Consider the following 288358-nt stretch of genomic DNA (forward strand, 5'->3'; position numbering starts at 1 on the left):
AGGGAGGCAGCGAGACGGAAAGAGAGAGTGAGATGGAGGGAGGGACCGAGACGGAGGGAGGGAGCGAGACAGAGCGGGAGTGAGCGCGCGAGAGAGAGTGTGAGAGAGAGCGCGCGAGAGAGAGAGCACGTGAGAGAGAGAGCGCGAGAGAGAGCGCGCGCGAGATTGAAAGACCTGGAGAGAAAGGGGCCAGGAGAGACAGAAAGGGGGCGAGACAGATAGGGAATGAGAGAGAGAGGGAAGAGAGAGAGAGATTGAGGGGGTGAGACAGAGACACTGGGTGAGAGATGCGGGCAAGAGAGAGAGAAGGTCAAAGAGTGGAATGACACAGAGAGCGTCGAAAAACGGAGAAAGAGAGAGTGCATCGAGAAAGAGAGGGTGGAGAGAGAGAAAGGTTCGAGAAAGCGAGGGGGTGCGATAAAGAGCATGAGAGAGAGTGGGCGTGAGCGAGAGAGAGGGAGAAAGAGAGAGAGAGACGAAGGGCGACAGAGAGAGAGGGAGCAAGAGAGAGGCAGGTGCTGAGAGAGAGACGGGGTGAGACAGAGACGTTTTTCAAGAGAGAGGGAGGTGAGACAGCGAGAAAAGTGTGTGAGGGCGATGGGAGCAAGAGATTGGTGTGAGAGAAAGGAGGCAAGAGAGAGAATGAGGCGAGAGACAGTTTGTGAGGACAAGAGAGAGCGTGAGAGCAAGACAGAGAAGTAGGAGCAAGGAGTGGGGGAGAAATAGTGTGCGGGAGATGGACGGGAATGAGAGGAGGAGCGCGGGGGCAAGATAGAGACAGAAGTGGCAAGAGAAAGAAAGAGAGAGCGAGAGAGCAAGAGAGAGAGACGAATCGAGAGAGAAAGCAGGTGCCAGATAGAGAGAGGGAGCGAGAGAGGGGTGTTGAGAGAGAAAGAGGTGGGCGAGAGAGTTGAAAGAAGAGAATGCGGGAGAGAGAGAAAGAGACAGAAGGAGAGGTGAGGAGAGAGAGAAAGAGAAGGAATGGAGGTGAGCGAGAGAGTGGAGAAGGAAGAGAGAGGGAGGGACGAGTGAAAGCGTGAGAAAGAGAGAGGGAGGAGAGATAGAGGGGGCAAGAGAGATAGAGGGCGATGAGAGAGAATAGAGAGAAAGAGACGGAGCGAGAGAGGGGAGGCCGGGAGAGAAGTGGGACAAGACAGGGGGTGTGGGCGAGAGAGAGAGGGAGAGAGAGAGAGAGACAGAGAGAGGGGGGCGAGAGACAGAGAGAGGGGGCCGAGAGAGAGAGGGGCGAGGGGGGGACAGAGAGGGTGAGAGAGACAGAGAGGGGCAAGAGAGAGACGGAAGAGGACGAGGGGGGGAGGAGAGAGAGGGCGAGCGAGAGAGGGCAAGAGAGAGAAGCGTGAGAGAGAGAGAGGGTTGGGCGACTGAGAGAGAGGGGACAGAGAGTGAGGGCGGCGAGAGAGAGAGGATCGAGAGAGCGTGGGGCGAGAGAGAGATAGAGAGAGAGGGAACGAGAGAAGTGAGAAAGAGAGGGGGGTGACAGAGAGAGGGGACGAGAGAGAAGGGACGAGAGAGATGGGGGCGAGAGAGTGGGAGGGTGAGAGAGAGAGGGGGCGAGAGAGTGAGTTGGCGAGAGAGAGAGGGGGCGAGAGAAAGAGAGGGGCGAGAGAAAGAGAGTAATGGCCGAGAGAGAGAGGGGTCGAGAGAGGGGGGGGCGAGAGAGAAAGGGGTGGTGAAATAGAGGGGGATAGAGAGGGGCGTGAGAGACTCGGGGAGAGAGAGAGTGGGGAGAGAGAGATGGGGCGAGAGAGAGAGAGAGGTCGAGAGATAGGGAGCGAGCGAGTGAGGGGGCGAGAGAGAGGGGGAGAGAGAACGGGAGAGAGAGTGAGAGGGGGCGCGATAGAGAGTGGGGAAGAGAGGGGTGAGTGAGAGAGTGGGGGTTGGGAGAGAGGCGGAGAGTGAGAGAGGGAGGTGACAGAGAGGGGGAGAGAGATAAGGGGGATGATCGGCAGAGGGGAGAGAGAGGTCGAGAGAGGGGGTGAAAGAGAGAGGACAGATAGAGGGGGAGAGAGAGACAGGGCAAGAGAGTGGGGTTGAGGGAGAGGGGGATGATTGTGGGGGTGAGAGAGAGAGGGGTGAGAGGTGTGAGAGAGAGAGGGTGAGAGAGAGGGGGAGAGTGAGAGACGGGGAGAGAGAGTGGAGAGAGAGAATATGGTTGAGATAGGAGGGGTAAGAGTGGGGGTTTGAGAGAGAGGGGAGAGAGAGTGAGGGGGGAGAGCGAGAGGGGCGAGAGAGGGGGAGAGGGGGGTGAGAGAGACAGAGAGGGGGCGAGAGGGAGGGGGAGAGAGAGATAGGGATCGAGAGAGAGAGGGCGAGAAAGAGAGGGGGGACGCGATAGAGAGGGCGAGAGAGAGGGGGCGAGAGAGAGAAGCGAGAGAGCGAGGGTAGGCGACTGAGAGAGAGGGTGAGAGAGAGAGGGGAGAGAGAGAATGGGGTTGAGATAGGGGGGTAAGAGTGGGGCTTTGAGAGAGAGGGGAGAGAGAGTGAAGGGGAGAGAGAGGGGGGCGAGAGAGGGGGAGAGGGGGGTGAGAGAGACAGAGAGGGGGCGAGAGGGAGGGGGAGAGAGAGATAGGGATCGAGAGAGAGAGGGCGAGAAAGAGAGGGGTGACGCGATAGAGAGGGCGAGAGAGAGGGGGCGAGAGAGAGAAGCGAGAGAGCGAGGGTAGGCGACTGAGAGAGAGGGTGAGAGAGAGAGGGGAGAGAGAGAATGGGGTTGAGATAGGGGGGTAAGAGTGGGGCTTTGAGAGAGAGGGGAGAGAGAGTGAAGGGGAGAGAGAGGGGGGCGAGAGAGGGGGAGAGGGGGGTGATAGAGACAGAGAGGGGGCGAGAGGGAGGGGGGAGAGAGAGAAAGGGATCGAGAGAGTGGGCGAGAGAGAGAGAAAGAGGGACGAGACAGAGAGGGAGCGAGAGAGGGGGCGAGAGAGAGAAGCAAGAGAGAAAGTGGTAGGCGACTGAGAGAGAGGGGACGAGAGACAGAGGCGAGATAGAGGGAGAAGAGAGAGACGGAGAGAGAGACGGGACGAGAGAGAGAGGATGGGGGCGAGAGAGAGGGGGCGAGAGAGAGGGGGCGAGAGAGCGGAGCGAGAGAAAGAGATAGATAGAGAGGGGGGAGAGAGAGAAGCAAGAGAGAGAGGGGGTAGGCGACTGAGAGAGAGGGGACGAGAGAGAGAGGCGAGATAGAGGGGGGAGAGACAGAGGGAGAGAGAGAGAGACGGGACGAGAAAGAGAGGATGATGGGGGCGAGAGAGAGGGGACGAGAGAGCGGGGGGGCGAAAGAAAGAGATAGACAGAGAGGGGGTGAGAGAGAGGGGACGAAAAAGAAGCTGCGACAGAGATAGGGGAGAGAGAGAGAGGATGAGAGGAGGGGCGAGAGTGAGAGTGAGAGAGAGAGGGGAGAGAGCGGGGATGAGAGAGAAGGGGGACGAGAGAGAGGGGTGAGAGAGAGAGAGGGGGCGAGAGTGGGGATGTGAGAGAGGGGGGAGACAGGGGGAGAGAGAGTGGGCGAGAGGGAGGGGGGTGAGAGAGAGAGACATGGTTGACAGAGAGGGCAAGAGAGAGAGGGGACGAGATAGAGAGGGTGAGAAGCGAGAGGGAGGGGTGGGCGACTGAGAGAGAGGGGACGAGAGAGAGAGGGCGAGAGAGAGCGAGGGGGGCGAGAGAGAGAGGTGAGAGAGGGGAACCGGCGTGAGAGAGGGGGGACGAGAGAGAGGGGGCGAGAGATATAGGAGCGAGAGAGGGAGGGGCGAGAGAGAGGGGGAAAGAGAGGGGGTGGAGAGAGAGAGGGGCGAGATAGGGGGGGAGAGAGAGAGGGAGAGTGAGAGAGGGGACGAGAGAGAGGGGACGGGGGCGAGAGAGAGGGGGCGAGAGAGGGAGGCGAGAGAAAGAGATAGATAAAGAGGGGGCGAGAGAGAGGGGACGAAAGAGAGGCAGCGACAGGGATAGGGGGTGAGAGAGACAGGATGAGAGGAGGGGAGAGAGTGAGAGTGAGGCGAGAGTGAGTGAGAGACGCGAGAGAGCGATGGGGTGAGAGAGAGAGGGAGCAAGAGAGGGAGTGAGAGTGAGGGGGCAAGAAAGGGAGCGAGAGAGAGAGGGGGCGAGAGAGGGGACGAGAGAGAGAGGGCGAGAGAGAGAGAGGGTGAGAGAGAGAGGGGGGTGAGAGAGAGGGGGCGAGAGACAGGGGGCGAGGTAGAGTGGGGGCGAGAGTGGGGATGTGAGAGAGGGGGAGAGAGAGTGGGGGCGAGAGAGAGAGGGCAAGAGAGAGAGAGAGGAGATGAGATAGAGAGGATGAGGAGAGAGAGGGAGGGGTGGGCGACTGAGAGAGAGGGGACGAGAGAGAGGGGCGAGAGAGAGAGAGGCGAGAGAGCGGGGTTGTGAGAGAGAGAGGGGGCGAGAGAGAGGGGGGGCGAAAGAGAGAGGGGAGAGAGAGTGAGAGGGGGCGAAATAGTGGACACGAGAGAAAGAGAGGGGGCGAGAGAGAGTAATGGGCGAGAGAGAGAGGTGTTGAGAGAGAGCGGGGCGATAGAGAGGGGTGGTGAGATAGTGGGGAAGACAGCGGGTGAGAGAGAGAGTGGGGAGAGAGAGAGAAGTGAGAGAGGGGGACCGGGGTGAGAGAGGGGGAACGAGAGAGAGAGGGCGAGAGAAATAGGAGCGAGAGAGGGAGGGGGCGAGAGAGAGGGGGTGAGAGAGCGGGAGGGGGAGAGGGGGTGGCGAGAGCCGGGGGCAAGAGAGTGAGGGGGCAAGAAAGAGGGGGAAGTGAGGGGGCGAGAGAGAGAGTGGGCGAGAGAGAGCGGGGCGAAAGATGGAGGAGGGGTGAGAGAGACAGCGGTAGAGTGAGAGAGGGAGGTCAGAGAGAGGGAGAGAGAGAAAAATGGAGATGAGAGACCGATGGGAGAGAGACATGGGTCGAGAGAGGGAGGGTGAGACAGAGTGGGCGAGAGAGAGAAGGGAGGAAGAGAGGGGGCGAGAGAAGGGCGAGAGAGTGGGGTTGATAGAGAGGGGGGTGAGAGTGGGCGGTGAGAGAGAGAGGGGAGAGAAAGTGGGTGAGATAGAGCAGGGTGAGAGAGAGGGGGAGAGACAGAGGGGGCGAGAGAGAGATGGATGGTGAGAGAGAAGGGGAAAGTGAGGGGTGAGAGAGAGGGGGGAGAGAGAGAGAGGGTGGTGAGAGAGAGGGGGGAGAGAGAGGAGAAGGAGAGAGGGGGGTTTGAGAAAGAGAGGAGACGAGACAGAGAGGGGACAAGTGAGAGAGCGGGCGAGAGAGAGACGGGGTGAGAGCGAGAAGGGGATGAGAGAGAGTGGGGGTGAGAGAGAGTGGGTGAGAAAGAGAGTGGGAGAGAAAGGATCGAGAGAGAGGTGGCGGGAGAGAAATGGGCGAGAGAGGGAGGGGGCGAGAGAGAGTAGGGGCGAAAGAGGGGGGAAAGAGAGAGAGAACTGGCGAGAGAGAGGGGTGAGAGACAGAAGGGGCGAGAGATAGATAGAAGGGGCAAGAGAGAGAGGGCGGTGAGAGGGGGGAGAGAGGGGGTAAGACAGAGAGGGGGAGAGAGAGGGGGAGAGAGAGGGGGTGAGAGAGCGAGGAGTGACAGAGAGAGGGGACGAGACAGAGAGGGTGAGAGAGAGGAGGTGCGGTGGAGATGGGGCGAGAGACAGGATGGTGAGAGAGAAAGAGAGGGCAAGAGAGAGGGGGTGAGAGCGAAGGCGAGTCATTGGCTGGCGAGAAATGGTTGGGGATGGGAGGAGTTCTCCGGTGTGTCAGTGTGGGACGAGGTTGTTGGGGGAGGAAGGAGATGGTGGGTTTGAACTGTGTTGCGGGAACCGGGGGGAGGTTTGGACCGGGTTAATGGTTGGGGTGAGGTGTTGGACTTGGTTTGGGGCAGCTCTGAGGGTCAGGTTGGGGGCGGTATTGGACGATGGTGAGAGTCAGGCTGGATGCTGTGTGTGGATGGTGGTGAGGATCAGGCTGGGGGCGATTGTGTGGATGGCGGTGAGGGTCAGGCTGGGGGCGGTGTGTGGACAGTAGTGAAGGTCAGGTTGGAGGCAGTGCTTGGGCAGCAGTGAGGGTCAGGCTGGGGCCGGTGTGGGCGGCAGTCAGAGTCAGGCTTTTTGCGGTGTGTTGTCGGTGTTGAGGGTAAGGCTGGGGGACGTATGTGGGCAGCATTGAAAGTCAAGCTGTGGGCAATGTTGGACAGCGATGAAGCTCATGCTGGGGGCTGTATGTGGGTTGCATTGAGGTTCAGGCGGGGGGCGGTGTTTCGGCGACATTTAGGGTCAGGCTGGGGTCTGTGTGTGAGCGGCAGTGAGTCAGGCTGTGAGCAATGTTGGACAGTTGCGAGGGTCAGGCTGGGGGTGGTGATGGCAGCGATGAGGGTCAGGCTGGGGGCGGTTTGTGGGCGGCGTTGAGGGTCAGGCTGGGGGCAGTGTGTGGGCAGATGTGAGAGTCGGGCTGTGGGCAATGTTGGACGGCAGTGAGAGTCAGACAGGCGGCAGTGTTGGACGGCAGTGAGGGTCAGGCTGCGGGTGTTATTGGACGACGGTGAGGGTTAGGCTGGGGGCGGTGTTGGAGGGGGTTGAGGGATAGGCTGGCGGTGGTGTTGGACGGCGGTGAGGCTCAGGCTGGGGGCAGTATTGGATAACAGTGAGGGTCAGGCTGGGGGCAGTGTTGGACAGCGGTGAGTGTCAGGCTGGGAACAGTGCATTGACGGAAGTGAGGGTCAGGCTGGGGGCGGCGGTGAGTGGCAGGCTTGGGGTGGTGTTGTAAGGCGGTGAGGGACAGGCTGTGGACGGTGTTGAACGGCGATAAGCGTCAAGCTGGGGGCGGTGTGTGGGCGAAGGTGAGGGTTATGCTCGGGTCGGTGTTGAACTGCGGTGAGGGTCAGGCTGGCGGCGATTTTGAATGGGGTGAGAGTCAGGCTGGGGGCGGTGTTTCACGGGGGTGAGGGTCAGGCTGGGTGTGGTGTTGAATGGTGGTGAGGGTTATGCTGGGCACAGTGTGTGGACGGGGGTGAGGGTCAGGCTGTGGGTGGTGGGTGGGTGGCAGTGAGCGTCAACCTGGGGATGGTGTTGAATGGGGACGGTCAGGCTGGGGGCGTTGCGTAGTGAGGGTTATGCTGAGCGTGGTGTGTGGACGGAGTGAGGGTCAGGCTGGGGGCAGTGTGTGGACGGCGGTGAGATTCAGGCTGGGGTCGGTGCGTGGACGGTGGTAAGGGTCAGGCTGGAGGCGGTGTTGAACGGAGGTGAGTTTGGGGTCAGAGTGTTGACAGTGGTGAGGATCAGGCTGGAGGCGTTATGTAGATGGCGGTGAGGGTCAGACTGTGGTCAGTGTGTGGGCAGCAGTGAAATTCAGGCTGCAGGTGGTATATGGACGGCAGTAAGGGTCAGGCTGGGGGCGGTTTGTGGACAGTGGTGAGGGTCAGGTTGGGGACGGTGTGGGTACAGCTGTGAGGGTCAGGCTGGAGCTGGTGTGGGACGGCAGTGAGGGACAGGCTGGGGGCAGTCTGTGGACAGCAGTGAGGGTCATTATGGAGGGCGGTTTGTGGACGGCAGTGAGGATCAGGCTGGGGCACTGTGTGGATGGCAGTGCGGGTCAGGCTGGGGGCGATGTGTGGGCAGCGTTGAGGGTAAGGCTGGGGCTGTGTATGGGTGGCTGTCAGAGTCAGGCTGCGGGCGGTGTGTGGGCGGCATTGAGGGTAAGGCTGGGGGCTGTGTGTGGGCGGCAGTGAGAGTCATGCCGTGGGCAATGTTGGATGGTGGTGAGGGTCAGGCAGGGGGCGGTGTTGGTGGTGATGAGAGTCAGGCTGGGGGCGTTAGGTGGGCGGCGTTGAGGGTCAGGCTGGAGTCAGTGTGTGGGCAGCATTGAGGGTCAGGCTGGTGGCTGTGTGTGTGGGCAGTGAGAGTCAGGCTGCGGGCAATGGTTGTGAGGGTCAGGCAGTCGGCGGTGTTGGACGGCGGTGAGGGTCAGGCTGGGGGTGTTATTGGATGATGGTGAGGGTTAGGCTGGGGGCAGTGCGTTGATGGCAGTGAGGGTCAGGCGGGGAGTGGCGGTGAGGGTCACGCTTGGGGCGGTTTTGAAAGTTGGTGAGGGACAGTCTGTGGGTGGTGTTGAATGTCGGTGAGCGTCAAGCTGGGGGTGGTATGTGGGTGGCAGTGAGGGTTATGCTGGGGGCGGTGTTGAACAGCGGTGTGATCATGATGGGGTTGGTGTTGAATGGCGGTGAGGGTCAGGCTGGCGGTGATGTTGAACAGGGTGAGAGTCAGGCTGGGGGTGGAGTTAAATAGGGGTGAGGGTCAGGCTGGGGGCGGTGTTTAACGGCGGTGAGGGTTATGCTGGGCACAGTGTGTGGACTGGGATGTGGGTCAGGCTGGTGGTAATGTGTGAGTGGCAGTAAGGGTCAGCCTGGGGACGGCGTTGAATGGCGGTGAGGGTCAATCTGGGAGCAGTGTGTGGATGGTGGTGAGAGTCAGGCTGTTGGCGGTGTATGGATGGCAGTGCGGGTCAGGCTGTGGGCAGTGTGTGGACGGCGTTGAGAGTCAGGCTGATGGCAGTGTGTGGACGGCATTGAGCGTCAGGCTGGGAGTGATGTGTGGACGGTGTTGAGGGTCAGGCTGGGGGTATTGAGTGGATGTCGGTGAGAGTCAGGTTGGGGCGTTGTGTGGACGGTGGTGAGAATCAGGCTGGGGGCAGTGTGTCGATGGTGGTAAGGGTCATACTGGGGGCTGTGTGTGGATGACATTGAGGGTCAGGCTGGGGGTGGTGTGTGGATGGTGGTGAGAGTCAGGCTGGGGGTATTGAGTGGATGTGGGTGAGAGTCAGGTTGGGGCGTTGTGTGGACGGTGGTGAGAATCAGGCTGGGGGCAGCGTGTCGATGGCGGTAAGGGTCATACTGGGGGCTGTGTGTGGATGACATTGAGGGTCAGGCTGGGGGTGGTGTGTGGATGGTCGTGAGAGTCAGGCTAGTGGATGTGTGTGGATGGCAGTGAAGGTCACGCTGGGGGTGTTGAGTGGATGGCAGTGAGGGTCAGGCTGAGGTCGGTGTGTGGATGGCGGTGAGGATCTGGCTGGCGGCAGTGTGTGGACGTCAGTGAGCGTCAGGCTGAGGATGGTGTTGGATGGCCGTGAGGGTCAGGCTGGGGGCGATGTGTGGACGGTGGTGATGGTCTGGCTGGGGACGGTGTGTAGGTGGTGGTGAGAGTCAGGCTGGGGGTGGTGTGTGGACTGTGGTGATGGTCTGGCTGGGGGCGGTGATTTTTGGGGGTGGTGATGGTCTGGCTGGGGGTGGTGTGTGATGTCAGTGGGTGTCAGGCTGGGTGTGGTGATGAACGGCGGTGAGGGTCGGACTTTTGACGGTGTGTGGACGGCGATGAGAGTCAGGCTAGTGGCGGTGTTACTCGGCAGTGGGGGTTAGGCTGGGGGCGGTGAGGAGTCATGCCTGAAGCGATGTTGAACAGAGGAGAGGGTCAGGCTGTAGGTGGTGTTGAATGGTGGTGAGGTTCACGCTGGGGCGGTGAATGTAAGCATGGGGGCAAACTGTGTACGGCAGTGAGTGTCAGGCTTTGGGCACTGTTTGGACAGCGGTTAGGGTCAGGCTGGGTGCGTGTGTAGACGATCGTGCGGATCTGGCTGGGGCAGTGTTGGACGCCCGTGAGGATCAGGCTGGCAGTGGTGTGTGGACGGTGGTGAGGGTCAGGCTGAGGGTGGTGTTGAACGTCAGTGAGGGTCAGGCTGGGGGCCGTGTGTGAATGGTGGTAAGGGTCAGGCTGAGGGCGGTGTGTGAATGGCTGTGAGGGTCAGGCTGGGGGTGGTGTGTGGACGGCGGTGAGGGTCAGGATGGGGGCGGTGAGTTGATGGCAGTGAGCGACAGGCTAGGGGAGGTGTGTGGATGGTTGTGACTGTCAGGCTGGGGGCAGTGAGTGGACGGCGGTGAGAGTTAGGCTGGGGCAGCGTGTGGATGGCGGTGAGGGTCAGGCTGGAGGTGGTGTGTGGATGGTGGTAAGGGTCAGGCTGGGGGTGGTGTGTGAACGGCGGTGAGGGTCAGGCTGGGGGAGGTGTGATGACGGTGTTGAGGGTCAGACTGGGGGCAGTGTGTGAACGGCGGTGTGGGTCAGGCTGGGGGCAGTGAGGGTCAGGCTGCAGGCAGTGTATGGGCAGCGGTGAGGGTCAGGATGGGGGCAGTGTGTGGACGGGGGTAGGGGTCAGGCTGGGGATGGTGTGTCGATGGCAGTGAGGATCAGGCGGGGGCACTCATTGGACGGCAGTGAAGGTTAGGCTTGGAGTGGTGCATGGACAGGATGAGGGTAAAGCTGAGGGCAGTGTTGGACGGTGGTGAGTTTCAGGTTGAGGGCGGTGTGTGGGCAGCGATGAAGGTCAGGCTGGGGGCGTTGTGTTGTCGGCGGTGAGTGTCAGGTTGGGGGTGGTGTGTGGACGGCGGTGAGGGTCAGGCTGGGGGCGGTGTTTTGGATTGCAGTAAGGGTCAGACTGGGGGTGGTGTGTGGACGATGGTTAGGGTCAGGCTGGGGCTGTGTGTGGACGGCGGTGAGGGTCAGGCTGTGGGCAGTGTGTAGTCAGCGGTGAAGGTCAGGCTGGTGGCGGTGTTTCTGCGACAGTGAGGGTTAGGCTGAGGTGGTATGTGGGCGGTGGTGATGGTCAGGCTGGGGGTGGTGTGTGGACGGCGGTGAGGGTCAGGCTGTGGGCAGTGTGTAGTCAGCGGTGAAGGTCAGGCTGGGGGTGGTGTGTGGGCGGCAGTAAGAGTCAGGCTGGGGACGGTGTGTGGATAGTGGTGAGGGTCAGGCTGGTGGCGGTGTGTCGACGGGCGATTGTGCTGTGTGCTGCTGCAGTCTCCTGAATGGGGAGCAGACTTTAATTACTCCAAGCCCCAGAGGAATGGCATTTAGTCGATTCACCGAATAATTGATGATCCGAATGAAATAGTGCCCATCCATTTCGTTCGGATAATCGTGGATCCTCTGTAGGTGTGTACATGAATAGGAAGGGTTGAGAAGGATATGGGCTGAAAAACGTGTTGCTGGAAAAACGCAGCTGGTCAGTCAGCATCCAAGGAGCAGGAGAATCGACGTTTTGGGCATAAGCCCTTCTTCAGGAACGACCTCATTCTTGAAGAAGGGCTTATGCCCGAAACGTCGATTCTCCTGCTCCTTGGATGTTGCATGACCTGCTACGCTTTTCCAGCAACACTTCTTCAGCTCTGATCTCCAGCATCTGAATTCCTCACTTTCTCCTTTGGAGGGATATGGGCCAGGTGCTGGTAGGTGAGACTAGAATATGTTGGGATACCGGGTCAGCATGAACAGGTTGGACCGAAGGGTCTGTTTCCATGTTGTACATCTCTATGACTCTCTGACCTTCCAGCCAATTTTGTATCCAAATTGTTAGATCTCCTTGTATTCTATGGTGTCGAACTTGCTAACCAGTCTGTTATGTGGAACCGTGCTGAACATCTTTCTGAAGTCCAAGTTAGTGATTTCCATGCACAAAGCCATGCTGACTATCCTTCATCATTTCTTGCCTTTCCAATTACATGTAAATCCGGTTCCTTGTAATTCCTTCCAACCACTTGACTGCTACTGACTTCAGGCTCACCAGTCAATTGTTCCCTGGCTTTTCCTTACCACCTTTCTCAAATAATGGCACCCGTCTTCCACCACCTCACCTGTGGCTATCGATGATACAAATATCTCAGCGAGGGGCCCAGCAATCACTTCTCTGGCTTCCCACAAAGTCCTGGGATATACCTGATATGCTTCCAGGAATTTATCCATTTTATGTATTTTAAGACTTCCCGTACCCCCTCCTCTGTAATATGAACACTTGTCACGTTATCACTATTTATTTCTCCAATCTCTCTAGCTTCCATATCCTCTTTTAGTAAAAATTGATGTGAAATACTTGCAGAATCTCTCCCACCTCCTGCTGTACAAGAGACATCTTGGTGTTCTTTGAGGGTCGCTATTCTCCAACTGGTTACTCTTTTGCCCTTAGTTTATTTGTAGTATATCTGGATTCCAATTGAAACTATTTCCCAAAGCTATCTCGTGCCCTTTTTGCCCTCCTGGTTTCCCGTGAGTTTACTCCTACTGCCCCTATACTCCTCCAGGGATTCACTCAAGCCCAGCTGTCTGCACCTGCCAAATCCCTCCTTCATTTTCTTGACCTCAATTTCTCTCGTCATGCTGCACTCCCTACACCTGCCAGCCATGACCTTAACAGGAACATACAGTCTGTGTACTCTTATTGTCACAGGTCTATGGAGGCAATGGCAGATGAGGACAGAGAAACAATCAATCATTCTCAGCAAAGAGGTAGATTTCGCAAAGACAATAGCCTAACGATAGATGAGTCGCCTGGCTCTGATAGAATGTATCATAGGGGACTAAAAGAGATGACGGGAGGAAATAGCAAACGACCTCGAACTAATTCAATAAAACTTGCTGGACTCTGGGATGGTTCCGACAGATTGGAAATCTACAAACGTAATTTTAAAAACGGACCCGTTAGCTTAACTTCTGTAGTGGGGAAAATGCTTGAATCTGTAAGGAAGTAATAGTGAGATATTTGGGTAAAAACTGTCCCATTGAGCAGATGCAGCATGGATTCATGAAAAGCAGGTCATGTTTGACATATTTACTGGAATTATTTGACGACACGATGAGTGTGTTGGAAAAGGGGGAACCGGTGGATGTGGTGTATCTGGATTTCCAGAAGGCATTGGACAAGTTGCCACACAAACGGCTGCTGTATAAGGTAAAAATGCACCGCATTATGGGTAATGTATAACATGGATAGAGGATTGGTTAATGAACTAAAAGTAAAGAAGGGGATAATTGGGTGTTTGGATTAGTGTTGGCACTACAACTGTTTACAATTTACACAAATGAGTTGGAGTTGAGGACAAAGTGTCAGAGTTCATATTTGACGCTAAATCACTGGTCGAGCTCTGTGTGTAGAGACCACTGACAGTCTGCACAGGGATACAGATCGGTTAATTGGCTGGGTAAGGATCTGGCAGATGGAGTACAATTTGGGAAATGTGAGGTCATTCATTTTGGTCAGACTAACAGCAAACTGATGATGAAATGGTGAAAACTTGCAGCATGCTGCTGGACAGAGGGAGCAGGGTGTCCTTGTGTATGAATCACTGGTTTAATGCCTCTCAAGTAGCACTAACAAATCTTCCCTTCCAGTGCAGGTACGATCCATCGTTCTTATGGAGATCAAGGCTACCCAACAAGAGATCAAAAATGACCCAAATTTGTGAATCCTTCTCCCATACACCAGATCTTTCGCCACGCATTTATGTGATTTATCCTGCTGTTCCCACACTCACTAGCATGTGGAACCGAGAGTAATCCAGATATTACTATCCTCGCGGATATACTTTTTACTCTCCAGCCTAATTTCCCGTATTCTCTCATCAGGACCTCATCCTTTTCTATTCCTATGTCATTGGTACCAATGTACAACGGCGTCCCCACAGAGGGTTATTCTCCCCTTTCAGAATATTCTGCACTCTCTAAGACATCTTTGACCCTGGCACCAGGGAGGTATCACACCATTCTGATGTCTCACTGTCAGCTGCAGAAACTGTAGTATTTGCCCCTGACTAGAGAATCCCCATCACCATCGATTGCGTGGAACTCGATATACCTCACATTGCGTTGGAGCCAGTCTCAGCACCAGTAAGTTGGCTGCAACTGCTACATTCCCCTGAATGTCTGTGACCCCCTACATTTTCCAAAGCAATATACTTGTTTCAGAGTAGGATAGACAGCGGAGACTCCTGCACTAACTGCCTCCCTTTCCTGTCTTTCTTCAGTCAGAGATACCTGACTGTATCTGCAGTTTTTCTGCCTGGAACTGCCACCAATCACACTTCCTAGCTCCTGTGAATTCCTCACTGCCTTTAACTGTCGATCCAACAGGTCTATGCAATCGATAGGATTTGCAACGACACTTAGTGCAGACATCATCCCCACGATCATTGAAATTCTCCCTAATCTCCCACATGCGACAGGAAGGGCACATCACTCAAAGAATGGCTATCTCTGCAACTTAACATTTTACAGACCCCAAAAAAGTACAGTCTTACTGCTCTACAAAATACTGCCCTAGAATAACTTAATACCAATATTTTATATTTTCAAATATTAATAAAAAGACCGTAAGACATATTAACATGAAGCCCTCACTTTACTCACTATTGTAGATTTATGAAAATGAAACAAAGATTTATCTTTTAAGAGTCTGAAACTCACTGAGCTGATCCACAGCTGTGAGTCATTTGTGAGTGTGGTGTCTCCGAGGGCAGCTCTAAAATGTCACTTTTTGTTTCTCTTTAATGCCCGTTCGATTTCCAGGGAGGTTTATAACTTCACATGCAGTCACCTGGGAGAGTTCACTGCTCCGTGTTATTCACTGGGATTTGCCACCTGCCTCAAAAACCTCCCTGGTTTGAGAAGATTGGTAGCTGAGGTTGAGGTGCTGGATTGAGGTTTGCTTGCTGAGCTGGAAGGTTCATGTTCCGACGTGTCGTCACCATACTAGTTAACACCTTGAGTAAGCCTCCGGACAACTAGTTTGGTAATCCCCCTCCAGCCTCAGAAATTAAATATCCGCGGTATAAGATTTTTTATTTATTTCATTTGTTGAACATTTATTTTGAGGTTTTTTAAAAAAAAATCAAAAAATCATGATTTGTTTCCCCCAAACAGATTTCTGCAAGCTCTCCTTTTGAAGAAGTCACTCTCGAATGACTCACAGCTAGGGAACAGCTCAGTGGGTTTCAGTCTCTTAAAAGATAAATCTTAGTCTGGTTTATTTTCAAGAAGTCTTTATGTCTCAGTTCATTTCCTCAAATTATAAGCATAGAAGGAGATCTTTCATGTTTTAACATCACTATAAGTGGAGTGAACACCGATGAGGTATTGTCACTGGAGTAGTAATCTGGAGAGCCAGGTAATGTTTTGGGGACCTGGACTTAAATCCCACCATGGCAAAGGTGGCTATTGAATTCAATAAAATCTGGAATGAAAACTCTAATGATGGCCATGAAACCATTGTCGATTATTAGGAAAAACCATCTGGTCCACTAATGCCCATTAGGCAAGGAAATTGCCATCCTTACCTGATCCAGCCTACACATGACTGCCCTCTGAATAATTAGGGATGGGCAATGAATGCTGGCCTGGTCAGTGATACCCACATCCTCTGGATGAATACACACAACAAAAGCTGAGATCGGGGAGAACAGCTTTTTTTTAAAAGTTGTGCTGACAGAGGTTTTCAAATAAACAAAAAGGTCACCTTGTTCGATAGCACTATGGACACTGCAATCATCAGAGAGAACTTGAGGAACAATGCACAGGGATTTCAGGTAAATGGCAGAATAAGAAGGTTGTAATAGTAGGGAATTAAATTTTCCGAACATTGACTGGGACTACTATAGCGTGAAAGATTTAGTTGGTGACGGATTTGTTAAATGAGTTCAAGAACATTTTCTTTATCCATATATAAATGTTCCTATGAGAAGGAGCAAAACCTGACTTTTTCTCAGTTAATAAGACAGGGCAATTAACTGAAATGATAGCGGGGGAACACTTTGGGTGGGATGGAATTGTCAGCTCCTTCTGGAAATATTTGTATAATCAGTAATGATAGATGAGGTATCCAATGACTGGAAAGTGGCTAATGTTGTACCTTTGTCTGTGAAGGAGAAGCCTGGGAATGACAGGCCTGTGAATCTGAAGAAGGGCTTATGTCCGAAACGTCGATTCTCATGCTCCTATGATGTTGCGTGACCTGCTGCGCTTTTCTAGCCAACACATGTGTAAGCTGTGAGTCTGACTTCAGTGATGGATAAGTTGCTGCAGGTGATTCTGAAGGATAGTGTCAAAGGAGCAGTGCTGAGGGAGAGCTGCACTGTCAGAGGGGCAGTACTGAGGGATTGCAGCACCATCAGAGGCTCAGGGCCAAGGGGCTGTTGCACTGTCAGAGCGTCAGTTCGAAGGAAGTACTGAACGATCAGAGGATGCGCCGCACTGTCTGAAAGTCAATATGAAGGTGTGCCACACTGTGGGAGGGTCAGTATACGTGCAATGCCACACTATCAGACGATCAATACTGAGAGTGTGCTGCAGTGTCATAGAAGCAGTAATGAGGGAGTGCTGCAATGTCAGATGGCCAGTATTGAGGGAGTGCTGCATTGTCAGAGCGTCAGTACGGAGGGAGTGCTGCACTGCCAGAGGGTCAATACCGAGGGAATGCTGCACTGTCAGAGGGTCAGTGCTGAGGGAGTGCTGCACTGTCAGAGGGTCAATACTGAGGGAGTGCTGCACTGTCAGAGGCTCAGTACTAAGGGAGTGCTGCACTGTGAGAGGGTGTGTACTGAGGGAGAGCTGCACTGTCGGAGCATCAGTACTACTGGAGTACTGTGCAGTGAGAGGGTCAGTAGTGAGGAAATAGTAAGGGATCAGCATGCTGTCAGAGTGCCGCACTGTGAGAGGGTTAGTACTGTGGGAGTTCCGCGCTGTGTGTCTGACAGTCAGTACTGAGGGAACACCGCGCTGTGAGGGGGTTAGTACTGAGGGAGCACCGCGCTGTGGGTCAGAGTTCAGTATTGAGGGCCTGCTGCATTGCCAGTGGGTGAGTCCTGAGGAGTACTACACTGAGGGAGCAGTGCACTGTCAGATGTTCAGTCTAGAAGGAATGCTACACTGTCAAAGGATCTGTACTGAGATAGCACTGCACCATCAGAGGGTCAGGACTGAGAGAACAGTACCCTATAGAGGGTCAATACTGAGGCATTGCTGCACTATCAGAGGTACAGAATCGAGACAGTGCCACACTGTCAGAGGATTAGCACCGAGAGAGTTCTGCTCTGTCAGAGGGTCAGTACTGAGGGAATGTTGCAGTATCAGAGGGTCAGTACTAAAGGAGTGCTGCTGTATCAGAGTGTCAGCACTAAGGGAGTGCTGCGTTGTCGAAGGGGCAGGCCCGAGGGAATGCAGCCCTGTCAGACGGGCAGGGAAGTGCCACACTTTCGGAGGGTCAGTACTGAGGGAGTGCTGCCCTGTTGGGTTGGTCAGCGCTGAGGGAAAGCTGTACTGTTGGAGTACCAGTACTGGAAGAGGTTTAGGCCTCAGGGAATTCCAGACTGTCAGAGGGTCAGTACTGCGGGAGCGCTGCACTGTCAGAAGTTCAGTCCTCAGGGAATGCAAAAGTGTCAGAGGGTCAGTACTGAAGGAGTTCTGCGTTATCGTAGGGTCAGTCCCGAGGGAATGCTGTCCTGTCAAAGGGTTAGTAATAAGGAAGTGCCACACCGTCAGAGGATCAGTACTGAGGGAGCGCTGCCCTGTTGGGTTGGTTAGTGCTGAGGGAAAGCTGCAATGTCGGAGCATCAGTACTGTCAGAGGTCAGCACTGAGGGAGTGTCGCACTGTCAGAGGTTCAGTCCTCAGGGAATGCAAAACTATCAGAGGGTCAGTACTCAGAGAGTGCAACACTGTGAGAGGGTCAGTACTGAGGAAGTGCTGCACTGTAGAAATATCAATACAAAGAGAGTGCTGCAAAGTCAAAGTGCCAGTACTGAGGAAATGCTGTGCCGTCAGAGGCTCACTTCTGAGAGAGTGCTGGACTGTCAAAGGATCAGTACTGAGGGAGTGCTGCACTGTAGAAATGTCAGTAGAGAAAGAGTTCTGCAGAGTCAGAGGATCAGTACAGAGGGAATGCTGTGGCGTTGGAGGCTCACTCCCGAGGGAGTGCTGCAGTGTGAAAGGATCAGTGCTGAGGGAGTGCTGCACGGTCGGAGGGTCAGTACAGAGTGATCACTGCACTGCCAGGGTCACAGGACCAAGGGAGTGCTACACTGCCACATTGTCAGCATGGAGGGAGTGCTGCACCGGCAGAGGGTCAGTACTGAGGATGTACTTCAATGTCAGAGGGTCAGTACTGAGGGACTGCTGCACTGTCAGAACGTCAGTACTGAGGGAGTGCTGCACATTCAGAGGTTCACTGCTGAGGGATTGCCGCACTGTCGGAGGGCCAGTACTGAGGGAGTGGTGCACTGCCAGAGGGTCAGAACTGAGGGAGTGCAGCACTGTCAGTGGATCAGTATGGAGGGAGTGCAGCATTGTCTGAGGGTCAGGACGGAGGAAGCACTGCAAATCAGAGGGTAGGTACTGACGGAGTGCCGCAATGTTAATGGGTCAGTCAAGACGGAGTGGCGCACTGTCGGAGGGTCAGATTCAGTGAGGGATGCACTGTCAGAGAGTCAGGACGGAGGAAACACTGCAATGTCAGAGGCTCATTACTGAGGGAGTATCGCACTGTCAGAGGATCAGTTCTGCGGGGTGTTGGACTGTCAGAGGGTCAGTCCCGAGTGAATGCTGCCCTGTCAGAGAGTCAGCACTATGGGAGCGCTGCACTGTCAGAGGGTCAGTACTGAGGGAACACTGCACTGTCAGAGGGTCAATACTGAGGGATTGCTGCATTGTAGAAATATCAACACAAAGAGAATGCTGCAGACTCAGAGTGTCAATACTGAGGGAATGCTGTAGCGTCAGAGGGTCACTTCTGAAGGAATGCTGGACTGTCAAGTGATCAGTGCTGAGGGAGTGCTGCACTGTAGAAATGTCAGTACAGAGAGAGTGATGCAGAGTCCGAGGGTCAGTACTGAGGGAATGCAGCACTGTCAGGGGTGCAGAACCAAGGGAGTGCTGCACTGTCAGAGTGTCAGAACTGAGGGAGTGCTGCACTGTCAGTGGATCAGTATGGAGGGAGTGCAGCATTGTCAGAGAGTTAGGACGAAGGAAGCACTGACATTTCAGAGGGTCAGTTTGAGGGAGTGCTGCACTGTCAGAGAGTCAGCACTGCGGGAGTGCCGTACTGTCGGAGGATCAGAACTGTGGAAACACTGCACTGTCAGAGGGTCATTACTGAGGGAGTGCAACACTGTCAGGGGGTCACGACTGAGGGAGAGCTGTGCTGTCAGGGGGTCAGTAATGATGGATTGCCGCAATGTCAGAGGGTCAATATGGAGGCAGTGCTGCATTGTCAGAAGTTCAGTACTGATGCAGTGCCACACTGTCAGATGGTCGGTACTGAGGGAGTGCTGCACTATAGAAATGTCTGTACAGAAAGATTCTGCAGAGTCAGAGTGTCAGTACTGAGGGAATGTTGTGTCATTAGAGGCTCACTTCTGAGGGAGTGCTGCAGTATGAAAGGATCAGTGTTGAGGGAATGCTGCACTGTCGAAGGGTCAGTACAGAGTGATGGCTGCACTTTGAGAGGCGCAGGACCAAGGGAGTGCTGCACTGCCACAATGTCAGCATGGAGGGAGTGTTGCACCATCAGAGTGTCAGTATTGAGGGAGTGCTGCACTGTCAGATGATCAGTACTAAGGGTGTACTGCAATGTTAGAGGGTCATTACGAGGGCACTGCTGCACTGTCGGCGGATCAGGACTGAGAGAGTGATGCACTGCCAGAGTATCAGTGCTGAGGGAGTACTGCACTGTCAGAGGGTCAGTACAGAGGAAGTGCTGCACTGTCAGAGGGTCAGTACTGAGGGAGTGTTGTACTGCCAGAGGGTCTGTACTGAGGGAGTGCTGCACTGTCAGATGGTCAGTACTGAGGGAATGCCGCACTGTCAGAGGGTCAGTGCTGAGGGAGTGCTACACTGTCAGAGGGTCACTACGGATGGAGTGCTGCGCTGTCAGGGAGTCAGTAATGAGGGATTGCTGCAATGTCAGAGGGTCAATATGGGGGCAGTGCTGCACTGTCAGAAGGTCAGTACTGAGGGAGTGCTGCACTGTCAGCGCATCAGTCTGGGATATACCTGCATTGTTAGAGAGTCCGTACTGAGTGAATGCCACACTATCAGATGGGCTGAATGGTCTAATTTCTGCTCCCATGTCTTGTGATCTAAGACGAATATCTGAAATTGTTCAGTACATTTCTGCCTCTGCGTCCTTCATACCCTGCTCAGTAATGATTCTCACGTCCAGATTCCAGAGACTGTACAAACAGACCGTCTTCATTTGGATATTGAACCTGAAGAGGTTCCACCCTCTTTTCTCAGGGATCGACTTTTCGTTGCACGTGACTGACCGGCCAGCTCAAAGGGATATTTTCATGCTGCAGTACTGAGCTTTATTCCTCAGCTTCTGTGTGCTCATCCCAAATGAATCCCACTGTCCCACACTCAGCACATTCGTGAGTTCATTATTTATGTGCTTCCCAATGCTAATCCACATCCAGAATGACATCCCACACTCCTCCGAATCGTATCACAGGCTAATTGCCTGGCAAAGAGAAGTGCTAAGGGAGAAAATAAAAATCTGAATGGTCTTTATAGTGACATTAAGGGTGAATTGATAATGAGAGAAACAGTAGGATGTGGAACACAGTGAGAATTTGTGCATGGACTCAGAGACGATGGGAATAGATGCATTTTGTCAATGCTCATTGGGACAGCGTTGATATGAAATCGTGAAGATGCTCTGTGATACAATTAAATGAATTAGCATATATAGAGAGAGAGAGATGGTTCTGTGTGGTCTGGCCTTCTTAAAACCCAATAAATCTCCAAAGACGGTGGAAATGCATCTCAGTTTACCGAATGAGGTGAAGGAGGAAGTAACAGGTACACTTGCAAACATTTTCAAATCCCCTCTGGCCGCAGGAGAGCTGTCGTCGGACTGACCATGTGGTTCTGTTATTCAAGAAGGAGCATGGGATATACCAGGCAGCGACAGGTCACTCAGGCTAATACCGTGGGTGGGGCGTCTGTTGGAAGCAATTTGGGGAGATAGAATTAATCAGCGTTTACAGAGACGAGTTCATGAAGAACAGTCAGAATGGTTATGTTAAGAGGAGGTCAGGTCTGACCAATGGGATTGCACTTTTTAAGGAGATGGCCAAGTGTGTAAATAAGGGCAATGCTTTCCTGTCGTCTGCTTGGAGGTCAGTAAGGCTTTTTTCAGGACCCATAGTGGAAACTAATAGTGCGCATGAAATCTCAAGATCCAAGGAATTTGGAACAGAATGCTGAGTGGCAGGAAGCGGACAGTGACGGCCCAATTAGAAATCTCTGTCCATTCATGTCTCACTGTTGGGGTCTTGCTGATGTGGTTGTTAGAAAAGATTTAGATTTGAATGGTGGATGGTTAATCATTGGGGTCATGAATGATATGAAGTTTGGTGGGGTGATAAATACTGAGGAGGATAGCGTAGGTTACAGAAGGATGGAGATGGCCTTGCCAGATGGACCGAACAGTGGCAATGGGTGAGGTGCCTGAAGACTGGAGGGTAATTAATGATGTGCCATTATTGAAGTAAGACTGCAAGGAACAGCCATTGAACTATGGAGTGGTGAGCCTGATGGCAGTGGTGGGTAAGCTGTTGGAGGTTGTTCTAAGAGACAATTTACATGCATTTGGAAAAGCAAGAATTGATTAGGGATGGTCAGCTTGGCTTTGTTTGTGGAAATAATGTGTCTAACTTGATGGAGCTTTTGATGGGATGACCAAGAAGACAGATGAGAAAGTTTCACATGGGACACGGATTTGTAAAAGGTTAGATGAGATGGCATCTAGAAGAGAGACAGCACAGTGCCTCAGCGGTTTGATTCTAACTCCGGGTGACTGTCTGTATGGAGTTTACACATTCTCTCTGAATCTGTGCGGGTTTCCTCCGGGTGCTCCAGTTTCCTCCCATAGTCCAAAGATGCCATGGGAAATGCAGCATTACAGGGATAGAGTAGAGGATGTGAGTCTGGGTGCGATGCTGTTCAGACAGTCAGTGTGTAGCCAATGGACGGAATGGCTTGTTTCTACACTGTAGGAATTCTAAAATTAATCCAGAAAGACAAGTCATGTTCTGGGGACCTGGGCTCCAATCTTGGACGGGGGTGGATGTGTGTCCTTACAGTCTGAAGGGGTTTGAACGCAGTCTGAGATGGGAAGCTGGGCTGCATCCTGAAGTGTTGAGTATGTGAATGTTTTGTGGAGCTACTGTCTGAGGGGTTTTGCGGGTTAAACACAACAAAGTGGTACTTTCTGAGATAATGAGGGTGTATTTTCTGAGGTATTGAGGGAGCACTTTCTGAGGTACTGAGGGAGAACTATATGGCGGTACAGAGTGCTGAGGGTCGAAAAGAACAGATGCAATTCCCCGAGGCGCCCTGGTGTTGTAATTTGAAAAGGAAGCTACTCTCCATTTCAGATCATTTTAAACAATTAGTGAAAAATAACATCAGCATGTGTCTGAAACATGGTTTGGAGGAAAACTTTCATCAATCTATTGTCACTTGTTGCTTGGAGACGCTTTAGAAAAGCAGGCACCCAAACAGACTAATGCTGTCGATGCAAGAGGTGGTGCAAAGGAAGATCCAACAAGTCATCTGTAGCTGCTGTCTGTCCCCCTGGAGCAGTCACCATGCGAGATCAGGGTTCAGACCTCGGAGAAATCATTTCTCCAGCAATTCCTCAACCATGCCTTTACAGCCCTTTGTGTGTGTGTATGTGTGTGTGTGTGCGAGAGAGAAACAGAGAGAGTGAAACTGTTCCTGTCTGTGTCTGTGAGAGAGTGGATGCATGTATATCTCTGTGTAGCTGTATGTATGTGCGTGAGAGAGAAAGTGCGTGTTTATGTGAGAGTGTGTGTCTGTGTGTGTGTGTGAGAGTGTGTCTGTGTGTGAAATTGTCCGTGTGAGTGAGTGTGTCTGTGTATATGTGTGTGTGACAGAGTGTCTGTGTGAGAGAGTGTGTCTGTGTGTCTGTGTGAGAGAGAGTGTGTCTGTGTGTGAGAGAGAGTGTGTCTGTGTCTATGTGTGTGAGTTTGTCTGTGTGTGTGAGTGAGTGTGTCTGTGTGTATGTGTGTGTGAGAGAATGTCTGTGTGAGAGAGAGTGTCTGTGTGTGAGAGAGAGTGTGTCTGTGTGTGAGAGTGTGTGTGTGTGTGTGGGAGAGTGTGTATGTGTGAGAGGGAGAGTGTATGTCCGTGTGTCTGTGTGTGTATGCGTGTGTGACATAGAGTGCCACTGTGTGTTTATGTGTTTGTGTGAGAGAGTGTGTCTTTGTGTGTTTGAGGGCGGGCAACTGTGTGTTTATGTGTGTGTGTGAGAGTGTGTCTGTGTATGTTTGAAGGATCGTGTGTCTGCGTGTATGTGTGTATGAGAGAGTGTGCCTGTGTGTGTATGTGTGTGACAAAGAGTGTCTGTGAGTGTGTGAGAGAAAGACAGTGTGTGTGAGAGAGAGAGTATCTGTGTGTGCGAGAGAGTGAGAGTGTGTATGTATGAGAGTGTGTGTGTGTATGTGTGTGTGAGAGTGTCTGTGTGTGTGAGTGTGTGTGTGTCTGTGTGTGCATGAGAGAGTGTGTGTCTGTGTGTGCCTGAGAGTGTCTGTGTGTGAGAGGAGTGTGGCTGTGTGTATGTCTGAGAGTATGTCTGTGTGCATGTGAGAGAGAGATTGTCTGTGTGTGAGAGAGAGAGAGTGTGTGAGAGAGTGTGTCTGTGTGTGAGAGAGAGTGTGTCTGTGTTTATGTGAGAGAGAGTGTGTCTGTGTGTGAGAGAGAGATTGTCTGTGTCTGTGTGTGTATGAGAGACTGTGTGTGAGTGTGTCTGTTTTGTGTGTGAGAGTGTGTGTATGTGTGAAAGAGAGAGTGTGTGTTTCTGTATGTGTGTGTGAGAGAGAGAGTGCATCCGTGTGTGTATTTGACGGAACGTGTGTCTTTCTGTGTATGTGTGTGAGAGAGTGTGTGCCTGTGTGTGTATGTCTGAGATAGAGAGTTGTGCCTGTGTGTATGTGTGTGAGAGTGGGTCTGTGCGTGTTTGAGGGAGCGTGTGTCTCTGTGTGTGAGAGAGCCTGTGTGTGTGTGTGTGGGGGGGGGGATCCTTTGTGTATGTGTGTGTGAGAGTCTGTGTGTGTATGTGTGTGAGAGAGTGTGTGTGTGTAAACTCGCCAATCTTATCAGGTGCCCATGAATATAAAATCCAGCTGCTGTTTCAGGTGAATTGGTACTTGTGTCCTGAACTGGGGGAAAGAGAGTGCCGTGCATTCCAGTGGAGATTCATCCAGTAAATCTTCCCCACACACTAACATCCCTCTGGCAATGCAGTGACTAGTCCTGCACACAGTGCCCCAGGTACAAGCCAAAGTAATGTCACCGTAGTCTTACCAGAGCATGGAACAGCTCCTCATTACAGAGCGATGTCTGGTGGTGCTTTAATCAGAGGGTCACCATGGCCCAGCTGAGTGAAGAGGTTGGGAAGGAGAGACCTTCATAGTAACTCTAGCTGGTGTGGGAAGCTAACTGCCCAGACAACTGAGCGAACTGAACAAACTCTTGGGACATGCCCTGGATAACCCATTCATAGCTAACCTGCACCTCAATAGGAGCCAGGAGCAAGGCCATTCGGCCCCCTCCCCAACCCAGAAGGGAGAGCACAGGAAGCTGAGGAAGTAAACAAGCCCCTCCGACGTGGCCTTCTGAAATGGAGCTGGAGGGACAGAGCAGACCTGGCCTGCTGTTTGCTTCCCCGAGACTGGCCTGCTCCACCTTACAGTCAGAGACTGAGGGGAATCTCGAGGAGATTTCACTTCTCACTGAGAGGCTGCAACTCCAATCCAAATCAGGCTGGTTCCCTCCGAGACTCACGGAAGAGGGCAGCACTCTACAGATCAGGCCCTTGTGGAGTCATAACATACAGTGTGTGGGCCAAGAGCTAGGAGATAACGTTAGAACATAAGAGCATCTGAAATAGGAATAGCAGGAGACCATCCAGCCCTTTGAGCGTGCTCTGCTATTCAATAGGATCATGGAGGATTTAGCATTTGATTAGGGAGCTGAAACCAGGACAGTACAAAGACAGAGAGAATCAAATTATTCTACCATGAGGAATCATCAGACAGGAGCTGGAACCAGAGAGAGTGAACACACACACACACACAAACACACACACACACACACCACGCACACACATACACGTACGCGCGCACACACACAGAAACACATGCGCACACACGCACATTAATTCAGGCTGTCTGGGGTAACTTTACCAAAAGGGGGCGAGCTCTACACTGAGGAGAGACAAAGGTGCAAAATGCTAGAGAAGGCGCAGCTGCGCAGTCTGATCCCCCCGGTCTCACTGCTTCCCACTCCCACGGCAGCTCTCATGTCTATTTCTGTGTTCCCAGCTGTCTCTCCTACATATTTCCTTCAATTCCTATCTCTCAACATCCTTCATATCTCTGCCCTGTTGACATTCCCCTGTAGATTCTCTTCCTACAATACTGTGCCCCTTTGTCACCCCACCAGGTTTTTCAGGAATGCTTAATCATTCAAACTTTCACAAAACCAACACCTTGTTCGTCTTTCTCTGCATCTTTCTTTCGGCTCTGTGGGATCTCCTCTCCTTTTTCCCCTTGTATCTGACTGACATTGTATTTATCTTCCTGGGGTTTTACTATCTCTCTCTCTCTCTCCATCTCTCTGCCTCTCTCCTGCTCTCTTTCAGTTCTTCTCACTTTCTCTCCCTCCCTCTGTCTGCCTGTCTTTCTCGTGTTCTCTCCCTCCCTTTCACTGCCTGTCTGTTCATCTCTCATTCTCTTTTGTAGTTTCTCTTCCTTTTTCTCTCAGAGCTCCTCTGCTCTGTCCCAGTGACTGCGGAAGGGACATTGGGAAGAGTTTGTCTCTGTGCCGCTGGATGCTGTACAGTTAATGCGGGGGGATCAACCTTTTCCTGGTCTCTCCCGGGTTTTACCCCGACGGTGGGGAGGGGGTGATTGTAAGGGACATAAAATAACTTTTCTCATTGAGTCTGAAATCAAGAGAAATCAAAAAGAGAGAGACATGAAGTGAGTGGGGATGGAGAAAGTGAGGAAAGAGAGAGAGATGGGCAGTGAGAGACAGGGAGACGGAGAGAGTGAAAGAAGGACAAAGTGAGAGGGACAGGGAGCAAGAGAAGGACACATTTGGACGGAGAAGGGCAGTGTGTGTGGCTGGGGATAGTTGTAGAATGGGATCTTGCTGTGCATTTCAGCAGTCAGTCAAAAGGTGAGTTAGTCTCTGCACTATGTCCTCCAGCCCAGGGGCTGTGAGTCTACATGGGAAGGGGAGGTTGGGAGAAAAGGAGAGAGTGGGACAGCCATAGACAGGGGGAGGGTTTGATGGGGTTTTGGGGTTGGTGGAGAAAGGAGGGACTGTTGTCAGCGAGAGAGATGGAGGGAGGGATAGCATGAGACGCAACATCTGAGACAGGGCGCAATAGAGGTCTCCACAGGAAGGATAGTCAATGAGGTCATTCAGGGGCCAATCCTCAACAGGACCATGTTCATTTAATGGGAGGGGGGAAGAATGGGCAGAAAGGACTCCAGCTGTGATACAAACCTTCTGTAATTCTGGGACTGAGATATATTGCAGTCCATTAAAATAAGTCACAGGCGAGTAAGTTAGCCCAGACTCATTTATCAGTGTGAGAAGGTGAAGACTGCAGATGCTGGAGTGTCAGAGTTACAAAGTGTGGAGCTGGGAAAGCACAGCAGATCAGCCAGCAGAGTCGATGGTTCAGGCCTGACCTGCTGGGCTTTTCCAGCTCCACACTTTACCACTCAACTCCCTCTGCCCCAGGGAGTGGGGCTCACAGCAATGTTGGGGGCAGCAAAATATTTGAGGGGGGGGGGCACAGTTGGTGAGGCAATTATTTGGGAGGGAAGATATTTTGGGAAGGGGATAAATTTGGGAGATAGTGAAAATGAGGGGCATAGTATTTTTGAGGGGGGTACAACACTGGGTGAGATCTTTCAGGTCTGAAATAACGAAAAACAGAAAGGCAGGGTGAGAAAAAGAGAGAGTGATCAAGAGAGTGGGGATGAAGAAGGGGGATAGGAAAAAGATGGGCAAAGAGAGACAGGGAGACGGCAAGTGTGAGAGAAAGACAGTGTGAGAGAGAAAGGCAGAAGGACAGAGAGAGAGAGAGAGAGGACAGAGAGAGAGAGAAGGGGAAGTCAGACTGTGACAAACAGGAGGTAAAACATGGACAGACTAAAGGGGTGACACTCGTTATTCCAGTTGGTTCCAACTCTCTCTGTCGATGGTTTTTCACATTCCCTCTCTCCCATGCTCCTGGGTTTTGCTTCAGCCTCTCTCTCTCTCTCTCTCTCTCTGGTTCTGCCTCTGGGTCTGCGAAACCCGTTTTCTCTCTTCCTCTCTCTCTCTCTGTCTGGATGGTCAGATGGTCTCTGTCTCTTACCATGTTGGTCTCCTCAGAAGGCCTAAAGGGATTCAAGAGATCTGTCTGCAGATGAACCCTGTTTTTGGTCATTTCTGGATGGTTTTCCGGAAATTTCTATTATTCTGGCCAATTAGGAGAATCAGTTAATAGTTTGAAGCATTGCGAATCATTTGGATGGCTTGTTGTTGTTAATTTCTTTATGTAGCAGGACCAGGTGACTTCCTGTATGGGCCCACCTTTGTTGATGGATAGTCTGTCCAGAACAACTGTTGCCTTTTACATTATGCTGTGTTTGCACTGTGCCTGGTGTGTGGGTTTTGTGATTTGGGAGATTTACTTGGCCAATAAATCTTGGCTGTCTATCTGTGTTTTAGCCAGGAGGTTGTAACATTTCCCCCAACTCATCCACTTGAATGGGAAAGAAGCTTATGCAATAAATTACAAACCTAATTTTAAAAGCTGGTTATGCTTGTTGTCAGAGTAGTCAGCTGTCTGTGCAAAAGCCATTGTGTACATTGGTCAAACCGATGGTTTTATGGCTGATAAGTGATATCATAAAATCTTCACAGAACAGAATCAGGCCCTTCGGCCCATTGAGTCCATAATAACCCTCTGAAGAGAATCCAACTCAGATCCATTCCCCAGATGATATCCCTGAAACCCTGCATTTCCTATGGCTATTCTAGAGAGCCCGAATGTCCCTTGATACAATGGGAAATGTAACATGGCCAATCTGTCATAATGGCAACTCCTGACCTTCACTGCCATCCACTCGTTACCCTCAGTCTGACCCCCACCTCCGTCAACACCGCCACCAGCCTGACACTCACCACCATTCACGCACTGCCCCAAGCCTGCCCCCCACTGCCCCCATACAACGCCACGCAGCCTCATCCTCACGCCGTCAAACACAGTCCCCAGTGTGACCCTGACCGCTGTCGACATACTGCTGCCAGCCTGACCCTCACAGCCATCCACGTACCACCCCAAGCCTGACCTTCACCGCCGTCCACACACTGCTCCCAGCCTGAACCTCACCGCTGTCACACACCACCCACAGCCTGCTCCTAACTGCCGTCCAACACCATCCCCAGCCTGATCCACTGTGCTGCCACACACCACCCCCAGCCTGACCCACACTGCCGTCCACTCACTGCAACCAGTCTAACACTCACCGCCGTCGAGCACGGCCCCCTGCCTGACACTCACTGCTGTCTAAACATGACCAACAGCCTGACCCTCAGCGCCGTCAACTCACCACCCAAAACCTCACCCTCACTGCTATCCACACACCGCCTCCAGCCAGACTCTCTCTGCCTCCCACACACTGAGCTCAACCTGACACTTACCGCCGTCCACAGACCGCCCCAAGTCTCACCGTCACCACCATCCATAAACATCCCCAACCTGACCGTCACCGCTGCCCACACACCGACCCAAGCCTGACCCTCACAGCCATCCACATACCGCCCACAACCTGACGCTCACTGCCCTCCACACACTGCCACCAGCCTGACCAACACCGCCGTCCACACACCACCTCCAGCCTGACCCTCACCGCTTTCCACACACCGCCACCATCCTAACCCTCACTGCTGTCCATGCACCGCCCCAAGCCTGAAAGTTATCGCCGTCCAACCTGCTCTCAGACTGACCCACAACGCCGCTCAACACCGCCCCCAGCCTGACATCCACTGCCGTCCACACTACACACCCAGACTGACACTCACTGCCGTCCACACACTGAAGCCCAGCCTGATCCTCACCGCTGTTCATCACCGACCCCAGCCTGACCTCCACCACTGCCCAAACACCCCCCCGAGCCTGACCTTACCCGCCGTTCAACACCGTCCCCAGACTGAACCCCACCACTGTCTACACACCGCCCCAGCCTGTCCCTCAGCGCTGTCGAAGATCGCCCCCAGCCTGACCCTCACCAACATCCACTCACTGCCCCTAGCCTGACCCTCACCACCGTCCACACACCGCCCTCAGTCTGACTTCCATTGCCATCCACTCACCACCCCGAGCCTGATCCTCACCACCGTCCACACATCAGCCCCAGCCTGACCCTCACCGCCGTCCACAAACAGCTCCCAGTCTCTCCCTCACTACCGTCCACACACCGTCCCCAGCCTGATCCTCTATGCCATCTACATACCGCCCCACGCCTGACCCTTACCGCCACGCACAGACAGCTCCCAGCCTGACCCTCACCACCATCCAACACAACTCCTTCATGATCCTCACCGCCGCACACACACTGCCTCCAGCCTGACCCCCATTGCCATCCACAAACTGCCCCCAGCCTCTCCCTCACTGCCGTCCACACACCACCTCCAGCCTCACCCTCACGCCGTCCACACATCGCCCCTAGCCTGAACTTCACCGCGGTCTACACACACACCCCAGCCTGACCATCACTGCTGTGCACACACCGTGCCCAGCCTGACCCTCACCACCATCCACACACCGCCCTCAACGTGCCCTTAACCGTCATCCACTCACCACCCCGAGCCTGACCCCACCGCTGTCCATCACTGTCCCCCGTCTGACCCTCACCACCGTCCACTCACCGCCCCCAGCCTGATCCTCACCGCTGTCCATACACTGCACCTAGCCTGACCCTCACCGCCATCCACACACTGCACCCAGCCTGACCCTCACCGCCATCCACACACCGCCCCCAGCCTGATCCTCACTGCCCCCAGACTGAACCCCACCACTGTCCATACAAAAGTCTCACCGCCAAACACCGCCCACAATGTGACCTTCACCGCCATGCACTCATCACCCCGAGCCTGACCCTCACCGTCATCCACAAACAGCTCCCAGTCTCTCCCTCACTGCCGTCCACATACCGCCCCCAGCCTGACCCTCACCACCGTCCAACACCGCCCCTAGCTGGACCGTCTATTCCATTCACACACCGCCCCACGCCTGACCCTCACTGTCGCCCACCCACCGCCCCCAGTCTGACCCTAACCTCCATCAAAATCGTCCCCAACCTGACCCTCACCTCCGTCCAAAATCGTCCCCAGCCGGACCCTTCCCACCATCCATACATCGCTCCAAATCTGAACCTCACCACTGTCCACACAATGCCCCCTGTCTGACCCTCATGGTAGCCCATCCTCACACTCATCGATGTCGAACAAGGCTCCCAGCCTGACCCTTATCACTGTCCACACACCACCCCAGCCTGACGTTCACTGCAATACACACACCGCCCCCAGCCTGACCCTCACTGCCGTCCATACACCATCCCCAACTTGACCCTCATTGCCGTCCACACACTGACACAAGCCTGACCCTCACTGCCGACCACACGCTGTCTGCCGCCTGACCTTCACTGCGGTCCACACACCATCCCCCACCTGACACTCTCAGACGTCGACACATCGCAGTCGCCTGACCCTCACTACCGTCTACATACCGCCCCCAGCCTGACCCCCACCGCTGTCCACACCGCACCCCCAACTTAACCCTCACTGCTGTCCCCACACCGCCACCAGACTGACCCTCACTGCCTTCCACACACAGCCCCAGCCTGACACTCATGCTATCCAACACCGTCCCCAGCCTCACCCTCATCATCATCCACACACCGCCGACAGCCTGACCCTTACTGCTGGCCACACACCGCACACAGCCTGACCCTCACTGCCATCCACCCACCGCCCCCAGCCTGACCTTCGCTGCTGTGTTCACACCGCCCCCAGTCTGACCCTCACCGCCGTCCACACACTGCTCCCAGCCTGACCCTCACTGCTGTCCAGACTCCATGCCCAGAATGACCCTCACCGCCATCCATACACCACCCCCACCCTGACCCTCAGCGCCGTGAAACATGACATTAACATATCTAATTAATAGTTACTAGAGTCAGCTTGAGACAGGAGACTATTGTAACAGATCGAATAGTTAATATCTATCATGACAGGTTAGTCTGGAAAGGGAGATCATTGTATCAGAGTTAGCAATAAATGTCTAACCGTGACATTAGAATAGCATTAAGTCGAATGTACAACTAAAGAGATAATGGGAACTATCATCATTGGTTAATTGTGTAGCTAGAGTGAGGTATTTTGATTAATAGAGTTGGACATACTGATAAGCTAATAGAAACATGATAAAAATATATAAAATTCCCTGAGGTTCGGGGACATTAGAGAATCTGCTTTCTCAATGTCACTGCTTTTTGTTTGCAAATAAAAGACTTAGTTCTTGATGAACTCTCTGTGTCTCCTGGTGATTCTTTATATTTTCTCCACAACTTGATAAAACTAAATTTCTAATTATTATTCATTCATGAATTGTCAGGAATTTGTTTTTATTTTCTATTCACCTGTTCATATTGAATGTAAGATTGTTATGCTTTGAAAGTATCAGCGTGTGTTCATTTGAACATAAATTAATCTTTCGCTCACTTGTCTCATTTTGTGCATGATGGCTTTAATGCATTTTGCTAAACAATTCTACGAAACTTAAAGATTTTGTTGACTTTAAATAGTATCTTAAGCACTCACTTATCAATCTCTTCCAAAGTCATAGAATCATAGAGTCATATAATCCCTACAGTGTTGAAACAGGCCCTTTAGACCAACAAGTCCACACCGACCCTCAGAAGAGTAATCCACCCAGACACATTCCCTTGCTCTATTACTCGACATTTCCCCTGACTAATGCTGGCTCAGTGGTGCTGGAAGAGCACAGCAATTCAGGCAGCACCCGAGGACAGGCAAATGCACCTAACCTACACATCCATGAACATTAGGAGCAATTTAGCATGGCCAACTCACCTAATCTGCATACTTGTATACGATCACAATGTTATTGAAATCAATGCTCACACAAACACTACATATAAAGCCAGACAATGTCCTTCATGACCATTTAATTACTGTACTCCAGAATAATCTGAGTAATTGTCTTATTGTTCCTGAGATCAATCCCCACAGTAAGCACTCATTATCATTCCCTCCAATAAATACAATTCGTGTCCTCTGAAATCTCTGTTCAGTAATTATCCCTGATACTTGTTGCTCAAAGCAGTATCTATTCTTCATACAAGTGGTCAATGATTCTAACAGCCATCGATCTTGTTCTTATTATTACTGTGCAATAATCACAATAAACATCTGGTTATCATTCTTGCCAATATATACAAGAGCTATCCTCTTACATTTCATTTCAGTAATTACACATGATACTTGTTGCTTAAAGTAGTATTTATTATTTATTACGATTGCCCAATGACACCAACAGCAAGACATGTTGATAGTCCTGATTTGTTCATGTTTTCAAGTGTTTAGTCCGGGTATTTAAAAAAAAAAAGAGTAATTTGACTTAGTTTAAAGTTAGGTGCAAACATTTTCAGATCGTTTCCATTCTAAGTAATTATTTGCTTATTCAGATCATACTTGAATTTTGCTTCTGTAATTTGAATTTATTGTGCTTTCCATTCATGGAAGTACTTGTTAATTGATCCTCATTTTCATCTTAAATCTAATGCAAATTTGAAATACTGATTACAGTGAAAGTCATATGAATTATAAATGAGTGGTATCTAAAAGAAAGCCATGGAAGGCTAGATAGAATTCTTGATCAGCCTGTATATGTGAGTGACAAAAAATGCTTCCAAAGACAAAGTTAAAAATCACACAACAAATTATAGTCAAACGGGTTTATTTGGAAGCACTAGCTTTCGGAGTGCTGCTCCTTCAACCTGATGAAGGAGCAACGCTCTGAAAGCTAGTGCTTCCAAACAAACCTGTTGGTTAATAACCTGTTGGTGCTTGATTTTTCTAACATTGTATAGCCAAGTCCAAAACTGGGCTATTCAAAGCCAGTGTCTGAGCATTATACACCTTGCTTACAAATGTCAACAATGAAGGGTTTTCGCACCGACACATTGGATGCTTTGAATCCAGCTATTGGCCACATATGGATGGTTGTCACAAAATTATTAATCATTTTCCAAATCATGGAAAATATCTCAAAGCTCTTGAAATCAAATAATCACTGCGCATAAAACTACACTCTGGTCCTCAAGGCCACCTAATTACTGTTCAGTGAAAACCCTTTTGGCAGTTTTCTAAATCAATCCAAAAACCTCTCTAAGTCTGTGTTTTAACAATTCAACATTCCTGTAACTAGATTATTATTCTCAGTTTATCTATCTTAATAAATATCTCATCAACGTCAATGTAAATTGCTGAAAAACATCAAATTATCTTATTTGTTAAAACACAAACTTAAGTTGTCAATTCATTACTTTCACAATAGGTGAATTATATTTTAACTCTTCACTAACGTGAAGTGACCCTTGGACAGAAATTGAACGTTGTAAATTCACCTACAGGCAGAGAAATCGGGAAAAATACAAAATTAATCAAACTCAAACAGCAGCGAGAACCAATCAGCTCCAGGATGAACCAGATTTTCTTACACCTTGACTTCCAGCCAATGCCTGAGGATTATAGCATTATACACCTTGCTTACAAATGTCAACAATGAAGGGTTTTAGCACCGACACATTGGATGCTTTGAATCCAGCTATTGGCCACATATGGACGGTTGTCACAAAATTATTAATCATTTTCCAAATCATGGAAAATATCTCAAAGCTCTTGAAATCAAAATAATCACTGCACATAAAACTACACGATGGTCCTCAAGGCCACCTAATTACTGTTCAGTGAAAACCCTTTTGGCAGTATTGTACTGTTCTCAGGATGAATAACCACAGCAAATATCACACTTTCACACCATCCCAAAGATCTGCAAGAGATACCTTCTTATAATTTACGCACTTCATCTTTCCCACACCAGTAATCACACGTCATTATTTACGACTAAGGATGCTGATACTAACATGTATTGAGATGAAGGAATTCCTAAATATAGGCGATTTTTCTGATTGGTTCACCCCCAGTCATCATGATAAAAATGTAATTGTGGCTCAGTACATTGTGAACACATCTCCATTAAAGTTTTTCATGTGTTTACTCAGAGACAATGTTTAAAAACTTCCTCTATAAATGCTGGTGACTGTATTTTGCTATGATACCATGCTCCTTTTCGACTTATTTTCTTTGTAATGCTGACACAAATGTCTAAATATCGATGGCAATAAAAGTTGCATGGATTACATATTGCACTTATAGAGAAGAAAAGCTGAGACAGCAAGTGCCGAATTCAGGGCTATCTGAGAATGTTGAATGAGAAAACAGTTCTGATCAATAATCACTGCATATCGAATGCATTTTCCAAACCATTATGCTGGCGTTCTAATGCTCAGTTCATCGATACTTATTATGATGTAATCAATACCAGAGCAAATTCATTTGGAAACATTGAATCACTTAATGTGTCAGCGTTCTAAAGTAGATTACCAATTCATTGTTATTCCCACAATTACACAGTAATTCCGTTTAGGATTTGCAACAAATGACGTTAGATTCGCATTTCAATTTTAACGATTATTTCTTAGTGCCAATTTTACAAAGAAAAATTGATCTTCTATTACAGGTCAACATAACCCCGAACAAAGCAATGATTCCTCATCCAACACTCACAGGAAATATCTGTTACCTTCTCATTTGAATGTTCACAGAAATCATTGGTTTAATATTCAGCCTTACAAATGAAGGTACGTCTAATTGTTTTAGCCTCTAATAATTAATATTCAGTTCTACATATTACAACATTAGATTTCTAATCATTTTAAGTGTGCAGTGACCTGTGCTAAGAGTAATTGTTCCTTATATCTAACATTTAACCATTGATCAAATGCAGTATATTCGGTTTTAAGTGTAGAATGAAGTCGCAGTTATGGAGGCATATTGTATGGTACAGTTTCCTAACGGTAGCGAATGCTGATTTTTGTTATTTTAATACTGAAATCCTGGCTGATTTGCTGTTGTGGGAATACCCTACCCCAGCTCGAACAGAAGGGTCCATGTTGGCTCTTGTCCGACAAACAAAATGACGCAACCTGCCTTAGAATTAAAACACAAGATGGTGGAAGGGAGATAAACAAGACGAACAGACTGTTCCAGTCTTAATTTTAAAAAGAACATTTTGTACAATCCTACTCCAAGTCCATAAGTATGCCATTCCAGAGAGTTATATTCCAGACAGCGATAAGTAGATGCCAGATACAGAAAAAAGGATCAACCCTGACCTTCATTGATCAAAGAATAATTGTCCCAGTGAATGAATAAATACCAGCTGCAGGATACAGCCCAGTTAACCTCCTAAGCAGCTATCAGCGCAAAAGATAGCATTCATTTGTGAGATATAGTTACTATGTTAAAGTTGCTCAGAACATTTTTTAAAAAGCGTCTAATTACAGATTCTTGGGAATCGTAGATAAGGCAGAGTGAGAGGCCAGAAGGAGTGCAGGAATTAACATTGTAATCTGAAGAAATAAGATTCATAGAGAGATCCCAATCCCAAACCTGGTAATTATAACACTGGTTAAACACCATGAGACAATAGAAAGCTAGGGCTATCCATAACGATATCCATCTGAAATTAGGTGTTCGACAGGACTGCGTGTCTTTATAAGGAGGGAAGGACTGTAACCAAATGGACATCGTAATACAGAAAGTGTGTAAAAATACTGTTTTTTTACTGCACACGTTACAGTGTGTCATGGACCTCCCTTCCGAGATTGGCCTGGGGGAATGATCCCTGCATTAACTGGTTGCTGCATAAGTAAGCATCTTCCACATGCCTGAATTCACCCTGCCTCCTGAGTCCCCATTCCCTGTCAGAGGAAAACACTCCTACAGCTATGATGACATTTCAATTCAATACCAATATTACTATGTGTGAAATGATTACTTTCAGAGCGACATCATTTTCATGTAAAATTGTTTTACTTTTTTGTGTGCAAGAAAACAATTTAGGCACATCCATTTGCTCTTTAGTTCACCTAACAGTAAAATATTGTCAATACTACACTGGGGGGGGGGGGGGGGGGGGGAGGGAGAACGATTCTTCAGCTCAAATGTCACATTAAATGGCAGTTTCCTTTTTTCAAATCATGTGACCTCCATTTTAATTAAATGATAAGGAAAAAAAACCTGCTTTGGAAATGTTGAGATAGTTTATTTTTCTTCCAACATTAGTTGTCAGATAACAATAATCACACATTTATCAGTCATTTGGTACAACATGACTTCCTGTACCAAATGTCATTAACTCGACCATTTGTTCACAATCATACTCACTTTCTTCCTAATTATTTTCTTCCTAATTCTGACATAAATGTTTAAACATTTATCATGGAAAATGTTGCATTAATAAAATAGACAGGACTCGACAAAAAAAAAACAAAGTTGAACGGTGTTCAATTGTTGCTGAGTGTTTTTTTTTTAATTATTAAAGCAACATTTTAGATTTCAATTTTCGGTTTATTAATATTAATGAATATGCATTCGACATCAGAGCAAAGTGCATTAAAATATGAAGTCAATTTATCTATCAGGATTCGAGAAACAATTATCAATTACCATAATTACACAGCACTTTAACTTAGACTTTGTAACAAGCACAATGTGTTTTTAATAGCTTCCATATTTCTTAGTGTGAATGCTACAAGATAACAATCTGTTTCGTCAGGCCAATACACGCACATAAAGACCCACGTAATTTCCCTTGCAATATCTTTTGTAAATATCTGACATTTGCTCATTGAAAGATTACAGTCATCTCAGCTACTGAACTGCAGAGAACACTAATTACTTTACACTACAATATTTCTCTTCATTTCTGTACATTACTCAGAGGAATAGGAAGGTGAGGTACCTCATTATTCTTAAATTCACTAATATAAGTTTTAAAAGCGATTTGTTGCTAATACCTAATATCTAATAATTGCTCAATTTAGTAAGGGGTGTAACTGTGGAATTATGGTTCTGTATTATAATTAATTCAAGGACATTGCGATGTATAATCTCTCAATCGTCGTGAATATTGCTTTTCATTTTAAACTTGGAAACACTTTTGAATTGTTTTGATTGTAATTCACTTCTATGTTAACATTTATAATGTTTCCAATGACAATACCAGTTAAATATTTTTCATGTTCAAAATTATTTAAAATCACATGAATCTTTTTGAAGTACACAAAAAAAGATTGACATCACACTTGTTTCATTAAACAATCAAAGGAAATGGTGACTTCTTAGAAATCATACATTTTCAGAAAAAATGAAGGTGCCTACATTGACTGTCCAGTTCAGCATTTTGTTCCAATTTAAGTATAGAACAAAAACATTTTAATTTGCATTTCATAACTTAAGAAACTATTTTGATTATATAAAATGATTGTATTCATTTTTTATTTATGGATGTGCAGTAATCTCACAATTCTGTCAAGTTGTAACACATTATCATAAAAATCATGTTTAATCAAGACATTTGTTAACTCCTATCATTATTGCAAATTACTGCTAAGTTTTCAGTACATTACACACAAGATCCAACCATTTAATTACAATCCAGTTATCAAAATAAACATCTGATTAGTTTTCACTTGCGTAACCACAGTGGTATGTGATTGTAGCCCTGCCCAGCCTGGTTGGCAACATTATGAAGGAACCCTGTTCAGATCTGGTAGTGTCTCTGCTACCAGACCACGAGGCACAGTTTCAATTCCCACATTGCACAGAGTTGTGACAATGCAGCTCCGAATTTTGATTCAAAAATATCTAAGATTCGTTTGGATTGCTTTTTCATCTCAATGTTAGATATGCTTCCATCTGTTGCTCATTCCAATGATCACAGTATTTGCTATTTATTTTCTTCAGATCACTAATAACATAATTCCACTCAAACAATGTTCCTTGGAAAATAGTTTTCCTCTACTTTTTGTCATTTACATAAATGATTTGGATGTGAGCACACAGGAGGTACAGTTAGTAAGTTTGCAGATGACACCAAAACTGGAGGTGTAGTGGACAGCGAAGAGGGTTACCTCAGATTACAACAGGATCTGGACCAGATGGGCTAATAGGCTGACAAGTGGCAGATGGAGTTTATTTCAGGTAAATGCGAGGTGCTGCATTTTGTGAAAGCAAATGTTAGCAGGACTTATATACTTAATGGTAATTTACTAGGGAGTGTTGCTGAACAAAGAGACCTTGAAGTGCAGGTTCATAGTTCCTTGAAAGTAGAGTCGCAATTCGATAGGATAGAGAAGAAGGCGTTTGGTATGCTGTCCTTTATTGGTCAGATTATTGAGTACAGGAGTTGGCAGGTCGGAGACTGAGAGATGACCTTATAGAGGTTTACAAAATTATGAGGGGCATGGAGAGGGTAAATCGACAAAGTCTTTTCCCTGGGTTCGGGGAGTCCAGAACTAGAGGGCATAGGTTTAGGGTGAGAGGGGAAAGATATAAAAGAGACCTAAGGGGCAACTTTTCACGCAGAGGGTACGTGTATTGAAAGAGCTGCCAGAGGATGTGGTGGAGGCTGGTACAATTGCAACATTTAAGAGTTATTTGGATAGGTATATGAATAGGATGGGGTTTGGAGGGATATGGGCCGGCTGCTGGCAGGTGGGACTAGATTGGGTTGGGATATCTGGTCGGCATGGACGGGTTGGACCGAAGGGTCTGTTTCCATGCTGTACATCTCTAGGACTCTACTGCAATTATAAAGATGAAATATACAAAGTAATGATATTCATTGATTTTGTTTTGTTCTGAAGAGCTGAGTTCAAACAACACATATAACTTAATGCCCCAGTGCTATAAATATGAGACACAAAAATCAAGTTCTTCTTCATGAAAATAAACAATTGCCATTTGCTTTTATTTATCAATTTTTAGTTATTGGTCTGTTTATGAATTGTGAGAAATTTGATTTTTAATTTTTCCACACCTATTTATATTGAAGGTAAGATTGAAATGCTGTGAAAATATCCATTTGAAAATTGAGTTTGCAAATTTCGCACCTGTCTCATTTATTGCATGATGTGTGTTTTGCTCAGCAATTCTAGTAAATATTTATAATTGCCTAATATTAAATAAGATCTTTCACACCCAATTATCAATCTGTTCCTAATTCATGTAACTATCTCCATTTTATTGAAATCAATGTTCACACAAAATAGTGCACATAAAGTGACACAAAGATATTCATCATTAGCTGATTGCTGTTCAGTGGAATAACCTGAGTAAGTATCTTATTGTTCTTGAGACTAATGACAACAGTCAGCATTTGATTACTATTCCATGCAGTAAGTGCAATTGATATCTTATATTTCAGTTCTGTCGTTAATGACAATTTACGTTGTCTAAACAAATAAATTTACTTTATCATGGATATTGACTGTAGTACAATAACATTAGAAACAATGTTTTGTCATCCTAACAATCTTTAAGCTCCTTTTTTGCTGGGTGTGTGCAAGAGACAATTCAAATTGTAACCATATTGTTGGGAGTTCAACAAGCTCTACATTTAGAAATTGTGAAATTCCTACATTTATGCAAAAGTTTAGTCTTAACTGTACAGTATATTTCACATGCAAAGACAGCTTTTTCAAATCATGCGTGCTACAAAATGGTTATTGCTTTCATTTCATTGTAAGAAAAGAGCTGCTTTGTCAACGTTGAATTATTTTGTCATTTCCATTACAGCATTATTCATCACTGTACAATACTAATAAAATTATTAAAATCACCTTATATTCCACATGTCATTGGTTATATTGTTTGTTCAGTTTCATGCTCACTTTCATGATCTACGAATTCTCTTCCTAATTCTGACACTATCCTTTAAACATTGATCATAATATTAATCATATAAATCAACGTCACATCTCTACAAGGAATCCAATGGATGGAAATTCACTATTCTTGTATCACGTATATTTTTGAATTAAAAACGAACTTTGTTCACTAATCGTTGCATGGCTTATTTTGTCTTCAATCCATACGGCTAGCTACAATGTTGTATTCCTGAGTTTATTGATCTTAATAAACAACCAATCAACATAACAGCAAAGTGCTTTTGAAATGTTGAAGCATTTTAATTGTTCGTGTCCAACATTAGTTATCAAGTCCTTGTCATTACTATAATGGCACAATTATTTGAGAAAGTCTTTTGAACAAGTATAGTGAGATTCTCATTTAAATTTAATCCATTGTTTCTTAGTACTAATACTACAGTGTGAAAATGCATTTATTTTGCAGGTCAACTATCCCATAACAAAACCAATGACTTCCCATCCAACATCATTGCAAATATCTGATGTTTGCTCATTTGAATGATAACGGTCATCTCAGCCTTAAGATTCAGGGAAATGTAAATACTTTTCATTGAATTAATTTCACTTCATTTCCAGACATTGCTCAACCACATAGCAAATCAAGATTTTTCGTTATTGCTTAATGCATTGATAGACTTTGACCATTCAATTATTGCTGATATCTAATAACATTTAATAATTATTCAATATATAATTTGCACAATTATACATTGTGCAAATGTGGAATTACGGCACAGCACACGAACTAATGCAAAGATATTGCAGTGTACAATCTCTCAATCATTGTAAATATCAACTTTTATTTTATCTGCAAAAACATAGTTGAATTAATTTAGTTATATTTGATTTCAATTATATTCTGTTTGTAATCACAATAAGACTTAAGGATTTTTCATGCAAAAAAACAAATGAAAAAGAATTAACATCTCTTTATTGCTTCATTCAACAATGACAATAAATTGTGAATTTTTGGAAGTTGAACATTTTTGGAAAGTAGGGATGTTGTCTTCAGCTGAATGTTCGCATTGAATGACTAATTCACAGTATCAGCCGTTTATTCTCTTCAGCTTCCCAAGAAATGAAATTAACTCGTTCTACTGGTTCTAAGTTCCTGGAAAATATTTGCGAATGTTGCGGTCTTAAAGATGAAAAGGCTAAGTGATCGTAAGTCATCAGTTTTTTTTGCTCAAAATAGCTTGAGTCAAACATTTGGAACACACACACATTGGTATTCTGCAATGTTACAAAGGTGAAAAACAAGTCGCTTTCTTCGTCTGTAAAGTAAAGATATGGCACTTCCAATTATTCATTAGTCAGTTAATTATTTATATTTGTTATTAAAAATTACAATTCATCTAAATATTGTTATGACCTTTGGTCAAGTTACATATCTAATTATTATTCATTCGTGAATTGTCGGGAATTTTTTTTTTGTTTTGTTTTGTATTCACTTAATCGTATTGAATATAAGATTGACATGTTTAGACAATATTGGAGTGTGTTCATTTGAAATTTATCTTTGAATATCTCTCACTGATTTTACTTCTTGCATGTGGTGGCACACTGGTTAGCAATACTACCTCACAGCGCCAGGGACCTCGGTTTGATTCCATCCTCGGCTGACTGTCTGTGTGGATTTTGCACGATCTCCCCAAGTCTATATGACTTTGCTGTGGTTACCTCCCACAATCCAAAGATGTTCACGTTAAGTGAGCTGGCCATGCTACGTTGCACATTGTGTTCACTGATGTGTGTATTAGTCAACAGGCAATGTAGTGGAATATGGTCTGGAAATGTGTTTGGGTGGGTTACTATTTGGAAGGTCATTTTTTTTTCGACCAAATGGCCTGTTACCACACTGTGCTAATAGGGATTCTACAATAATTTAATTGCATTTCTTTAAGCAATTCTAACATTTTTTAAAAGAAAGATGACTTCAGTTAATATGTTTAACACTTTATTATCAATATGTTCCTAAATCTTCTAAAATATCGCAATTTATTTTTAAATCAATGCTCACAAAAAACACGAAACATGAGGTCACACAAAGGTCTTCATGACCAGCTAATTACTGTTCAGTGGAATAATCAAAGTAACTATCTGATTGTTTCTGAGATCAATCCTCACTGCCACAGTAAGGATCTGGTTATTATTCCCTCCAATAAATACAATAGTTTTCCTCTGGTATTTCAGATCAGTAATTACACACGATACTGGTTAGTCAAAGCAGTGGTTATTCTTTATTATGAATGGCCAACGATTCTAATGGAAGAGATTTTCATATGTCCTGATGTGTCGCATGATCACAAACAATTTTCAGTCCAAATATTGCAAAAAAAATGCAAATTTGGTTTTGTTCAACTGCCGAGGCTAACATTTTCAGTTCATGTCCATTACAAATATTTGGAGAAAATGAGGAAAGCAGATGCTGGAGAACTGAGTCACGAATGTGGTGCTGGAATAGCACAGTATGTCAGGCAGTATCTGAGGAGCAGGCGAAACCACGTTTCAGGCATAAGCCTTCATCAGGAATCTCCGGCTCCATGGATGCTGCCTGGTCTGCTGTGCTTCTCCACCACCACACTTTCGACATCAAAAAATAATGTCTGCTTATTTGGAGCAAATACTCTCTGTTTCCTCGAATTTAAATATACTGTGCTTTCTATTCACTCAAGTTTTCATTTTAATAGCTCCTCTTTTTCTTCTTAATCTGATACAAATCTCAAAAATCTGGGCACAATAAAAGCAATATGAATTATAAATTAGTATCTAGACAAGAGAGGAGAGTGAGGACTGCAGATGCTGGAGATCAGAGCAGAAAATATGTTGCTGGAAAAGCGCAGCAGGTTAGGCAGCATCCAAGGAACAGGAGAATCGATGTTTCGGGCATAAGCCCTTCTTCAGGAATGAGGAAATTGTGTCCATCAGGCTAAGATAAAAGATAGGGAGGAGGGACTTGGGGGAGGAGCATTGGAAATGCGATAGGTGGAAGGAGGTCATGGTGAGGGTGATAGGCCGGAGAAGTCAGGAAGAAGATTGCAGGATAGGAAGGCGGTGCTGAGTTCGAGGGATCTGAATGATACAAGGTGGGGGGAGGGGAAATGAGGAAACTGGAGAAAACTGAGTTCATCCTTTGTGGATGGAGGGTTTCTAGGGAAGATGAGGTGATCTTCCTCCAACCGTCGTGTTGCTATGGTCTGGCGATGGAGGAGTCCAAGGCCCACACCTCCCCCCTTACTTCCCTCCAAGGCCCCAAGGGATACTTCCATATCCGCCACAAATTCACCTGCACGTCCACGCACATCGACGCCCGAAACGTCGATTCTCCTGTTCCTTGGATGCTGCCTGACCTGCTGCGCTTTTCCAGCAACACATTTTCAGATCTAGACAAGAGAACCAATGAACAGGTACATAGACCGCTTTAACAGCAAATATTTTTGAATGAAAAAGTAATGCCTTCCATAAAATCTCTGCACGTCTGTATCCTTTTTCAATTCAATAATCCTGCAAATAGCTTATAATTGTCAGTTCATCTCTCGTAATGAGCATCGAATCAATCTCATTGAAAAATTTGGAAATAAAAAATTGTTAAAATGCAAAGATTCATTCGCAATCCGTTGCGACAACATTAAGTGAACCATATTTTATCTGTCCACTAAGGTCAAGTGACCTGTCGCCCATAATTGAACATTCTAAATATTACTACAGCTGGAGAAATCGGAGCTGAAAAGGTCAAACTAAAGCGAACAGTAGACAAAATAACCAGCTCCACAAAACTGTGGAAAGCCCGGTCAAAGAGGTCACAAACGTTCGGGAGATCCAGGTACAACAAGTCCGAGAGTTGTGCTTTGGAGAGGTTGAAGCAGACTTCTTGGCACCTTGACTTTCAGCCGACGCCTGAGCGTTATACACGTCAGTTGAAAATGACGACAAGGGAAGGGTGTTTGCACGAAACCCATTGAATGCTCAGAATCCAGAATTCTGATAAACTGTTGTGAAACATTTCCCAGATCGTGGAAATCAGCTCAACATTATTGAAATCAAAGTATTTGTAATGGTCGTCAAGACCACCTAATTACTGTTTGGCGACAAAAACTTTGTACATGCCTTGTTGTTCTCAGGATGAATAATCACAGCAAACATCACACTCTTACCAGATCCAAAGATATGTAAGAGACACCTTATTATAATTTACACATTACATCTTTCCCAGACCAATGATGACACCTTATTACTTATGACTGAGAATACTGCGCATAACGTATTGAGATGGAGCATGTCCTGAATGTTGGATTTTTTTTCTGATAGGTTTCCAGTCCAAAAATTATGATAAAAATGTAATTGTGGCTCATTACATTATCAAGAGATCCCCATTAAACGTATTTATCTGTTTATTCAGGGACAATATTGAAACAAATACCTTGATAAAAGCTGTTGACTGTATATTTCTGTGAAAATAAATCTTCCTTATTGACTTATTTTCTTTATAATTCTGACTCAAATATCTAAATATTGATGATATGAAAAATTGCATGATTTAAATACAATGTAGAATTTGTTCTTATTATATATTATATTTCTCCAGAAGAAAAGCTAAGAAACCAAGTATAGAAATCATGAAGATCTGAGAATTTTGAATGACAAACCATTTCTGATCAACGTTCACTGAATGTCGAATGTCTTTCCATACCATCATGCCAGAATTTGTATTCTCAGCTGACAGATTAAGAAATATCTAATCAACATCAGAGCAAAACCGTTTGGAAATATTGAATCATTTACTTTGCCAAAGTTCTAACATTAATTATCAATTCATTGTTATTCCAAAAATCACACAGTAATTCAGTTTAGGTTTTGTAACGAACATCGTCAAATTCATATTTTAATTTAATCCATTATTTCTTAGCGTCAATATTAAAAAGGAATCATAGTTTTCTTATTCCAAGTCAACACAAACACAAACTGACTAATGATTCCCCATCCAACACTCACAGATAATATCTGTTCCTTTCTAATTTGAATGTTCACAGAAATTATTGGATTAATATTCGGCCTTACATTTTAAGAGACATCTGATTATTTTACACTCCAATAAATGCTGTTCATTTTTACATATGACGGGCAGCTATATGAGATTTCTAATCAGCTGTCGCAACAACAGAAGAGTTTGTTTGTCAGAAATAGTTATTATTTTAAAGTTACTCAGATTACTAAACAAAGGTTATAATTACAGATTCTTGAGAATCATAGGGGCAATTTGTAACATAATTAGATACATGTAACCAATGCCTATCAAAAAAAAATATAGAAAAGCATTTAGACTTAGTTGTGCAGTTAGCTAGTTTTAGGAATTAACTTCAAGGCATGATGTTGACTGCCTATTAATTATAAAGTCCTGACAGTAAGAGTAGCTGCATAATTTTACACAATGTAACAAACTTTATAACACAAGTCATATTACTAATCTTATAGCAAGTAAGGTAAAATTAACTATTTTGTATTACTTTGTACATATATAATTAGGACAGTGAACAATATGAGGAGTAATTGACTTTGATAAAATAAAATATAACACATAGCAAAATTCAAAGTATCCCAACTGAGAAGGCATCTTGAGAGGCCCGAGGGAGTGCAGGTATAACTTTGGAATCTGAATTAATAAGATACGTGGAAAGATCCCAAAGCCTGGAGAATATAGTACCTGTTAAACAACATGAGATGAAAAGAATTTGGGAATGTCCATTAGAATGTCCATCTGCGATTATGTGTTTGAATTGGGTGTCTGGATGAGGAGGAGAGGGCTGTAACCACATTGCATGTGGCCATTGTGATGCAGAAAGTCCATAAAAATGCTGATTTTTATTGTACATGTTACAGTGTGTCATGGATCTCCCTTCTGAGATTGGCCTCGGGGGACGATCTCTTCATTAATTGATTGCTGCATGCGTAAACATCTTCCACATGCCGGAGCTCAGCCTGCCTCCTGAGTCCTCATACCCTGTCAGGTGGAAACAATTCTACAGCTATGATGACATTTCAATTTAATACAAACATTTATTGTGTGTGAAATGATTACAATCAGAGCGATATAATTTTCATGATAAAATTGCTTTACATTTGCTTTTTTTGGTGTACAAGAAAACAATTTGATCGTATCCATTTGTTCTTTAGTTCAACCAACAATGCGTTTAAAATTATTGTGAAGACTACAATGGAGGAAACGGGAACTAGTTTTCAGCTCAAATGTCACATGATGTGATTGTTTCTCTTTTTTCAAACCATGTCCCCTCCAAAATAATTTTTTATTTTCATTTCCATATAAGAAATATATTGCTTGAAAATGTTGACAATTTTCCTTTTCCTTCCATGTTCGTTGTCAGTGAATAATAATCACACAATTATGAGAATTCCTTTCCGTACCAAATATCATTGACTCTATACTTTGTTCATAGTAATAGTCACTTTCATGGCCTAAGTCTTTTCCTCCGAATTGTGAAATAAATATCGAAACATTTATTGTGATAAAAATTACATTAACAAAATTGACATGACTCTTCAAGAAAACTATTGGAAGCATGTAAATCTTGCATTGCCTGCATTTTTGAACGAAATCATTTTTTTCAATTGTTGCTGAATGATTTTTTTCACATCATACAGCTAAGTTTTATGCTTTAATTTTCAGTTTCTTAATCTTAATGAATATCCAATCAACATCAGAGCAAAGTGCTTTCAAAATATTAAGTCAATTTATCTGTCAGGATTATAAAAGCATTTATCAATTACAATAATTACACAGCAAATTTCCTTAGACTTTGTAAAAATGCAGTGTTTATTTTTAAATTTCATTCATTATTTCTTATTGTCAATGCTACTATATTAATACCTATTTGTTCAGGCCCACCCAAATACAAAACAACCAATCATGTCCCTTGCATAATTCTTTGCAAATATCTGATTTTTGCCCATTTGAAAGATAACAATTATCTCAGCCTTTGAAATTCAGAGAGCTCCAATTATGTTTCCCTGCAATATTACTCTTCATTTCTATATATTATTCAGTCTTATACCAAGATGAGGTATCTCATTGTTCTCAAATTCACGAATATGATTTTTAAAATCCCTTTGTTTGCTAACGTATATTAGATAAAATAATTTTGTAATCCAGTAAGGGATATAAATGTGGAATTATGCTTCCGTACAATAAATATTGCAAGGACATTGCAAAGTACAATCTCTCAATCATTTTGAACATTGTATTTATTTTAAACTTGGAAACATTTGTGAATTGATTTGATTATAATTTACTTCGATGCTGACACTTACTGTATATCCAATCACAATATCAGTAGATTATTTGGAGTATCATCGTTCATTTAATAATCACAGTATCTGCTATATACTTTCTTCTGGTCAATAATAGCAAGATGTATCTAATTCCACTCAATCAATATTCCTCGGAAAATATTTGAGAATGTTGCAGTCATAAAGCTGAAATATGCAAAGTCATGAAAGTCATTAATTTTCTCTTGTTCTGTAGATCTTAGTTAAAACAACACATAGAATTTTACATTCCAGTGCTATAAGTATGAGAAAAGATCAATTACTTCTTCAGTAAAATAAACAAATGCCACTTGCTATTATTTATCAATTTTTAATTATTGGTCAGTTTATGAAATGTGTGCGATTTGTTTTTAGCTTTCCAGTCATCAATTTATATTGAATCTGATATTGAAATGGTGTGGAAAATATCAGGGTGTATTAATTTGAAAGTTCAATTTGTATATCTCTCACTTATCCCATTAATTGCATGATGGTTTAAGAACGATTCACTCAGCAATCCTTGAAAAAATCAAAAACTGTCTGATTTTAAATCAGATCATTCCCACCAAATTATCAATCTGTTCCTAATTCATGCAAATATCTCAATTTTATCGAAGCCAATGTTCACATTAAACATTACACATAAAGCAACACAAAGACTTCCATCACCATCTGATTATTGTTCAGTAGAATAACCTGAGTAAGGACCTTATTGCTCCTGAAACCAATGACAACAGTAAGCTTTTGTTTGCTATTCCATGCAACAAGTGCAATTGATATCTTCTATTTCAGTTCAGTAGTTAAAGATGATTTATGTTGCTAAAACAATGCTTCTACTTTATCACGGATATTGACTGTAATACAATCATGCAAACAACAAATGTTTTGTCATTCTAATAATCTTTAAGTTTACTTATTTTGCATTTGTGTGCAATAGATATTTCAAATTACAACCATTTTTGTTATTTAATTCAGCAGACCTAAATTTTGAATTTGGGGAAGTCTCCATTTTTGCAAACTGGAAGTAGTCTTCAGTTTATAACTCACATTAAATGACTTTTATTTTCAAATCATGCGCACTGCAAAATGATTATTGGTTTCATTTCATTGTAAGGAAAAAAAACTGCTTTGAACATGTTGATTTTTTTTTGTCTTTTCTATTCCAACGATATTCATCATTGTACAATAATGTCACAATTATTATAATTCCTTTATGTACCAAATGTCATTGACTGCATCATTTGTTCACTTTCATGCTCACTTTCATTAACTATTAATTTTCTTCCAAATTCTGACACAAATGTCTGAACTCTGATGATAAATTAAAATAACATGCCTCTATGAGAAAACCATTTGATAGAAATTCATATTTCTTGTGTTACCTGTATTCTTTTGTAAAGAAAGAAAACTTTGTTCTATAATTACTCACTTTTTCTTCAATTCATAAAGCTAGTTACTATATTTTATTCCACAATTTACCAATTTTAATAAAAATGCAATCAACATCACGGCAAAGTGTTTTTGAAATATTGAATCATTTTAATTGCTCATATAACAACATTAATTATGAAGTCATTGTCATGATAATAATTGCGAAATTATTGAAGAAAGTCTTTTGAACAAGTAAAATGAGATTCACATTTTCATTTAAACAATTGTTTCTGAGGACCAACACTGCAATATGAAACTGTTTTTTTTTCAGGTCAAGTATCTCACAACGGCTCCAAGGACTGCCCATCCAACATTCATTGTAAATGTCTAATGTTTGCTTATCTGAATGATCACCACAATCACAGACTTTAAATTCACAGACCTGCAATTACTTTTCACTGCAATAATTCCTGTTTGTTTGCACATATTCCTCAGTCACATAGCAAAACGAGATTTCTCATTATTTCTAAATTCATTGATCAAATTTTCTAATTCAGTTGTTGCTCATCCCTAATAATTATTCAATCCAGTACGTGCTGTGAATGTGGAATTATGGCTCTTTACACGAATAACTAATATATTGTACAATCTGTCAAACATTGTTAATATTAATTCTTATTTTACCCGCGGAAACATAGCTGAATTCATTTAAATATATTTCACTTCGATGCGAACATTTATTGTACTTCTAATCACAATAAGATTAAAGTATTTTTCATGCAACAAAATCATGCAAAATTGCTGCGTTTTGTTAAGTCAGACGAAAATGATTTAACATTTCTGTATTGTCTCATTAAAGAATGACAATGCATTTTGAATTTTTCGAAGTTGAGCACTTTTGCAAAGAAGGGATGTTGTCTTCAGTTGAATAATCGCATTGAAGGACGTCCACTGTTCTTCATCCACAGAAGAATCCATACACTAAATAAACAGTTCTTCCTAGCCATCTCCGGATTAATCGCATTGAATGACTAATTCACAGAATCTGCTGTTTATTCTCTTCGAGTTCCCAAGAAACCAAATTGACTAATTCTGCTGGTTCTAAATTCCTGGAAAGTAATTGAGAATGTTTGAGTCTGAAAGATGAAGAAGTCTATATGATTGTATTTTTTTTAATGGAAAGAGCTTAATTCAAACAGTTAAGACACATAAATCGCTATTCTGTAGTGTTACAAAGATGAAAAGCAAGTCAATTTCTTCATCAGTAAAATAAACAAATGTTGCTTCCCGTTATTCATTAGTTAGCTCATTCCCAAATTTGTAATTAAACAATGCAATTCACCTGAATATTGTTGTGTCCTTTGATCATATTAATTTTCTAATTATTGTTCATTCATGATTTATCAGGGATTTCTATTTTCATTTTCCATTCTCCTATTCATATTGAATGTAAGATTGATACGCTTTGGCAACATCAGAGAGTGTTCATTTGAAATTTGACTTTGCACGTCTCTCACTAATTTCACTTCTTGATTGGCGGCTGGACATTGAGAACAGAGGATCAGTGGTTAGTACTCGTGTCTTACAGTGTTATGCACTTAGGTTTGATTCCATGCTCGGCCACATGTTTGTGTGGAGTTTGCATGTTCTGGTTTTCTCCCACAATCCAAAGCTGTGCAGGATAGGTACATTGGCCATGTTAAGCTGCACGTTCTGTTCAGGGATGTGTAGGTTCTGTGCACTAGTCAGGGGTAAATGTCCAGTAATCTGAGAGCAGAATGGTGCTGAGTGGATTATTCTTTGGAAGGTCAGTGTAGACTTGTTGGGCCAAGTAGCTTTTTTCCACACAGTAGGGATTCCATAAACTTAGAATTGTGTTTCGCTAAACAAAACTGACATCTTTTTAAATGTTGCCTTTAAAACTTATCTTTAACAGTCAATTGTCAATCTTGTAAAATATTTCAATGTTACTGAAATCAATGTTCAAACAAAACACTGCACATAAAGCCACACAAAGATCTTCATGACCATCTAATTACTGTTCAGTGGAATAATCACAGTAAAATTTTATTGTTTCTGAGATCAATCATCACTATCACATTAAGGATCTGGTTATCATTCCGTCCAATAAATGCAATCGTTGTCCTCTGGTATTTCAGTTCAGCGGTTATACACCATACCGGTTGTTCAAAGCATGGTTATTCTTTATTACGAATGGCCAAGGGTTCTAAAGGCAAGAGATGTTGTTACATCTGATTTGTTGCATGTTCGCAAACCGGTTTTCTCTATAAATATTGGAATAAAATGTGTTAATTTGGTCTTGTTCAACTGCTCATGCTAACCTTTTCAGTTCACGTTCATTAAACATATTTGGAGAAAGTGAGGAAAGCTGAAGCTGAAGATCAGAGCCAAGAGTGTGGCATTGGAAAAGGGCAGGCACGTCCAAAGAGCAGGAGTATCAACCTTTCGGGCATTAGGCCGTCATCAGAAAAGAAATCGTGATGAAGGGCTTATGTCCAAAACGTTGCTTCTGTTTCACCTCGAATGCTGCCTGACCTGCTGTGCTTTTCCAGTCCCACACTCTTGACATTAGAAATATTTGACTGAATATTCAGAGATTATACTAAAGGTTGCCTCTGTCAATTTAATTTACTTTGCTTTCTATTCACTAAATTTTTCATGTTAATTGTTTCTCCTTTTCTTCTTAAATCTGATACAAATCTCAAAATACAGAACACATTAAATTCACATGAACTATAAATTTGATTTCTCGACAAGAAAACCAATGGAAGGTGATATAGAATTCTTGAACAGCCTACATATTTAAATGGTAAAGTAATGCCTTCCATAAAATGTTTGTCCATCTGTATCTTTCTTTCAATTCAATAATCCTGCAAATAGTGTATAATTGCCAGTTGATCTCTCTGAATGACTACCTAATCAATGTCAATATAATCATCTGAAACATTAACAACAGATTGATAACTGGGTGTTAAAGATCTTATTTGAAATGAACAAATGTTTGGAATTTATTCGAATTCTACCAGGAAACATTCTTGAATCATAATACAAGAAGTGAGATATGTGAGAGATGTGCAAACCTTATTTTTAAATTAACTAACTCCAATATTTTCAAAGCATTTCAATCTTACGGTCAAAATGAACAGCTGAATGGAAAAACAAAAACAATTTTCTGACAATTCATAAACTGAACAACAATTACAAATTCACTTTAATCAAAGGACAGAGTAATATTTAGATGAATCATAACATTTAGTTACAAAGTAGGTAATCAGCTGACTGACAAGTAATAAGTGGTCGCATTTGTTAGTTTACTGAAGAAGATATCAACTGTATTTCAAATTTATAGCACGAGATATTAATGTTTAATGTGTTTTAATTGTTCGGCCGTGCCCCTTTGCAACAAAAAAAGATCAATCTCATGACTTAAACATCGTAATCTTTAATTCTGCAACATTTTCAAATATTCTCCAGGAATTTATAAGCAACAGAATTAGATACAGGTATCCCCACTATCCGAAAGTAGAGCGTTATTATGAAACTTTTCATAAGCTGAAAAGGTTCAATCGAAGAAGCATTAATTTATATGGGAAACATCTCCCTTTTTTTCGTAAAAGTGAAAATCCTCTTCAGGTTTCTTTCAGTTAGAGAAAACAGGGACAGATGCAAGTCTTTTGTAAAAGCAAAGTGACTAAAGCGAGTTTTGCAACACACACTTCTTGGCAACCTGACACAAATAAGTATCAGATGTTATGATTACTGATATAATAGATTAAAGCAGATCTAATTTTGGATTGAAAAGCAATTCAATCTGTGCTAAGGTACTCTTTAATCAACACTCAGAGCAGCTCTTGATATATTTCTGTTGAAGGTGAGATTTGAATCCTTCCCTCGGGTCTAGTAATAGAGACACTGCCACAGCTCCACAAGCTCGTTTCATAACGTTCCCACTCAGGACGAACACAATTGTAATATTATGCTTAATGTGGTTACACAAATGAAAACTAATCAGCTGTTTATTGGAGTCATTTGAATTGGAATTAATTAGGTAGTTTCTATGTGTAATGGACTGGAAATTAAACAAAATGTTACAATAACAATAGAATAAATGAATGATAGTCTTAATTAAAGATGAATCTCATGACAATTCCTTGAAAGACAAATTGACAAAACTGCGTGATCATTGTACTTTGATTTTAAAAATGCATCAGTCATTCAATGTGAATATTCAGCTGAAGACAATTTCATTTCCTTTCAACAACGTACAACTTTCACAAATTCAAAATGAACAGTCATTGAAAAAGGAAGGAACAAGCAGATGGTAATTCTATTTTCTGTGCATAAACGTGCGATGAATTTTAAGTAAGTTTTAGATATGTAAAAAGGAAACTCTTACTGTGGTTCGAAATACAATAAATGATAGCATGAAGTGAAATATAATCAAAACAATTCAACTGTGTTTTCTCAGTTAAAATACCATTCAATATTCAAAGTAATCAAGTGATTTTACACTGCAATATCTTTACATTATTTCAGTGCTGAGACATAATTCGACATTTATACCCCTTATAGTGAAGCAAACTTGTGCCAGGAGACAGAAGGGGTAGGGGAGCTCATTAATGAGTACTTTGCTTCAGTGTTCACGAGTGAGTGGGACCTTGTTCATTGTGAGGACAGCATGAAACAGGCTGATATTGTTGAACAGAATGATGTTAAGACGGAGAATGTGCTGAAAATATTGAAAAATCATGGGGATAGATAAGAACCCTGGGCCAGAAATCATATAACGTAAGTTGTTATGGGAAGGGAGGCAAGAGATTACTGTGTTTTGGCAATGATCTTTGCATCCTCACTGTCCACTGGAGTCATACCAGATGATTGGAGGAAGGCAAACGTTATTCCCTTATTTAAGAAAGTCAATTGAGATAATCCTGGGAATCATTGATGAGTCAGTCTTACATCAGTTGTTGGCAAATTATTGGAGAGGGTTCTGAGAGACAGGATTTATGATTATTTGGAAAAGCATTGATTGATAAGAGGTGGTCAGCATGGCTTTGGGAGCGGCAGGTTATGCCTCACAAAACTTATTGAATTATTTGAGGATGTGACAAACACATTGGTGAGGACAGAGTAGTGGATGTGGTGATTGTGGATTTTAGCAAGGTGCTTGATTAGGTACCCCATGGTAGGCTCATTTAGAAAGTAATGAGGCATGGGATACAGGGAAACCTGCCTGGTTCGAGAATAAATTCGTTGGCCCACAGAAGACAGGGTGAGATTACATGGATAGTTTTCAGCTTGGAGCACGGAGACCAACGGTGTTCTGAAGGAATTAGTTCTGGGACCTCTGCTTTTTGTGATTTTTATAAATGACTTGGCAGATGAAGTGGAAGGGTGGGTTAGGAAATTTCCCAATGCCACGAGGGTTTGTGGGAGTTGTCGATGGTGTGGAGGGCTTTTGTAGGTTGCTAGAGGACATTGGCAGAGCTGGGTTGAGAAGTGGCAAATTGAATTCAACCTGGGAAAGTGTGAAGTTATTCATTGTAGAATTTCAAATTTGAATGCATATTTTCAGATTAAATGCATGATTCTTGACAATGTGGAGGAACAGAGGGATCGTGGGGTGCACGTCCATACATCCCTCGGAGCTGACATACAAGGTGATAGGGTTATTAAGACGGTGTATGGCGTGTTGGCTTTCATTAGCAGGGAGATTGAGTTTAAGAGCCACGAGGTTATGCTGCAGCTTTGTGGATCCTTGGTGAGACTATTGTGTTCGTTTCTGATCACCTCATTATACATAGGATGCAGAAGCTATAGAGAAGGTGCAGATGAGATTTACCAAGATGCTGCCTGGACTGGAAGGCATGTCTTATGAAGAAAGGTTGAGGGAGCTGGGGCTTTGGTCATTGTAGTAAAAGAGGATGTGAGTTTACTTGATAGATTTGTATAAGATGATGAGAGGCATCGATAGAGTGGATAATCAAAGACTTTTCCTCACAAAGTGGCAAAATTTTAAGGTGAATGGGGGAAGTTGTGGGGAGATTTCAGAGATAGTTTCTTCATGGATAGTGGTGGGTGCGTGGAATGCACTGCCAGTGGTGGTAGTAGATTCAGATCCATCAGGGACATCTAAGCGTCTCTTGGATAGGCACATGGATGATAGTAAATGAAGGGCATGTTGGTTAGTTTGATCTTCGAGTAGGATAAAATGTCGGAACAACATCGTGGCCAAAGGGCCTGTACTGTGCTGTACTGTTCTATATTCTGTGGACTGAAATGAACAGTTATTATATATTAGAAACATATAAATTTTCAAAATTCTATTCGCATACTTAAGAATATTGATAAATTTCATATTGCTATTTGACTGTGCTGCCTACAAAAATGAACAGGAATTGTTGCAGGGAAAAGTAATTAGGTTTTTCTAAATTTATAAAGGCTGGGATTACACAGATCATTCAAATGAGCAAAAGTCATATTTTTAACAGTGCGTGTTGCATCAGAAATAATTGATTCTTTTGTAGGTGTGTTGATTGGAAATAAAATGGATTTTTATATGCTGTATAGGTACTAGGGAAGATTGGATTAAATTCAAATATTAACTTCACTTTAGTTGTTAGCAAGACGAAACTAAAGCATAGTATAATTATTGTCATGCAAATGCCTTCATAATGACTGTTAGAATCCTGAAAAAAAGGATATATTGTACCATTTTTCAAACAGTCAATAAATTAAATTGTGAACCTCAGTATACTTTTTACCAAAAACAATTATTATGCAATTATTGTAATGGTAATATCTTGATAACTAATGCTAAAACCTAAATAGATAAATTGGTTCAATACTTTGTCAGCATGTTGCTCTGAAATTGATTGGATATTTATTAAGATTGGTAAACTGAGGGACAAAATATAATAGCTCGCTTGACAGTACTGAAGGAAGAAATGAGACAGTGTTTATTGAACAGGATTGTTTTTAAAGTTTGTGCGAAGATTTGTAGCTCGGGTGCTCGTTGTTGTGGTTCTGTTCGCCGAGCTGGAAGTTTTTGTTGCAAACGTTTCGTCCCCTGGCTAGGCGACATCATCAGTGTTTTGTTTTTGTTTAAAAATGCTGTTGATAAAAGAATAATATATTTTCCTCCTCTTGTAGAGACATGATTTTTTTAAATTTTGTCATGATTAAATGTTGAGACACTTGTGTCAGAATCTGCAAAGGGGAGAGTGAGAGAGAAAGAAATTTTAAAAAAGCAGAAAGGAAAGGAACTGGCGAGCAGAGGAGCTCCAACAGTAGTGTCTCACCCTGCCAACATCTTATTGGGTGAGCTGGAATGCAGACTAGTCAAGCAACAACCTGACACAGTCATACGCACAGATTCATAGCCTACAATGTCCTAGACACCACTGTCACAATCCCCATATGTCCTGTCCCACCGGCAGTACATGTATGTAACTGAAATGCTAGAACATGCAGGGTTATGGACTAAGGTGTGCAGAATGTAATCAATGTGATTTATTTGACATTCCAGAATATTAAACTCCAATCCAATTTAAAAGTTATTTGCGTCATCAGACTTGAACTACACACATCAGAAAAATAATCATCAGAAAGTTACAGCACAGATCGAGGCCACTTGGCCCATCCTGTATGCGTTGGCTGTAATAGAATTCCCTAGGCTTTAAAACTTTTTGTACTCACCATTGAAAGCAACAATTTCAGACTGTGAACTCTGCCCTCTATGCTTTTATAATCTGTTTTTTAAATGTATTTCTTGTTTCCTTGTTTGTTTCCTAGCCCTAACTCTATTCTCCGTGGCCTTGAGGAACTACCATTTCTGCTGTTTAATCTCTATGCCTTCCCCCGTGTGACAGACTGTCTTTTTGACCTTGTCTCACCCCCACCTTGCTCACAACCTGTTACATTTCTGATGGTTCCCAGACCTCTGTAACTTTCACTGCGTCCCCTGAGACAATTGTACAAGTTTTGAATTCTCTTCCTCCTGAGATAATCAGAAATCATTCCGGTTGCAGGTTCCCCCAGATTTTATTTTGAAAAGCAGAGCATTTGTGTCAAAGTCAAGTATTTGTGAGCCTTCATCCACAATTCCGAGCATTTGGATGTAATTTGTTTTCCTCCCACAGATGTGTAACGTTACTGGATTGGCCATGCTAACATGGCCGCAGAGTGCAATTTAGGTGGTTTGGGCTAGCCATGGTTAATGTGTGGTTATGGCGGTCGAGTGGGTGAGCAGGTCATTGCAGACTCGATGGTCCGAATACATTCTTTGTGCACCCACTGGATTCTGTGATTCTAACTAGTTGTGATTGTTGTCACATTTTCCTCATGCCAGGTTCATTCAACTCAGATACATATGATCCTGTGGTTGCTCACTCACTTCTTCCCTTCAGTTTTACATCAATTTCACACTGTACGTGAGGGTGGGAATGGATTTGTAAATTTCAATGCTCCAACCGAAACCCCTCACAAGTCAGGAACTGTTTCTGCTACTTTCATCACTCACAAGGAACAGGAAAATAAAGGTTCAGTCACAAATCTTACAGGAACATAGCGGTTATAATCACCAGGAAAGGCTGAACAGCTCAAAATGTTTTTCTCAAGAAAAGAGGCTCAGAGACAGCCTGCTACAAGTAGAAAGTTTTTTGTGTCTGTGTTTTCAGAGATTTGTGGTTGAAATAATTGGGTTGGAAGCATGTTTCATTGCACGAGATCATCAAAGGTGCTATCTAAATGTGCATCTTTCTTTTTGTCTATCTGTCTCCCCCCACAAACTCAGGTGCCTCACCACTTACTGTGTCACGGAGAAACTCTGCCGTTACAATGAGAACTGTCTTTGCTGTCACCTTTCCTCGTACTTCCGCCTAATCCCCATTTCCCTTCATTAAATCCCAGCTGCCTTTAGTCCACCCACATGGACATGTTGAAGAGCATGACAGGAGAGTGGATTGAAACCGAGAGTTCAATAGCCAGAATGAAAGAGGAAGAAGGAAATAAACTATGATTGTGGATCCCAGGGGAGACAGACTCCAGGATTAGTCTTTGTGGGCATTCCTGCAATAATACAAGACAGCATTCCACAATGAGAGTTAAACCCGGGTGGCAGGAGAGGGAGCCACTGAACATGAGCAGGTTTAGTTCAAACACAGGAGGTTTGTTCAGTCAGTAACAGTGTGTTCGACATGGAGGTGAAGTGAGCAGTGAGGAGAAATGTTGCCACAAGCTGCCGATGGATAATTTTCATTGGGACAGGAGGAGGCCATTCAGCCCCTCAACGCTGCTCTGTCATTCATGATGATCATAGCTGATGTGTGACCTAACGCACAACTTTCAAATCCCTCTAATATCATCAATAAACTCCTCTGCAACAGACAAAATGAGTATTGGAAAAGCAAACATCTGGAAATGCTAGGAAATCAGAAATAAAAACAGAAATTGCTGGAAAAATTCAGTAGGTCTGGCAGCATCTGTGGAGAGTGAACCGTTCGTGTCCAGCGATCAGTCAGGTGACCAGCTGCAGCTGACCATTCTGCCGTTTCTGTAATACTGGAACGGGTTCTGGAGGGGAATGAGATTGTCAATAACAACTGAGAAAACAGGAGGACGTGCTCAATTAGATTTAGGAAATCAGTGTGGGAGAAGGGATTCAGTGATTCATCCTGCCCCCGAGGCCCCAGTGAGCCCATGGTGGAGAGACCATTCAGATGCTCAGTGTGGGAGAAGGGATTTAGTGATTCATCCTGCGCCCGATACCCCAGCGTGGTCACACTGGGTAGGAGCTGTTCACCTCTCTGTGTGACAAGGGATTTGCTGCGTCTCCAACACGATTGAGAGACCAGTGAGTGCTCACAGGGAAGTGGTCATCCCCTTGCTCCGTGTGGACTGCAGGACTCTGATTCTAATGTTACTGTCCATCAGAGTCAGGAGGGGACCTTGTACATGATGACACTGTTGGAGTATTGATGTTGTGGTTGTGTAGAGCTGAAAATGTGTTGCTGGTAAAGCACAGCAGGTCAGTCAGCATCCAAGGAACAGGAGAGTCGACGTTTCGGGCATAAACCCTTCATCAGGAATGTGGTTGTGGTTGTTAACCACATTAACTGGGCTGGAGTTGACTGAACTTACATTGTCACTTTCTGAACCTCAGGGTGTCTCTCTAGGCAGTAAATCTCCACAAACAGCAATGTGACAACGAGCAGGGATCATCTGTTTTGATTTAAATTATGATTGTAGCACTGCTGCTTCACAGCATCAGGTACAAGGTTGGAGTCCAGCCTTGGCCAATGGCGTGTGTGGAGTTCCCACATTCTCCCCGTGATAGTGTGGGTCCCCTCCACGTGCTCTGGTTTCCTCCCACAGCCCAGAGATGTGCAGGGGGATCAGTCGTGCTAAATTGTTCACAGTATCCAGGAATGTGCAGAATACTTGGATTAGATATGGGAAATGCAGGGTTACAGTGATAGAACATCACGCCCAGAGCACTCTTCGGATGGTCGGTGCGGTTTGATGGGCCAATGCTCTCCTTCCACACTGTAGGGATTTTATTCTATGATTGAGGATAAAGCCTACACAGCAGGGTGTCCTTGGAGAAGGAGCATGTGGTGTGCATCAATTCTCTCGATGCCTTTAGATAGAAGTGGACACCGTAGGGGATATAGTGCTTTATCTCCACCGCTGCCCCATCCCCACAACTCTACTTTGATTTAGTCCCTTCTCACTCGGTCACTTCTAATGGTTTGCTTGGCCCGTAATGGTCTTTGTTTGGAAATATTCAATTGGTTACACAAATGGTTTACTGCTGGTGATTATATGTCTAGATTAGAGTGGTGCTGGAAAAGCGCAGCCGGTCAGGCAGGATCCGAGGAGCCGTAAAATCAACATTTTGGCAAAAGCCCTTTTCTAATCTTGGCTCTGGTTTCCAGCATCTGCAGTCCTCACTTTTGCACTGCTGGTGATTATATGTTAACCAAAAGCAAAATGACATAATGATGATTCTGATGGTGGGAAAGTTGCTGTGATAACGTTTCTGGGTTGGAGAAATGGAGATAAAGAACGCTTCACAGCTCACAAAACGAGAACTGAAAAGTTGTTAAATCAAACCAAAGGTTCAGACAGGGAGGGAATATTTCCCTGGAGTTTTAGTAGCTGGAAAGTGATGGTGCCCGGGAATAGACAGGATTTTGTTTTACAGAGGTTGAAAGCTTTAAAGCTTGATTCAGACAGTTTACATTATTTTCTTTAATTTTATTTGCTTTGCAAAAATTTTTTACAACGTTTTAAAACCAAAATTTACAAACCCTGTGTTAAAGATAAATGTTAAATAAAATCCATCAAACCATCCCACACTGAAAACTGACGTGGAGGTGCAATCTCCTGGAGAATCCCTGCCCACTTCTTCCTACCCGGGCTCCATGACTATATACATACCTGGGAAATAGCAGCAGGAGGAGACCATTCGGTCTTTTAATCCTGCTCCACCAATCAATGGGAAACAGCTGACCATCCAGCTCAATCTCCTGTTCCATCTGTGTTCCAATCCCCTTACCATGACTTTACCTTGAAGAACTATATCTAAGTCCTCCTTTGGTTTCACTGCCTTTTGTTCCTGTGACGTTGCGGTATTACTGTGTGGGTGTAGACATGGGATAATGTGATGGTGCTGCCTCCTGGAGGATGCACTCAGCCTCCCTCATCATCCTGCAGTAACATCAATTGGGTTTCAGCAACTAGAGATAGAAACAATTTCCAGGATATGGGCATCACTGGCTCAGCCAGTATTTATTCCCCATCTCTAGTTACCCTTGAAAAGATGGTAGTGAGCTGCGGTCTTGAACCATTCACAGTCCATTTGGCGCAGATAGACCGACAATGCTGGGAGGGAGAGTGTTGCAGGATTTTGGCCGAGTGATTCTCTATCTTTGGTTCTTCAAATTCTGGTTAACTTTATCATGATCTGCACATGATTTTGAGATTTCAGTCTGCAAATCTTCACCATCTAGCACCCTGTATAAAGGAATATGTACAGATTAGAAATTCAGAACAGACAATTCTAGTTTCTCTGAAATATCTTTTTCCCCTTTCTTCCCTCAACGCTGTAACACTCCAGCCCACTTACTCTCTCCCACCATTCAGACTCTGCTACCCCCAAATGTACACCCTCCACATTCTCATAGCATTACTGATAAAAAGATCCATGCCACCAATTCCCGTCCCTGGTTAGACTCTGCACCCTTTCTGGGTTCACTTCCTTTCCCTTCAGTTGCTGCAAGTCAATAATGCAACAGCAGAATGAAACAAAAGGAAACAGAAAGGGAGGTGGCAGATCCTGGACAGAAGAGGAACCTTCAGTATGGGAGAATGGGTCAGATCCTTCTTTGTTTCCCACAGTTGATTCCCACCATTACAATGAATTGGGGATAGAGTGTGGTCCTACATGGGTGTAGTGACACTTTGACCCCCCAACTGATCAATACTATGAGCATATACATTCCTCCTCCAGCCAATCACAGTGTGAAATATTTTCCGCAAAGTATACTTACCCAAAGCACATTCTCCAAAACCCACCCATTTTCTGTACATGTACAGTGCCAGGTTTCCCCACACACGTGTGGTCCCTGCCTCAGGACTTGTGGGAGTTGTAGTCCCCATGAAGCCACTGGAGCCCTGTCTCTGGGAAGTGATTGAAAAGTGTAGGCTAGAGGGTTGTGTGTAAGATCCACATTCAGACACACAGAACATATGGACTGTCATTGGGTTTTACTGAGAAATCTGCTTCCACAACCTGATTTTTTTAATGTAAGGAATATAGATTAAGCCAACTGGGGCGTGGGGTGGTTAATAGGAGGAGTAGACTTTAAGCAGAGGTGGCTCAATGGTTAGCATTGCTGACTCACAGCGTCAGGGACCTGGATTTGATTCCAGCCTTAGGCGACTGTGTGGAGTTTACACATTCTCCCCGTGTCTGTGCAGGTTTCCTCTGGGTGCTCCAGTTTCATCCCACAGTCCAAAGATGTGCAGGTTAAGTGGATTGATTATGCGAAATTCGCAGTGTCCATGCCTGTGCAGTTAAGCCATTAACCATGGGAAATACAGGGAATGGGTGAGTCTGAATGGGATGCTCATTATCGGGTTGGTGTGGACTCCATGGACGAATACCCTGTTTATGCACTGTAGGGATTCTATTCCATTCTCATGAAGAAGAATGTACTTATCTCAATGTGCTGTGAATCTGTGGAATTCCCTATTCAAAATGCAGTGGATGCCTGGGCAATGAGCAAATTTAATGCAGAGATACAGATGTTTCATTTGCAATGAGTTGAAGGGTGAGGGAGAGCAGGCGGGAAAATCCAGCTGAGACGGAGGTGAGCTCAATCATCATGGTATTAAATGGTGGAGCTGGTTCGAAGGGCTGCATTGCCTCTCCTGTGCCCAGTGCTTATCTTCTTACGGTAATAACTGGAAAGCTGAATCCAAAACTCACCACCTTCACCAAAGGAGATTTTCGGAAAATGCAGGATAGTCTGGTTGGTTCGCGTTCCAAATTTAGTGCGGAAATATGTAGGAGATAATGATTTTGCAATTTTAAACTGAGGGAAGTTAAAAATCACACAACAACAGGTTATAGTCCAACAGGTTTAACTGGATCATGATGAAGGAGCAACGCTCCGAAACCTAGTGTGCTTCCAATTAAACCTGAAGTACTGGTGTTGAGAATTTTAACTTTGTACACCCCAGTTCAACATCGGCATCTCCAAATCATGTAAACTGAGGGGCAACAGTGATTTATGGTTTTAGACTGGGTAGCACATTCACACCGTCCAGAATAATCTGTTGTGAATATCTATCTTGTACTTTATTACAAACCAAGGTCTCTGACAATGTTAATCAAAACACACAGGTAACATAGTCTCACCTTGTTATCTGATAAAAGACTTGTGATAAGACTAGTTGAATTTAGAATACAGTTGGAAAGCAGGAAGATTAAATCCAACCCCAAGATCCTGTGCTTAAACAAAGGAGATACAATAGGATGAGGCAGGAGTTGGCTAATGTAAACTGGAAGCAAAGACTTTACGGTGGGACAGTTGACAGACAGTGGGGGGACACCAAAGCAATTTTTCGAAGTGCTCAGCAAAAGTATATATCAGTGAAAAGGAAGGACTGTAGGAAAAGGAGCAATCTGCCATGGGTGGTGAAGGAAATAAGGGAGTCTATCAAATTGAAATTGAAAGCATACAAATTGGCAAAGATCAAGGAGAAACTAGGAGATTAGAAATACTTTAAAGATCAACAGAAATATAGATGGGATTGGGGGAGAAAGGCGATTAGTAGCTATCCCCAGGGCCAGAATAGCAGTTTGCACTACTAGAGGGGAACCTATTGTATGGGGAACATATGGCCTCTGTAAGTGTTGAAGCACTTAACTGTTACCATAGAGATAATCCTGATCAAGTTACAAATCACAGCACACTCCAAAAGCCTGTACTTCCAAATAAACCTGTTGGACTATAACCTGGTGATGTGTGGTTTTTAACTTTGCCCACCCCGCTCCAACACCGGCTCTTCCACATCAGAATCCTGACAGACAGCCCCACTGAAACTGAAGACCCTGTCAGATACCTGAGCCACAGGGATGTGGGGGAGGGCTATGTGGTTCGACCACAAAGTGCTGAGCTGAACTCGACTTTTTAACTGCCGTTGCCATGGAGATAATATTGAGAGACAGCATCCATTCAAAACCACAAACCACAAAGGTATAAGAATGGGAGCAGCACATCGGACAGGCGGGGAGTTACCTGATGCTGCCTGGAGGTGTTCTGTATGTACACTATCCAGGTAACTGCCATACCTCATCAATAAAGACTCAAAGAAGACCTCTCAGAGTTCTGTGCCCAGTTATTCCTATCCAGCAGGGTTCAGGAATATGAGTACACAGCAGTCAATCTTCACAGTGGAGGATACGAAGAACATGCCAGTAATTGATAAGGAGACTGAGGAAGGTGAGGACCAAGAAACAACCATTATCACGAGAGAGTTAGAGCTGGGCAAGCTAATGGAGCTAAAGGTAGACAAGTCTCTTTGCCCTGATGGATTACATCCCAGGGTGCTACCAGAGATAGCGGGAGAAATAGTAAATATACTTGGCGTCAGAGTCCTACAGCAGAGACAGGCCCTTTGGCCCAAACTGGCCCATACTGACCAGAATGTCCATCCATGCTAACCCCATTTCCCTGCACTTGGCCCATCTGCTTCTGACCCTTTGCTATCCACGTATTTGTCCAAATGTCTTTTACATGTTGTTAATGTACCCACCTCAACCACTTCCACTGGCAGCTCAATCCATATACATACCACCCTCTGTATAAAACAGGTGCCCCTCAGGTTCCCTTTCATAATTTCTCCTCTAACCTTAAACTGATGCCCGCCACTCCTTGATTCACTGGGAAAAAGACTGAGTGCATTCACCTTACCCAAGCCTGTCATGGTCTTATACACTTCCAGAAAACATCCTCCCCTCTGTTTCCTCTGCTCTAAACAAAAAACAAATCCTCGCTTGTCCAACCTCTCCCTATAACTCAGACCCCTGAGCCCTGGCATCATCCTTGTAAATTTCTTCTGCACCTTTTTACAGTTTAATAACTGAAACCTACACTGCATTCATCACATTTCCCGTGTTTCCCCACGGCGCTGGAACTGACGTGACAACGCCAATGGATTACAAACCATGATCGAGAATTAACTCATTTACAACAATCCCATTTTCATAGCATTTTCCATACTGCAGGTATCCTTGTCTCTTTCTGGTTGCATGATTAATTTAAAACTTGTCCTCATACAAAACAAATCTGTAGCTTAATTGTTCCTGGGAAATGTGCCATGTTTTTTCAGACTTTTAAAAGCAAATGAACTCTCTCTCCACAGTCACCACACTAACATGGATTTGGCTGCGTCTCAGTACTTTGTCCAGACACACTGACATTTGAAATATTCGCCCACAGACAGAATACACACCTTTCCTTCCACATGAAAAGGCCAATGATATTCAGATCGGCACGGATCAAGTAACCATCAAAACTGAATTTCAATTTGAATTTCTCATCCACAAATCCGCCCTTTCAGAACCCTACGTCACCACCGTTAACACAGGATGCAAATTCATAAGACAGTGAGAGTATTAAATTGTAGTTTCATTGTTTCCCCAAAAGCTTTAAATCTCAGTCTCACAATAGCTCTCTTCTGTGAACTGAAATCCAAATCAATCTCCTCACTCCTTCCCTCCACACCCAGTTCTAACACTCTCTCCTCTCTTTGAATTCAGTTTCCTCGCTCCTGTCTGCAGACTAAGAACCAAAAAAAGTGGCGGCACGATGGCACAGTAGTTAGCACTGCTGCCTCACAGCACTAGGGTCCCAGATTCGATTCCAGCCTCGGGCTCATTCTCTCCATGTCTGCGTGGGTTTCCTCCGGGTGCTCCGGTTTCCTCCCACAGTCCAAAGACTGACAGTGCAGGTCAGGTGAATTGGCCATGCTAAATTGCCCATAGTGTTAGTGCTTTGGTCAGAGGGAAATGAGTCTGGGTGGGTTGCTCTTCGGAGGGTTGGTGTGGACTGGTTGGGCCGAAGGGCCTGTTTCCACACTGTAGGAAATCTAATCAAATCAATGAGTCTGACTCGGAGCCTCCGGGGTGTTGATGAATCCTCTCCCCACCTCCCAAGCTTTCCTTCCTGGTCAGACCCACATTGAATTTTTTCCCCAATCTGGAACCTCTTATTTATTTCCCCCACTCCGACCTCTGATGAGAACCATTCTGTACACACTGCCCAAATCATATCAGGTGGAACTAAAATGAAACAGATTAGAACTCTAATTACAGGCCCACCCCTGTCCCTCTCCATAACATTCCTGAATCTTCACAAGAGTTCTAATAAGTTTCTGCAAAATGCTTCCCCATTGATATTTTGACCACTCGCCAGGATACCAGGGGAGGGGCCATTCCCCTGGGTCCTGCTTTCAGAGGGAGGAAGCTGACAATGACAGATTAATCTCACACACCCAGAACCTCCCTGGCACTGACCATACTGCACATACGCCAACAATTGGCCAGCACTGCGCCCGTGCACTAGTCTCCCCTCCTACAGCACATGCTCCAGATCACACAGAAGCCTGGGTGATTGACAGAAGCTGCTGCCCCATAGCGTGGAAGGGGCGGGGCTGGAAGACTGGGACAATGGGATTGTAAACAATGAATGAATGTGGAGGACCCTGGGGGATGGACAGGTCAATGAGGGACAGGAGCAGTGCAGCAGCAGGAGGGGATCCTGGACAAACTGAACAATGGGAGAGTCTGACAGGAGAGGAACTACAGGAAGGTCCTGTTTGGAGACTCAGGCAAGGACAGCTGGGAGACAGCATGGCCTGGCGGCTTGGGCACGTTTACTAATCAGCCTCTTCAAAGATGGTGTTACTCAACTCTGAACCGGATCATCCTGGTCCAGAGGTAAGGACACTACCACTATTTCTTGGTGGGGTAGTGGAAAGAAGGGATGATGTTCTCAATCTCACTCGCGTAGAAACCCCATGAGCTTCTCCCACTTACTGTCTACGGTGGAGATGGAGTAGACAGATCAGGTGGGAGGGGGTTAGGGATATAGGGACTGCCTTTCAAAAGGAACTCACCTGTGTTGGTGATATCAACAAGACTCAATACACAGTCACTAACACAAAGCTGGTGTACGTGAACTTTATCCAGAATATTAACATCTATAACTGGGCGACGCAGGGATACTGAGTTAAGTCCTGGATATTATTTACGGTTTTGTGTGTGAGACATCACATCTCATGAACTTGAGACAGTTTTTTTGAAGAAGTAACAAAAAGGATTGGTGAGGGCAGAGCAGTGGTCATGATCTGCATGGCCTTCAGTCAGGCGTTTGACAAGGTTCCCCATGGGAGACTGGTTAGCAAGGTTAGATCTCATGGAATACAGGGAGAACTAGCCATTTGGATACAGAACTGGCTCAAAGGTCGAAGACAGAAGGTAGTGGTTGAGGGGTGCTTTTCAGGCTGGAGGCCTGTGACCAAGTGGAGTGTCACAAGGATTGGCGCTGGATCGACTACTTTTCGTCATTTATATCATTGACTTGGATGTGAACATAAGAGGTATTGTTCGTAAGTTTGCAGATGACACCAAAATTGGAGTTGGAGCGGACAGTGAAAAAGATTACGTCAGTGTACCAGGAATCTGGATCACATGAGCAAATGGGCCGAGGAGTTCAATTTAGAAAAATGTGAGATGCTGCATTTTGGAAAAGCAAACCTTAGCAGGACGTATACAGTTAATAGTAAGTTCGTGGGGAGTACTGCTAAACAAAGAGAACTTGGAGTGCAGGTTCATAGTTCCTTGAAAGTAAAGTCGCAGGTCGATAGGATAGTGAAGGCGGCAGTTGGTCTGCTTGCCTTTATTGGTCAGAATGTTTAGTATAGGAATTGGGAGGTCATATTGCAGCTGTACGGGATATTGATTAGGCAACCTTTGGAATATTCCATGCAATTCTGGTCTCCTTCCGATCAGAAGGATGTCCTCAAACTTGAAAGAGGTCAGAAAAGAATTACAAGGATGTTGCCAGGGTTGGATAGGCTGTTTTTTCCTGGAAAGTGGGAGGTTGAGTGGTGACCTTATAGAGATTTATAAAATCAGGCCGGGCATGGATATGTTAAACAGACAAGGTCTTTTCCCTGTGGTGGGGGAGTACAGACCTAGGGAATAGAGAGACGAGGGTAGGCAGGGATGGGGTGGCAGAGGGTGGGGAGACAGAGAGGCTGGCTGGATAGAGAGGGATGGCACAGAGAGGGGTGGGGACAGAGAAGGGGGAAGATTGAGATGGGGAACAGACAGTGGGGATAGAGGAAGCGACGGGGACTGGCGTGGGGGTGCAGACAGACACATGTGGGATAGACAGAGAGGGGGAGACAGGGGGGAACAAACAGACAGGGGAGACAGACAGAGGGGGAAGATGGAGAGATTTTTTCCAGATCAAAATTCAACCCTGTTGCTGTTTTCTCTCCATCCCCTTCAATCCCTCTGAAGGGCTCAGAACAACTGCATAGTTCCCGCAAAGTAGAGTTTCAGGGAGATCATTTGGGATAGTGACCATTATTGGCCAGGACACTGATTAATAAATGGACTGGGTTCAATTCCACTGTCTGTGTGGTGTTTGCACATTCTCCCAGTGTGTGTCTACGTGGGCTTCCTCTGGGTGCTCTGGTTTCCTCCCTCAATCCAAAGACTTGCAGGTAAGGTGGATTCGCTGTGGAAAATGAGAGGTTACATGGGTAGGGTGGGATGCTATTCCGTTGATTTGTATGGTCTCATGGGCCGAATGGCCTGTTTTCACACTGTAGGGATTCTATCACTGAGTATAGGAGTTAGGAGGTCACGTTGTGGCTGTATAGGGCATTGGTGAGAACAATTTTAGAATACTACATTCAATTCTAGTCTACCTGATTTCAGAAAGATGTTACCACAATAGGACTCAACCTCAATGACAAGTTCCTTGGAAGTGTGCACGAACAAACAGACCATGCAGTGTGGGTTGATAGTTCCTTGAAAGTGGGGTTGAAGGTAGACAGGTCAGTGAAGGTGGTGTGCGGTATGCTAGCTATTATTGAGCAGTGCATTGAGGATAGGAGTTGGGAGATCACGTTTTGGTTGTACAGTTTATTGGTTCGGCCACTTTTGGAATTTCCATACTGCTTTCAATTCAAGTCTCCCTGCTATAGGATGGATGTTGGGAAACTTCAAAGAGTTCAGAAAAGATTTCCAAGGGTGTTGCCAGTATTGGAACATTTGAACCATAGGGAGAGGCTGAATGGGCTGAGGCTATTTTCTCTGGAGCACTGGACGCTTGAGGTGGCATTGTAGAACTTTACAAAATTATGAGGAGCAACGATAGGGTGACTAGTCATGGTTTCTTTTTTTCCCCAGGGTAGGGGAGTCTAAGAGTAGAGATCATAGGTTTAACATGAGAGGGGAAAGACTTCAAGGAGATTTGGAGGCTTTGGAGAGGGTGAAAACAGGTTAACCAGGATGTTGTCTGGAATGGAGAGGTTGGAAAAACTTGGATTTTTGTCAGTAGCTGTGGGGTAACCTGAGAGGCACAGAGTGAATAATGTGAATCTTTTTTCCAAGGTGGAAGTGACAAATTCTAGAGCCACACATTTAAGAAGAGAGGGGGCAGTTGATAGGAAATGAAAACCAAAACAACCGCAGATGCTGTAAACCAGAAAGAGAAACAGAAGTTTCTGAAAAAGCTCAGCAGGTCCAGCAGCATCTGTGAAGAGAAATTAGAATTAACGTTTCTGAGGAAGGGTGACCGGTCCCGAAACATTAACTGATTTTTCTTCACAGATGCTGCATGACCTGCTGGGCATTTCCAACAATATCTGTGCAAGTTTAAAGGGAGATATGTCAGGCAAGTTTCTTAAGCAGAAGGTGTTAAGTGACTACAATGTACTCTCCTGGAAGATGGTAAAAGCAGAAACAATCACAACGTTTTTGAGGCATTTGGGCAGACACATAAGCAGGTATGGGTTGGCAGGGATATGGATCATGTACAGGCAGATGGAATGGCATCATAATCCGCACAGACATGGTGGGCCGATTATTCTGGTGCTGTAACTGTTAGGTTTTCCAAAGGGAAGAATGTCTTTTGAAGAAGTAACAAAGGATTGATGAGGGCAGAGCGGTGGACATGATCTACGTGGACTTCAGTAAGGTGTTCCACAAGGCTCCTCATGGGAGACTGGTTAGCAAGATTAGATCTCATGGAATACAGAGGAAACCAGCCATTTGGATACAGAACTGACTCAAAGGTAGAAGACAGAGTGGTGGAGGGCTGCTTTGCAGACTTGAGGCCTGTGACCAGTGGAGTGTCACAACGATCGCTGCTTGATCATTTATATAAATGACTGGGATGCGAACATAGGAGAAATGGTTAGTAAGTTTGCAGATCACACTAACATTGGAGGTGTAGTGGACAGTGAAAAAGATTACTTCAGAGTACAATGGGAACTTGATCAGATGGGTGAATGGGCTGAGGAGTGGCAGATGGAGTTTAATTTAGAAAAATGTGAGGTGCTGCAGTTGGGACTTATACACTTAATGATAAGGTCCTCGGGAGCATTGCTGAACAAAGACACCTCAGAGTGCAGATTCATAGCTTCTTGAAAGTGGAGTCGCAGGTAGATAGAATAGTGAAGGGACCATTTGGTATGATTTCCCTTGTTGGTCACAGCATTGAGTACAAGTGTTAGGAGATCATATTGCGGCTGCACGGGACATTGCTTAGGCCACTGTTGGAATAATCCATACAATTCTGGTTTCCTTCCCATCAAAACAATATTGTGAAACTTGAAAGGGGTCAGAAAACAATTTCAAGGATATTGCCAGGACTGGAGGGTTTGAGCTACCGGGAGAAGTTGAATAGGCTGTGTTCCCTGGAGCGTCAGAGGCTGATGGGTGACCTTGTAGAGGTTTATAAAATCATGAGGGGCATGGATAGGGGAATATACAAGTTCAGATGGTTGGCATAGTCTCATGGGCCGAATGGCCTGCTTCCACACTGTAGGGATTTGGTCACTGAGTATAGGAGTTAGTTACAGTTGTGGCTGTACTGGGCATTGGTGAGGCCAGTTTTAGAATACTACATTCAATTCTATTCTCCCTGATGTCGGAAAAATGTTACCACAATTAAGACTCAACCTCATAATGACAAGTTCCTGGGAAGTGTGCACGAACAAATACACTGTGCAGTGTGGGTTGATAGTTCCTTGAAAGTGGGGTTGAAGGAAGACAGGTCGGTGAAGGTTGTGTTTGGTACGCTAGCTGTTATTGGGCAGTGCATTGAGTATAGGAGTTGGAAGATCATGGTTCGGTTGTACAGAATATTAGCTCGGCCACTTTTGGAATCCCCAGACTGCTTTCAATTCTGGTCTCCTGCTACAGGAAAGATGTTGGGAAACCCGAACTAGTTCAGCAAAGATTTACAAGGGTGTTGCCAGTATTGGAACATTTGAACCATAGGGAGGGGCTGAGTCTATTTTCCCTGGAGCAGGAGATGCTGTGGGATGGCATTATACAACTTTATAAAGATGTGAAGAGCAACAACAAGGTGACTAGTCAGTTTCTTTATTCCCAGGATAGGGGAGACCAAAAGCAGAGGGCATAGGTTTAACGTGAGAGGGGAAAGACTTCAAGGGGACCCTAGGAACAACTTGGTTGCTACATGTATAAATGACCTGGTTGGCATGGACGATTAGGACAGAGGGTCTGTTTCCATTCTGTGCATCTCTATGACTCTGTTTTTCAAAACTTGAGCAGGGTTTCAGAAAATATCTGCAAGGCTATTGTTAGGACTGTGGAGTTAAAGGGAAAGGCTGAATAAGCTGGGGCTTTTTCCCGAGAGCGTCAGAGACTGAGGGGTTACCTTACAGAGAAGCACAGACAGGGTGAATAGCCAAAGTCTTTGCTTCCACCCAGTGTCGGGGAGTTCAAAACTACAGGGCATTGGGTTTTAGGTGAGAGGGGAAAGGTTTCAAATGGACCTGAGGGTTCACTCAGAGGTTGGTGAGCGTATGGAATGAGATGCTATAGGAATGACGAACGCAGGTCAAATTAAATTTAAAAGGCGTCTGGAGGGGTACATGAATAGAAAGTGTTCAGAGTGATATAGGCCAACTCTCCCAAATGGAGCTGGATCAGTGTAGGTTATCTGGTCGACATGGAGAGTTGGACTGAAGGGTCTATTTCCGTGCTGGATGACTCTCTGACTCTAAGTGCCTCAGAAAAATGGTGGAAATCCACAATAAAAACAAAAAGCGCTGGAGATCCTCAGCAGGTCTGGCAGCACCAGAAATGGTGACAGATGCAGGAAAAATTGCAGCCTTGAAGAAGTGTTTAGATGATCACACCAAGCATTACAATATCGATTACACGCTGAGTGCCAGAACGCGGGACGAGAATAAATAGGTGCTTGATGACCAGCATGAATACGATGGGGCTGGAAAGCTGACGTTCTGGGTCAGGACTATTCATCAGGACTGACAAAGGGTCCTGATCCAAAACATCAACATTCCAGCTCCTCTGATACTGCCTGACCTGTTGCACTTCCCCAGGTCCACATTGTATAGACTCTGACTTCCAGCAATGCCCCCATCTTATCCATACTGGTCATTGTGTTCAGGCCAGGCAGCATCAGTAGTGCTTGGTGTGACCATCTAAACACTTTTTCAAGTGCACTATCTACCAGCGCCTCTACTTTCGAGGAATTATGAATCTGCACTGCAAGGCCTCTTTGTTCAGCAACACTCCCCAGGACCTGGCCATTATGTGTATCAGTCCTGCTAAGCTTTGCTTTTCGAAAATGCAGCACCTTACATTTATCTAAATTAAACTCCATCTGCCACACCTCAGCCCATTTGCCCATCTGATCAAGATCCCATTGTAATCCGAGGTAACATTCTCCATTGTCCGCTACACCTTCAATTTTGGTTTCATCTGCCAACTTACTAACTATACCTCCTATGCTCACATCCAAATCATTTATAGAAATGACAAAAAGCAGAGGTCACAGCACCAATTCTTGTGGCACTCCACTGATCACAGGCCTCCTGTCTAAAAAAACAATCTTCCACCACCACCCTCTGTCTTCTAACTTTGAGCCAGTTCTGTATCCAAATGGCTAGTTCTCCCTGTATTTTGAGAGATATAACCTTGCTAATCAGTCTCCCATGGGGAACCTTGTCGAACACCTTACTGAAGTCCACACAGATCACATTTACCGCTCTGCCCTCATCAATCCTCTTTGTTACTTATTCAAAAACAGCTCAATCAAGTACGTGACACATGATTTCCCACGCACAAAGCCATGTCGACTATCCCTAATCATACAAAATAGACAAGTACAGCACAGATCAGGCCCTTACGTCCACGATTTTTACCGAAATTTAATCCTAATGTAAAACTTAACCTACGCACACCTCAACTCACTGCTATCCATGTGCATGTCCTGCAGTTGCATAAATGTCCCCAATGACTTCGCTTCCACCACCACCGAAGGTATAAAGGACGTGTCCGAGGTAGGTTTTTTTACACAGAGTTTTACACAGAGTTGTGATTCCATGCATTCACAACTCTGTGTAAAAAAACCTACCTCGGACACGTCCTTTATACCTTCCTCCTAATATCTTCACCGTATGACTTCTCATACAAGTCAATCCTGCCCTGGGGAAAAGTCTCTGGCTATTGACTATATCTATTCCTATCATTATTTTGTACATCTCTATCAGGTCTCGTCTGTTCCTCTTTCTCTCCAGAGAGAAATGTCCGAGCTTATTCAAACTTTCTTCATACAGGAAGTCCTCCAGTCCAGTAAGTATGCTAGTAAACCTTGTTTGCACCCTCTCAAAAACCTCTGTACATTTCCTATAGTATTGAGACCAGGACTGGACACAAAATTCCAAGTGTGGTCTCACTGGGACTTGGAGAGCCCTTAAACTCTATTCCCATGTTAATGAAAGCCAAAAAACCATTTGCTTTGTTAACAACCCTATCCACTTGGTTGGCAACTTTGAGGGATTTATGTACTTGCACACCCAGATCCCTCTGTTCCTCCACACTGCCAAGAACCCTGTCTTTAATCCTATATTCAGCATTCAAGTTCGCATTTATTCAGGTTTACCCCCCTCTGCCATTTCTCAGCCCAGCTCTGCAGCCTGGAGTAGCCCTTTATATGATCGACAACACTTCCAATCTTTGTGTCATCGGCAAATTTACTAACCCAGCCATAACCCTTCTCATCCAAGTCATTTATAAAAACTACAGAGGCCCAAGAACAGAGCTCTGCGGGACCACACTCCAAACTGTCCTCCAGGCTTTCATCTACAACCACTGTCTGCCTTCTGTCAGCCAGCCAATTCTGAATCCAGATAGACAAATCTCCCTGTATCCCATACTTCCTGACTTTATGGATGAGCCTACCATGGGGAACCCTAACAAATCTTTGAGGAGAAAGTGAGGTCTGCAGATGCTGGAGATCAGAGTTGAAAATGTGTTTCTGGAGAAGCAAAGCAGGTCAGGCAGCATCCAGTGAACAGGAGAATCGACGTTTCGGGCATAAGCCCTTCTTCAGGAACCCTAACAAATGCCTTGATGAAATTCATTTATACCACACCCACTGCTCTACAGTCGTCGTCCTATCTTGACACCTCCTCAAAGAACTCAGTAATCACACTATGCTTTGACAAATTATCATTAATCCTTTCCCTCAGAATTATTTCCACAACTTTGCAGACAACAGATGTAAGACTGACTGGTCTGTAATTGCCACCTAGTTCCCTTCTTGAAAAGAGGAACATTTGCCTCCTTCTAATTCTCCGGTATGACTCCTGTAGAGAGTGAAGAGGCAAATATCCTTGCCAGCGGCTGAGCAACCTCTTTTCTCTCTTCCTGGAGCAACCTAGGATAAATCTGGTCTGGCCATGGGGACTTATCAATCTTAATGTTTTCCAAAATTTCCAGCACATCAACTTCATTAATCTTGATCTTTCCTTGCTTTAAAAATTCATGTAAATCCTATCCCTCAGGGTTCATTCCAACAACTTGTCTAGCATCGACGTCAGGGTCAGGCATCTGTAGTTCCCGGGCTTGTCCAAACCGCCTTCCTTAAACAGTAGCACCATATTAACCAACCCCCAGTCTTCTGGCACCTCAGCTGTGACTATCAATAAAACAAAAATCTCAGCAAGCGGCCCAGCAATCACTTCCCTAGCTTCTTACAGAATTTTAGGGTACACCTAACAGATCCTGGGGATTTATCCACCTTTATGCGTTTCAAGACATCCAGTTCCACCTTCTGTGTAATATGGACATTTTTCAAGATGTCACCATCTATTTCCCGACATTCTATAACTCCCATGTCCTTCTCCACAGTTAACACTGATGCCAAATACTCGTTTAGTCTCTCGCCTCCAACACCCCCAACCGCATCGCCTGCAACTCCACACATAGGCCGCCTTGCTGATCTTTGAGGAGCCCTGTTCTCTTTCTAGTAACCCTTTTGTTCTTAATGTATTTATAAAAACCCTTTGGATTATCCTTAACCCTAATGGCCAAAACTGTGTCCTGTCCCCTTTTTGCCCTCTTGATTTCCCTCTTCAGTATTCTCCTACTGCTTTTATACTCGAAGGATGTTTTGGATTGGAATAAGTGCAAAATATTACATTTTGATAAAAAAAGGCAGGATTTACACTCATTAAAGTCAGGCCATGAGAAGTGATATAGAACAAAGAGACCTCGGTATTCAGATTTTTGAAGTATGTGTCACATGGAGACAGGGTGGTTAAAAAGGTGTTTAGCACATTTATCTTCATTGCTCAGACCTCAGAGAATAGGAGTTGGGGCGTTATGTTGAGGTTGTACAGAATGTTGGGGAGGCCTCTTCTGGAATACTGTGCCCAGTTCTGGTTGTGCTATCAAGGGAAGGATATTATTAAACAGGAGCGGGTTCAGAAGAGTTTTACCAGGAGGTTGATGGGAATGGATGGTTTGAATTTTAAGCAGTCTGGATAGGCTGGGTCTTCTTTCACTGGAGCGTAAGAGGCTGAGGGGTGACCTTATTAGAGATTTATAAAGTCCTGAAGACTATCAGTAATGTGAACAGCAGGTGCCCTTTCCAGGAGCGGTCGCTATTCAAGAGTGGGTACATATTTTAAAGTGAGAGACGGAAGGCTTTAAAACGAAGTTTGGGATTTTATTTTTTGTTTTTCATAGAGAGTGGTTCACGTGTGGAATAAACGTGCAGAGGAAGTTCTAGCTGTGAATGCAATTACAATTTCAGGATGGCACAGTGGCTCAATGGCGAGCAGGGCTACCTCACAGCACCATGGACACAGGTTCAATTCCTGCATTGGATGGCTGTCCGTGTGGAGTTTGGATATTCCTCCCCATGTCAACGTGTGTTCCTCCAGGTGCTCCCGTTTCTTCCCACAAACCACAGATATACAGGGTAGGTGAACTGGCCGTGCTAAATTGCCCATAGTGTTCAGGGATGATTAGGTTTAGTGAAATAGTCAGGGGTAAATGTAGAGTAAAAGGGTAGGAGCATGGGATTCTCATGAGGAAAAAACATTTGGACCCATATATCAATAGGGAATGCTAGGATGGATTTGGACCAAGTGGAGGCCTCTTCTGGAGGCCTCCACTTGGTCAGTTCAAACTGATTAGTTCAGTTCAAAATTATGTTCAACATGGACTGGTTGGACCACAGGGTCTGTGTCAATGCTGTATAACTTTTGACTCTAACGCTCGCTACCTCTGAAAATTCCTCTATGCTCGGAACTATCCCTGTCAATGCCACCTCATCCAGCCTTACAACTCTTCCATATCTCAATAACTCCTCTCCAGCCTCAAAACTCAAAAACCTCTATTACAAATATCTATCTCTGTAATATCCTCCATCCTCACAATCCTTTCCATCTTTCATGTCCTCCAGCTTCATTATCCTCTCTATCTCTATTCCCCTCCCCTCTCTCAAAACTTTGCTATATGTGCCTTTCTTTATTTCCTGCCTTCAGGACGCCCAAAATTTATTTCTCACTTGATGATGGCCCTTTCTGACTCCTGAGCTGAGCTTCTGAATTTCCTCTTAAAACTCTCCGTCTCATTTTCCTCCCAAAAACATCGACCAACCAAGTGTCATCTATTCTAGTATCACCTTTTCTGACCTGATGTCCAATAGAGCCTGTCATATTCCTATAATAAACGTCTCAGAGGTCTACAGAACAGAAAAAGACTCTGGTGTTCCATCTGTGAGAAAGAAAACTACCACCGAACTATCCTGATCTATTTTCCAGTACTTGTGGAAAAGTGCCATCTATCACGACATCGCAAGTGCACACTAAATACATCTTAAATGCTACCGGGATTTATGTGTCTCCCACCATTACAGACAGTGAGGTTTATTGCAACTGTTGCTCTATGACGACATCACCCACAGGAACACAGAGCTGCTGGGTCTGTGCACACCAGAGGTCGCACATACAATGGGACGGATGTCAGGTTCTCTGAGAGGGGGCACAGGAGATTTACTAGGATGGTACAAGGAATGGGGGATTTTAGTTGCAGGGACATGGGTGATAATGGTACATATCAAGAATATCCATCTACAATAGATGGACTCTCCTTTCCAACCTCTCCCCTTGCGTGGGCTGGGTAACCTTCAGGTAAAACCCACCACCAGTCATTTCTCCCCAATGAGAGAGCAGCCCTACGGTCTGGTAGGACAACGCTGACTTTAACTTTTACACAGTGATGCCACTGTGCCTCGGGGGTGGAGAGAGGGAATGCTGAAGGTGGTGGATGGAACACCACTCAGGCACAGTGCTTTGTCCTGGAGGATGTTGACTTTCTTTAATATTGTTGGGGGCTGCACCGATGCAGGCAAGTGGACACTGTTCCAAAACAATCCTGATGTGTACCTTATAGAGAGCAATCAGAATCAGGGGTTTGGAGAAACAGATTGTTCACCTTGTAACAGAGGAAATTGTGGCTGCACTGTGACAGAGGGGTTTACAGAAGTTATACATTATAATAAGCAACCTTTCACTCATTAGCTCATCACAAACTGTTGACAAGACATATATGGCAGACTTGGGGGAGATCTATTGACAGGATGGTTTGATTCAAAGGAGAACTTTTATGCATCAAATAGGAATGAGCTGGAACAAAATACTCACAACTAAATGCAAATATCCAGGTCCCGATGAATTGAGTAATTCTGTCAGAGTTTGGTGTTACAAATACTGAGGTTACCATCTGAATGTCCACCTGTAATATAAGTTTATAATGTCCGCCACTTTCACATCAGGTTAGAAACTCACACCATCCCCTCCTCTTGTCCCAGGATGACTGTACACATTACCCCTTGTGGAGACCAGCAGTCAATTCAGGGGGAAATCTATCTGGGTTTCTATGAGTTTCCACCTTGGGACTTCATGTGACTAAACAGGGCAGATCTTTGACACATGGGACAGAATTTTGACACATGGGACAGTGTTAGTGAGATGTGGAGAGCAGGATTTGCTTCTTCTTCTTTCCTTCCGTGCTGCCGCTGTGCCTCATCAATAAGACATGGGGTGTGAAAGGCTCATGCAGCTTGATGGGCAAGTTATCTCCATTCTGACCAATGGGCAGCAAGCTCATCCCAGTCATCCCATAGAGTATCCCGTAAAAGACAGCAACTCTGCATGCTTCCCACTCCCCAGTGTTCCAGGAAAGGTTTAGAAGAATGATGGGGGAGATCTCCTCGAAAAGGCAGAACAGTAGAGTTCCAAAAGGAATATAAACAGTTTACACAGAGGGATTCGTTGGAGAAGTGGACAACAAGGTGAGATACAGGAGGGGCCAAGGATTGATCCTTGAGGGACACCAAATACAAGGAATTCAGAAAGGAAAGGGAGACTGGAGATGGAGCAGGATTTCCCAACAATCTTGAAGTCAAATATTAGTTAGTCGCAGAATGGCTGAGCTGGACATAACCAGAAAAGACAGAGAGAACAAGGAAAAATATCTGTGAATTGGTGAGGGGGAGTGATGATGATGATGATGATGAGGAGGAGGAGGGGGAGGAGGAGCCTGACTCCAAAATTGCCATTTCTACATTAGTGAGATCACCCAACCCCACCCTATTCTCAGCTAATTTACTGAAATACTTGTCTATCCCTGTGTTATCTCCAGACTTCATTATCCAAACACAATCCTGGCCAGCCTCCCATATTCAAATTACATGTAATCTCAAGAATATCTAAAACTCTACTGCCCAAGTGCTCACTTGTTCGAAAACTTGTTGATCCATCAAAAGGCTCCCATTGAAAAGCAACTTAAAATTCTCACTCTTGATGTAATTCCTGGCGATGAACATCCGTGTCTCCCTGCACCACACAACCTGTGAGATCTGGACAACTCATTTGCATTCAGACATCCCAACGATGCATTTACTCAGTGTTTCTCCGGACTGGCTGTTTCTACTGTTGCCAGGGCAACAACGTCTGGAATTCCTATCCTAACACTTTCATTTCTGTTTTCCTCCTTTAAGGTATTCCCAAAAGCCTGCTTATTTGGCAAATCTTTTGATCACCTGACCTAATATCCCAATCTGTTGCCTAATGACAAAAATTAATCAATAGTATTTCTGTGAAATTTTAAAATGATAAAAATACAAACGGTTGTTGATTTGCACACACATTGTCAACGTTTCACTGTCGCTGAGTGAATAATCTGTAACATCTCTTACCCAACCACATTGTGGGAGCACCTTCACCATACAAACTGCAGCTGTACAAGGAAGTCAAATATCACCTTCTCCACAGGCAACAGGGCTTTGGCATTGATCGCTGGTATCTGTGGTGGGAGAAACACAGTTGATATTTCAGGGAGTGCAAAATGCATTACAGGGAATGAAAATGTTGCAGAATTTGATGGTCAGAAATGGAAGGAAAATGCACTCTTTTGTTGTAAAAAGGAATTATTCACTGGCAAAGTGATTGTGGAAAATTCAGTCCTTTTAGAGAGCAGCACATTGTCAGGGGTTGGGCAGCAGAGGAAAATTAACTTACAAAAGGTCTGTGAAAGTAACAGTAAAACACTGAACAACCCAACCACCCTATATCCCAAGACTTTAACTCCCCTTCCCGCTACACCAAGGACATACAGGTCTTGGGCCGCCTCCACCGCCAAATCCCTGGCATCTGATGCCTGGAGGAAGAACGCCTCATCTTCTGTGTTCGGATCCTCCAACCACATGGGATCAATGTGGATTTCACCAGTTTCCTCATTTCCACTCTCTCCACCTTATCCCAGATCCAGCCTTTCAACTCGGCACTGCCCTCTTGACCTGTCCTACATGTCCATCTTCCTTCCCACCGATCGGGTGCTGACTGACCGGCTGTGCTTTTCCAGCATCACACTCTTTGACATTGAAAACATCCTGACTCTGACACTCTGTGTAAATCCTGCCTTATCACTCCCTGTCAGGGAAGGCTGCGCATGCGCCCACAAGCAGCTTGCCCCTCACAAAGTTGGCGGCCACACACATGTCCCGCGGATCCTGCCCCCAATGAACATGGCGACACTAACTCACGTAATTCACCATTTGAAGCATTTACCCGTTTGCCACAAACACGGGCCTGGGATTTCAAATTTGTGTTTTCCGATGTACACTAAGTTCTGTTATATGTCTCAGCCCATTACATTAAAATTTGCTTCCCTTCCTGGTCAATAGATCTTTCATTAACCGTGCCCTACACCTTCACACATTTCCAATCCCTTGGTCACATTAGCACTGTGCTGCCAGTGAAGCTTATCACGTGGTTGAGTATAGTCACACCCCTCATTCACTCAGATTGGTTGGAGAGCCAACTGGTACTGCCTGGTCTTCCAGACCCATCCCCATCATCTTATTGGTCCTGCACTGAGATCAATCACCAGAGGCCCATTGTGGGCTGGAGCATGCTCAGTGTTTCCTGCTTTTGCTGCTGTTTATCAGGTATAAGAGAGAGGGTTAATTCCTGTTTCTTCTAATGTCAGACATTAACAACAACTTCCTGCATTGTATGGAGCCTTTCACACTGACAATTCTCCTAAAGTGCCTTTATGAATGCTGGAAACGTTGGCTAAAGAGAACAACTTTAAGATACATCTTTGAGGATTACAGAGGCGGTAAGGAATGATATTTAAGAGGATATGTTTTAGATTAGATTACTTAGACAAACCGGCTAAAGAGCAACCCGCCCAGACCCATTCTCCTACATCTAACACTACGGCAATTTGGTATGGCCAATTCACCTAACCCGCACATTTTTGAACTGTGGGAGGAAACCGGAGCACCCGGAGGAAACCCACGCAGACATTGGGAGAATGTGCAAACTCCTCACAGCCAGTTGCCTGATGCGGGAATAGAACCCGGGATTCTGGAGCTCTGAGGCAGCAGTGCTAACCATTGTGCCACCGTGCCTCCATTCTGCAGCTGTGTCCTCTGCAGTTCTGCCACACCCAGTTGTGAACGGTGATGGACAATTAAACAACTCATTGGAGGAAGCATCACAGATAGCCCCATCCTTACTGATGAAGGGGCCTCACACACCCATGCACCAAATAAGACAACAGCATTTGCAGCAATCTGCGCCGGAAGTGCAAAGTGGGATGATCCATCTCAGCCTTCTCCAGTGGTTTCCAACATCACAGATGTGAGTTTTAAGCCAGTTTGATTCAGTTTGAATAACATCAAGAAATGGTTAATTAGTGCAAAGGCTACGGGCCCTACCAATATTCTGGCAATAATACTGATGGCTTGTGCTCCAGAACTTGCCACCCAACAAACCAAGTACCACTCCAGCACTGGCATCTACCGATAATGTGGAACATTGCCCAGGCATGTTCAACACAAAAACACAGGGCAATCCAACCCAGCCAATTTCCATCTATCAGTCCACGCTGATCAGCAGTAAAGTGATGAAAGATATCATCAACAGAGCTATCGAGCAGCAGCTGCTCAGCAACTGCCAGCTGAGCGACACTCATTTTAGGCTCCACCAGGATCACTCAGCTTCCGATTGTGTTACCGCCCTGATTCACAACCTGACAACCAGCTGAATCCCAGAGGTGAGTTGAGAGTGACAGCCCAGTCCCACTCCAAAACCACTATTTCTAGCTGTGTCCACCCTTGTCTAAGCTCATATACTCTAATCAAACTTGTGTTTTCTCCAGACTTCATGATCTAAACACACTGCTGGCCAGCTTCCCACATTCAACCTCCCTGTAATCTCAAGAAAATCTAAATCTCTGCGACCGAAGTACTCCCTCGTACCAAAACCTGTTGATCCATCAAAAAGCTCCTACTCATAATCAACAACATAGAGCCACAGAGATGTACAACATGGAAACAGACCCTTCAATCCAACCCGTCCATGCCGACCAGATATCCCAACCCAATCTAGTCTCACCTGCCAGCATCAGTCCCACATCCCTCAATTTAAAATTCTCACCCTGGATTCAAATTCCTGGTTGTGATCATCCCGCGCTCGCTGCAACACACACCCTTTGAGATCTCGATAACCCATTCTGTTCGAGACTCCCAATGACCTGTTAATTCATTACTTCACCTGTGTGGCTGCTTTTACAGTTGCCAAAGCAACAAGGTCTGAAAATCTCAGGCAAAACCTCTCAGGTCTGCTTTCCTCCTTTAAGACATTCCTCAAAATCTGCTTATTTGGCAATGCTTTTGGTCACCTGACCTAATATCATCCTTCTCTGGCCTGATGTTTGAAGTTCCCACTGATATGTTTCTGAAATTATAAGCAGGATAATAAAACTACAAACTGTTCTTGATTTGGACATTATCTTCAAATCATCACTGTCGTTGAGTGAATACTCTGTAATGTCTCTTACCCAACCACATTGTGGGAGCACCTTCGCCACACAAACTGCAGCTGAACAAGAAAGTCAAACATCACCCTCTCCACAGGCAACAGGGATTTGGCATTAATCACAGGTATCTGTGGAAGGAGAAACACAGTTGATGTTTCAGGGAGTGCAAAACGAATTACAGGAAATGAAAATGGTGTAGAATTTGAAAGTCTAAAATAGAAGGAAAATACACTTGCTCATTGGAAAAAATAATTCTTGGCTGTCAAAGATTTTCCAGAAAAAAATTAAAAAGCAGCACATGGTCAGGGGCTGAACGGCAGAGAAAAAAATAGCTTACAAAAATGTCTGTAAAAGTAATCGTAAAATACTAAACAGACCAAATATACACGCATTGTTCAAGATTGAGGAAGCTAGATATTGACAAAGTGGTCATGAGGGCGCCCAGAGATGAAGCAGAGCAGTATAAGCTGTTATGTTCCCACAGTCATAGAGATGTATAGCACCGACACAGACCCTACAGTCTAACTCATCCAAGCCAACCAGGTATCCAAACCTAATCTATTCCCATTTGCCAGCACTTGGCCCAATTCCCTGCAAAAGATTCCTAATCATATCATGTGTCTATTTAGATGCCTTTAACAAATTTTAATTGTACTCGCCTCCACCACTTCCTCTGGCAGCTCATTCCACCCACTGGATGAAAGAGTTGCCCTTTTGGCCACTTTGAAATTTTTCCCCGAACACCCTAAAGCAATGCCCTCTACTTCTGGACACTCCTACTTCAGGGAAAACACCTTGTTCATTTACTCTACTCATGGCCCTCATGATTGCATAAATATCCATAACATCACTGCTCAGCCACTGGTACTCCAGGGAAAACAGTCTCAGCCTTTTATGCCTCACCCTACAGCTCAAATCCTCCAGCCCTAACAACATCCTTCTAAGTCTTTTTTGAAACCTTTCAAACTTCACAGCACCCTTCCGATAGGAGGCAGGCCACAATTGCACACAATATCCCAAAAGTGGCCTAACGAATGTCCTGTACAGCGAAATGACCTCCCACATCCCATGCTCAATGCTCTAACCAATGAAGGAAAACTTGCCAAACACCTTCTTCATCATCTTATGTACCTGCAACTTGACTTGCAAGGACTATGAACCTGCAGTCCAAGGTCTCTTTGATCGGCAATCATCTCCAGGGCCTTGCCATTCAGTGTATAAGTCCTACCCTGATTTGCTTTTCCAAAATGCAGCACCTCACATTTATCTAAATTAAACCCCATCTGATCAATATCTCATTGTAATCTGAGGTAACCTACTTCCCTATCCACAATATCTCCAATTTTGTATGATATGCACACTCATTTACGATACCAAATCATTTAAATGAATGACGACACAAATCCAGAAATAAACATCTATTTTTCTGAGTTTCAATGTGCTCTGAGTAAATCCTGCCCAATGTCTCAGTAACAGGGAAAGGCTGCACATGCGCTTGCTGCATCTTGCCCTCTACAAAGATGGCGGCCACGCACGTGTCCAGTGAGTCGTTGCCCCGAATAAAGGTGGCGGCGTGCACGCAGGCTTGCAGCCGCGCTGAGGCAATTCCCCGTTTACTGCAAACACGAACCTGGGACGTTCAAATTTGCGTTTTCCGACGTGCACATTTTGTTTGTAAAACCTCTCCGCTCTTAGCAACACGGTTTTTCTCCCGTTTTCCTCTGTTTATTTCTTTCCTTACCGTATCCTTTCGCTCCATAACTTCCTGAGCATTCATTACAGTGACTCTGCGCCGCACCCGAAGGTGATCACGCGGTCTTGTTCCGCCCTACATTCACTTTGAATGGTTGGACCAACCTCCCGCCAGGTCCTCCAGCTCCGCCCACCGTCCTTTAATTGGTCCGGTGACATCAGTCACCCGGGGTCCCTTTGTTGGCTCGAGCATACGCAGTGCGTCCTGCGTTTGCTGATATGTTGGGTAATGTGAGAGTTTACTGAGGGGAAGGATTCCCTTTGTGTGAGCTCTGCAGTAGATTTCCTTTATTCATGGAGGGAATTGTCTTCCTACTCATGACTGCATAGTTGTGATTGTTGAATCAATGCCATCTGAATCGATACATAAACACCGCATTTTTACTCCTTCACAACATCTGAGATCTTTACACATTATATCACGCTCTTCTTTGGAGACAAAAAAACATGAAATGAAGCCTCAAGGAATCGGTGCAGGAGTAGGGCATTCATCGCCTTCAGCTTGTTCCCCCATTCTATCAGATCATGGCTGGGCCAACCCAGACCTCAACACCTCTTTTATGCTTGATTCGCATAGCCCTCAACTGCTCAATATTTCAAAAATCTATCTGCCCTCTTTTAAAATAATTTGAGATAGAATCATAGATTCCCTACTGCGTGGAAACAGGCCCTTCAGCCCAACAAGCCACACTGACGCTCCAAAGAGTAACTCAACCATTCCCCTCCCACATTTAACTTTCACAATTGTTTGGGCTAGAAAATTATAGCCATTCACAGAGAAAAAATTCTTTACATTTTTTTTAAAATAAAGGTTCCTTTATGTAATGTCCCCTGGTTTGAGATTTCACTGGTTCGAGAAGATCTCGTCAACATCTACCCTGTCAAGCGCCTCAATCTTGTTTTTACATAAGATCACCCCTTATTTATCAAGATTCTATTGAATAATGTCCTAACCTACTTATCTATTCTTGGTAGGTCAACCATTTCATCCTCGAAGCAGCTAAGTGAATCCTTTTTTAAATGGTCACAAATGTTGGTTTATCCTTTATTAAATATGGGAGCTAACATCGTATACAGTACTCCAAGTGAGGTCTCAGCAACAACCAGTGTGGTTAACCAATTCTCAGTCCATGCTAATACATTACCCCGATACCGTGAGCTCCTATATTGTGCAATTAACTTTTACGTAGCATCTTATCATTTGCATTTTTAAAATCCAAATACAGAACATCATTGGTTGCCCTTTATCAGCCCTACTTGTTATCTCCTCAATGAATTGTCGCAAATTTGTCAAATATAGTTTCTCTTTCACAAAACTCAGTCTACCATGTTTAATGATAAGCTTTTCTAAATGTCCTTCATTTTCTTACTTTAATATTCGACTCTGTAGATTCTTTCAGTAGATTTGCTAAGTATGATTCCCCTCTCTTAAATCCATGCAGACTCTGTCCAATCCTGTCATTGTTCAGTAAGAAACTTGACTGTACTCCAATGTAGTTAGTAAATGTATCTGTATATATTTTCAAAAATCGATCACTTGTAAATGCTGGACCCATGCAATATCAATGAATTAGTGACTCTGAATTTGGGTTATAATTTTTTTTTGTTAATTCCTTTTCATACTGTGTTATGCAGACAGCACTAAGTGAGCACTCTTAATTGTGAGTAACTTTGAAAACAATATATTTTAAAAATGACATCCCAAAATGCTACCTCATTATTGTGCAAGGAGGATTTCGTATTCAGTAGTTTGCAGATAATTTTGAACAGATGTTTGCTGCAATTTGGCCACATTGAAGATTACACCAAAGTTGCAACTCTGCTCTCAAATGTTTACCTTGACACTGCCCAAGGCGATACTGTTGGGACTTCACTTTGCCATTCTTGTTCACCAACTTTATATCCAGGTTTAATGCTATAATTATTCTCGAGCTTGTAATTTTTGACAACTTCTCTTTTAGGTACATATGTAATTACCATACTGAAATGTTGCACTGAATGGTACCAAATCTGAGATTAGTCTCTAATCTGATAGTAACATGCTCTGACCCTTTTACGTATGTATTGGCATAAGTCTATGCCAGTTATTTTTCGGAAGCCTATGATTCCTGATGAAGGGCTTATGCCCAAAACATCGACTCTCCTGCTTCTCAGATGCTGCCTTTACTTGCTGTGCTTTTCCAGTATGACACTTTTCGACACTGAAATCCAGTTTCTGCGTCGTCACTTTCTCCTTTGAGTAGATTAAACCAAGAATATTTTTTATTGATCAAAGTGCAATAGGAACCAAATCATGAAATTCAGATATCGCACATTTACCCTAATTCTGTGAAGGCTAAGACATTACCAAATTATTGTCAGTAATTGAAACCATACTGACAAAGTCGTGCAGTATCAGTGATTCAGTAACCTTGTATTATGCAGATCGCTGAAATAGTCATTTTTGCACCCACCTTACCCATCTACTCCTGTTGATTTGTTGTTCTTTTCAAACTTCATGTAATGCCATTCAACTATTGTTAGGTTACATAAAGCTGTGCCATGGGGCAGTACCAATTGGGTCATTACACACCCTTCCAAATTCTACTTTCCTTCTGCTTTGCCTGTATGTTGTAATTCGCGAGTACAAGATCATTGACCAGAAAGATTAATACTGCCTGACCTTTAGAGTGTTTCCAGATATCGCATAGCTGCAGTATTTTGTTTTGCACTCAGCTATTTGTTGTTCTCACTTGTTTCTTTGTGAAAGATTACAAAATTAACTTGGATGAATGAACTTACGATTTCTTTAACCAATGTTGGGAGAAAAAACGTCAGTGTTTTAAGTGCTAATAAAGTAAAATAAACTGATACTCAGTAGAAAGGGGTTAAGATGGATATGGAACAAATGCTGGCAAATGGGACTAGATTAATTTAGGATAACTGGTCTACATTGGCAAGTTGGACTGAAGGGTCTGATTGTGTGTTGTACAATTGTGACTTCATTCTCTCAATTATTCAAGAAGTTGAATACTTCGAGGAGGAAAAGGATTTATGCATAAAATGCACCTGAAATGGTGATTGAGGTATATCAAACTCACATTGTTTCATTACTTTTTCCTCTGGATTCTTCAATGACCAAACTTGTTTTGTTATCTGAATAACTATCTATCATGTGATTTATTTCGTACAAAATATTTCGTTAACATCTAGTGAACTATTAAGAAGTGTTCATCTTTAAAATTTAAGCAGTTTGATTATTCAACAAGAAAAGGTTAGCGATTTACTCCCATTGAATCATTGCTCTATAAAAGGTGACAAGCTTTTTATCTTTTCTGAGCACTGAATATATGGAAGTCAATTCTGAAGGAAAAAATCCTAGTCAGTAATGTTCCCACATTTGTGGACTAATTGCTTCTGGTCACTCTTCAGGCTATAGGGGCTAAGAAAGAAATGAGTTGGCCAAAGTTGGAAACATCATTCGAATGGACTGTGCTCATTGGGGAAACTTGCAGGAGCTGTAGAAGAAACACGTGATTCAGAGAGTATGTAATAAACCTGAACATTGTTATTTTTTTCATAGAGCTTGGGACCTGTCTGGAGCATCACCGAAGTTAGTACTGTTTGTTAAATTTCCAAACTTGCCAAATTATTGTTGCTAAATGCAGGTGAAACTATCAAAATACATTTCACACTCCCCAGCTAGGAATCTGGTTCCTGTTTGTCGGTCCATACATTTCTATGGATAAGAGATATTTTAAAGGTGAGCTATTTGAATTCATCATTGAAGTATTTAAGTCATCTTGCATTCTTAATTTTCGAATTACTCAATGTGATTTTTTTGTCCCCCCTGAATTTTCCAAGCACTGGGCAGTTCTGGAATATTCCAAATATTTACAATAGATGCATTTACACTATTGAGGCAACCTGGCAGATTTGAATGACATTCATGTCGTCAAAAACAATACATAAATAATTTTTTGAATTGCTTACTGTACACCAACAACGTAACCCAAGTACTATTCAAACCACAGATAGTCTCTCAAGGATTCCAAAATCTAAACAGTGCATCCCAGATATGCTCACTATCACCATCTGGGAGCAATCTCCCAAAATGCTCCCAGAATTTAGAAAGCACACACACTGCCCTCCAAAGCTAAATCTGCTGTCACAGGCTTCACTCTTATTGCATACAATGATATTTATTGTCCAGTTCTTTAACGTGACAATGATTTTACAAACAATTTATATAATACTTTAAATCCTGAAGAAATGTGATGTCAGCCCTTTGTAGAAGTGAATGGAAAGTGTGATGTTTGCTTGACCTTTGGCTCTATGTATCAGACCGAACTGAACCTTTAGCAAGATGTGGGATGTTTCCCACACACTTTGTTTAAAAAAGCAAAGATTATGCTCTGAGGTTAAATGTTGAATCAGGTTTAATAAAAATCCTTCCAAAAATTGAGAGTTTGATTTCAACTCCTTTAAAGAGACATGTTCTCGGCATTCAATTTTGTGACATGTGATCATTCTTTGATAAAGGTGGCTGTGTGCAACACTGCAGGATGTTGTACTGAAGTGCCTCATTGGGTGGATGAGCTTTATTACTGGTGTAACTTGGCTAATTTTGAGATGGAATGTCACTGTGAGTTAAATCTTGTTTTTAAACCGAGGCGTGCTTGTGTAACTCAAGTGTGGAAACTATGCTCGTGTTTGCATTGAACCTTTCATATTTGAAGATCAATATTTTTCCGATGTGTTTTGTAAATAAAGCTCAATATAGAAAGCACAGTGCTGGAGAACCGCAGGTCCAGCAGCATCTCTGAGGGGAATAAAACATTGTAATTCAAAGTCTCATGACCTTTTTTTCCGTTCAGACGAAGAGTCAGTAAACTTGAAATGTAACATGTTTTTCTCTTCACCGATGCCCTCAGAACTGCTGATATTCTCCAGCACTTTGTTTCTGGGGTTCAGATCTCCAGCACCTGCAGTTTATTGTTTTATGATCGATCCTATGATTTGATTTGGGGAGCGAGACGCAGCAACGGTGATCAACTGGGATAAAACTCCCCAACCATGGAAAACAAACACACAGTTCTTTATACTTTGCAAAACACGACTGTAAATAAGAAATGAAATTAAGCTAAGTGCAAGATGGCATATCACGGGCCTTGTCTCAAACCTGCTACTCATCTTTGAGGAATGACCTGTCAGAATTCTGTTTGCTCGCTTCCTTTGAGATCACAGTCCACAAATGTCCCAGTTCCAGTTCCTGGGCCGGGCCCGGTGACCACATTGCGGTGGGGTGGGGAGCTTTGTGTCAGCCTGAAGTTTTTGTTAAGAGCAACATTGCAGGTTGAAGTTGACGGTTTTGACTAATATTGCGTCATCAAACTTGGAGGAAATCCTTCCGAATGTATTGATTAACTGCACTGAGCCTGTTTACATGCAGCCCTGTTAGTAGTGCTGTAATATTCTAAGTTAAGAATCACACAGCACCAGATTATAGTCCAACAGGTTTAATTGGAAGCACACTAGCTTTCGGAGCGCCGTTCCTTCATCAGGTGATTGTGGAGGGCATAATTCTTAGGCACGGAATTTATAGCAATAATTTACAGTGTGATGTAACTGAAATTATCTATTAAAAATACCTTGATTGTCTGCTGAGTCTTTCACCTGTTCAAATACCATGATAGTTTCACTTCTTTCATGTGTAAATCACAAAATCCTTTTTAAAAACTTGCATTCCTGACAGTGGCACACCCATTCACTCACTGTATTAATCACTGCACAGTCTCAACAAAGGAATGAAACTGGATGAACCACATTACATCTACCAATGCACCAGAAAATACAACAACACAATCAGCCCTCTTGACCCTGCAACTTCTGCCTCACTGTGGGCCAACAACAGCAGCAGAACTGCTGTTTATGGAGTTCAACCTGGATAAATGCGAGGTGATGCATTTTGAAAGGTTGAATTTAAAAGCTGAGTACAGGATTAAGGATAGGATTCTTGGCAGCGTGGAGGAACAAAGGGATCTTGGTGTGCAGGTACATAGATCCCTTAAAATGGCCACCCAAGTGGCCAGGGTTGTTAAAAAAGCTTATGGTGTTTTGGCTTTTATTAACAGGGGATTGAGTTTAAGAGACGTGAGACCTTGTTGCAGCTCTATAAAACTTTGATTAGACCTCACTTAGAATACTGCGTCCACTTCTGGTCACCCTATTATAAGAAAGATGTGGATGCTTTGGAGAGGGTTCAGAGGAAGTTTACCAGGATGCTGCCTGGACTGGAGGGCTTACCTTATGAGGTGAGGTTGACTGAGCTCGGACTTTTTTCATTAGAGAAAAGGAGGAGAAGAGGGGACCTAATTGAGGTATACAAGATAATGAGAGGCATAGATAGAGTCGACAGCCAAAGCCTATTTCCCAGGGCAGTAATGACTAATGTGAGGGGTCATAGTTTTAAGCTAGTTGGAAGAAAGTATAGAGGGGATGTCAGAGGTGGGTTTTTTACGCAGAGAGTTGTGAGAGCATGGAATGCGTTGCCAGCAGCAGTTGTGGTGCCAGGGTCATTGGTGACATTTAAGAGACTCTTGGACATGCATATGGTCACAGAAATTTAAGGGTGCATACATGAGGATCAGTGGTCGGCACAACATCGTGGACTGAATGGCCTGTTCTGTGCTGTGCTGTTCTATGTTCTATGTTCTAACTGTACTCCAGCCCAATCTGAAATCTCATGGCTTGGTATATCCCCCATTCAACCATTAACATCAAGCCAGGGTATCAACCCTAGTTCAATGGAGAGGTCCACAGCGCATGCCAGGAGCAATACCAGGCATACCATAAATGTGGTGCCAACCTGGTGAAGCTACCCAACCCGCATGCCAAACAGCGCAAGCAACACCAAATAGAACTGTATGATCCAACAACCAATGGATCGGATCTGAGCTCTGTAGTTATGCCACACCTAGTCAGGAATGGTGATGGGAAATTAAACAACTCACTGCAGGGAGCATCACAGATATCCCCAACCTAACTGATGGAGGGGTCTCACAACCCATGCAATAGGCAAGACAACAGCATTTGCAGCAATCTTCTGCTAGCAGTGCCAACTGGATGAGCCTTCTCCATTGGTCCCTCACATCACAGATGTGAATCGAATTGGTTTAAAACTTATTTCAAATCAGATCAAGAAATGGAGAAGTAGTGTAAAGACTGTCGGCCCTGCCAACATTGTGGCAATAATACTGATGGCTGTGCTCCAGAAATTGCTGCCCACCAGACAAGTACTGCTCCAGCACTGGCAACTACTGCCATTGTGGAACATTTCCCAGGGATGTTCAACACAAAAACGCAGGACAGAGCCAATCCAGCCAATTTCTCTCCATCAGTCGACACTCGCTCAGCAGTGAAGTGATGGAAGGTGTCATCAACACTACTGTCACGCAGGTGCTCAGCAATAACTTTCTGTGACACCAAGTTTGGGTTCTGCCAGGGCCACTCAGCTCCTGATCTTGTTACAGAATCAATTCACAAGCTGACAAACAGCTGAATTCCAGAGGTGAGGAGAGGGTGATAGCCCAGTCCCACTCCGTGACCACTATTTCGACTTCAGTGATATCACCTGACCTCACCACAGTCTCAGCTCATTTACTGAAACTCTCCTTCATTCATTTTGTTAACTCTAGATTTCATTATCTAAACCAACTCCTGGCCAGCATCCCACAATCACCCTCCCTATAATCTCCAGAATATTGAAAACTCTACCGCCCAAGTGCTCACTTTTACCAGAACTTGCTGATCCATCAAAAGGCTCCCATTTATAAGCAACAATAATTTACTTTCACATCCTTGACTTAATTCCTGGCTGTAATCATTCCTATCTTCCTGCAACACACATCCTGTGAACGTAGGAGTAAAATACTAAACATGGCAAAAATACACATGTCAGACTGAGGAAGCTAGATAATGAACAAGTGGACATCAAGGAGCCCAGAGGTGAATCAGAGCAGTGTTCACTTTTATGATCCCTCAGTCAGAGATGTCTAGCACAAAAACAGACTCTTCAGTCAAACCCATCTATGCAAACCAGATATTCTAACCTAAACTATTCCCATTTGCCAGCACTTGACCGACATCCCTCTGAACCCTTCCTATTGAAATGCCTTTTAAATGTTACAATTTTGGTTGCCCTTTAGGCTCCTTTTGAATTTTCCCCTCTCACCCTAAACCTATATCCTCTAGTTCTGGGCTCCACCACCCCAGAGTAAACACCTTGTCTATTTACGCTATCCATGCCCCTCACGATTTTATAAACCTCTTCAACATCACACCTCAGCCTATGACACTCCAGGGAAAATGGCCCCATCCTATTATGCTTCTCCCTGCAACTCAAATCCTCAACCCTGGCAACATCCTTAAAAAATCAATTCTCAAACCTTTCATGTTTCAGTGCCTCTTTCTGATAAGAGGGAGACCAGAATTGCACACAATATTCCAAAAGTGGCCCAACCAATGTCCTGTACAGCTCCTTTATTCAATGCTCTGACCAACGAAGGGAAGAATCCCAAACAATTTCTTCACTATCCTCTCTACCTGTGACTCTACATTCAAGGAACTATGAACATGCACTCCAAGGTCTCTTTGTTCAGCAAGAATCTCCAAGACCTTACAATTCAGTGTGAGTCCTGCTCTGATTTGCTTTTCTCACATTTATCTAAATTAAACCCTATCTGCCACTCCGCAGTGAAGGGCAATTCTCACTTTCAACCTACTGGCAGCTTCGTTTCCCCCTAACACAACTTAGAAGCCGTGGCCCTGATGCCAACTCCCTTTTGTGTCGAGCTGGTACAAATGGAATCCCCACGGTATTGTTGGGCATGATGGTGGGTTCACATCACATCGTCTCCATCACATCCCAGGCAAGGGGCACCGAGGCTCCCTCCTTTACCTCCGCCTGTAAACAGCTCAGATGCTGAAACTAACCTGTGAGATTTACTGCTATACCCACTTGTCCTGTCATCTTCAATAATCTGTTCTGATATACACTCTGGGCCTTCTGTTCCTGCACCTCCTTTATAACGGTACAACCTGTTTTATATTGTCTTTCAATGTCCTTCCTACCAAAGAGCATCACCTCACACTGCGCTGCATTGATCCTCATCTGCCATACACCTGAACACTACACCAACATATAACTTCCCTGTTGGAGTTCCACACCGTCCTCAACAAACTTCACAATTCTTTCAGGTTTGGTATCTGCAAATATTGAAATTGTCATACAGTCACACTCCACCCAAAAATACTGACACACACCAGGCAGAGCGAGTAAAATATTGACACACTCTCCATGTCTGTATTACTGTCAATGTATAGTGAGTGCCTCTATGTGTCTGTATTCGTGTGTGTATCTGTGTGGGGCAGGTCTGGAAGTCTCTGTGATGTTTAAAGTGATGTAATATCTCACGATATGGGTTCTGAGTAAGGATCACTCGATTCAAAACGTCAACTTTCATTTTTGTCCAAAGCTGCTTCCAGAGCTGCGGAGATTTCAGTTGTTGTCAATCTCTGTTGTACCCCCATCCCGATCCCCCATCCCACTGTAATCGTGATGCTGAAGTGTGTACACGATCAGAGATTCAGTCTGGGAGGGAGAGAGGGAGGGCAGCAGCTCACAGCACAATCCAACCTGAATTTTGATTGCGCCAAGCCCAGACACACACGCATACACACGCGGGTGAACATACACACACGCACATGCACATGCACACACTAGGTTGGTTTGGAGATGATTGTCATTGTACTTAGGCCCTCAGAGTGGAACATGTTCATGTGCAGAAATGTCTGCGCTCCTTCTGCAATGTGGAAATGGTTTGTCACTGGGTAGTATTTACAACACACAGTGTAAACATTAAAGTATATTTCCAGTGCAATTATATCCAAGCAATTCCGAGTGAGCCACTTTCCAAGGCAATGAGATTAATTTTAATGCACTTCCAGTAACTTGGAATTTTTAATGTTTTACTCTTACATGTGAGAAAGGATGGAAAAGACCTAAACCAGACCAACAGAGTGTGGGATTGTATCACTTTAAAGAAAAGTGGGAAAGGAAAAGGAAGGGAGAGTGGTTTTGACCCAGTTTCAGTGATTCACACCAAAAACAAGAAGAGTTCCCATTGACCAGAGATGCAGAGACAGAGATCCACACAGTAAGGCAGAAACACGTGTAACTAGCACAGAGCGATAGACATGCACACAGAGGTTAACAGAGACATATATAGAAACACAGGAATAGACCAACACGAACAGAAATATGCAGACATATACTTGGACATGCAAACACACATAGAGTCATCGAGTTATACAGGGTATTTACAAACAGGCCTATCGGCCCATAAAGTCCCTGCTGACCATAATCCCAAACTAAACCAGTCCCACCTGCCTGTGCTTGACCCAGATTTGTCCAAATGTTTTCTTATTCTTGAACTTAATGCTTAATTCTTGTACTTAACCAAATGCGTTTTAAATGCTATAACCTTACCCACAATCTATCACTTCCTCAGGAAGTTCATTCCCTTCAAGAACCACATGCTATGTAAAAAATGAATCTCCTCACAGGTAATGATCAGTTGGACCCAATAAATTTGTAGGAAGCTAAGGAAGTGATTGTTGGGTCCCTTGCTGAAATGTTGTTTTCATCAATAGACACAGGTGAGATGCTGGAAGTCATGAGTTTGACTAAAGTTTTGTTATTAAAGAAAATGGAAAGAAAAATCCAAGAACTATAGATTGGGGAGCCTGACATCAGCGGTGGGCACGGTGTTGGAGGGAATCATGAGTTACCTGATTTACATGCATTTGGAAAGGCAAGGACTGCTTAGTGATAGGCACAAGTGAGGATTGCAGATGCAGGAGATCAGAGTCGAGATGAGAGTGGTACTGGAAAAGCACAGCAGGTCAGACAGCAGCTGACGAACAGGAAAATCGGCGATATGGACAAAGGCTCTTTATCTGGATAGTGAAATAGAGTTGTGTGGATAATCATGTCTCACTAATTTGATTTTGTTTTTGTTGAGAAGTAACGGACAGGATTGATGATAGCAGAACACTGGATGTGACTGATATGGACTTCAGTTAGGCATTCGATATAGCTTCACATGGAGACTGGTTAGCAAGATTAGATCACATGGAATACAGGGAGAATTACCCAGTTGGATATAGAACTGTCTCAAAGGTAGAGGACAGAGGGTGGTGTTCGAGGTTTGCTTTGCAGACTGGAGGCCTGTGACCAGTGGAGGATCACAAGGATCATTGCTGGGTCCGCGCCTTTTCGTCATTTATATAAATGATTTCGATATGAACATAGGAGAGTTAGTAAGTTTGCAGATGACATCAAAATTGGAGGTATAGTGGCCAGCAAAGAAGGTTACTTCAGATTACGACGGGATCTTAATCAGATGGGCCAATGGACCGAGGAGTGGCAGACAGAGTTTAATTTAGATAAATATGAGATGCTGCATATTGGAAAGGCAATCAGAGCAAGACTTGTACACTTACTGGTAAAATACTGGGGAGTGTTGCTGAACAGAATGACCTCAGAACAAGTTTATAGTTCCTTGAAAGTGGATTTGCAGGTAGATAGGACACTGAAGAATGTACTTGATATGTTATTGGTCAAGTGCATTGTGTATATGCGTTAGGAGACTGGATTGCGACTGTACAGGACATTGGTTCGGCCACTTTTGGAATACTGAATGCAATTCTGATCTCCCTGCTCTGTAGGAAGGATGTTGTCAAACTTGAAAAGGTTCAAGAAGGGCTTACACTGAGGTTGCCATGGTTGGAGTGTTTGAGTTACAGGGAGAGACTGAATACGCTGAGCCTGTTTTCGCTGGATAATCAGAGGATGAGGGTTGATGTTCGATGTTAGTAAAATCATGGGTGCAACAGATAGCGTGAATAGCCAAGTTCTTTTCCCTAGGGTAGTGGAGTCAAAAACTAAATGGCAAAGATTTAAGGTGGGATAGGAAGGACAAACACGGGGTCTAATCGGCAACATCTTCATGTAGAGGATGGTCCATGTGTAATGAGCTGCCACAGGAAGGTATTGAGGGTGGCACAATTACAACATTTAACAGACATCTGGATGGACAGATGAATGGGAAAGGTTTAGATGGAAATTGACCAAATGCGAGAAAATGGGAGGAGAATAATTTTTGCTATCTGCTTAGCATGGACACGTTGGACCAAAGGGTCTGTTTCCATGCTATACAGCTCTGTGACGCTATGTCCTTTAAGAAACTTCTTCCACTTATCTTAAAACAATTCCTCACTCGAGGAAAAACCTCTGCAAGGCTACCTCTCAGCCTCCTACACTCCAGTAGAAAATGTACGAGTCTGTTGAGCCTGTCCTTATATTTCAAACACTTCATTCCCAGCAACATCCTGATAAACCTCTTCTGAACTCTCCCGAACTTGATAATAGTCTCGATATAACAGGGCGACCAGAACTGCACACAGTCCTCCAGGACACGCCTTACGAATATCCTGTGCAACCTCAACATACCGTCCCAACTCCTGTATTCAAAGGACTGTCCACTGCTATTTGTCATTTATGTAAATGATTTGGATGTGAACATAGGAGATATAGCTTTTAAATTTGCAGATTGACATGAAAATTAGAGGTGCAGTGAACAGATAAGAACGCTACCACAGAGTCAAATGGAATCTTGTTCAGATGGGCCAATGGACTGAGGAGTGGCAGTCGAAGATATATTTAGATAAATGCGAGGTGCTACATTTTGGAAAAGGAAATCAGAGCAGGACTTATACACTTAATGATAAAGTCCTGGAGAGTGTTGCTGAACAAAGAGATCTTGGAGTACAGGGTCATATTTCCTCGAAAGTAGAGTTGCAGGTAGATAGGATAGTGAAGCAGGTGTTTAATATGCTTTCCTTTATTGTTCAAACCACTGAGTACGAGAGTTGAGAGGTTACATTGCGGCTGGACATGATATTGGTTAGTCCACTTTTGCAATATTGCGTACAATTCTGGTCTCATTCCTATCGGAAAGATGTTGTGTAACTTGGAAGGGTTCAGAAAAGATTTACAAAGATGTTGCCAGGGCTGGAGGATTTGAGCTGTAGGGAGAGCCGGAATAAGCTGGGGAATAAGCCGGAATAAGCCGGAATAAGCATGTTTTCCCTGAATCATTAGAGGCTGAAAGGTGAATTACAGAGGTTTATAAAATCATGAGAGGCATGCATAGGGTAAATAGACAATGTCTTTTCCCCGGGGTGGGCGAGACCACAACTAGAGGGCATAGGTTTAAGATGAGAGTGGAAAGATTTAAAAGGGACCTCAGTGGCAATTTTAATACATAGATGGTGGTATGTGTATGGAATGGGTTGCCAGAGGCTGGTCAAATTAAAGTATTTAAAAGACATCTGGATGAGTATATAAATAGGAAGGATTCAGAGGGATATGGGCCATTGTTGGCAAAATTGACAAGATTAGGTTAGGCTATCTGGTCGACATGGACAAGTTGTACCAGAGGGTACGTTTCCGTGCGGTACATCTCTATGACTCTATGTCTATATAATGAAGGGCATCAAGTCAAACACCTTCATAACCACCCTGTCTATGAATGAAGCAAACTTCAAAGAATTATGCCCGAACCCCTAGGTTGCTCTGTTGTACAACACTACCAATGACTCAGCATTTGTGGCCGGCACGGTGGCGCGGTGGTTAGCACTGCTGCCTCACAGCGCCAGAGATCGGCTCTCAATTTCCGCCTCAGGCGACTGACTGTGTGGAGTTTGCACATTCTCCCTGTGTCTGCGTGGGGTTCCTCCGGGTGCTCCGGTTTCCCCCCACAGTCCAAAGATGTGCAGGCCAGGTGAATTGGCCATGCTAAATTGCCCGTAGTGTAAGGTAAGGGGTAAATGTAATGTTATGGGTGGGTTGCGCTTCGGTGGGGCGGTGTGCACTTGTTGGGCCGAACGGCCTGTTTCCACACTGTAATGTAATCTAATCTATTTAATTGTATACGTGTTTTTTTAGTTTGTTTTACCAAAGTACAATACCTTGCATTTATCAACATTAAACTCCATTTGCAATTCTTTAGCCATGTGAGTGATAATACTGGGGAAGGAAGGCTGGAAAGTAATCAGTTACCTTGTACCATTTAATGGTTTTAGGAAGAGGGCAGTCACACGTGAGAGCTGGGAAACAGTGATCGGCGTTTCAGGCCAGAAATTATGCCCTGTTTTTGTCTCTGATGTTCAGTATTGATATCTTTTCGAGTTACCTCACAGTGCAGTGTGGGTCTGCAGGATTTCATTCCCTCATTTTGCAAACTACAGATAATAGCCATTTAAACTGGAAATAATAGCCAAGTATTTAAAGATGTTCATAGTTTATCTCGAAGGCAGAGCACATAAACTCTACATCCTACAGTTGAGGCAAGTATCTTGCATTTTTTAACAACGTTGTTATTTTAACTGGGTAATTCAGTAAAGTGAATCAGATTTCAATGGATCCATACCGATCTGAAAGCTGGCATTTAAAGTTAAAAAAAAATTGGGCATGTTTTAGATCTTGTGTAGTCGGTAGTATCCCTGCCTCTGAGGCAGAACTCTGTATTCTATTCCAATTCCTGAACTTGTCTGGTAGTGTCCCTAGCTCGAGACCAGATTGTCTGGATTCAGGTGCAGCATGACAGGAAAGGCTGATGAACAAACACACAGGAGAATAATTTTGCAACTTATGGGGCTATTGTGGAGTGGTGGTACTGTCCTTAACTCTGGCCCTCTAAATTCCAATCCTACTAGGGGTGCTTTATAATATGCCTGAACGCGTTGACTAAAATGATTTTAAAATTGTGGTTTGATCTAGGTGAAAGAGGTGTCATTATCGAATTTCACAACTTAAGCCCCAGATGACTGAAAGCACAGACCCTGAGTGGGAGGCACATTTGCACCTTCTAGAGGTTTATAAATTCATGAAGTGCATGTATAGGGGTGAGTAGTGAAGATCTTTTCCCCATGATTGGAAGTCCAACATTAGAAGGCATAGATTTAATGTGAGAGGGGAATGATTTTAAAGTGACCTCGGGACAACTTTTACACTCAGAAAGTGGAGCGTGTACATAATGAACTGCCAGAAGAAGTGTTGGAGGTTGGTATAATTACAACTGTTAAAAGGCTCCCAGATTGATATATTAATATGAAGGATTTAGAGTGCTGGCAAATAGATTAGATTCCCTACAGTGTAGCACAAGTCCACACCAATCCTCTGAAGAGTTACCCACCCAGAAGCATCTCACCATATTTACCCCTGACTAATGCACCTGACATTATGTGTTACTTAGCATGGCCAATTCACATAACCAGCACAACTTTGGATTGTGGGAGGAAACCCACGCATATACAGCGAGAATGTGCAAATTCCACAAAGTCTGTCACCTGAGCCAGCAATCAAACCCAGGTCCTTGGTACTGTGAGGCAGTAGTTGCTAATCACTGAGCCACTGCACCAACCCAAGTAGGGCACGATTAATTTCAGAAATCAGGTTGGCATGGACGAGTTGGTCAAAAGTGTTTGCTGCCGTGCTGTACAACTCTTAAGATTCATCAAGCCATTTGATCTAGTTCCCTGTGTAATCTTCATTGTCCACTATTTAGTCAAACTTGGTTTTATCCACAATCTTTCTAACCACGCCTTCTATAATTATCATCTGAATCATTTGCCTAAATGTCAAACAAAAATGGATTGTCGCTGTAGAACACCACGTGCACAGTGTCACAAAGCTGGTCCCTTTTCTCTAAAAGCTTCCTTTTCTCAAAGATACTGTTTCCTTGATGTTTTATTTCCAGAGGGGTCATAAATAGTTCCCGGCTCCAAGGTGATTGGTTTGGTACAGAAATTAAACGGTTTTGTGATTAAAGGTATAATGAAAGGGGAGTGGTCAGCTCTCGAGGTGAGCAGTTCAGTCCTGAACCAGTTTGTAGTTTAGCTGTGTGGACAGCCTCTCTCTCCCTCTCTCTCTCTCTCTCTCTCCCCCCCCCCCGCCCCCCCCCCCTCTCTCTCTCTCAGTCTCTGTCTCTCTCTCTCTCCTTCTGCCCTTCTAACTTTAACCTATAAGCATTTGTTCCATTTGTACTGTTTTTAAGGGGGGTTTGCTTATTGGGATGGCTGTGTACTTCCAGAACAGCTAATTAAGTCTAACTTGAATAGATTGAGTTCTGAAGGGTTTCTTTATTGTGTTGTTTGTGTTTCATTATGTAGTTTTGTGAATTTTTTTTTTGTCTATTTTAAAACCTGATAATTTTCACTGTGCACTTTCTGAAACAAATTACAAAGTTATGGTCTGCGCTGCCTGTTCAAGAATATTTTGAGCGGCCTTGTCTAGTCCATAACAACAGGCCTCCAGTTTGAAAAACACCCCTCCTCAATAATGCTGTCTCCTGCGATTAGTTAAACACACACACACGTACACAGACACGTACACGACACACACACACACACAGAGACACACAGACACATACACAGACACACACACAGAGACAACACATGCACACAAACACACACGGACCCACAAAGAAACGAAAACACACCAAAATACACACACACTGTCAGACACACACACACAGACACACACGTGCATGCGCGTGCCGCACATTCACACATCATAGTGTCTTTAGGATATAACTCGATAAGTTATGATTAAAGATGGGCTCAAGGCTTGTTGTGAGAGGGTAGTAGAATTGGCTTAAAAGACATGTCAGCCATGATCAATATTTCAGTAGACTGGATGGGCTAAATGGCCTTTTTACTGCTCTAATTTTGTACGCTGTATGGTATGTGCATTCGTCTGTGTTAGTGTGTATTGGCATGTGCATGTGTGTCTGTGTGTACGAGTTTTTGTATGTCTTTGTTTTTGTGAGGTTGAGTGTGTCTGTGTGTGTGTGTTTGAGTGTGTCTGTGTGTGTATGTCTGTGTGTGTCTTTGAGTGTGTCTATGTGTACCTGTCTGTGTATATATCTGTGTGTGTGTCTGCACGTCTTTGTCCTCTTTATCACTTTTAGAAATGGAAATATCAATGTACATTTTTGTAATTTCTATACTGTTTGTCAATCATCTTTCCATCATAGCTTGAGGAACTTTGTTTCCGTCATGAATTTGTTTTTTTAACAGATGAAGGAAATCTACATGACTTCTTCCTAGGACGACCCTGACCCATTGTGAGACCTATATCAAAGGCCATATCACCAAACTGGTTACACCGATACTTTACTGTGACCAATGGCAGTCGAAATGAACAGTTACTCAACAACCCAGAGAACTCTGGACCGGTGAGCCTGACATCAGTGGTGGGTAAGTTGTTGGAGGGGATTCTGATGGATAGCCAATTGCATGCATGTTCAAAGGCAAGGTTTGATTGGGGATAGTCATCATGGCTTTTTGCATGAGAAATCATGTCACACTAATTAGACTGAGTATGTTAAAGAGGTGACAAAGCAGATTGATGAAGGCAGTGTTGCAGATGCTTTCCATTTGGACTGGAGCAAGTTCTTCGGCAAGATTCTGCATATTAGGCAAGTTAGTAAGGTTAGCACACATGGGAACCAGCGCACCCAAGCCAATTGAATAAGAAAATTAGGTTGAAGCGAGGCGACAGAGTTTGGTAGAGGATTGCTTTTGAAACTGAAGGCCTGTGAACAATAGTGTGCCACAAGGATCAGTGCTGAGCCCACTGCTTTTCGTCAATTATATAAATGATGTGGATGTGACCATAGGTGGTAAGTGTAGCAAGTTTGCAGATTACACCAATTTTTTTGGTGTTGTGGATAATGAAGAAAATTATCTCAGAGTGCAATGAGACCTCGATCAGATGGGCCAATAGGCTGATAAGTGGCAGATGGAATTTAATTCAGATAAATATGAAGTGCTGCATTTTGGGAAGCAAATCGGGGTAATGAATTGAAATTCATTGAAGGATGTTGCTGCGCAACGAGAGAGAGAGATGTAGATGCAACGCTCCTTCAAAGTGAACAGGATAGTGAACAAGGTGTTTGGCATGTTTGCCTTCATTTGTCAGAGCATTGAGTTTCGGAGTTGGGATGAGTTTCGGAGTTGGAATGTCATGTTACAGCTGTATGGGATGTCGGTAAGGCCACAGTTTGGAATACTGTGTGCAGTTCTGGTCCCCCTGCTGTACGAAGGTTGCTGTGAAACTTGAAAGAGGTCAGAAAAGATTTATCACGACGTTGCCAGGTGTGGAGAGTTTGAGCTATAAGCAGAGGCTGAATGGGTTAAAGCGGTTTTCCCTGCAGAATTACGGGCTTAGGGCTGACCTTATAGAGGTTTATAAAATCATAAGGGGCATGGACTTTGTAAATAGATAAGGTGTATTTCCCAGAATAGGGGATTCCAAAAATAGAGGGTATAGAATAAAGATGCAAGGAGAAATATTTTAAATGGAACTTAGAGGCAATGTTTTCACACAGAGGGAGGTGTGCATATGGGATTATCTGCCAGAGGAAGTGGTGGAGTCTGGCATCTTGATGGGTATCTGAATAAGGAGGTTTAGAGGAATATGAGCCAAATGCTGGCAAATCAGACTCGATCATATTGGGATGTCTGGTCAGCACGGACAAAGTTGCGTGCTATATGACTTTATAAGAGGGATGAGGAGACATTCTAAACAGGCATTTCAAGTGGGAATTCTCTTCCCCGCAAGTTTGAGATGCCTCTTCGTTTACATTGATTCAAAGCTGAGTTAGTTAAATATTTGACAGAGAAGTGAGTCATGGATAAGGGGATACTGTCAGGGAAGTGGGGCTGTGATCATAACCTGATCAGCCACAATCTTAGTGCCTGGTGGAGAAGGCTCAACGTGTCTAATGGCCCACTCCTGCTACTCAGTCCCATGTTTCTATTTTCCATTCAGTCCCTCAAACCTGCTAGACAGGAGCAGTTAGAGGCTACTTACTGCGATACCCTGGTGCATAGAAACACAGGAGAACATTCAGCCCCTCAAAACTGTCCCACAGAATTTGGCCTGGTTTGGAAAATGTAATTGAAAAGCCCAGGCTGGGTATGAAAGAGGTCGCTCCTCTCTCTTTACAGAGCTTCCCCTCTCTGCAACTTGCGCTTCATTTGTTGGTCATGTTGTAGACCCAGTTTCACTGTGAATACAGTCCCTATACCTCAACCAGAGATGGTCAAAACAATCTGTCAACATTCCATAACAGACCTTCCAGGAAAATAACACCCTCTACTTTCCAATAATAGAATGTGAGAACCAGTGTGGGCGGCACGGTGGCACAGTGGTTAGCACTGCTGTCTCACAGCGCCAGAGACCAGAGTTCAATTCCCGCCTCATGCGACTGACTGTGTGGAGTTTGCACATTCTCCCCGTGTTTCCGCGTGTTCTGGTTTCCTCCCGCAGGCCAGGTGAATTGGCCACGCTAAATTGCCCGTAGCGTTAGGTAAGGGGTAAATGTAGGGGTATGGGTGGGTTGCGGGGAGGTATGGACTTGTTAGGCCGAATGCCCTGTTTCCACACTGTAAGTATTCTAATCTAAAAATCCCAGAAAAAGGTATCTGTCATTCATCCACCCCCCCCCCTCCCCCGCGCAAGCATGGCTTCACCCACGATAAGGTCTAATATCCTCTTTTATATCCAATTCATCACAGCCCTCACCTCTGACTGGTCAAAAAGCACTCCCTGCCCCCACACTGTGACCTATTGATATGAGCAAAAGACGTGAACACAAGGGCTCAGGGAAGAGTGACCGACCCTGACATCAAGGCATCATTTAACTGATGTTGGTCTCAAGGAGCATGAGCAGGATTGCACTTAATGGGAATTTTTTGTAAACTTCCCTGGTTAGAGTGATTTAAAGCATAAAGCACAATAATTGTGGTTTGTGTACAAAAATCCATGCAGTTCTGGACATGTCTGCAAAAGATCCTCAAGGTAGCTTCCTCAGCACAAACATCTCCAGCTGCTTCATAAATGTCTTACCCACACCATAAGATTAGAAGTGGGGGTGTTCACTGAAGATCACACATTATTCAGGAAAAATGCCCCCCTTCAGCTCCTGAACTAGTCTGTGTCCATGTGCAGCAAGACCTAGACAACATTCGGGCTTGTGCTGTTGGAAGTATCGGTAACATTCATGTAACAGTGCCGCTGGACACCGCACATTTCCACAGTTAAAAGGAGGAGATTATTCAGCTCCTCACGTTAGCTTCACAGGAATATGACGAAGTCATTAAGCTTAATTAATTTTTTGGAGAAGTGCACAGATAGCCCATTTAGTGCCTCCACCCAATTACACAGGAAGAGAAGGAATCACGTGTTATGGACGACAGCAGAGCTCCTTAAAAATATTTGAAGGTGTTTGCCTAGACGCTATTAATAATTAAGTGCTCTGGTACAGTAATATCCCATAAACATGTACTTGGTAAAAAGGAAAGATCAGGCACAGATTCTCAAATGCAGTTCTCCAATCGAGGAGGGAAAACAAATCTAGAGAAAATTTAGAGAGAGTTGCAGCCAGGAGACTTCCACTGAAGCTTCCAACTCTGTGGAGACCCCAATAGTTTCTGGTGTTACTGAGAAACCAAAACCCTCCCTGTAACGTGGCTGCCAGAACTGCACACAGTATTCTATCTATGGCCTAACCAATGGCATGTTTACCTCATATTATGTCGCCTCGATGAATAAACACTATGCTTACAGTACCGTGTGATTTCTTACCTGACTATTACACTATCCAGTCACATTCAGGGATGTGTGGAGAAACACCCTCTGACGTCCATCGTGTTCTGCTGCTCATTGAATTCTCCCCTGTCTGGTTACTTCTTACAAAGTGCATCACCTCATATTTATTAGGGTTCCATTCCCTCTGCCATTGATCTGACCATCTGACTATTTCACCTGTATCTTCCTGCAACATAAGGCCTTCCTCCTCGCTGCCAACCACCTGGCCAATCTTTGTGTCAAACACAAATTGCGTATTACACTCAGTCCCCAGCCCCCACCACCACCCCCTCCACATTCACATTTATATCATTTATGAATACCACAAATAACTAGATACACTGCACTGCTCGCTGTGGTCCACCACCTGACACTGGTCTATCTCTACCATCTTTCCAGTAACTTGGCATGACATAGCTGTTCTCCAGGCCTCTACCACCTCGCTTGTGTGGTCAGATTCGACTAAAACATTTAGGTCAGGACATTTCCTCTCCTGTCTCCAACAGCATCCTGCGATACAACTCATCTGGACTTTACATTATCCAAAACATTAATCCCAACTTGCATCTTATATCAATTTGTTTGAGAGCTTCCCAGACCATCTTCTTGAATTCTGTACCTACATCTTCCTTCTCCCAACTAAACAAATGTGAAGCTCTCGTGTTACAGTCTATCAATGCTCCCCAGTTTCACATACTGATTACCCCCTTGGTTTCTAAATGGATCCTAATTTTTCCCTGTTTATTCAGCAATGGAGGAGACCTGAACCAAGCTGGAATTGATCTCAGCCAAGCTGCAGAAGCATGACCAGGAAATCCAGCCTCTCGGGCCACATGTCGTGGAGGTGGAAGAGTGGACCGCGGCTTTGGAAACCATGGCAGAATCCTCGGCGGGTCGGGTCCAAGCCTTAGAATAGTAGGTACTGGCCTTAGTAGAGCAGGTGGAGGACCTCGAAAATTGGAGCCGTCAGAAGAACATCAGCTTGATCGGGCTGCCGGAACGGGAACAAGAAAGCCAGCTCATCGGCTTCTTGGAACAGTGGCTCACACAATTTTTGAAACTGGAAGTCAGGGCAGACTGGGTGCGGGTCGAGCGGGCCCACTGGGTCGCAGTGTGCAAGGCCCGGATCGGACTAGCATCTCTGTCCGGACCTTGTGCAACTCCAGCACGATAGAGAAAAACAGGTGCTGGAAGCTTCTTGAGCCTTGGGGCATGTCGTACAGGAGACTTTAACTGACGTGTGGACCCGGAGGTGGATAGGATGTCGAGGGGTATCGGACGTATTTCCCGGCCACCCAAGCAGCTGGTGGACCTGAACAGGGGCTGGGTTGGTGGATGTGTGAGATGTCTTCACGCTGAAGATAGGGACTTCACCTTTTTTTGTAACCCACATAAATGCTATACTAGGATTGACGTGTTGTTTGCCCATTAGTCTTTTTAAATTCGATGCTGTCCTTTAGAATTGGGAACCATTTCTGATCATGTGGCACTGTGCATGGAGGTCAAGGATGGTGGCAATGGGACAGGATCACGGCACTGGCATGAGGATTCTTTCCTCCCGAAGGATAGCAAATTCATTGAGTATTTTTTGGGGAATTTAATTTTTTTTGGAACATGAACTTGTGCACGACCAGTAATCCGACGGTGCTCTGGGAGATTGTCAAAGCCTATACAAGGGATTTGATTATTTCTTACTCTGTGACTCAGAAGTTGCAGAAGGGAGAACAGCAGCGTATGCTTGAGGCTCAGCTGAAGAGAGCTGAGACACCATATTTTATCAGACTGTCTATAACTTAATTGCAGCAGATTACAGCCCTCCGGACGGCTCTGAATGCTGCATTCGCCCAGAGAGCAAAGAGAGAGATTTCCTTTGCGAAACAAAAAGTATTCGAGCATGGTGATAACCAGGTAGATATTAGGCATACTTGGCCAGAAAGAAGATTGCTGCTATTATCACCCGAGATCCCAAAAAGATTAATGCAGCATTCAGGAAGTTTTACTCTGGGTTGTTCCAGTCAGCGGGCTGGGAGGACTGATTGGCGACGGTGGAGTCCTTTATTAAGACCTTGGACCTCTCAGGTGTAAGTTCAGAGGAGGCGTCTCTTTAGAATGCACCTCTGATAATCCGAGAGATACACGAGACAGTGAGGCAGCCCCAGAGTGGTAAAGCCGCCGGCCCAGTTGGATTTTCGGAGTGAGATTTAGAAGCAGTTCATAGACATGCTGGCTGGGCCAGTGTTGGATATGTACAATTATTGTACAGTCAGGACTGCCTCCCATCCTCTCTGAGAGAAGGAAATATTTATCTTATTCGCAAGAGAGGGAAAGTCGCAGAGGATTGTAATTTGTATGTGCTATTTCATTATTAAACGTGGACTTTAAAATTTTGTCGAAAATGCTGGATTTGAATGTCCATTGCGAAAGGGCACCATTTGTATTAGGGGCAATCGGTCCTCTGATAATACTAGAAAAGTGCGAAATATGGTTCCAGTGTGCCGGCAAGGTTCGATTCCAGGCTCGGTAGTCTCCCTGGATGCAGAGAAAGCACTTGACCGAATGGAGTGGTTGTGCACCTTTTATGTCCTTGAATGGTTTGGTCTTGGAGGGGTCTTCGCCAGGTGGGTGGCAGTGTTATATAGTGACGCCAAAGCAGCGGATTTCACTAATGGTATAAGGTCTGACAATTTTATTATTGACAGTGTCAGCCAACAAAGTTGCCCCCGTTCTCCGTTACCAGTTACATTAATGTTTGAGCCGTTGGCAGAAGCCACCCAGAGTGACGCCAAAATCACTGCTAAGGAGGTAGGATCAGGAAGGCATAAGATCACCCTTTAAGCAGATGGCGTTCCTCTCTTTGTTACTAACCCAATGATATCCGTGTCTTGTTTAGTACGAATGATTAATTTATTTGGATCTTTCTCAGGGTATTAAAATCAATTTTATGAAATTGGAGTCCATCCCTGTTGGGGGTCTTATTAGAGTACCCGACCTTGGGGTGGAATCTGATTCCCTTCCAGATGACCACAAGGAGTTATAGGTATTTTTATCATCCAAACCTTCAATCAATTATATAAAGCTAACTTCGTGCAGTTACTAGAGAAGATAAGACAGAATCTTCCAATATCCTCTTTGGGTTAGCTCTGGTTAAAATGAATGTCCTTCCTTGTTTATGATACCCCATGCTCATTCTCCCTTTGATGTTGCCCAGGAAGGCGCTACGGAGGCTTCACAGTTGGCTTTGATCTTTCATCTTGCGTCACAGATGGCCTCCTATTAACCTGGACAAACTGCAGCTTCCACAGTGAATGGGGGCCTGTCGATTTTTCATACTTTTAAGAAATACCAACCAAGTTCTTTTCTTTCCGATGTGGCTGATTGGGCTTGTCAGGACCCATGGTCAATTTGGCTGGACATCGAGGCCTTCTCGGCAAATTGTCCCCTCATTAATCTTTTGTTCATGGGCAAGATAAGGACGTTTATGGAGAATTGCAGAAACCGATTGTCCTTAACACAGTGAAAGCATGGAGAATGATGGGACAAGTTGAGGGCACTTTACAAAACAAAAACTTCGGCTTTCACTCTCATTGCAGGATTGGTAGGATTCCAGCCGGGATTGATGGATTCTGGCTTTAGGCTCATGGAGTCCAGATGAGTTTCCTGTTTGGGAGAATTTTTTGACAGGGAGATCATGATGAATTTTGAGCAACTGAGCCAGGAATATGAGGTATCTGGGAGGGACCTCTTTTGTTACTTTCAGCATAAGGACTTTATCCAGAAAAAAGACTATATTAATGGTTCGTCTCTGCAAGTCAGATATGGAGACGAGAGTGCTTCAGAGTACGGGCACTCTCTCGTTCAGCACCTTCTGTCGTTTATTAGGAGGTAGTGTCTCGAAGGACATTGACCGTGATACACCAGTGCAGGAAGAAAGTATTCAGCCCCTGGAGCCTGATATACTGTTACGGGAGGAGGCCAGTTAGCTCTTCGAGTCGATAACACTGGGCCCAGAGTAGGCCATGCAGCACAGTACCCTGTTATGCAGCAATAGGATCAGTCTATTCAGCCTCCTCAAGTCTGTAACATCGGAACTGGAAGAAGTCACACAGGGATTGGAGATTGGTGCCCTGGGATACCAAGAGGATAGTCAGTCGCATCGAGCCTGTTGCACGGGAATTGGAGAAGGATGCAAACTATAAGATTTCTTATGGGAAGGAGGAAGATGTTTACCTCACGAACAGGAGAGCGGACAGGAACGTGGAACTGAGGCCGCAATGACATCAGCTATGATTGTATTCAATGGCAGAACAGGCCTGAGGGTCTGGATTGCCGAACTGATGCTCCTCGTACTTATTCAGCGCTTTGAATATGTTACACATTAATGGGGGAGGACTGGTTATCAGACAGGAAGCAGACACTCTGGATAAATCAGCCTTAGTCAGTTTGACAGAATGTCACCGTAGGAGTCACACAGTGACCAGTGCAGGGTCCACAGCTCCTTACAATCTGTATAAATGATCAGGAGGAGTGGAACAAATGTACTGTAATTATGTATGCCGATTAAACTAAGATAAACAGGAAACTAAATTATCAAGGGAAGGTGGAGAGTCTGTAATTGGATATGGACAGGTGAAGTCAATGGATAAAGGTTTAGCAAATGGGATTAAAGATAATATATATTCTGTCATTTTCTTAAGGAAGAATGGTAGGTAGTATGTTACTGAAACGGAAAATGCTACAGGACTTAGTAATGCAGTGTGTATTGGAGGTTTCATTCTGACCCGATCAGACACGGGAAGTGTTGCTCCATCTTCCTGATGTTCACAGGGACCCCATTGCTCTCAATCACCATATATATCCTTCGTCTCCAAATGGTGATACTGACGTCGGCATACTGGGAGATGATGGATCTGTCACCCACTCCTGCCTGGAAAGTTCGGGATCACAGAAGCTGAGTGAAACAGTGACCCTGGCAGCAACGTCCTCCCCCTGGTGGGAGAGTTTGGATACAGCAGATCCCTTTCCCCAAGCACACTCACTTCGTGGTTTAAGATCTTCCTCTCCATTTGTTGTTCATCTTACAGACGCAGGTGTTGTAACTACAGTCCCTATTCTCCATCCAGAGTTGGGTCACCAAATCCTCAGGTCTCCCTGAATGTCTGAGGCGGGTCAGAGCACAACCTCTCGCAAACCATCCCCAGCACCTCCACTAACTTTTCAATAACAGGAGTCAGTCAGAAGCCCCTCAGATACAAGTTAGATGCCTGCTCTTTTACAATTATACTCGAGAGGTTTCCTAGTGTTACTGACTACACAATCTTCTGAGCGGGACAAGCACAAGGATTCAGTGGACACGCACAGACCAAGGTTCAAAGGCGTGCCTAAAGCTGTTTGAACCTCTGTCCAACGTGGAGCACCACATGGGGCAGACCGGTAAGTGAACAGCAGCCCAGCACGCACACACCCCTGTCCATGGATCACCACATGGGGCACACCAGGAAGTGAACAGCAGCCAAACACCCCGCCCCCCCGCCCATGGAGCAGTGCATGGGACACACTGTGAAGTGAGCAACAGTCAAACACATTCACCCCTGTCCACGGAGTACCACATGAGACACACCAGGAAGTGAACAACAGCCCAGCACACACCTCCCTGTCTATGGACTACCACATGGAACACACCGGGAAGTGAGCAACAGTCAAACACATTCACCCCTGTCCATGGAGTACCACATGAGACACACCGGGAAGTGAACAACAGCCCAGCACACGCACCCCTTTCGATGGAGCACCACATGGAACACACCAGGCAGTAAACAGTAGTCTGACACACACCATTTCATTGTTTCTGAGCTTCACAATGCCAGCTCTCGATACACTAGGGATCCAAATGGGACCCACAGCCGGGACGTACAGGAGACCACGAGCCATATGTTTTGCACATAGTTTCTGATCTTCATGATGATTTCCCCGGGATTCCAGGGATATGAGCACCGCCGGCCAGATTAAGGGACAGAAGGACGGATATTCATGTTATAATTGGATGATTACTTGATTGATAAGTTCAGTAAACGTGGCTCTTCTCAGACAAATGGGATTAACTTCATGAGTAGTACTTTCTTAGGTCCAATAACAAAAATAAGAATATAAAGTAAATGTGCTGACAAATCAGCTGAAATCCACGTCACAGAATCAGGCACCATAATCCAGATGACATCTGTGCAGAACGTAGCAGTGTTCAGACCAGGCTAGTGTACTGCTCAATACAACCCAGCAATCTGTGCAGACCACATCAACTACCTCTCTAGCACTGGGAGCTATGCAGTGAACAGTTATATAAACGAGGAGCTTTTTTTCCCCAGCATGTACAGCAGTGTACGCCACCCCAGGGCGTGGATCTGTAAACCAGGAGCAGTTACCCTCCCACCATGTAGAGCAGTGTACACCACCCCAGCGCATTGAACTGTAAACCAGGAGCAGTTATTAGATTAGATTAGATTAGATTACTTTACAGTGTGGAAACAGGCCCTTCGGGCCAACAAGTCCACACCGACCCGCCGAAGCGTAACCCACCCATACCCCTACATTTACCCCTTACCTAACATTACGGTATGGCCAATTCACCTGACCTGCACATCTTTGGACTGTGGGAGGAAACCGGAGCACCCGGAGGAAACCCACGCAGACACGGGGAGCACATGCAAACTCCACACAGTCAGTCGCCTGAGACGGGAATTGAACCCGGGTCTCTGGCGCTGCGAGGCAGCAGTGCTAACCACTGTGCCACCGTGCCGCCCAGCATGTTGAGTTGTGACAACTGCCCCAGTGCATTGTTCAGTAACACTGTGTTAGATCACTGCACAGCGTGGGGAAATCTGCAGCCCATGCTGGAAGTGACAGGATGTGCAGCTCCAATCCATTTGCAACTCCATATCTCCATTGTATCAATGGATGTAGAATATCTCAAGAGGATGGAGGAAAATGACTTAGGGTAAAGTAGGCAAGGATCAGACAAGGCTCTAGAAGGTTACAAGGTATTCAGGAAGGAAGTGAAGAATAAACTCAGGAGAGCGAGAAGCGGGCATGAAAAAGACGTGGTGAGTAGGATTAAGGTGAAACTTAAGATGTCTATACTTTTGCGAGGAACAAGATGATGGCTTTAGTGAGGGTAGGGCTCATCAGGATAGTGGAGGGAACTTGCGCCAGGAGTCGGAGGAGGTAGGGGAACATAGAATATAGAACACTACAGCGCAGTACAGGCCCTTCAGCCCTCGATGTTGCGCCGACCTGTCATACCAATCTGAAGCCTATCTAACTTACACTATTCCATGTACGTCCATATGCTTGTCCAATGACGACTTAAATGTACTTAAAGTTGGCGAATCTACTACTGTTGCAGGCAAAGCATTCCAAAGCTCTCTCTTTAGGTCTTTCCTGGCTACCTTGTAACCCTCAAGCGCCCCAACTGAGCCTTCACATCCCATCCTAACATAAGTCGCCGTCTTCCTCTTGACCAGAGATTCCACTTCATTCGTAAACCACGGCTCCCGCACTCTATAGCTTCCTCCCTGCCTGACATACATATCTAGGACACACAGTAACATTTCCTTGAATGAGCTCCACATTTCTAATGTGACCATTTCCTGCAGTTTCCTTCCCCATCATATGCTTCTTAAATCTTGCCTAACGGCATCGTAATTGCCTTTCCCCCAGCTGTAACTCTTGCCCAGTGGTATACACCTATCCCTATCTATCACTAAAGTAAACATAACAGAATTGGAATTGCTATCACCAAAGTGCTCACCTACTTCCAAGTCTAACACCTGACCAGGCTCATTACTCAGTATCAAAACTAATGTGGCTTCTTCCCTTGTTGGCCTGTCTATATACTGTGTCAGGAATCCCCCTTCTGCACACACTGGACAAAATCTGACCCCTCTATAGTACTCGTACTATAGTGTTCCCGTTCAATATTTCAAAAGTTGAAGTTCCCCATTACATCTACCCTGTCTCTGTCACTCCTATCGAGAATCATCTTTGCTATCCTTTCCTCTACATCTCGAGAACTATTCGGAGGCCTACAGAAAACTCCCAACGGGATGACCTCTCCTTTCTGTTTCTAACTTCAGCCCATACCACCGCAGTTGACGAGTCCTGAAAACTCCTTTCTGCAACTGCAATACTGTCCTTGACCAACAATGTAATACCTCCCCCTCTTTTACCATCTTCTCTGTTCTTATTGAAACATCTGAATCCTGGAACCTGCATCAACTATTCCTTTCCCTGCTCTAACTATGTCTCCAAAATGGCCACAACATTCAAGTCCCAGGTATCAATCCATGCTGCAAGTTCGCCCACCTTATTCCGGATGCTCCTGGCGTTGAAGTAGACACACTTCAAACCAACCTCTTGGTTGACGGTGCCATCTTTCGTCCCTAAAACTTGATTTTGGACCTCCCTACTCTCAACCCTTTCTATACTCTAACTACAATTTTCCTTCCCATCCCCCTGCTGGATTAGTTTACACCCACCCCAATTACCTTAGCGAATTCCACCCCCCTCCCGGATATTGGTACCCCTCTGGTTCAGTTGAAACCCATCCTGCTTGTAGAGGTCCCACCTACCCCAGAAAGAGCCCCAATTATCCAAGAACCCAAAACCCTCCCTCCTGCACCATCCCTGTAGCCACACGTTCACCTACTCTCTCTCCCTATTCCTTGCCTCACTAGCAAGTGGCATGGGCAAGATACCAGAGCCAACAACTCTGTTCGTCCTAGCTCTAAGCTTCCATCCTTGCTCCCTGAATTTCTGCGTTTAATCCCCATCTCTCTTCCTACCTATGTCGTTGGTGCCTATGTGGACAACGACTTGGGGCTGCTCCCTCTCCCCCTTAAGGATCCCAAAAACACGATCAGAGACATCACGAGCTCTGGCACCTGGGAAGCAACACACCAACCCTGAGTCTCTCTCGTCCCCGCAGACCGTCCTATCTGTCCCCCTAACTATGGAGTCCCCAATGACAACTGCTCTGATCCTCTTCCCCTTTCCCTTCTGAGCAGCAGGGACAGACGCTGTGCCAGATCCCTCTACCCCACTGCTTTCCCCTGGTAAGTCATCCCCCATAGTATCCAAAACGGTATATTTATTGTTGAGGTGAATGGCCACAGGGGATCCCTGCACAGCCTACTGGTTCTCTTTCTGTCCCCTGACTGTAACCCATTTACCTTTTTCTAGAACCTGAGGAGTAACTACCTCCCTGTAACTCCTCTCAATAACCCCCTTTGCCTCCCGAATGATCCGAAGTTCACGCACCTCCAGCTCCAGTTCCCTAACGCGGTTTTCAAGGAGCAGGGATCTTGGTGTCCATGTACACAAATCTTTGAAAGTTGCCACTCAGGTAAATAGTGCGGTGAAGAAGGCATATGGTGTACTGGTTTTTATTGGTAGAGGAATTGAGTTCCGGAGTACTGAGGTCATGTTGCAGTTGTATAAGACTCTGGTGCGGCCGCATCTGGAGTATTGTGTGCAGTTTTGGTCGCCATACTATAGGAAGGATGTGGAGGCACTGGAACAGGTGCAGAGGAGGTTTACCAGGATGTTGCTGACGCACTTGGGGTTGTTTTCATTGGAGAAAAGAAAGTTTAGGGGTGACTTGATAGAGGTGTATAAGATGATTAGGGGTTTAGATAGGGTCGACAGTGAGAATCTTTTTCCAAGTATGGAGTCAGCTATTACAAGGGGGCATAGCTTTAAATTAAGAGGGGGTAGGTATAGGACAGATGTTAGGGGTAGGTTCTTTACTCAGCAAGTCGTGAGTTCATGGAATGCCCTGCCAGTAGCAGTGGTGGACTCTCCATCATTATGGGCATTTTAGCGGGCATTGGATAGGCATATGGAGGATAGTGGGCTAGTATAGGTTAGGCGTGCTTGGATCGGCGCAACATCGAGGGCCGAAGGGCCTGTACTGCGCTGTATTCTTCTATGTTCTATGGAGTCAGGTGCACTTCCAGCAGATGTAGTCAGCAGGGACACTGGTGGCGACCATTACCTCCCACATTCTGCAGGAGGAACATTCAACTGCCCTAACCTCCATTCCCACTAGTCTAATTTCCCAAAGAGACTTTTGGAAAAAAAAAAGAATAAAAATACTCGTGAACTTTCCAAGCTGTGGCACAGGTACTTTGTTTTTGGTTAGAGGAGGAGGATGGGTGCTTTAACAGATTATAAGGCAAGGTGAGCTTTTCTGGGTGTTTGGCTTAATTCACAAACGGGTTCATTGCTGTGTCGTAACAGCACACTTGGAATATTGTGTTCAGTTCTGGTCGCCTTGTTATAGGAAAGATGTAGAAGCGATAGTGAGGGTGCAGAGGGATCCCTAGGGATTAACAGAAATATTGGCACACACCACACGATCGAGTGAAATATTGAGGAAGTCACCACGCGAAAAATAAATACTGGCAGATTCTGCATGTCTGTATCAACGTCAGTGTGTCAGTGATGGTGGTGTGTCTGTACTGATGCCTGTATATCTGTGTGTGCATGTGCATCAGTGTATTGTCATTTCTCTCTGTGTGCTTTAGTATTTGTGTGACTGCACCAGTCTCTCTGTGTGCCTGTGCATCTATATGCATATCTTTGTATATCTGCGTGTCTCTGTGCGTATCCGTGTGTACAGCGGATCTGCCAGCTTCTGTGGTGTTTAAAGTTATGCAATGTCCGCCTTTGCTGGCCTTCACACTCTACTGCAATGATGGCAGTGGAGGGGGAAAACCATAAGGGATTCAGTCTAGGAGGTGGGGAGAGGGAGGTAGATCATAGCACATTCCAAACTGACTGCAACATCTGCACACACACACACACACACACACACACACACACACACACACACACACACACACACACACACACACACAAACAGTTGGTTATAGGGAGGATCATAATTCTACTGAGGACACTCAGAGTGGCGAATGCTCCTGAGTAATATCTGTGCTCTCTCTGCAATGTGAAAGTGATTTGTCTTTGAAGATAATTCGTAACACAGAGTGTACAGCTTAAAGAATATTTCCACCGCAACTGCATTCAAGCAACGCTGACCAAATCATCTATAAGGTGATGCGATGAATTTATTACATGTTCTTTAAATTGAAATATTTTATAATTCAACCTTTCAAGGTGTAAGTGAAAAAGGATTGAAAAGTCCTGAAACTGACCCAGTGGTGATAGTAATATATGTAGGTATCAGGCAAAACTGTTCTGTGCATCCAAACATATTTGCACAACCAAACAGCCGTGCAATGTGAGAGATTCACAGTGTTTGATGTCCTCTGAGAGAAAAAAAAACTGACTCTTGTGCAGTGGCATGGGGAGACCAGCAGAGGGTGGCATTATATGACTATAAACTTAGCATTTGCCTTTTTCTTGTTCCTGAGGAGTGATTACCTCCATGTAACTCCTCTCAATAAACCCCTCTGCCTCCCGAATGATCCGAAGTTCACGCAGCTCTAGCTCCAGTTCCCTAACACGGTTTTCAACGAGCTGGAGTCAGGTGCACTTCCAGCAGATGTAGTCAGCAGGGACACTGGTGGCGACCGTTACCTCCCACATTCTGCAGGAGGAACATTCAACTGCCCTAACCTCCATTCCCACTAGTCTAATTTCCCAAAGAGACTTTTGAAAAAAAAAGAATAAAAATACTCGTTAACTTTCCAAGCTGTGGCACAGGTACTTTATTTCTGGTTAGAGGAGGAGGGTGGGTGCTTTAACAGATTATAAGGCAAGGTGAGCTTTTCTGGGTGTTTGGCTTAATTCACAAACAGGTTCATTGCTGTGTCGTAACAGCACACTTGGAATATTGTGTTCAGTTCTGGTCGCCTTGTTATAGGGAAGATGTAGAAGCTATAGTGAGGGTGCAGAGGGATCAACAGAAATATTGGCACACACCACACGATCGAGTGAAATATTGAGGAAGTCACCACGCGAAAAGTAAATACTGGCAGATTCTGCATGTCTGTATAAACGTCAGTGTGTCAGTGTCTCAAGTGTGTCTGTCCTGATGCCTGTATATCTGTGTGTGCATGTGCATCAGTGTATTGGCATTTCTCTCTATGTGCTTTAGTATTTGTGTGACTGCACCAATCTCTGTGTGTGTGCCTGTGTATCTATATGCATATCTTTGTGTATCTGCGTGTCTCTGTGCGTATCCGTGTGTACAGCGGATCTGCCAGCATTATGGTGTTTAAAGTGATACTGGCCTTCACACTCTACTGCATCGATGGCAGTGGAGGGAGAAAACCATAAGGGATTCAGTCTAGGAGGTGGGGAAAGGGCCGTAGATCATACCACCATCCGAACTGACAGCAACATCTGCACATGCACACATACACACATTTGGGTATAGGGAGGATCATAATTGCACTGAGGACATTCAGAGTGGTGAATGCTCCTGAGTAATATCTGTGTTCTCTCTGCAATGTGAAAGTGATTTGTCTTTGAAGATCATTCGTTACACAGAGTGTACACCTTAATGAGTATTTCCACTGCAACTGCATCCAAGCAACGCTGACCAAACCATCTGTAAGGTGATGCGATGAATTTATTACATGTTCTTTAAATTGAAATATTTTAAAATTCACCCCTACAGGGTGTAAGTCAGAAAAGATTGATAAGTCCTGAAACTGACCCAGTGATGATGGCAATATATCTAGGTATCAGACAAAACTGTTATGTGCATCCAAAGATATTTGCAAAACCAAACAGCCGTGCAGTGTGAGAGATTCACAGAATTTGATGTCCTCTAATAGAAAATAACTGACACTTGTGCAGTGGCATGGGGAGACCAGCGGAGGGTGGCATTGTATGACTATAAACAGGGACAGATGTAGAGGTGGAGAAGGGGAGTAGCTGTTTATCTCAATTTCAATGGATTTACCCCCTAAATCACAGAGCCATCATTTCACAGAGGTGCACACAAATATACATAGACACATTAAACACACAAAACACATGCATACAGATATGGACACTTAAACACAAACACTTGAACACACCCGCACACAGACACCGTGTTTTGTTTAAGATAGAGATAAGTATGTTTTTCATGAATAAGGGAATCAATGGTGAGTTGGTGAAGGCAGGAGAATGTGGCTGAAAAACATTTTAACTGTGATCAAAAGGTACAGCATATCCAAGCGGCAAAATGGCCTAATTCTGTTCCAATTTCCTATTTGGTGAAGGGATTCATTTTGGAAGTCGAATTTGAATGCCGATTACTGGGTCAAATGTAAGATTCGTAGCAGTGTGAAGGAATAAACGGATCTTGGGGTCCATATCTGTAGGTGTCTCAGTTGCCACCTAAGTTGATAGGGTTGTTAAGAAGGCGTATGGTGTGTTGGTTTTCAATAGCAGGGGGACTGAGTTGAAGAGCCGCAAGATTATGCTGCAGGTCTATAAAGTTCTGGTGAGACCACATCTGAAATGTTCTGGTCGCCTCAGTAAAGAAAGGCTATGGAAGCTTTAGAGCGGTGCAGAGGAGATTTACCAGAATGCTGCCTGGACTGGATGGCTTGTCTTATGAAGAAAGGTTGAGGGAGCTATGGCTTTTCTCATTGGAGTAAAGAAGGATGAGAGGTAACTTGATAGAGCTGAACAAGATGGTGAGAGTTACAGACAGAGTAAATTGACAAAGACTTCTTCCCACAAATGATTGTCACGAGGTGAGCAAATTTTAAGGTGTTTGGAGAGAGAGTTTGGAAGATGTCAAAGGCAGTGCGACACCAGCGCCTTCCCCCTCCCCACAAACCGAGTCCCAGGTACAGTGAGACAGCTGTGCTAACCACTGAGACATCATGCCCCTCTCCCCCTCCACCAAAACCGGGTCCCTGGTACTGTGAGATAGCCGTGCTAACCACTGAGACACCATGTCCTCCTCCCCCTCCCTCTCAAACCTGGTCCCTGGTACTGTGAGACAGCTGTGCTAACCACTGAGACACCATGCCCCCCCTCCCCATCCCCCCCCAAACCGGGTCCCTGGTACTGTGAGACAGCCGTGCTAACAACTGATACACCATGCACCCCCCTCCCCATCCCCCCGAAATCCGGTCCCTGGTACTGTGAGACAGCCGTGCTAACCACTGAGACACCATGCCACCCCCTCCCCATCCCCCCCAAACCGGGTCTCTGGTACTGTGAGACAGCCGTACTAAGCACTGAGACACCATGGACCCCCTCCCGCTCCCCCCCAAACCGGGTCCTTGGTGCTGTGAGACAGCCATGCTAACCACTAACACAACATGCCCTCTCCCCTCTCCCCCAAACCGGGTCTATGGGACCGTGAGGCAGCCGTACTAACCACTGAGACACCATGGTCCCCTCCCCGCTAAACTAGGTCTCTGATTTTGTGGGACAGCAGTGTTAACCGCTGAGACACCATGACCCCCTCCCCCTCTCACCCACATCGGGTCCTAGGTACTGTGAGACAGCCATGTTAACCACTGAGACACAATGCCCCCACCCCATTCCTCCCAAACCGGGTCCCTAGTACTGTGAGACAGCCGTGCTAAGCACTGAGACACCAAGCCCCCTTCCCCCTACCCCCAAACCGGGTCCCTGATACTGTGAGACAGCCGTGGTAACCACTGAGACACTATACTCTCCCCTCCCCTTCCCCCCAAACCGGGTCCCTGGGACTGTGGGACAGCCGTGCTACCCACTGAGACACCAGGTCCCCCCCTCCCCATCCCCCCGAAATCCGGTCCCTGGTACTGTGAGACAGCCGTGCTAACCACTGAGACACCATGCCACCCCCTCCCCATCCCCCCCAAACCGGGTCTCTGGTACTGTGAGACAGCCGTACTAAGCACTGAGACACCATGGACCCCCTCCCGCTCCCCCCCAAACCGGGTCCTTGGTGCTGTGAGACAGCCATGCTAACCACTAACACAACATGCCCTCTCCCCTCTCCCCCAAACCGGGTCTATGGGACCGTGAGGCAGCCGTACTAACCACTGAGACACCATGGTCCCCTCCCCGCTAAACTAGGTCTCTGATTTTGTGGGACAGCAGTGTTAACCGCTGAGACACCATGACCCCCTCCCCCTCTCACCCACATCGGGTCCTAGGTACTGTGAGACAGCCATGTTAACCACTGAGACACAATGCCCCCACCCCATTCCTCCCAAACCGGGTCCCTAGTACTGTGAGACAGCCGTGCTAAGCACTGAGACACCAAGCCCCCTTCCCCCTACCCCCAAACCGGGTCCCTGATACTGTGAGACAGCCGTGGTAACCACTGAGACACTATACTCTCCCCTCCCCTTCCCCCCAAACCGGGTCCCTGGGACTGTGGGACAGCCGTGCTACCCACTGAGACACCAGGTCCCCCTTCCCCAAAAACCAGGTCCCTGTACTGTGAGACAGCCGGGCTCACCACTGAGACACCATGCCCCACTCACCTCCCCTCAAACCGCGTCTCTAGTACTTTGAGACAGCTGTGTTAACCACTGAGACACCATGCCCCCCTCCCCTCCCCTCAAACCGATTACCTGGTACTTTGAGACAGCTGTGTTAACCACTGAGGCACCATGTCCCAACTCCCCATCCCCATCCCTCCAACCGGGTTCCTGGTACTGTGAGACACCCGTGCTAACCACTGAGACACTATGCCCCCTCTCTCTCCCCCCAAACCAGGTACCTGGTACTGTGAGACAGCCGTGCTAACCACTGAGACACCATGCCCCCCTCACCCTCCTCCTGTCCCTCAATCCGGGTCCCTGGTACTGTGAACCAACCATGCTAACCACTGAGACACCATTCCCCGTCACCGCCCCCTCCCCTAAAACGGAGTCACTGTGCTCGGTAATACTGGGGAAATGTAAATAAAAGTGATGAGCTTAGAGCTATGATGTTGTGGCCATAACAGAGACATGGGTTTCTCAGGGGCAGGAATGGTTGATGGATGTTCCAGGCATTAGAACATTTAAAAATAATAGGGAGGAGGTAAAAAGAGGAGGGGGTGTAGCACTGCTCGTCAGAGAGGGTATCACAGCTACAGAAGTTAACATTATCGAGGAAAGTCTGCCTACTGAGTCAGTATGGGTGGAAATTAGGAACAGTAAGGCAGCAATCACCTCATTAGGGGTTAAATACAGGCCCCCCAATAGAAGCAGGGAGATTGAAGAAAGCATAGGTCGGCAGAGTTTGGAAAAGTGTGAATGTAATAGGGTAGTTGTAACTTTCCCAAGATTGATTGGAACCTCATTCCAGCAGATGGTTTGGAAGGAGCTGTTTTTGTAAGATGTGTTCAGGAGGGTTTCCTAACTCATTAAGTTGACAGGCCGACGAAGAGAGAGACCATTTTGGATTTGTTGCTCGGCAATGAGCTGGAGGCAGGTGTCAGATCTTGCGGTGGGAGAGCATTTTGGTGATAGTGACCACAACTGCCTCATATTCTACACAGCCATGGAGAAGGAGAGAAGCAGGCACAATGGGAGGATATTTAATTGGGGAAAAGGAAACTATGATACTATCATACTGCGTTGCGAAGCATGGAATGGGAGCAATTGTTCCGTGGAAAGGGCACTATAGACATGTGGAGACTGTTTAAAGAACAGTTGTTGCGAGTGATGCACAAATGTGTTCCTCTGAAACAGGCAAGAAGGGGTAAGATAAAGGAACCTTGGATGATGAGAGCGGAGATGCTTCTCGTCAAAAGAAAGAAGGCAACTTACGTAAGTTGAAGGAAGCAAGGGTCTTGCTTAGCTCTAAAGGATTACAGGCAGGCGAAGAAGGTGCTCAAAAAAGGTCTGAGGAGAGCCAGAAGGGGGCAGGAAAAAGGCTTGGCAGGAATGATGAGGGAGAATCTAAAGGCATTTTGCACATATGTGAGGAATAAGAGAATGATCAAAGAAAGAGTAGGGCCGATCAGGGATAGCATAGGGAACTTGTGTATCGAGTCTGAGGAGGTAGGGGAAGCCCTAAATGAGGTATTTGCTTCTGTCTTTACGAAAGAAAAGGACTTTGTAGTGAATGAAACCATTGAGGAGCAGGTAATCATGCTGCAACAGATAAATTGAGGAAGCTGATGTTTTGAAAATTTTGACAAACATTAATATTGACAAGTCACCAGGGCCAGACCAGATTTGTCCTCGGCTGCTATGGGAAGTGAGAAATGTGATTGCTTCACCGCTTGCGAAGATCTTTGCATCCTCGCTCTCCACCGGAGTCGTACCTGAGGACTGGAGAGAGGCAAATGTAATTCCTCTGTTCAAGAAAGGAAATAGGGAAATCCCCGGAAATTACAAATCAGTTAGTCTCTGCAAGGTGTTAGAAAGGATTCTGCGGGATAGGATTTATGACCATCTGGAAGAGCATGGCTTGATTTCATGCAGTCAGCACAGCTTTGTGAGGGGAAGGTCATGCCTCACAAATCTTATTGAGTTCTTTGAGGATGTTACTAGAAAAGTTGATGAGGGTCGAGCAGTGGATATTGTGTATCTGGACTTCAGCAAGGCATTTGATAAGATTCCCCATGGTAGGCTCGTTCAGAAGGTCAGGAGGAACGGGATACAGGGAAATTTAGCTGTCTGGAGAAAGAGTTGGCTGGTCGACAGAAGAGAGCGAGTGATAGTGGAAGGAAAGTATTCTGTCTGGAAGTCAGTGGTCAATGGTGTTCCACGGGGTCTGTTCTTGGGCCTCTACTCTTTGTAATTTTTATTAACGACTTGGATGAGGAGATTGAAGGATGGGTTAGGAAGTTTGTAGATGACACAAAGGTTGGAGGTATCATTGACAGTATGCAGGACTGTTGCAGGCTGCCGCATGACATTGCCAGGATGCAGAGATGGGCTGAGAGGTAGTAGATGGAATTCAAACTGGATAAATGCGAGGTGATGCATTTTGGAAGATCGAAATTGAAAGTTGAGTACAGGACTAAAGGCAGCATTCTTGGCAGTGTGGAGGAACAGCAGGATCTTGGTGTGCATGTACATAGATCCCTTAACATTTCCACACAGGTGGACAGGGTTGTTAAGAAAGGATATGGTGTTTTTGCTTTCATTAACAGGGGGATTGAGTTTAAGAGCCGTGAGATCTTGTTGCAGCCCCATTTACTCATACCTCTATATTTATTCTCCTATTTCCTCATATTCCGACACTAATTTATCCTGCTTTTTCATATAACGATACTAATTCTGTCATTTCCTCATATCCCAGTATGATTCTCTCATTTTCTGTTGCCCGATTTCAAATCTCGCATTTAGGAGTTCCCTACTCTAATTCTACATTTTAATGGTGATTTGCACCAAATATCTAATGTAGGTCCACTTCACACCACTTCTTCCACTAACTATGTAGCTGCAATGATTCTCCCATGTCATGGTCCACTGCTGTAATTCTCCAATTTTGGCTTTTATTGCATCAAATTCTCAAATTGCCAATTCTGTACGAATCCACCCTTTCATCATGAACTGAAGAAACTCTCCCACTAAGTATTGCCTTGCCCCAACTTTCCTGTTTTGCTGTTTCCTGACATACATCTTCCATATAATGGTTTACTGCTCAAAGTTTTTATCATTATTGTCGCCCTGCATCGAATGGCCACTTTCCTGCACTTTACAACATTTCTCCGAGTTGCTGATTCCTGCCCGTGTTCTCCCATTTAAATATGCTCTGTTTCAAGTCTGCATGCTTTAAACACCCCACACCAATTCTCGAATTCAATATTGCCCTGAAACAATTCTCATGTTCATTGATACCCAAACCAACTTCTCCAGTGTGGGGAACGCCACTCTGACTCTCTGAGATAGTGGCGCCATACCCAATTCGCTGTTAAAGTTCCACTGTGCAATTTTTCCATTTTGTGGTTCGTACAACAATTATCCTAAATACAGCTTCACTTCCGTGCGCCATTCTACCATTTTCGAATCCTGCACGAATCTTCTTTACGTCAGCAACTGCACCTCCACCACATTTAATATTATTCAGCACCAGTTCTCCCACGTCTTCCACCAATTCTCTACTTTCGTGACATCGGCACCAACTCTCCCATTATTGATGCTCTGCGTCAATTGTCCCATTGCATTGTTTCCTGATACACTTCCTCCACGTATGGCTTCCCTGCTCCAAAGTCTTTATTTCATTTCGTGGTGGGCGGACTCGAATCTCGGCTTTACTGCTGCTTGCAAAATTGTTCCTTCTCAATGTTTCGCTGCCCCTATTCTTCCAATCAGAGGTGTTCTGCTCAAATTCTTTAATGAATAGGCAATTTGTACTAATTTTCCAATGTAATGGCACTGTGCAACAATTCTCCCATTTACTGACACCCAACAATTCTCCCCATGCCTGACGCCCTGACACCTGTCGTGGAAATTTAATCGACTCGAATCAACTGCTAGCAAGAGCACAGGAAAGGCTTCATTTTTCAACCTCTGCATGCACGGCGGCCAATTATACTTGGCAATACGTAACATATTCTTTTTATAGTATTCTTATCCCATGCTCAAGGACAAGTGTTGGGAAACATTTGAGCTCATATTTTCTTATTCCCATGCCTTGGACATAAGTGTCTTTATGTTTTCCGAAGCTTTTTTCTGAACTCGGCTGCTCGCAAGGCCAGGTGAAATGTTCCACAAAGACAAGCTGACTCCTCAACGCAGAATTCAGCGAAGTATTTGCATATTTCAGCCAGATAGCTGCACGTCAAAAATAATTTATGAACACCAGGCATGTCCTCAGACACCACCTAACTCTACCAAAGCTTTGTGGTGTTTTTTCCACTTCTCTGGTTTGCCCGATACACAGCCCATCTTCACAAGTCACATTCGTCAACGTCGCTGTAGGGTGCGGATAAGCAATCGGATCTCCCTTCTTTGGGGCTGCGGATAGTTTAACATTTCGTATCCTACTGCATTCATAAGCAAGTGGTGTAGGCAGGTACACAACTAGGGGCTTATTCAAAGCAGTATGAATAAGACCAGTCCTACAACTGGTAGAACGATATGGGTCCATTGCCCCCATCCTCCATAAGGGAGGTGAGCCATCGGGAGCAGGAGTCATCGGCTCGTGGAGGCGGTCATATAGCTGCCTCCATACCATTTATTAAACCAGTAATATTTTGGGACTCATCAGGAACATTAGTACAGCATGAGGTACCTAACATTTTGCAGACGCACCCTCTCTCGGCCATCAGGATGTCTAGTACTAATCGATTTTGTGTCACTGCTTCCTAACCGCCATTAACTCAGTGTTAATGAGTGCTAGGCCTTCCTCCGTCTCATTTGCGAAATCACCATATGCGAAGATGTTCTGCGAGTGTGTACCCATTCCAATGCAGAGGGATGCCCCTTAGAGTTCGGCGATTGCTGCCTTTTAGGGCGAATACTGTTGTGTTGGTGGACAGTATCGCGGTGTAGCAGCACCTCTTTCTCCCCAGGGGAGTGGTGGTACCCTTTCTCGCCACCTGCCCATATTAAACCAGCCATCCTGATTAGATTAGACTACTTACAGTGTGGAAATAGGCTTTTCGGCCCAACAAGTCCACACACACCAGCCGAAGCGCAACACACCCATACATTTCCCTAACACCTAACACTACGGGCAATTTAGCATGCTATCTCTGCAAGTGCACTTCCGCAATCCCTTCCTCTTTTGCGAACTCCACCTGTGCCTCTCTCCTTTCCCGTAGTTCCTCCCTCCAACGGCTGAACGACCAATTGCATCATAATAAGCTGAAGTTTATGTGATTGGTGTTCCATCTTTAATTTCTGGTTATGGTTCTCTTGAGCCAGCGATCTTTCAGCATGTACCACGTATTGTTCTATCGAATTCAGCTTTCCCGGGTCCCAGGTAATACACGTATATTGTTACCTATTTTGTTGTTTCGTACTTCATTCCATTGATGAAGCTGCTCCTCAGGTGTGCCTCATACAGTGTGATCTCTGCCGTCGTTATGTCCTTGGGTGGTATCAGTCAACAATAGACGTTATCGACTTTCGTGAGGCGCTTAAGGTACTGGGACGTTGTCTCGACTTCTTTAGGGATTCTTGCTTCAATTGATTGTGGGTACGATATGCTATTGGTGATTCAGCAGACCCTGAAGGCGGCGACCGTTGACTTGGAATCTTCGCGAAGTGCATCTCGCAGGGGGCTCTAGCTCTTCGAGGGAACCCATTAAGGTCAGGATCTGATCCAGTCTTAAGACACTGTACAGCTTTATTAGGTTGTTTTCCGTGTGTGTGTGCATGTGCGCTGGTGTTTGTACGTGTACTTGATCTATCTTTGATGAGAGATTTTCTTTACCTGAAATCAGGCTCAGCCTTCAACATGTTATAAGCATTCCAATTCACAGGTTATATTTTACTTTCGGTTTCTCCGTCTCTCTCCTCCAACAGTGACCTCAGCACTTGCAACAGCATGTTACTAAAACTTCCTTCCTCCAGAAAATCACATTCTTTGATTGACATTTTTAACTGCTTTACAGAAACTGGGCCATAATTATTTAGCATATATTGTATTTTTTCTTGATCATTCCGAGTTGTCTGTCGACCCTATTTTTGTTCGCTCTGGCTGGAGCCGATTTTCATGGATATTGGAAAAGTGTTTATCTCTCTCTGTCTGTCTCTCTGCCTGTATCTCTCTCTCTCTCTCTCTCTCTCTCTCTCTCTCACTCACTCACACGATGCCATAATCTTCTCTTTGCCAATATAACTTGCGTTTACCTCCGGTGGTCCCCTCTCATTGGGCGCGACCGCCTCATTGCCTTGGTTTTCACAAACCAAGAACCCACGTAACCGGTACAGCTTTGGCGGCTGCCCATGGTGGCTCCAAGTCTCAAACCACCGTTAATCTTGCTGTCTCTTAAACTCTCGAGAGACGGCAATCCTTTCCCTTGAGTTTTACTCGAATACCGCGCGAGAGTTCACTGGTCCTTCTTACTGGTTCATTTATTCTCTTCGAACGAGTCTCTATGTCGGATTACTTTAGCCACAACTCTTACCCCGACCTTATTCGATTCGGAACGCGACTCTTGGGCGATCCACCTATTCCCTGTCCTCTCACGCAAAGGGGCCAATTCAGCGCTCGAGATGAAGTGAAAGACCTTCAAGGCAGTGGCGTGTACATCTCCTGGGAATCTTCAAAATCTTACCCAGTCGCAGGGTCCCAGGCGAGCCCCCTAGTTTCCTGCCGTGGAAATTCAATCGACTCAACGCAAATGCTACCAAGAGCAAAGAAAACGTTTATTTTTGAAATTTGCAGAGTGGACCCGACACATTTGCAAGACGCCTCATAAAATGGACGCCTGACGGTTTTCACATATTCCCTTTATATTATATATCGCCTTGCCTTATCACACCTCAAGCCAGAAACCTGGCTTATTTATTGGTCTTGAGAGTCAGCTGTAAAATAGGTTGAACTTTACATTTATTCTGTCTTTTTGCAAAGTTAGGTCCATACTTCTTCGTTTCAACCATGGTTTCACAGATTTCACAATAAATGATCATTTTCCACTACAGGGGATCAGGCTGACAGTGACTCAATAAGTGTGATGGAGTGAGGATAATAGTGACACAATGAGGGTGAGGTGTCAACGTGGTAGTGACGCAGACTGTGTGAGTGGATCAGGCCGATCGTTGCGCAGTGAGGGGGGTCAGAGTGATAGTGATGCAGTAAGTCTGTGGGATCGGACCGATAGTGACGCAGTAAGTGTGAAGTGGTCAGGGTGATAGTGAAGCACTTCGTGTGAGGGGTCAGTGTGACAGTGACGCAGTAAGAGTGAGTTTTCAGGCTGATAGTGACGCAGTAATTGGAAGGAGATCAGGCTGATAGTGATGCAGTAAGTGTTACTGTGTCAGGCTGATTCTGACGCGTAAAGTGGGAGGGGACAGGATGATAGTGACGCTATAAGTGTGATGGGGTCAGGCAGAGACTGACGCAGTGAGTGTGAAACAGTCAGGGTGATAGTGAGGGAGTAAGTGTGTGCGTTCAGGCTGGTAGTGACACAGTAAGTTGAGAGCGTCAGGCTGATAGTGGCCAATAAAAGTGAGGTGTTAGGGGAACAGTGACGCAGTAAGTGTGAGTTATCAGGCTGTTAGGGATGCGGTAAGTGTGAGGGGTCAGTCTGATAGTGAAGCAGTAGGTGTGAGGGGGTCAGGCTGATAGAGACGCAGGAAGTGTGGTGGAGTCAGCTGATAGTGTCACAGTATGTGTGAGGGGTCAGCCTGATAGTGATGCAGTAAGTGTCTGTGAGTCAGAGTGATCCTAATGCAGGAAGTGAGAGGGGACAGGGTGATAGTGACGCAGTGAGTGTGAGGGGGTCAGCGTGATGGTGACGGAGTAAGTGTGAGTGTTCAGGATGATATTGATGCAGTAAGTTGAGGACGTCAGGCTAATACTCGCCAGTAATTGTTAAGTGACAGGGTGATAGTGATGCAGGAAATGTGAAGAGTCAGACTGATAGTGATGCGGGAAGTGTGCGAGTGTCAGGCTGATAGTGATGCAGTAAATGTGTTGGGAGCAGAGTGGTAGGAACGCAATAAGTGTGAGCGGCTCTGGATGATAGTGACAGGTCAGTATGAGGGGGAGGATGGTAGTGATCCAGTGAGTGTGAGGTGTCAGGATGACAGTGAAGCAGACTGTGTGAATGTATCATTGTGATGGTGACATGGCAAGTGTGATGGGGTCAGGGTGACAGTGACGCAGATGCTTTCAGGGGGTCAGGTTGTAGTGATGCAGTAATTGTGAGGGGTCAGGGTGATAGCGACGCAGTGAGTGTGAGATGTCAGTGTGATAGTGACGCAGAACATTTGAGGGGCCAGGCTTATAGTGATGCAGTATGGGCAAGGGGTCTGGGTGACAGTAATGTAGATGCACTCACAGGGCCAGCTGGTAGTAAACTGTAAGTGTGAGTGTCTCAGGCTGATAGTGTTGAAGTAAACGCGAGGGGCTAAGACGGATCGGGATGTAGTAAGTGTGCAGGGGTAGTGCTAGAAGTGACGTAGTAAATGTGAGTGTTGAAGCTGATAGTGATGCATTACGTTTGAGGGGATCATGCTGATCTTGGCGCAGTAAGTGTGACGTTGTCAGGATGATAGTTACGCTGTAAGTGTATGGGAGCACAATGATCTTGACGCAGTAAGAGTTGGGAGTCAGGGTGATAGTGTTGCAGTAAGCATGAGTGGGTAAGTCGGATAGTGACGCAGTATATGTGAGGCAGTCAGCCGGGTAGTGGCGCAGTATGTGTGAGATGGTCAGGCAGATATTGATGCAGTTAGTGTGTTGGGATCAAAGTGATAGTGACGCAATAGGTGTAAGCGGTTCAGGATGATAGTGACACAGTGGGTGTGAGATACCATTGTGATAATGATGCAATAAGTGTAAGGGGTCAGGATGACAGTGACACTAAGTGTAAGGCCCTCAGTGTGATAGTGCCGCAGCAAGTGTGGGGTGTCAGGGTGTAAATGACGTCGTAAGTGAGAGAGGAGCATTGCGATAGTGAAGCAGTAAGTGTGAGGGGGTCAGGCTGATAGTGACACAGTCATTGTGACGGGGCATTGTTTTAGTGACAAGAAAATTGTGAGGCGTCAGTCTGATACTGACACAATAAATGTGATGGAGTCAGGCTGATAGTGACACAGTAAGTGTGAGGGGTCAGACTGATAGTGACACAATAAGTGTAAGGATTCAGGGTGATAGTAACATGGGAAGTATGAGGGCGTGACTGAAAGTGACGCAATAAGTGTGTGGCGGTTAGGCTGATGGTGACGCAGTAAAAATAAGGCCAGCAAGGTGAAAATGGCAAAGACTGTGTGAGTGGAGTGGGTCAGGGTGATAGTGATGCAGTAAATGTGAGGAGGTCAGGGTGAGAGTGACGTAGTAAATGAGAGAATCAGAGTGAGAGTGACGCAGTAAGTCTGAGGGGTCAGACTGCTATTGACGCAGTAAGTATGAAGGGGTCAGGCTGATAGTGACACAGTCAGTGTGACGGGGGAGAGTTTTAGTTACACAGTAAGTGCGAGGCGTCAGACTGAAACTGATACAAAAAGTGTGAGTGGGTCAGGGTGATAGTGACGCAGTACGTCTGAGGGGTCAGGCTGATAGTGACGCAGTCAGTGTGATGGGGCAGAGTTTTAGTAGCAGGGTAAGCGTGAGGCGTCAGTCTGACACTGACACAAAACGTGTGATGGATTCAGGCTGATAGTGACGCAGTAGGTTTAAGGAGTGAGGGTGATATTAACATAGGAAGTGCGAGGGCGTCACTGATAGTGACACAATATGTGTGTGGCTGTCAGGCTGATGGTGACGCAGTACAATTGAGGATGTCAAGGTGAAACTGGTGCAGTAAGTATGAGGTTGGCAGATGGATATTAATGCAGTAAGTGTGAGGGGTTCACGCTGATATTGAGCCATGCAAGTGTGAGGGGCCAGGTTGATAGTGACGCTGTGTGCTGGAGGGTCCGGCTGATAACGATGCAGAAAATGTGAGTGTCTCAGTGTGACAGTGACGCATTACGTGTGAGAGGGTCAGGGTGATAATGACAGAGAAAGTGTGAGGGGGTCAGGTTGATAGTGATGCTGTAATTGTGAGCTTGGTCAGCGTGATAGTGAGGGGCTCAGGCTGATAGCGACATAGCAATTGTGAGGGTGTCAGGGTAGTAGTGACGCAAAACGTGTGAGCGGGTCAGGCTAATAGTGATGCAGTACGTGTGAGGTGTCAGGCCGATAGTGACGCAGTAAAGGTGAGAGTGTTGGTGTGCTAGTGACGCAGTAAGTGTGAGGCGCTCAGGATGATAGTGACGCAATAAGTGTGAGGTTTCAGGTAGACACCCATGCGGTAAGTGTGACGTGTTCAGGGTGACAGTGACGCAGACACTTTGAGGGTATCAGATTGAGAGTGACACAAGAAATGTAAGGGGACAGGTTGATAGTGACACAGTAAGTATAAGGGGTCAGGCTGATAATGATATACTAATTGTGATGGAGTCAGGATAATAGTGGTGCAGTGAGTATGCGTTGTCAGGGTGATAGTGACACACACGGTGTGAGTGGGATAGAGTTATAGTGATGCAGCAAGTATGAGGAGGTCAGAGTGATAGTGTGCAGGGTCTGGCTGAAGGTGACGCAAGAAGAGTGAAAGGTTCAGGGTGATCTGGACGCATTAAGTTTGGGGGTCAAGGTGATAGCGATGCTGTAAGTATGAGTGGGTCAGTCTGATAGTGACACAGTACTTTTGAAGCGATCAGGCTGGTAGTGATGCAGTTAGCATCAGGGGATTAGGCTAATATTGATGCACGAAGTGAGAGAGTGTCAAGGTGTGAGCAGGTTAGAGAGAGCGTGACGCCGTTAGTGAGTGGGGTTTGGTTGATAGGGATGCAGTAGGTGCGCATGTGTCAGGGAGTGATTGATGCAGGAAGTATGAGGGTGCCAGAGGGATAGTGACGCATTAAGTATGAGGGGATCAGAGTGGTTGTGACGCAGTAATTCTGAGGGGATCAGAGAGATACCAACGCAGTAAGCATGAGGGGGTCAGGCTGTTAGTGACGCTGTCAGTTTGAGTGCTTCCGCCTAATAATGATGAAATAAATTTGAGAGAGTAATGCTGATTGTCAAGTGATAAGTGTGAGTGAGTCAGGTTGGTAGTGACGCTGTAAGTGTGAGTGTTGAAGCTCATAGTGAAGCAGTAGGTGTGAGGTGGTCAGTGTGATTGTGGCGCAGTAAATGTGAGAGGGTCAAGGAGATAGTGACAAAGTAAGTTTGAGGAGGCAGTGTTGTAGTGACACGGTAAGTGTGAGGCGTCAGTCTGATACTTACATAATAAGTGTGATGGAGTCAGGCTGATAGTGACACAGTAAGTGTAAGGAGTCAGGGTGATAGTAACATAGGAAGTGTAAGGGCGTGACTGATCGTGACAAAGTAAGTGTTTGGCAGTCAGGCTGATAGTGACGCAGTCAAAATGAGGGTCTCGAAGTGAAAGTGGCGCAGTAAATGTGAGAGCGCCAGATGGATAGTGATGCAGTAAGTTTGAAGGTTTCACGCTGATATTAAGGCAGTAAGTGTGTGGGGTCAGGTCTATAGTGATGCAGTAAGTGTCGGCGGGTCAGGCTGATAGTGATGCATTCAAAGACCAAATATCCAAGGCTCACTGTAGTGCTGAACAGCGAGACTTCTCAAGGCGAAGACAAAAATCAATACTTCTCATCCTGGTCATAAATCACAATGCTTCATTTTAAAATTGTTCTCTCCTGCTTCTAGATTCACCAATGAGGGAACAAAATTTAATTGCACCACCCTGTTTATCTCTTCAAATATTTTGCAACTCTCAATGAGATTACCTCTCTTGTTTTGAAACTGTTAAGAAAAAGCGGGATTTGCCCAATTTCAATTCAGAGGACTGACGTCCATCCATGATATCAAGGCTAATCACCATTCGTGGTATTCCTCATATGGCATTAGTATCTTTACTAAATTGAGGATTATAATTCCTCATACTGTAGTCCAAGTGCGGTCGAACTGAGCCACCATACATTGGAAATAATGCTTCGTTCTCGTGCCCTGAAATCCTTCTGCAGCTTTCACAGCAGACTTCTACAACTGCTACTAGACTTCAATGACTTATTAAAAACTTCTCCAAGATGCATTTCTAAAAATCTGTACATCATACTTTCTACTTCAAACCTTCGACAAATAATCTCCACACATTTCCCTCCTGACAAGTATGATAAAGTCAAATCATTGCTATTTATTAGATCATGAGGGACATGGATAGGTTGACTCGTCAAGGTGTTTTCCGGCAGGTGAGGAAGTCAAAATTTAGAAAATATCGGTTTAAAATTAGTGGGTAAGGATTTAAAAGGGACGTCAGGGGCAACTTTTTCAGACGTGTCCAGAATGAGATGCCAGAGAAATTGGTGGAGTCTGGTACAACTGTAACATTGAATGGCATCTGGATGGATATATGAGTAACAAGGTTTCGAGGGATGTGAGCCAAATGTTGGCAAATGGGACCTATTAATTTAGGATATCTGTCCACCATGGTCAAGTTGGAAAGAAGGGCCACTTTCCGTGTTGTATTGTTCAACGACTTGATGACTCTAGAACAACCGCAAAAACTTTGCAAATAATTCCGTCAAGACGATTTCAAGTTCCAAATCTTCGGTTAATCTTCCTCTCTTGTGCTCACAAGTTCATTACCTGATGTCAGAACTTACAGATTAGTTGCTGGATCCATTCCTGTAAATTGGTTCTGCATTCTTTCCAATTCCGATTTTTTTTTACGAATGTAGCTAATGTTTATGGACTTAGCATCAATTTTTCTAATACCATATTTCGATGAATATTAAAACACAACAGCATATCTAATTTGGCACCAGATGATGAGCAATTGAGTCAAAATCGATCGGAAGCAGCGAGACAATGATCCTCTCTTCGTGGTGTACATCCGTGACTCTATAATTCGACGAAGAATCATTCCCACAACTTCAGCTGTCAGAATCTAGTTTGCGGTGAAAGCCTGTCAATCTGCTCAGGGAACGTTCGTTTGAGTCTCTGCAAAGGAGTTGGCGAAATCTCTGGGTCTTGACAATTTGTTCTTCCAACAAAAGAATTCAGTTGTTTTACTATGAAAATTGACAACTGTCCCGCAGCTATGTTGGCCGAGAGGTAAAGGCGTTGGATTTGAAATCCAATGGTGTTTCCCTGCGCAGGTTAAATTCCTGTTCACAGCGTAGAACCTTTTAAAAGTCATTAATTCCTTTGCAGGATTTGGATTTCGTGGAGCTTGAGCTTTGCATTCAATCGAAAGTAAATTTTCAACTGTGAAGAATCCGAAGTAATTTCAAGACTGACCCAGTCATCTAATTGAATAAATTATAGGTCGAGACACAAAAAGCCACCAACTTCCAACACGAATCAGTTTCAACATATTTGTCGAACTATCCTGAAATTTGGATGTTCGGGGGGGTGGAATTCAGCAAAACAAGAAGCAATGCAATACATTTACCTGCAGGTGATGAATTTTTTTTAGGATCAGTTGAAAGTCAAGCTGAGAAAGTTCCACCTAATTTACAGCTGACTCTGAAGGCCAATAATCTATTATATCAGCAGTCAATGAATTAGAAAAAACAACTCCATGTGTGGAAAGGAACTCGACTGATCCAGGTTCCTGGCTTGCGATGTGAAAAGGCAAGGCGATATCAGCGGAGTAGAATTTTCTGGAAATATTAGAAATGGAATGTTAACGATCTTCTGCTGTCCACATTCGTAAGAAACTGTGCATTAAGAACTGAAATTGAAAATTAACGATGAAAATCAGACTTAACCCTCTGCTTGTGGTGTAGCATTGTTCAGAACAATAGGTTGTTGTTGAGGTTAAAATTGACCAAAATAATCGATGGGGATCTTATCCACGGCCTTCGTTGGAGCAGTTGGTGTGGAGAGCTCAGCTTGAAAAACCAAATTCCAATTAATCATCCTGGCTGTCTGAATTGCTTATTTAAACATACTCCCAGTTCAATGAAAAACCTTTGCTATCAGAGTTAGATGTTTTCGTGTCAGCATGTTCCGATATGAGAAGACACTTTTGAGTAGATGTGACTTACATTTTGACTCTAACGTCAGAGATCTTGACACATTTCTGTACCAAAAACAGCACTACCATTGGTATCAAATCAAACTGAACAAAGGACTAGTCACTTAGACATTTCCTGTCTGCAGACTCTGCCAATGGATCGTTCAGGCCCGATGTAGGAATAGGGCGTGGTGACATCTGTTCGCAAGTGGATCACTTCATTCTTGCTCACGATCCATTAACCGTAATTCATTTTGAACTTCTTAGCCATCAGCATGATAAGTGGTACATAATGCACAGGTTTCCTTCTCGAAAGAAAAGCGAAATCTTATTCAATGCAGACGCAAATTCAAGTTGTCCCTGGTCGACCAGAAGACAGATGTCGCGAAACAAAGTGAATACAGAAAACAATTAATGTTTTCTGGGAGTAAAAAAGATGTACTGGAAGAAGGGAAACACATATTTGGAACTAAAGTCACATACAACTTCCACAGACTAAATGTTCTTGAACCGTTATCTTAATATGACCTTCATGTCCACCATTGCTGCAAAAATTATCTTAACAACTCAGAACTTTGTGTTCTTTGATATTTTCTCCTTCATGTTTCTCTTGATTTTGAAATTAAAACCGAGCAATAGTAATGCACCCTATTTCACTTGCAAAGATCAGAAGAAGATCAATTTATAAGAGAACAGAAATAAAGCTTCGTCTGTCTTGCGAGAGAAAACACAGTTACCATTTCGACTCGAAAAAAGTCTTCTTCAGAAGTCTACGCAATGAACTCGAAATAGTAGACCGAAAATTAAAAAAAGAAGCCAAAATGCCGCGAATACACCACCCGCAAGTGCATCAAGTCCGACTCGAATATGCCGGATTACTACTATCAACATCAGTGGAGAACGGAACAAAGCTCATTCTGCAGTTGTCAACCTGCTATGACGTAATTGTAAAGTCAGAAATATGATTCGGTAAAAAGCGGGATGAAAGCGGGATATAGGAAGTCTGAAAAAAGCAAGTGCGTGCTTTGCTTTGAAGAAGGTTGGCAGTGATGAAAATGGAAATTAACTACAGTGAGGGGGGCTTAATTAATACTCAGCATCGTTGCAACACACAGGGACGCAATTCTTTTTGCTAGGTTTCTGTTCTGCCATTTTATAATCACGACTGCTGTCGGGTTTGGTTTCCATTCCAGGTTTGGGTGACAGCCTGAAGAAAGTTTGCACATTCGCCCAATTTCTGTGTGGTTGCTCTGGTTTGCTGCCACATTCTCAACATTTGCAGGTTATTTGGAATCGCCATTGAACGCACACGGTTACAGAGACAGTGATGTCTCTGTAATAGGAGTGTCTGGATAGGACGTACTTCAGAGGATATTTGTGAACTTAAATAGACAGAGTGGGGTTAGTCTGCTGTTTCCTGGGTGCGCTACATGGACAGAGAGGGGTCAGGGTCTTCTTCCCTGAGGGAGATACGTTGACAGGGTTGGGTTCGTTGCTCTTACCTGTGTCAGTCACGCAGATACAGTAGGGTCAGTCTGCCCTTCCCTGGGCGAATTTCTTTCACAGAGTGGTGACAGTCTGCTCTTCCCTGCCTGAGTGAAATAGAAAGAGCGGGGTCAGTGTTCTCTTCCCTCGATAATTTATGTTGACAGTCTGGCTTCCGTCTGCTCTTCCCTGGCGAGTTACATTGGTAGAGTGGGGTTAGTGTTCATTCATCGGGTGAGTGCCAGAGACAGAATGGGATCAGTTTGCTCATCCCTGAGGGAATTACATTTATAGAGTTGGGTCAGACTGCTCTTCAGAGAATGACTTTTATTGACAGTGTGGGATCAGTCTGCTGAGTCACACTGAGAGTGTGGGGTCAGTCTGCCCTTCCCTGGGTCAGTAACACTGACTGAGTGGCGTCAGTTTGCTCTTCCCTTAGTGAGTTACATTGACAAAGTGGCGTCAGGAGTGGCGTCTTTGAGGAGTTGACAAAAGTAACTCGTCCCCTACATCTTTGGGATAATTAGGGATGGGCAGTGAATCTTATCTCATTGAAAGACAACTGTGTCCCAGAAATGCATTTCTAATAATTGCATGTACTAATTCGACACTGCAAGCTGTCGGGAATAATTTGAGGAGAGGTGCAGGGTAGAATAATTAAAGTCAAATGCACTGATGCCGAGGAGACATGACACAAGATGTGAGTGTGGAGCTGATGGTGCAAGGCTCAGTGTCAGTGCTATTGGTGCAGCATTTATTTCTCACTGTTCGCAATGACTCACACACCACTGCTGTCAATTCACAACAATGAGCCTGTTCATCTTGGTTTGAAAATCCCTGCATGTGTATTAACGTGGTTAATGGGACGCGAGAGGAGATGAGCACATCCTCTTTATTCTGTCTGTTTAAAATAGGAAAATATCTGTTGGATGCCAATGCAAGAGAATACTATCTTTTTCTGTGCGTTTTCAGTGGGGCATGCTCAGCATTGAAATGTCTGTTTTTGCACAAGCAGAATTTGATTGCCATTCATACTGAGCAACGCTAATACAGAAAACGCGTTTTCGATTCCTGTGATCAAATGGTTCAGACATTGCACATATGGACGACAAATCTGGCTTTTAACGTGGCGCCGTTGCTTAGCTGGTGAAAGCACCTCCCATCACACTGGTGCCTGCTCATTGTATTGAAAGCTCGTTATTTCTCGCAAGTATTGTGTTGCTGATCGAGAAACTCAGTGTCCTGTTTGAATTGCTATATATTCTGATTTCGCGTTCCGGCGTCATTTTCCTGGTTTAAATCCAGTAGTGTATGTTGCTCTTTTTAACAACTATTTTAACCTGGAGATTCTTCTCGCAGTTCCACAAGCACTTCTGCTTCTCATCCTCGTATTCTCATTCCTTCATTCCCAGTTTTGTGGAAATTAAGTGGTGAGGCAGGAGACACTGCAGCATTCCCGGGGAATGTTGTGGTAATGGCACTGACACCACGACATGATCACCCTCAGTCTCTGCTGTCACCATTCATTTGTTGTACACCAACAGTAAATGCATCCTTGTTCTTGTTCAGCTATCATGTAGTTACTTTTTTTTCCTGTTGGATAAGGAATTCAACTTTAACTTCGAAAGGGTCTTTAGATTTTGAGGAAGAAATGTTTCCTTGCCTCAGGTCGAAGTGACAGACGCATTATCCAGAGAATATGAGACTACTTCGACCGACTCCAGCCAGGCGTCAGAAAGCCTCTCAGCAGTTCGAATCTCAAACTGTCTCTGAACGTCACACTTTTCAAGAGCAGAAATGGGAAATGAGGGATATGGACAGCCAGAGAGTGGGAGAATGTGAAAAAGGCCTAGGAGGATACAGACACAAATATAGAAAAAACGAAGACACATATTGAGGCAGACACTGAAAGAAACAATTCTCCATTCGGCGTGACTGCTAAATAACAGAAAGCAAAAGGAAATGTAGCCATTAAAACATAGCCTTCCACCAGCTCAGGAAAATGAAAGTAGCATGACAGCTGATTAAGTCCTTTTAAGATTGTAAATTCGACGTTGGTAAGCTCAAGAGTGATATTGATAAACATCCTGATTCGACAGGTAAGATTTTCATTTTCCCAACAGTATAATCTAGAAATCTATAACTAACCTGTTTCCTGTCCATCTCAAAAAAATCTGTTTCTCTCCACAGATGTTGCCAGGTGTAGCGGGATTCTCTATCAATTCTCGTTTTTAGTTCAGATTTCCAAAACCTGCATCTTTCTGATTTTTGATAACCTGGCACAAAACCAAGCATTACCAGGTTCGGACCAGTGGTCAGAAATACTGCTACCACGATATACTTGCACAATAAAACATTCATTCCCAGTCCGAAAATAGAACTAATGCCATGGCATTTCTAGTTCCAAATCCTAACTGCGACATTACAGTGAATGAAGACAGACGATCTTGCACTTATTCTCAATGAAATGGCTTTTCCCTTTCATTTCTGATCAGTTTCACTGCAGATTGTTTTCTACTGGTCTTCAAGTTTTGCAGAATGGAAAAGCCCATTTGGCCCATGGTGCAGTCTGGTTTAAAGACATTCGTCTATTCCATTCCCAGTTTCCACCTTATGTGTTCTGATGTTTCCAGTGCAAATGGCAGTGAGGTTCTCGCTTTGATCTTAGATGACACAACAATGGGATTGAAGTTTGACATAGTCACACTGTGTTATTACCCACGTCGTGTCTCCCACAGAAAGAGACACATAGACACATACCCCGAGAGTGGCAGAGTTCTCAGGATTTGACCAGCTCCTTGTGCTTCACTTCAGCTGTCCGCTCCAACATGCAAGTTCAACCGCCAAAAGGCAGCTTTTGGTTAAACCAAAGCCAGTTCTACAGACAATGAGAGACGTTGATCTGAGCTAGAATTTGAAGAGGGCGAAAGAAACTGTAAATTCGAAAACCCAAACCCTTCCGTTCCTGACAGACAACAGGAATGGACTAGCACACTACATCCTCGTGATTTTAAACGCGAACCGACAATCCCCTAACTCGACATCAGGCGTGTTACCAATTCTGTCACTGAACCAAAGACCAGGTTTGGCTGTGACAGTTTGTCTATAGGTAATGTAAACGTCCACATCAGGGAAACAGCATTCACAAGGCGAAAAATCAGCAAACATAATCACCGTCACTGTTTCACTTGGAATTCCCCACTCTGTGAACCATTTCCTTTCACTGTACTTTCATATTTGAAGGTTTTTACATTCCAGAGCCTGAACTAATTCAGCGAGAAACCACTGGTCATTTCGAGCCCGTCATCCGGAATGAGGCGAGTAGAACGATGCCTTTCTTGCTGCCAAAACATCAGCGCAGCTCAAAACGAGCTCGTGTTTGCATCAGTCTTTACTTAACTTGCTGCAGTATATCTGCTGAACAACATCAGATTATCAAAGCGTTGCCTTCTTCACATTGAAACCAAGGGTGATAATATGAACCGACTTGGAAACTTGGAGAGAGTAACACTGCTGACGAAGACGATTATGACGTGAAGAGCAGGCACTAGAGTTTGTACAGGTCCCAAAGGCTACTACAGTATCAATGGACATCCCTGCATACGAGTCTGATTTTGCATTGCACAGAACAGGCTTTCATTCCCAGTCAGGAGATGTAGATTTAATTCGCTTCTTGTGAATTATCCGAATGAAAACTAAATCCTGGCTGCACCCAGAACACACACACGGATCCTGCCAGAACAATTCAGTGATCGATCAGTATCTTTCTGGAAGGACAATGGCAGCAAATACAAGCGAAAGCTATCACAGCAATTACCCCTCCAAGGTTCTCACGTTTCCCAGTTGAAAATATTTCGGTGTTCCTTCAATGTCACTACGTCTAAACCCTTGCCTCATGGCATCATTCCTGTACCCCGCTACTGAGGACATCCAGGGTTATGCGGAGTAACTCAAAATCTCAACCTCTCGAGTAATTAGGGATTGACGGTGCATCCCATCACATTGAGCAATGACTTTATCCCAGTAATACGTTTCCTAAAGCTGCAGTTTCTAAGGGAACACTTGCAAGCTGTCGGGAATAAGTTGAGAAGTGGAACGGACGGGAGGAAAATGTGAAAGGCAATGATGACTGGGAGGCATGAGACAGCAAGTGAGTGAGGAGCTGGTGTTGCAACGTTCAATGTCAGTGTCAGTATTTACTGACCACTATTCACTCTGATTCACACACCACTCCTTAACAATTCACCACAATGAGCCCATTCCTCTTAGTGTGAGTTTACCTTTGCGGATATTAAGGCGGTGCCCAAGAGGATGGATGGATCGCGTTATCCTGTCAGCTTAAACAGTCTAAGTTATCAGTTTACAACAAAAGCAATAAGAGATTGCGTCTTCCTGTGCATTTTCAGTGGAGAATATCCAGCTTTGAACTCTTCTGGATCACCAGAGGCTGTTTTAAATTTACACCGAGAAACTGTGAAACACACAAAAAATGAGTCCGAGTTCCTGTGTTCGAATAGTCAAGTAAATGCACGCATAGTTTTGAATCGTTGAGCTTGGGCAGTTCCTCAGCCTTAGTTAGTGAAAGTTCCTATCAAAAAACAGCAGAATATGGGATCAAATCCTGACATCGCACTGTTTATATGTCTTTCATGAAAAACAGAGTTCCCGGCTTCAACTGTGGTTCTGGTCGTGGTGCGATTTCAAATCAATGACTGGATCGAGGTTATAGTTTAAAGACAGCTCCTTCGACACCTCTGCCACGCTGCTACACAAGCCCCTGCAACCACGTTTTTCATGATTAGTGTTTCAGCATCGCCTCACTTCAGGCACTTACCCACACGCACTTTCAATGGCGAACTTCGCGTAAGTTCGATAACATTTATGAGGATGTTGCAAGGCACACAGTGTTTGGACTGTAGCGTAAAGCTGAATAGGATATGAAAATTTTCCCTGGAGCTTGAGGGCTGAGGGATGGGCTTACAGAGGTTTATATCAATATGAAGGAGACGGTAGAGTAAATGGTCAATGACTATTTCTTCCCAAGGCAGGCAAGTTCAAAACAAGGGAACAATGTTTTCAGGGGAGAGTGGTAAAATTTAAAAGGGATCTGAAGGACATTGTTTTTTTCACACAGAAAGGTTTGCGTGTTTGGAATGAATTGTCAGATTTAGTGGTGGAGTCTGGTATACTCTCAACATTTCAAAGGCATATGGATCTGTATACAGACAGAAAAGTTGAAAAAGAATAAACGTGAAAATTTGGCAAATAGAGCGTTTGTTTATGGGCTCAGCCCCTCTGAGATGCTGCAGTGGCGAACACCAGTTTGAATGGGCACTCATCACTTGGTCAGTGCGTTGGGCTAGTTTTCTGGAAGATGGTTAGATTAGATTCCCTACAGTATGGAAACAGGCCCTTCAGCGCAACTATTCCACACCGACCCTCCAAAGAGTAATCCACCCAGACCAATTTCCCTCGAACTAATGCACCGATCATTATGGGCAAATTAGCATGTTAAATTCACCTGCCCTGCACATCTTTGGAGTGTGGGAAGAAACCCACGCAGACGCAGGGAGAATGTGCAAACTACGCACAGGAATCAAACGTGGAACACTTGTGCTGTGAGGCAGCAGTGCTAACCACTGAGCCACGGTGCCGCCCTAAAAGAGGATGGAGAACGCAGCTAGCAACCCCGCAATCTTTCGCATGCAAAGCGAGTACTCTCCCATTTGAGATAACTCCCACAGGCTGCTGCGGTTAAAACCAGCTGCCAATAACCATTCTTCTTGACACATTCCCAACTTCTCAGTGGGAGATTTTGGCTGCAGAAAATACCTCACAAATCATGTTGCCCGCGCAGCTCTCCAGCGAAACCAAAAACTGACAACTCATGACCAGAAGCAGAACTGACAAAGAGAACCTATTTTCAGACACACGGACTCATGAATGTTGTCTGTGAGGCAAAGCAAGTCGTCTGGTCATGAGCTGCTCACACAAATTAAGCGAGACAATTCCAAATGGTGCTTTCAACGTACTGGCGCCTTAGTGCACCAATACTTCCAGGAAAGTGCTCAAGTAACATGAATCAGAACTGACTAACAATGAACCATGAAAAGTGAAGATTACCAGTTACAGTCTCGATTAGATGAGGTTAAATATTGAGCTGATGTCTCCACCGGATCGAGAGGACCAATCACCAGCCTCTCTCATCAGGACAGAAATTAAGGAAATTAGGGAAAAGTGCTCAAATTTCATATCGCAATTTCCCTCCTTTACGCAACAACAACAACAGAAAACTGCGAGCAGATTCAATGTAGAACCTAATTTCACATAAACAGGGAAATAAATATCTCCATTCACTTTCAGAGCAACAGTGAAAAATGCAAATTGTCTGGAATATGAAAGATTGGCGCAGCCTGTTTTTGAGTCGCATATTATGCTGGTGGCCTTTCGAGCTGGAGGGGAACGTGACAACTACAGCAGAAGGGGAAAGCATGGGCACTGACATGTTGGTTGTTTTCTGCTGTGCCACATCACAGCCGGATTAGAAGAAATGACTGTTTTTTTTTTCTGTTCAACTTTACCAGAAATTGCTCTATCTGAGCGGTCGTGCTTGTTGTTCTCATCAGCAAATCTGGCTTTGAATTTGCTAGCCCATACCTACTACCATGCTGAAACGGAATGCAATTCCGATGAGTCGCTGTGTGAAACTTTGTTCATTTTCTCTCCTGCCAGAAACGCCGACTCTCCTGCATCTCAGATGAACTGAAAAACTGTTTTAGCACTGGAATCCGAGAATGGCAGAACACTTAGCAAGATTATTCGAAACCCAGAGCCAATAAGAATTCCAACTTTCCTTTTCTTTCTCCATAATAGTGCATTATCCAGCAGAGCCATGAGCAACTGCCACCTGGCTGCAAGCTGAGTTGGAAACCTATGTGGCAATCAAGGACATGCGACTCACTTATTGTCGGTAAATCAAACACTTCTCACTTTGAGGTGTACAAAAATTACTTTCTATATATATTCATGGAAGGTCAAAGGCGATCTGAGATGTCAAAGAGGTGGTCACTGTTCGTGATTGCTCTTTGTTCGAGTTGTGAAAAGGTTTCCCGCTTTAGTCGCATTCACGTTTCTTGTTGATGACTGAATCAGACAGAAGGTGTTTCACCAGAGCTGCACTTGACTTGCATTCCTTTCCAGGAAATATTGGCAGAAAATCCAGGAAATATTGGCTGAAAAGGCGCAGACAATTTTCCCTGCAGCGCCAAGACAGAGGAACATATGTAACGGAACTCTTAAACAGGATGGGCCAGCAGTGCTATAGACATCGCCACATATGAAGGACCACTGCGAATAGAAATTTGAAAATGATTTTCACGCAGCAGGTATTCGGAATTATATTCTTTTCACTGCTACAGCAGTATTGGGCGAGTAAATTCAAAACAAGGTTTGCTGATGAGAATGCAATAAAACCCCATCGATCATGATATGAAAGACTGTCGTCCGGAAAGAGGGAACAACAATGTTTCTTCTAAGCTTTGTACTGGGCCACTTTCGCACAAACTGATACTGCTACTCTCCAGAAAAGATCAGGGCCCGCGGCATGCACTCTTACAAATGGTGACCATTCGTGCTGGAAACTCCCTGCATATTCAAAACAAGGAAGAATACATATCGAATAAAAGCATAGATGGAAAGTAATTGCCCTTGTATTCCCTTTCACCACAACAGCTAGAATGTGCGGGGATATACAGAGTAAGGTTTGATGACCAGGTCAGAAAGCAATTACCTCCACATATCTTGACACACAAGCCTATCTTTCTTTCTGTCCGTTTTTTTTTAAGCGCCGATCCTTTCCGTAGGAGATGAAGATGATTACTGCTCCCCCGCAGGATCACAGTGGGGCCAGAGACCCGATCGAGCTGCTCAGAACAGTTCGTGTTTGCCGATAATCACTGAAACTGAGATTGATGACACGTAGACATGGTGTAACAGCTGCCAACACACGTGGAGGGTTTTGGGACGGATTAGGACCCACTCTGGGAAAAAGACTGGATCCTAAGACTGGGGAGTAAGTGTTCAGGTAGAGGACTGGAGAATGGGGTTAAGAACGATATTAGCCAAGATCGAATGGTGAAGCAGACTAGATATTCTGAAAGCGCTAACCGCTCCTATGTCTTCCTATCTCTGGCCATCTGGTATCTAAGGAAATAGAAAGAGAGTTATTTGTTCAGTTGGATGTCGTGGGCAAAGTGAGAGATAGAACAAGCATGATACAATTTTAGAGACTGGGAAAATGTTTGGAGAGGAAGCAATAAAAGTGAAGCTGAATATAAAGTTTGAAGTCAGGACATATTCAATAAAAAGGAAGTTTGTATAAAGGCAGAGGGACATGGAGATGGAAAAAAGAAGTGTCACCAGTCCCGAAATCTCATTCGGTTTTCATTTTCAAGATGTGACCGGACCTGCTGAGATTTCCCAGCAATTTCATTTGTTGATTCTGAAACAGAAGATGGGAGTGATCCTGGACCAATCAGCTCTCTCATGTTCTGGGAATATTTGACGGACCCGTTCGATCAGATCACGTCTGTCCCACACTGAAACCTCAGAATCCTTCCCCACCTCCACCCTCGTTACTGGCAATAAACTGTTCATTACATAAACTTACATGAGCACACAACAAGAACAATTGCAAAATGTACAGGGAGAGCTCCGTTCCGTTCCATCAGCACATTCTGAATCAGTTAATTTTTGTTCAGGACCCATGAGACATTAAGCTGTCTCTGTCAGACCACTAACAAATGGCCATTCGCGTTCTGTGTCTTTGAACACTTTGGTTGGTGCACGGATGTCGTGGAATCTCATGTTTTGAAATGGACATCATTCATAGTATTTTCAGCTGCACTGATAAAGTTGTATCTGGCGCTTCCAGTAAAGTGCAGACAGTTTTCACTCAGTAACCGACATGTGATCAAAGCAGGAGGACATATATGTCAGCGAAAGCAACAAGAATGCTCCACCAGCATTGGCTTGCAATTCTGCATGTGGAACGAAGAGCTGGAACTCTATTAAACAGTGAAAACGACTATTATGGGGCTTGGACCCACGACTCTCTGATTAAAAACTCACATTGCACCGAACTGAGATATCCAGGCTTGGGAGACGATGAATTAGTTTGCTATTTCATTCTGAGCATAATTCACCTGGCACAGAAATTTGCAAAGAGCCAGCTCATTCCTTCCAATCACAAAGAACATAATTCACATCTTTCACTTTTGTTATTTCTTCAAAACATTACAATCTATTTAACACTGGTCCCGGCATTTAAGATTCAACCCGAATATTTTCACATGAAGTGATTTCCAGTCATTCTGTCAGACAGTAAATCAGTCGGAAAATTACCTTAGGAAACCCAATCATTTCTGTTTACAGTATTGGGAATTTCCCATCTGCTGACGAGACAGAGTCCTTACAATGAACATTTTCTTTGTTCTTCCTGCCTAAAACGTTTACCACTTCTTATTTTCAGGACAGGAATTTTGTTTATAACACGTTCCAAGAACAGGAACAACCTTCCAATCTCCTGAAGCCGTTCCCAATTTAAAATGGAAGTTTTGTTCCTTTCCCACGGGAAGAGCAGTTAATGAGAAAGGTGTTTCCACGAGCTGTGTCCCAGGGTTTGGCAGGAAGCCGCTAATTGCAGCTGCAGTGGCCGCTTCCAGTTGGCATCGGGGGATTGGAGAAACATGGTGTCGTATTCTGCTGCGTGTAAACGTCTTGCTCCCTGTGGACTCGGGGTGAATCATGGATGAGATTTCGGAACAACACTGCCTTCCAGTCTCTGGTCATCTGCTATCTAAGGAAATAGAAACAGAGTTATTTGTTCAGTTCGAAGTCCTGGGCAATGTGAAAGATGGAACAGTTCTGATACAAAATCGGAGACTGGGAAAATGGTTGGAGAGGAAGTATTCAAAGAGAAGCTGAATATAATGTTGGAAGTCAGGAGACATTCAATAAAAAGGAAGAGTGTGCAAACGCAGGTGGAGATGCACATGGAAAAGGAGTGTCACTAGTCCTGAAGTCTTAAATCGATTTATATTTCCAAGATGCTACCAGCATTTTCCAATAATGTCATTTGTTGTTTTAGTAAGAGAAGATGGCAGTGATCCTGGACCAAACAGCTCTCCCGTGCTCTGGGGATATTTGACTTACTGTGTCTATGTCCCACACTGAAACCTCACGATCCTGCCGCACCTCCACCCTCGTTACTGACAATACACTGTTCATTACGTTAAACACAAGAAGAACAATTGCAAAACGTTGAGGGAGAGTTCCCTTCGGTTTCCATCAGAACAATCTGAATCACTAAAAATTGGTTCAGTACCCATGTGACATTGATCCGTTTCTGTCAGACCGCTAGCAAGTGGCCATTCACTTTCCGTGCCTTTGAACACATTGGGTGGTGAACGGTTGGTTTGGAACCTTACATTTTAAAACGGACATCATTCATCGTATTTTCGGCTGCACTGATAAAGTTGTCTCTGGTGTCTCCAGTAAAATGGAAACAGTGTTCACTCAGAAACCGACGTGTGATCAAAAGCAGGCGGACAGATGTGTCAATGAAAGCAGCAAGAACATTCCCCTGCGAAGGGTTGCAATACTGCACGTGGAAAGAAGAGCCGGAATTGTATTAAGCGGTGAAAGCGCCCATTGTGAGGCTTGCACCCACCAACCACAGATTAAGCATCTCACACTGCACCGACTGAGCTAACCAAGCACGGTGCACTGTGGATTAGTTTGCTATTACATTGCGAGCATAATTCATCAGCACTTTGTTAGGATCCAGTTCATTGCTCTTAAGCACAATATCATTCACACCTTTCACTTCAGTTATTCCTTCAAAGCATTACAATCTATTCAGCACTTGTCCCGGGATTTAAGGTTCAACCTTAATATCTTCATATTTTTACCCTCACCTTTATATCGCTGATGTGATTTCCAATCACTCTGGCAGGCCGTAAATCAGTCGGGACGTTACCTAAGGAAATCCAATCATTTCCGTTTACAGTGTTGGGCATTTCCTATCTGCTGACGAGACAGAGTCGTCTCAATCAACACTTTCTTTGTTCTTTCTACCTAAAACCTTTTACCACTTCCTATTTTCAAGGCAGGAGTTTTATTTATGACACGTTCCAAGAACTGGAGCAACATTCCAATGTCCTGAAGCCCTTTCCAATTTAAAGTGAAAGTTTTTCTCCTTTCTCACCGAAAGAGCTGTTACTAAGGAAGGAGTTTCCACGGGTTGGTTCCCATGGCTTGGCAGAAAGTCGCTGATTGAAGCTGCAGTGGCCGCTCTCTGTTGGCATCGGGAGCTTGGAGAAAGTGATGTCGTATTCTGCTGCGTGTAAACGTCTCACTCCCTGCGGACTTGGGGTGAATCATGGATGAGTTTTCCCGGTTCCAATGTCAATACATGGTCGGGGTGAATGCTTGTGCTGAAATATTTGAGGCTTATTCCCTGGGTGGGCTCGAACCACCAACATTTCAGCTAACTGCGCTAACCATTTGAGATACAGAAACTGGCAACGCAGATATCCAAAAGCAAAGCTATCGACGGGATATGAGGATACGTCGGACAGCAGGAACTTGCGTTGTTTTCAGAGATGGTCGCTGATTTTATCACCAAGAGTGTAAGTACACTGAGGAGCTGCAAACACTCAAATTAAAAGGCATCCACACATGCGCAGTTCTCTCGCATACATCTCCACATAGTAGCTCACTTACGATGCTGGTATTTGAAGCCACGATTCGATAGAAACTGAAGCTTAAAATCCAGCATCTTAAAACCCTCGATCCCGCTACCACACAAAAGCCCACACTCAGAATTTTTATGACTAGTGTTTCAGCATCGATTCACTTCAGGCACTTAGACCTCGCAGATTATGTAATGAAATTGGCGTAATTTAAGAAGAAAGACCAAAGGAAATGTACAGACAAGGAACAGGCCCTTTATCCATTCAAGCCTGAGCCGATCCAAATCTACTGTTTAAACCTGTCACCCAATTCCTAAGCACCAGTATCCCTCTGCTCCCCACCTACTCATGCATCTGTCCAGACGCATCTTAAATGTATCGACCGTGATTACCTCTCCCGTCTCTGCTGGGAACGCGTTCCAGACACCCACCACCCGCTGTATCCCTCTTAAACTTTTCACCACTCATCTTGAAAGCGTGACCTCTCGGTATTTAATCCTTCAATCTGGGACATAAAACGTTTCTCTATCTATCCTGTCTGTACCCTTCATGATTTTGTAAACCTCAAAAAGGTCCCACTCAAACTCCTTTTTTCTAATGAAAACAAAACAACTCAACCTCTCTTCCTAGATTGCACCTTCCATACGAGGCAACATCCGCTTAAACCTTTTACACGCCCTCTCCAAAGCGTCCACATCCTTTTGGTACTGTGGCAACCAGAAATTTGGACAGTATTCTAAGTGTGGCCAGACCAATGTATTGTTCAATTTTAACATGACCTGCCATCCATTTTATTCAATACCCCATCCAATGAAGCCAAGCATACTATATGCCTGCTTGACCACTCTATCCACCTGTGCAGCGACCTTCAGTGTATAATGGACCTGTACTCACAGATCTCTCTGTCCATCAACTTTTTTTCCCGAAGTTCTTCCTTCATTGTATAACCCCATCTAGAATTAGACCGACCGAAATGCGTCACCTCACATTTGTTTGGTTTGAACTCCAGCTGCCACTTTTCCGCCCAACTTTCCAGTATCCTCCTGTATTCTTTAACAGTCACTTATACTTTCTGTTAGTCCAGAAATGTTGTGTCATCTGCAAACTTTCTGATAATTCCAACAGTGCTCTCTTCCAGAACATTTATCTATATCACAAACAACAGTGGCCACAACACTGACCCCTGTGGAGCACTACTGGTCATCTTTCTCCATTTCCAGAAACTCCATTCAACTGCCACTCTCTGTCTCCTATTGCTCAACTAATTCTTTATCCACCTGTCTAGAACACCCTGCACACCATGTCACTTTACGTACTGTATTTGGTTACCATGGGGAACCTTATCTAACTCCTTACTGTAGTGCATGTATATGACATCAACAGCCTTTGCTTCATCTATCAACTTGGGCACTTTCCCAAAAAACTCTATGCCTCTCACTGATATGCACATTATTTTATAAATATGAATAGATCTTATCTCTCAGTACCTTCTCCAGCAACTTTCCCAACACTGATGTTAGGCCCATTGTTCTGTAGTTATCCAGAATATCCCTATTATCCATCTTGTACAGTGGACAATATGAGTAACGTTCCAGTCGGCCAGAACCTCACCTGTGCTGAAGTTCGCCACGAAGATATCTGTCAGGGCCCCAGCTATTTCCTCTCTCACCTCACTCAGGAACCAGGGATAGATCCCATCCGTTCCTGGGGATTTGTCCACATTAATTACCCCTAGCCTGCCCAACACAGCTTCCCTACTTAAGTCAACATGATCCAGACTAATCAAATGTCTTACTCCATACTCAATATTCATCATATTCCTCTCTTCAGTGAACACTGATGCAAAATAATTATTCAGAATCATACCCAGTCTCTCAGATTCGACATACACCCTTCCTTTATTTTCCTTTAGTAGACCAATCCTTTCTCTGGTTACCCGCTTGCTTCTTATCTATGAATAATAGGCTTTAGGATTCTCCTTAATTGTGCTAGCGTGAAGTTGTTTCATGACCCCTTTTAACCCCCTTGATTCCTCATTTAAGACTTGTCCTACTCTTCTCATGTTCCTCGAGGGACCATTATGTTCTTAGCTGCCGAGGCGTTATGTATGCTTCCCTTTTCCTCTTTGCGAGTCGTACAATTGTCCTGTCATCAACAGTTCACGAATATTGTCTTTCAAATCCTATGCCTTCAACGGGACTTGCCTATCCTGCACTATATTTAACCTATCTTTGAAAGCCTGCCACATATGAACTGTGGACTTTCCTACAAATAGCTGTGTCCAATCCACATTTCCGACCTCCTGCATAATTTTGATATAATTAGCTTTGGCCCAGGATAGTACTCTTTCCTCAGGACCACTCTCATCTTTGTCAATGAGTATTCTAAAACTTACAGAATATTGGACACTTCCCAAAGAAATCACCCACGGCAACTGCTAGCGCCAGCCCTGGCTTATTCCCTCCTCAGACTATTGATATACCGCCGCAGAAAACTCACCTGGAGGCTTCTTACAAATGGTATACCATCCAGACCTCTGACGCTAAGAGTATCCCGGACAATGTTGGGAAAACGGAAATCTCCAATCAAAACTAAAGAATTGCCTCTCCGTCTTTCCATGATCTGTTTAACTATGTTTTTCTTACACCTCACGCTCACTGTAATACAGCCCCAAAAATCTAACCTCACCCTTCTTCTTTCACTGCTCCATCCATAGTGTCTCACGACCCAAGCCTTACATGGTGTCTTCCTTTCGCACAGCCATGATATCATCTCTGACCAGCAATGCAACTCCTTCCCCTTTTTCTTCCCTCCCTGTCCCATCTGAAGCATCTATATCCAAGAACATTTGGTTGCCAACCATGCCCTTCCTTCAACTAAATCTCTGTGATCGCAATAACGTCATATTCCCCGGCATCAACCTAAACCCTAAGTTCATCTGTCTATACTCCATGCATTAAAGTAGATGCATTTCAGGCCACCAGTTCTTTTGCATTCATCTGCTCTCTGCCTACTCTTCCCATTTTTAATGTTATCTTCCTGATTCTTAGCGTTTCCAGTTTCCACCTCACTGCCGACTTGTTTAATCTTGTGGTTCCCAGCGCCCTGCCACATTAGTATAAAACCTCCCCAACAGCAGTAGCAAAAACTCCCGAAAGGACATTCGTTCCCGTCTGGTTCAGATGTAGATCGTCAATTTTCTTATAGTCCCACATTGTCCAGAACTGGTCGCACAGTCCTACAAATCTGAAACCCGCCCTGCAGCACCATTCCTCAAGTCACGTGTTCATCGTGCCTTTTTTTATTCATTTCTACGCTGGCAGTCACATGGCACCGTCAGTAATCCCGAGATTACTACCTTTGAGGTCCTCCTTTTTAATTTCTCTCCTGGCTCCCTGAATTCTCCCTGCAGGTCCTCATCTCGTGCCTGTATGCACCAAGACAACTGGCTGTTCACGATCCCCTTTTCAAATGATCTTCAGCCGATGGGCAACATCCCTGGCCTGAGCACCTGGGAGGCAACATAACTCTCCAGAATTGCTGATGCTCCACAGTGAGTCCACCCGCAGCTCCAGAGTGACCACGTGGTCAAGCAAGTGCTGCAGCTGGACACACTTCTTTCAAGTGTACGTTTAGAAAACCTTTACAAGGATTTACAAGGTTTGCACTGCTTGGAGGTGAGAACGAAACTGAATAGGCTTCGTCAGATTCCCAGGAGCTTCAGGGCTTAGATATGGCCTCTCAGAAGCTTATAAAATCATGAGGAAGACAGACAAAGTAAATAGTCAGGGAGCACTTTTTCACAAGACACGCGAGTTCAAATCTACATAGCAAACATTTAATGTGAGAGAGGAAAAATTTAAAAGGGATGTGAGGGACACATGTTTTTCACACAGAACTTTTCTGTGTGTGGAATGAATTGCCACATTTAGTGGCAGAGTCTGGTGCACTCACAACATTTCAAAGGCATCTGAATGGGTGTATAGACAGGAAGACCTCGGAGAGATAAGGCACAAATATTGTGAGATATGTATGGATTAATTTCGGTTATCTGTTTAGCAAGGGCAAGTTGGCTCGCGGGATTTGTTTCCATGCTCGACAACTCTGAGATGCTCCAGCCACCGGCAACGGTTTGAATACACCATTTGCAAAAAAAACGCATGATGTTTGTTACTCAGTCAGCGAGTTTGGCTATTTTGTTTGGAGGGTGGATGGGCCCAACCGATCCAGAGATGAAGGTTTTCCGGATATTTACTGCCAATGACCATTCTTCTTGACACTTTCCCAAGTTCGCCATCAAAGATTTTGGCTAAAGAAAAATACCTCACATATCGCATTACCCACTTTCCTCTCCAGCGAATCCAAAACCTGACAGCTCTTAACGTGGAACAGAATCAGAACTGAAAAGGCAGTACCATGATCAGACACACCGAAGCTTAAGTGCTGTCTGTGATGCACAGTGAGTCGTCTCTGACATGAACTGCTCGCACAAGTAACAGCGAGGCAATTCCAAACCTACTGGAGATTTAGTTTATTGCCAAGTCCCAGAAAGTGCTCAAGTATCATAAAACAAAACAGAACAACAACGAACCAATAAGAGTGAACATTTCTTATTGTATCCGTGATTAAATTAGGCCATCAATGCCCCGGTGATCACCTTTCTCCCTCACCAGGAGAGTAATGAAGGAAATGAAAGTATAGCAACGTTTCACATCGCGATTGCCCACCTTTTCACCACAGCATCAAATAACGTCGAACAGATTCAATGCAGGATCTTCTTTCGAAATAATGGTGAAATAACTATGTCTATTCACTTTCAGAGTAAACGGGGAACAACACAAGTTGTCTGGAATATGAATAACCAACATAGACTACTTGGGTTACAGATTCTACTGATGCACAGACTTTCATATGAAAAGGTACCTTGGGTGATTGCCCTACACCCAGAAATCTTCTGGCTACCTTCTGTTTGCCCTGTCACATTAACCTTGTGCTGCGCTAATCGAATTTGCAGTTCTTGCCATTTGTCCGTATTGCAACTAGGGATAGCTGGTCGTGGCAACTCCTGACTGCCACACAAATTCTTTGCCAAAATTGGATTGTCCGGCAACGTGATTCGCAGTGCACGAACTTCGCAACGAGGATATGCCACGCGGCAAGTTACAAAGCACGCTTTCATTTATTAAAGTCAGTTTCTGGGAACTGACAACCAGATTCCCCCTTACACTCGGAATTATGACAACACATAAACCAACAGCCTCTCTCAGAGACAAGCGACCAATGCCCATCTTGTGCCGGACAAACGTAGTTGACAAGATTGCACGCAGGGACTGCACAGAAAACTATAGAGGAGAAGCAGACAGACGACCATCGAGCTGCATTCATGCAGTTCAGTTACCCGATAAACCCCATGCACAGCTGTTCCTTGTAGGTACACACAGGGCACTGAGTCTCTCTGACTCCGGGACGTGGGACTCGGATTATATGACCGTCTACAGCACTGGTTACTTCCTTGTGTGAGGTAACTACCGATGGAACATATGTAAAACATGATAGCTGATTGAGAAAAACGTCCAAAATAGTACCCAAGAGACGTATTCTGTTGTGTTTCTGGTCCTGTTCCTGACATGACATGCAGCATTGTACTTATTGTGTGCTTCCTGACGATTCGGTGGATGCTTCCGTGATTGCATTGTGTGCAGTAATCTGCGTTTTAGCTGCAATTACGTGCGTTTGAAACCCAGGACCACCTGCCTCTATTCTGTTCTCTTCTTCACATGCGCAATTGCAACACAGTAAACGATCAATTAATATTGGAAAATGACATACACAGGCTTGTGAAAAGCCCAGTTTCCGTGGCAATTATGCAATGGTGAGAGATTACATTGATTCAGGAGATAAGGATGGAAAATGTGTTTGGGTAGAGATGAGGAACATTGAGGAAAGAGGAAACCAGCCGGTGTAGCTTACAAGAACATTAACAGTAACCACAGTGTAAGAAAAAACGTACATTAGATTAGATTACTTACAGTGTGGAAACAGGCCCTTCGGCCCAACAAGTCCACACCGACCCACCAAAGCGTAACCCACCCATAACCCTACATTTACCCCTTTTACCTAACACTACGGGCAATTTAGCATGGCCAATTCACCTGACTTGCACATCATTGGACTGTGGGAGGAAACCGGAGCCCCCGGAGGGAACCCACGCAGACACAGGGAGAACATGCAAACTCCACACAGTCAGTCGCCTGAGTCGGGAATTGAACTCGGGTCTCTGGCGTTGCGCGGCAGCAGTGCTAACCACTGTGCCACCGTGCCGCCCACAAAAATACCGCCTGTGAATGCTAAAAGAGGGCAAGAATTATGGGAGACATTCATTTCCCTTCTTCCACTCCCGTTTGAATTGTAAAGAAACTTTGAAGAAAAACAATCGAAAAGTCAGAAATGCAACATCGAACAACGTGTGTCATACCTTGGCCATTGATTACCGTAGATTAGAATAATTACAATATGGAAACAGGTCCTTCGGCCCAGCAACTCCACACCGACCCGCCCCAGCCCAAATGCATTCCTCTCCATTCACCCCGTCAATTTAGCATGGCCATTTCAGCTAACCGGTACATTTTTGGACTATGGGAGAAAACCAGAGCAAGTGCACGTAGCCATGGGGAGAATGTGCAAACTCCACACATTCAGTTGCATGAGGCGGGAATTGACCCTGACTCTGTGGTATTGTGAAACAGCAGCGCTCACGATGGTGTCAGCGTTAGATGGGACTTATTTGCCGTCTTTTATTGGGAAAAATCTCTTTCATTGTGAGCATCTGGAAAGACCAGCTCCTTCGCCAGAAAAAGAAATGAATATGTCACTAACCTTGGATTGTTTCATGTCCAAGAACACTCAGATCAATACCTCTCTTGATCAGCTCTGCTGATCATGTTTGCAAAGAGATCTAGCAAATTGCCAAAGTGGGATTGTACTTTCAATCAATAATTTTGACTCAGTTTGGCTGCAAATATCTTTTCCTAACTTTGTGCTTTTCTTCTTTTACATTGGTGTCTCGCACCTTACAAATGACAGCAAAGGTATGAAAAGAGATGGAAGCATTTAGCTCATCAAGTCAACGGTAGCTTTCAATGAGATCACGGCTGATTTGGTCAATGCTCAACGCACTTGAGCTGTCTGTAGTCATGGCCGAGTGGTTAAGGCGATGGATTAGAAATCCATTGGGGCTTCCCCACGTAGGTTCGTAATCCTGCTGACTACGTTATGAATGCTTTCCTGCTGGTACAATTTTCGCTCAAAGTTCAGAAAAACTATTTTGTGAACCAGGCCGGTAATTTGATTAGACTTGGGAAACTCGAGTTCTTCATCAGAAATGTTCCATATTTAAAACATTATCTCTGTTTCTCTTTCCAGATACACTGCTCGACACATCGGGTTTCTGCAGCTGTTATTGAACGTCCTGAGTAGAAGTGCTGCTTTTCATTAGATTCCTTTAATCCCTGTCCTCTGTTCTCTGACTCGGCTCAGTGGCAACACTTCCTCCTGCTCGTCAAAGTGTTCATTCCCCACCTCTCCCTCTCCCATCATTAGAAACAACCGCAGGAAATCGCCACTGAACCATCTTTGTTCCAAAGTGAAACTCATCAGCCTCGGCAATCTCTCCACCAAACGGGACTTCTCATCCCTGGACATGGTGCAAGCCAGAGGATTGTGAAGAGATACTGTGAAAATATTGTCAGTTGGCAGTTGAAAAAATGTTTAGGAAGCAAACCATATAATTTAGGCTCCAGATTTGTAAATCTTGAGAAACTCTTTGGGAAATGGAATCAGAGGAGAATGAAGAAGTGTGAACTGTCGAACCGAGTAGAGGACGGGACATTGACTCTGATTTTCTCGGGGCAGGAACTGATCTGAGACATTGAAATCATTCTCGCTCACGTACGTGAGGAATGCAAACTTCATCTGGACTCTGGGACAATGAAAAACTCTGGAACACTCAAGACAATGATGTGTTTCTGTTCGCCGAGCTGGAAGTTTTTATTGGAAACGTTTCGTCCCCTGTCTAGGTGGCATCCTCAGTGCTTGGGAGCCTCCTGTGAAGCGCTTCTGTGGTGTTTCCTGCGGCATTTATAGTGGCCTGTCCTTGCCGCTTCCTGTTGTCAGTTTCAGCTCTCCGCTGCAGTGGCTTGTATATTGGGTCCAAGTCGATGTGTTTGTTGATGGAGTTTGTGGATGAGTGCCATGCTTCTGGGAATTCCCTGGCTGTTCTTTGTTTGGCTTGCCCTATAATAGTAGTGTTGTCCCACTCGAATTCATGTTGCTTGTCGTCTGTGTGTGTGGCGACTACGCATAGTTAGATTAGATTAGATTCCTTACAGTGTGGAAACAGGCCCTTCAGCCCAACAAGTCCACACCGCCCCGCCGAAGCGCAACCCACCCATACCCCTACATTTACCCCTTACCTAACACTACGGGCAATTTAGCATGGCCAATAAACCTGACCTGCACATCTTTGGACTGTGGGAGGAAACCGGAGCACCCGGAGGAAACCCACGCAGACACGGGGAGAATGTGCAAAGTTGGTCGCTTCGTTTTGTGGCTAGTTGATGTTCCTGGATGCGGATCGTTAGCTGTCTTCCTGTTTGTCCTATATAGTGTTTTGTGCAGTCCTTGCATGGGATTTTGTATACTCCATTAGTTTTGCTCATGTTGGGTATCGGGTCCTTAGTTCTGGTAAGCTGTTGTCTGAGTGTGGCTGTTGGTTTGTGTGCTGTTAAGAGTCCTAGTGGTCGCAGTAGTCTGGCTGTCAGTTCGGAGATGTTCTTGATGTGTGGTAGTGTGGCTAGTCCTTTGGGTTGTGGCATGTCCTCATTCCGTGGTCTATCCCTTAGGCATCTGTTGATAAAATTGCGAGGATATCCGTTTTCGGCGAATACCTTGTATAGGTGTTCCTCTTCCTCTTTTTGCAGTTCTGGTGTGCTGCAGTATGTTGTGCCCCTTTTGAATAGTGTATTGATGCAACTTCGTTTGTGTATGTTGGGGTGGTTGCTCTCATAATTCAGGACTTGGTCTGTGTGTATGGCTTTCCTGTGTACCTTTGTGGTGAATTCTCCGTTAGGTGTTCTCTGTACCATCACGTTCAGGAATGGGAGTTGGTTGCCCTTTTCTTCCTCTCTGGTGAATCGGATTCCTGTGAGTGTGGAGTTGATGATCCTGTGTGTTTTCTCTATTTCCGTGTTTTTAATGATTACAAAGGTGTCATCCACGTATCTGAACCAGTGTTTGGGTTGAATTTGCGGTAAGACTGCTCTAACTTTTGCATTACTGCTTCTGCTATGAGTCCCGAGATCGGTGAGCCCATGGGTGTTCCGTTGATTTGTTCGTATATCTGGTTGTTGAATGTGAAGTGTGTTGTTCAGCACAAGTCCCAAGATTTAGGAAGATTAGGTAAGATTTAGGAAGCGTAGAATGTGGTAGGAAACTGCAGGGGGTGAGCACATTAAAATGTGGAGCTTATTCAAGGAAAAGCTCCTGTGTGTCCTAGATACGTATGTACCTGTCAGGCAGGGAGGAAGATATAGAACGCGTGAGCCGTGGTTTACAAAGGAAGTGGAATCCCTGGTCAAGAAGAACTAGAAGTCTTATGTTAGGACAAAATGTGAAAACTCAGTTAGAGCGCTCGAGGGTTCCAACGATATCAGGAAAGATCTAAACAGAGAGCTGAGAAGAGCCAGGAGGAGACATGTGAAGTTGTTGGCAGATAGGATCAGGGTTAACCCTAAGGTTTTCCATAGGTATGTCAGGATTAAAAAGAATGACGAGAGTTAAATTTGGGACAATCAAGGATAATAATGGGAAGTTGTGTGTGGAGTCAGAGGAGATTGGGGAAGCGCTAAATAAATATTTTTCGACAGTGTTCGCAAAAGAAAATGAAAATGTTGGCGAGGAAGATACTGAGATACTTGCTTCCAGAGTACTGGAGATTGAGGTTCACAAGGACTAGGTGATAGAAATACTGCAGAGTGTGATAACAGACAAGTCCCCTGGGCTGGATGGGGTCTGTCCTAGTATCCTCTGGGAAGCAAGGGAAGAGATTGATGAGCCTTTGGCATCGACCTTCAAATCATCGTTATCTACAGGAATAGTGCCTGTGGAATGGAGCATAGCATACGTTGTTCCCGTGTTCAAAAAGTGTCGTAGAGACAACCCTGGTAATTACAGACCAGTGAGTCTCACTGCAGTTGTTGGTAACGTGTTGGAAAAGGTTATTATGGATATGATTTATGACCATCTGCAAAAGAATAATCTGATCAGGGACAGTCAGCACGGTTTTGTGATGGGTCGGCCTTGCCTAACGAATCTTATTGACTTTTTTGACAAAGTGACCAAACAGGGAGATTACAGTAAACCGATTGATGTGGTGTATATGGGTTTCAGAACGTTGTTCGATAAGGTTCCCCACAATAGGCTATTATACAAAATGCGGTGGAATGGAATTGTGGGAGAGATTGCAGCTTTGATCAGTAATTGGCTTGCCAACAGAAAACAGTGTTGTAGTTAATGGAACATGTTCTTCTTGGTGTCCATGTACTGGAGGCGTACCACAAGGGTTGGTGTTAGGTCCACTGCTGTTACATGAGATCTAACCTTGCCAATCAGTCTCCCATGGGGAACATTGTTGAACGCCTTACTGAAGTCCATATAGATCACATTTACTGCTCTGCCCTCATCAATCTTCTTTGTTACTTCTTCAAAAAACTCAATCAAGTTTGTGAGACATGATTTCCCACGCACAAAGCAATGTTAACTGTCCCGAATCAGTCCTTGTCTTTCCAAATACATGTACATTCTGTTCCTCAGGATTCCCGCCAACAATTGGAGTATTCTTGGCAGATGCAGTTTCATGTAGGGGATGCGAGGTCATATACTTTGTTGGGAAGAATCAAAAGACACGCTACTATTAAAATCGATAGAAATGCAAAAGATGTGCAGTGCAGAGGAGTCTCAGTGTTCTTATACATGAAACGAACATATTTATTTCTTGGTGGCAAAAGAAAGCCTTTTCTGATGCTCACAATTAAAGAGATGGTTTCCAAGAAAATAGGAAAATTAAGTCACCAGTAGAGTAATCAATTACCAAGATATCACTCGTAATGTTTTATGGGACATGTGGGATGTTTTTGATTATGGTTCTCCAAACATTTTTACAATGGAACCGAGAGTTTTAGATGGGAAGTTAAGATCACGCATGACTAATGCCATTTTTGTCACTTACACACAATATTTTTTCCTTGTACGATTTATTTCGCTTTGCGGTTACTGCGAGTGGGCTGGTAAACTACACATGCTTGTGAGTTCATTCCTCACTGTTCCTCAACTCCAGCCAAACAGACTTTACATCCTTATTTCCTGAGTCAAGGTAATCTCTAACCATTGCATAAATGTCATTAAAACTTCGATATTTCACAGGCCTCTGTATTTCATCTTACAATATTAATTGATCCTTTACTGTATTGCAGTTGTGCATAAGAAGAGAAAAATAGCATCGAGAATGGTGGACTTCCGGTTCACACACCCATTATTGAAGCGAAAATGCAGATTGCTGCCCATAATACGATCGTGGAAGCAAGTGCAGAACCCTCAGGATACACAGAATAAGTGCAGTGCCACAGGGCATGTCAGGGACAGCACCAGAAAGACAACAGAAATGTTGCTATGAGCTCCATTTTTGGATATATTTCTCAATGAGCAATAGAGTGTTACGTATGTTCCATCAGGAGTTACCTAACACAAGGAAGTAACCAGTGTTGCAGACGGTCATATCATCCGAGTTCCAAGCCCTGGAATCAGAGACATTCAATATTCTGCGCATTACTGCAAGGAACAGCTGTCCGAGGCGTTCACAGTCCAGATGAAATTATGAATGCAGCTCTCTAGTTGTCAGCCTCTTCCTCCTATGTCGTGTTTCGTGCAGTCCCAGCGTGGAATCTCGTCAACCACGTTTGACCTGCACATGATGCGTATTGGGCCTTGTTTTCTCGTGAGTTGTTGTCTGAGTGAGGCTCTCGGTTTCTGTGCTGTCATAAGTCCGAGTGTTCGGAGGAGTCTGGATATTGTTTTCCAGAATTCGTTTTTAATACAGGGAAGCATGATTTAAAAATTACCTCAAAGCATATCCTCGTTGCGAATTTTGTGCCATGCATCTGCGAATGAAGATGTGTGGATGTCGGTTATTGGCAAAGAATTTGTGTGGGCGTCAGTCCAGCAGTCCCTAGTAGCAATACGTACAAACGGCAAGGGCCACACATTCGACTAGAATAGCACAACAATAATATGACAGAGCAAGCAGAAGACAGCCAGACAATTCCTGGAAGCAGGGCACTCATCCACGGATTCCATCCGTTGAACCCAATCTGCAATCCCAACAAACGGAAGCAGCGTGAATGAAACCAAATGAATTCGTACCAAAACATGAGAGCAGCGTTTCACAGGAACCTCTGCAGCGCTGAGAATGTCACCCAGACAAACGAGGAAAAGTCTGCAAACCATCTTCCTCGCGTCACAGAACTTTTCAACAAGAACTCCTGAAGCATCCGAACTTCACATCTTTCTGCTCCAAAACACTCCACTTTTCCACAACAGAGAATTGCACACTCAACTACCGCGTGTAAGATGAGAATACCAGCCTCTACACTACCAAGGGCGGCAGTAAGAGCGAGGGGAAACCGCTGCCACTGTCATTCCACAGCTACAAACGCTCTCTTTGAAAGGTACATTTTCGTATGAATGTCGGGGCCGCAGTAGAATATGGGAACTAAACAGCCTGCGCTGTGTATTCATATTCTTGACAATGTGAGTTGTTCACAGTTTTCTCTGAAAGTGAGTGGACGTCGTTATTTCACCGCTGTTGTGAAGCCAGATCCTGCACTGAATCTGCTCCCTCGTTTTTTGTTGTTGTGGTAGAAAGGTGGGCAATCGCAACTTGAAACTTTGTTATATTTCGCTCATTTCCTTCATTACTGTCCTGGTGAGGGAGGATGGAGATTAGCTCTCTCGATCAGATGGAGGCACCAGCGCATTGTTGACCGAATTTAATCGAGAATATAATTGGTAATATTCACTTTGCATGGTACATTTTTCTGTTATGTTTTATGTTACTTGAGCACTTTCTGTTCCTTGGCAATGCACTAAATCTCCAGAATGTCGGGAAGCTCCGTTTGGAATTGCTTCGGTGCTATTTGTGTGAGCAGTTCTTGACATACACGTCTCGCACTACCTCACAGACAGAAGTAATGAGTTTGTGTGTCTGATAATGACTCTGCCTTTTGAGTTTTACACCTGGTCCACGTTAAGAGCTGTCAGTTTTTGGATTCACTGGAGAGTTGAGGGGATAACATGATTTGTGAGGTTTTTTTTAGTCATCGAAATTATTTGATGGAGAACTTGAGAATGTATCAAGGAGAATAGTCATTGTCTGTAAATGTCTGGAAAACATTCCTCTCTGTGTCATTTGAAACCATTACGCCTCTAGAAAAAATGACATTCAAACACGCTGACTTAGTAACAAACAGCATGCGTTTTTGCAAGTGGTCTATTCAAACTGTTGTCAGGTACTGGAGTGTCACAGAATTGCCGAGCACGGAAGCAAACCTTCCTATCCAACTTTCACCTGCTGAACAGATGACCATAACTAATCTAAACATATTTGCCAATATTTGTCCCTTATCTCTCCGAACACTTCCTGTCTGTATACCCATTTAGATGCCTTTGGAGTGTTGTGAGTGCACCAATCTCTGCCACTAAATGTGGCAATTTATTCGACACGCACAAAAATGTCTGTATTAAAAACAAGTATCGCTCACATCCCTTTCAAATTGTACTGCTCTCACATTAAACCTATGCTATCTCGCTTTAAACTCACGTGACTTCTGAACAAGTGTCGATTGACGATGTTCTCTGCTCGTCTACCTCATGATTTTGTAAACTTTTCCAAGGACATCCCTCAGGCCTGAAGCTCCGGGGAAAACTGTCGAAGAATATTCAGCTTCTCACTAATGTCCACACCGTGCAAACCTTTCAAATCGTTGTAATTTTTTTTTTAATTTAGCGAAGGTATTCATAGAAAGTGCCAGGGGAAATTGCCTGAAGTGAAGCGATGCTGAAACATTAGTCTTGACAGGTTTGGCGCTTAGTTATCGTCAGTGAGTGTCGCCGAGTGGTTTAATGTAGGTAAAAACAATGAATGCAGATGCTGGAGACCAGATTGAGGATTAGTGGTGCTGAGGAGCGCAGCAGTTCAGGCAGCATCCGAGGTGCAGTAAAATCGACGTTTCGGGCGAAACCGTGTATTCCTGATGAAGGGCTTTCGCCTGAAACGTCGATTTTACTGCTCCTCGGATGCTTCCTGAACTACTGTGCTCTTCCAGCACCACGAATCCAGAGAGGTTTCATGTGCTGGGTTTAGGGTCCAGTCTCTATTGCGTCGTGGGTTTGAAACCCAACTTTGCAAGAGAACAACAGCAGGCACCTTTTTATGACAGAACTACACAGGTCCTGATATTGTTTTATGGGTGTGTTCGTTCCTCCTCGGGTCTCTCACCCTCTCTTCGATAAACACGGGTACATGACCAACTGATTCGGAAAATAATGAGAACGACTGCTGTCCACATCCTCTCGAGCACTGTGCGTTTGGATGTGTACACGCACAATTTTGCTGCCAGTTGCTGTGTCTCAAATGGTCAGAGCATTTGGCTGAAATGTTGGTTCTCCTAGCCCAAAAAGAGCACAGAGCTGTACATCTCTATGAATCTATGACTCTAACTATTGAGACCGACCATCTTCTGACAATACAACCACGAGAACTCATCCATGATTGACCCTGAGTCCGCAGTGAGTGAAACGGTCACGTGCAGCAGAATGTGACCCCACTCTCTACAAGCCCTCGCTGCCAACAGAAAGGGGCCATCGCTGTTTCAATCAGCGGCTTCCTGCCCAGCCCTGGGACACAGCTCATGGAAACTCCTTCCTCAGCAACGGCTGTTTCCGTGTGAAAGGGTAAAAAATTCTAATTCAAATTGGAAATGGCTTCAGAAGATTGTTCCTGTTTTTAAAACATTTTATAATCAGAACTCCTGTCTCGAATATTGGAAGTGGTAAACTTTGTAGGCAGGTAGAACAAAGAAAGTGTTGATGGTGAGCACTCTGTCTCTTCAGCAGAAGCGATTCCCTACACTCTAATCAGAAATGATTTGGTTTCCTGAGGTATTTTCCCGATTGATTTGCAGTCTGCCAGATTGTCTGGGAATCACTTCGGCGACCTAAGGATCAGGGTCAAAATATGAAAATATTATCAGAGAATCGTAAATCCCGGGGCAAGGCCTAAATGTATTGTAATCGTCTGAAGGAATAAATCTGAGAATTGAAAGACTTGAATAATGTTATTTGCAATGGGGAGGAATGAACGAGATTTTTGAAAATTGCCATGGCAGCTGAATTTAACTCAGTATGAAATGATAAATTAACCAGCACCAATCCTGTCCTGGCTCGCTCAGTCGGTAGAGCTTGAGACCTTTAATCTCAATGGTGTAGGGTCGAGACCCACGCAGGGCGCTGTTGTTTGTTAATAGGTTTGCCGCTCTCCATTAATGTTGCAAGAGCGAATTCGCTCGCTGAGGTAGGTTTTGTTGACACATTTTTTCCTCCGTTTTTGATCATATCTTGGTTTCTGAGTGAAAACTGTCTCCACTGTACGGCAGGTGCAAGAGACAAGGTTATCAGTTCAGCCGAATATGCTATAAACGATGTCCCTTCCAAAACGTGAAGTACCATTCCAAACGTGCCCCAACCAAAATGTCCAGAGATGTCGAATGCGAATGGCCACATGATAGTGACAGCTGCATGTCAAATGGTGCTGCAATAGAATTAACTGAATGAGAATGCTCTGATGGAAACCGAATGGAACTCTCCCTGAAATTTTCCCAATTCACTCGGTAAATGATGCTGTTGTGTACCCATATCGGTTTACATCATGAACAGCTTATTGTCAGTAACACGGGTGGGGGTGATGCAGGATAGTGAGGTTTCCATGTGGCTCCAAAGTGATTTGTTCGAACAGGGAATTCAAACGTCCACAGAGCAGACATAGCTGATTGGTCCAGGATCACACTTCTCCCTTCTGTTTCAGGACCAACTAAAGAAATTGCGGGAAAATCTCAGCAGGTCTGGTAGACTCTTGGAATAGAAAACCGAGTTAAATCTTCAAGACCAGTGACACTTATTTCTCCGTGTCCATCTCCGTCTACCTTTTTATTGAATATCTCCTGACTCTCAACTTTATACTCAGGTTTTCTTTTATTACTCCATCTCCAAACATTCACCCAGTCTCAAAATTTAATAGCAGAACTGTTTCATCTCTCACCTCGCCGAGTTATGAGAGGAGGACTTCGAAATGCACAATTAACTCTGATTCTATTTCCTTAGATATTGGATGGCCAGAGACCAGAAGGCATCGGAGGACAGTTAGAGCTTTCAGCCTATCTGGTCTGCCGCCATTCGATCATGACTCATATCGTTCCCAAACCAATTTTCAGCCTTCTATCTGTGACACTTAGCTCCCCTGAATTTAGGATCCAGTCTTTTTCCCAGAGTGCGAATGAAACTATCCCAACCGTCTCCACATCTGCCAGCAGCTGTTGCACCGTATCTGTGTGTGATCGAGCTCAGTTTCAGTCCCACACAGCAAACACGTCTGTTCTGAGCAATGCAATCCCTGCTGCATGACAGATCGATCGGGTCTCTGACCCCACGGTTTTTTCTGCGAGGCAGTAGTTAGCTCCTTCACCACCCACGGTGCTTCAAAATGTGGGGACATAGAACGATAGGCACAAGAGTTTGTACAGGTTCGGTCGAAAGGGTTATTGTCAACTTCAGTGGAGTCCCTGCTTCAGAGTCTGGGTTTGAATCGCCCAGGCCTGGATAAAATTCCAAGTCAGGAAACGAAGATTTATTTTTCCTCTTCTTGTGGCTAATCTGAATGAAAACCATTTTCTGCTTCCTCAGAGAGCACAGACCCGGTTCTGCCAGAAGGAATCCAGTGATCGATTGCATCCAACTGGAATCATAGAGTCATAGAGATGTACTGCAGGGAAACAGACCCTTCGTTCAAACCTGTCCATGCTGACCGGAAATCCCAACCCAATTTGGTCCCTCTTGCCAGCACACGGCCCATATCCCTCCAAACCCTTCCTACTCATATACCATTTCAAATGCCTCTTGAATGTTGCAATTGTACGAGCCTCCACTACATCCTCTGGCAGCCATGGCAGCACATACACGAATAAATTGTCTCTGCAAATCCCTTCTAAGGATCTCGCCATTCTGAGCTGAAACTATCTCGCTGTTCATTCAATGTCGCTATGTCTAATTCTTGGAACTCCCTCCCTATCGACATCATGGCTGTATCACTGTGTTGAGCACTTCGAGGACGAAGTAAAGTAAGTTACCATCTCAATCTCTTGAGTAATTATGGTTGGGCAGTGAAGCCTATCCCAAAGAGTGACGTGCATTCTCCAGAATTTCGTTTGAAAACCTGCAGTTTCCAAGTGGACACCCGAAAGTGGTCCGGAACAAGTGGTTCGAAGGGAAAGTAGGATAAACTGAAATTCAATGATGACTGGGATGAATGAGGCAGAATGTGAGTGAGGGGCTGTTTGTACAAGGATCAATGTCAGTGCTAATGGTTTAGCCCTTACTGCCCACTGTTAACACCGACTCACACACCACTCCTGGTAAATTCACCACAATTACCCTGGTCTCTTGCTATGAGTTTCCCTCTGTGCATATTCACGCGGTAAATCGGCCCCGAGAGGATGAACGCATACTGTTTCTCCTGTCAGGTTGAAGAGGTGAAGGCACCGGTTTGAAATCAAAGCAAGAAGAGATTGCCTCTTCCTGTACATTTTCAGTGGAGAGTCACCAGCTGTGAACTTCTTTCCTGCACAAGCGGAAGTTGATATAAATTCTCATCAAGCAGCTTTATTACAGAAAGGTGGTCCGATTAACTGTGATCAAATACTTCATTAAATGCCCTTATTGATTTGAAGAACCGTGTCTGTGGTTTCGTCAGTTAAAGCATATGGTAATAACCAGGCGTTAATGGTGTCAAATGCTGTCAAATGTTCTGTACATTGAAAGTTCATTGTTTAAACTTCTTGTAAAAGCTGTATTGTTTATCCAACATCGTGAAAGTGACAGCTCAGCATCCTTCTTGTGTTTGAGCTCAGTCCGTTGTTATTTCGTGCTACCAAGCACTACGGCCTGATGTGGACCCATTAATCTATGTTCTATCCTGCTAATTCAACGCAGAGTTCATTTTACCTGTTCGACAAGGATTTGTCTATCTCTTCTACTATTATCTCCGTCCGCCATTTCAAGTTTTTTTGGGAATAATGAAGAGACGCAGGAGACACTGCAGACTTGCAGGACAATGTTGTAGTAATAACGCATCCAATGAGATAATGGCTCTCATTGTCTGCTGTCACCATTCATTGATTTTAGGCAAACGGCAATGACATCATAGAAATCCTATAATTGGAGTGAAACTGGTTTTTGTTCTGGTCTATAATGGATACTATTTAGAATTGTAAACGCTCTTAACGTTTTGAGTGAACAGATGTCACCTGATCTCAGACCTAAGTAACACAGACATTACTTGGAGACTGTGAGCCCATTTCTACACACTCTGGCCGGTGGGGGTGGGGGTGGGGGGCGGAGAAAACCACGGAACAGCCTCCGATTTTAACACTTTTCCAAGAGTAGAAATGAAAAATGAGGGATATTGATAGACAGAGAGTGGGAGAATGTAGAAGAGAGTAAGATAGTACAGAGAGACAAAGGGAGACAAACAGAAATTCTCCATTCACCATGGCTGCTCATTGACACAAAGGAGAAGAAAAATGTAACGAAGGCCAGCCTTTCACCAACTCAGGGCAACAGCAACAGTATTACAGCCGATAAAGGAATTTTGCATTTTTACAAATGACGTCTGTTAGCTAATGAGAGATTCTTTTAAGTATGCTGTTTCGCGAAGTGAAATTGACAATTACCACGGCAATAAAACAATATAAAGCATAAGTACCCTGAATCTGTGATATGAAACATAAAATCTCTTTGTCTCTTTGTCTCCACAGATGCTGTCAGGCCTGGAGAGTTTCTCTGTCAATTCCTGTTGTTGATTCAGATTTCCAGGATTCGCACTTCTTTGTTTTATGCTAGTCTGAATCCTGTTTGTGACAATACTCGATTAATTGCCAGTTCCATACAACATTCCCTGCTTTGGGAAGGTTGTCAACAACATAAACGGTCAGAGGAAATCCCCCATTGCTACAGCAGTGAGAGCACTGAGTCCTTAACAGTAGACTTCAACGGAAAGTGAAATATGGCGCTGTAAGTTTTCTCAATGAATCCACTTTTACTTTTTTCATTTGTGATCATTTTAGCTGCACATCAGTTTCTTTCTTTCATCCATTTCTGTCAGCTTGGAAAAGGCCTTTCCGCCCATCTGCAGTGCGGGTCATTGGACATTCATCTTTTCGAGTCCAGGAGCTACTATTTCTTGGAGGACCTTCTGCACTGCATCTCGGGTGGTGTGGGTGCGAGGCTGTACCACTATATTCACCTGTCTATAGATATCGGAGAAGGGTCTATCTATTCCACACCACCAGGCTTCCTCATCGCTCTTCTGAATCTTGGTTATTATTACCCTTACCATGGCACCTCCTTCCTTGATAACAGGAAACCGATATCCCGTGACAGGTGTACCAGTAGCCGTGGTGGAAACTACTCAGTGCCAGTAACTGGGTACACAAGGATCTCTGTGTAAATATTTATTGCCTTATTTATAGTCGTCCTGTTTACCAAACGGGCATGGGTGGCATGTAAAGGTCAACTTAACATCCTTGGTTAAGATTACCATCTGCGGTTGTATCCCAGACACCCCTGCCTTCATGAATCGTCCTGCCATGCTGTCCCATATTTCTATGAGTCTTCTCATCACTACTTATACTTATTTGGATCCGGTGTTGTCTGATGTCTCCTCAAGATCAGCTCCACGTTTGCAATGCCTGGCGTGTATCAACGTGGCTCTTTCGGCGATCTTCACAGCTGTCTGTGTTGTAGGGAGCCCTTGGAACGGTCCCAGCCAGATCTTCGCCTTCATGCCTTTGCTCCTGAAGTCTTTCACCACTATCCAGTCTTCAGGTTCTAGATTGTGCATCTTCCCTTCTGCTGATTCGGGTAGTGCTGCGCTTCTTTTGATTCTGTATTTGAGACAGAAGTGTGGAGAGTTTTATACCGTAACATAACATCTCGTCCTCACAGTGGACTGTTATCTGTCTTACAATCGGTCTTGGGCCAATTCCTATATTGGGCCACCTTCCAAACAAAATCTCAAACGTCCTAAGATTTACTCTTCCTCTCCTTCATCTACATTAGCACAATTGGAAATGCCTTTGTCCATGTCACCTCTAGTTCCTCACAACATTTTGGCAATTTATTTTTAAAGGTAGTTTTCTCTCTTTCCACTACCCCACCGGTCGCTGGGTGGTAGGCACAATATTGCCTCACCTTTATTCCCAAGTAATCACTGATCTGCTGTAGGGCAATATTTATAAATGGCTTTCCATTGTCGCTGCTTAGCCTTTCAGGGATGCCCCATCTCGGAATTATTTCAGTTACCAAAGCCTTGGCTACTGCACTGGCATCCCGTTTAGACGTGGGAGCACTTCTACCCCTTGGGAAAACATCAACTATTACCAGACAATGCCTTTTCCCTTCGCTGGGTGTTAGTTCAATAAAATCCATCTGTAAATGTTCAAAGGGTCTTTGGGATTGGGGTTGTTCTGCCTGATTCATTTGTATTCCCCTCCCCACATTATTAGTGGCACAGATAACACATTATTCACATTATTTTAATGAGTAATGAGTAAATCCCTTTCTGTACCAGCGTGCTGAAATATTGTCGTACATCTCCACTTTTGACACATGGTCCTTACCGTGTGTTACTTTGGCATAGAAAGGGAATAAAGATCGTGGTAGACCGGGTTTACCACTGGGGCCACACCACACCCATTCCCTCATTCTGCACCCTGCCCTTGTCCATTCACGCTTCTCCTTCGATGTGGCCTGCGGCTGTAACTCCCATAAGTCTGCTTTGGATTACAAATATTTGACATACACATGTCAAACTCATCACTTGGCGGCTGATTGGCTGCCGTCCTTGCCGCTCAGTCTACATTTTAATTGGCTTGAGAAATTGAATCATAATTTTTCCTGTGGGCTTCACATGTACATACAGTGATTGATTTAGACAATCGGACTGCTTTCAGGCGGTCAGAGATCAGGCCATGTTATGTGATTGGCTTTCCAGTGGAGGTCAAGAAGTCCTTGTTTTTCCACAGGGATCCAAAATTATGTACAACCCTGAATGCATATCTGCAGTCGATGTAAATATTCACTGTTCTTCCTTCGGCCAATTTACATGCCTCAATCAAGGCAATCAGCTCTGCTGCTTGCGCTGACAGATGAGAAGGAAGTGATCCCGCTTTGACTACGTAGTTGCTACAACATACCAGACACTGACCTACCTCTTTGCTTCTGAATTCTGACCTATCCACAAAAAAACGCGGTATCCAGATTCTAAATTGGTGAATGCTACACCTCTGGTCTCTGGCTTCAAATGTCATTAATTACAGCGACACATTTATGTGGGCCTCAGTCTCCTTCTGTGGGGAGAAGACAAGCAGCATTAAGGACGTTACATCGCTTTATTGTCATGTTAGGCTTCTCCAATAGTATAGCATTGTATGTGAGCCAACGTGCTGCCGACATGTGTGCTGTGGTTTGCTCAGAAAGCAGTAAGGATACTCCATGTGAGACCAGTCGGTTTAATTCAACAAAGCCGACTCTGTCCCTGGAAGCTACAACAGCCTTTTCAAATGCAGGCACGACATGGAGACATTTACGCAATCCCGCCGTTACGGGATCTAAGTTGAGGTGAAAAATAAGCCACTGGCCTCAATTTTCCACACATAATTCTGCATCAGCAGAGATGTCATGCAGGCACGCTTCTCATCCAATGTTTGTACAAAAGGCTTATTTGGATTTGGAATTCCAGTGTCGGTGTAGTTTTGAGTGCCATTTCAATTCAACAAAAGGCACTCTAGGCCTCAGGGGTCACTGCAATGGACTCTAGCTCTGCAAACCTGAACCATGAGCTATGTCACTTTTGGGCGCCTAAAGGGTTGCGTAATGCGGGTTAAACATTCTAAGTAGGATCACATGACCAAAAAGGATACCAATTGTTTCTTCATGTGAGGCTTTGAATTTTGCTGGTGTGCTTGAACTCTGTCTTGACCAATGGCCTTTCCTTGTTCAGATATTAAGTGACCTAAGAACTTCAACTGTTGTTCCACAAGTTGTAGTTTTGCGAGACTGGATGGCAGAGCATCGCAAGCCTACATTTCTCACATTGTTTCTCTGTTAATGCTGCGATTAAGCATTCGCTTACATACTGCAGAAGCGCTGACCCCCCGCCCCCGGTTAAAACAAGAGTCTCCAGACTCCTGTGCAGAGCCTCTTTAACTATGGTGGGGACTCACAGTAATCTTGAAAATGTCACGTGAAAGTATAGTATTTGCCTTTGAATGGAAAAGTGAACCAGAATTGACTGTCGGCGTGTAACGGTACACAAAACAAGGCATTTGCGAAATCCACAATAGAGAGCCATTTACATCCGGTGGAATTTGAGCCAATATAATATAGGGGTTGGGAACATTTGGGGTGTGCGGAACAACAGCGTTATTGATAACCTGCAGGTCATGAACAAACCTCCATTCCCCCGATTCACCTGGAATATTTGCCTTTTTGAACGAAAAAAAATGAGTGTTCTCACCAGTGAATATTCACGGGGATTATCACTCCAGCCTATAAGAGAGATTCAAAGGCTGGGGTAATTCCTTGCACAGCCTCGTGGTTTAACGGCTCTTTTGCTTTGCAAGGACGATACTCAGACTTCGAGGTTATTCTTAAGGGTTCGTATGAGCCCCACATCGTGTTTGCCTTTTGCCCTGAAATCAGTTGGACCCTTCTTAATCTTGGGTCAGAGACATCTACCATACGTAAACGCTAGACAACACTCCTGGCGGGGATTACCTGGACTGCCCTGTCTGCCTGAATTAGCCAATTTAGTTTCTTCCTATACGTCCTTTTAACTGCATTGAAGCAGATAACCACACCGACCCTGAAGATACAATCTTTCGTTTTTTGTGCCTGTCGTACTCATGGTCCCAACTTCTGGCACCTGTCGCTGGATGCCTTCGCCAATGATCCGTGAGGAAAAGAGCCTTCCACATCAAAAAAAAACAGGGTCTACTTACCGTCACAGATACTTAAAAAAGTTTAATGTGACAGCACATCTGTGATCATTCCAATAAAATTCGCACAATAACAACTGATCTGGTTTAACCAATCTCCTGAACCAATCCTTCTCTTATGATTTGTCAGGACCATCGCGGTGTTTGTGTGCTGTGCAGTGCAGCATATCTCCAGCAAGAATATCGGTGTTAATGGGATTAACATGGCTACTTGCTTCCTGGGTGAGTGAATCGCTCACGGAACCTATCACTCTCTGACATGCATCAGGGGTCGTGATTCGTATTTTCCAGCCTGCACTGTTAAATCTTCTTTTTGTATTACCTGCAAGCCCGTCGGGGTACTGCGCAAATCCGATCCCAGTCTCACTATAAGATCCCAAGACATCAGATTTAAAGAACAGAATTCCGATAACAGAAATGTGAATTGGAATGTTTCCCCATTACTGGTTTCGCACAATAGGGGTGCGGTAAATCTCTCTCGTGTCACGACTCCTGATGCACCCATTAAGTTCAGGAAGCTTCCGTTCATCTTTATTTGCGTCTGACCTGAATATGTTGCCCTTGTATCTTCCAAAAAAGTAAGAGGTGCACCTTCCACATATAACATAGATGTAAGCATTGACTTATATGCATCATCGTTGTACTGAAAATATAGTTCACGCTTCGCAAACTCAGTGTTCAGTGTCGAGGTGGGACATGTTTCAGTGCCCATAAGGTTCGTAGTAGAGATGAGCATAAGCGAAAATTCGTTGCCAAGCATAAAGCAAAGAGGTTTACCTGTAACTTTGGGGCTGTCCACCTCCAACTCAGCCTTCCTCCATTAGTCACCCTGCTGCCCAGGCTCCAGAGCTAATTGAGGCTGTCTGGGCGTGCACTGCCTCACTCAGTGGTCCATTGCTCTGCAAACAAAGCACCCGCCAGATTTACCTCTGCCAGCCCTTCTTTCCACGCAGCACCTCCTTCCAAAGGCTGGGCGACCATTTGCATCATAGTCAGCTGAGCTTTATGTGTTTGCTGTTCCATTTTTAATTTCAGTTTTTCCTTCTCTTGGGCCAGAAAGTTTTCAGCATGAAACGCGTGGAGTTCTATCAAATTCAGGTTTCCTGTGTCCCAGGTAACACATTGGCAAGACGCCTCATGTAATGGGCGCCTGATAGCTTTCACATAGTCTCTTTAAGGTACAATTCGCCTCTTCTTATCAATACTTCAAGGTCAGTGGCCTGAAACATTCGAGTTCCTTTCCAGATAAGAGTTGTTTTTTTCTACTTCCTTGGCTGTTGATATGGTAGTTTGCTGGCCTTGTAAGTCTGCTATTAGTTCGGTTTAAATATACATCGATTTTCTTTCTGTCTGCAACACTTGCCCTCTGCAAAGTCAGGCCCTTACTTTTTTGTTTCCCTGTGCTTTTATTGGTTTCAAAAGAAACGTTAATTTTCCATTGCAATGGACATCACATTATTTTCACAGGTCGGTGCAACATCTAGGGCCGAAGTGCCTGTACTGCACTGTAATGTTCTATGTTGTAAGATACAGTTCCTGCTGGTTTCTGATGTCTCTCCTTACTGTGGAAACTTCCAGACACATCTTCCAGTGATTTGTCTGCACTTCATTCAATCCAGAAAACTGTAGTTCCTGCTGAGAATGTGATCTCTCTGCAATGGAGAGAGGAAAACAGAGTCGGTGGCAAAGCTGAGATCACTTAAGTTCTGTCCAGAATCAACAAAAATTACCCCGATCTTCCAGTGTCCTGTTACTTTAACATTGCATTGTGTACCGAAGCCATCATACCAGTCTCTGGTCGGCTGCAGTTCTCCTTCAAGGCACAGCGCAAGTTGGAAGATGGGCAACTAATTTTCTACTGAAAGACCATGCAGATTTCAGGATCCAACATCGAGTTCAGTCATTGTGGATCCTTTCCTCCCTCTTCCACATTTTTCACCCACCCACATATCCCATCAGTTACGAACACGAATCATTGGACTCGAAGCGTTAACTGTCCTTTCTCATCATAGATGGACAATTTTGTTCAGACATTTTGGCATTTCTTCAAAGAACATTTCTTTTTCCGTTGTAATCGCAAGACTGCAGGAACCGTCTGATTGCAGGAGGAGAAGTTCACAGGAGATGAAAATAATGCCAAGTGCTGGACCATTCCCATTGTGAAGGTAGATGAGCTAATCTGGGGCTGTGTAACTAAGCACAGAGAAGGCTGAGTGAGAAACTGATTAACATGCACATATTATGAAGAGGATAGATATGTATGACAAGGATGAGGCTTTTCGAGAAGGAATAATAAACAGTGACATAGATGAAAAGCAGGAGAAAAGCGGTTTAGAGGAGATTTAGGAAGAACGCTTTCACCCATCGGGTGTTGTTAATCTGGAATTTCTTATCTGAACGTGTGGTAATACGAAGTGTTATGAGGACATTTCAGCAGTATGTAGCCGAACACGTGAAGATCCAGAGCACACGCGGATAAGGACCAGATTCTGGAAAGTGTGACGAGGTCAGACAGACGTGAGATGGATGTCCCGAACGAAATCGTTCTAAGGCAAACTTTTGTGCTGAAAACTGGGTGAGGCCGCGACTCTGTGGTGCAACGGAAAGCGCGTTGAATTTCTACGCCTTTCTTAAGACTGCCATCCAAAAGTTGTGGATGCAACTCTCATCAGAGTCGAGTTTTAGTTTTTGGTTTGAAAGGTATTCAAACCAGACTCGGCTGCTCATCTGCAAAACCTATAACATTCATGCAGAAACCCAACTGTCTCGAAATGCAGCATTTTCCTCTCAGCGATAAATAACTTCGATGTCTATTTATGGTAGAGATCGATAAATATGTGTTAGCCACTTGGCAACACGATGATATGGATACGCTGGAAAAAGACATAAAAGTGCTGTGTGAGCTATGATGGTACAGAATGGCGTGGCGGGGCAGGAGCGGTGTTTAGAAAGGCCTACTTCTGCTCCTTTCTGCTTGAGTCTTTTCTGGCCCAGGTTTTTAAACAATCACAATGAGAACAATGTGAATCTACACCAATTAATATTTTCTGTCTCACCTCCATTTCGCTACCCTCCAAGCTGGAATAGATAGCTCCTGTTTCAGCTGTAGGTCAGACAGTGGAGAATTCTCACAAGTTCTCTGTCAGGCTGAACATCCCTTCACATAGGTTTCCAAGTGGACACATGGAGCAAGCGATTACATGGATGCTGGGGATTGAGGGACAGATTTCCCACTTGCTGGGCTAGAATTCTGTCCAAGGTAATCAACATGAATTTCTGGCATTTTGAAACTTACTCTGGATTCTTGCGACTTACTAATTAAAGAAAAATTCAATTTGCCCTTGCATGACATGATTATTTTTTCACTGTTGATAAAAAACCATGCCACGTGCCCTTGGATGTAGTAATGCAGAGGATTGTTGACGTTGTGTACAGTGAGGGTCATTGTGCCGTATGAACATTCCAAAGGATGCTGGTGAAGTACCAGTGAATCGAATTCTCTGTCGAATTGATACCGATAGAAGGAAACTCCCAGTACAGTGCCGACATAACATTGCCTGTGATCAACGCAGGAAGCCACGGTAAACGAACACAGAATTCAATAATGCCTATTTTCACCACATTTTACTATGTCATTTTCCTGAACCTGATGCTCCATAATCGATGATCCATCATCGGTATAACCTCCTCTGCGCTGTGTTTCATTTCAGATCTTCAGCAAAAAAGGAGTAATTGGTTTGAGGGGCCCAGTGGTAAGATCAGTAGCCATTGGTCATCAGTACACGGCAGCCTCAGTGGTGCAATTCGTCAGTTTGATGCAATTGCACGACAGACGAGAAGTGCGTAAGGTGCCGAAGTTGCACATCCGGTTCTCGCCAGGTGTTGGTTTTAATGATAGTGACCAGAAATGATTGCAACTTCAAGCTGAAGAACAGTTCAAACACAGAATATTACACCGCAATAAAGTTCATTTTGGCGCGAACGTTGCACCGACCTGTGATACCAATCTGACGAGCATTTTACCATCATAATCCGCAAGTTTATACAATGACCATTTCGTTACCTGAAAGTTGTTGAGTCTACGAGTGTTGAAGGCAAGGCGTTCAGCACCCTTACTACTCACTGATAAAGGAACCTACCTCGGTATCTATCACCCTCAATTTACATCGATGTGCCCTTGTGTCAAAATTACCATTTGAAGAAAAATGCCTTCACTGCCCACCTTATGGCAACCTCTGATCATCTTCTATGTCTCTCTAAGTTCACCCCTCAAACTTCTTGTCGCTATCAAAAACCGCCTCAAGTCCCTCAAACTTTCCTCGTAAGACCGTCTCTCCATAGAAGGCAACATCCTAGAAAATGTCCTCTGCACCCTTTCCAATGCTTTCACATCCATCGTATAATGTGGCGACCAGAAATGCACGCAACTCTACGAGTGTGGCCACACCAGTTAATTTCTGGAGCTGCAAAGTGATAATTTCACTCTGAAACTGAATCACTCTCCCAAGAAAAACTAACACACCGTACTCCTTGCAAACAAACCTGTCAACGTGGGTGGTAACTTTCCGAGTTTTATATACATGGGCACCGAGATCGCTCTGCACATCCACACTTCCAAGAATATTACAATTAGCCTAGAACTCTTTATTCTTGTTGCTCCTTCCGAAGTAAATTATCTTAGACTTTTCCACATGAAAATCCATTTGCCACTTCTGAGGTCAGCTCTGCAGATTATCCATGCCCTTCTGTAACCGTCAGCAGATATTGGCACGATTGACAACATCGTCGATGTTAATGTCATCTGCAAATTTACGAATCCATCATTCCATGCCCTCATCCAGGTCATTTATAAAAATGACAAACAACAGCGGACACAAAAAGGAACCTTGCAGTACACCATCAGTTACTGAACTCCAGGATTATCATTTCCCATGAACTGCCACACTCTGTCTTCTTTCAGCGATCCAATTTCTGATCCAAACCGCTAAACCATCCTCAATCCCATGACTCTGTATTTCATGCAACAGCCGACAGTGCCTTACTGAAAACCATATCCACCACATCAACCACTTTACTCTCATCCACCTGTTTGCTCACCTTCTCAAAGACGTCAATGAGGTTTGTGAGGCACAACCTGGTATTCATAAAATTGTACTCTCTATCCCGAATCAACTTCTTCTTTTTTTGATGATCATAATTCCTATCTCTCATAATCTGTTCCAAAAGGTTAGCTGCAAGAAAGCTAAGGATCACTGTTCTATAATTACTAGCATAGTCTCTACTGCCCTTCGTGAAGAAGGGGACAATATTTGCTAAACTCGGGTTTTCTCGCACTAATGACACAAACACTGATGCAATAAAGCTTATAGTCAAAAGTTCTGCAATCTCCTCCCACGATTCGCAGAGAATCCTCGGATACATCCCATCAAGTCCAGGGGACAAACCTATTTTTAGACTTTCATGAATTGCTGACAACTCCTCTTTATGAATGTCAATTTTGTTTATTCTAATAGGTTGCATCTCAATACTCTCTTCGACAACATTGTCTTTTTCTTTTTGATATGATAGAAAAATACATTCAGCGTCTCTGCTATCCTTGGACCCCGCTGACAACTTCGTACTTCTGTTCTTGACAGGCTATAATCATATGCTAGACATTCATTTATTCTTGAACTATCAATTGAAAGCATTAGGATTGTTCCTGCCAGACAAAGACTTCTCATGCATCCTCTTCGCTCGAAGTAGCTCTCTCTTTAGGCACTTCCTGGTTAGCTTTTAATTCCCAAGTGTCCTACCTCAGCCTTCATATCGCATGTTTACATCCGCCTCCTTCTCCTTCTTCGCAAGAGATTCAACTTTTTCAGTAAACCCAGCTCCCTGTGTCGAACTCATATTCCCTGCATGACGCATACATACTTACCAATGACATGCAGTAGCCTTTCCCTGAACAAGCTCCATATTTCAGGTGTGCACAACCCTTGAAGTTACTTTCCACATGCGGTGCATCTTAATTCTTGCCTAATCGCATCATAATGGCCTTTCTCCCTGCGATGCCTCATGCTCTGCAATAAATACCTATTCCTATCCATCACGAAATAAACATAACCGAATTGTGGTCACTCTCAACAAAGTGCTCACTTACATCCAAAGAAAACAGCTGGCTCAGTTCATTTCCCATAAGCAAATCCAATGTGGCTTTGCATCTTGTTGGCCTGTCTACATGCTGCGTCAGGAAACCCTCCTGCACACATTGGACAAAAACTGACCGATCAGAGGTGCTGAACCGATAACATTTCCAATCAATATTTGGAAAGTTAAAGCTCCCCATAACAACTACCCTGTCACTTTGCAATCAGCTTTGCAATAATTTCCTCCATATATCTAGAACATTTTTGTGGTGACCTCTCCATTCCTGATTCTAATCTCAGTCCATTCTACGCTGTGGTTCTGTTCGCCGAGCTAGGAGTTTTTGTTGCAAACGTTTCGTCCCCTGTCTAGGTTACATCCTCAGTGCTTGGGAGACTCCTGTGAAGCGCTTCTGTGGTGTTTCCTCCGGCATTTATAGTGGCCTGTCCGTGCCGCTTCCGGTTGTTAGTTTCAGCTGTCCGCTATAGTGGCCGATGTGTTTGTTGATGGAGTTTGTGGATGAGTGCCATGCTTCTAGGAATTCCCTGGCTGTTCTTTGTTTGGCTTGCCCTATAATGGTAGTGTTGTCCCAGTCGAATTCATGTTGCTTGTCGTCTGCGTGTGTGGCTACGAGGGATAGCTGGTCGTGTCGTTTCGTGGCTCGTTGATGTTCGTGGATGTGGATCGTGAGCTGTCTTCCTGTTTGTCCTATATAGTGTTTTGTGCAGTCCTTGCATGGGATTTTGTACATTACATTAGTTTTGTTCATGCTGGGCCATACATCAGGAGCATACATCAGGAGCATTTCCGAACTGACAGACAGACTACTGCGACCACTAGGACTTATAACAGCACACAAACCAACAGCCACACTCAGACAACAACTCACCAGAACGAAGGACCCGATACACAGCATGTTACTTATTTTGTTGCAACCTCGCACAGGCCATTAAAACAATCCAAAAATTATTAGATTTATCTCATTGGACAATGTTGTCGGCAAAACTGGAACCGAAATGATAAAGATATTTGAAGTACTGCTTTAAAGATTATAGGATTCAAACAGGAACATTTTTCGAGTCTTGTCACTGGATATTTTGGGTGGAGTGGGTGAGCAGCAAATGGTCTCATTCCCTTCTCTGTGATTGCAGCCAAATGTCCAAGGCAATAGATGAAAAGAAAATGGTGCATTCCATCGACAGGTCAGTTCCCACTCACTATAGTATAATTTCGCTTTGATTGTCGCCATCGTATAAAGGGTTAGGTGAGTAGGGAGATCGGGATTTTGGTGGTAAGCTGAGACATTGCAATAATTAATCCCATACTGTTGGCATCACTTTATATCATAAACCAATTATCCAGCGGACTGAGCTTACCGACGTCCCTTTAATGCTGAGCTAACAGAAACAGTTCAGTTCTTTTACACTTTATGGAAGTTCACGTAGAACAAGCTGCCAAACCTTTCTTCACAACCAGCATTTTCTACACTAAGTCGTACTCAGTTGGAGATGATATGTGGTATATTTCCAATTAACGTTAACCAATTAGAAATTGTGCACCTAACGCTTACCCGACCCGGCCGACCAGACTCCCTGTCTTGGTGAAATTCACTCATTATGTTTCTGCACGCATTTTTACAAATACTTTAGCATCAGCTTCTGACACATTTTTCCTGAAAAATAATCATTTTCGATTTCAATTACTGTAGAATGAAAAAAAAGTGCTCCAAACGTTTCCTTATCATTCATCGCTGGTTTTGAAGTTCGGAAGTTTAATTATAGATCCATCTGAATGAAGGATTTTCCCTCCTGTTTACTCTCAGCAAATTCACATCATCAGGGAAACTTCCATATGGACGCAACTCAGTTTTACCTGGTTTCACGCCACATGATCTATTCAACTGTTCCACCATCCCATGAAACCCCGCCTTGTCTTTTCTAATGGCGTTATGCCCCAGTACTTCGTTGGCTTCCTTTCCATTCTTTTTTGTTTCCCAGTAGACGCTGTCCATTCTTCCTGACGTCTTTTAATTCCAGTCATAGGCATCCACGTCTTTTATCATCTCTTTTATATCCCAGGGAAGTCCATCTTGAGAAAGAATGCTGTTCCAATGCAACACATGAAAACCCGCTCGAATGATGTATACTGTCATTACCAGTAAAGAGAAGATGGGAGTTAGTTCATTCACAGGTGAATCGGTTGGTTGTCACACAATGGATCAACCACTGACTGGGAAATGACTGTTTTTCTTCACTTTTCTCCCCTCTCTGAACATGTGCTAAAACAACACAGTAAGGTGTCATAGAATGCCGACAGTTAAGAAACTGGCCATTTGATGCAACAAATTCACACCGATCCTCCAGGGATTAACCCTCACAGAACAATTCCTTACCCTATTACTCTTCATTTGTTCCTGAATAAGGCACCTTACTGACAGTCGATACATTTGGATTCATGCTATGTCTCAGGCTCTGCGAGGCAGCAGTGCTAACCAGTGAGCCACCTTGCGGCCCTGCAGCAATATTTCAAGGCACATGCGGACGCGTGGAAAATGCGTTTCTTGTCAAAGATGCTCCGATTTTGTTGTTGTCCTTAGCAGGAACAATAGTCCTGATTCCCTGACCATGCAATGAACCCAAACCACAGCGGTGATAGTGCTGAATTGTAACCACTAGCTGACATTTAGGACGGCAGGTGCAATTGCATCTTCTCTTAACAGCATAGTTTTTTTTCCTGCGATGAGACGTTTCTTCCAAAAAACTATTCGTGACACAGAGCTTTTATAGCACAGAATAATGCATTATGTCAATGCCAATCCATCAAACATCCATCCATTCTCATTTCCAGGTTCCAGTAGCCCACAGTCTGACTTCTGAAGTGTTAATCTCAAAGAGACGTTCCCTGCAAAGGTTTAATCTCAAATGAAGAAGCGAATGAGACTGAAGTCAGATACGATTAAATTTGATCATGAGCTGCGGGAGAACTGAACCGCATTTTCAACCAAAGAGGGAAATATACAGACACATCTTGTGAGAATGACAAAGGCTTAGGAGAGGCCAACATTCAGAAAATGAGGAATTGAACTGTTTGCCTCTTCTTTCTTCACTTCGGGCTTTAAAACCCGATTCTGTTTGCATAAGCAAAGGAGTAAACAGGCAGGCGACTGTCCTTAGAGGACTGGCACAGTCGTGAATAATTGGTGCATGCTAATCGTTGAATTCTCCACCTGTTGAGGTAGCCTGGTTAGCCGTGCTCTTCCAGCCTCCTACCTGTTTCATATGGATTCCAGCAGATTGCTGCCTCTATATAAGGAACGGAAGCATTCAGCCGCTTCAGCCGTTTTCCTCCCCCACTATTTCACCGTCACGTTACTGCTTCGACTGTATCACGTTGTTCTTCCGGCTAAACTAGAGCATTCTTGGCATCAGATGCTTGTCGTCCTTATGTTCCTCGAAGTAGAAACACAGCTGAGGCTTTCGAAAGTCAAGCAGATGAGGCCTGGTCCGTGGGGGAAATCACTTCACGATGTTCCCTCAGAAATAATTCCAAGCAACACGGAAAATGCTTCTGTGAATGTTTGTTGCAACAGTTGTAAACAAATTCAGCAAGGCCGAAGCGAGATTCGAATACACGACCGATAGTTGCTCAGACCAATACGCTAGTCTCTTAGCTATGGAGACACCAGCAAAAAAAAGCATTTTTTCTGACTAACAGAAAATGATGAACTCTAGCACAGCAAATTCCGTCGTCCGAGGTTCGTGATGCAAGCTTCGTTTTCTGTTTTAAAATACGACTTGAAACCCATTTCTTTCATCACTTGTTTGATATAACACTTTGTCAGCTTCCCAATATCTCATAATGTGACTGGGATCAAAATTTGTTTAAATTCCCTCCAGAGGAACAGCTTTGAAGTTTCCATTATGTGAAAGGCACGATGTAGTATTGATATCAATTAATCGCCCTTCATTTCAACAAAGATTACAGCTTTTCTTCTTCTCTTGTTGACTAATTCCTTTCCTATAGCATTGTGCGATTTACATAGTGAAGGGATTCACAATTTATGACCTTGGTAGATGAAGTTTAGGCACCAAACGTGGAACAGTTCAAATGAACATACTCCGGCGGTCGGAATTGCAGGCTATGCAGGTATCTGAGAGGGCGTTTTAAAACAAAATCTTGGGTGTCGTGTTCACTGGCTGGGTTGGCATTTATTGAATAACACTAATTGCTCTTGAGTGGGCTGGAGGACATGACAGTGATAGACAGAGCGAAGACAGTCAAGAGATTTGCAGAAATGATAAAAACGTTGGAATTTAGCTGCCCGGTAATGGGTGAACAACCCTTGTTGTTAATACTCCCACGTCCAGCAGAGTTGTTGAAAGATCTCAGGACTATATCTTTGGGTGAATAACCCGCAATCCCTGCCCTTCCAGCATGTGGGAGCCCGTGTGGAAAGATAAAGCTGCGAAGGCCGCAGTGCACGTTTGGGAAAATGTGCAGTGGTAAAAATATCATTCAGGTAAGGAACAATGAAACTCTGAAAAGAACGCAAGTATACCCTTGAATAGAGGTAGAGGGAGTTAAGCCAGAGCAGAGGGGGAATTTGAGAGGACGGATGGAAGTGTGTTACCACCGTTTATTCCAAACGAATGGATGAGAGTTTGAGCTGCAGAAGAGTGGAGACGTGGAAGAGTTAATGATGTTAATGAGGTGCAAGGAGGCTGACATGGTGACGATGGCGATATGTGGTTGAAAGCAGAAAACGCGGTGAAAGATGTCGCTATGGTTATGACGTGACTCGTTCAGACTCAGACAGTTGCGAGGGAGAAGATTGAATCAGTGGCGAGGCATTTTCTCCTCGCACATGGTCAATGATGCTTTCCAGCTCATCTCATCCATTTGCCGCAACTCCACTCTCAAAACCCATCCCTCCAACAAGGACAGAGCTCCCTTATTCATCACTTTAAATTCCAGTAACCTCCGCAGACATCATGTCATTCTCCGACAGTCCACCACCTGAAAATGAACCCCACCAGCTAAGATGTGTTTCCCTCCCCACCCCTATCCGCTTTCTGTAAAGATCATTCCCTCTACGACTCCCTTGTCAAGTGCACGCCCCTCACCAAACCGCCCTTCCCTCCCGCCCCATTCTCATTCCAACACGGGATTTGCAAAACCTCCACCCACCCCTCCACTCTGTCGCAGGCCCCAAAGGAGCCTTCCACATCCATGAGAGTTTTACCTGCACTTCCACACATGTCATTGAATGTATCCATTGCACCTGGTGCAGTCTACATATATTGCGGAAACAGGATACCTAATTACAGTTCGCTTCAGAAAACACCCCCGGACACCCGTAACAAACAACATCACTGACCCGTGGCCGAACACTTCAACTCTCTCTCCCAATCGGCCAAGTTCATGCAGGTCCTGGGCTTCCATCGCTCTCATGAACTGTCCTATGTATCAATCTTCCTTCCCACCTATCTGCTCCGCACTGCTCTGCGGACCAATCACCACTACACCCACCTCCATCCACCTATCACACTCTCAGCTACCTTGTCCCAGCCCCATCCACTCCAATTTGTCTCTCTACCCTCTCGGTGTACAAGCTTGATTCCTGATGATAGCTCTTGCCCGAAACGTCGATTCTCCTACTCCTTGAATGTTGCCTGACCTGCTGTGCTTTCGACTCAGGAGAAGGCAGTGGATTTTGATTTCGGGACTGAAGACAAAGGCCTCAGCTTTGCCATGATTCAATTGTAAGAAATGTCTGCTCCAACAGAACTGCATGTCAGACAAGGCAGGACAGCGTTTGACCTGGAAGGAACAGGGAGGTGATCGTGTTTATATCCACCTGAAGATCTATTTGTTCTCTGTGGTGGATGCTGTTGCATGAAAGATTCTGACGAAATTCTGGTCACATTCTAAGTGTCGAAAAGCCCTCACCCTCAGACCATATCTTAGAAAGTATCCAGAGTCTTGTGAAAGTTGCTTTCCCACTCTCATTTTTGGATAACATCAATTTCACAGGATATTAGAAGGGGAAGATTTACAAACCAATCTCTCCGCCATGATCTGATAAAATCGCACATTTTATCACAAGTAGAACTTGATCATATAGAGAACATGAAAGGAAAAAAACCCTCTGGTTAAAGTGAGAGAGAAATCGTTCTCTTATTGTGTGTGTGGACAATACTTCTACCCATCATCAGAGCTCACAAAACACAAATGCAGTCATACTAAGGAAAGTCTATGGAAATGTGCGTATTCATTTCTTTGTCTGAGCTGAATTCCCATGGAGACAAAGATTCCAGGGAAAAGCGATTCACCTGCTCAGAGTGTGGAAAGGGATTCAATCTGTCTCTGACCTGCTGCAGCACCTGCTCGTTCAAACTGAGGAGAAACCATTTCAAAGTCTGGACTGCCGAAAATGCTTTAAAACGTCCAGCACAACGCTCATACTAATTAGAAACCTTTCATCTCGCCAGACTTTGGAAAATGTTATCAAACCTCTGTGTGCTTCATCTCTGAGAAATATGCTCACATGAATGAGAGACCTTTAAGAATTCTGGAGACGTGACGTCTGATCTACGTGCTCACCCGGGAGGAGAGACATATTTGTGTCCAAATCGATGGGACCTGCTGTAAAAGTCCGAGTGCCAGGATGGTTCATCACCTTTCTCACAATATTAACCTGTCTTTCTAAACGCTCTGATTGCAGGAAGTGCTGCACAAGTTCCTGGAGACGAACGTGTTATCAACGTGTTCACACTGTGGAAAGACATTATTCCCTCTAGAAGTTCCAGGGGGCAGTTTATCATTAACGTCTTCATATTGAAGAGAGACCTAACAAATATATAATTCGTGGGATGTACTTAACAGTCTCTGTAGAACTGATGTCCCTTCGACATTTTCACAATGTGGGAGACGTTTCAAGTGTAGTTATTCTAGGAATAGGTTCAAGCGTTCATCTCAACTCTCAGTACACCAGCAAGTTTGCAGTGGGCAGAAAGCATTTAATTGCTCCATGTGAGAAACACAGTTAGCTCACTCATCGACCCTGCTGAGACAAAAGAGGGATCCCACTAAGGGAAAGAATTCACTCACTCATCGACCCTGCTGAGACAAAAGAGGGATCCCACTAAGGGAAAGAATTCACTCACGCATCGACCCCGCTGAGACAGTGCAGAGATTACATATCTCAACAGCGATTTAACCTTGTTGTTCATCATATTCAGATCTGAAAGCAAAGTTTTGATATTCTGGATAAAAATCAAATAAATCAGCTTTGTATTAAATTCATTGTCAAATGTCATTGGAAGGATGGGTTTACCGAGTACTTGAACCATCAGCACAGGTTCTCAAGGGGAAGTAATGTGTGAAAAATATATTAGACATCTGTTAGGAGGTAATGAGCAAGTAAGACGAAGTCGACCCTGTAAAGGTGACCAGCTGGAATTTCCAAAAGGCTTTTGACGAGATGCAGTATGACAAACTGCTCAATAATGGGCAACTTCTACTTTAGATGATGGTGTGTTTGGAGTTTCCACATCCTCTCCGATGCTGCCTGGATTTCCTCCCCAGACGAAAGATGCGTCGGTGACCTTCTTTGGCCATGGGGAATGCAGAGTTACAGGAATTGGGTAGAGGTGTGAGTTTGGGTGTGATGTCCGTTGCAGGATTAAAGGAATCTTCCTGGGCCGAATGGCCTGTTTCCACATTGTAGGTATTATATTAGGACAAGGTTGATCGCAGGGTTAAGGCTTTTGTCATATGAATTCCTTCTTTTAAAAAAAGGTCACAATTTCCATATAAACATATGATTTCAGTTGAATCTGTTGAATGATATAAGGAGGGGATGGGCATTCTTAAAGAGGACATCATAAAGGTCAAGCGAGAATGTCAGATCACCTTAGAACGGAAAGTTAAGGATATAATCTAAAGAGATTCCACAAGTACATTAAGAACTAGAGACGAAATAGGACCACTTTAAGATGAAGAGCTCACTTTTGTTTTTAACCTCAGCAGATGGAGAGATATATAATGTTCACTTCGTGGAGAACGAAATGGACCCTACAACTAAATATTGATGTTTATAAAGTCCTTTCCATTGTAAAGGGCAAGTGTTGGAGGACTTGGAAAATATGAAGATGGATATTTCTCTGGGATTTGATCTCATGTATCCCAGAACTTTGTGGCAAGTTAGGGAATGCAACTGTTGGGCCTTTCGTAGAAATAATTGTGTAAACTATTACTATGAGTGAGGCGCCGAAAAAATGGGGAGTTGCTAATTTTGTGCTTTTGTTAAGAAAGGGTTACATGGAGAATCCTGGGAACGATAGACCTGTGTTTCTGACGGTGGTCTTAAGAAAGTTGTTGGATGCAATTATAAACGATAGGATTTAAATGCATTTGGAGATACAAGGAATAAATTGGAATAACCGGAAGGTTTTTGCGCGAGGAAAGTTGTATCTCACAAACATGACTGAGTTTTCGAGGGCATAACTAATATGATTGGTCAGGACAATGTGGTAGATATTGTTCACTTGAACTTTAATAAAACCTTTTTCAAGGTTCCACATGTTTGCCTGATTCAAAAAGTGAGATCACAGAGAGTTCAAGGTGAGATTTCCAATTCGATATAAAATTAGATTAACAGCAGGAGGCTGGGAATAGCCGTGGAATGTAGCTTTCAGATTGGAGGACTATTACCAACGGTGTCCCACAAGGATCAATGACTAGCCCACATTCATTTTTTCATGATTTAGTTGAGAAGATTTAAGCATGGTAAGTAATTTACAAAATTTGTCAGAAAAGGGACAATAAAAAGGTTATTGGAAGATTGTGAAGAGATTTTCTCGTCAGGTCAATTCCTTTCTATGTCCTCTAGTTTTTAAAGCGTGGGGGAGTGGGGTTGGGGAGGGACAGTGAAGGGCCGTCCGTCCATCGTACTGAGCAGGTTATCAGACGTCCATCTATTCTCGTCCCAGTTTGCAGCATTTGCCCCATAACTTTGAGTGTTCTGACTTTCCAGGGGAAGCTCTGTGAGCTTAAATGACACAACAATGGTACTGACGGTTGACATGGTCATACTGGGTTGCAACACCTTTGAGGAACATATTCTTATGTTCACACACAGAGGCACTCACGCAGGCACATTCCCCGACAGTGACAGAGTCCTCATCATTATATGCACTCCATGCGCTTTATGTCCGCAAGTTTCTCTGGTGAAAGGCGGCTTTAAGTGGAATACAAGCCACTTCTCCAGAAAATATGAACCATTGCTGTGAGCTGCGATATGAAGTGGCTACTGAGCTGAAATAGTCCCACAAGCTTCGCATGTGTAACTTTCAGTAACACAAATGCCACCAAATCAAGGCACCTTGCTTCTGGTATCTGACAGGATAGCGCTCAGCAAACATTCCTCATAAAACTACTGACACACGGCAAACTTTAGACACTTTCACGTCTCGTCTCGTTCTGTTTCTGTCCCTGTCACACCTCCAGATTCCTCTTCATGTCTAGTCCCGAGAGCAATGAGCTGTTTGATACAAATACAGACACATTGAGAAAGTGGTCTTTATTTCAAAAGCAGAATCAGGGAATGTAAGCTGCGAGGGCTTGCTCACGGCAGGGCAACAAGGCACCACGGTTTCATGTCCTGATTATCGTATAGACTGATTCCACCAATGGGCACCGTACCAGTTTTACCAATTAAAATCTTCCAATGAACACCGTGACTGACAGAAAGTAGCTTCGACCCCTTCCTCGCCGACGGGCATTTTGCAAACAATGTCCTGTTCCTTCACAAACTGAGTTTTTCTCAGCTGGCCATGGATGTGTCGAGCACAGAAAATGCCCTTTGGCCCACTAAGTCTGCACATTCCAATACAATCCCCTGAACTGTTCTTACCCCATTTGGCAGCACTTTGCTCAAAGGCTCAAACGAATTCAGCAATGTAAGTGTTCGACTATATGGGTCTTGCATGCTTTGGAGGTTTCTGCCTTTTCAATCATGACATGCGGTTGGTTGCAGTTTCCCAAGCTTCTTTATCTGGTTTATATGCATTTTATTTCATCCTGCGATTTGAATTTCAAACAAAAAAGCAGAGAACAAACACACTTCTAGTTCACCCTCGACTCTCAATCACAGTCAGCAAAATGCTTAACTGCATGAGGAACTCACAGTGGAATTAACGCCCATCGCCTCAATCACTTGGCCACACCTGCAGAAGTACGCAACTACACTGGTTTCAAGTTCTCCCTCCCTGTGGAGCGGAGGGACAGGCAATCATTGTTAGGTTTGTTTGAATTGAATCACCACAGCTTCAACAGGGTAAAATGTCAGGATATGTTTGGTCTGTGTAATCAATCTCGATATTTCAAATTATCATTTATTTAGAAGCAAAGACAGAGATTGCAGGAGAAACTAAGCATGTCTGGCAGCATCTGGAGATAGAGAAATAGAGACAACGATTCAGAGCTTCTTCAGGAGTTTCTCAGAACTCTGTTTTTCTCACAGGGTCTTCCATTCCTGCCGAGTTCCTTGAGCAGTTTTTGTTTTTTGTCAGAGATTCCCAGCATCCGCAACACTTTACTAGCCATTAAACAATAACGGAACACATTTGTCGTTCCTCATTGGATAGGTTTTCCGATTGGGAGCATATTCCTGAACCTGCTACAAACACGAAAATGCACAGCAAAGGATTCGGATGGGTAAGAACAGCGACCGCTCCATGCGTGGGAACACCCTAACGGTTAACAGCCAAACGAGAGAATTAATTGCTCCATAGAGACTGGGGAGTTCCTTGTAGCAAGCCCCTTGCAGAATCTCATAAAGAAGACTGTTAGCGAATTCAAGAATTCGCCTGCCCTTCGTAGAATGACAATTGCCCTCGGTTGGTTTGACGTTTCCAAAATGAATCCTGGGGCATTCGTTCTGGAAAATGGGAACAGTCTGATCCCACGCCTTGCCGACACAGTCATGTCACCGGGAACCAGCTCTCCTAAAACCGGGACCTACTCCCTTCGTGCCTCATGACGAACATATTCCTGACCACGGTAAAAACCCCGGAACTGTGCAGCTGAAGAAAAAAAGATGGTGTGATTGTCGCTCCCTTCCTGGGTCGTGGGAGAACAGCACCTGTTAGTAAAGAGCCGAACGCACTGACTAACATCGCCACAGAGACTGATGAGCCAACGGCGTCAATGATCTCCAAATGCAAGCTTTAGTCTGCTCCTCCCCCATGGAAAATACTCCTTAATTAGCTTTAACTTTCGAAAATAAATCTTTGGAAATTCATTCTGAAGACATGAGAATAGTCTGCTCCCACCCTCTAAAGACACAACCATAACACCAGGAACCAGTTCTCCTCCAACCGCGACCGTGTCTCTTCCGGCCTTTCAGTGTCTTGTCTGTGACCGTGTTTTCTCATTGTCCCGGAGCTGAAATGAGATTTGACGTCCTGACGTGCAGGAACGAGAATCTTTTCAATGTCACAGTTCAGTTCATGTCCGGAGGGCATCAGAGTCAAAGCACTGGCCTCCACAAGCACGGAAAGATTTCTAACCTGTCTCTGCTCAGTCGAACAGTTCATCGTTCATTCGCCTCTGGATCCGCTTCCCAAGGAATATATAAAGATTCAAAAAACTCGAGATGCGGATTTCTGCTTTGCTTCTTGACAGTTTCCCCACCTGCCAATTGGCAAAATTTTCCAAGAATCTCTTCACAACCCTCTGCTTTGCACGATGTCCAGAGATAAATAAATCTCACTTTGTGGAGAGATTCCCGACTCTAGGAATGTTTTGTTTGGAGCAAAGACGTTTAATGGGAGATTTCTTGAGAATGTTTACAATGATGTGAGCGAAAGTGGTGTGGCTGGGTGCGTTGATGATCAGGAGGAACTGCTGCCCCTGACCAAGGCAACTGACCAAAGGACGAAGAGTGAAGACGTTGAATGCAAAACACAACTTGTGTCAAATAAACTCAGTGAAACCTACGTATACACCATTATTTGTTATTATCTGTGGATAGAGGAACAGAGCTAACGTTTTGAGTTAGATCCGTTTCTCGTTCAGAACACAAGTTTCCTGCATGTCAACAATTGAGCAAACCTGAGAAAATGTCGAGTTGTTGAGACGGGTTTTGTGGAGTTGCAGAGATAACTCCCATTGATGAGAGATAGAGTGGATGGGAAAGATCGATTTCAACGAGCAGAGAGATTAACAATACGGCAATGTTCGAGTAACAAAGATGTTCTTGTATTTTTACAGCGCCTTTCAGCACAACTTCAGTCACAGGCACTGAAGTAACTTTGAAGTAGATGTGTCATTTTCAAAACTAAAGTGCTAATCAGGGCAGTTTGTCCAACCAGAGGTCAAAAAAGAGCACTCAGAACTGGCTCTGGAGACACCAGTGAGATTATGCTTTACTTTAAGCGTTTGTTCTTATCTGGTTTATATCCAGAATAGTGCAGATTTGGAGGTTCTAATCTCAGGGGAAGGTGTTACCCACTAAGACACAGATGAGGAGGATGTTCTCACGTTCAGAGGGTAGCAAGTATGGAGAAGTATTTACAGCAGAAGTCTGGCAAGACTCAGTATATTTAAGCCTTCAATTATCTCTGTATTAATAGCATGGAGCAACTGGCAGAATGAAATGTGCACAAATGTGCTGACAATTCAGACTCGTGGGAGCGCATATTATGTTGAGAACGTGGCATTTCGCACAGGCATATAGGTAGGTTGAATGAATGGGGAATAACTTGTCAGATGCATTATGAGGTCATACACTTTGGTCGGAGAAGTCAAAAGAAAGAACACTATTAAAACCGAGAGAAAGTAGAAGAAACGTGTGAGACAGGTGAATCTCATGCCTGACACAAACATGTTTAGTATCATATTCTTTCCCTGACAAAAAGGATGGCTTCCTTTACGAATGCTCACAATGAAAGAGATTCTCACAGCACTGAGTCTAAAAGTACAGATGCTCCAACGATAAGCTGCTTTCTTACTGAGTGGTGGATACAGAAACAGATCTATGGACTCCGGTGTGAGTGTTTTTTTCCTTTAATTTTAGTCTCAATTACCGAATGATTCCAACAGAAGTTAATTTGGCGCATCGTGCCGATGCTGGTTCCCTCAGCAGACTAGTTCACCCCACTTTCCAGCGCTTTCATGAGCAAGTCTGGCAGATATTGTCAATCTCCAATACCCTGTGTCGAAATTGATGAATTATTTTCTTGAACTGCTGCAGTCCACGTAGTGCACGTGGTCCAAGATTATTGGCAGGTGAGGAGTTACAGGGTAAACTCCTGGAAATGATGAAGGAATTGCAATGGATATCCAAATCAGCAACATAAGATTACAATTCTACCCCGTCTTCCGTCTGTCAAAATGTCCAGAATGATTCACAGGAATGTGAAAAGGCAACACTTGACACTGAGCCACATAAAGAATTGTTTAGGCACTTGACCGCGCATGTTTGAATGGGTTCTCTCTAAATTATATGCTTCAAATCAATTTTACACGGGTATTAGAATGATTGATTTGCACTCAGCAAATTTGGTTGAAAGATCACTGCAGAGTCTGACGGAGTCACTTCATTCATCCAAACCTGAATAATATGGTGTTCTGAACAGGAAAGGTGCAAACTTCGTTCAAAGTCGGGAGAAACAGAACACGTGTGTGTGGGCGAGGCTTCAGATGATCATCTGCACTGTCAAGACGCAAAGGGAATCAGCACAGTGAGATACTATGCAAATGTCAGGATTGTGGAAAAGGAGAAAGTGAGGATTGCACATACTTGCAATCAGTGTCTAAGAATGTGGTACTGGAAAAACACAGCCCGTCAGTCAACATCCAGTCAAAAGCACTTCATCAGGAGATTAAATGTCCCACAATATGAAACAGGGGACAACAAAGAACAGTAAAGAGGTCGTATTTCAAAAGTTAACTGGACTAAAATTTGTGTCAACTGGACCAGACAAGCTTCATCCCAAAATTTTGAAGAAAGAGGAAGACAATGAGAGAATGTGAATGCGCTGGGAGTCATCAGTCAAGTTATGAAATCTCTGCAAAGTCTCCTGTGGAGTGGAATTCACGTTGGAACTCCTCTGTTTTACTTATTCAGGAGGCTTTTTATCCGGTCCCACACAACATCACAAAACTCAATGGGGTTGGAGAAAACGTGCCAGCATTCATTAAGGATTGTTTACCAACTGGAAAGCATCGATTAGGAATAAGCGCACTTTTCTCACGTTGGTGTTCTGTTACTGGTGGAGTACCACAAGGATCAGTGACAACACTGCTGCCTCACAGTGCCAGAGACCGGGGTTCAATTCTAGCGTCACGCGATTTCCAACATGAAGTGTGCACATTCAAAGTGTCTGCGTGGAAATCCTACAGATGCTGCTGTTTCTGCGCACAGTACAAACATTCACGGTTGAAGTGAATTGCCCATTATATCCAGGAATGTACAGGCTCGGTGGATTGGGCATGCGCAATGTAGCATTATAGGGAGAGTGTAGGGCCTCATTGCAGTGACTGCATTGCAGGGATTCTATGATTCAATGCTTGAACCAAATTGTTCCTAAACATTATACATGATTTGGACATTTGGACATCTTGTAATTTTTCCAAATTTGTTGATGAAACCAACTAGATCCGAATGTACATTGTGAGGGGATGGAGGGAGCCTTCAAGAGATGTTTGACAGGCTCATGAATGGATCAGGACATGGCAGTTTATCCATAGCACACGATAGTTCCACAAAGAACTTCAATAATCTGGTTAAATCTGACTACCTTTTCGCAAAGTATCTTGAATTTGCATCCTACCCTTGATTTTCTTTCAACAACTTTATTAAAAAACATTGAGAAGCTTTCAGATGACAGATGTTAAGCTAACTGCCTGATATTTCCTCCTTGACTTCTCTTCTGTTCTGACGAAATAAAACGCACTGATCTGTATTAGTTCCCAAGATGCCTCTCCACTGATTTTATAATTCTCAGATTTGTTTTCAAATCCATCCATGGTCTTACATCCCATTAATCCGCCACTGCTTCCAGCCCAACATTCCTCTGTGCTCTTCCAACTCCTCTACTTCTGCTCTCTGTATTCGAACGTTCCTTACTTCCCCACTGCCAGATATGGATTTTACACTGAATGAGAGAGTATGAAGCAGGGTTGCATCTAACTAAACACGACAGGCTACTGCTCTTGGCGTTAATATGGAGTTCTACCACACCACCATATTATCTAAAAAAAGAAGATCAATTCATTCTCATGACTATGATGTAGATTCCTGCAAAATACTTGACTGTTTTCTGTGTTCTGGCAAATACAGTATCTTTCTCTATCCCCTGTTTCACTTTGACTGTGAAATGACACATTTCACTATTCCTTTATTCACTTATAACTGTCCTTTGTTTGACGTCTGTATTTCTGGTTTTGTGTGTGGTGGGCCAGTGACAGCCTGATGTGGAATTGCAGATTGTTATGAAGTTGAAAGTGTGTACTGTACCTTTAAGAGAGGTAGAATATTGTTCTGCACTGAGAGCTTATGAGGACAGTGTCACAGTTTACTGGAATATTGAAAATATATAACATTTGGATGTGAAATAGGTGCCTGAGATGGTTGCTATTTTGACGACAATTCAAATTTAACCAACGAGTTTCAATTACGTCTCTGTAAACTAAAATCCAATCGATTTCGAATTTATTATTCTGCCAACATCGAACCAATGAGATAATTCGATTTTCTGGTATAAGGAAAGTAGGCATTTTGAACGTTAGCCAGAGTCACTGCCATCAAGGGTGAACTATAAGAGGAAAAGAAAAGCCAAAAACACAAAGACAGATTGCGTAATGAAGGGGAATGACTCTGGCAATTTGTGCAGCTAACACCAAGCAATTATTAGCTTGAAAGCTGCTGGGTTGCGCTGTTGGATCTTATCATTACCACGATCGCATGTGCCCCACACGCTGACAATTGATAACTCGGTCGATTCTCAGTTCATCTGCTGCTGAAACTCTCATTTTCCCCCCCTTGATATCATTAGAGGGGACTTTAATGAAAAGGCTGGCGATTTTAGTCGAAGGAAAAATTGTAGTTCTGAGGAACGATGTTTTAATTGAATATCAAAAGCGACTGTAAAAATACAGGAAACTGAAGAAGGGCTCATACCCGAAACTTCGATTCTCCTGCTCCTTGGATGCTGCCTGACCTGCTGCGCTTTTCCAGCAACACATTTTTAGCTCTTATCACCAGCATCAGCAGTCTTCACCTTTTCTTCGAAAACTGGTTGAAAGATTAACGTCTGTGGCAGTAATGGAAACGAAGTGAGTGAGGTGCCATTCTGGGTTGGTGGCAGAGAGTCAAGACGAGTTGTTAGCAGGTAATCTCTGGTCCATGTTAGTAAAGGCTCCAACATGATGATTGATTTCACAACCACCGGGATTGAAATGGATAGAGCGGTTTCAAGATCCCGATGATGGAATGGGACACGTTTACCCATCAAGAGAGACAGAAGCAGCACTGACAGAATGGTGCCGATGTGCACGTTAGATTATGTAATGCCTCAGTGAAATGGGAGGAGCGATGTAAAGGAGGGTTAGTGATCATGGAAGAGAGGGAAATCTCTGAAAATGTGTGTGTGTGTATTCTGATTTATGAAATGGACAATTGTGATATTCCGCATAAGTAACCAATGTTGCAGAATATCATATAATCTCGTGTTCCCAGGGCTAAACTAAGAGAGACTGAGTGGCGCAGCAGCGAAGATCAAACTGGAAATGGGCATGACAATGAACTCGCTGTGACCGTAGAAAGGTGCATGATATGCCGGGGCTGGTACTCCAACCTCACCTGTATTGACATGGAGCAAGGAGCATTGTGATATCAACTTGGGACCTCCATCTCATATGAAGCAGCTTCTGTTGGAATAAAGCAAGGGGCATTGTGGCAGCAGGCTGGAAGTTCCAACCTCTCCTGGAGCAGATTGGATTGATAAGGAGCACGGAGCAATGAGACATCAAGTTGGGAGAAGGGATACTCAGTTATTTTAATCTGAATTAAAGTAGTATTTAGCAGGAACCATGTTTGTAGATTCAGTGAATATCTGTCCCAAGGAAATCTACCAAAAATAAGGGAAAATGTGGCAAAGATGCAGTTCTTGGAGGAGAATCTGGGCAGAAACAAATGCAGGCAATATATTCTTTTTCTGCCTTTTATCATAAAACAGACTGTGTATTTGGTTAAATTGCAGCAAGCGATTTTCAGCTCGTTTCATGATATTAATTTTCCTGAAAACCCACGGAAGTCAGTCAAGCAAACTTAACTTCCAATAATTAACGGTGCATAGCTAGCTCAAAGGGGGAGGACCGAGGGTGGTGCTGGAGGGTTGTTTTTCAGACTAGAGTCCCGTGATCAGTGGAGTGCTACAAGGATCGGTGCTGGGTCCTCTACGTTTTTATCATTTAATTAGGTGTAGTAGATTGCAAAGAGAGTTACCACAGATTAGAACAGGATTAGAACCAGTTTGGCCAATCGGCTGAAAAGTGGCAGATGGAGTTTAATTCAGATAAATGTGAGGTGCTGCATTTTGGGAAAGCAAATCATAACGGGATTTCAACCCTTAATGGTAATGTCCGAAAGAGTGTTACTGAACAAAGAGACCTCGGAGTGCAGGTTCATGGAATTCTGATTTATAAAATTTAACTTGAAATTGGAGTCGTGGTTAGATATGGTAGTGAAGAAGCGTTTAGTATGCTTTCCTTTATTGGTCAGAGTATTGAGTAATTGAGTACATGTGTTGGGTGGTAATGTTGCGGCTGTATAAGACATTGGTTAGGCCACTGTAGGAATATTGCGTGCATATCTGGTATCCTTCCCATCAGAAAGAAGTTACGAAACTTAAAAGGGTTCAGAAAACAAATATGAGGATTTTGCCAGAGTTGGAGGATTTGCGATATAGGGAGAGGCTTTCCAGGCTGGGGTTGTTTTCCCTGGAGCGTCGGAGGCTGAGGGGTGACCTTTTAGAGGTTTTCAAAATTATGAGGGTCAAAGATAGGGTAAATCGAAAACGTCTTTTCCCTGGGGTCTGTGAGTCCAAACTTAGAGTGCATAGTTTTAGGGTGAAAGGGGAAAGATATAAATGCGACTGACTGGGCAACGTTTTCACACAGAGAGTGCTAAGTGTATGGAATTGCTGCCAGAAGAAGTGGTGGGGGCTGGTATAATTGCAATATTTAAGTGGCATTTGGAATGAATACAGGAATACAAAGGGTTTGGAGGGATATGGACGGGGTGATGGCAGATGGGACTAGATTCGGTTGGGATATCTGGACAGCATGGACGAGTAGGACCAAAGGGTCTGTTTCCATGCTGTACATCTCTCTGACTCTATGACTCTATTTGATGTTGCCATTATGATCGAGTTTATCTTGATTTATGGAGGAAAAGCAGGAAACTAATGTTGAAATTTATCGGATCACCGATGATCCCATTCAATAGCTGAACAGACAAGAGGCTGGCTGAATGGAAGCTTCATCATGACAGATATGTTTTCATTATGAATCGCGCTGAAACACAAAGTGGGGAGGATTGGACTGAAGCAGTGGTGGTGATTTTCTTTCCTGGTTAAATTTTTGAATATGACTGCTATTTCTCCTGCCCATGTTAACATCACCACTCTGAAGCGTGAAAGCATGAAGAAAATTTGGGAAAGTGGCGCAAAGTCTCACGTGCCTGACTCTAGATCAGAACATTGTAGGTTTGACTCCTCTCTCGCTCGAGGGTAACGCAGGTATTTACTACACTCACAACCTAATCTTCCTCATTTTTCTGAAGCTGAGATGAAGTTTGAGCTCCTGATATGCAGACACGAGAATCTCTTTCAGTACACGTCCCGGAGAACATCACAGTGAATGTCGCAGGTGATGTGATTTCCTTTTGTTTTTGATGCTGATGCTGAACAAAACAGCCCTTACTGGGAATTGAACCCGGGCCGCAGTGGTAAAAGTGCCAATTCAGAACCATGACAAGACCAGGAACGAGTACGGCGGTCAGACCCACGGAGAGTGACAAGACTCAAACGTGTTGTATGCGGTCTTTGCAGAAACAACCGCTTGACTATACTCATTCCATTTTCCATCCCTTTGCCTTGTATGCATTAGCATCACAAATACAGATTGAACACCTCTGAAGGTTGTGTTGATTTCATCACAATGAGTTGCAGATTTATCCACCACCCGCACTGGTGAATAAAGTTTTGTACTGCTTATCGACTGAAAACTTTCTGTCTCTTGCATTTAGTCAGCGCCACTTGGCGCTTGACCAAGAGGAACCATTTCTTTCAGCCGAACCTGCCTTTATCTCTCATTGTTTTGCACATTTCAATCATGTTTCCTCACAATCTCCTCTTTTCCATTGAAAATAGAGCAGAGAAACTGATCATTTCCAAAAAAAAGCACACTTTGCTGAATACTGCATTGTGACCTTTTCCTGAGCCTGATGTTCTAGTGATCTCCGGTACATGTCAGTAAAAATTGCTGACATGTACCGGAGCATGAGCACTGATCTCACAACAGCAGTATGTAAATGGATAGATTGGTTTTAAGGTCCTCATTGTGGGATTGGGTCGCGTTCATCCAACAACATCGACTCTAGCTGCACAGACTGAACAATGTAAATGCGAGTGCATGATTCTCAAATGTGTCAGGGAAATTGGAGGTGGGACCGAAAGCAGGGTTACTGATCGTGGGATGGGGAGAAATCTCCGAGAGTGGGCGAATTTGAATCCTGATACATAGACAGCAGATTTGTGAAAGGGCGAGGGTTTGAAGGAGCAAAATCATCACATCGACGAATATTTTCATGTCAAATAAGATTAATTCGCTCCTGCTTTTGTTAAGCATGTCTCACTCTGCATAAAACAGTAACAAGTGACAATACTGGAAGTCAAATTTCCGATGATTTTTCTGCTGCCAGTATGCAAAGCGTTAACCAATGCACGATACCGGCACCACATGGAATAGCATGATGCAAAATGCAGTAAAGATAGTGGCAGAGGATATGTTAGGAAAAGGACCACATGAACAGTAGGAATACTTGACAGACAGTGACTGAGGCATGCAAACACATGGTGAGCTGAATGGTTAACTTCAGTATCTCGAGAACCGATGGATATTTCATCAGTTAGTTTGCTGCAGGCGAAGATTGATATAGTTGTCAAGAAAAGGAAGGTATCAGGGAATAGCGCAGGGAATTGCTGGAATGTATTTCTGCAAAAGAAATGCAGTTTACCTTCGGTTTCTTTACCAACTTTGTCATACAAGCAAGTGACCACTGCTGTGGAATACCATATAGTGCCAGGTTTCAGGCCTGGAATACTGTGTGGTGCAAAAGCGAAGATCAAACTGGAAATGGGGATGGGGATGAGCCAGCGGATATGGGTTCAGTAATGAAATCAGTGAGTGTGAAGTATTTTGCTGAAAATATAGAGTGAATTGAAATGCCGGGAACTGGGAGCTCAAACATGGAGCAGCTTTTATTGACGTGGTATATGTCGCATCAGTCTGGAAGCTCCAACCTCAACTGCAGCAGCTTCCATTGGCACGAAGCAGGGAGCGTTGGGACATCAAGCTGGTAGTTCCAACTTTACATGGAGCAGCTTCTATTGATATCTCCACCGAGAGAAACGGAGGTAATGTTTTCGCACTCTGACCAGTCTCATATGGCTAACTCTGCTCTGGCAGGAAGGGATTATTTGTGCTCATTTCATTTTATTGAATTTATTGTAAACTCGCATACTTCGAAAATTAGCTTGAATATCATGTTGTGATTAAGGATTAGTTTATCAAAAGTGATGGAGCAAAATCAGTGAAGTGGAATTTGAAATTCATCAGATGAGTCGAGATACCATTGAATGGCTGAGTAGACACAAAGTGAATAGGAGTTTCAGGAGGGTAAATGTCTTTTCGTTACAAAACCTCCCGCTGCACAAAGAGTGGATGATTGGAATGAAGCAGTAACAGTGGTTATCTTTCTTGTTTATTCAACTTGTGAACATTAGTACGATTGGTCATGTCCGTGTTTGGATCACAACTCTGCAGAATACCAACCTCCAGCACGCGCAAGCACAGTGTCACAATGGATAATGCGCTTGGTTACGGTCCAGAGATTGTCGTTGAGGTTTCGACTTGGTTCAAGAACAAGACTGGCAGGCTTCAAATTCACATACAATCTAATCTCCCACACATTGTAGCACATACATCGGGCCAGTGGCACAATGGATGACATGACGAACGACAGATCTGCTGTGTGGAGTTTCGATTCCAACCTGGCTGTAGGCAGCACTGACTTTATTGCACTTACAAATGACTGATCTGAAGACGAAATGAGGTTTGCGCCTTGAACTGCAGGGACAAGGGTCCCTTCATTAAATGTTGAAACTTTATTGCTGGAACAGCACAGCAGGTCAGGCAGCATCCAGGGAACAGGAGATTCGACGTTTCGGGCACAGGCCCTTCTTCCCTTCATTAAATGCCCCTGCGACCGTCAGAGTCAATATCCCAGAGTCATTAATGGAGGGGAAGTTGAATTCGTCATTAACACTGTCCTTTACACCTGTCAGCCTTCCGAGATTCACTGCGGCACCTGTGATTGTCAAGGAAACAAGACACAGAGACAAGTCTCAGCTTTGATAATTTTGGGAAAATCGTTAGGAAGCGGAATCGGAGGAGAATGGAGAGTGAACTGTCTGAATGAGCAGAGACGGCCGAGGCACCGCCCCCGTTATTTTAGAGGCTGGGACATAGTCTCTCATTTCTCGACGTCATTAATTGATCTGAGGTACTAAAATCACACCACTTGCAGGTGGTCTGCTTTTGCTGATGTCGCTGTCTGGATCGAAACAAATCCCAACTCCCAGACTGAGAATCAAAGCCGGGTCACAACGAAGAAAGTGATAGAATAGAACTGCTAGCCCCCCACGGAGAGCTATACGAATACCACGTATGTGTAGAATGACAGGCCTCAAGGTCGTTGTAGATGCTTTCGTCAGATGCAATCGCTTAACTATCTTTATTCATTTTCATCACTTGGCCTTGTATGCATTAACAACTCAAGTTCAGATCCGTGTCTTTCTGAAGGTTATGTGGGTTCGCCTCTGTGCATCGCTTCAGACACTGAATCCAGATTCAACCATCCCCTTGCTGATGAGATTTTTCTACATATCTCCTCAACCCTTTCCACCTCTTAACTTCCCCTGTTGATCGGTCAAGAGGAAACGTTTCTTTTAGTCTGCATTGTCCATGGTGCTCATTATTTAGTGCATATGAAACATGTATCCTCACAGTTTCCTCTGCCTTAAGAGAACAACCACTGTCAAAACAATCTGTCTTCATAACCTAAACTTTTCAATTTCTGCACGGTTTCCAGTGCGAGCACATGACTACTGTAATGTGAAATGCAGAACTGCACGCAATATTTCGGGGGAACCGAATGAACAAATGAAATAAATGACTGGAGAAAGCCACAGAAACTTGCCGTTTCCAATCAAACATCTTTTGCTCAATACTGCGCTGTGCACTTATGCTGAGCCTGATGTTCCAGTCATGTCTTGTCCGTGTCAGTAAAAGCTGCTCCAGGAGGATTAATTATAGAACAGCTGCATCTAAATGGATTGGATTGCTTTACGATGCCGACCATGGGATTGAGCACTTTCACCCAAAACAGTGACCGCAGCAGTGCAGAATGAACAGTGTAAATGTCAGTATTATAGTGCGAAATACCTCAGTGAAATGGGAGGGTGGACGTTTAGGCCAGTTAGTTCTTGTGGGAGGGAGACGTTTCTCCGATAAAGGATGGTTATGATATGTGAAACGCAAAGATGTGAGACAGCGGGTGTTTGAAGAAAGAAACTGATCACCACGAATAGTATTTTTATGTAAAAAAAAATGCTTTTCCCAGCGTTTGCTAAGCACATAGATCATGGAGTAAAACGGGAAAAATGCCGATTGCTGTCACTGTGATTCGAGCAGAACTTGCTGTGTTTACATTGCCAAGGAAGAACCATTTCATGATACTGGTGCCACATGGAAAATCACGATGCAAAAAGCAATAAGGATCATGGCAGAGATTATGCCAGGAACAGAACCACTCGCACAAAGGAATACTTGTGAAACAGTGACTGAGATGTGGGAACTCAGATTCGGTTGAATCTTTAACTTCTGTGTCCCGAGAGACTGTAGTGATTGCAACACTGAGGTTGTAGGATATTACGTTTGCGAGATATCTACAAAACTTCAAATGATCATGGGATACAGCAGGACATTGCTGAAATGTTGTTCTCGATAACACTGTATTTTAACATCGGTTACTTCACCAACTTACTCACTCATTGACGTGATCATATAATGGCATGTCATATAATCCCAGTTCAAGGGCATGGAATCAGAGAAATTGAGCCGCACTACACCCAATACTAATTGGAAATGGTGATGGCGTTGAGCGCGAGCATGTGGCTGCGAAAATGCAATCGGTGAGTGGAATGCCATTCACTGATGATACAGAGGTGCGTGAAATATCGAGGCTAAAAGCTCCCGTCTTAACGACAGCAGCTTCAATTCCCATGCATCAAGAAGCAGTGGGACATCAGGCTGGGAGCTCCAATTTCACATGCAAGAACTTGTATTGACATGGAACAGGGAACATTGGTTCATCAGCTGGGCGAAAAGATAGTCAACTATTTTAATCTTAACTGAAGGAGTTTTCAGCAGGATACTTGTTTGTGAATTGAGAGAATATCTGCAACTGGGACAGTCTAAATTACAAAAAAGAGTTCTGCAAAGAGTCAATTCTTGGAGAGGCATCTGTGCAGAGAGAAGCAGAGGAATATTTTACGTCTTCTTCCCATCTTGAAATGGTTGACTTTGCACTGGATTAATTTCCATGAAGGGATTTCTTTGCTCAGTTCACAGTATTCACTTTCCTGCATACTCGCAAAGGTCGTTACTGTAATCGAGACCTCTGAAAATTAACTGGTATATCCGATGTGGTGATTAGGCTCACGTTCACATCAGTTATGCTGAAGAAGTGGATACGAAATTCATCAGATCAGCAGTGATAACATTGAATGACTGAGCAGTCAGAGTGTGAATGGAAGCTCCATGAGGACATATGTGTTTTTTTTTTGGAAAATTCGCTTCTTTGTAATGTGATGAAGATTGGACTGAAGCAGTGACGGTAATTATCTTTATCGCTTGTTCAATTGGTGAACATGACTGCTATTAATGATGTCCGTGTTAACATCATGGCTCTTAAGACCACCCATGTGCATCGGGCCAGTGGCGCAATGGATAACGCGCCTGACTACGGATCAGGAGACAGTAGGTTCGAGTCCTACCTGGCTCGGCGACCGCGTGGACTTTTAATAAGCATAAAAACTGATTTTTATGAAATACGGTTGGAGTTCCTTGTCTGCAGGAAAGAGAATGCCTTCATTAAATGTACCCGAGAATATGAAAGTCAATGTTCCAGCGTCATCGCAGGAGGGAAGCCGAATAGTTGCACATGATACTCATGGGCACCTTTCCATTTATAAAGCCACTGATCGAGTGACTGTTGCTCGCGGGAATGCTCGGCTTTGAGAATTTTTCGAAACTCTTTGGCCAGTGGAATCAGAGAAGAGTGAAGGGTTAACTGTCCAATTGATCTTTATAGAGCGTGAGTTCCAGAGTCTACCACTCGCTGACTGATAAAGTTTTCCTACTAGTCTATTCAAAGCTTTCTGCATCTTATCTGAAATCTACAAACCCTGGTGATCGATCAAGAGCAAATGTCTCCTTCAATCTGTAATTCCATGCTCCTCATTATTTCGTACACGTCAAGTGGGCGGCACGGTGGAACAGTGCCTGAGACCAGGTGTCCATTCCCGCCTCAGGCGACTGACTGTGTGGAGTTTGCACATTCTCCCCGTGTCTGCGTGGGTTTCCTCCGGGTGCTCTGGTTTCCTCCCACAGTCCAACTATGTGCAGTTCAGGTGAATTGGCCATGCTAAATTGGCTGTAGCGTAAGGTAAGGGGTAAATGTAGGGGTATGGGTGGGTTGCGCTTCGGCGGGTCGGTGTGGACTTGTTGGGCCAAAGGGCCTGTTTCCACACTGTAATGTAAACTAATATAAAAAAAAGTATGTTTCCGCACAATCAACTGTGCTCTCAGAAAAAAACAAACCCGTTTTGCCTCGACCACACCACTCAAAACATTCTTATGCTGGCAATGCAGAGTGTAACGTCGTTATTTATTTTGGTGAATATATAGTAAAATTTACTCGAAGTATTTTAGTTAGTTTGACTTCCAGTTTTTAAAACAGAGAGAAAATTATTCACTATATTAAGGAATGAAACACAGTGAATGGAACATAGAATATCCACAGAACTCAGCTATCCAAAATAGACTTAATTATGCTTTACCAAAAGTACGCAACAGTCCTGATAATTATATCCCATAAACACAGAGTAAAGATGAAATAAGTTGACAGGTCGAAATTAGAGGGGCAGAAGAAGAGAGACAGGCACATCAGTTGCATCGATGGGCACCTTGAAAGCTTTCTTGTAATTAGTTGTGGATGATACTTTGGCAATGGTTAACAATGTATTTAGGCTGTCAAATACATTTTAAAAGTCTTGTGTTCACTGAAATTTCTTGCCTGTTTTTAACAATTCCGTGAGTGGAGCAGTCCCACTGCGAACATTCAGCACAAACTTTCAGTAAAAGCCACTCAATCCGGGGAACCGTCGTACTGCTCCTTTCGTCAACAATGTGTAAATGTCCCCTGTAACTTTCGATTTCGCATCCTGTGGGGCTATTTGTCCGTGTTCAACGACATATCCCAGGAAGGTGACGTTGGCTTTGGCAGATTTAGTTTCAGCTAGATTTACAAACCAGTTTGACATCCGAATTCGATTAAACAAGCCCGATAAATGCTGTAAATATTCAATCCATAAGAGAGTGACAGTCACCAGGCACAATATACACCACACAGTTGCGTATCTGGCAATTACCTTGTCAGTTAATCTCTGAAATGTGGCTGAAGTGTTTTCCGGACAAACGGCATTACTTTAAATTTCTGCAGGCCAGTTGGCGTTATAAAATTGCCTTTGACCTTTCTGACAAGGTTCACTGCCAGTCACCTTTGAGGAAGTCTAACTTCGAAATGTAAGTTGCTCTTCCAATCTTTTCCACGCAGTCCTTCAACTGTAGATATGGATATGCATCAGTCTTTCTAACAACATTGATTTTGTGATAGTCCACACATAACTGTTGGGACTTATCTGGCTTTGGTGCCATGGTGATGGGTGAACTCCATTCATTGAAACTCACTTCCGTTATGCCATTTCGAGCATACGTGATATCTCCTTATGAATTTGTAAAATTTTAGAGGGTTATGCCTGCAATGATGTTACAAAGTCAGAACAACATCTCCTATATTTACATCATCTGCAATTCGATTATTAACTCCCAGTTTATTTCAGCAGATCTCTCCATGCAAGAGTAATAACTCTTTCGATTTTCTTCTGGAAGATAACTGAATAACTTTACCAATATTGGACAACTTTTTCATTATCCAATTTTATTTCAGGAACGTCCAATGCAGAATTTCCTGACATTAGTTCTTCCCAGTGTTTCGTAGCCAGTAACACATTCTCCACTTGCGTTCGTTCTCTCCCAAAATACCGTTAGAACATATTCCCATCGCACATTCTGTGAGATTCCTTCTTGCCTGGAGTCGCTATCAAGTAGCTAACCTCACTCAATTTCCTCTCAATTTGATAAGGTCTTCTAAACCTTACTTTAAAGTTTCACCGATTAATGTAATTTAAATAAATACATTATTTCCAGTGGCAAAATTGTGATTTATTTTATTTCTCATGCACTTACTGCATCACCATTTTCTGTGATACTTTTAAATACTGTCTCCACAACTCCCCAACATTATTTAGTCCAACTCTAAAATTTGACACATCGTCCAAATGCGTGGTCTCTGTAATCTGACTTATTAATTTTCCTTCATAAATTTTAATGGTCCTCTTACCTTATGCCCAAAATTGGTTTCAGATGGACTTAGTTTGGTGGATTCTTTTGGTACATCTCAGATCGCAAACAGCACTGACACAACTCCCTTATGGAAATAATCTAGCTACTCCGAAACATAAAACCTCAACATAGTCTTTAATAATTGACTTCACCTTTCCAGTGCACCCTGTGATTCTGGATGGTACACAGTAGATTTGAATCGTTTTATTTCCAAACTATCTATATACTCCTTGAAAAGTTTGGATATGAAGTTTGGCCATTGAGCTAATTGTGTCTCTGATGGTAGTCTTAATCTAGATTTTTAAAAATCGTAATTCTACCACAATCCTTTTAGCTGTCATATTGCACGATTGAACAACATTTGGAAATCTCGTCAATACATCAATTTCTGTTAATTAATGCTTATTCCAATCTTTTATTGGATGCAGGGAACCTACACAATGAATGAAGACACTTACGAAAGATTCCTCGAACGCTGGGATAGGTATTAAACGTGCAGTCTTTATTTTTTCCGATGGTTTTCCTATTAGTTGCAACGAATGATACGTCTGGCAAAATTCAAATGCATTCCCCTGCAATCCAGGCCGGTAAAAATGTCTTTGCACTTTAGCCTCCGTTTTCCTCATGCCGAAGTAACCTCCAATTTGTGGCACATGCGGAGCTCGCAGCACGACTTTTCTGTACCCTACTGGAAAAAGGTTTTGCCCATTTCTCACTTGTTTGAATATGTGTTCCTCTCCAATTCCTCCTTAACATATCATTTGCTAAGCAATATCACACAAGGATGCATTCACTCTCCTTCCAAGTGCATGTCTTCTGATCCAACTGCTTTATTTTTCATCTTTCTGCTGTAAGTCAGTAGCATAGAAGAGCTGAATATACTTGCATTTTAACGCTTGTCCCCTGCTGTGTCCCACTTATCTGATATAATATATTTTGTTATCATATTTCAGCTTCCTTATCCGTGCCTTTTGATTTCTCCTGCTTCAGCTTGTGACTCTGTGATCGTGTTAAGACACAATCGGAGAAAATTCATTTGATAAACGTCCTGCATTGCGACACTTGCCTGCATCTTGATTGGCTTTTCAACTGGAGTAGGCAGCACGCTTACCGGTGATTGAGCTATATCACTTGCAAGCACAAATTGTATTCTTGGATCTGAGAATCGTATATCTCATACTGCTTCAATCTGGTGTCCTTTCCTTATCTCTTGCGTCTAACTCAAGCTGCTTCATTTTCAAATAAATTTTAACCATCTCTAAAGATACTCATGGATTTTCAAGCTTAGTTAAATGTGGAGCTATTGCGAGAATGATCTCTCCTTTCCTCACAGAAAGAGGCAAATACAATCCCAGCATGTCTGCTAATTCCAGAAGCCAGGCCTGAATTGTTTTTTGTAAAACTACCAACTTTACATCTTCCATAGCCAGATAACTCTTTGTACCTAAATGAGACATTGCTTTCCTAGGCATTGTCTACTCCAATCCAAATCAACACCCGTAATGAAGACACAAGCACCTATCAGTTGCTATTTTAATCCACCAACTACCTCCCGATTTGTTATGGACGAGGCTAAAACATTCAAAACTTTATTAAGCAGACAATCAAGATCGTAGCATTATACTTTTTTTCTTTAAGTGTATGGTGAAAATTACCTGAGGAAGCTAGTTACAAACATTATTCACAAAATGACGGATTGAAAAACAAAATCCAGACTATAGAATATCCACAGAACTCAGTCTGTCCAAAGGAGACTTACTTATGCTGTTCTGAAAATACACAACCATCCTAAAAAAAACAAGCACCTTAAACACAGTAAAATGAAACAGAAGCTTACAGGTAAAACTTAGAATTGCAGAAGGAGAGAGGTTATTAGTTCGTGCACCACTGCTGTAGGATCTAAAAACCGGAATTCAGCTTTCCAGAATGACCACTCTTTTTCAATTATACAGTTCATTTTAAAAACATAACATCTTTGACCTTAAGCCTCAGCTGTTGACGGAGAAACGAAAAGCCTCACAGCGAACACTATCATCTCTGTAACACTTCATCCGATTCGGAGCCTGAAATGTTTTACAACGCCTTTGATAAAAAAAAGATATCAAGACACATTATCCTTGAGAAAAAGTACAGCTCCGTTTTTTTTTAATAAAAGAGAACATCTTTGTGACAGCCCAGTCCGTCCAAACTATCTTCATAAGTGGAACTCTTCGAACAGACTATATCTGGGTAAATCTGTTTTGCACCGTTTCCAATGCGATCACATCCCTGCTATAATGATAATTGCAGAAAGACACACAATATTCCAGCCAGAGCCGATTGAGCAAATGATATTAACAACTTAGAAAGCCACAGAAACTGCACTTTTCCAATAATGTGACTTTTACACAATACTGCTCCGTGGAGACAGTGAGAACTGCAGATGCTATAACTCAGAGTCGACACTGTGGTGAGAGAAAACACAGTGGGTCAGGCAGTATGCGAAGAGCGGGACAACTGATGATTCGGGCATAAACCCTTCATCAGGAATGAGGTTTTGTGGCCGTAGGGGCTGAGAGATAAATGGGCGGTTTGGGGATTTGGGGGCGTGATAGCTGAGAATGCGATGAGAAGGTAAAGGTGGAGTTCTGACAAGAGGTGGAGCGGGTAGGTTGGAAAGATGATGTGCAGGTCATGAGGGCAATGCTGAGTTGGAATCATGAAACTAGAATAGCGTAAGGGAAGGACGAATGAGGAAACTGGTGATCCCATGTGGCATCAAGGGCCCAAGAGGGCGATGAGGCCTTCTTCTTTCAGGCGTCAGGTGTTTAGGGAATGTCAATGAAGGAGGCGCAGGACCTGCATATGCTTGGCAGAATGGGATGGGGAGAATGAATTGCATCAATGATGAGCTGAAAACTGAATATCCAAATTATCATTACGAACATGTTGTTATATCTCAGGAATAGTATCTAACACTACCCCACCTGAGGAGGAGGCGAGAATTGCAGATGCGAGAGATTAGAGTCAGGAAGGATGGCGCTAGAAAGCACAGTGGTTAGGCAACATCTGAGGACCAGGAGTGTCAATGTTTCCAATTATGCTGACGAAAAAATTATGGTCGAAACATCGACTTCCCTACTCCAAAGATGCTGCCTTACCAGGTGTACTTTTCCTGACCCACACTTTTAACTGGACACCACCTCAGCTCAACTGCATAGGAAAATTAAGATACACCTGTCACCACTCAGTTGATTCTTCTGTCGCATGCAAAACAAATTCAACATTCTTTTCCCCATAAATATCAGGTCATTCAGATCACTAAAGTAAACAAAAAAACTAGCGAGGCTGAATATCTGAGCGAAAAGAAATAATCGTTGTAGAATTCAGTAGTCTGTCACTTCAACTGAATGTTTGAATATTAAAATTGGTAAAGGAAAAGAGAAAGCTGCAGTTTAAAAACTGCTACATTCTGTTTCTCAAAAGAAAAAAGAGTTTCATGAACTGGAATGTTTCGATCGGGCAATGCACACTCAACTCGTCAAGTGCTTATAGGAATGGATGAATATATATTGGCTTCGCCACTGCTGAACAGATGAAAAATATCATTTTGCCTTCCGAATCAGTTGATGCTCCTGCAGAAAAGTCAATGTGACTCATATCCCAGCACAGCCAGTTTGGTATGTATTTCAGAGTCCTGCAACATTACATTCAATTTAAAAGATCTTTATTGATTTTTCCTTATAAATATGACACTCTTCATTTCATAGTGCATTGGACAATATTGTACCCACTCACTTATTCATCGGTACACCACTCAATTTTAGTACCCCTAATGTTCCATTCACGACTTAACCACCAAACTACTTTCACGAAAAAGATGCATGTTATTAAAACCGGAAACTGAGCTGAAGCAATGCCTGTTGGAAATCAACCACCATTCTCTCACTTTCTATACCTTATTTAGTGTGTCTCAGTGCCTGTCACCTTAAACCTGTGCCCTCTAGTTTTGAACTTCACCATCCTACGCAAACGATTTAGGTCAGTTGCTTATCCATCCCCCTCAGCATTTTATAAACGGTGAGAATGTAACGCGCTACCTGGAACATTCCAGCGAAAAAAACCCTGCCTACCCCATCTCCACGCTTTACGCAAGCCCTCAGGTCCCCGTAACATCCTTGTAAATCATTCGTGGACAGTTTCAATTTTCACAAAATCTTTCATGTAGAAATTGACCATAATTGCAAGCAATATTCTAAATGTGATCTCACCAATGTTCTATATCGCCACAACATGACATTCCAACTTGGATAATCGATTTTCTGACTAATGACAAAAGGAGTGCCAAGTACGTTCTTCACCATCTTGTCTAATTGTGACACCACTTTATCTGCGTTTATAGATTTTGCCTTGACTGATAAAGTTGTGATTGTCACTATGTTCTGCTGCCTTCACGGATATGTGGCCGACCATTCAAAGTCTATCTGTTCTTCTGGGTTTCCGCGTCTCCTGCCATTCATTGAGTAATCCCTTGATGTGTTACTTCCAATGTGCATTACCTCATGTTTTTTCATGGTTAGTTTCAACATCCCCTATCTGAATTTGACATTTGACAAATCCACCTCTGAGCTCCTCCATCCTCAGACCTTCTTCCTCATTATTAACCACATTGCTCATATTCGGATCATCGACAACTCTGCTTATCATTTCTCCCAACTTGTTCTATACTCTTGACACACATTCACAACGACATGGGACCCAGCATTCATCCTTGTGTTACACCATTGAATACCAGTTCCAGTCACACAAACAGCCTTCTATCACCATCCTGTGCCTCCTACCACCACCAAATTAAGTTTGAATCCAACTTGCCTGGCGAACTTAAATCCGTTTTCACTTTTATCCTCTTACCAGTCTCCAGTGTGGTGTCCTGTTAAAGGCTATGTTGAAATCCACACAAACAACATCAACTTTACTGCCCTTGTTAAAAAAAAACCTGATCACTTGCCAATGAAATATATTTAATCCAATCTGTTAGGCATGACATTCTGTAACAAAACCGTGATGACTCTCCCTGATAAAACCTTGACTTGTCAAGTGGCAGTTAATTCTCTCCTTCAGGGTTTGCTCCAAAAGGTTCCATTTAACTGATGTGAGACTCACTACTGTGTGATTCTCTGGTTTATCTCTCCCAATCTTGCTGAAAAGTGGAACTGCATTAGCCCAGTCAACTACAAACCCAAAGAGCAAAGTTAGACATTGCTCAGAACACCTGTAATTTTCTCCCTTCCCACAGAGAGGAACATAAGATACATGTGTGTCCTGAATTGGGAATATGCCCACTTCAAGCCGGTTAGAACCATGAACACTTCCTCAGTCCCATGCAAGGACTGCAGAAAATACTATATAGGACAAACAGGAAGACAGCTAACAATCCGCATACATGAACATCAACTAGCCACGAAACGACACGACCAGCTATCCTTAGTAGCCACACACGCAGACAACAAGCAACAGGAATTCGTCTGGGACAACACTACCATCATAGGTCAAGCCAAAGAAAGAACAGCCAGGGAATTCCTAGAGGCATGGCACTCATCCATCAACAAACACATCGATCTGGACCCAATATACCAGCCATTACAGCAGACAGCTGAAACTGACAACCGGAAGCGGCAGGGATAGGCAACTATAAATACCGGTGGAAACACCACAGAAGCGCTTTGCAGGAGGCTCCCAAGCACTGAGAATGTCACCTAGTCAGGGGACGAAACGTTTGCAACAAAAACTTCCAGCTCGGCGAACAGAACCACAACAACATGATTTCTATATTTATTGACCATCGAAGTCGATGCCAATGGCTCACATTGTAATGTGATTCATCAACAAGAGAACTTTTCAGGATTAACACAGTTCTGTCTTATGTGCAGGGGGTCATTGCACAAGCACAGTATCAAGCTTCCTCGGGGCAAGACCAAAAGATGTTGGAAAGAGGAATCGGAGTTAACCTTTTCAGTCCAGTGACGCCGTCCCCAGCACTGATGGTTTTCAGGAAAATTTTGGTCTATACGCAGAAGATATGTGGGGGTGCAACAATTAGGAGGTAACAAGATATCGGGATAGAGCCGAAAGAAAGAGACTAACAGTTGGACATTGGAACAGATAATGATTTGTTTGGAGCATTAACAACTGATCACGGAGACTGTTTATGACGAACCATAGGTAGTGTGTATTGGCTGCTATGCTATAACTAGGCCGGGTGGGTCTGGCGGGGGCCAAGACATGGGAGGCTTCAGGCCTCTAAAATGATTGTTCTTGATATGGAGGGTTGCGGGGTCCTCAAACAGAAAATGATCTGTTGCTTTTTCAGCATGCGCTGAGCTATGGTGGAACACTGCAGTAAGTCTGAGATAGAGACGTTGGTTAGGAAACATGGTTCTGTGCTAAAGGAGCAGTCAACCGGAAGTTCAGGGACATTTTTGGGAAATAGAACTTGGTATTCTGCAAAACGGTCATTCAGTCCACACTTCATTTCCCAAGGTAGTGGCGACCATAATATGAGCAGTGAATCTATTAGACTGGATTGTACAAACTGTAGGGAAAGTGTTGCTTCACCTGCAAGGTGTATTTGAGCACTTGTGTACGAAGCAGCGAGATCAGAAATGGACAAGTGAGGAGAAGCAAGAAGCAAGAAGAAAGGATAGCGTAAAAGATATTATTAGAGATGTTGTTAATCAATGGATAAGAAAGCGGCCATAACGGCACTGTACCTGAATGCTCGTACTTTTCAGAAGAAGGTAGGAGATATAACGGCATACATTATCATGAATGAATACGATTTAGTAGACACTGCAGATACATGGAGACAGCATAGTCAAGACTGGGAGGGAAATATTCATGGGCATGAGACAATTTGGAAGGACAGAAAGGATGGTAAGGAAGGTGGTGTAACTCAAACATTCAAGGACAACCTCAGACCGATGCTGACAGATGATATACGTTCTATGGAGAATGAGTTTGAATCCATTTGGGAGGAAATCTGAAGAAAATTTCACTGATTGACAGAGTCTATCTGCCTCCATATTTTAAGATCACATTGGGGAGGCCAATAAACAAAGACATAAATAACATCTGAAAAAATGGTATGGCAATTATCAAGCAGGATTTTAATCAACATGTCAATCGGTCGAAGCAGCTCAGTCAGGGTAGCCTTGACGAGGAGACTATTGAGTATCGACAATAGATATCTTAAATACTGTGGAATGGAACAGGACAACAAGGGGAGAGGCCAAATTATATTTGGATACTGGGTAATGAACACAGCATGGTGTTAGATTTGGCGGTAGGTGAGCACTTTGGTGATAGTTACCAAAAATCAGTTATGTTTACTTGAGCTTTTCAAAGGGATAGGTCTCCACCGGAGGTCAAGCGCTACTGCTGGGGGAAGGAAAATTGCAATGCGATTAGATAATAGTACGCATGCACAGTTTGGGCAAGGAAATGGCAGGGAATGGGCAGAATAGAAATATGGCGCTTATTCAAGGAGCAGGTTCTGTGTGTCTTTGATAAGTATGTTCCTGTCAGAGAGGGAGGAAATTGTCAAGCGCAGCAGTCATGACTACTAAGGAAGTTGAATCTCTTGTTAAGATGAAGAAAGCTTGTGTTCGCATGAGATACGAAGGCTCAGTTAGGGGCATTGAAAGTTACAAGTTAAACAGGAAAGACCTGAAGAGAGAATGAAGACGAGCCAGGAGGGAACTGAGAATTTGTTGGCAGATAGGATCATGGAAAATCCTAAAGCTCTCCATAGGTATGTAACGGCTAAAAGAATGAATGGACTAAAATATGGCCAATGAAGGACAGTCGTGGTAAGTAGTGTGTGGAGTCGGAAGTGATGGGGAAGCACAAAAGCAATATCTTCCGTCGGGATTCGCACTGGAAAAACAAAATATTGTCGAGGACAATACTGACATACAGGCTACGAGACGAGATAGGATTGAAGTTCCCAAGGACGCTGTGTTACAAACTCTGAAAATGTGAAAATATATAAATTCCCGTGGGCCGGATGGGATTTATCCTAGGATTCTCTGGGAAACCAAGAATCAGATTTCTGAGCATTCCACTTTGATCTCTATGTTGCCATTGTCCAAAGGTATAGTACCAGAACACTACAGGATAGTAAAAGTTGTTCCCTCATTCAAGAAGGGAAGTAGAGTAAATCGTGGAAATTATAAACCATTGACCCTTCCGTCAGTTGTGGGTAAAGGGTTGGAAAAGTTCTAAGAGATAAGATTTGTAATCAACTCGATTGGAATAAGTTTATGAGGGAAAGTCAAGCCGGTTTTGTGAATGGGAGGTCTCGACTCACAAACTTTATTGAGTTATTTTAGTAGGTCATTAAACTGAATGTCGGTTTGCTCACTGAATTGTGAAGTTCATTTCCAGACGTTTCATCACCCTACTAGGAAACTATTTCAATGGATCTCCAAGCGAAGCACTGTTCATGATTCCTGCTTTCTATTTATATGTTTCCGTTTCTTTGGGTTGGTGATGTTATTTCCGGTGGTGATGTCGTTTCCTGTTATTTTTCTACAGGGGTAGTCAATGGCGTCGAGCTCGAAGTGTTTGTTGATAGAGTTTTGGTCGGAATGCCATGCTTCAAGGAATTCTTCTGCATGTATCTGTTTGGCTTGTCCGAGGATGGATGTGCTGTCTCAGTCGACTGTAGTGTTTGTCTAATGTAGTGTTTGTTACAGTTCTTGCACGGTATTTTGTAAATATCATCAGTTTTTGCATATGGACAAGTAGGCAGAAAACGAGCCACCAGGATACATGAACATCAACAATCCATAAAAATACGTGACCCTCTCACTGGTATCCTTACATACAGATAAGGCATGGCACCACTTTGACTTAGACAACGCATCCATCCAAGCACAAGTGAAACCGAGAATTCTGAGAAGCATGGCATTCCAACCGCAAATCCATCAAAAAGAACATCGAGGTAGACCCCAGAAAAAAGAACAGGAAATGATATCAGTACAGGAAATGACATGACCAACCCAATGAACCCCAAACATGTAAATAGAAAGCAGAAATCATGAACAGTCAGTCGCTCGAAGGGCCACTGAAGATGTTACCCAGGAGGGTAACAAAACGTCTGGAAATGAACCTTCCAGCCCAGCGAGCAAATGTTCATGTGGAAGCTAAACCTGAGCTACAAATCTTGTCAAAACTCGCCAGGTGACTTAAAAGATAGATGAGGATAAAGCCGTTCATGTAATGCAGGTTTGGATTTCAGTTAGCCGTTTGATAAATTTCGCCATGGTAGGTGACTGCTCAAAATACTGAGGTATGGGCTTAAGGGGGATTTCGTGCTTTGGATCAGAAATTAGCCAGCTGAAAGAAGACAGAGGGTGTTACTTGATGGGAAAACTTCATTCTGGAATTCTGTTGCTTGTGGTGTACTGCAACGATCTGTTTTGGGTTCACTGCTTTTTGTCATTTTTTGTAAACGACATGGATGGGGGCGGAGAAGGATGGGTAGTAAATTTGCGGACGACACTGAGTTTGGTACAGTTGTGCATAGTGCTGAAGGATATTGCAGGTTACATAGGGATGCAGGTATGCTGCAGAGCTGGGCTGAGAGTTGGCAAATGTAATTTAATGCAGAAAAGTGTGAGAAAGAACATGGCATTAAAAATATCACAGAATATAAAGATCGATAGCAGAAGTTTATCTTAAAATATAAAATGAAAAAGAGAGGCAAAAGTAAACGTTGACCCTCTCGTGAATAAGAAGGGGCATTTACTTATGGTATATGCGGAAATAGCCGTGACATTGGACAAGCATTTGCGTGGGTCTTCACAGTGGAGAATATTAATAACATGCCAGTAATTGACAAAGAGATGACGTTTGGTGACGACCTGGGAACAGTCATTATAACAAAAGAACTAGTGCTGGATTGTTGAAGCTAATATTGCAAAGGATGGTTACGTCTCCAGGACCTGATGAAATGCATCGCAGGGGACTAAACTCAATGGTATGTAAAAAAGAACTGTGCTTGTGGCATTTTTCCAAAATTCATTGGTCTCTGGGGCAGTCCCAGCAGATTGGAAAACACAAATATGACGTCACTCATAAAAAAACGGTGGCAGACAAAATATGCGGAATTAGATCAGATTACTTACAGTGTCGAAGCAGGCCCTTTGGCCCAACAATTTCACACCAACCGCCGAAGTGCAACCCACTCAGACCCATTCTCCAACATGATAGACCAGTTTGTTTAACCTCTATCGTGCAGAAATTTCTTGAGTCTATTATCGAGGAAGAAATAGCAGGGCATCTCGGTAGAAATTTGACAGAGGCAGCATGGGTTAATGAAGAGCAGGTCATTCCTGCAAAATCTTTTCTAATTCTATGATGGCATTACGAGCATGGTGTACAACGGGACCCAGTGAATTGATGTACTTAGATTTTCAAAATGGCCTCGACAAGGTGCTGTTCAGGGGCTGACAGTAAACGGATGCATGCTGTTAAGGGTAATGTATGAGAATGGATTGAGGATTGTTTGCCCAACAGGAAGCGCAGAGCATGATAAATGAGTGCTATATTATTGACCATCAACGGTGTTCCTCAGGGATTTAACTGGGACCGCAATCATTGACAATTTATCTGGATGATTTGGATTTTGGAGCCATGCACATCGTGTCAAGGTCTGCAGTTGACACAAAGTGAGTAGCAGAGCAAAGTGTGCGGAGGACAGTGATAATCTGCAGAGGAACATTGAAATATTGGGTTAATGGGAAATATTCTGGCAGATGGAATTCCGGATTTGAAGGTGTTCGCTGATGACACTATTCGCCTGTGTGGAAAAGGCTTATATCGAAAATTCAGAAGAATGAGGCCGGATCATATGGAAACAGATAAGAATATGAAGGTCATGTGTGAGATAGAGGTCGAGAGCATGCTTCCATTAGCAAATGAAACTAATGCAAGAGGGCACAGCCTCTAGATTAAAAGGAGATATACGACTGAATTGAGAAGGAATTTCTTCATCCAGAGAGTTGTTCCTCGATGGAATGCTTGCCCAACGATGTAGTTGATGCTCAATCAATCAATGTTTTTTTAAGCTAGGACTGTTTTTTTTTAACAATAAAAGAAGTAAAGATTACCTTCAGAGTTTGGTTAAGTGGATGCGTGTCAATGGAAAGATCAGGTATGAGCTTAATGAATGGCGAAGCAGTCTCTAAGGCCTGTACGGCAAAGCCTTGCTCCTCGTTATCATGTTCTATGAATGTATGTGTCACATATTATGCAATTTTAGGGAAAGCTTCCATGGAGCTGTTGGGGGAGGTATTGAGAGTGAAGGCACAGTGCACCACGACGCCCCGGAGGGAATGGTTCCTGGGGAAGGCTGACAAGAGCGGGGAGGGGGATATATGTTTGGTAATAGCATTTCGCTGGAGGTGGTGGAATTAGTAAAATATTTCGTTGATCACTTGGAGAACCAGTGTGCTTGAGCCTCCAGACCAATTTCTGAAAAATAATGTGATGAGAATGAATCGTTGTTTCATGATGGACATTTGCAAGATGGGCCCAAAGTCCTTCTTTGGTGCAGTGAAAGTCACAATGGCTTTGAGAAGCTAACTGTAGCAGCCATATATCATTGTGGCCACAAGAGCGGGTCATAGTCAGAGATTTTCTTGTCTCCTAAAGCCTGTCTAACACATAGCCTGCGATTAAACGCCACCTATGATTTGTCACCGGCAGTCTCCATTAACAGCTGTTCACTCTCCGAGCGAGAGCGTTATTCACCTCATTGACCAAATGTTCTTCTGTTTCTTTTCTTCTTTCCCTACCAACTGTTTACTACTTTACAATACCGAATGAGACATGATGGGATAGTTCCTTTTCGCCTGAATGATTGCAGTGTGAAAGAAACAATGCACAGGAGAAGCACAACAGATTAGTCAGCCTCTGAGTAGCAAGAGATATTTAAATAACAACCCTTGTTGAGGATTCCTTACTGAAGTTGCAACAATACTGAAAAGCTCAACACCGTCTAGAAAACAGCAGCTGAATTGAGCAGCAACACACAACAAATAAAACATCGACAAACACCCATTCCCAACATAACCAAACGCTCAGACATGCAGTCTGCACCATCCACTAGATGCACTGCAGATATTCACCAAGGCGCCTTCAAGAGTACATTACAAACTCACAACTGCTTCCATCTAAAAGGAAAAGGGCATTAGACAGATAGGAAAGACCTACAACCCACTTACCATCCTGATCTGGAAATATATTGCCATTCCTCCAGAATCACTAGGTCAAAATTGTGGATTTCACTGACCTATAATTTGGATCTACCGACAGCATACAGGAACGATGGTTCAAGAAGGCAGCTCCAGTCAAATCAGGAATGAACAATAAATTCTGACTTGTTCTGGAATACCCACATCCGACGAAGACTGAAAATCATATGCTGTGGTGTTCTGAAGATTCTCTCTTACTGAGATATTTCTGGATTTATTTGAGGGGTATCAAAGATGAGAATTTGTTGTTGGGAAACTGAAACGAAGCATTATATCAGAATTTGAAGGAGTTGCTTTGTTCCATGTAGCCTGAACCTCACCGACCTTTGAAAATGAAAGCAGAAAGCTACATTCACAGTGGAGTGAAAGTATTCACTATCTGAAATATCGAGACATAATTGGAGGGTCGCTGGAGAGAAACTGCGGAAATGTGGTGACGATTCAATTACTTGTCTGCCCTGAAAACTCATCAGGGCAACCACACCGGGGGAAAGCCATTCAAGTGTGGAAAGGGAGTTGCTCAGTTCTCTAACTTGCTGACTCACCAGTGGGTTCACACGGACAAGAAACCAATTAATGGTCCAGAGTATACAAAACGCATTAAAAGGTCTCACGAACTGCTGTACCATCAACGTGTTCACGCTGATGAGAAACAATTCAAGTGTTCTCTCAGAGGGAATGGGTTCAGGCCGTCATTTGATTTCACTTTACATCTGCGAACTCAGTGGAGAGAGGCCGTTCGACTTTTCTAAGAATGGGAAAGGATTCTTTCAGTCATTTAGTCTGCTGAGACAACAGTGGGTTCACACAGAGGAGAGACCATTCGTTCGCTGTGATTTAAAATAATAAATTGATTCTGGCAATCTGCTGAAATACAAGCGAGTTCATACTGGAAAGAAACCATCACCTGAATGTATACGATTTGCCTTTGAGTGGAAAAGTGAACCAGAGTTGACTTTCTGGGTGTACCGGTGCACTAAAGAAGGCATTTGCTAAATCCACAGCAGAGAACCATTTACTGTCCGGTGGAATTTGGGCTAATATAGTACAAGGATTAGGAACATTTGGAGCGAGCAGAACAACAGCATAATTGACTATCTGCGGGTCTTGAACAATCCTCCATTTCCACGATTCACCTGGCATGTTTGCCTTTGTGACCGGAAAAATGGGGGCTCTCACCGGTGATTATCCGCGGGATTATCACTTCAGCCTTCAGGAGGGATTCAAAGACTGGAGTAATTCCTTTACAGCCGCGGGTTTAAACGAGTCTTGTGTTCTGCAAGGACGATACTGAGACTTCGGGATTATTCTTTTGATTTCACAGCTTCGTATGAACCCCACATCACGTTTGCCTTTTGCCTTGCACTCAGCAGGGACCCTTCTTATCTTGGGTCCAAGACACCAACCATAGCTCAACGCCAGGCTACCCTCTTGGCGGGGGTTACCTGGACTGCCCTATCTGCCTGAGTTAGCCAATTTAGTTTCTCCATATATATATCCTTATGTCTGCATTGAAGCAGATATGCACCTCTTCCCTGAAGACACAAGCTTTCGTTTTTTTTGTGCCAGTAGTACCCATGGGTCCAAATCCTGCCACCTGTCACTGGATGTGTTCGCCAATGGTACTTGAGGAAATGAGCGTTCCACATCAAAAGGATAGCGTCTATTTGCCGTCACAGATATTTTGGATAAGTTTACACTGACTGCACATCTGTGATCGTTCTAATAAAATTGCACAATAATAACTGATCTGGTTCAAACAATCTCCTAAAACAATCCTTCTCATATGATTTGTAAGGGCCATGACGGTGTATGCGTGCTGTGCAGTGCCTCATGTCTCCAGCAAGAAAATCGTTGTTTATGGGATTAACATGGTTACTTGTTTCCTGGGCGAGCGAATCGCTCACTGAACGTATGGCTCTCTGGCTTAATCGTCACTCATAGCCATGCATCAGCGGTCGTGAGTCGTATTTTACAGCCTGCGCTGGTAAATCTTCTTTTTATATTTCCTGCAAGCCTGTCGGGATACTGCGCAAATCCGAACCCAATCTCACTATGAGATCGCCAGCCATCAGATTTAAAGGACAGAATTCCGAGAAATGAAATGAGAATTGGAATGTTTCACCATTACTGGTTTTGCACAATAAGGGTGCGGTTAATCTCTCTTGTGTCACGAATCCTGATGCATCCATTGCGTCGACTCTCTCAACTGCCTTGATTTAAGGACTGAATATGTTGCCCCTGTATCTAACAAAAAGGTAACTGGCGCACCTTCCACACATAATACATTTTCCCTTGAGACTAGAATTCGCTTCTTCTTATCAACACCTCAATGTAAGGGACCTGAAACATTCGAGTTCCTTTCCAGATACGGAGTTGTTTTTTTTTTTCCCGTTCTTTGACTGGTGATATGGTAGTTTACTGGCCTTGTAAGTCTGCTATTAGTTCGGTTTAACTTTACATTTTTTTCTGTCTGTCTGCAATACTTGCCTCTGCAAAGTCAGGTTCTTAATTCTTTGTTTCCCTGTGCTTTTATTGGTTTCGAAATAAATGCTAATTTTCCATTACAATGGACATCACATTATTTTTACAGGTCGCTGCAACAGCGAGGGCCGATGTGCCTGTACTGCATTGTAACGTTCTATGTAGTAATCTACATTTCCTGCTGGTTTCTGATGTCTCTCCTCAATGTGGAAGCTTCCAGTCACATCTTCCAGAGATTTGTATGCACTTCATTTAATCGGGGCAACTGTATTTCCTGCTCAGAATGTGATCTCTCTGAAATGGAGAGAGGGAAACAGAGTCGGTGACAAAGTTGAGATCACTAACGTTCTGTCCAGAATCAACAAAACCTATCCCGATCTTCCAGTCTCCTGTAACTTCAACATTACACTGTGTTCCCACCCTTCAAGTTCTCTGCCTGTACCTGATGAAGGGCTGTTGTCCCGAAACGTCGATTTTACTGCTCCTGGGACACTACCTGAACTGCTGTGCTTTTCCAGCCCCACTCTAATCGAGACATTGTGTTCCCAGGCCTCTATTCCGGTCTCTGGTTTGCTGCAGTGCTCCTTCAAGGCACAACACAAGCTGGAAGACCTGCAACTCATTTTCTACTGACAGACTATCCAAAATTTAATACCAAACATCGAGTTCAATAATTTTAGAACCCGTCCGCCCTCTTCCACATTCTTCACCCACCCTTCCATCCCATCAGTTCCGAAGAAAGATCATTGGACTCGAAACGTTAACTTTCCATTCTCATCAGAGATGGACTCGAGCTGCTGATTTTGTTCAGATCTTTTGGCTTTACTTCAGGGAACTTTGCTTGTCCGTTAAAATCGACAGACTGCTGGAAGCGTCTGATTGCAGGAGGAGATGTTCACAGGAGATGACAAGAATGGCAGGGGCTGGACTATTCCCATTGTGAAGGTAGACGAGCTAGGTTAGGGATGTTTATCGAAGCGCAGAGAAGGCTGATTGAGTAACCGATTAACGTGCACATTTTATGAAGAGGAACGATATGTATGACAGGGATCAGCCTGTATTGAGAAGGAATAGAGTGACATAAAGGAAAGACAGGGGCCAAAATATTTTGAGGAGATTTTGGGAGAATGCTTTCACCAGTGGAGTGTTGCTAATCTGGAAACCATTATCTGAGCATATGGTAAAGCTAAGTGCCATGAGAACGTTCCAGCAGTCTGTCGCCGAACACTTGAAGAGCCAGAGCACACGTGGATAAGGAACGTGGATGGAAAGTGTGACGAGGACAGACAGACGCGAGATGGGTGTCCTGAACGCAATGGGTCAAAGGCAAATTTGTGTGCCAAAGGAAATCTCCTGGCACGGTTCTTTGGCGCAATGGATAGCGCGTTGGGCTTCGACATCACTGTGCAAGGTTGCAATTCGAAGGTTGTGGGTTCGAATCCCATCAGAGTCGAGTTTTAGTTTATGGTTTGGAAGGTGGTCAGAGCAGACTCGGCCGCTCTTCTGCAAAACCAACAATATTGGTGCAGAAACCCAACTGTCTCGAAACGGTACATTTTCCTCTCACAGTTTTAAATTTTCGATGTCTATTTATGGTAGAGATCAATAAACATCTGTTAGCCAGTAGGCAACACGATGATGCGGATCGGCTGGAAAAAGACACAAAATTATTGTGTCAGCCATGATGAAACCGAATCACGGAGCGGGGCAGGAACGGTGTTAACAATGGGCTCCTTTGTGTCTGTGCCATTTCTGGCCCAGGGTTGTAAATAAGGACAATATGAATTAAACGCCAAGTAATATTTTGGTCTCATCTCCACATCCCTTCCCTCCCAGCTGGAATAGACAGCTCTTGTTTCAGCTTGAGATCAGACAGCGGTGGATTCTCACAAGTTCTCCTTTAGGCTGAATGTTACTTCACATAGGTTTCAAAGTGGACACATGGAGCAAGCAATTGCATGGGTTCAGGGGATTCAGGGCAGATTTCCCCTTTGCTGGGCTGGAATTCTGGCCAAGGTAATTAACGTGAATTTCTGACGTTTTGAATCTTACTCTGGATTCTTGCGACTTTACCAATTAAACTGAAATTCACTTTGCCCTTGCATAATATTATTCAGTCTTCACTGTTTAGAAAAACCATGCCACGTGCTCGTGGGTGCAGTATGCTGAATATTGTTGTCGTTGTGTGCAGTGTGGGTCGATGTGTCACATGAACATGCCAAAGGAAGTTGGTGAAATATCAGTGAATCGAATTCTCTGACGAAGTGAAGCCGATTGAAGGAAAACCCCAGTACAGTGGCGACATAACATTTCCGGTGATCAATGCAGGACACTACGGTAAACGTACGCAGTAGTCAATAAAGCCGATTTTCACCACATTTTTCTATGCCACATTTTCACCACATTTTAGGGACATCATTGTAATCTCTAAGCTCTCACATTCTACAGGAAGAACATTCAAATGGCCGACTATCCATTACTAATGCCCTGAATTCACACAAACACACACACACATATGCTCGTATTTCTTTATATATATATATATATATATATATATATATATATAAATATATACACACACACATAAATGTATGTGCACATGCATGTATGTGTGTGTGCATATATATTCAAAAGTTGCCAAAAAAACGTTGAGTAAAACAGCATTTATTCGAAACAAATATGATTTTTTGGAGTGTTCTGTCCTTGGGAAATACCTCAGTTACTTGAGGCCAGCCATGAATCCTCCCTGAGTGAATATCCATCACTCAATAGAGATACAGAGGTGATTTTTGCAAAAATGACGTTTTTCATACCGCTGATCCTGCGCTGTGTTAAATTCTGGAAAGGATGTTTAGCTCGTTTCATATTACTGATTTTGCTGCAAGCTCGCACAGGCCATTAAAACAATCCACAAAGTATTAGATTTATCTCATTGCACATTTTGACTGTTATCAGAAAAACTGGAATCGAAACGATAACGATATTTTTAAGTATTGCTGTGAAGATTACAGAATTGCAGTGGAATATTTTTCGTGTCTTGTTACTGGATATTTTTGGGGGAGATGAGTGAGCAACATATGGACTCACTCCCTTCTCTGTGATTGCAGCCAAATGTTCCAATGCAACACATGAAAGGAAAACGTTGCACTACATCGGCAGGTCAGTTCCCACTCACGATAGTATAGCTTCACTTTGATTATTGCCATCGTCTAAAGTATTCGCTGAGTTGGGTGATTATGATCCTGAGGTTGTGCTGACACATTGCGAGAATTTATCCCACACTGTTGGCTTCACTTGATATCATAAACCAGTTATGCAGCGGACTGAGCTAACCGGCTTCCCTTTCATGCTGAGCTAACACAAACAGCTCAATTCTTTTACAATTTATAGAAGTTCATGTGGAACAAGCTGCTAAACCTTTCCTCACAATCAGCACATTCTGTACTTAGTCGTACTCAGTTGCAGGTGTTATGAGGTTTCTTTCCAATAAACGTTAACCAATTAGAGAGTGTGCACGTAATGCATACCCATCATGGCCACCCAGACTACCTGTCGCGGTGCAATTCATTCCTTGCGTGTCTGCACGTGTATTCACAAATATATTAGAATCAGCTTCTGAATGTTTTTTCCAGCGAAAAAGTAATCATTTTCGAATTCAATAGCTGTAGAAGGAAAAGGAAAATGTATTCCAAACTTCTATTTATCACTCATCGCTGGTTTTGAAGTTCGATATATATCCATCCGAATGAAGGAATTTCCCTCCTGTTTACTCTCACCAAATTCACATCGCCTCGAAACCTTCCATACAGACACAACTCAGTTTTACCTGGTGTCACGCCACATGATCTATTCGTCTTTTCCACCATCCCATGAAACCTCGCCTTGTCTTTTCAAATGGCATTACCCTTCGCTACATTAATGGCTTCCTTTCCATTTTTTTGTTTCCAAGTAAACGCTGTCCATTCTTCCTGACGTCTTTTCATTCCAGTCATCGCCATCCATGTCTTTTATTATCTCTTTATATTCCAGTATAGTCCATGCTGAGAAAGGATGCTGGGTCCAATGCAACACATTAAAACCCACTCTAATGCTGTATACTGCCATTACTAATGTAGGGAAAATGGGAGCTAGTTCAGTCAAAAGTGAATCCGTTGGTTGTCGCATAATGGAACAATCCCTGACAGGGAAGTGACTGTTTTTCCTCACTTTTCTCCATTGATTGAACATTTGCTAAAGCAACACACTAAGGGAACATAGAATGCCTACAGTTCAGAAACTGGCTATTCAATGCAACATACGCACACCAATCCTCCAGGGATTAACCGTCACAGAACAATTCCTTACCCTTTTTCTCTTCATTTGCTCCTGAAGAAGGCACCTTACTGACAGTCAACTCAGTTGCAGGGAAATCATATCTCTGGCGCTGTGTGGCAGCAGTGATAACCAGTGAGCCATTTTTCGGCCCTGTACAATATTGCAAGGCACATGCGGACGCGTTTGTAATGTGATTCCTGTCAAAGATGCTCTACTTTTGTTGTTGCCCTTACCAGGAACAATAAATCCTGATTCCCTGAACAAGAAATGAACTCAAACCACAGCGGTGAAAGCGCTGCATCGTAACCACTAGTCACCAGGAAGGACGGCATGTGCAATTGCGTCTTCTCTAAACAGCATAGATTTCTTTTCCAGCGATGAGAAATTTATATCAAAAATGAATGTTCGTGACTCCGTGCTTTTACAGCACAGAATAATACATTATGTCAGTGCCAGTCATCAAACATCCATCCATTCTCCTTTCCAGTTACCACTACCTGGCCCACAGCCTGACGTCTGAAGTGTTCACCTCAATGACACTTTACATGCAAAGTTTTAATCTCAAGTGAACCAGCGATAGAGACTGAAGTCAGATACCGTCACATTTGTTCATGACCTGGGGGAGAACTGAACCTCATTTTGACCCATACAGGGAACTATACAGACACATCTTATAAGAGTGACAAAGGCCTCAGAACAGCCCAACTGAAATGAAATGAGGAATTGAATTGTTTGGCCTCTTCTTTCTTCACTACTAGCTTTAAAACCCGATTCTGTTTACATACGCAGAGGGGTAAACTGGCAGGAGGCTGTCCTTCGAAAACTGCCTCAATCGTGAATATTTGGTATCTGCAAACCGTCGATTTCTCCACCTCTGAGGCAGACTGGCTAGCTGTGCTCTTCCAGCCTCTGACCGGTTTAATTTGGATTCCAGCACATTCCTGTCTCTACACAAGGAACGGAAGCACACAGCTGCATCCCTGCAAGTTTTCGTCCCCCACTGTTTCACCGTTATATTACTGCTTCTACTGAGTCACGTTTTCCTTCCTGCCAAACGAAGGCATTCTTCGTATCAGAAGATTGTCATCCACATGGTCCTCAGAGGAAAAACACGGATGTAGACTTCCAAACTGAAACAGATCAGGCCTGGTCTGCGTAAAAAAAAACTTCCAGCTGTTCCGTCAAAAATAATTCCTAACAACATATAGGCCGCACCTTCGGATGCTTGTTGCAATAGTTGTAAGAAAATTCAGCAAGGCTGCCGTGAGAATGGAGGTTACAACCCTTGGTTTACAAAACCAGCCTCGAACTACTGAGTTATGGAAGAACTAAATTCCGAGTCGTTTTGAGTCTGACAAAAGATGATGACCTCGAGCAGAACGAATCAGTTTTGAGATACAAGCTTCGTTTTGTGTGACAAAATACGTTTTCAACCCCAATTCTATAGTGTGGAAACAGGCCCTTCGGCCCAACAAGTCCACACCGACCCGCCGAAGTGAAACCCACTCCTACCCCTACATTTGCCCCTTATCTAACACTCCGGGCAATTTAGCATGGCCAATTCACCTGACCCTGCACATCTTTGGACTGTGAGAGGAAACCGAGGCACCCGGAGGAAACCCACGCAGACACGGGGAGAACGTGCAAACTCCACACAGTTAGTCGCCTGAGGCGGGAATTGAACCCGGGTCTCTGGCGCTGTGAGGCAGCAGTGCTAACCGCTGCGCCACCGTGCCGCCCACCAGCTTCCCAATGTCTCATAATGTGACAGGGATCAACATTTAAATAAACTCCCTCCAGTGTAAAATCTTTGAAGTTTCTATTATGAAAAATGCATGACGTAGTATTGATACCAATTAATTTCCCTTGAGTTCAGCAAGTATTACAGTTTTTCTTCATCACTTGGTGAGTAATTCCTTTACTTTAACCTATTGCGATTTATGTAGCGACGGGATTTCATAATTTCTGGCCTTGGCAGATGACGTTTAGGAACCAAACGTGAAACAGCTCAAATCGAACATGCTGTGGAGGCTAGAATTCGAGGGAATGTAGATATCTGAGAGAGCATTTTAAAACATAATCTGGGGCGTCGTGTCCGCTGGCTGGGTTGGCATACTATGTTTGCTCTGTTTGCTCTTGAGTGGGCTTGAGGACATGACAGTGATAGATAGAGGCAAGACAGTCAAGAGACTTATAGAAAATATTGAAATCTTTGAAATTTAGCTGCCCGGTGATGAGTGAGCAACCTTTGTTGTGAGTACACCCACATGCAGAAGAGGGATTGGAACACCTCAAGATTACATCATTGGGTGAATAACCTGCAACTCCCTCCATTCCACCATGTGGGAGCTCGTGTGAAAAGATAAAGCTGCGAAGGCCGCATTGCACGTTTGGGAAAATGGGCGTTGGTAAAAATGTCATTCAGATAATGCACAATGAAACAGTGAACAGAACGCAAGTGCACCCTTGAACAGAAGCTGAGGGAGTTAGACCACAGAACATAGAACATTACAGCGCAGTACAGTCTCTTCGTCCCTCGATGTTGAGCCGACCTGTAATACCATACGACCATAAGACATAGGAGTGGAAGTAAAGCAATTCGGCCCATCGAGTCCATTCCGCCATTCAATCATGACTGATGGGCATTTCAACTCCACTTACCCGCATTCTCCCCGTAGCCCTTAATTCCTTGTGACATCAAGAATTTATCAATCTCTGCCTTGAAGAGGCGTCCCAGCCTCCACAGCACTCTGCGGCAATGATTTCCACAGGCCCACCAATCTCTGGCTGAAGAAATGTCTCCGAATTTCTGTTCTGCACTTACCCACTCTCATTCTAAAGCTGTGTCCACGTGCCCTAGTCTCCTCGCCTAACGGAAACAATTTCCTGGCGTCCACCCTTTCCAAGCCATGGATGATCTTGTAATCCCAATCAGAAGCCCATCTTACCGGCATTATTCCATGTACGTCCATATGCTTGTCCAATGACGACTTAAATGTACTTAAAGTTAGGGAATCTACTACCGCTGCAGGCAAAACATTCCATACCCTTAATACTCTCTGAGTGAAGAAACTGCCTCTGACATCTGTCTTATATCTATCACCCTTCAATTTAAAGGATGCCCCATCGTGCTGGCAGTCACCATTCTTGGAAGAAGTCTCGCCATATCCACTTTGTCTAACCCTCTGATTATAATATATATCTCTATTAAGTCACTTCTCAACCTTCTCTCTATCGAGACAACTACAGGTCCCGCAGCCTTTCCTCGTAAGACCTTCCAACCTAACCAGGCATCATCCGAGTAAATCTCCTCTGCACCCTTTCCAAAGCTTCCATATCCTTGTTATAATGCTGTACAAAATACTCCAAGTGCAGCCACAATAGAGTTTTGTACAGCTGCAGCATAACTTCATGGTTCCAAAACTCGCTCCCTATATTAATAAAAGCTAAAACACTTCTTAAAAACCCTGTCAATCTGGGTGGCAACTTTCAAAGTTCTGTATACCTGGACACCGAGATCTCTCTGCTCATCTAACATTACCAAGAATCTTACCATAAACCCAGTACTTTGCATTCATCTTACTCCGACCAAAGTGAATCACCTCACACTTGTCCGCATTAAACTCCATTTGCCACTTCTCAGCCCAGCTCTGCAGCTTATCTGTGTCTCTCTGAAACCTACTACATCATTCGTCACTTTCCACAACTCCACCAACCTCAGTGTCAACTGCAAACTTACTAACACACCCTTCTCCGCCCTCATCCACGTCGTTTATAAAAAGTGAAGAACAGCAGTGGACCCAACGAGGGGGCATAGCTTTAAATTAAGGGGTGGTAGGTATAGGACAGATGTTAGGGGTAGATTCTTTACTCAGCGAGTCGTGAGTTCATGGAATGCCCGGCCAAATACAATGGTCGACTCTCCCTCTCTATGGACTTTAAACGGGCATTGGATAGGCATATGGAGGATAGTGGGCTAGTGTCGGTTAGGTGGGCTTGGATCGGCGCAACATCGAGTGCCAAAGGGCCTGTACTGCGCTGTATCTTCTATGTTCTATGTTCTCACACCGACCCTTGCGGTTCAGCACTGTTAAGTGGACTCCGGGAGCAACATTTCCCATCAACCACCACCCTCTGTCTTCTTTCAGCAAGGCAATTACTGATACAAACTGCTTTATCTCCCACAATCCCATTCCTCCGGATTTTATACAATAGCCTACTGCGGGGAAACTTATTGAACGCCTTACTGAAATCCATATACACAACATCAACCGGTTTACTCTCATCTACCTGCTTGGTCACCTTCTCAAAGAACTCAGTAAGGTTTGTGAGTCACGACGTAACCTTCACAAAGCTATGCTGACTATCCCTAATCAAATTATTATTTTCTAGATGATTATAAATCCTATCTCTTATAATCTTTTCCAACACCTCACCAACAACTAATTATAGACCAGGCTCACTGGTCTATAATTAACAGGATTGTCTCTACTCCCATTCTTTTATAAGGGAACCACATTTACTAGCCTCCAGTCTTCTGGCACTATTCCTGTAGACAATGGCGATTTAAAGATCAATGCCAAAGGCTCGGCAATCTCCCCACTGGCTTTCCAGAAGATCCTAGGATAAATCCCATCCGGCCCAGGGGAGTTATCTATTTTCACACTCTGCAGCATTTCCAATACCTCCTCCTTGTGAACCTCAATCCCACCGAGTCTAGTAGCCTGTATCTCAGTATTCTCCTCGACAACATTGTCGTTTTCTAGAGTGAATATTGTTGAAAAGTATTCATTTAGTGCTTACCCTATCTCCGCTGACTCAACAAACAACTTCCCACTACTATCACTGATTGGCCCGAATCTTACGAGAGTCTCGTCATTCTTTTAATCCTTAAATACCTATAGAAAGCCTTAATCCTTCCGCCAACAACTTCTCGCGTCTCCTCGTGGCTCATCTAAGCTCTTTCTTTCGGTCTTTCCTGGCTACCTTGTAACCATTAAACGCCCTAACTGAGCCTTCACATCTCATCCTAACATAAGCCTTCTTCTTCCTCTTGATCAGAGAATCTACTTCCTTCATAAACCATGGCTCCCGCGCTCTACAGCTTTCTCCCTGCCTGAGAGGTACATACTTAACTAGGACACACAGTAGCTTTTCCTTGCATAAACTCCACATTTATAATGTGCCTGTCCACTGCAGTTTCTTTCTCTATCCTGTGCTTCCTAAATCCTGCCTAATCGCATCATAAATGTCTTTCCCCCAGATGTACCTCTTGCCCAGTGGTACACACCTATCTATTTCTACCACAATAGTAAACATAACAGAATTGTGATCACTATCACCAAAGTGCTAACCTCCTTCCAAGTCTAACAACTGGCCGGGATCATTACCCAGTAGCAAATCGAATGTGGCCTCGCCCCTTGTTGGCCTGTCTATATACTGTGTCAGGAACCCCTCATGCACACACTGGACAAAAATTGACCCATCTATAGTACTCGTACTATAGTGTTTTCTGTCAATATTGGGAAAGTTGAAGTCCCCCATGACAACTACCCTGTCTCTCTCACTCCTATCGCAAATCATCTTTGCTATCCTTTCGTCTACATCTCTGGAACTATTCGGAGGCCTGCAGAAAACCCCCAATAGGGTGACCTCTCCTTTCCAGTTTCTAACTTCAGCCCATATTACCTCAGTTGACGAGTCCCCAAACATCCTTTCTGTAACTGTAATACTGCCCTTGATCATCAACGCCACACCTCCCCCCGTTTTACCTTCTTATCTGTTCTTACTGAAACATCTAAATCCTGGAATCTGCAACAACCATTCCTGTCCCTGCACTATTCATGTTTACGAAATGTCCACAACATCGAATTTCAGGTACCAACCCATGCTGCAAGTTCATCCATCTTATTCTGGAAGCTCCTGGCGTTGAAGTAGACCCACTCCAAACCAGATTCTTGCTTGCTGGTGCCATCTTGCGCCCCTGAAACTTGATTTTGTAACTCCCTACTCTCAACAATTTCTATACTTGAACTACAATTTTGGTTCCCACGCCCCAGCTGGATTAGTTTAAACCCACTCCAAATAGCCTTGGCGATTCCCCCTCGCCAGGATATTGGTACCCCTCAGGTTCAGATGAAGATCATCCTGTTTATAGATTTCCGACCTACCACAGAAAGAGCCCCAATTATCCAAGAATCCAAAGCCCTCCCTCCTGCACCATTCCTTTAGCCACGTGTTCAACTCCTCTATCTCTCTCTCTCTCTCTCTCTTTATTCCTTGCCTCACTAGTACCAGAGCAGGGAGGGAATATTTAAAGGACGGTTGGAAGTGTATTATTACCGTGTCGTCCAAACGAATGCATTATAGTTTGAGCTGCAGAAGAGCAGATACATGGATGAGTTAATGATGTTAATGAGGTGCAAGTCGGCTGACATGGTGATGATGGAAATATGTGGTTAACAACACATCACGCGGTGAAAGATGTCACCATGGTTATGACGTGTCTGTTCAGACTCAAACAATTGCCAGGAGAAGATTGAATCAGTGGCGAGGCATTTTCTCCTGTCACGACGTCGATGATGCCTTCCAGCTCATCTCATCCACTTCCCTCAACCCCACTCCCAAAACCCATCCTTCCAAATATGACAAGGACAGAACTTCCTTCTTCTTCACTTTAAAATCAAACAGCCTCTGTAGACATGATGTCATCCTCCGGTATTTCCGTCAGCTGCAAATGAATCCCAACAATTAAGACATGTTTCCCTCCCCACCCCTCCATTTCCTGTAAAGATCATTCCCTCTTCCATTCCCTTGCAAAGTGCACGCTACCACCAGACCACACTCCCCTCCCAGAATCTTCTCATTCCAACACGGGATTTGCAAAACATCCACCCACACATCCGCCTTCAACTCCGTCAAAGGCCACAAAGGACTCTTCCATGTCCATCAGAGTTTTACCTGCATTTCCACGCATGTCATTGACTGTATCAATTGCTCCCTTTGCAGTCTCCTCGACATTGAGGAGATCGGATGCCTAATTACAGACAGCTTTGGAAAACATCTCCGCGACTCCCGTTACAAACAACGCCACTGGCACCTGGCTGAACCTTCACCTGTGCCTCCCACACAGCCAAGTTCGTTCTGGTCCAGGGCTTCCGCCGATCTCATAAACCATCCTATCTATCCATCTTCGATCCCACCGATCTGCTCCACCCTGCGCTGCGACCTATCATCATTACCCCTACCTCCATCCATCCATCACACTCTCAGCTACCTTTTCCCAAACCCACCCGATCCCATTTGTCTGTCTACCCCTCGGTTCACAAGCCACTTTCCTGATGAAGGATCGTGTACAAAGCGTCGATTGTCCTGTTCATTCGTTGCTGCCTGCCCTGCTGCGGTTTCCCAGCATGACAATTTCGACCCTGTGGTGAAGCAGTGGATTTTGAGTTAGGGATTGAAGTCGGAGGCCTCAGCTTTGCAATGATGCAATTGTAAGAAATGTCTGCTCCAACAGGACTGCATGTCAGACAAGTCAGGACAGTGTTTGACCTGGAGGGAACAGGGAGGTGATCGTGTTAATATCCACCTGCTGACCCGCTCGTTCTCTGTGGTGGGGACTATGTGCATGAAAGATTCTGACCAAATTATGGTCAAATTCTTAGTCTTGAAAACCCCTTATCTTCAGACCATATCTTCAGACAGAATCTAGAGTCTTTTGAAAGACGGTTTCACACTCTCATTTTTTGATCACATCAATTTCGCAGGACATTAGAAGTGGAAGATTTATAAATCAACCTCTCCACCATGATCTGATGAAGCCGCGCATTTTATCCCAAATACAACTTGATCAGACTTCGAACATGAAAGGAAACAGCTCTGGTTATAGTGGGAGATAAATCGTTCACTTGTTGTGTGTGTGGACCAGGTTTTTATCTATCATCAGACTTACACACCTCAATTGCAGTCATAGTGAGGAATGACTGTGGAAATGCGGGGACTCATTTCCCTGTCTGAGCTGAATTCCCATGGACGAAATGATAACAGTAACAAGCCATTCACCTGCTTAAAGTGTGGGAAGGGATTCACTCTGTCTCTGACCTGCTGCGACACCTGCTCGTACAAAATGATGAGAAACTATTTCAATGTCTGATCTGCGAAAAATGCTTTAAAACGTCCAGCGATTGGATAACCGAACACCACGCTCATACTAATGAGAAACCTTTTATCTCTCCGGACTTTGGAAAATGTTATCAAACCACTGTGTGCTTCATCTCGGAGAAATATGCTCACATATATAAGAGTCCATTAAGATATATAGAGACCTGACGTCTGATCCACGTGCTCACCCGGAGTAGAGACTTCTCCAATTCCAAATCTGTGGACCGTGCTATGAAGTCCGAGCGACCGGATGGCTCATCACCTTTCTCGTCATATTAACAGGTCTTTCTAAATGCCATGACTGCGGGACGTACTGCACAAGTTTCTGAATACTAACGTGTCATCAACGTGTTCACACTGAAAAAAGACACTTATCATTATAAACGTTCCTGGGGACAGTTTACCATGAACGTCATCACATTGAGGAGAGACCTATCAAATATATAGCCTGTGGGATGTGTTCTCTAGTCTCTGTAGAGCTGATTTCCCATTGATATTTTCAAATTGTGAGAGACATTTCAAGTGTATTTATTCCAGGAATAGGTTCAAGTGATCGTCTCAACTCTCAGTACACCATCTGCTTTGCAGTTGGCAGCAAGCATTTATCTGCTCTATGTGAGAAAAACAGTTAGGTCACTCATCGACCCTGCTGAGAGTGTAGAGGAATCCCACTGAGGGAATGAATTCACTCACTCATCGACCCTACTGAGACAGCGTAGTGTTTACATATTTCAACAGCAATTGAACTTTGTTGTTCTTCACATTCAGGTCTGAAATCAAGTTGTAATATTCTAGATAACAATCAAATAAATCATCTTTGTGTTAAACACAGTATCAAAGGTCATTGGAACGATGGGATTACGGAGTACGTGAAGCATCAGCAGAGGTTGGCAAGAAAAAAATCACATCTGACAAATATGTTAGAATGCTTTGAGTAGGTAATGAGCAAGTTAGACGAAGTCAAGCATGTGGAGGTTACAAGCTTGAATTTCCCCAGGCATATGTCAAGATGCAGTATGGCAAACTGCTAAATAAGAGGTCATGGGTTTGAGGCTTGGCTGACTGGCAGAAGGCAGTCAGTTGGGTAAAGGGGTATTATCCAGGATGGCAGACCGTGACAAGTGGAGTTCAGCAGGGGTCAGTGTTGGCAACACAGCTATTCACATTCAGTATGAATGATCCATTCAAAGGAACTGAGGGTGTTGTTGCTCCATTTGAAGAAGACACAATGATAGGTGGAAGGATAGATTTTATTGATGAAGCGGGCATGCTGCAGGATGACTTGAACGGACTGAGTGCTTTGAAAAAATTTGTTGCAGTTGCGATACTTTGTGGAAAATTGTGAGGTCATATGTTTGGTGGAAGGGTAGTGGCATAGAAAATATTATGAAAGCAGAAAGAATTCAAAGTTCAATTTTCTCTTATGTTTCACATACAGTTTCAGTTCGTGTTTAGGAAGGCAAATACAATGCAGGCGTTCAGTTCAAGCGAATAGGAAAGCACTGGCAGAGGTTTAGACCTCAGTCAATAGGGGGCTTGGGCAGATGCATTTGGAACATTAAGTGTAGGTATTGGCCCCATATCTAAGTGATGATATGTTTTGAGTGGTGGATAGGAGGTTTATAATGGCTGACTCAGTGGTGAGTACTAATGTCTTGCGGCCTCAGAGATGTTAGTTCAATATCTACTTTGGACGACAGTGTATTTGGATTTTGCACATTCCTCCCCAGACGAAAGGTGTGTGGCAGACGTTCTTTGGTCATGGGTAATGCAGAGTTACAGGAATTGTGTAGAGGTGTGAGTTTGTGTGCGACTACCTTCGCAGGATCAGGGGGTCTTCTTGGTCCGAATGGCCTGTTTCCACATTGTAGGTATTCCGTTAGAAAAACGTTGATTGCTGAGATTTACTCCTGTCATAGGGATTTTTTTTAAAGGTGACAGCTTCCATATAAACCAATGGTTTCAAGTGAATCTCTTGAACGATGTAAGGAGTGGAAGGGCATTGTTAAGGAGGAAATCATAAAGGTCAATCGAGGATATGAGATATCATCAGAACATAAAGTTTAGTATAGTCTAAAGATAATCTACAAGTAATTAAGAACTTGAAACCAAATAGGACCACTTTAAGATGAAAGAGGTCACCTTTGTCTTGAACCTAAGCAGATGGAGAGACACATAATGTTCACTTTGCGTCAGTTTACACCATAGAGAACGAAATAGCGGGTACATCTAAATATTGATGTTTTGAAAGTAGTTCACATTGAAAAGGGGAACGGCTGGACGATCTGGAAAATATAAAGTTGGATATTTCTCTGAGATCTAATTTCCTGTATCCCGGAAACTTGAGGGAAGTTGGGGAAAGAAACCTTTGGGCCTTTCGTAAAAATATTTTTATCATCTATTATTACGGGTGAGGCGCCGAATAACTGGGGGATGGCTAATGTTGTGCCTTTGTTTAGAAAGGAATTCATGGAGAAGCCTGGGAGTGATAGACCTGTGTGCCTGGTTATGGCCGTGGGTAAGTTGTTGGATGCAATTCGAAATGATAGTATTTATATGAATGTTTAGATACATGAATGAATTGGGATAATCAGCATGGCTTTGAACAAAATTGATTGAGTTTTTTGAGGGCGTAACCAAGAAGATCAATGAGGACAAAGTGACAGACTTTGCTCACTTGGACTTTACTAAAAGCTTTTACACATTTCCACATGGTTGACTAATTCATAAAGTCAGATCACATAAGGTTTAATATAAGTTTTCCACTTAGATATAAAATTAGTTTAATAGCAGGATGCTGAGAATAGTGGTGAACTGTCGTTTTCAGACTGGAGGACTGTTACCAAAGGTGTCCCATTGGCTGAGCGCACATTCATTGTTTTACATTTAAATAAATGATTTAGGTGGTAAGATAGAAAGCATGGTAAGGAAGTTTGCAAAATTGGTAGTAGAAGGTTGTGAAGCGATTTTCTCTCAGGTCAGTTTCTCTCTGGCCTCGAGTTTGAAATGCATGTGGGAGAGGAGTGGAGAAGGGCCATTCGTCCATCGTGAAGCGCACGTGATCAGGCATCCATCCATTCTCGTCTCAGTTTGCAGCAATGAGATTCTTCCTGTGATCTTAAATGACATAACAATGGTATTGAAGGTTGACATGGTAACACTATTGTAACCCCTTTGAGGAACGTATTCTCATGTTCACATACAGAGGCAGTCACACAGGCACCTTCCCTGAAAGTGACAGAGTCCTCAGAATTATACCTACTTAATGTGCTTTACGTCCGCAAGTTTATCTGGAGGAAGACGGCTTTAAGTGGATTACAAGGCACTTCGCAGAAAATGTGCTGTTATGACGGCAACTGGAGATTAAATACAGCGCTTCACGATGCTCAGCTCAACTACCTATCATTAAGATACAATGGGTATAGAATCCCTTCCGCATAACCACTTCATCAAATCCACCCTGTCAATCGGTCCAAAATCTTAATGTTTGTATCTCATCGTCCATTTCCTTCAGTTGATAGGAATAATCTGTTTTCATCTACATTATCTACACCGATCATAAACCCATAAGCTCTGTCAAAACTCCCTTCAACTCTCCAATTCGCCAATGTGGTTGATCTGTTCTTCTCAGGGACACTGCCATCCTTCCCAATTTGCGAGGGATCTGCCCCCTCTCAGGTGCCCTGTTATTCTTCCCAATGTGTGTGTGATCGGTCCCTCTCAGGGGCCCTGCCATTCTTCCCAATGTGTGGGTGATCGGTCCCCCTCAGGAACACGGCCAACCTTCCCAATGTGGGTGATCTGCTCCCTCTCATGGACCTTACCATTCTTCCCAATGTATGGGTGATCTGTTCCCCTCTCAGTGACCCTGCCATCCTTCCCAATGTGTGGTGATCTGCCCTCTCTCAGGGACCCTGCCAGCATTCCCAATATGTTGGTGATCTGCCCCCTCTCAGGGACCCTGCCATCCTTCTCAATGTGTGGGTTATATGTCGCTCTCAGGGGCCCTGCCATCCTTCTCAATGTATGGGTGATATGTCGCTCTCAGGCACTGTGGTGTAAAATTATGTCCCAATACATGTGTGAATCATAATGTAACACATGTATTGGGCCAAGCAGTGGAATGTGGTGAAACGGTTAAAAATTATGTCCCAATACATGTGTGAATCTAACCGGAATGGAGGTGTTGCTTAGTCCCGTGTGAATCTTCTTATCTGTATGTAACCAGAATGGAATGTGTTTTTTAGCCTTGCTCTGCTGTTCACATGAATGTTTATATCTGGAAAAGAGTATATCAGCTGGAAAAGTCTCCAGTTCGGTGAGTCTTCTCCGGGGTTACGTTTAACCGCCGAGCGTGGGTTGTTGGCAACCGCTCTACGAGAACTGACGGCTCCCAGTTCGTAACATGTAGAGTGAGTATAAGCCAGACCCCTTGAGATGAGACCTGGTTGTGGCGACGCTGCGGGGAATAAAATGCTCATATTCTAGCAGACTCGCCTCTTGGTCGTTTGTTCTGTGTCAGACTACTCTCCTACGAACCTGACCTTGAGAATGTTTTAAAACATTTGGCGCTGCGAGCAGGGTCAATCGCAATTGAGGAGAGATTTTGATACAGAACAATGTTTTGGAAAAAGACTAAGAAACCAGAAGAACAAACTGTGGAGGTCCCGACCGTCCCGGGATGGCATGGATGTGGGCATGTACGTGGCAGTTTGTTTGAGAAATGGTGGGGGGCGACCGGAGGAACCCCAGGGTCGCTGCTGTCCACCCTTGAGAGGATCCCAGTCCTGCCGAAGAACCCCTTGCCTGGGGTACAGCGGAGGATGTGGGTATGTCCAAAAAGCTGAAGCGGAGTTAACAGAATTGAATGGGATTGAACTGAACTGAACTGAGTGGAACTGAAGTGAATCAAATTGAACGGAACAAAATGGAACTGAGCTAAATTGAATTGAAATGGACGGAACTGAATTGAACACAATTGAATTGAACTGAACAGACCTGAACTGAGCTGAATTGAACTACACTGAATTGACTGAACTGAAATTAACTGAAACGAATTGAACTGAATTAAGCATAATGTAACACATGTATTGGGCCAAGCAGTGGAATGTGGTGTAAAATTATGTCCCAATACATGTGTGAATCATAATGTAACACATGTATTGCGCCAAGCAGTGGAATGTGGTGAAACGGTTAAAAATTATGTCCCAATACATGTGTGAATCTAACCGGAATGGAGGTGTTGCTTAGTCCCGTGTGAATCTTCTTATCTGTATGTAACCAGAATGGAATGTGTTTTTTAGCCTTGCTCTGCTGTTCACATGAATGTTTATATCTGGAAAAGAGTATATCAGCTGGAAAAGTCTCCAGTTCGGTGAGTCTGCTCCGGGGTTACGTTTAACCGCCGAGCGTGGGTTGTTGGCAACCGCTCTACGAGAACTGACGGCTCCCAGTTCGTAACATGTAGAGTGAGTATAAGCCAGACCCCTTGAGATGAGACCTGGTTGTGGCGACGCTGCGGGGAATAAAATGCTCATATTCTAGCAGACTCGCCTCTTGGTCGTTTGTTCTGTGTCAGACTACTCTCCTATGAACCTGACCTTGAGAATTTTTTAAAACAGGCACCCTGCCATCCTTCCCAATATGTGGGTGATCTGTCCCTCTCTCAGTGACCTTGCCATCCTTCCCATTGTGAGGGTGATCTGTCCCTCTCTCAGTGACCCTGCCATCCTTCCCAATATGTACGTGATCTGTTCCTCTCTCAGTGACCTTGCCATCCTTCCCATTGTGAGGGTGATCTGCCCTCTCTCCGGGGCCCTGCCATCCTTCCCATTATGTGGATCATCAGCCCCCTCTCAGTGACCCTGCCATCCATCCCAATATGTACGTGATCTGTTCCTCTCTCAGTGACCTTGCCATCCTTCCCATTGTGAGGGTGATCTGCCCTCTCTCAGGGGCCCTGCCATCCTTCCCATTATGTGGATCATCAGCCCCCTCTCAGTGACCCTGCCATCCTTCCCAATTTTTGGGTGAACTGTCCCCTAAGTCATCCTTCCCAATGTGTGAGTGATCTGTCCCTCTCAGGGACACTGCTATCCTTCCCAATGTGTGCGTGATCGGCCCCCATCTCAGGTATACTGCCTTCCTTCACATTGTCTGGGTGATCTGCCCCCTCTCAGGCACCCTGGCATCCTTCCAAATGTATGGGTGATCTGCCCCTGTCAGGGGCCCTGCCATCCTTTCCAACGTATGGGTGATCTGTCCCCCTCTCAGGGATCCTGCCATCCTTCCCGTTGTGTGGGTGATCTGCCCCCTCTCAGGGACCCTGCTATCCTTCCCAATGTTTGGGTGATCTGTCCCCCCTCTTAGTGACCCTGCCATCCTTCCCAATATGTGGGTGATCTGTCCTCACCTCAGGGATACTGCCATACTTCCCAATGCGTGGATGATCTGTCCCCTCTCAGGGACCTGCGATCCTTTCTAATGTATGGGTGTTCTGCCCCCTCTCAGTAACCCTACCATCCATCCCAATGTGTGTGTGGTCTATCCCCTCTCAGGGACTCTGCCATCCTTCCCAATGTGTGGATAAACTGCACCCTCTCAGGGTCCCTGCCATCCTTCCAATTGTGTGGGTGGTCTGCCCCCTCTCAGGGACCCTGCCATCCTTCCCAATGTGTGGATAAACTGCACCCTCTCAGGGTCCCTGCCATCCTTCCAATTGTGTGGGTGGTCTGCCCCCTCTCTGGGACCCTGCCATCCTTCCCAATGTGTGGCTGAACTGTCCCCTTCTCAGGGACCCTGCCATCCTTCCCAATGTGTGGGTGATCTGCCCCTCTCAGGGGCCCTGCTATCCTTCCCATTGTGTGGGTGATCTGAGACCTCTCAGGTACCCTGCCATCCTTCCTAATGTGTGGTTGATCCACAACCTCAGCCTATTTTTCGGGATATGGAGTTTGTTGATTTTAGGTGGTTCGTGATTAAAATTACTGACGATATGCAGTTGGCAATTTATCGCAATTTCCAAAAAAATTATCGGGTTTAAGAATGAATCATTTAACTAATTAAGAAATGAATGATATATGAAGAAAGTATCCCATTGTGACAGTTGGAAATGGTTCACTGATACAGAAGACAAACTGGCTGTTGGCGAATAATGGGGCAGTCTTGTTATGGTTGTAGGTCAGCCTCCTGCTCTCCAATCTATTTCTATATGCTATTCAAATATATATACCATATCCAGGACTGAACCCTGAAATACTCTGCTTCTCAGGCCGGTTTTGTTACTGTGTCAATCAATTATTTGAACCCTCTTGTCTCATGGCTATGTGACATAGAATCTGGATAGTTAACTACTGGTGTAAGAGCTGATCAACAAAACGGCATGCTCACCATACGTAGCAACAAACCTTTCTTAACCTGCACCTATCGAGACCAGGAGTGTGCCATTTGATCAACTGCTCCAGGTAATCATGTGCTCCATAATCAGTGTAAAACACAAACACAATATTTAAACATAATGAAGCAGGTATACTGTTATACCTTATTAACAGTATAAGTTACTTAAATAATAATGCAGCTTTGCCTGAAATAAAACTTTGCTGTCCCAGTAAAATTGTGTGGTTAAGGAACTCCAACTGACAGTAGTTTGCAAATAGTGAAATTCGCATATAATATAATTCTGGAGTTTAAAAAATGGTTCGCCTCATGGTATCCTGTCAATTGGTTTGAATTCCCATTTGGTTCACTCATACCCTTTCATGAAGGGAAGCTACTATTTTCACCTGGTCGGGCCGACATGTGAATACTGAGACATGACAATGTGGTTGATTATTCAATATCCTCTGGATAGTTTAAATGGTTGATAAATGCTGCCCCAGAAAGCGATGCGATGATCCTGTGAACAACCAAAATCAAAAATCCAATCATTGTCATTCCGTGGGAACTCGCTGGTAATTAATTCACCTGAATGACAGTGCATTTCTTCCCACATTCAGAGCAGGGGAACAGTCTCTCACCAATGTGGACCTACTAGTGTGTCAGCAGGTAGGAGGTCTGAATGAATTCCTTGTCACACAGAGAGAAGGGGAACAGTCTCTCCCCAGTGTTGACTCACTGGTGTGTCAGTAGGTGGGGTTTCAGAATGAACTCCTCGTCCCATTCAGAGCAGGGGAACAGTGTGCTCTCATTGGTGTGTCAGCAGGTGGGATGTCTGAATGAATTCCTTGTCATACACAGAGCAGGGGAACAGTCTCTCCCCAGTGTGGGCTCACTGGTGTGTCAGCAGGTTGGAGGTCTGAATGAATTCCTTGTCACACACACAGCAGCAGAACGGAGTGAAGACACTGCTGAGCCAGGAGGTGAGAGGACTTTATGAATGCTTTCCCTCACTTCGACCAGGTGAACGTTTCTCCCTGATCTGACTGTACCAATGTGTTTACAGATTGGATGGGTAATTGAAAGCCTTCCCACAGTACCCCCGCCATATCCACAGTTTGTTGTCCATGTGACATTGGTTTAGTTTCAAAAAGGCACATGTTAACGTGAAGCCCAGACCACACAGAATAAGTGCAGTTTCTCCTCACTCTAAATGTTCTAAAAGCTAGCACTATTCATTTTATATTAAATGAAGTATCTCTCTTTGATCTTGGGGTGATGTTTGATCTGTCTCTTAACTGCATGTCCCCATTTTATAAAACACTTTAGAATTGACATAATTTTTTTCAATGTTTGAGATAAAGAATAAACAGAAAGGCAGCTTGTGAAATCAGGGGGAATGAATGTAGTAATTGGTGGGTTTGTCAGTAAGGAATATTGACCATAAAACCTATCAGATTGTTGTTTAATTTCCAAAGGATTCACTCATGCTCATCAGGGATGGGAACCTGTCACCCAGTCAGCACCCTCACCAATGTGAAAGGAGAGAGCACTGGGCAGGGGCTGAGAACAGTCCATTGGCTTTTTATACAGTCAGTGGGAGAGCTTACAGCCTCTGTATAGCGACCTGAAGGGGCTTCTTCTTCGCTGTTTTCTACACTTAATTTTTTAATCCAATCAATTTAAAATAAACCAAAATTTTAAATAAACCAAAATCAGCAACAAAGTCCAAAACAACGGAATGAGACATGGGAAGCTGTCTAATTGAATCAGAATGTGTTTCTCCGTGTTCTAAGGGTCCAATAGTTCTGGAAGGTATCAAGTCCACTGCTTGTCCCTGCACACTTCATCTCGCTGGATAACCAGGCACAGACAAATGGACAGAGAAGAAGCAAATCCTGCCAGGAAAATGATGGGAAGGCCACAATTGGGTGAGCTATGACTTTGATGAATGGCAGAGTGGACTGGATGGGCAAGTGGACTCTCATATTCTCCTCTATTGTTCAGACAGTAACCCGCCTCTCTCACGCTGTGCATTCTGGTTCTACAGATTAGTTTTAACCAAGTGAAGACCCTTCAACATCCCTGTGGCTTCCACCGTGCACAGCTCATGATCAGGAACATGGAACTGATACGTCACTGAATGTTGGGAAGCTGACCATTCAGGGAACTGCACAGAGGCTAGAACCTGTCACAGTGAATGTGTACACTGTCCATGGACTCCTCCTGACTGCAAATAAAACCTGCAGTCCGGATGGAAGGGAAGCTGCTAAAAAGGAATCATAATTCAACTGTTCACATTTGTGAAAGAATCAAGAATGGTGAGGCACCGATGCAAGGTAATTGGCAACGATGCACATGCGACATTTAGACAAAGCATTTTCATTCTACAAAAGGTTGAGATTAGGAATCCACTGCTAATGGAGCCAGGTACAATGAAGTGAACATTAGATTCCCTACAGTGTGGGAACAGGCCCTTCGGCCCAACAAGTCCACACCGATCCTCCGAAGAGCAAGCTACCCAGACCCATTCCCCTACACCTAACACTACGGGCAACTTAGCATGGTCAATTCACCTAACCTGCACATTTTTGGACAGTGGGAGGAAACCTACGCAGACATGGGGAGAATGTGCAAACTCCACACAGACAGTTGCTCAAGGTGGGAATTGAACCCGGGTGGTAGGCGCTGTGAGGTAGCGGTGCTAACCACTCTGCCACCATGCCTCCCTGGAACATCGGAAAGGAAGAATGGGGAAAAGATAGAAGAAAAGCATGAGAGAAGAGGATTCTTTGGGGAGCTGATGAGCCAAATGGCCTCCTTTTACACCATAAAAGTTCTATGGTCACTTAATTCTGAGCCAAATAAGGGAAAATCAGAGCAGGTGAAGGAAAGTTTGGTAAAGAGGGCAAATTGAAGGAATGTCTCAGTGAGTAAAAGTGAATGACAGATGGTTGGGGTTTGGGAATAGAATTCCAAATCTCATGAATTTTCATGGACCCCAACATTACAGCAGTTAACAATGGGAATGCTCAAGAGAGTGAAACTGGATGAGCTCAGAAATACACAACATTGATGTAGCTGAAGGGGACGCTGGTTAAAGATACCACAGTTAGTGTTTATTTCATTCCAGACACACCAGCCAGGGAGCACATCCTTCCTGTATCGATCCTATTGAGTTCTTTAAAAATTTTGTTCATTTCAAATGTTTCATGTTTAGATACGCTCAAGAAGACAGCTTCACTCTCCGCAATCTCTCCTGAGAGGGCAGGAGAGTCTTGTTTATTGTCTATTGGCAATGCTGCTGTTAGAAATCAATTCACTGGTGTATGTTACTGGCTGCTTCATGGATTGGAAGTGGCTACTGAGACTGTCAATTTACTATATGCTGTATGGCCAGGTTGCCAGACATATCAAGTGTTTTCAAAGAAAAAAACACATTTGGGAAACGAATGTCAGTTGAGGGGCACCCTCTTTTGATACGATCTATTAATAGTTGTTGGAACTGACTTACCTGGCTTCAACCAAGTGGTCAAATAAGTATAACTGTCATAGAAGCTGGTATCATGGGTCAAGAAGTGTAAGTAATGGAGGAGGTGTCAGTTCTGCTGGTTAAGTGCACAAAGTTGTTTAAAATGTTGCTAACTTGCTTTCAGCATCATGATGACAGTAGGACACATAACTGAGATCATTGCATTGTTCAAGTTTTCCACGTTCAGAGAACTAAAGGAAAAGCTGGAGGTGGGCGTTGTGGGATGAGCTAGGAGTCAGAGGGACAAAAAAAAACAAAAGTTGCGATTAATAAAAAAAAAGCTTAGTCCCACTCAGACTCTGTCCTGCAGTTTTGTCTTTGCTTCTCCAAAGCCTGGGAAATTCACTTCCTCTCAGTGATCCAGCCTCTTTTCCAGCTTCTCCCCATTCCCTTGCAGACACGAAAGCATAGCTACAGCTTTAAGTTGCTCATTTGAGCCATTGGAGCATGTGCAGAGGCTGGCTGTTTTAAGGAACGCTGCCCCTCACTGCTGTTCTAATTTAAAGGGATAGAAACAATGTGTGAGACAGACTGATGTCAACTTTGAGAGCAGAGAAATCAGATCCTGATCAGAAACGAATAATAGAGTAAATTACGAACTGTTCTCAATTCCTCCTACAATATTATTGCAATAAGGACAGAGATAAACTTGTTTTACAGCCAAAGGATTCACGGATGGGAAATTCACACTTGAAAGCGATATGAGAGCCACCCAATTCCACAGGTCCTGATCATTATGGATAATATGGAAGGGAAAGCAGCATTGCCAGCCCAGAGAAACCATTCCCATGTTGTGCGCATGGTTGAGGATTAAACTGGTCATGTGATCTGGGAAGACACCATCATTACAGGACCAGCGTGAGGCTGTGTAAATGTGGGGAAGGAGGGAAGGAATTCACCTACCCCTCCCAGTGGAACACTCATCAACACAGTCACACTGCGGAGAGGCTGCTCACCTGCCTCACGTATGGGAAAGGGTTTACTCGATCTTACAATCTGCTGAGGCACCAGAGAGGGCACAGAGGATTCAGACACTTCACCTGCTCCATGTGTGAGAAAGGATTCATTCAAATCTCTCAGATGCAAAAACATCAGTGCATTCCCACTGGGGAGAGGCCATTCACCTGTGCAATGTGTGGGAAAGGGTTCACTCAGTCCTCTGACCAGCTGAAACACCAGAGAACTCACTCTGGGGAAAAGGTCATTCACTTGCTCCCAGTGTGGGATGAGACATACTCAAATGCCGCAGCTGCTGAGATCCCAGTGAGCCCACACAGGGGGAGAGGCCATTCAGATGCTCTGTGTGTGAGAAGGGATTGAGTGATTCATCCCTCCCCCGAGAAACCACTGAGCCCACACATGGAAGAGGCCATTCAGATGCTCAATGTGCGAGAAGGGATTCAGTGATTCATTCTGCCCCGAGACCCCAGCGAGGCCACACAGGGGAGAAACCATTCAAACGCTCAATGTGCGAGAAGGGATTCAGTGATTCATTCGGCCTGTTGAGACCATAGCGAGACCACACTAGCTAGGAGCTGTTTACCTCTCTGTGCGACAAGGGATTTGCTGCATCTTCAACAGGACTGAGAGACCATTAAGTGCACACAGGGAAGTGGTCATCCCCCTGCTTCGTGTGGGGTAGAGTTCACACATCACTCCAGGACTCTGATTCTGCAGTTACTGTTCATCAGAGTCAGGACTGGACCTTGTACATGATGACACTGTTGGAGTATTGATATGTGGCTGTTAATCACATTAACTGGGCTGGAGTTGACTGAACTTACATTGCCACTTTCTGAACCACGGGATGTCTCTCTGGGCATAAGTCTCCACAAACAGCAATGTGACAATGAGCAGGTATCATCTGTTTTGATTTAAATTGTGACTGTAGCACTGCTGCTTCACAGCACCAGGTACAAGGTTCGAGTCCAGCCTTGGTCAACGGCCTGTATGGATTGCCCATATTCTCCCCAGGATAGTGTGGGTCCCCTCCAGGTGCTCTGGTTTCCTTCCACAGTCCAAAGATGTGAAGTTCAGGTGGATCGGTTGTGCTAAATTGTCCACAGTATCCAGGAATGTGCAGACTCGGTGGATCAGCCATGGGAAATTCAGTGTTACAGGGATGGAGTGCTCTGGGCATGATGTTCTTCAGATGGTCGGTGGGGTTTGACGGACCAATGCTCTCCTTTCACACTTTCGGGATTCTATTCTATGATTGAGGATAAAGGCTACACAGCAGGGTGTCCTTGGAGAAGGAGCATGTGGTGTGTATCAATGCTCTCGATGCCTTTAGATAGAGGTGGGCACCGCAGGGGATACAGTCCTTTATGTCCATCGCTGCCCCATCCCCACAACTCTACTATGATACAGTCCCTTCCCATTCTGTCACTTGCAATGGTTTGCTTGGCCCGAAATGGGCTTTGTTTGGAAATATTCAATTGGTTTACAAATGGTTTACTGCCAGTGATTATATATTAACAAAAACCAAAACGGTGTAATGATGATGTTGATGGTGGGAAGGTTGCTCCGCCGTATGTGATAACACTTCTGTGTAGATGAAAAAAGAACGCTTCACAGCACACAGAACGCGAACTGAAAAGCAGTTAAAGCAAACCAAAGGTTCAGAAAGGGAGGGAATGTTTCCCTGGAGTGTGAGTAACTGGGTAGTGGTGGTGTACGGGAGTAGACACGATTTTGTTCTCAAGGGCATTTAAAATTTTAAAACTTTTATATTTAGATATTCCGTGTCTTTTCTTTTAGATTTATTTATTGTGGAATAAACGTTTACATTTAAAGCAAATCAAAGTCACAAACCTTGTGTGAAAGACCTAAATGTTAAATAAAATCCACCAAACCATCCCTCACTGAAAACTGATGTGGAAGTGCAATCGCCTGGAGAATCGCCTTGCCTACTTCTTCCTACCCGGGCTCCATGGTTATGTACATACCTGGGAGATAGCAGCAGGAGAAGGCCTTTCGATCCTGCTACACCATTCAATGGGAAGCAACTGACCATCCAGCTCAGTCTCCTGCTCCTGCTGTGTTCCAATCTCCTTTGATGGTTTTATCTCAAAGAACTATATCTAAGTCCTCCTTTGGCTTCACTGCCTTTTGTTCCCGTGACGTTGCTGTGTTACAGTGTGCGTGTAGGCAGGGGTGATGTGATGGTGCTCTTCCTGGAGAATGCACTCAGGTCCCTCATCATTCTGCAGTAACATCAATTGGGTTTCAGCAACTAGAGATAGAAACCATTTCCAGGATATGGGCATCACTGGCTCAGCCAGCATTTATTCCCCATTTCTCGTTCCCTTGAGAACACGGTAGTGAGCTGCTGTCTTGTAACATTCACAGTCCATTTGGTGCAGATAGACCGACAATGCTGGGAGGGAGAGTGTTGCAGGATTTTGGCTGAGTGATTCTCTATCTTCAAATGTTGTTTAACTTAATCACGATCTGCACATGATTTTGAGGTTTCAGTCTGCAAATCTTCATCATCTAGCACCCTGTATAAAGGAATATGTACAGATCAGAAATTCAGAGCAGACAATTCTCGTTTCTCTGGAATATCTTTTTCCCTTTCTTCCCCCAAAGCTGTAACACTCCAGCCCACTTCCTCTCTCCCACCATTCTGACTCTACTCTTTCAAACATACTGGAGCCTTAGTGCACCACCACTTCCCAGACAATGCTGAAAAGAGAGAAAGAAAGAACATAATAAGAATGGGCCATAAAAAGTGAATTTTACCAATCACAGTCTCGATTAGATTACCTTTCCCTTCCGATGTCTCCAGGATGGAAATGAAGGAAATGGGAGAAATTCAATAACATATGACATCGCAATTCATTGGAATGATTTTCTCATTGGCCAGAAAACCAAATAACGACGAGTCGAGTCACCGCAGGACTTTGTTTCACAACAGCGATTAAATAATAGTCTCCATTCGGTTCCAGTACAAGCTCAACTTGACTGGAACATAAAGCAGCAGTAGAGCTGCTTGCGGTTTTCCGTGCGGGAGGCGAGCGCTACCATGACAGCACAGACACTTTGAGACAATCTGCACTCTCCCACACCACAGTTAAATCTCCAGGAATCGTACCCAATTTGCTAAAACCTCAACTTGCCAGGAACGTAAAGCAGCTTGAGCCCGCGATTTACCGTGTGGGAGGCGAACATGATCATGACAAGATGGACACTGACCCCCGTCTCCCCAAAGCAAACTCCCGGTTCTGCTCTTTATTTGAACACGTCGCAGCCACAGAAATTGCTGTGAGGGGACTCGAGCCTAAGCTTCTTTAGTAATTGAGTTCTGAAGCAGGGGCCTTCGGCTCCTTGGCTCCCCTTCATCGGGCTGATTCGGTTCGAATAGTGAAATTTCCTGTGTCTGATCCGCAGGACAACCTGCAGGATTTTCAGACAGCGCCATCCTCCCTGTCACATGTACGTGCTGGACAACATTCGGTTGTGTCATGTGTCCCGGCTTTGCCAATATCACCGTTGTTTAACTCCCTACATCCTGTTGGTCGAACTGTGATTCCAGTCAGATTCACAAATGTGTAACAAAACACCTTAGCTGTGCTGGCTCTCGACAGAGATAAATGTGCTTCTCTTTTCGTATCATTCTCTTGCCTTCTCCCTTCTACCGACGGAGACAACTTAGTCCAAGCAGAAGTGATAAGCAGTACTGTTCTGTGAACAAGGAGACAAAATGACAAGGCGATATTCTTAAAACACTTTGACGCTCAGAAATCTGAGAACAAATTGGGATGTAGTTGCACCTGACCGAATGTTTTTACTTTCAACTTGAAAATTGAATTAGTTTTCAATAACTCGTTTGAAACTGCGTCTTTGTCAATGTCAGACCCTAACCACGCCCTATGTTAAAACATTTCTCCTCATGTACATTTTTCTTCTTTTACTAATGTCTTTAAAACTCTTCCGAATCGTTCTCGATCCTTTCAGGCATAGGGAGCATTCCCCCTTCCTTATTCCCTCTGTCTAACCCACTCATGTCTTGGAAAGGTTTAACAAGGCCAGCTTTTGGCCTTCTGCTCTCCAAGGAGACCTGTCCCAACTTTCCAAATGACCTTTATTGTTGATATTGCTCATATACCACACCATTCTCATCAACCTGTGCAGCGCTGTTTTCAATCATTTCACGTCCCCACTTCCTAAAGTTTCACACCCAGAACTGTGCGAATATCCAGTTGGTGGATTTACTCAGAGTGGGATTTTGTGGCTGAACATCCTCCAACACTTGTTTGACTTCCAACACATGTGGTACTGTGCCATGCCCACTACAATGACACTTCTGACCCCAAAACTCAAAGGTATTTCAAGGGTGCAACTTAATGATTTACATCTTTTTATCAAACAATTGATAGAACGACCAGGCAAAAGTGAAGTCAAACAACCAAGGCTCGATGGCGTCTTGAATTAAGACATTCTCCCATGCTAGTATTAACACAAGCTGCTAAGCGAAGATCATGCACTAGACACTCTTCTCTTGCCAACACCAAACCAGCTGAGATTCGGTCAGGTCCAACTACATCCCAATTTGTTCTCAGATTTCTGAGCGTCAAAGTGTTTTCAGAATATCGCCTTGTCATTTTGTCTCCTTGTTCACAGAACAGTACTGCTTATCACTTCTGCTTGGACTAAGTTGTCTCCATCGGTAGAATATTCAGATATTTCCCTCCACCGGCAAGCAGTGTGAGGAGAGGCAAGTGTGGTTACACTCTAAAGCTCGCTCTCATCGGCACAGTCAGTTCCATCAAGTGCTGGGAATCAGCAAGTTTGATTGGGAGCTTCCTGCAAATATCATTTATCTGAGCCAACGATAAAGATGTTGAGCTGGTGGGTAAGACACAAATGTACTCCGGACTCTCTACCCTCAGGTAAAGTCATGTGAGGGCATTTTTGTGCAGCCTGTTTGCTGTTCAAAATCCATCTTCACACAGCAATCCTGCAGAAAGGCTTTTGTAACACTAACATTGGCTTCTTTGCTGCAATCGGGCAGCAGTGAACATCTGAGCCGAACATTCCTAGATAAAGACAATCCGAGTGAAAGTCTCACACAATGAGAGCCATCCGTACGTCCCTGAGCTGCGGGGCTGCAGACAGTTTAACGCAGATGATAGCGTTAACAAGGAGACTTTGTTTCACCATCAGCCACTCTGTCCCAGAGGCAGGAAGAGGGACAGCATCAATGCGTGGCGTCACTCATGCGCCGATAGAAGCTGTTCAGCCCATCGAATCCATAGCGACTCTCTGACGCTTGTATATCCCTGTGGTTATTCATAGTTGGTGATGTATGTCCTAATAATGCGGAGCTGTCACTGTATCGCAATTCTGTCTCCAACAAATTGATCCAATTGTAATTCACAGCTTTTCATTTCACAGGAAGAACACTGCTGTGTGAAACGGCGTGGGGAATAACTGCAGGGCGTCATGCGCATCGAGCACTCTACAACTGATGTGTCTCACCTTCATCAGTTTATTCCCAGCTCTGGCAAGAGATTTTGCGAATCAGATCAGAGCACACCGACAGAGAACAGGTAAAGAGCTTCCAGAACTTCACAAGTGTGTTTCCTCATTTGTGTAAATTTCCCGTGTGTATCGGTATGAAATATTCATTTCAGATACATTTAATGAAAGGAAGCAGAAATGAAACAGCACGCAATGCGTAGAATGGAGATCTATTATAGAGAAACACTGGAGGGGGCAGTACACACACTGAAACATGGGATTGTCAACGAGTAGAGGGTGTTTTCAATCCATTAATTTCATGGTTATGAGCTCAATACGCCCCACTAGGCCGCTCTGTTAGCGCTGACCACAGCAGTCTCACACAATCTTCAGCTTTTCGTCTGGCTTGTGGCTTGTACCTCAGAGGATGATTTCAAAATGTCTTCACTATTATTGTGTGACACACTGTGGTGCAGATGTGTCTCGGCTGTGTCAACATAACCTGTGACTAACTTGCCATATTCTGTTGGTTTAACTGTGATTTCACTCAGAATCACAAAATATGTCACAGTGCAAAGTGAGGTTATGCAGTCCCCAAACAATAAGAAAATGTCTATGTCGGTCGATTGATTGACTTTATTTGATTGATTGATTGTCACATGAACCTCAGTACAGTGAAAACTTTTGTCTGCGATTGGTAAAGGCAGATCATACTAATCAAGGACATGTAGATCACAGCATAAGTAAAACAAAATTTTGGACTGATTAAGGCTTTCAGGTTACTCCGCACAGGACGTGCACTCGGCAAAATCCACATTAACAGGATCAGTATAATCTGACGTTAGGGAATCCATTTCTCAGTCTTGTAACGACCTCCAAGCTTCGGTGCCTTGTTCTGAACTCGAGCTCATCAAAATTATACATTCTGAGTCAAAAATACAACCAAATGCAAAACGCCAGTGCTCAAGTGTGACTTCTCACACGTACATCACCCAGCTGAGGCGATATCACACCCAAGACCAACAAGCCAAAACCGAAACAGAAGCATGATCCATAAATCATGTGAGTTTCCTTGCTTAAAAAATAGGGTTTTTCTGTTGTTTCGGAGGGAAGGCCGCACAGAGTTTTAATAACAGCTCCTTGTCATTCTGACTTCCGGTTCCCCGGAGGCTGTGCTAGCCACTTCTTTTGCGAGTGGGCTCCCATCATTGGCAGCTGGACGAACTCATCTTCAATTGGCAATTATTGTTATTGTAGAGAAATATGAACGCGCTTCTCAGCCCACTATCAAACACGGGGTTGTGGAGCGCGGGAGGGGTTAGAGGTAGTGGTACTTATGGAAATTCTGGAAAGCTGTATAAAAGAGAGATCGCGCATGCACAGGACTTCATCTTCTTTAGGGAACCTTGTGCAATTAACGCCATCTGAGACAGATAGAAATGTGAAGAATTGCAGGGAAAGAGAGAATCTCTCCCAGTTATCTGTGTCTGTGTCCTTCTCGAAGTCACAGCGAGGGATCTGCTGTCTGAATCAGCATGGGATGTTACTGCAGCGAGTCCTGTCGCTCAGGCACGTTGCACCTGATGTGTATAAGTTTTATTACGTTACCGACAGCTCAGAGAACAGATTTCACAGCTCACATCATCCCGGAGTGAAAGGGACCAGAAGAAAGCGATTCAGACCATTATCTTACCACTTGCTGGGGAGAAAACGGATGTGGGAAAGCAAGCAGTCACGACCAGTGCATGTTCCCAGCATTGACAATCTTGGTCTGTGTGATAACAAAAGCAGGAACCAGGAACTGTTTATCTTGCTTCTTAAAACAGGCGTGAACATTTGCAGAGCACAGATACCTGCTGTTAGTGAAATGATGAAAAGCAGACTACGGTCCACAGAGTATGGTCTGCCCTCTGGGCTATGGGCTCAGCACTCTCTAACTGGGACCCTCCGCTCACCGGGTTTGAGCACAAACAAAGAAATGACTCAGTGACAAAATCTGTTGAAACGGATTCTGTGAGGAATTGAAAGCGATGGAATGAAAAGCCCCTTGAGAGCGGAATGTAACATTATCTGTGTAAGGATCATTTTCCAGACTCGAGATAGATTGAATAAGCGTCAAATGTTATTGGAGGGAGCCCTGTCGCTTAGATACACTGCACCTTTTGTACAATGGTGCAAAAGCACGGACCTTTTGTGTAGAGGGGACAACTTCAAAATCGTTACTGAGGCAAAATGTACAAATGAGCGAAACAACAAAACCACCACAGAATCTGGTGTTACGTGACGGGGTAAACCCCCTCTGCTAATGTAAACCAACAAAACAGAAAGGATTCACCCCGTTCTGTATTCTGTTAAAATTCCAGAGGCAAAGAACCAACCCAAAAATCACTAGTTAAAATTAAAAATAACAACTTTACTGCTTTTTATTAACAGAGAATAATCAACCTACAACTCTTTTCTCTAAACCTTCTGCTCTACAATACCTTCCCTCACTCCGACCTCAATAACTTTTACAAAAAAGTTTAAATTTAAAAACCAGCTAGTTGTCGAATCTTCTCTTTGTGTCTTCCTCTGTAGACTTTTTCTTCAGATCGGTGTTGGTGCTTTTTTTCTATGCAATCTATATCTCCAGGTAGGCACTTCTTGGAGATTTTACTAGCATTCTACATCTGTTGGTCTTTTAGCTGCTCTCTTTGCTGTTCTTTGCAGCTCTGGGTAACTGTTCAAAATGTCCGATATTTGTCCCACAAAACGTCGGATCGTTTCATTGGTTTTAACATTGTAAAAATACCAAATTTCAACTTGATTGGGACATAATTTAAACTGATTGGCCGAATTCAAATTTGATTTTTGTATCCATGTAACACAGTTCTTAGTTGTTTTGACCAAATGTTATGTTGTTGCCTTGTTCTGGACTCCTTGTGCTCGCCAGATATTTCAGCACCATTAAAATTACGTTACACCCACAACTTCATAACACCGGCATATGCCAAGACAGTCTAGTTCTCTCAACATCGCTCTCTATCAATCTCATGTGCCTGAGATTTGAACAATCTCTGGTCTATGTTAATCAAAACTGCCCTATTCTCATAACCTCAGATTTAAGACGCCTCCTTACTTATGTCTAACAATATTAATTTATTTCTCACTGTGTTACTTCAGCACACGTTGAGAAGAAATAAAAATGAGAACAACAGTCACCTATGTGACTGCGATTTGACCCAATGTTGCTGCAGCCAACAGACTCAGCTGTAAGTGAAATAGCCTTCATCTTTCCTGTACCAGTAATGAGATTGCATAGCATAGTGGTAAGTTTTCATGAGTTGAATTAGACCCAGCATCATTTCTCAGGCGAGATTCACTGATGAAATACACGGAGGTTGGGGGGTTCAATTTGGTTCGGAAGGATATGGTCAGCGTTCCCTTGATACAAAATCGTTAGAGACGATGGAAATTAGATTTACTGGGAGGTATAGCCACGATAAAAGAAAAGAAGGGATTTAATAAGATGGTGGAATAAATGAAGATTCACGCGACATAAATCAGGAATGACTGAGTTGTGTCCTAATGGAAATTTTCCAGCGGATGTGAGGTTGGTAAGGGTAAACAAGAGGGAAATTACCTCGTTCAGGTGAGTGTATAACAAGAGGTTAGAGCTTCAAAATCAGCGAGGAAAGACAACGAAGATTGCAGCAGGTCCTTTTTATTCTGAGATTTTGAAATCGCAGATTACTTTTCAGGCAGAAAAAAAAATTAGAAGATGATTCCAGCATTTCAAAGGCCAGTTGCAGACACACAAAGAGGGAATTTAATAGGGGCAGGGATTCTGGGCTGCCTGGATGGGGAGGCAAAAGTGACACGCTCACAAATTGTTTAGCGTTCATCTGAAAGAAATTGCATCATACCTGCAACTGGACATGTTAAGTGTAAGAAGAGCTGGTGGTGTTGAAAGGTGTAGCAGATGATTCGACGTGAACTACTACAAATTGTGAATGTACTGAGCTGTTTGTTTTAGCTTTGCATTAAATGGAAGCCGGTTACCTCAGTCCACTGGCTAAATTGTTTTATGGTATAGAGTGGGACTAAGAACGTGGGATTAATTGTCGCACTGTCTCAGGTTGCCATAATGATTATCATCTCCTCCGCTCACGTGATCTGTAATACAATGGTTACTCTAGTGATTAGGAATGGACCTGTCAATGTCAAGCATCATTATCTTTGCCATCTGTTGCCTTGAACATTTGTTCACAATGACCAGGAACGGGACTGAGACCTTTTAATACTCACTGATCTCCGTCTGAAAAATCCAGCGACAATAATTATCCTTACTCCTGTTGGAACCCTCTGTTCTTCACAGCAGCAAAACTATTTGTCATGACTTTACCAGATTCGCTGACAACATTCAGTCTACCCTAAGAGATAAATCGAATTCCTTTCGAACGGTTTAATGAGCTATGTGAGTTTGCAGCAAACAGGATGATATGAAACAAGTTTAACAGCCTTTTCAATAATGTAATCCATTGCAGTGTCAGAGATTTGAAAAACGTCATCAAGCTAAAATATCATATCTGTTTCTTGATCCACTGATGGATAGTCACATGGGGGATATGGGCAGTTTTACTGTTAATAATTGATACCTTTCCCAAAGACAGAACAATCCCACAAATCAGAAACTGGAGTTTTAGAATCGATGCTGCTTTATTCGAAATTAGTCTTCAACTACGCTTCAGTCTGATGCTCCAATAATTCCTGATTAACGTCAGTAAAACCAGCGTTAGATAAGGATTGAAATTACAACTGCGGCATTTTAACACACTGTTCAGTGCCAAGAGCTGATCAGTTGTTCCACTGGAGCCGCCGGCAGCAAGCCTATTAAGTGCCCTACTCGTACCTCTGGGACCTTTGACCTGCATGTTCTACTTTTGCTGTGGTTCTGAAATTAAAGCTAAGGCAGAGGAGGAGGAACTGATATGGACCTGTGACTATTCGAGCATCAGGTTCAGGAAATGGGACACAGGAAAATGTTGAGCAAAACAGACTTGATTGAAAATTGGGTTTCCGTGGGTCGCAACGTTGTTTATAGAGAATGTTATATTATCGCTGTCACAGGGCTTCTCATTGTCTGCTTCAATTTAGCACAGAATTTGATTCAACCACACTTCATTAACTTCCCTCTGCAAGTTCCTACTGACAGCATGAAGGATACTGCAATCATCATCAATCTTCACCAGGGCTACATCCAAGGACATGTTGCACGGTTTTCCTGAATACTGAAATTGTAAAGTGTTAAGAATCCAGAGTGAGATACTGAATTTCCCAAATTCATGATTATTACCGGGGCCAGAACTCTAGCCAGGCAAAGGGGAAATCTGTCCCTGAATCTCCAATATCCACACTGCCGTTGGTCCATGTGTCCAGTTGGAATCCTGTGTGAAGGAGCATGTCGTCTGACAGAGCGCCTGGGAAAATCCTCCACTGTCTGATCTAAAGCTACAACAGGAGCTGTGTATTCCAGCTGTAAGAGCAGTGGGATAAAGGGGAGGCCCATGGTATTCCGTAGTGTAGATTCACAGGGTCCTCATCATATTATTGTTTAAAACCCTCTTTCAGAAACAGCACAGACAGAGAGGAATAGGAGGGGGGCATTTCACTTGCCAGCGCTACTCCACCATTTGATGTCACCATGACTGACCAAACACATCGATGCCTTTTCCAAAAACATTCACATCAATATATCGCCCAAAGGGAAAAAGGCACAGAATAAGCTGAAAAACTCTGTAACTGTGGGAGGGGGATGTGTTTATCGACAGTGGGCTTCTGCAGTGGGTTTTGCGAATGAGAAGTCGATTCTGGGGTGATCATGTTTCAAGTGATATGATTCCCTTAAAACTCACCACCCAGAAAGTGAGGAATCTTCTCTGTTCAGTAGCAGGGAGAAGAACTCCAGACGACAGGAACTGATGGTGAATCAGTATTCATTCAGCAGAAATCTGAACTAAACTCCGATGCAGTTGTAACTCAAACCCACAAACTTTGAATCGCAATCTTAACAATTCAGTAGAAGTCCAACAAGTCTTTCAATGTGCCACAGAGCTGTACTAGCCTCCATTTTACTGCACCCAAAGTTACGGTGCATAAGTCTTTCATCAAGCATTTCTTTATTCTCGCCCCAGTTTACAGTACTTGGTCCTTATCCGTGTATGGTCTAGCCCCTCAAGTGATCGGCTCAGTACTCCTGAAACGTTTTAATGACCGTTCGCTTCACCACACCTTCAAATAGTGAGTTTCAGACAAACGACACTCTCAGAATGCAAACATTCTTCCTAAATCTTTTCTGAACATCCTCTCTCTAGCGTTTCATCTATACCCCTGGTTATTAACCCTTCCCATAGAAGTTTATTCCTGTATCACATATCTATCCCCTTTCTGTGCACGTTAAACAATTCCTCTCAGCTTTCTTCGCTCTCAGATAAAGAGCTCCAGTCGAGCTCATCTATCTTTGCAGTGGTGAGAATGTCGTGCTTTTAAAGCACAACAGGTCAGGCAGCATCAGAGGAGCAGGAGAATCGATGTGCCGGGCATATGCCCTTCATCAGGAATGAGAATTTTGAGTCGGTGTTGAGGGAGAGGAATGGGGTTGTTGGTCAGGTTGGTGAAAGCGATAGGTGGATGAAGGTGAGGGAGAAGGTGGTAGTTCCGGGGGGGAATTGATGGCCGGGTCCAGAGACCGGTCCCTAGTTGAGGGCTTTGGACTGGAATAATGGGGGGACGAGGTGAAATGATGAAGCTGATGAAATACACATTTATCCCGTGTGGTTGCAAGGTCCTAAGGTGGAATATGAGACGTTCTTCCTCCAGGCATCGGCTGGTAATGGAATGGTGGTGGCTTGTGCCCGAAGCAGCGATTCTCTTCTCCTCAGATGCTGTTTGACCTGCTGTGCTTTTCCAACACGACACTCTGGACTCTGAGCTCCAGCACCTGCAGCCCTCACTTTCGCTTATCTTCGCAGCGGGAATAGTCGAGCTCGTGCACCACCTTGGTAAATCTCCTCTGACCACAGTCCCGTGCAAACACACGTTTCCTGTGGCTGGCGATCAGAACAGAACAAAATTATCCAAAGAAAAGCAGAAATATCTGAACAAAACCAGCAGGTCTAGTGGATCTGGGGAGAGATTTTCGAGCCAAACGATCCGCCTTTGGAACGAATGATATGTGTAGGTGGGGCAGGAACGTCAGAAAATGATTGAACTTGATGTTGGATATGAAGATTGCATGGTCTCCCAGAAGGAAATGACGTGCCGCTCTTCCAACTTGCGCTTTGCCATGCGGGAGCTCTGCAGCAGACCAAACTGAAATGGAGGCATGGGAACACAGTGGGATGTTGCAGTGACAGGGACCTTGAAGCTCAGTGTCTTCTCTTGCTTGCAGATAGAACGTATATTGTACTCACGTTTGTCACCCGCTCTGTTTTTCTCTCCCCAGTCTAGACGATATCACATTGTGAGCCGGAAATGCAGTTTGCTAAATTGAGTGATGGGCAGATAAATCACTGGAACCTTACACAGTGAGGAGAGACATCGTAATCGAGCAGCATTACACCTCCTGGGATTTCGTGGAATGGTGTCATGTGGGAAAGTGCTGGAGGGTCAAGGAGGATTGGACGAGGGTGTACAGAGAGAAATTGTCCTGCATAGTGCCGGTATTCAGCTGAATGGGTTAGTGAAGAAAGGGCAGTAGAATGCATATCATCCTGAGCTTCCTGTTATAAGAAAACACCTCACAATGGAGCAAAACTGCCAAATGATTTTCATTCCAATGCTGACACTAGGTGCAGCTTTCAGAAGTCACGTGTTTACACTGTCAGTCTGTCTCCCCGGGAGCAGTAGTACTCACCCACGTTGATTCAGACAGCACAGTTCTTCCTGTGACATATCCCTTCGAGAATGGAAGGACAGTTATTAATAACCCGTACTTGGAACAGAATATCTGTCTTACCCAATAAGAATTGCTTAACTCCTTTTTAAAATTCCTTGTATGTCTCCACTTTGTCCAATTCCTCTTCTTCAGCCCGTACAATATCCTGGCAAATCTCCCCTGCATTGTTTCCAGTGCTGTCGCATCCCTGCTATAATGTGAATTGCATAACTACACACAATAGTCTCGCTAGAGCCGAATGAACAAGTGAAATAAATGATGCGGAAGTCCACAGAAACTGTTGCTTTTTGAATAAAGTTTATTTTCCTCAATGTTGCCCTGTGCCCTTTTCCTGAGCCTGATATTTCAATAATCGCTGGTCCATGTCAGTAAACGCTGCAACCTGAGGATTGATCTCACAACCGCGGTATCGAAATGGATCAACTGGTTTGAAGGTCCCAATGGTGAGACTTACGCATGGTCACCCCGCAACAGTGAGCGCAGGAACACAGGCTGAACGGGGTCAATGTGAAAGTGATTGTAAGGGAAATGGGAGGGGGAACTTAAAGGTGGTAAATGATTGCGGGAGGGAGGGAATTCTCTGAGAATGGGTGAGTCTGAATCCTTAAATATGAATCGCAGAGATGTGTGTGAGAGAGTGGGGTTTGATGGGGGAAAATCGTAATCTCTGAGAATGCTTTCATGTAAAATCAACTAATTCCTTTCCGTGTTTCTTCAGCATGAGTCACAAGGAGGAAAATGCAGTGACTCGGATTCTAACGAGCTGACTGCGGCCACAATGCAGAATCTTTTAACAATTAAACCATCACTGAGTCATGAGGAGACACGCAGTTAAAACAGTGATAATCACAGTGACAGAGGATATGTTAGGAAGAGTAGCAGATGCACAACAAGAATATTAGGCGAGCGATAGCAGACATGTGGGAATTCAGAATTAGCTGAATCTTTAAATTCGATATCCCCAGACGCTGTGGTGGTTCCATCGAGGACAGCATGTTGATGACTGAGTTTGATAGATTTCTAGAAACAACAAGGTTCAGGGGGTAGTGCGGGATATTAGTGTAATGTATGTTTAAATAACAGTGTGTTAATAACAATGCGTTAATAACAGTTTTTTCACCAACTTCCACACACAAGGAGGTACCCATTGCTGTAGTCAGTCACATAACCCCAATTCTGAGAACCGGTATCAGACAAACTTCGTGGAGGAGCCACGAATGCCAAACCGGAAGTGGGGGCGGAAATGAGCACGTTAAGCTATTCTATGGCACCAGTGACATGACTGGTAAAGTTGCAGTCATAGAGTCATAGTTATAGAGATGTCCAGCATGGAAACAGACTCTTTGGTCCAACCCGTCCATGCTGATCAGATATCCCAACCCAATCTTGTCCCACCTGCCAGCACCCGGCCGATATCTCTCCAAACCCTTCTTATTCACATACCCATCCACATGCCTTTGAAATGTTGCAATTGTACCAGTCTCTACCATTTCCTCTGGCCGCTTATTCCATACACGCATCGCCCTCTGTGTGAAAAAGAAAACCTTTAGGTTTCTTTTATATGTTTCCATTCTCAACCTAAATCTATGCCCACTCGTTCTGGACTCCCCGAAACAGGTAAAAGACTTTTTCTATTTATCCAAGCGCGTGAAATGTTTAGGCTGGGAGTGCTTCTGGTCAAAGGCGAGGTGGAAGGGCATATTAGTCTCAATTTATTATATTGTTAAAATTCAGCAGCAGCATTAACCCGCACTGAGGGTTGGCTCAGAGAAAGCGTGCTGGAGCCTTAAGAGAGAGGTCGATGTATTGAAAGCATTCTAAGAGATTTTCCTCAACAAAGCGGTATTTTGTTACTTTTACAGGAAGAACAGCTTTTGCTCACATCGTCTCTACACCATTCTCTTGCTCCAGTAAACACTCCTATCCAGCGTACATTGCTTCCATTCCAACACAGAAACGCGTCCTATTCTCTCTCCATTTGGAATAACCTGATTTGACAATGTCATTCTTTGAATGGAGAAATGCAGCATGGAGTTGTTAGTGCAGCGTCGATGTATTGGGCTAGTAATCTTTGGAGACTGGGATGCGGCAGCTGCTGTTACTTAAATTCGATAGTAAAATCTGGAAAATACACCTAATCTCAGCAACAGAGACAATAAATTTATATTGCTGAAAACTCATTTATTCATGTTCCTTCGAAAGGGAAATCTGCCGACCATAACGAGTCCTGTCAACATGTGACTCCAGACCCACAAAAATGTAGTCCACCCATGAATGCTCTCTGACTCAGTTCAAGGTGAATTAAGAATGAACAACAAATGATCTTCAGACCAAGGATAACAACATTCCGTGGGAGAATAAGGAAGAATAAAAATACATGGACAACAGGGAAAATGGGAATCGTGTCTGTGTGGAATCGAATTCAACTGCTTATCAAACTAAATAGACACAAGGATATCCACGGCGCCAAGAAGTTAGGGCCATGGGGTGACTGCAGGAAGGGATTCAATTATCTGCTCAGGTTAAACTCACTTGCTCAGTCACAATGCGCACAGGTCAATCACAACTTCCATATGTGAGAACTGATCCCTCAGGAGACCAATTGACAGAGTCAACAGTGAGTTGACAAATGACAGCAGGAGATCGAAACTGCTGTTATTGCAGCTGTTCATCCCAACCAGCAGTGAACCCTGTTTGGATGCGTGTTTCAAGTGGAGTTCCATTGTTTTCTGATGTAGATCAGTGATGTAGACTTAGTTGTAGGAGCCAAAATTCAGAAGTTTGCTGATGATGCAACGATTGATCGTGCAGTTGACTATGACGACGAATGTCAGAGATTGCAAGGAAGTATCAATCTGGTGGAAAGGAGAAGGGCGAATGGAATTGAATCCAGACCAAGGAGTGTTAATGAAATTAGGGAGAAGAAATAATAGCAGTGAGTATTCTGTGTGTTGCAGACAGACAAAGAGATCTTGGCGTGGACATTCATGATCGCTGAAGATCAATGGACAGGAGAATCAGTTGGATGGACGTGCGTACTGTAGATGCTGGAGATCAGAGTCAAGATTAGAGTGGTGCTGAAGAAGCACAGCAGGTCAGGCAGCATCTGAGTTGCAGACAAAAAAGACGGTTTGGGCAAAAGGCTTTCATCAGGAATAAGGCTGGGAGTCTCGAGGTTGGAGAGATAAATGGGAGGGGTGTGGCTTTGGAGAATTTAGCTGAGAGTGCAATAGGTGGATGGAGGTGGGGATAAGAGTGTTCGTTCGGAGAAGAGGATGGAGCGGATAGGTATGAAGAAAGATAGACAGGTGGGGCAGGTCAGTAGGACAGTGCCAAGCTGGAAGGTTGGAGCGAGTGTAAGGTGGGTGGCGGGGTGGGGGAATGAAGAAACAGGTGAAATCTACATTGATGCCATGGGGTTGAAGTGTCATGAGGCAGAAGATGAGACGTTCTTCCTCCAGGCGTTGGGTGGTGAGGAAGTGGCTGTGGAGGAGTCTGAAAACCTGCATGTCCTCAGGAAAGTGGCGGGGAGAAGTTGAAATGTTCGGTCACGGGGCGTTGGGATTGATTGTTGCCGGTCTCCTGGAGATGTTCTCTGAAGCGCTCTGTGAGAAGATGGCCGGTGGCCCCACTGTAGAGGAGACTGCATCAGGAGCAACGGATGCAATAGATGACATGTGTGGAAGTGCAGGTGAAACTTTGATGGATGTGAAAGGCTTCTTTGGGGCATTGGGCAGAGGTGGAGTGTGTGTGGGCGCAGGTTTTGCAATTCCTGTGGTGGCCGAGAAGGTGCCAGGAGGGGACGGTGGGTCATTGGAGGGCGGGGACTTGACGAGGTAGTCGTGGAGGGACCGGTCTTTGCGGAAAGTGGATAGGGGTGGGGAGGGAAAAAAAATCCCTGGAGGTCTGTGTTACTGATATTTTTAACAAACCCACTGACAACCACAGATATGTGGATTCCATCTCCTCCCACCCCACCTCCTGCACAAATGCTTTCCAATGTTCCTCACTCCTCTGCCTCCGCTGCATCTGCTCCCAGAGGACCAGTTTCACCAGAGAACACACCAGAAGGCCTCCTTCATTTAAGATCGGAAATTCTCCTCTCATGTGTTTGAAGATGCTCTGTAATGCATCTCATCCATGTCCCACACTCCATCCATGAACCCCACATTTCCAAACACAACATGGACCGAACAAGGACAGAGGAAAGTCCACACCTTCCATTGCACCAACCTCTGCATAAATCACATCATCTGCCGACATTTTCGCCATCTCTAAATTGACCCCAGCACCAGGGATATATTTCCTTCCCCAAACCTATCCGATTTCCTCAAACACCTTTCCCTCCGCGACTACTTAGTCACGTCCACACCCTCAAATGACCCACCATTCGCTCCCTGCACCTTCCTCTGCCACAACAGGAATTGCAAATCCTGCACGAACATCTCCCCCCTCACTTCTATCCAAGGCTCCAATGGAGCCTTCCACATCCATCAAAGGTTCACCCGCACTCCCACACGTGTTATTTGTTGTATCTGCAGCTCCAGATGCGGTCGCCTCTAAATTGGGGATGTCTTCTGACAGAGCACTTCAGAGAACATCTCAGGACAACTGCAAGCTTCAACTCCACTGACGCATGGCCAAACATTTCGACTTCCTCTCCCACGGACATGTAGGCCCTGAGTCACCTTAATCATCACTCCCTTACCACCCGATGCCTGGAGGAAGAACGCCTCATCGTCTTTCTCGGGACCGTTCAACCCCATGACATCAATGTGGACTTCATCAGTTTCATCATCCCCATTCCCTCATCTTACACCAGTTCTAACCTTCCCGTTAGAACAAAAGAGGCGGAGGGGACCTGTATAATCACATAAAAACATTTATAAACGTTCATTATTCATGGGATCTTGACAGGGTAGGTACAGGCATGTGGTTTACCCTCTGGTATGAGGAGAGCACCAGAGTACATGAACTCAGAATTAGATATTGCCTATTTAATTCAGAAATTATGAGTCATTTCTTTGCTCAGGGACCAGTGAATCGGTGGAGCACTTTACTAAAACTGTTGTTGAGGCTGAGTTGTGTATTTTCAAACTGTGCCAGACTGATATTTAACGAGAAAGACGATGAAGCTCTGTCGGGGCAATGCAGGAGAATGGAGTTGAAGATTATCAGATCAGCCATGAGTTCGTTGAATGGTGGAGCAGACTCAATGGGCTGAATGGCCAACTTCCAATCCTATGTCATTTAGTCTAACTCAATATTTTATTGATGACTTTAGAATTCTGAGGGGATGGGATGATGTGATAGTAAAGTTTTATCAAACTGATCAGACAGATCAGGAACTCGGCTCATAAACTGAACAAGGAATGTGCTGTGGCCTGGAGACAACAACTGGCACTGGTCATACCACAGACGGATATGTGCAGAAGGTGTGATTGCTAAAGAAAATTCGTGTATCAAATGTTGTTGGCGACTTGGTGATCACGCTGGTTGATGGATTGCGGTATGATCCACACAGCAGTAGTTTGTGAAAGAATGAAAGGTTCGTTTCATAGGAGAAGTTTTCTGCAGTTCCAATTCCAATTGACTGTTTGAAATACTGATCAGAACTTTGTGTGGAGTGTTGCATTAAAATTCACCATCCCACTGGATAAGCTATTGCACCCGATCTCTTCTTATTTGTTTTGCTTTCATTCGATATAAATTCATAGAAAGTCAAGATGGAATGAAAGGAGGAAAGTAACGTTGCACTCCTTTTCATTATCCCAATTTAACTTACAACAGAAACAAATTGGTGTATTTCTACTTTGATATGGTATCGGTTTATCACCAATCTCTGGTGCAACGAAGGGCATGGGCAAGAATCTCCATCCAGTGTATACTAAAGATGCGAGGCACAAAGGGAAACCACAGCTGCGTTTGGTAGAAGCAACAGACAGAGTAGGATTCAAATCCACACGTGCACAGTGACAGAGCCTTAACCTCTGGGCCGCGACAACCCATGGCAAAGGGTCTCACATGTGACCACATCAAGATTACATGTGGTGCACCTAGGGGATAAGACATTCCCTGAGCGGAATCGAATACACACCTTTATTTTTCTGCTTTCAGTGGAATAATATTACCAGCAAAATCCAAGGAATTGACCTCGTCCTTGTAAGGAATACCTGTCATTGATTCATTCCGAGTCGGAACTGTCTCAGAATGAACCAGCTAACATGAAATTCCCGTCACATTCACACGCACATTTAGTCTTGACGCATAATTTCTTCAGACAGTTTCTCTCTCACGTGAAGACTTATATATGGAGAGAGAAGTGAAGGTGATGTTTTAGCTCGATGGTCTTTCTCACATGGCTGAACCTGAACTGGGTAAAATTCCCGCAAATGCAGTTTTGTTTGTTTAATTTTATTAATTTTGCTGCAATTTCACTCTGTTCATTGCAATGATCGGAAGTGAATTTGATTTATGTGATTGGAACGTTGCATTCAATTTTGCTCAGAATTTATTTCAGCTCAAAGAAAATACTGATGAGAAAAGCAGAAGGTTAAACTACAAAGCAAGATGCCAGTTTTGATGCTCAGTTACTTTGGCAGATTTCATTGGGTATCAAAAGAACCCATAATCATGGCGATTGTCCTCCCACCTTTAAGCCATGGGATGAAAGCAGGAAATCGATCTCCAAGAGACGGGTCACTTCCTGTACATTATGGAATAGCTTTCCTTGACAATATACAAAATCTGGTCAGTTCCATTTATAATGCTTCATGTGGAAAAGAATAGAAATCTTTCAAAACTCTGAGGTTTATTTTGCTGAATCTTACTCAGCTGCATACGTTCCGATATTTCTTTGCATCTGAAGTCGTCCAAAATAGACAATGTTTCCTGGCATCTTCTACCCCCCAGACCCCACTTTTACACTTTTACCTGGTCACAGGGTGTCTCTCTCCTGGTGAAACTCACTGCTTGTGTGTCTCTAAATGTCCCTTTCCAAGTATTTTGGAAACGGATTCTCTAAGTGACAGAAATTCTGCTCCCATCACTTCTTTGTCCTACATCGATGGTTTTGAAAGCCTGATGTTCAGAAATTTACGAACTTGAAAGAGTGAATTTACCACCTATTTACTCTCTCCAAACCTAAAATACTCAGGAAAACTTCCATTCGGTTTTCCTTGGTTCAGTGTCAAATTTTTCAACACACAAATAAATAAAATTCCATCCCCACTAAACGCCGTCAGCATCGTCTCTAATGTCTTAGCAGCCCAGTAAACGCTGGCAGTGTCCTCTCGGATAGAATCACAGATTCCCTACTATGCAGAAAGTACAGTTCAGCCAATCGAGTCTGTAGGGACACTCTGAACAGCATCTCAACCAGATCTAGCTCCCGTCTCTATCCCCGCAGGCCCCTGGCTTGTGATTTCAAATAAACCTGCTAGAATAAAACCTGACATCGTGTGACTGATGACCGTATCGCTGTGTTACCCATGGCTAACTCACTTAACTTACTGAATTCACTCTCTGGACACATCAGCGCAATTTAACATGACCAATCTACCTAACCTACAGACTTAACAGCAGTTCGAACCACTGAGCAAATGTACCATCACATTGAACACTATCTGTATCATTTACACACTGGTAACTCAGCCGAGTGAAAGCAAGCTGCGCCCATCAACCGGAATTCAATGCACTCGAACGTGGTTCTGCGCTGTACAACCTCATTCGTTCTGCTAGAAATGTTTCTGCACTCAGGTCTGAATGGGTTTACTCTGTTTTCTGCCTCAGATTCCTGCTGTAAATAAACACATTAGTCAGGAACAACTCTATGGTAATGGTTTTCATTGCAACACAAACACAATGTGCAGTTTGCTGAAGTTACGTGTTTGCACTTTCACTGACACTCTCTCCCCAGGAGCTGCAGTTCTTCCCCAGCTGATTCAGACAGCACTTTCTTTCCTGTGACATATCCAATCGAGAATGGAAGGCCAAGCATGAGGGACACTAACCACGATACTACGGAGGACAACATCGAAGGAGGCCCTTCAGCCTGTTGTGGCTGCACTTGTCCAACGCAACTGCTTAACGACCTGAATCAAGTCTTCCATTGTTTAGCCCATAGTCTTATATGTTTGGGAATGGCAAATTAACATCTCAATTTTTTTCAGGTTGGAAGGGTTTCCACCTCTCTGACCATTTCCGCACATCTACTCAAAACTTTCTGCCTTTTCCCGAAATCTCTTGGCCCAGTGTTCGATCCCACCATCAATAACAAAAGCTTCATTCAGTCTATCCTATCCATATCCCTCATTATTTTGTACATTTCAGTCGTGTCTTCTCCAATCTCCTCTGCTCGGTGACAAACTACCCCAGTCTGTCCAATCTCTCCTCATAACTGAAACTCTTTAGCCCAGAAAATATCCCATTGAATCTGTCCTGCAATGTTTCCATTGCGATCACATCATTGCTGTACTGTGAATTGTAGAACTGCACACAGTAATCTAGCTAGAGCCGAATTAACTTTTTTTTGCCCTATTCTGTTACAGTATGAGGGCGTCGCTGGCTCGGCAGTATTGATTGCAATCCCTAATTGCACAGCGGGCAGTTGAGACTCAACCATATTGCAGTGGGTCTGGAGTCACCTGGAGGCGCGAACAGGTAAAAATAGCATTTTCCTTCCTCAAAGGACGTCAGTAAACCCGATGGTTTTGTTTTCTCAACAATTGACCATGGATTTATAGGTGTTATTAGATTCGTAATTCCAGATATTTATTGAATCTCAATTCTAACACCTGGCATGGTTGGAGTCAAACCCGGGTCCCTACTCCATTTGCATGGTGTCTGAGTTAACAGTCCAGTGGTAATAGAGCTCAGCCATTGCAAAAAACCCGAGAAACGAATCTTTCTCAATGAAGTCACTTTTCCTCGATATCGTAATGTGTCATTTTCCTGAGCTTGACCCCCAATAATCGCAAGTCCATATCAGTAAAAGCTGCTACCTGAGGATTGGCCTCACAACAGCGGTAAGCAAATGGATCAACTGGTCTGCAGGTCCCGATGGTGGGGTTGGGGCACGTTCACCCAGCCACATTGACCACAGCAGCACAGAGTGAACAGTATCAAAGTGAGATTCAGTGTTAGATTCTGCAGTGCCTTCATGAAATAGGAAATGACTCCACAACCACGTGATGAAAGAGCAGCGCTCCGAAACCTAGTGCTCAGTTAAACCTGTTAGAGTCTAACCTGGTGTTGTGTGATTTTTAACTTTGTACACCATAGTGCAACACCGGCATCTCTAAATTAATGAAATGGGGATGTGGGACGGAAAGTTCAGTTAGTGATCGAAGGAGGGAGAGAAATCTCTGAGAACGGGTGGATTTGAATTCTGACATATGAAGCACAGAGATGTGAGCAAGCAGAATTTGAAGGAAAAGATCATCACCTTGGAGAAAATTACCATGTTAAAACAACTGATTCCTTTGTGTTTCACAAAAACTGTGACACTTAGAGCGATTACTGCCGTGACTCGGATTCGAGCCGAGGTTGCTGCGGCCACAACGCAGAGTACTAACCACTATACGATCACGGCATTCCACAGACGCGCACATTGACTGCGTGCAATAAGTACAGTATTATAGGAAATGTTAGGTAGCGTACCAAATGCACAATATCAGTGCTTAGCGAACAGTGGCAGATCTGTGGGAACTCAGAATGGGCTGACCGTTTAATATCGGTTCCCCCACCACCTGTGGTGATTCCATCATTAATATGGGGAAGGCTGAGATAAATAGATTTCTTGAACACATCAAAAACTCCGGGGACAGTGCAGGTGTGGCTGAAATGTATGCTTCAATAGTAATGCAGTTTAACATCGGCCACTTCACCAGTTTCCCCCAGACACACACACACACACAAGACAGTAACCACTGCTGCCACATAGTCCCAATTCCCAGCCCCAGAATCAGAGGAACTGAGTGGCGCAGTCGCGAAGATCCAACTGGAAGTCGGGATGGGAATGAGGTCGCACAGATACTCGACGACTCCAGTGACAGAACCGGTGAATGCACAGCATTTCTATGACAGTTTAGAGGCGCAAGCAATTCCGAGGTTGGGAGTGCTCATGAGCAAAGGCGGGGCAGAAGGGAAAATGTGTTCCCGTTTCTAATAACAGCAATCTACAGTGCATCTTGCTGAGACAGCTGAGTGCCACAACTGGAGCGTGTGCGGCTGGTTTGAAGTTTCAACTTGCTTCACTATCACCAACTTACCTGGAATGAATTGCTTTCACTATCTTTCTTTCCAATTGTTTAATATCTCCCTGCAGTCTGCAGCTTTCTTCCTCATGGTTAATTGCATGACTAACTGTTGTATGATCTGCACACTGATAAATCACGGCCACTACAAGTAAATATGAATCATTGATATTTATGAGAAAACAGTGGAACTCACTGCAGGCATGCTTTGTCGGTTTGCAGACGACACCAGAATTGTAGACAATGAGGAAGATTATCTAAGTTTCAAAAGGATCTTAATCCAATGAGTCGTTGGACTGAAAAATGTAACATGGAGTTCAATCTGGATAAATGGAAGGTATTACATTTTGGTACAACAACAAGAGTAGGGCTTTGCGTAGTGTTGGAAAACACAGAAGCTAGGGGTGCAGGTGCATAATTCCTTGTAGTTTGCATCACCTACAGACAAGATGGTTCAAAGGCATTTAACATACTTCCATACTTAACATACTTAACATACAAGGCAGTGTTGTGTGATTTTTAACTTTGTACACCATAGTCCAACACCGGCATCTCTAAATTAATGAAATGGGGGTGTGGGACGGAACGTTCAGTTAGTGATCGAAGGATGGAGAGAAATTTCTGAGAACGGGTGGATTTGAATTCTGACATATGAAACACAGAGATGTGAGCAAGCAGAATTTGAAGGGAAAAGATCATCACCTTGGAGAAAATTACCATGTTAAAACAACTGATTCCTTTGTGTTTCACAAAAACTGTGACACTTAGAGCGATTACTGCCGTGACTCGGATTCGAGCCGAGGTTGCTGCGGCCACAACGCAGAGTACTAACCACTATACAATCACGGCGTCCCACAGACACGTACGCGTGCAACTTGCAATAAGTACAGTATCATAGGAAATGTTAGGCAGCGCACCAAATGCACAATATCAGTGATGAGCGAACAGTGGCAGATCTGTGGGAACTCAGAATGGGCTGACCGTTTAATATCGGTTCCCCCAGTGGCTGTGGTGATTCCATTATTTATATGCTGTAGGCTGAGATAAATAGATTTCTCGAAAACATCAAAAACTCCGGGGACAGTGCAGGTGTTGTTGAAATGTATGCTTCAATAGTAATGCAGTTTAACATCGGCTACTTCACCAGTTTCCCCCAGACACACACACACAAGGCAGTAACCACTGCTGCCACATAGTCCCAATTCCCAGCCCCAGTGACACAACCGGTGAATGCAGGGTATTTCTATGACGGTTTAGAGGCGCAAGTAATTCCGAGGTTGGGAGTGCTCCTGGTCAAAGGCGGGACAGAAGGGAAATTACTTTCTCGTTTATAGCAATCTACAGTGCAGCTTGCTGAGACAGCTGAGTGCCACAACTGGAGCGTGGGCGGCTGGTTTGAAGTTTGAACTTGCTTCACTATCACCAACTTGCCTGGAATGAATTGCTTTCACCATTTTCATTTCCAATTGTTTGATATCTCCCTGCAGTCTGGGGCTTTCTTCCTCATAGTTAATTGCATGACTAACTGTTGTATGATCTGCACACTGCTGAATCACGGCCACTACAAGTAAATATGAATCATTGATCTATATGAGAAAACAGTGGAACTCACTGCAGGCATGATTCGTAGGTTTGCAGACGACGCCAGAATTGTAGATAGTGAGGAAGATTATCGAAGTTTCAAAAGGATCTTCATCCAATGAGTCGTTGGACTGAAAAATGTAACATGTAGTTCAATCTATATAAATGGGAGGTATTGCATTTTGGTGCAACAACAAGTTGCGTAGTGTTGGAGAACACGGAAGCTCGGGGTGCAGGTGCATAATTCCTTGTAGTTTTCATCACCTACAGATAAGGTGGTTGAAAGGCATTTAACATACTTCCCTTCGTTGTTCAGTCCTTTGTGTATAGGAGTCGGGACGTTATGTTGAAGCTTTGCAGGACATTGATGAGGCCTCTTCTGCAGTATTATGTCCAGTTCCGGTCGCCCAGTTGTAGGAATGATATTATTCAGCTGGAGCAGGTTCAAAAAAGTATGCACGCATGTTGCTGTGTGTGGAAGGTTTGAGTTATAATGAAAGGCTGGATAGGCTGAGACTATTTTCAGCTTCGAGATCGGGGTGCTGGAAAACCACAACAGGTAAGGCAACATCCCAGGAGCAGGAGAATAATTCATCAGGCTCTTCCCCGCTCCTCAAATGCTGCATGACCTGTTGTGCATCCCAGCACAACACTCTGGATTCTGATCTCTCATCTGCAGTTCTCACTGTCTCTTAGTTGAGACTGTTGTCACTCTAGGTTATGGGTTTGAACGGCGACCTGACAGAATTTGGGAGAAGATTTGTATCTCGGGTGCTCGTTGTTGTGGTTCTGTTCGCCGAGCTGGAAATTTTTGTTGCAGACGTTTCGTCCCCTGTCTAGGTGACATCCTCAGTGCTTGGGAGCCCCCTGTGAAGCGCTTCTGTGGCGTTTCCTCCGGCATTTATAGTGGCCTGTCCCTGCCACTTCCAGTTGTCAGTCCGGCACACTGCAGCACACCAGAACTGCAAAAAGAAGAAGAGGAACACATGTACAAGGTATTCGCCAAAAACGGATACCCGCGCAATTTCATCAACAGATGCCGAAGAGAAAGACAACGGAACGAGGACATGCCGCAACCCAAAGGACTAGCCACACTACCATACATCAGGAGCATTTCAGAACTGACAGCCAGGCTACTGCAACCACTAGGACTTATAACAGCACACAAACCAACAGCCACCCTCAGACAACAACTCACCAGAACGAAGGACCCGATACCCAGCATGAGCAAAACTAATGTAGTGTACAAAATCCCATGCAAGGACTGCACAAAACACTATATAGGACAAACAGGAAGACAGCTAACGATCCGCATCCATGAACATCAACGAGCCACGAAACGACACGACCAGCTATCCTTAGTAGCCACACACGCAGACGACAAGCAACATGAATTCGACTGGGACAACACTACCATTATAGGGCAAGCCAAACAAAGAACAGCCAGGGAAATTCCTAGAAGCATGGCACTCATCCACAAACTCCATCAACAAACACATCGACCTGGACCCAATATACAGGCCACTCTACAGCGGACAGCTGAAACTGACAACCGGACGCGGCAGGGACAGGCCACTATAAATGCCGGAGGAAACACCACATAAGCGCTTCACAGGAGGCTCCGAAGCACTGAGGATGTCACCTAGACAGGGCATGAAACGTTTGCAACAAAAATTTCCAGCTCGGCGAACAGAACCACAACAACCTGACAGAAGTTTATGAATTATTGAGAGGCAAGTTAGAGTTAACGATAGCTGCCTTTTCTCAGGATGGGGATTTCAAGGTGAGAGGGCATATGTTTAAGATGAAAAGACAGAGTTTTTTTTTTAAAAGTCATGTGAGGCTTTTTTTAAGGAAGGTGTTTTACGTGTGCAATTAACTTGCTGAGGAAGTGATGGATGAGGGTGTGTTTGCAACATTTAATGGACAATTGATTCCAAATATGAATGGGAAAGTGGGATTTTTAAAATAAATGTATTCATGCCTAGTACATCAGTTATTTCCCAGAGGACATTTAAGAGTCAACCGCGGTATTATCCATCTGGAGTCTCCTGTGGGAAAGAGGACAATTTGCTTCCCGAACTGGCATGAGTGAATCAGATGGGATTTTCCATACAACTGATTTAGGTCATCACGAGATTCTTCAATTCCAGGTCCTTATTGAATTCAAACTCCACCATCTGTCATGCCAGGACCTTAACTCTTTGTCCTCAAAATATTACCTTGTTTTTTTGGATTAACAACACAGTAATAAAACTACAAGGGCATTATAACCACTCAATGGGTACAGGAGGAGGCAGATGGGAGTAGATTAGTTTGGCAGTATGTTCAGCATGGATTGGTTGCACTGACGGGCCTGTATGCCTTTATGCTGTATGACTCTATGATTGACGCTATGGAGCAAATATCTGGTTAGGATTAACAGCAGCACTGACAGCATAATCGAACACCTGATGGGATATGTAATCCTGCTGGAGTCTCGGAGGTTGTTTTGATCAGTGACCCCTTCCCACACACGGGACTGGTGTACGGCCTCACCCCAGTGTTACTGATTAAATGAGTTTCCATTTCTGTGGTTAATTGAATCTCTTCCAGCAGTTCCCACATTGCACTGCTTTCTCTGCGGTACCAGTGTCCTTTTTTCTACCCAGGGTGAACGATCCTTTCAAATTGTGTCCACACAGGTACAAATCCCGTTTTCCATGTTGTGAATGTGTTTTCATTCTTCCTTATTCACCCACAGGGTGTGAGTATCACTAGTCAGAACAACATTAATTTTTCGCCCTTCGTTCATTGCTATCTGGCTACACCACAAACCTGGGTGCGATCTAGCCTCGGGTGTCTGTCTGTGGGCAGTCTGCACAGTCTCTGTGTGGTTGCATTTTTATTTCTCCCTCTGACCAAAGATGTGCCTGTTACAGTGATCAACAATGGGAAATGCAGGTTTATGGGGCAGGGAATACCCTGGGGTCTGGTGGGATGCGCTTCCGATGTACCGTGTGAACTGGAAGGGCCGACAAGCCTGCTTCCCCACATGATGGGGATTCATGAATTAAGGGTCAGCTCATGTTTTTTTTTTCTGGTCCTGGAGTCTCTCGTAGGCCGGACTGGGTGAAGATGGTTGAATCCCCTGCATAAGGGACATGAATGAATGAGATTGCAGGAAATTAAAATCATGATCTCTGTTCCTGAGGTCAGGCTTGCATTTCAGGTTTTATTCGTCGAACGTAAACATCACTTTATTCGTGTTCCAGTCGCCAAGGATGACTAGTTTAAAATTTCACCCCAACACCACCTTCTCCAGGTTGAAGTCTTGACTGTGTGGAAGAAACTGATACTGAGCTGATGCAAGCAAATGTAGCTGCCACGCCAGCGTCGGAAACACAGATCCAAATAGCAAAATCATCTTTTAAACCCACCACTGCAAAGTTAAGGGCTCATCACGCTCCACTTGTGCCACTCAGCTGTCTTAGAAAGATGCACCGGAAATCGCTATGGTAGTATAAACGGGGACAACCATTCCCTTGAGCAGGAATACACTCAACCGAGGAATTTCTTGCGTCTCTGTACCATCACAGAAGGACAAGGCGCTCACCTATTGCATCACTGGAGCTAGAGAGTAACCCTGCGCACTCATTCCCATCCCCATTTCCAGTTGGATCTGGGCGGCTGTGCCGATGTTAAGCTAAAATGCTATTGAAGCAAACATTTCAACAATATCCTGTACTGTCTCCCGAGTCTTTGATGTTTTGTCGAAATCGATCAATCTCAGTTTTCAACTTTCTCATTCAAGGGATCTCCACAGCCTCTGAGGACATCGAACTGAAAGATTCAGCTCATTCTCAGTTCCCACATGTCTGTCACTGTTCGCTGGGTACCGATATTGTACATTTGCTGTTCTTCCGAACATTTCCTCTGCTAGTATACTCATTGCTGCTTGCAAGCATCCTGTTCTGTGGTTACTGTGATCGTGGTTGTCGGTATTTTGCATTGTGACCACAGCAACCTCGATTTGAAACCAAATCACGGCACTAAGTGTTCTCTCCGTTGTCCTTGTTGTGACACATGCTAAGAAATTAATTGTTTTACCTTCAAATTCCGCTCTCTCACATCTTTGCGTTTCATATATCAGGATTCAAACATACCCGTTGTCGGAGATTTCTCTCCTTCCCACGATCATTAAACCTCCTTTCCGTCCCTCCTCCCATTTCTCTGGGGCAATGCACAATCTATCACTCTCTTTCACATTCATACTGTTCTGTCTGTGCTGCTGCTGCGGTCACTGTTGTTGGGTGAACGTGCCCCAATACCACCATCGGGACCTTCAAACAAATCGATCCATTTGGACACCGGGGTTGTGAAATCAATCCCCATGTAGCAGCTTTTACTGACCAGAGACAATTGTAGCGTCAGGCTCATGGAAAATACCAGGGCAGTTTTGGTGAAAAGACATTTTATTGTTAAAGATCAGCTTTTATGGCTTTCTGCGTTGGTCTTGTGATAATTTCATAGGACTGATAATCCAGAGACCGAGGTAATAGTCTGGGTACTCGGGCTTGAATCCCACCATGCCATAATTGTCAAATGTGGATTAAAAAATAATCTGCAAGGAAGAATCTAATGACTACTATAGATCCATTGATAATTGTTGAAAAAAAATGTTTCACTGATGTCATTGCGGGATGGAATTTGCTATCCTTACATGGCCTGGGCTGCATGTGACTTCAGACCCATAGCAATATAGTTGAGTCTCAACTGCCCTCTGGGCAATTAGGAATGGGTAATAAATGCTGCTTAGCTAGAATCGCCCTCATACTAATCCAGAAATTTTAAAACAAATGCTCATTAGGCTCAAGCAAGAGTGTTGTGTGCAGTTTTGCAAGTCACATTATAGCAGGGATGTGATCACACTGAGAAAATTACAGGAGATATTTACCGGATACTGTTTGGGTTGAAGAGTTTCAGTTCTGAAGAAAGAAAGGACAGAGCGGAGTGTTTGTTGCAGTGCAAAGGAGATGTGTACAAGACATGATTGAGTTAGGGCACGGACAGGGTTGAAAAAACGAGTTTCCCATTGATGGAGGGATCGATCAGCAGGGGCCAGAGACTTAAAGAGAAAGACAGAAACGTTTGAAAGATGTGCGAAAAAGTTTTATCAGCTAGTGGGTGGTTGGAATTTGGAATACACTGTCTGCATTTTTCAGAGCGGCAGAAAGCTTCATAACCTGAATAAATATTCAGATGTGAACTTTTGATGCCAAGACATATAAGGCTGTGGGGTAACCATTCTGAAATGAGATTCAGTTCATTAGACAGTTGTTTTTGACATGTGTGGCCACATTTAGTTGAAGGGCCTCCTTTGACACTCTTTGTCCTCGGTCGTATCATGGTTAGTGTCCCCGCCTGTCACAGGGCTCACTTCTCCGCTGGGGACAATGTAAACGTTTTAAAACTGTCGCTCCATTCCCAAGTGCGGGTATTGATACCTGTCCTTCCTTTCTCGATGAGGCATATCACACGAAGGACAGTGCTGCCTGAATAAAGGTGGGGAAGGACTGCAACTCTCAGGGAGGCAGAGTGTCAGTGAACGGCCAAACACGTGACTTCTGCAAACTTCACCTTGTGACTGTGTTGGAATGAAAAGCATTTGACAGACTTGTTCCGGATTGAAGTGTTTACTAGAAGCCGGAAGCTGAGGATGAAACAACATAAACGCATTCAAGTATGAGTGCAGAAACATTTCCCGCATCACGAATTAAATTGTAAAGGACAGAGTGGCGTTTCGATACAGTGAATTTGGGTTCATTTATTTTGATGAGGCTATTACCAGGGTATAAAACCATTAAAATATGATACAACATTTGCTCAGTATGATGGAATATTGTCTCAGTAATTCGCACTGCTGTTCAGAGGGAGGGTTAGGTTGATTGGCAAAGTTAAATTGCCCTCTCGTGTCCAGGGAGTGAATGAAGTAAGTTAGGTGAATTAGCCATGGGTAACGCGGGGATAAGGTCAGCAGTCACAGGACGTCAGGTTATACTTCAACAGGTTTAGTTAAAATCATAAGGGGGAGGGATTCCCCTTCTTCAGGTGAAATATAAAGAAATAGGGAGGGGAGCTAGGTTTGGTTGAGATGCTCTTCAGAGAGTCAACACCGGCTAAATTGACTGAAATGCTCTTTCTGCACGGTAGAATTTTGTGATTCTATGAATTGTTAATGACGGTGTTGACTGAGGTGTAAAGCCATTCGATAAGATGCTGATGGGGGTGTACTGAGGATGAGATTTTATTCACTTGTCTTCTTTGAAAATTGAGAACAGTTATCCCTGAACCAAGGAAGACTTAATGGGGGTTTTCAGGTTATGAAATGTTTGGACAGAGTAAATAGGTGGAAAATTCCCTCTTTCAAGTAAGTAAACATCTAGATGTCAGGCATTCAATACCTTTGATAAACCCTTTGAAGGACAAAGCAGTGATGAGAAGAGAATCGCTGTCACTCCGAGAATCTGTTTTTTCAAAATATTTGGATATTTGGTGACATACAAGGAATAAATTTCACAAGGAGAGAGACAGCGTGTGGCTAGGTAAAGATGTAGGGCTGGCGTGTAGTCGGTCGGAAGTTGCAGGGAAACAATGTCTAAGTTGGTTGACTTTAAATGTAAAGACATTGCTTTAATATGTGCAGCTGAATAAGATTCGGGTCCAAAACTCTGCATTTTGAAAGATTTGGCATAATATTTCACCTAAAGCATTGTAAATGGAACTGAGTGGATTTTTATTTATTGTGAAGAAGAATATGTTACATAATGAATGGGAAGTTACCAATTGCTTGGAGATCGACTTCCTGCTTTCATCACATGCGTTAAAGATGTGAGAACAAACACCATGATGTTTGGTCCATTTAATACTCAGTGAAATCTGCCAAAACAACGAGCAACGAAACTGGTGGGTTTTATTTTGCACTTTAACCCTCTGTTTTTCTAAGCAGTATTTTCCTTAAGCTGAAATAAAGTCAGAGCAAATTTGAATACAACATTAATCGTTCCAATGAGATATATCTAATTCACTTCTGATTATTACAATGAACATTGTGAGGTTTCAGCAAAATTAAAATGAAACGAACAAATCAGCATTTCCTGCGATTTAATCCAATTCAGGTTTAGCCATATGAGAAAGGCCATAGAGCGACAACGTCGCCTTTATTTCCCTTACCATGGCTGCTTCTTCAATTGAGAGAGAAAGTGACTGAAGAAATTATGTGTCAAATGTAGGTGTAAATATGACGGTAAATTTTGTCCTTTTTCATTCTGACTCAGTTATGACTCAGAATGTATCACTGACAGCTATTCATTCTGACCAGCATGGCTATTTATTGGAATTTCCTCTTACTATAATTCAAGTGAAAGCAGAAACGCAATGGTGTGGATTCGATTCCGCTCTGGAACTTTCTCATCCATGACGTTCACCACATGTAACCTGATGAGGTCACATGTCATCCCTCTACAAAATGTGCTGAGGAGACCGAGAAATGATGGTGGTGGGTTATTATACCTCTGTGCTCCACATTCATTGGTTCGAGTCACACTCTGGTTGTTAATTTTACACACCGCTCTGGCAGTTTTTCTTTGCACCTCACACCTCTGGTATACACTGGATCTAGAATCTTGTTCTTGCCCTTCACTGCACGTGAGACACACAAATAATCTACTCCACATTAAAGTCGAAATGAAGAGTGAGAGCAGTCATTCTATTCAATTGTAGATGAAATTTGTGGAATGAGAAGGAACGCATTTTTCTTTCCGCCCTACATTCCATCTTGTCTTTCTATGAATTTACATCGAAAGAAAGAGAAAAAAAAACAAGAGATTGGGAGCACAAGTTTATCCATTGGGGTTGTTCATGTGTATTTTAACCTAACACTTCTCACAAAGATCTATCATTATTTCAAACAACAGTCACTCGGAATTGGAACCGCAGAAAATTTCTCCAATGGAAAAAAATTCTTTCTTTCACAAATTTCTGCTGTGTGTGAATCATACAACAATCCATCATCCAGCGTGATCCAACTGTATAAGATCTAGCAACTTCCTTCAGCAATCACAGCTTCTGTACACAGCCACCTGTGCTGTGCCCAGTGTCAGTTGTTGCCCCCAGGTCACAGCATATTTCTTCTTCCTGAGTTTATGAGCCTTGTTCCTGATCTGTCTGATCTGTTTAATAACCTTTTCTGTCACTTCATCACATCCCCTCATAATTCTGAACTCATGAATAAAATAAAGCGTTAGACGAAATGTTAAACCAAATGGAAGTATGCTATTCAGCCCAAGGAGTCTGCTCAACTATTCAACGAACTCATGGTTGATCTGTTTTGGAGATGCCGGTGTTGGACTGGGGTGTTCAAAGTTAAAAATTACACAACACCTGATAGTCACCTGACTATTACCTGATGAAGGAGTGATGCTCCGAAAGCTAGTGTGCTTCCAATTAAACCTGTTGGACTATAACCTGGTATTGTGTGATTTTTAACATAGTCGATCTGATAATCTTGAATTCCTTTCAGCTCACTTAGCTCGACAAAGTTTCATCATCTTTGTGATTAACTATCCGGCACAGTTTGAAAATACCCAACCACACAGTCTCAACAGCGGGTACTGGAAAATGCCACAGATTCTTTGACCCCTGAGCAAAGAAATTACTCCTCAATTCTGAATTAAATGGGCAATATCTAATTCTGAGATTATGTCCTCTGGTGCTCTCCTCAGAGCATAGGGCAAGCCACCTGCCCGTATCTACCCTGTCAAGATCCCACGAATATTGAACGTTTATAAATGTTATTATGTGATTATGAAGTTCCCCTCATCCTCCTTTGTTTCAAGGAGAATAATCCCAGCCTAACCAATCATTCCACGAAGTTCTACTGTATACAGAGTTAGCAACATGTTAGTAAGTCTGCGCTGTCCCTTATAGCGTCCTTATATATTTTTAAGGCAGGTGGAGAAATTTCGGTGAGGAAACGGGTTGAAATTTCAGGCGCAGACGGGAATTCGAACTTGAAATCAGAAAGCGATTAGAATCGGATTGATCCACAGATGGACCAAATACAGCAATGATAACTCTGACAAATGAGAATCTAATCATATTCGATTGACATTCAATGGCTTCAATGTAACTGAATTCCTCCGTGTAATCGTCCTTGAAGCTAGTATTTAGGAAAAATGGAACCTGACCGCCCATATAAATAAGTTGACGACAAACACCTGTCCGCGGATCGACTTTGTTTGATTATTAACTCAACTCTTGTCTCCGTGAAGCCTACATCGTCCGCAATGCACAAATTAGATGCTTAACAGAACTCTCTCCATTTGCCTAGGTGGGTGCAGCTTCAATGCCACTGAAGGAACTGGGCATCCTCCACGACAATGCAGTCACTTAACTGTGTATTGTTCAACACCTGAATATTTATTCCCTTAACTGCTGAGGCACAATTGCAGCAGAGTGCACCACATAGAAGATTCACTGGAGTAAGTCATCCAGGCTTTGTTGACAGAACCTTCAAAGCTCAAAAATTGTACTGACTATAAGGACAAGTTTGAAGATGCACTGAACCTCCACCATTTGCAAATTACCCTCTGAGGCACATACCAGCATTACCTGGAGAGGAATCAGTGGTAAATTCATTGAGTGGTGAAGTAGTTTGATGGGCAAAGATTTATACTTCAGCCCTCTATCTTTCAACTTTCAATTTTTTAAAATGTAGATTATTGCATGGACCAGACTTGTGCTCATTCCTTTAGTTGTTTCCTAACCTGGCGGTTACTAAAGATCGAATATCATCCACAGTCTGTGGTCAACAATAGAAAATATCCAAAAACCTCTCGAACAACTGATCTACCTGTGCAACAATCTTCAGGGATCTGTGAATGTCCACTCCAAGATCTCTTTGTTCATGTACACCACTCAGAATCCTCACTGTTATTGTTACAACTCCCCAAATTCACTACCTCTCATTAGTCTGGATTCAATTCCATTCATCATTTTTCCTTTCCACCTGATGGATACATCCCTGCGGTCCCTGACATTATTCATCATAGTCAACTACACGACTATGTATTGTCAGTAAACTTCTAAATCATGACTCCTAATAAAAAAGTTTGAATTATTGATCTACATCAGGAAACAGTGGTACTTCACTGGGAACAAGCATCCAAACATGGTTCCTTGCTGCATGGGATGAACAACTGCCATGTTCCAATCTCCAAGGGTTGCTAGCCCAGTATCTCGCCACTACATTTGCAGATGACACAAAGATTGGTGGAGTAGCCAGAAACATAGGGGGCTGTCAAAGAATGAAGTGGAATATAGATAGACAGAAGAGTTGAGCGGAGAAGTGGCAAATGGTGTTCCATTCAAGCAAATGTGTGGTGATGATTTGGGGAAGTCTAATTCCAGAGCCAAGTATACAGTAAACGGAACAGCCTTGGGTAAACTTTATGAGAAGAGAGATCTGGGAGTTCAGGTCCTTTGTACCCTGCAGTTGACTGCACAGGTGGATAGAGTGGTCAAGAAGGCATATGGCATGCTTGCCTTCACCGGATAGGGCATTGAGTATAAGAGCAGGCAAGCCCTGCTAAAATTGTACAAGAGTTTGTTTCGGCCGCGTTTAGAATACTCTGTACAGTTCTGGTCGCCAAATTATCAAAATTATGTGGATGTTTAGGAGAGAATGCGGAGAAGGTTTACGCAGATGCTGCCTGGTATGGAAGATGCAAGCTCCGAAGAGAGGTTGAGTAGGTTACTTCTGCTTTCATTAGAAAAAACGAGATTGAGGGGACCTGATTGAAGTCTACAATATCATGAAGGGAACAGACAGGGTGGATAGAGATAAGCTTTTTCCCAAGATGAGGGATTCAATAATGAGAGATCACGCGTTCAATGAGAGAGGTGAAACGTTTAAGGGAGATAGACATGGAAAGTATTTTACACAGAGGGTGGTAGGTGCTGGAATGCGTTGCCAGCAGAGGTAGTAGAGGCAGACATGTGAGTGGGCTTAGTTTCATATAATTGGGGGATCGTCCGGGATATTCTTCCATCGCCGGGGGAAGTAGCTGGCCCTGGACACTGGGAAGATGCCTCCCATTCACAATTGAGGAGCGGTTTCTTGTCCCGGTTTTGTCCGCTCCCTTGGGAGACTGGTACGAATCCCACAAGAGAGACATCTGAATCAGACAGTGAAAGAAGGTCAATAAAAAGTATAGAAAAAAAGGGGCCAGCCAACCCTGTGCACAGACCAACGTCAGAAAACTGACATTTAAGTATTAACTTGGTGGCCGGGAAAAGGGATATTTAATCGCTGAGGGACTGGTGAGGGCCCCGAGAAATGGGAGTGGGGGGGGGGGGGGGTGGGTGGGGGGGGGGGGGGGGGTGGGGGGGAGGGTAGGCAGAGTAAGTCGAACTGTCACGGAGTAAAGAAAGAAAAAGTCCCTGGTAACATTCCTCCTGAAAGTCCGTTGGGGAGGATGTTGAGGGAATGGAGAAGTGACACTTGTACAAGGGAAAAAGATAAAAAGAAAATGATTAAATATTGTTGTTTGGTATGGACCAAAGAACCAATCCTTCATCCAGCTGTCTTCTGGCCAAAGTATGATTCGGATGAGGATTGGGTATGTCAATATTTAGATTTGCATGTGAATAAAAAACAAACTTTTAGTGAAGAAGAGGCGGACTATGCATCCTGTTGGAAGGGAAGTTTGGGAATGATGGTAGTAAAGACAAATGATTCCCTCTGCCCCTCCCCCCCCCCCCTGCCAGTCCCTGGGATCCTTTTGCTTGTTTGCACTCCCTCCCCCCGTACCATAAAATCAGACTAGGTGAAAATGGGGGAGGAGGAGAGACAGACAGACAGGGACAGGGAACGGATGACCCACAAGAGGAGAACGAAGGGGCGGTGGACGGGGATGTTGTTGTTCCCGATGCTCAATCCGCAACAAAAGAAAGGGAAGTTCAAGTAGATGTAGAGGAGGCCTCTGGAGTATCTAAACGAAAGCCTAAGGGGGAAAAAGATAAACAAAAAAGGGGAAGATATAAAGACTTATCCGCTTTGGGAGGTACCAATAGGGGACAAAGAGATTGGGTTTGTAAATGCCCCCCTCACCAGTGGGGAGGTCAGAACATTTAAAAAGGAGATGAAGGTCCTGGTTGAGGATCCGGGAGGGCTGTCTGATCAAATTGATCAATTCCTGGGGCCCAATCTGTATACGTGGGCTGAGTTAATGTCTATTTTGAATGTACTATTTACTGGGGAAGAAAGGGGACTTATATCAGGAGCAGCCATTAAAATATGGGACAGGGAACTTCCCATTGGGAATGGGGATACTGGACAGGGAGAGACGGAGGTTCCCCTCAGAGACACACAGTGGTAAAATCAAAACCCGGAGCATAGGGAAGAAATGATGGAATTGAAAGACCTGATTCTAAAAGGAATAAGAGAGGCAGTTCCGAAATCGCAGAATTTGACTAAAGCTTTTGAAGTTAAAGAGGAGAAAGATGAGACACCCCCAGCTTTCTTGCAAAGATTAAGAGACTCAATGCGGAAATATTCTGGAATGAACCCTGAGGACCCAGTGGCACAGGTTCTTTTGAAAATATATTTTGTGACAAATGCATGGCCAGACACAGAGAAAGATACTGAAGATAGAAGGGAGGAGTGAAACACCATTAGATGAATTGTTAAGAGAGACACAGAAAGTGTTTGCAAAGAGAGAGGATGAAAGACAAAAACAGAAGGCAAAAATGATGGTAGCTACGATTGATGATGTAGTTAAGAAAAGAATGGAACCAATAGTGAGCAACCGGAGCAGCGGGTGGCAGCATGTAGGACAGAGAGGAAGAGGGAGAGGGAGAGGACAAGGGGGAGCATTTGATAGAGGGTTCGGGTGACAGGGGCAGAGATGGAAGTCTCCACAGGCAGAATGATGTTATTGCAGAAACTCGGGCATTTTAAGCGGGAGTGTCCTGATCTACAAAGGGTAGAAACGGCAATTCGGCTTATGAATTTTGATGAAGAATAGGGGTGTCAGGGGTTCGTGCCCCCGGGGAGCCACGAGGAACTGTTGATAAACTTGAAAGTGGGACCCTGTGGGGAAGAGGTAGTCTTCATAGAAGATACGGGGGCAGCACGGTCATCACTGAATTTTAAACCAAAGACAGTAGGAATGTCAACACGGTCAATTACTGTTTCCGGGGTAAAAGGGGAAGGATTTCCTGTTCCAGTATTTGAACCTATGATGATCGAAGGTCTGAAGGATACAGTCACAGGGGAACTGTTGTATATCCCTGATATAGGAAGTAACTAACTAGGCAGAGTTTTAATTACCCTCTTAGGACTGGAGATTTTAATTCAGGAAAAAGAATTAGTTGTACAAATGGCAATGTTGACCGAAGATGTGGAGAGAGAGGTAGACTCTATTATATGGGCTAGAGAAGGGAATCGTGGAAAAATACAGATCCGTCCCCTAGAAATAAGTTTAAAAAGGAAAGGGGACGTTGTTTATGAGCAACAATATCCTATTTCCATAGAAGGTAAACGAGGACTGCAGCCAGTAATTGATGGGCTAGAGATTGACTGTTGGAGCCATGTATGTCTCCTGATAATATCCTAATTCTACCAGTGCGAAATCCGATGGAACTTATCGATTGGTGCAGGATTTGAGAACATTGAATTGAATAGAACAGGTCAGGCACCCAGTGGTGCCAAATACGTTATTAAGTAAGATCCCTCATGACCACAAATGGTTTACTGTGATAGATTTAAAGGATGCCTTTTGGGCTTGTCCCTTGGCGGAGGAAAGTAGGAATTTTTTGCCTTTGAATGGGAAGATCCCAAGACAGAACGGAAAGAGCAATACCGGTGGACTGTGCTCCCCCAGGGGTTTACGCAATCCCCGAATTTATTTGTACAGATGCTAGAACAAATATTGGAGAAATTTAGCAGCCCCAAGGGGACGACCGTGTTGCAGTATGTAGACGACCTCTTAGCATCAGGAATAAGAAGAGAAAGAGTAGTAGAAGCCACGAACAAATTATTGCAATTTCTGGGCCTGCGAGTATCTAAAAAACAAATACAATATGTGGAGCGAGAAGTGAAATACTTGAGAAGAAAAATAATTGAAAGATTTTGGGGCTGCAAAAAACAGCAAACGGGCATTGATGGATGTTAACTGATGGACGGGAAATGTTAAGCAAAATGATGATGCGAAAAAATATGCTGTCCTACATCAAGGCAGCCATTGGGGAGTACAAGCAATGTGTGATTTAGACCTTAGGGAATATGGATGTAAAGGGATATATACAATTGCTAAACAAATATGTGAGGAATGTATAATATGCAGAAAGGTAAATAAGAAAGTCTTGAGAAAATAGACCCCGGGAGGAAGAGACCCAGGATTCAGACCCTTCCAGAGTCTTCAAGTAGTTTATACTGAACTACCCAGAGTAGGAAGACTAAAATATATGCTGGTCATAGTAGATCAACTATCTGGTTGGGTTGAGGGATACCTCCTAGCTACCGCCACTGCGAGTGTGGTGTCTGAAACAATATTAGAGCACATAATTCCCCGATATGGGCCAGTGAACGGTATAGAATCCGACCAAGGAACTCATTTTGCCTCTAAAGTGTTACAGGAGATAATGAAAAGGTTGGGAATTTCCTGGGAGTTCTATGCTCCATGGAACCCACCATCATCAGGAAGGGTTGAGAGAATGAACCAAACACTCAAACGACAGCTCTCTAAATTGATAACAGAAACCAGACTCCCTTGGACCAAATGTTTACCGATAACTCTCTTGCGAGTATGAACAGCCCCAAGGAAAGATTTGGGACTATCCCCTATGAAATCATATTTGGATTACCTTACCTGGGAACGAACGGAGAATTGACAATTCCCGAAACTAAAGACTTGTTCTAAATAAATATATACTGGGCTTGTCCGCCTCTTTGTCTCTCCTCAGGAAACAGAGTTTATTGGCACAGACTCCGCCCCTTGAATTCACCGTTCATCCCATGCGGCCAGGAGATTGGGTCGTGGCAAAATCATGGACAGAGACTAAATTGCAGCCGGATGGGAAGGGCCGTATCAGGATCCTTTGATTACCGAAACGACAATAAGGACAGCGGAGAAAGGCTGGACTCACTACACTCGGGCCAGTGAAATCTCCAGTTGAGGAAGAAGTCTGGACAGCCGAATGAACGCAAGACGCGCTGAAACTCAGGCTGAAGAGACTTGAGTAACTGATTATACAGTGGCGACGCGAGCGCGGGATTATCTCTGTAGGATTGTGTATTAAGTTTTTTTGTGCTTCAGCACAATTTTTAGGATGTTGGGGATGCTTAGAGTTATGATGCTAGCTCTCTTAGTAATGGGATTTTGTCAAATATTATTTTCATATGTGTTATTAACGGGCTCTGAGTCTGATAATCCGCAAGTAATAGACCTGATGCATGTAGCTTAGTAAATTGTGGGGATGCAGATAATCAGAGACCGTACCGCAGCTCAGAGGTACATCTTAAGTCCTTTGGGGATGGTACTTGATATAATAGTCTTGTCACAATACACAGGGCCATCTTCCGATCACCTCTCGATTGTCCCGATAAAGAGCGTAACCCAATATACCTAATGATAAAGAAAACCATATGGCACAAAGCAATTCTCGGGGTGGGGGTGGGGCACCTATGAGATACAATTAGATGAAAGATTTGGGACAGAAATGTAAGCAAACGGGAAGGATTTCTAGGGCTGTTGTTTTCAAATTAGTGTAGGACAGGGAAAACCGGCAGAACTAATGGATACTGAGCTGAAAATGTGTTGCTGGAAAAGCGCAGCAGGTCAGGCAGCATCCAAGGAACAGGAGAATCGACGTTTCGGGCATAAGCCCTCCTTCTTCAGGAATCGGGCAGAAGCCCTTCTTCAGAACTATTGGATAATAAGGTACAACCTTTCACCCCTCCCGATGATCCTGAACTACTAAAAATTATAGAGATAAAGGACTTGAAACAGACTATCGAAATAAAAACTGGGTATGGGGATGCAAACGCCTGGTTTGAATGGGTAAAGTCTCCTGTAAAAAGTCTGAACAAGAGCAATTGCTATGCATGTGCCTCCGGTAGGCCAGTGACCCAGGTGGTTCCCTTTCCGCTCGGGTGTAAGCGAGACAGGAAGGGCTTGAAATGTATAATAGCCCTGTATCAGGATAAGACTGCATCGAATAATAGGAATTGTACCTCCCTATCTCTGATGTTCGCTCCCTTGGAGAAGAAAGATTCAATAGGCCCCCTACTTTTTCAGCTGCAGTCGGAGATCACACGACGTGTGTGCATAGACGAGATACAAGTCAGTCTAGAGATTTGGGGGAGCTGAAAGTATGTTCAGAGATTAAGAATGTTACCGAAACGGAGAAGGGAGGGAACTACTCAGCACCAAAGGTTCCCTGAGCGGATCTGTGGTGGTACTGTGGAGGCAAAATATTGAGACCCACCCTACCACCGAATGGGAGAGGGATATGTGCACTTGTACAATTGGTAATTTCATTTACCCTGGCATTTGAGAAGGAAAAGATAGTAGGGAAAAAGGGAAGGGATAAGAGATCACTGTTAGACACTTCATTCGATGACAGGATTTATCTCGATTCTGTAGGAATCCCTAGGAGGGTACCTGATGAGTTCAAGGCTCGTAACCAGATTGCAGCAGGCTTTGAGTCAGCCCTCTTTTGGTAGGCAACAATTAATAAAAATGTACATTAGATAAATTACATTTTCTATAATCAACAGCGATTTATAAATTATACAAGAGATGCGGTTAAAGGAATATCAGAACAGCTTGATGCGACAAGTAGGATGGCATGGGAAAACAGAATGGCCCTTGATATGATTTTAGCGGAAAAGTGTGTGTGTGATGTTAGGAGGAAGCTGTTGTACCATTATTCCTAATAACACTGCACCTGATGGTTCAATTACTCGGGCCTTAAGGGGATTGACTACCTTAGCAGAGGAACTGGCTGAGAATTCAGGAGTAGATACATCTCTCACGGGATGGCGTGAATCATGGTTTGGAAAATGGAAGGGGGTGGTGGTTTCCATCCTTACTTCCCTGATAGTAGTAGCCAGGGTATTGGGAGCCATTGGCTGCTGTATCATGCCCTATATACGAGGACTCACCCAAAGACTGATTCAGACAGCCTTAGTAAAACAGATACCCCTAAAATGGAATCAGGCAGAGGAACTTTGTCGATTAAATAATGAGGGGATGAGTGAGACCAAGATGGATGAAATCTCCAGAATTTTGGGGGCAATGCTTAAAAGAAAAATGCAGAAGATAACAAATGTAATTAAAGAAAAAGGGGGAAATTTTGGGATATAGGTAAAGTAGTGTCACTTCTGCAATCATAATTATTTATGCAAGGTTTATGCACTCACACCAGTGTATAATTGCTTCAACCAAGAGCTGAGTCAACAAGAATGAAAACTATGTGAAGGAAATATATAATTGTTTTTGTATTAGCTAAAATGTGCTTACAAGAATGAAACTTGCCTGCAAGCAATGGTAGATGTTACAGACAAGGAGATAAGGTGCTGTGAGGATGTAGGTTAAGCCAGATATGCTTGTACAAGCAGTAGTTATAAACATCTGTTTCCCACTTTTGCAAAAACACAAAAACAAACCCCAATTAAAAGGTCATAAGGATCAATATGGTTGGGGAAAGGGAGGAAATGTCACAGGTGGGGGATTTAGATAATAGGGATGGAGGATATACCTAACAATGGACCACAGCAGGATGTGGTGAAATGACCAAGTAAAACTTGTACGTTATTATGTACAAGGCCGGATAAGGCAAGCGAGAAACAATAGTAATGGGCACCGGGTTTGGAGTAGTGAGTCCTATATAAGGTATGTATTTGCTAAACTCTGCGTGCCTTATTCCAGGCACCACGCTTGCAAGCATCTAATAAACAAACTGATTGCTTCAGATCTTGTCTTGGGCTGAAATTATTGAAGTGAGTGAGCTTTGTTTCTCACAGTCTGTAATTTAAATTTACTGTGTTTTCTATTTTCTCAAGTTCTCATATTAATTGCTCCTCGTTTTCTTCATAACTTTGAGACAAATCTCAAAATTTCGGGCACAATAAAAGCGATATGAATTATAAATTAGTATCTGACAAGAGAACCAATGAACAGCTACATAGACCTCTTGAACATGGGGTTGGGCATTAAGAACAGAGGATCAGTGGTTAGCACTCGTGTCTTACAATGTTATGCACTTGGGTTTGATTCCATCCTTGGCCACAACTTTGTGTGGAGTTTGCATGTTCTGGTTTTCTCCCACAATCCAAAAATGTGCAGGTTAGGTACATTGGCCATGCTAAGCTGCACGTTCTGTTCAGGGATGTGTCGGTTATGTGCATTTGTCAGGGGTAAATGTCCAGTAATCTGAGAGCAGAATGGTGCTGAGTGGATTATTCTTTGGAACGTCAGTGTAGACTTGTTGGGCCAAATGGCCTGTTTCCACACAGTAGGGATTCCATAAACGTAGAATTGTGTTTCGCTAAACATAACTGACAATTTTTTTAATGTTGCATTTAAAACTTATCTTTGACTGTCAATTGTCAATCTTGTAAAATATCTCAATTCTACTGAAATCAATGTTCTAACAAAACACTGCACATAAAGCCACACAAAGATCTTCATGACCATCGAATTACTGTTCAGTGGAATAATCACAGTAAAATTTTGTTGTTTCTGAGATCAATCACCACTATCACAGTAAGGATCTGGTTATCATTCCCTTCAATAAATGCAATCGTTGTCCTCTGGTACTTCAGTTCAGTCGTTATACACCACACTGGCTGTTCAAAGCATGGTTATTCTTTATTATGAAGGGCCAAGGGTTCTAACGGCAAGAGATGTTGTTCGATCTTATTTGTTGCACGTTCTCAAACAAGTTTTCACTATAAATATTGCAAAAAATGTGTTTATTTGGTCTTGTTCAACTGCTGATCCTAACATTTTCAGTTCATGTTCATTAAGCATATTTGGAGAAAGTGAGGAAAGCTGTGGTGTTGGAGAAGTGCAGGCACATTCAAAGAGCAGGAGTATTGAAAAGATTCCTGATGAAGGGCTTCTGCTTCTCCTTGAATGCTGCCTGACCTGCTGTGCTTTACCGGCACCACGCTCTTGCCATTAGAAATATTTGACTGAATATTCAGAGACAAAACCAGAAGTTACCTCTGTCAATTTAATTTACTGTGCTTTCTATTCACTGAAGTTTTCATGTTAATTGCTCCTCTTTTTCTTCTTAAATCTGATACAAATTTCAAATAAAGAACACATTAAAATTCACATGAATTATACATTTACATTCGCGACAAGAAAACCAATGGAAGGCGATATAGAATTCTTGAACAGCCTACACATTTGAATGAAAAAGCAATTACTTCTAAAAAATGTTTCCATGTCTATATCTTTTTCTCAATTCAATAATCCTGAAAATAGTTTATAATTGTCAGTTGACCTCTCTGAATGAATGCCTAATCAATGTCAATGTAACAGCTGAAACATTAATAACAGATTGATAACTGGGTGTTAAAGACCTTATTTGGAGCCAACAAATGTTTGGTATTTACTAGAATTCCACCAGAAAACATTCTTGAATCATAGTACAAGTGAGATTTGAGAGAGATGTGCAAACCTTATTTTTTAAAT

The 288358-nt window shown here is 44.1% G+C and overlaps 2 non-coding genes across 2 annotated transcripts; both read left to right on the plus strand.

The window, feature by feature from the left end:
- The first annotated feature begins 154727 nt into the window (after positions 1-154727).
- trnas-aga (transfer RNA serine (anticodon AGA)) lies at positions 154728-154810 on the plus strand. Its single transcript has one exon. It is a non-coding gene; the product is annotated as a tRNA-Ser (tRNA).
- A 46639-nt stretch (positions 154811-201449) lies between these two features.
- Positions 201450-201522, plus strand: trnar-acg (transfer RNA arginine (anticodon ACG)). The gene has a single exon. It is a non-coding gene; the product is annotated as a tRNA-Arg (tRNA).
- The last annotated feature ends 86836 nt before the right edge of the window (positions 201523-288358 follow it).

The sequence above is a fragment of the Chiloscyllium plagiosum genome, unplaced genomic scaffold (genome assembly GCF_037043375.1).
Source record: "Chiloscyllium plagiosum isolate Xiang-an unplaced genomic scaffold, Cpla_swu_hap1 HiC_scaffold_38, whole genome shotgun sequence".
Classification (NCBI taxonomy): domain Eukaryota; kingdom Metazoa; phylum Chordata; class Chondrichthyes; order Orectolobiformes; family Hemiscylliidae; genus Chiloscyllium; species Chiloscyllium plagiosum.